Raw genomic sequence first — 285,565 nt, forward strand, 5'->3', positions numbered from 1 at the left:
GGGTTCACCAACCCCGGCAGCGACACAGACAGAGAACACTCCCGCTTTCTTTTGTTTCTGTCGCCGTGAGAGCCAAAAGTTGATCAGTGGGCGTAAGCGGATCTGGTTGCCGTGGTGAATGTTCCATGCAAGTAAGCGTTGGAAATAATCTGCTGGTCTGTTTTCCTGTAACTCGGTTTAGAAGCCCAGCAGAGAAAGGACTCTTAAAATAAATGCTCAGGACGTAGGCCCAGCACACAGTATTAATTGGTTAATTATTATGTACCCAGGGCTGTGCTAAGCATGTTACCTTCCTTACGTCTCGGAATAACGCGCCGTCCGTCCAGGAGGGGACTCTTGGTCTTGCTCCTGGAGCAAGTCCTCACACACTTGAGACCTAGTGGCTTCCTCCTAGTGAACAGAACACAAAAGGGGTGAGGGGTCCCACGTACACAGGTCCCTTCCGTGACGCCGCGGGGGTGACGCCCATCTTGGCAGCGGATACTTCTCCTGCCTTCTTGACCCGAAAACCCTGACCCTGGAAGTTCCTGTGTGGTCGTCGGGGGAGGAGGGCCCACACGGCAAGAAACCGAGGGGAATCTCTAGCCAACACTCTCAAAAGAATCGACTGGCGCAGTCCCACAGATTGTGAGGGGTGGAATCCTGCCAGCAGCCTCGGGGTCTCGGGGGTATGGGTGGATCGTTGGGAGCCACCCAATTTGGGGTTCACTTGTCGTGCAACAAGGGACTCGTCATGCACTCCGTGATGGCGTTTACCAGACGGGAACGATACCGGGTGGCGACAGCAACCACGAAAAGGGCGTCTGTTGTCAGAGAAGCAGGCAAAAAGGATGCGATTCCTCACACGAGGGTGTGTTCCAGCCAGGCACGAAGGAGCAGATGTCAGTAGATGTTAAGATTTTTTCATAACTCGAGGTGGACCAACCTTTGACTCATCCACATTTCGTAGGAGCTGCGTTTGCGACCCTCCTCATCCTGGGGGAAGCAGACTCACTTTCCCGTACGAGGCGTGAAGCTGTGTAGCTTGGTCGGGAAGAGACCCGGCACCGTGTGTGGGGACCTTCCCTGCAGTGCACTTTATCAAGGACGGCAGCCTCCGGTGCTGGGTTTGCACCGGGCAGCTTTATCCTGTGCACTGCCTAGCACCCCTTCCTGAGCTCTCGGGGACCCTGGGGGTAACCTAAGGCCGGTGTGGAGACGCGCTTGGGTCCACACTCTGAGATGGGCCTGCACATGAGACCACACTTGCTCTCATACTTGCAGACCCTTCCTGTGGCCTCCGTAGCGACACCTCCCCGGGGGTAACAGCGGGGGTGACACCCGGGCGTTTGCCGTCGTGCTACAGGTGACCCACCCATTGCCACACCTGTTCACCTCACGCGTGACCTGGACTGTCAGGTGTCTCCTGCCGAGCGCTGATCCCAGGGCCTTGCAGACCCACGGGACGTGTCCCGGGCAGCTGCGGGGACTCCTGCTTCATTCCTCAAGTAGTGAAGTGGGACTTGAACTTTGCTCTGGGTCTAAGACACTGCTGAGCAGCTCACCCTGCTCCGTAGACATATCCTGACGGCCTCCAGGGTGTCTCTTCCTGCTCACGCCACCGCTGGCCGAGGCGTGGGGTAGACACCGTATACGGCGCACAAAACGTCGGTTTGAGAGTATTGGCAAACTCTGAGGAATGCCGCCTTTATTTGTATTTATTTACCAATTTGCATTCTCACCCAAGGACATGCTTATTGACTTCAGAGCGAGGGGCATGGAGGGAGACAGAGGCGGGGGGAGAGAAACATTGACCCGCTGCCCCTCATCCGTGTCCAGACCAGGGATCGAACCTGCAACCCAGGCAGGTGCCTTGACCAGGAATCAAAAACCACAACCCTTTGGTGTGCGGGTTGATGCTCCTACCCACGGAGCCACCTGGCCACGGCCTCTGGGGTTTTTAACCTGAAAAAGACTAGGCCTGCAGAGATGAATGCATTCCTCTTTGCACAATCCTAAATGGAGTTCCTTCTGAGGTAGACGTTATGCCAAATTTCTCAGAGTACCCAACTCCTAAGGAAAAGTTAAACCCACGAGAAGCCGCATCAATGCCTGCGGAATGGTCCAGCAACATGTCCCGTCGAGAGTTTGCGTGGATCTGGTGCAACGGAAATTTCAGTTCTGATACCGCAGCTGGGAAGGAGAAACATTGGTGTGTTTTATCCACTCCCATGACTCGTGGTCCCATCCCTGTAGGTCCCGTGAGGTCACGTGACTGCCTCCTCTGCAGCCCATGTTCCTTGGTGACCTGTCACAAGACGACCTCAGCGTGAAATGAGAAAGCAGCCACAATAGCAGTTTGTCTCGCACGCCAGCGAGTCTGAGGCAGCGTGGGGTTGCCATGGACACCCCGCTATTTTTATAATAAAGATAAAGCCCGCATCATTGTTTCCTAATGATGTTGTGAGCACATGGTGACTATTATCGAACGACCCAGGCTTCTATGAGAGTGCGGTTATTAACTAAAGAGGGTCAATTAAGGCAGAATTAGTCAAATTCGAAAGGAGGCTTTATGTGGATTAATGGGGACGGGGAGAGCTCATTTTCTGGAAATCACACCATGTCTGACGGTCCAGGGCGCGGGTCTGCAATATTTCATTCTCGTACGGACCGAGGCCTTGCCGCGGTCAACTCAAGTAGCGACTGCAACAGAAAGGAAGAGAGGACGTCCACATGTTCACAGTTCCGTTGGGATCCTCCACAAGTGTTTTTTAAAAGACTTTATTTATTTACTTTTAGAGAGGCAAGGGAGGGAGAAAGAGAGAGAGAGAGAAACATCCATGTGCGGTTGCTGGGGGCCGTGGCCTGCAACCCAGGCATGTGCCCTGACTGGGAATCGAACCTGCGATGCTTTGGTTCGCACAGCCTGCGCTCAATCCACTGAGCTACGCCAGCCAGGGCTGGGATCTTCCACAAGTATTTTGATGCGTGCACTCACTGGGCTAAATCTGCCACCACTATGCCGGTAAGAGTCCCGTGTTTTCCCCCCAAATACTCTAAATACCCGTGTCAGTGAACACCTACGTTGGTTTATGGCAACAGTGGGAGTCTGTGTCCTTATGGACATGCACTGTGCGAAGGTGGTCGGGGCCGTGTGCAGAACCCAGGGCACACAGACCAGCTCTGCCCTTCAGCTGGGTCCGGTTGGAGGGGCCCCTTGCCCTGCCTGACCTCCGTGTGCTCGGCTGTCACAAGGCAAAGAAAACATAGAAACACCCCCAATACAAACATTACAAATAATGATGTATCTGGGAAACAAACACTCATGATGGCAGCTGGCCTATGAGCCTTCAAGAATGACAGGGTTACCCTGGCTGGTGTGGCTCCGTGGACTGAGTGCCGGTCTGTGAACCAAAGGGTCGCCAGTTCGATTCCCAGTCAGGGCACGTGCCTGGGTTGTGGGCCAGGTCCCCAGTAGGGGGCGGAAGAGAGGCAAGCACACATGGATGTTTCTGTCCCTCTCTTTCTCCCTCCCCTTCCCCTCTCTAAAAATAAATAAATACAATCTTTAAAAAAATAATGACAGGTGTCATTTTCATGCAAGCCGACCAGAGCTGGCTCATGCATGCTGTCCTCCGTGAACTCCTGGCTGCTTAAAACACGCCCTTACTTCCCGGGGAGGGGCGGGGAGCCAGGAAGAGGTGAGGGGCTCATTGATGGCATTGGGGGGCTACATCTGCATGTGTTCCTGAGAGGGGCGGCGTACAGACGGGAGGGGGTTCACCCAAGGGGCTACTGTTGTTCTTCCTCTCATGAGTGCATGTGTGTGTGTGTGTGTGTGTGTGAGAGAGACATTAGGAAGTTACGGAATCACGGCCACCATCCAGTCCAACTGGAGCGAAAAGGCAATTATTTTATGAAACCCAGGGGAGCAATGGGGTGCTTATCCGAAAGCCCGTTCTTGCAGAGAGGCAGGGAGGCCCCTCCGAGAGCGCGGGCCAGACCAGGCGTGTGCGGACAGCCGGGCGTGGCCGGACAGCAGAAAGGCAGCTCTGGGCTGTGTCCCCGCCTGGCGGGAGGGTGGGGGGCATCCTTCTCATGCACCTCACTGTCTGGCGCCAGCCCCTCAGGGGGCGGGCTTCCACAGGTGGGGTTCTGGGGGGAGACGCAGCGTTCGGTGTAGGGCAGACCCGGGGGCGGGGCCCACGTCTCCTTGGACAGAGCCAGCAGAGTCAGGGCGGGGCCTGGTTCACGAGCACAGCCGGCTGCCACCACGCACGCTCCAAAGCCGCTGACCTCGACAAAGAAGGGTCTGTCACTACAACAAACCATTGTCGGCTTTTTCCCTGTTCCTGGCCCATCACCGGGGTGTAATCACCATGGAAGGGTCCGGAGCCCAGCTCAGAACACACAGTGCACCTGTGCATTGAAAGTCACTGATTTGTTCCTAATTACACTCAGTGAATTTCCTCCCCCCCCCCCCTTTATGAACTGCAGACCTCACTCAAATCCACCCCAGGAGAGGACCCGCAGCATCAGCGGCCTCCGTGAATAACATGAATCACGTTTCCAGGAAATGATAGTTTGATATTTAAAAAAAAAAAAAACAAAACGCCTACTGCAGTTGCTGAGTGGGTGGATGGCCCCGCGATGACCGTCATTCGGAGGAACACCTTGAATACAGAATGCAGAGGAAAATCGTGCATCTCGGAGCGCGTGCAGAGATCAAGGCTGGTCCGTCGAGGGCACCATGGGGAAGCGGCGTCGTTGAACAAGCAACGCACCTCGGCGTATGGGGCTCAGAGGCACGCATAGCATTGACAGTGTTGTAGCAGGTCACCAAGCAACAAACTGCAGGAAAAAACAACGAAAGCCTCAGGAAAAATGTTCGAGGACAGGACTATAGGGTGAATGAATGAGTCCAGAACACACTGGGCTGGGTTATTCAGAGGGGAAAAAATAAAAGCATAAAACTGAACTAAAATGTCGTCTCACCCAGATCAGCAGCCCCCCCGCCGCGGCTTTGCTGGACGGTCCTGTGAGCACCTGCCGGAGCCCACGCCTGCCTGCCCTTGTGGTGTGAATCATGTTCAATTTTACGTCACCCACCGAAGGACCCCTCGGCCTTGGTGGCTCCTGCATTGTGGCTGGGTGAGTTCAGCTCCTGTGGGGGTCCCACCGCCGCCGTGTTCTCTGTGGACGTACGCTTCCAGCCCTTCCAGTAAACACCCAGGATGACGGTGGTGGGGGGTTCTCCACAGCAGAGGTTTGCATAATTTTCACAGGTCACCAGATACCGTTCTTCTGATCTTTTCCGATGAGCAAAACTATGGTTTTTTTTTATATGCTTGCACAATAATTTCACCCTTTAAAAAAAAAAGACTTTATTTATTTATTTTTAGAGAGGGAAGGGAGGGAGATAGAGAGAGAGAGAAACATCCATGTGCGGTTGCTGGGGGCCATGGCCTGAAACCCAGGCATGTGCCCTGACTGGGAATCGAACCCGCGACATTGTGGTTCGCAGCCCGAGCTCAATCCACTGAGGTACGCCAGCCGGGGCCTGAGCAAAACTATGTTTTAAAGTGTGTCACCCCACAGGCCGGACAACGAAGGCATCGCGGCGACCACGGCCCTCGGCATGGGCTGCACCTTCACGCCGGCCATCAGTGGGCTGCGGGGGCCCTTGGTGAACAGAGTTTCCCTACCCTGTCTGATGCGTCTACAGGGTGAGGACCGCCTGCCCCTCACCTTCACCCCCCGAGCAGAGCACAGGGCACAGTGATTCCCAGGTAGAACAAAACTTCGGGAACACCCACCTCCTCACTGGGGATAACCACTATAAAATGACCTTGAACCTCCACACATTTCTACCAAAAAAAAAAAAAGAAAAAGTCGAAAATGGATGTGTGTACCGCCCTTGGGCACAGGCACCTGCAACATAACGCAAAGACCTTGAAGGGGGGTTCAGTGTGGAACGTGAGGCCCCCCAGAGCGGTGAGTGTATTTCCTGAAACACGTTGCAAGGATGCATTAAGGGTACTGGGCCCTGGCACCAGCCAGAGTCTTCCTCGCCACCCTCAGGCGGAGCCTACCCTGCCCACACCCCAGTGTGCTCATGGGTCCCCACAGCCCCGGAAGACCAATTCCACAGGGATAAGGACCAGTCACTGAGGTCTCTCTGGAGAAAAACAAAACAAAAACCAAACCATCCCTTTCCTCCCAGAGAAGGCATTCACCCGGAAAACCTTCCACTCTGGGACGCTGGGCAATAACACGGCTCAGGTCTCAGGCTTCTTGTTTTTTTCTCCTATTCTTGGTTGTGGTCCTTTTTTTTTCTCTCTTTCAAGAAATGGAGAAGCTATCCCCACCTCGGCCCGAGCAGGTGTCACGCAGACTGACGGCTTGAAGGAGCATCTCGCTCTGCTCACACGCAACGGGTGCCCCAGACGCCGCCTCTCAGCCCTGCAGACGCGTCAGTCCAGCTGCCTGCTAGTGGCTGGTGTTTCCAAGCGCTGACCACGGGCGGTGCTTTTCCCCACCTGAGCGGTGCAGCCCCAGCAGGCTCATCATTTTTTGGCCATGTCCACGTTCCAGTTCAAGCAATAGACACTCAGCATGGTTCTTGCCCATTGCCCAGGCTCCCTCGGTCCTAAGTGAAGGGACAGGAAACTCGGGGTCCGATGGAGAGGCAGCCCTCACACCCCCTGTGTTTGCCACGGAAACGGGCACATCAGCGTCCGCCGGCGGTGACGAACCAGCGGAGACATGCAGTGGCTTCAGCCTCTGCACCGTGGACTCCGCCACACGGCACCTCTGCGGCCGACTCTGCCTGGGGAGGAGGCGGGACCTCTCCACGATGCCTGGCTCTTGGCACTTGTCCAGTGGAGACCCTCACTGTGGCCCCTCCGTGGTGCTGCCATGATCAGACACCTGGCCAGGACCGAGGGCGTCGTCAGCATCGTCACGCTTATTGTCGCCACGGAGAAGGCCGTCCTAAAAGTCATCCTCACTCCACTTACCGGGTGAGGACTGCTTTTCGGCGGGGCGTGGACGGCAGTCGCGTATGGCCTGTGGAGACGAAGAGAGCCCGGGATTTAGCCTTGATTCCAGAGCGTCGTCGCAAATGTTGGGTTTGGACCACAGGGCCGGCCACCAGGAGACGGGGCCCTTTGCTCGCACACTGTCCGTGGCAACTCCCCCCCTCGGGCACGACACCGATCAGACAGCCCGCCACGCCTGGAATATTCACAGTCTGGTGCTTGACAGTGGGCACCTGGTGACGTCCTTGGCAGAGTGTCACGCCTTCTAGGCACGGGGTCTGAACCCGGCGTCCACGGATTCCCGAGCATTCTGAACACAGGACGCTCATGCTTTGTACCCACTCTTTTTAGTGCTTCCTGCTTTCCTGCCTCGTACCTGTTTCTAGGTATAGATTTCAGCGGAGCTTCAGGACTAGTGAATGCTTGGTAAGACGCCGAAGCAACAGAGAGGCAGTGGTGCGAGCGTTTGAAGTCCCAAATGCCAGTTGGGAAGCTTTCTTCTCGCCCCCCTCGGCCAACCGACGGCCAGGCTCGTACACACAGAACCGGGCAAGTCCTGGTGCTGGGCACAGTCCACGGCCTCAGAGAACTCGGGGTCGGAGGGATGCCACTGCTGTGCAATCAGTGCAGACGGTCGAAGACCACCAAAATGGGCCTTTCTTTCCAGACCGGGCAGAAGGTCCTTGGACACCGTGTCTGCCCACCTGGGGCGCGCGCTGAGCCCGCCCGTGCAGACGGAGCCATCCCGTAGAGACACCCACATCCAGGATGCACGTTGACCTGGCCACATGCCGCCCGCATGGCTCAGGTCGGCACCCATGGGGGCCCCTCCGGAGCTGCTTCTGCGCAGGTAACGCTACTTTCTGTGCCCGTGCATTGCCTCTGGGCTCCTAGGAAAACACCGTTTGCTCCAAGGGACGGTCCGGCGCTAGAAACCATGCTAAAACCTCTGTTGGGTTTGTGAATTCAGACAACACACATCTCAGCATTTGCTGGTGTCTGTCAACACACGAGGACAAAGCACTTTTGCGGAAGTTCACAGCTCTGGGCGGACCCCTAAAATACGTAAACACCCAAAGGATGCGGTCGTGAACTCTGCACCTATCACTTTTCGGTCTCCATGGGAAACAGGGACGGCGTCTCTCTCACGAGATCATCGTCCCGGTCCCCCCGTGCTTATAACTGCGCTTGGCTTCCACGGGAGATCAGGTCTGAACACAGCCAACCTCAAGCCAGGGTCTTGGGCGTCTGCTGGGCGTCACCCATCGTCCGCGGGGCTGGCCCGCGCGTGACGGCCGGATGCGCGAGGCGGACACGTACATCTCCCGGCAATGACATTTCCTCGTCGGGGGACACGCTCGACGGACTTGCTGGCCTTTCGCGTCTCTGGGCCTGCATTGTTTAACAGATCATCACCCCGTGCATCCATGAATCACCATCGATATCGCCGTAATAAGTCGGCATGGACATCGGAATGCCCGTAATCGGGTCGTGAAAAACGCCGTCATAGCCCCGTCTAGACTAGGGCCGTCCCACAGAACTTTCCGCGCCGTCCGGGCCACGGACCCCGCCTGGATGCGGAGGTCCCCGAAGGCGGCCGGCACGTCTAGGAGGCACGTGGTAACGTGCGTGGGTACCTGCAGTTCATCCCAAGGTTATTTTGCTTTCTTTTCTCAAGAACGGTTTGATCGAATGTACTGGGGTGATACTGGCTAATAAAATGATATAGGTTTGAGGTGTAGCGTTCTATAAGACGGCACCTGTATCTTGTTCCCAGGGAGCAGCATCGTGGTCAGATAACCGTGTAACTCACAGAGGGATCTCCCCCGCCGATATTTCCGGCACCCACCCCGGCACCGTCCATAGTTATTAAAGTGTTGAGTGTGTTCCCTGCGCTGGACTTTACAACCCCGTGACCGCTTTGTAACCACCCACGCCTACTTCTCCATCGCTTCACCGGTGTCCCCCAGCCCTCCAATCCCCCTCCCGTCTGGTGACCTTCCGTCTGTCCTCTGCACGGATGAATCCGTTTCCGTTGTGTGTGTGTTTCTCTTTAGACTCCGCCTGTAAGAGAATTCTGAAGTTAGACACAGGTTTTGCTTCATCCCGCTAAGTGTGCGCTGATGCACTGCAGGACGGACGGGAAATAAAGATGTTCCCAATATAATCCGGGCCCCTCGGGCATGGTGCCGCTCCCTGCTGTGTCCCCTTTGCGGGGCCATCACACTAGTGAGTAGGCAGTCTCTCCGGGAGCAGTAGACGCTTCTGCTTCCGTGCGGAAGTCACTGGTGTTTCTTCCTGAATAAAGCGGGTAAGACAGTGATCAAAACCCAACATCCCCGCCCTGGCTGGCGTGGCTCAGTGGAATGAGTGCCAGGCTGCGAACCAAAGGGCCGCCGGTTCGATTCCCAGTCAGGGCACGTGCCTGGGTTGTGGGTCAGGTCCCCAGTAGGGGGCGTGCAAGAGGCAACCACACATTTATCTTTCTCTCCTTCTTTCTCCCTCCCCTTGCCCTCTGTCTAAAAATAAATAAATAAAATCTTTTAAAAAAGCCAACATCTCAAGCAGACGGAAAGCTACTTCAAGTGGCTCCGAGAAGGACCGAACTCTAAGCAACCTGCCGTGGCCACAGCGAGAGTTGCCACAGCCGAGGGGTCCCCCTGTAGGGTCAATCTCATCAACGCCCAAGGTCTGAGACTCCAGGGACAACAGCCTTGCTCTGGGCCTGGGCCTTGGCCGTCAGTGTACAGGTTACAGCGGCTTAGCCTCGACTCTGCAGACCGAGGGGTGGTGTTTGCGGCCCCCTGCGGCCGACCTGCCGCTCCCTCCCCCCGCCTCGGCGGCCTGCTCAGGCTCACTCGTTAACACGCGGTCAACACCTAAACGTCTTTTCCTGCCATCGCCGCGGACAGCGTGGTCCGCCTCTGAGGAACCACGGAAAAGCCCGGGCTCACTCGGAAACCGCGGAAGCGACCGCTTCATAATGCCGTGCCCTTCACGGCCGGCGTCCAGCAGCGCCATTCATCACCGCCCTGCTTATTTGTAACAATTACAGTCCACTCCGCAGAGATTGATTGAGGGACCACATGCCTCCGGAGGCAGTGAGAGTCTACGGCAACAACCAGAATGGAGGGACAGGGTGGTAGGCGGTGCCACCGTAGCCGAGGGGCCGTCTCTGCTACCTGCAGAAGACAGGGCGGCCTTGGAGGGGCGTGGCCGGCTCTCTGCCTGGAAGGGACCAGCACCAAGGTCCCCGAAAGGGACCCTTAGTCTTTAGCAGCATGCCAGCAGGAAAAAAAAATAGAAAATAGAAAACAGAAAACAGCCCTGGCTGGTGTAGCTCAGTGGATGGAGCGCGAGCTGCAAACCAAAGCGTCGCAGGTTCGATTCCCAGTCAGGGCACATGCCTGGGTTGCAGGCCATGATTCCCAGCGGCCGCACATGGATGTTTCTGTCTCTCTCTCTCTACCTCCCTCCCTTCCCTCTATAACAATAAATAAATGAATCTTAAAAAAAAACAACAAAACAGAAAACAGCTCAGGCTGATAGGACAGCAAATGGAGATGATGGGAACTGTAAGACTGTGTAGCGTGCCCTGGCTGACTGGCTCAGCCGGCTGGGCATCGTCCCGTGCCCCAGAAGGCTGTGCGGTTGATTCCTGGTCGGGGCGCACACCCCCCCGAGTCGTGCGTTCGATCCCCAGTCAGGGCACGTACCGTAGGCAACCGATCGATGTTTCTCTCTGACATTGATCTTTCTCTCTCTGTCTGTCTGTCTCTCTCTCTCTAACTAACTAAAATCAATAAACCTGTCCTGGGGTGAGGATTAAAAAGCATATGTGTCATGGGCAGAGCCTTGACGTGAGCGGCAAACCCACGACACCGTGCCCGGAGGATGCGTCGTCCTCCTGCCGTTCTGATCTGTTTCTCGCGTGAACTTGATGCGTTTGAAGCATCTGAGCTGCTTGTTCCCTGGACGGCTCCTTCGCCTGGCCCTGGGTCCTGGCTTCCCCGTCATCATCAGACTCACATGGACCTTCGTGGCAACCGTCTCGCTTGTATAATTTTGAGCCAACTCTGTGAGAAATCCGACGTGGGTTTGTGCCTCTGTTCTCGGGGATCCTCTCTGATCTAGGGTGTGTATGTCCTGGAACAAGGGGGAGAGAGGCTGGGCCAGGGACGGCCCCATGCCGTTGTCTGTTCTCGCCGTTCTGTCTTCGAGAAAGAAACAGGCGCCGGAGGAGAGAAGGGAGGGAGGGAGGGAGGGAGGAGAGAGGGAAGGAAGAAACAGAGGGAAAGAAGAGACATTAACACATTACTTGAGTTCAATAACCCTCTGGCATGGTCCGGCTTACCTCTGATCACCTCTGGAACAAGCTCCAGCAGTTTCAAACTGCAGCGTAAAAAACTAAGCGTGTCCGCACCCTGGCTGGCATAGCTCAGTGGATTGAGTGCGGGCTACGAACCAAAGTATCTATCACAGGTTCGATTCCCAGTCAGGGCACATGCCTGGGTTGCAGGCCATGACCCCCAGCAACCGCACATTGATCTCTCTCTCTCTCTCTCTCTCTCTCTCTCTCCCTTCCCTCTCTAAAATTAAATAAATAAAATCTTAAAAAAAAAAACTCATCAGCGTAGCCTGACACGGAGATGGAGCTGCAGGTGACCACTCTCAAGGCCTCTGGCTGACGATAATTGCCCCCCAAATTGCCACAGTTTTCTGTAAGACCGAAATGACCCTGGACAGACCTCTAAGAAGATCCCAAGATGCATCATGCAGGCAAAACGGGACTGTTCTCGTAAACCAGCCTGGAATCTGGCAACCGCTTTGAAGGTGGCCGATGCGACTTACCTTCCCGGGTAGCTGTTAACGACTGAACCGCTAATGATGTGGACAGCCGGCGTGGAGGGCCGTGTGTGGGCGAAGACTGGCCATCAGGACGACCCCACTCCTTCCACGGCCTGGGGCATGTATTTCGGAACATTTTAGAATCCGTGGTCTTCATGCAGAGCACATGTATTAGGTGGAGGGCATCGAGCTGGAAAAGAGAGAAGGGGCATTTTTAATTTTTATAGTCTGGCACTGAAGCTACGGACCTATTATCCTTATCCGAACAGTGATATATGAGTACGTTTGAAAATGTGTCCATATGTTCATCAAATCCTTGGATGCCAGGCATGCACGAATCTGAGGCCATAGTCTCGACAATATTCACATAACAAATTGAGATGTCTGAGAACCTAACCATCAAGCAGGGAAGTAGGTCTTTTTTGCCTAAAAATCTGTTTGTTAGCTTTATTATGAAAATAGTACGTTGAATTCAAATAATTGCATGCATAAGTTCTATACTTCTCTGTTTCTCTCTCTCTTTTTAAGATTTTATTTATTTATTTTTAGAGAGGGAAGGGAGGGAGAAAGAGAGAGAGAGAAACATCCATGTGCGGTTGCTGGGGGCCGTGGCCTGCAACCCAGGCATGTGGCCTGACTGGGAATCGAACCTGCGACACTTTGGTTCGCAGCCCATGCTCAATCCACTGAGCTACGCCAGCCAGGGCTTCTGTTTCTCTTTTTTTAAAAAAAATAAATTTTATATTGCCTTCTATCTAGACTTGCCTATAAATATATACTAAAAAATGCAGAAGTTCCTGCAAGCTTAAATTTTTTAAAAAAAATGTGTGTGTGTGTGTGATAACACATTCTTCTGAAAGAATGATCATCACTCATTAATTTCCACCGCCCGTGTTGGGCTCCGATGGGTGAGCGTTCATTTGAGCCACGCATTAAAACATCCTCCGGCCTGCGGAGAGCATTCATTGAATTATTAAACAGATCGGGGGAGAGATAATACATTCTTTCTAAAGCTCTCTCGCTCTTTTTTTTTGTGAGTCACTGCCTTTGGCAGGTCATGATTTCAAGTCTTCTCTTCCGTTGTCACTTCTTCCCGGTGCAAACGCAGCGTGTTGGGCCGCCACGGGGGCCACGGCCCTTGCTCAGTCACGTCTCTTCTGCAGGCTGGAGGTTCCGTGGTCCCTTTTCCCCCATGGTTTCAAGTTCCCGTGGCTCTCAGGCCGTGGGCAATGCGTTCCTCCTTGAAGTCCTCTCTGGTTGAGCGTGTCAGAGCCAGAGCTGGCTTCTGTGTCCGCCAGTTTTCCTGAGGACGCTCTGGTCTCCAGGGACGAGACTCGGACGGGTTGCGGAGATCCAGGCGCTGGGCGCCCACCCGGCACCCACAGCGGCGGGGAAAGAAGGAAGCAGCGATAGAGTCCCAGCACGGCCTCTGGTCCTACCAAAAAAAGCCTTTGTTTGTTTGTTTGTCTGTTTGTTTGTGTTTGCTCTTGGAGATCAGTGCTCTCACTTTTTCACCTTCCCACTCTGAGTTTCCACACTGAAAATGTGTCCATATAGTTAGACATGAATCGTCTTCGCGGTAGGCTCCGAGGGGCCCGGCGGAGACTTTTTTTTGATCAAACGATACAAAGCCCCTGGGATTTTTTTTTATGCGTGGGGTCTCAGACGGTGACATGGCCGAAGGGGTTTTTCTGCGAGCACGACACACGGTGAAGAAGAGTGGCACACAAAAGCAAATGCGTTACAGAGGGGAAGGAGACGCTAAGGGCTGTGATTGGGCCAGCTCCCCCGGCGCTGTCCGGATGCGCGGCCCGGTGTGCACGAGGCATCGGACGCCCGTGCTTCTCCCCGTCCGGACCTACCTGTGGCCACACCACGAGACACCTTCGGGCTGCAGCCGGACTGGGGCACGTCACGCATTTGTCATGTTCTTTGTGTTTCCCCGCCGCACAGACCAGGGCCGCCACCTCTGCGTTTCCCCGCCCTCCCATCGTTCCTAGGCTGTTTCTATCTTCTGCCACGTAATCGTTGTTCTCATTGTTCAGTGACGGCGGACACACATTACTGCATTAGTTGCAGGCATACGCCCCGGGGACTAGGCATGATGGACCTCACCAAGGGATCACCCCGATACGTCTCGCGCCCGTCCGACACCGTGCATGGCTTTATTACGGTTCCATTCACTCTGTCTCCCGTGCGGACTTTCCATCCCACTGGCTGTTTTGTAGCTGCCCACCTGTACTGCTCTGTGCCTTCACCTTTTTCTGCCCTCCTCCCTAGCCCCCTCCCACCTGGCGACCGACAACATGCTCTCTGCGTCTCTAACTCGGCCTCTGAGTTCTGTTCCTCCGTTTGTTTTGGCTTTGAGATTCAGCGGCTCCCCTTCAGAGCGTAGAAGCCTTTTGCCACCCAGGCTGGCTGTTCTCCTGGCCACCACCAAGGGGGACCTGTTTCGGGGCCAGTCCCTCCCATGCGCTGAGGCCCAGCTCAGGGAGGACGATTTGCACACCCCGCCCCACTGACTGTCTCTTGAGCTTGCTGTGCATGCCCGTGTGTGCCTGCGTGTGTGTGCACACCATGCGTATGCTCACACGAACACACGTGTGCAAGCTCCTCTGCACCCGGGAGACCGGTGATGCCATGCAAGGCACACAGTTTCGGAGTCAAGCGAGCGAGAGTGTGAATCACAGCCCCGCCACCTCATGCACCTTCTTCTTCCTCCCCCACGGGCGCGGCTCCCCCACGTGGGGCACAGCACCCCTCCCCTTTCAGGGGCGGCCGTGGGTCCCAGTCGATGAAGACACGCAAAGAAGATCTGTGCCCCAAACCCTGCCTCCGCTCCCGCCGCTCGGGAGAAATGCTTTGCCATGCTCTCCAGGTACAGCGAGCTAGGTGATTACACGTTGTAGCCATTGATTTTCCAAATCGATTAAACGTCCGCCCCGTCGACGACGCCTCATGCATTTTCAAACGGCATAAAGTACGGCCCGTGCGTCCACAGGAAGGCCCGGGTTGTTGCTTCCTGCTCTCTCTCGGCGAGCTCCTTTCAAAGCTTCTCATGGGACTGTCAGCCAGGACGCGTAGCGTTTTTTTTCCACCCACGCCTCGCGTGACTCCGTCATCCTGACCGCGCCCGAGGCAGCGCTGGTTTCCGCATCTTCCCTAAATGAGCCAGCACCGGCCCCTCCGATCTGTCCTCCAGCTGCATTCTTCCTTTTAGTAACAACCAGCACCGCGAGGGCAGAACCTGGTCCCCACGGGGAGCGCGCCCGGGGCTGGGAGCATGGCTGGCCGAGTTCTCCAGAGGGTGTGCCGATAAATGAACTCACTTGGCGACCGCGGAGATGCCTGGGAGGCTGGTTGCTCCCCCTGCTGCTGGGGGGGCAGTTAATTTCAGCTCATTGAATCAATGGTCGGATCCCGCTAAGCGGCAAAAGGCAGCTCAACCTACCCCCTCTCGCAACACCTACTCCTCATGGACAGCGAGGGCAGGGAATTGATTCCAGGCGTCTGCTTCCTTCCCCCCCGCCCCCCGAAGTGGAGTCGGAACACGTCGTGAGTTTCCTGCGTGGGCATCGAGGTATCGGGTGCCCCGAGGTCCATTCGGGACCCTTGGGAAGACAGTGACCTCTGTTCCCATCTCTTCCTTTGTTATTGCTATGAGTTCAGGGAAGGGATCTTAAGCTGGTTTTCTTACCAAGTGTGTACTAAGCTTTACAGGCAAACGTAGCCTTATTGGTGTTTGCATAGTGGTCACAGAAACTTGTTGTGTGTAAATCAGAGTGTAAACGCTGACTTTGAGTCAATGGGTGTGTTAATTAGCTACCTGTCTGTGAGACATTGTCCCCAGGGTATAACCGGTGCCTGGTGATAGCTCTCAGTATGGATGGCTGGTACCTTTGTAACCGGCTGTGTTTAAAATAAGGAATAAACGTCTCAGTGCAGTCAGATCAACTAGAGAATGTACAGTGTCCCACGAGGCACTGGCCGCATAGCTCAGTTGGTTGAGTGTCGTCCCGACACACCAAGGTTGCAGGTTCAAACCCCAGTCAGGGCACTTGGGAGAGTCAGCCAATGAATTCATCAATAAGTGGAGCAATAGATCCTTGTTTCTCTCTGTCTCTCTCTAAAAAACAAAACAAAACAAACAAAAAAAACAAACAGAAAAACCCACAACTGCCCTGGCTGGTGTGGCTCAGTGGATTGAGCGCGGGCCTGCAAACCAAAGGGTCGCCGGTTTGATTCCCAGTCAGGGCACATGCCTGGGTTGAGGGCCAGGTCCCCAGTAGGGGGCGCATGAGAGGCAAATCATCAGTGTTTCTCTCCTTCTTTTTCTCCTTCCCTTCCTCTCTCCCTAAAAAAAATAAATAAATAAAACGTTTTAAAAAATTGAAGGTGTCGATGCTCAAGACGGAACTGGAAACAAAACAACCCACAAACAAACAACACGATTTTATTAAATCGCCAACATGGAACAGGCTTCCCTTCCTTGACAAATGCAGTGTTTTTGTTTTTGTTTTTTTCCAAATGAGGCTAAAACCCCGTCGTGAACATCTGCCAGGAGACACAGCAGCACGCGCACATGCGTTTCCCAGAACAGCGCCTGCGGCCGGCGCCACCCTGCCGTGGGCCTCCGCCCCTTTGCATAAACAACCGGGTGCCCGGCGCCGCACCTGGGGCTGCGTCCGGGTGCTCCTGGCACCGCCGGGGGACTCTGGTGTGTGTGTGCCAAGCGGAAACTACTTCCTCTGCAGCCCTCCCGGGGGAAGCTGGCCAAGCCCTGATCGGCAGCCCCGGCGGCGGGCTTTTATGTATATATGTATTTCTTCAGCTGCTTTGTACCTGGTGCAAATATGTGTGGAACCCTCGGAGGCGCTGGGATTAGGAAGCAGGCCATGAAAACCGACCCACATCGTTACGACCGTTACTGAACACGGACAGCTCTCCCGCTGCAGAAATGACAGCGCTGGAAACCCCTCCACGCACCTTTGGTGGCACCGAAGCCACCGGACGTGTCGGCAGACGAGCCTCGGCTTGCGTGGCAGGGGACCTCCTGAGGGTGCTCGCCCGCCTGGTTCGTCTTTGTGCCGTGACTCGTCTGTGCCGGGCGTGTGCTCGGTGACCACGGCCGGAGGCCCAAAGCCGGCCGGAAGACCCAGCGCTAGGCATCGTCGATGGCCATCGTCCCCTGGGATCGGAAATTGCCCCAAACGCCTGGGGAGCAACACGCTGGCTTTCCTGCTCCGCGGAGCAGGACGCCAGGGAAAGAGACTCAGAGGAGCCACTGGCCGCTTCCTCTCTCTCTCTTTTCGGCGGGGGGGTGGGGGGGGGATCCTCGGAATGGATGCCGCCCAGCTCTCAAAGCTGTCCACGGCCCAGGCAGGGTCCTGCAAGCCTCGTCCCCAGTTTCCCCGGGGCCGGCTGACTTTGTCCGGCACCCGAGTCTGCGGGCTTGCTGCTGGATAGCACACGGGACTGGCTGCTGGAGCACGGGGCACGCCAGAATTCCTCCCGCCCGTCTCGGGGTGTATCTGTCACCTTCGCAGCTGAGAATCCCGCCCCGCCTGCACGGTGGCAGCCTCCGTGAGGACTGCTCACACGAAACCTCTGCCTCCGTCCAACCCTCCTGCCTGGCGGTGGGGGGGGGTGGCGACAGCTTCCCAGTGTGGCCCGCCCCCAGATCCCTGGCAGCACACACCTCCCCGGCAGGCACCGTCTTCTCTGCCACCCCCCGCCGCTCCTGGCTGCGTCCCGACTTCCCCACCTCCCTTCCCGACTCTCACTTGGATGCCTGGGCGGCTGGCATCTCAGCCCCCCCCTTTGCCCCTCCCTGGCGGCGTCTGGCCCGCCGCCTTGGGGTTCTGCCCGGGAGCTCGCACGCCCGCAGCCTGGCGCGGCCCAACCACGCGATGAGAGCGCGTTGACACGGGTTTGGTGGAGAGGCGTGTGTGGCTGGCGGGCGGCGGGCGGCGCGACGCCTCACCCGCTAATTGACGGTGCCGTGTGAGCCCGTGTAGACTGCCGGGCGCCCCCGCCGCCGCCTGGGGAATGCCTGTGTCCCTCGCCCGGTGTGTGCGGGGCGTCCGCGCTTGGCGGGGCTGGAGGAGGCTGAGTCCCCGAGCTCCGACAGTCATGGTGCCGGTTTCCAAGTTCAGGGGGCCCCACCTGGAAAGGAAGCACAGCACCGCCCTCTTCTCGTGGGGTCCACATCGGTGGGGGTGTCACTGTCGTCTGGGACCCCACGTCAGGCCGTGGAACTCTCCGTGGAGCAGCTGCCCCTGAATGGGCGCCTTGGGGGACACGCCGTGGTGTCGGAAGGGTCTTGCCCCGCCCGCGGCCTCGCTGGTCGGGGGCCCTGAGCTTGAGCGGCCCCGGCCACGTCTCGAGGCCACATGGAGGGTGGGTCACCTTCAAACCGGCTTCGCTGAAAGGTGCTCACTGCTGTCTTGGCATCTGGGGAGAGGACACCGTGCAGAAGTGCAGAACCGTGCGGAAGGCTGCCCGGGCCGGGCGGGAGGGTTGGGGTTTGACGGGCACCGTCTGCCGGCTCCGGCGTGTCTGGCCATCCACTCCGCTCCACGGTGCTCGTCCCCGCGGCGGGTGTGCAGGGTGCCGGGGGGTGTGCTGGGGCGAAAGGGAGGCGGCACCCGGGAAACGCCCAGCTGGGGCCCGGCACCTGTGTGTCTCACAGGGCAGCCTGGCGGGCGCTGGGCCCAGCACCGACAACCGGCAGTCCCTAGGGGGCGCCTGCAGCTGCAGACCGACCGCAGGGTCTGAAAGGCACCCCTTCCGTCCGGCCCCCACGTGGGCCTGCCCCTGCCCCTCCAGGTGACCGGGGCCTTCCCCCTGGGGCGGGGGGCTGCCCGTGCACAAATCCTGCTCCTCCACTGCCTTCACATCAGACTTTTAACCTGGGCCGCAGACGCCGTGGGGTCGGACGCCGCGTGGGGTCTCCCTGGGCGGAAGCACGTGGGGTTTTCTCGTTCAAGGACGGGAACTCATTCACTGACTACATCGACAGCACCCGGGGACCCCCCGAATATTGACAACACCTAGCATTACCCTTTTCTCTCATAGATCCAATCGTGAGTCCTTGCCCGCAAAATCTGACTGTCTCAGAAATCCGTGTTTTCGTCAGACGCCACCTTTAAGAAAAAACGAAAGCCCCGGCTGGCGTAGCTCAGGGGATGGAGCTCGGGCTGCAAACCAAAGCGTCGCAGGTTCGATTCCCAGTCAGGGCACATGCCCGGGTTGCAGGCCACGGCCCCCAGCAACCGCACATGGATGTTTCTCTCTCTCTCTCTTTCTCCCTCCCTGTGCTCTCTAAAAAAATAAATAAATAAAATCTTTAAAAAAATGCAGGTTGTGCTGGGGAGTCTCCGACGCCCCGCGGCAGCCAAGAAGGCAGGTGATTCAGGCGTTGTTGAGACGGCTTCGTCCCTCACCGCCGCTGCATCGGCCACAGTCATTTCAGACTTTCCATCCTGATCGTCACGAACGCAGAAAGGAGCTGGCGCCCCTTCAGTGGCTTCCGTAGTCCTTGTGAGTAGCAAGGGGCTCTGTCTGTCGGAAACGCCTGCGTTCTCCGGACGGGGGCTCTGCTCTCTCTCTGCCCACCTTCTTCCGCCTCCCGCCGGCGCCCACGCCAGCCTGGCCTGCCCACGTACAGCCTGGACGTGTATTTACTTCATTTCCACCCGTGACTTCCGAATGGCGGGCTGTTCGTCCGCACAGGAGGCTTTGGAGGAGAAGCAGTGTCGTGGGTTTTCAGGGGGCGATGTTTCTGCCCAGTAATTTCAGGCTTGGCCAGCGCTGGGCGTTTTTCTGCCGGGTGCCTCTGAGCCGCAGGGAGGACGACCTGTGGTGTCACCTGTGGTGTCGTCACGGGGGAAGGGGAAGCCGGAAGGATTCGTCGCCGATGCAATCAGGGCTTTCGCGGCGGCCCAGGATTCAGAGTGCGCCTCTTCTGGGGCTCCCCCTCCCTCCCTCGGACCACCCCCAGGGACCCCGCTCGTCATGCCCATGGGCACTTTAATCACCAGGGCTGCCTGAACGGACCCAGGGTGTCTGGAGACACGAGTGGTCACGAGTGGACAAGCGAGGCTTGGACCGGTCGACTCCGTGGCTGCTAGATGCTCGTTTTAAGGGAAACATAAGATCGAGTTGGGGGGGCGTTTTTTTTGGACGATGCCGTTCTAGGACCGAGCACACACACGCTGGATGAGACACAGCCATCGGGGCCCATTTGGGTTCCTAGCTGCCCTCGCTAGTGTGCACCTAGGGTGCAGGCTTGATACCTGGTTGGTCAGGGGACCTGCGGGAGGCAACTGATTTCTCCCTCTCTCTCTCTCTCTCTCTCTCTCTCTCTCTCTCTCTGTCTGTTTCTGTCTCTCATCGATACACGCATCCTTGAGCGAGGATGAGAAGTCATTAAAGATGCAGCAGGACGTGACCCAGTCTCCCACGGGGGCACACGGGCTCTGGGGCTGCGTGCTCCCAGATCAGACCAGCGTGGGGACCGGGGAGGTCGTCCACGAGGAGGACCAGCGTTTCCCGGCATCCACGGATCTCGTGCAGAGAGCTCCCCCCGTCCTGCCCCCCCTCCCAGGAAGGCCATGGCCGGCCTCCCATCTCCGGGGCTCCTGCTCCCTTTCCGATAGAGCTCCGAGGGCCCTCACCTCCACGGTCATTGCGTCGATCGTTTTCACGCCCGGCTGGCTTTGCAGGCCGGCGGCCCCCGCGGGAGCCCAGCGGCAGGTAGGTCTGAGACTCAGGCTCAGGGGGACACCGAGGTGTTTAGGAACAGACGTGAGTTTGGTCAGCGTCTGAGAAGCGGAGCCAGACAGCCAGGCTGTGGGGCGGGGAGGCTCCCGCGGGCGTGGGGCTCTCTGCGGCTGCAGGACCTCGTGCTCAAACGCCCTTGTGGTTACGATCTCTCTTCTTTCAGCGTGGACTGTTGACCATGACCCGTGTTCCCGGGGGGGCTGGAGCCCGAGGGCGGCCGCTGTCCCGCCTGCCCGTCCAACGGGAAGGCCACACTAGACACAGCCGTCTCCACGGGACCGTAGTTCCCTGCTTTGCAGGTTTGGTCAGAGTGTTTATCCGCTTCTAGCCTCGTCTTTTAACATGCAATTCGCCACCAATGCAGCTCCTTGGAAGTGTGGGTTAGAGACAGTGCGTGTCATTTCTGTTGACAGAGACTCTTGGGACACGTGAGACGGAACCCAACCGGGCATGTTCGCAAGCAGCGCCCACAGTCTCCAAGCAGCAACGGACTCCTGAGCCACCGTAACGAAAGAAGAGAAACCGCAGCCTTCTCCCTGACAGTGACGTGCATATTAGTAAGTGAAAAATTAAACTGTCGTTGGCTTCCCCCGGGGCATGCGGGGAGCTGGGCGACTTTCAATGCATACACAAGAGCGTTTCGAGTAATTACAAATACACGAGAGCGGCAATCAATCTTTCCAAACTGTTCGGTGATGGAGATTCAGGATCTTTCATCAATGGGCTGATAGGACGCAGTGATAATTTCATTTCACTGGCTCTTCGAAGGAGGCAGTGATCGGAAGGAGACAGCCCTGACTCCACAGTTACATTACCTGGTTCCATTTTTCCTCCTTTGCTTTTAAGATGCTTCAACGTTTTTCAGTACGTAAGACGTTTCATTGCTTCTCTTTTGATTCATTCATTTATTTTTTTGGTGGTGGTGGTGGTGGTAGAAAAGTGGATTTTTAACCTTTTCGTCGACCCATTTTCTTATCTGCATTCGGGGGGGAGGATCTTATTACGTCTCAACAACGATTTATTCGTAGAACAATCATATATGTCATTGACCTTTACACTGAGGACACATCAAATTAAGAATAATAGCAAATCTGGTCATCAGAGGCAAATCCTATTACCGCGGCTTGTCGGAGCAGTTGGGGAACTTTTTTGGAAAAGAAAAATGATCATCTTTTCCAAAACAACCTCCTTTCTCCTACGTGCTTCTTAATGTTTCAGGCAATGCAAGTGGTGTATGAACGACTTACAGTGTTTTCCTCTTATAAAATGCCGTGAATCGATGCCACAGAAAATGCATGTGTGGAAGCTCTGGAGAGGCAAGTGCTCTCCGTGGACAAGAGCGTGCCCCGGTTTACACACTTCCGGGCCCCCCCACCACACACCGTCAAAGGGACCTCCCTGGCTGCAGTGCTCACCGGGCGGACGGCAGGTGCAGTTCATCCCAGGACAGACTTGTCCTTGGGGGGAGGGAACCCACTTCCCCAGACCGCCGTGTGTTCCCCATCGCCGTTTCCAACCCCCTTGGTGCCCACCACACTCCGGAGGGATGCTGTCGCACGTGCGTGTTTTACACACCCGTCGTGGGTGTTCTGGATGCGCCACGTGCTGACCGTGTCCCCGGAGCATTTTTTATCGGCGTGACCTGTGTGATAACAAGGACCGGGGTCGCCATTACGGCTGGTCTGGGCACAGCACAGAGAAGAGCACAGTTAATGCGCTGTCGCTTTGACTAAGACAAGCCACGCGCCTCTGACATCAGCTTGCTCTGGAGCGGCAGACTCTGGTGGCATTTCTGGGCAAAAGAATGAAGCTTCCGCCCTGGCTGGCGTAGCTCAGTGCATTGAGCGCGGGCTGCGAACCAAAGCGTCGCAGGTTCGATTCCCAGTCAGGGCACATGCCTGGGTTGCAGGCCACGGCCCTCAGCAACCGCACATGGATGTTTCTCTCTCTCTCTCTCTGTCTCCCTCCCTTCCCTCTCTAAAATAAATAAACAAAATCTTTTTTAAAAAAGATGCAAAAAAAGAAAGAAAGAAAAAGAAAACCCCGTTGGCACAGAAGGCACGGGACCGGTGGACCCCGTGTTCCTTTTGGCCCCTGACCTCAGGCAGTGTGGCCAACGCAAGGCGGTTTCTTCAGAACGCCGGGGCTGACACCCTGCAGAGAGCTTGCGTTGTTCACGTGCCCGGTCGAAGGCCAGAGAAGGAAGGGTTGCTGGGGGGACGGGGGCTGAGCCGTGGCTCAGTTTCCAGCGAACCCCGACCATCGGCATCGCGGTCCTGTTCCGCCCTGCACTGTTGGGGGACGCACGGCAGCTTTGGGGGTACCCCGAGAGTCTGGCGGAAGTCAGGAAGTGTGGAGACAAGAGCAAGATGTGTAGACAGGGGTTCCCCGAAAGGGCCGAGAGCTGGAAGCCCCAACCGCAGACTTCTCGTGGCCGGGACTCCTCATCCCGAGCACTGGTGGGAGGTCACGGCAATGACAGTCTGAAATTCCAGGCAGAAACAGCACATGGACGTGACCGCTGCCGTGAAGGCCCGCGAGGTGGAGGCACATGGCACAGATGACGGCCCCCCACCCAAAGGCCCGAGAGCCAGGACCGTGTGGGACGCGACGCCCAGCGTGGAAGCAGGAGGTGGACAGCCCAGCTCAGCTCAGGCGGGGCGGGGTTCTCCCTCGATCTGCATTTTCGTGCTCTCCGGGCCGTCCCCTGATGAGACGAGGCCCACCCACACTGGGGAGCGCAATCTGCTTTCCCCAGTCTGCCAACCCCAGTGCTGGTCGCCTGCAGACACACGGACACACCCAGAAGCGACACCCCCTGGCTGTCTGCACCTGCGCCATCAACCGTCAGGGCCCCCAGCCGTTGCCTGGCGGGACCCGGGCCGTGCAGCCCAGCTAGGCGGGGACTCCGCTTCCCAGCCCCGCCCTGCGCGTGCGTCTCCAGGCCCCGCCCCCTCCCCGTCCACCCGCCTCCTCTGCTTTGTCACACTCACACCACGGCGCGTGCGGTGCCCACCACGTGCGTCTGCACGGCCGCTGGTGGGCGGCATTTCCCACTGTGCACTGCTCTCCTCCACAGACGGGCCTGCTCCTGCAGGGGCGCGCGGGGCGACGCGCGCAGCCAGAACGTGGCTTCCGCCCCCTGGCTCCCCGTCCTCGCCCGCAGGGCACCGAGCGGAGACACGGTGTCCCCCGAACACACCGTCGCCATAGTAACAATTAGCAGCTCCCGTGCAAGCGCTATGAGCTTCTGGGAAAGGGCCGTTCAATTCCGGTGGATAAAAACCGGAACGGCACGGCGTAGGAGCCTCCTTGGGGTCTACAGGACCCTGTCCGTGAACTCTCCCCAAAGGGGTGCTCTCCCTAAAAGTGCTTTCCTTGCTTACACCCGGGCCTGACTGTGCGTGGGGGTGCCCAGCGTCTGGGGTGCAAGGCCAGGGCGAACGACATTGACAAAGGGACTCGTGCGTGTTGCAGCGCCGGCCGCTCGCACACGCAGGGAGCTTTCTCCGCAACCGCCGCCCGCGTCGCTGCTGCGCTCCAAAGCACCCAGACGCGAACGGGCTCCCGAGTTTACTGAGACACTGGCCCGGCGTTGCCCAGCGCTCTTTCCAGAAAGTTCCTGGGCGGGCGCCTGAATAGGAACGGTGCACGCAGCACCGGGAAAGGGACTGCAGTGGCCCCCCCCAAGAAACCCAGCTCCTGTGTACGTCCGGGGCTCTGCCAGTCCTTGTTTAAGAGGGAAATTATCAGCAGAGCGGAGCAAAGCAAAGCTCCTTCAGGGACAACATGCTTTGGGTAAAAGCACAAAGGACAGAAAAGAAACTCCCATAGTCGTGGGGGGGGGGGTCTTGTACCACGACTCCACTGCCCAGCCCCTACCGCGCAGGTGCCCAACCTCGCGCTCCAGCGGTCTACTGCGTGGCTGCCATACCCACCCCAGCCCTTGGGGATTCTTTAGGAAATCCCGGAGGCCCGTTTCCAGCTAAATGTATTATCGACAAAGCCAAAATCGCCACGCAGGTTCGGCCAACTTCCCGACGGCCCGGTGAGCATTTCAGACTTGGGACTTGGCACACTGGGGGGCCGAGTGAAGGGGATTCGCTCTGTGGGTGCGTCTGACACCGCTGAAGACCCCACCCCGCGCAAGAGTCCCAAGCGCTGTCCACTGGGCAGCCGCTGCAAAGCAAGCAGGCAAAAGCAGCCAGACGGAGGCGTTCGGGCTTCTAAAGGACCAGCACGGGTTCGAGCAGGCGTATCCGTGGCCATTCCGGCAGGAGTCCTAGTAGGAGCAGCGGGGGGAGCTGCTGGCATGCGACCCCACCCGTGCCCTGGCTGGACCCGCCGAGCTCCTGCTCCCCGGGCATCAGGGTGCTCCTGCTGTTTGGAGCTTCTGGGGTGGAAGCAGCCTGATTCCGTTCAGCTGGGATGGAAGCGTCTTCTGTCCAAGATGTCCGTAGAAGGGACGTGATTTGCGGGCTCAGCACGCGCAGGAACCGTGGCCAGGCAGCTCCCTGCACGGTGGCATCGACACGGCTGTCACTCGGATGACACTCAGAGAGAAACGACGGGCCATACCCAGCCCTGCCTCCTCCTGCCAGGGATTTCCCGGGACGCAAGTTGCCTGGCCGCGTGTGCACTACACACTTTGGACTTTTAAAATTATTATTATTATTATTTTTTTTTTTTGCATCGATGGTCTTTGGCTGAGTCGTTGCACCGTGGAACAAGGTTTGAGCCAATGCCATTAGCCTCCTAGACAGATCGAGCCATGTTTTTCCGGAAGCCCAGGCAAAAGCACATGCAAACTCCCACTCCTGGGGGAGGCAAGGGGCATCATCCAATTTAGGAGTGAGAGCCAAGGCAAGAAATGTAGGTCAGGGAACCTGGGTCCCCCGCAAACTCCTCATGGGCGTTCTGGAGAAAAATAGTGAAGGGGGTCATCTGGACAAAGTACCGGAGGACCGGACATGAGTGACTGTCTCGGCAGGAGATGCGTGGCGGCCTCCCAGAGCCGGTTCTGACCCCGCGGTCGGGAGGTCCAGCTGCCCAGCCTCCTCATGGACCCGTGGTCGCCCCGTCCTGATGAACATCTGTCCTGCTTTTTGTCCCCCCCACACAGGAGACCCTCCTGAGCTGGGAGAGATCTGAGGTGCCGGCGAGCGACACACATTTCTGGAACGGTGTGTTGCCCAACCTGAAAAAAAAAATGCGCTTGCAAACTCCTTGAGTTGCATTACCTGGTTGGCGTGCCTTGAAATACCATCAGGAAAATGATGGCCCAGAAAATATCTTGAAGAGAAGCCATGAAAAAAGAGAAAGAAATGTTACCCTTTGCAACAGTGTGGATGGACCTGGAGAACATGATGCTTGGGTGAGAGAAGCCAGGCAGAGAGAGACAGATACCATGTGATTTGCCTCGGATGAGGAGTCTGATGAAGAAAATAGACAGACAGACAAACATAATAGAGACAGACGCACAGATACAGAGAACAGGCTGCAAGCTGTTCAGGGTGGGTGGGTTAGGGGGCTGGGTGCAAAAAGGTGAAGGAATGAAGGAGAAGGAGAAGGGGAAGGGAAGGGGAAGGAAGGAAGGAAGGAAGGACAGAGAAAGAAAGTAAGAAAGAAAGAAAGGAAGGAAGGAAGGAAGGAAAAAAGAAAAAGGAAGGAAGGAAGGAAAAAAAGAAAGTAAGGAAGGAAAAAAGAAAAAGAAAGAAAGAAAGAAAGAAAGGAAGAAAGGAAGGAAGGGAGGAAGGAAGGAAAGGAAAGAAAGGAAGAAAGAAAAAGGAAAGGAAGGGAGGAAGGAAGAAGGAAGGGAAGGGAAGGAGGAAGGAAGGGAAAAAGAAAAAGGAAGAAAGGAAGGGAGGGAGAAGGAAGGGAGGAAGGAAGGAAGAAAAAAGGAAGGAAGGAAAAAAGAAAAAGGAAGGAAGGGAGGGAGGCAAGGGAGGCAGGGAAAGGGAAGGGAGGAAGGCAGGAAGGAGGGGAGGAAGGAAGAAAGGAAGAGAAGGAAGAAAAAGGAAGGAAGGAAGGAAGGAAGGGAGGGAGGGAGGGAGGAAGGAAGGAAGGAAGAAAGGAAGGGAGGGAGGGAGGGAGGAAGGGAGGGAGGGAGGAAGGAGGGGAGGGAGGGAGGAAGGGACGGAGGAACTCAGAGACACAGACAAGAGTGCAACAGGGTGGGGATGGCCAGAGGGAGGGGGTTGGGGAGGTAGAGTGGGGTGAAGGGGGATAAACAGAGCCGGAAGGAGACTCCACTCGGGGTGGTGAGCACACAACACAGTGAACAGACGCTGCGTTCTGGAACTGTACGCCTGAAACCTATATTCTATGACCCAGTGTCACCTCGATGAAACAAATTAAAAAAAAAATGATATGACCGGAGAGAGGAGTCAGCCGTTGCCACAGTGCTGGGCATATCGCCACACATAAATGCCTGCAGCGCACCGTGGACACACTGTTACACGGGAACACACTGGGATACGAAACCCGCGTAGGAGGGTCTTGGCGGCGGCGGCCTCGCTGTGCCTCGGGCCACACCCCCTGTCAGCGGCGTGGACCTCGGGGGCGCCGGGGGGCGGGGCCCACAGAAACCACTGCAGCCAGAATTTCCATTTCTGCTTTCCCACGCTCCCTTTGCACAGGGAGGACGCACCGATTTGTTTTACGTTGAAGGGATTTCAAAACTTTTCACTGTCACAGACACGTGACACCACGTCACCCATTTTTGAACAGACCTTAGTCATTTGTGTTTAGAGAGAGAGGGGAGAAGGCGAGGGAGAGAAACATCCGTGTGTGAGAGAGACACCGATCTGAGTGGTTGCCTCCTGGACACGCACCCCCGACTGAGGACCTGGCCCGCGTGCAACCCAAGCATTTGCCCCGGCCGGGAATCGAACTGGCGACCTTTCTCTGTGCGTGACGATGCCCAGCCCCCTGAGCCACACCTGCCAGGGCCACTCTCTTAACCATCTTTAAATTGACCACGTGGCCTCTCCATCCTCATCTCCACAACTGGTCACGTGCCCAAACCGCAACTCCGTGTGAATTAAACGCTAGCCCCGTCCCCCCCCCCCACCCGGCTCCACAGCCCCTGGCGCGTACCACCCACTTCCCGTCTCTGCGAGTGCGGCCCCTCGGGGGGTCTCCTGGGAGGGGCATCCCGAAACTCTGTCCCTTTGTCAGCGTCTCGTTACACGCGAGCACACGGTCCTCCCCATGAGCAGAGGGAGTGTTGATTAGCCTTGTTGCACGAGATAGAAATGAGACTGCAATAACGCCAACCTAGGGACCTTCGCAACAAGCTCGGGGAGAATGCATTTTCGTCCAACACGCAGCCACGGAGCCCCGTTGCGCAGAGACTAAGAGCGTCGTTAACATGCATGCATTCCCCCCCCCACCCGATGGCGTTCGCTTCCTATAAAACCGGGCGGGGGGGGGGGGCGGTTTCATCGTTCCGTCTGGGGATTTAACGAGGACCCGAGTGCCGCTCGAGAGAATGCCTTCCCATGAAGACAAAACGAGAACAGGAAAACTGGGGCACAGGGCAAGGACGAATGAAAGCGGTTTAGAAGTCCGTGGGACGACCACCCTGGCGTGTCCGTGTGACGTTGGACGGGGGGCGCGGGTGTTCATGGCGCGGTCCTTGTCAGTCGGTGCCCCGGGGGCTCCATCCGGGGCCACAGCGCAGCACGCTTTGAATGTGGGTCACCGGCTCCACTGACTGTCCCTCCAGGTCGGCGTTACATAATGAGAAGGGCCTCGCTCACCACGCAAGCTAAGAAACATATCGCAGAGCTCGAATTCACTGGCCTCGGGAAACATATTTTTTCCCTGTGTCTTCTCACCTCTTCGTGTTCACGGCCTCGTCTGTGGTTACTGATTTCAGGGAGCCATGCTGAGCGTCCCCCTCGGAATACAAGGGGAGGGTGGTCTGCACCCGGGGGTCCCTGCCCTGGGGGGAGGGCGGGTTCGGCGTCCCTGCGACAGGAGGAGGCACCTGCACTGGAGTGCGAACGGGGAGCATGTGTAACCCGCCCCCAGGCCTGGATTTCGGTCTCAGCGGCGTCTCCATTTCCACAGCCTGCAAAACGTGCCGCCGGGCCCTCGGGTGTAGATCAGGAATCTTCACGTGAAACTGCAACCCATTAAAGAGAAAAAACAAAACAAACAAACAGAAATCAAGCATGAACCAGAAGGCACAGCCGTGACTCAGAATCCTCCTTCCTGCTCTTGGGGGGCTCAGCCTCCCCCTGGGGCAGTTGCCTGGGGATAGAAGTTAGGGAGGATTTATTTTTTATTTATTTATTTTAAAAAAGATTTTATTTATTTGTTTTTAGAGAGGGAAGGGAAGGAGACAGAGAGACAGAGAGAGAAACATCCATGTGCGGTTGCTGGGGGCCATGGCCTGCAACCCAGGCACGTGCCCTGACTGGGAATCGAACTTGCGATGCTTTGGTTCGCAGCCCGCACTCCATGCACTGAGCTACGCCAGCCAGGGCTAGTTAGGGAGTGTTTGAAACACCATCCCACTAAGACGTTAGACACAAAAATACTCAATTATTTTAAAGCGCTATACGTTCCTTGGAATGCACAAATTATTTTGTTAATCTTCGCCGGAGGATTTGTTTACTGATTTTGGAGACCAAGGAAGGGAGAGAACCACAGGCTGGTTGCGTCCTGTACGTGTCCCGACCAGGGATCGAACCCTCGACCTGCTTGGTGTGCAGAATGGCAGCCAACCAATTGAGCCAACCAGCCAGGACCAAACGACGAATATTTTTTAAAATAAAAGGAAATCACTTACAAAGAGAAAAGCCACTTTCAATCAGTAAGAAAAATGTAAGAAATGTGTCTCTCAATGTAAGAAAAATCACTTACAAGAATGTGTGAAGACGATTCGGAACACATTTGACCCCAAACTTTTCAAATTAATATCAAGAATAGAAGAACAAATCATGGATTCATACCTGTTTACGTACACACGAAGAATTTGAGAAGGCATAAGAGCACACACACAAATTCAGACAACTCTCAATACAAGGGAAAAAATTCCCATAACCAACAAAGAAACAAACAGAGACATTTAGAAGAAAACACCCGAATGACAATAACAAATGAAAAGCTGTCTCTAATGCACGGACAGGGAAATTGCAGTTAAAACATCGGTGAAGAGCCTTCCTTAAGATGGGCAAGAAGGAAAAGTCGGACCGTATCAAGTAGGAAGGGAGACGTGAGGCCAAAAGGAGTCTCCTTGCCCCGTCGGAGGGGGTGTGGAGTGAGGGACCCGCGTGGGGAAGCTTTCTGGAGAGTCGGACGTGCGTCTGTAGACTTGGACATGAACAAAGCCTTCCTTCCGGTCACTTGTTCTTCCCGAGACACCTTTTACCCTGTGCACACAAATATGTATTCGACTGTAACATATGACGTCTGTCCAGAAGAAGCCCACCTAGTGTTAATACAACGAGAAGGGTTTGCACGACATCCATGTAACCTGGCAGCCAAGGAGAGTGGACTGGAATGCGCGTGTGTGAACAATGGTGACCTGACTGTACTGGTCAGTGGGGGTGGTAGACACTGTTGAGTGAGCACGTGTACTGTGTGGCCGTCACATTCAGAATGACTGAGCGAGCAGAGCAATGCACCTGCATGCAATTTTGTGTTCAGCTTGAACATTCCTCCACGGAAACCATTCTGATGACTCAGAAGGGCTGTAGCTACGGGCAACTGGTGACTGGCAGCTTCCTCAGGACAACACAGCTGCTCATGCATCACGTCTCGTGCAGAGATTTTCGGCAAGACACCCAATCACCCAGGTGACTCAGCCCCCCTACAGCCCACATTTAGCGCCTGCGACTTCTGGCTTTTCCCAGAACTGAAGTCACCTCTGAAAGGGACGAGATTTTAGACCCTCCTGAGGTTCAATAAAACGCAACGGGGCAGCTGATGATGATTGGCTGAACTGCGTGAGGTCCCCGAGAGCCTCCTTGGAAGGGGACTGAGGTGTCATTGTCCGGTGTGCCATGTTTCTTGTATCCAGACACCTTCTGGACAGACCTCGTTGCAATTACATTTTGTAGCGGTACGGATTTGTAGATTGATTATGAGTGAATCCATGAATGATAGGACTGCACGCAAGGATTTAGAGTGTTCTTGGTCAGGTGGCTTTCTAAGAAGGAGACACTTTATTCACTTCACCGCAGCCGTGAGAGCGAGAAGCTGTCATACCCAATTGACACAGAATGGACGATACCCCCTCGCTAGCCAAACAGGTGGGTCACCTGAGGGTGCACAGCACGTGCTGGAGGCAAGCAGTGATTTGGGGCGAGGCAGCGGGGTCCAGAGGTCCTCCTTCCACGACCAAGCACGCGAGGAAACGGCCACTGGTTTCCGAGTTCCCCCGCGTGCAGGACGGCCCCCCCAGGAAGACGTGAGTGTCACACTCAGCACGACAGCGTCGCGCTGAAGCATCGCCGTGTGACACCAACACCCACCCTCGCTGTTACTAACAGTCGCCCTTGCACCTCCCGGCCATCAGGGGGAGGTGGACCACCCTTTGCACTGCGTGGCTGACTCCCCAGGGACTCACACCTTGCAAAGGACACACATTGAGGTGCCCCTAAGCTCATCACCAAAGAGAGACACACAAGAGCCTTGGATCTACTCCAGTGGCTCCTGAAGGGGGCGGGCCCTTAGGTACTGTTTATTTTAAGCCTTGTTATTATGATCATCCGAGTCCACAGCTGCAGCCAACGTGTTCTGTCGGCCGCTGACTGATGGGAAATGTCTCGCTGCCTCTCGGGGAGCTGCGTGCTCAGTTCCGAATGCCCTGTGCTCTTCGTGCCTTTTCCTCTGGGGGGTTCCAGGCTGGCTTTGGGGGGCCGGGGGGCCGGCATCTCTCCACAGCCTCTTCTTTCCCTGGGGAGGTCCCTGCCCTTCTTGGCCACCGACTCCCACAGGCTCCAGGCACCCAGGGGTCACCTGGGTGCCTGAAACCGCACGGAACCCCAGTGTGCTTTCTTTAAAAAGATAACAATGGCGTGTGTACAGTCCGCTGTGATGGTTGTACGACGACACACCAGACGAAACAGGAGAAGATGTCATGGTTGCCGTCGGACCTTGAGATTCTGACGAAGGAGCTTCTATTAAAAAAATAGTAATAGTTGCCCTGGCTGGTGTAGCTCAGTGGATTGGGCACGGGCTGCGAACCACAGTGTCGCAGGTTCGATTCCCAGCCCGGGCACGTGCCTGGGTTGCAGGCCACGGCCCCCAGCAACTGCACATGGATGTTTCTCTCTCTCTCTCTCTCTCTCTGTCTCCCTCCCCTCCCTCTCTCGAAATAAATAAATTAACTCTTCAAAAAATTAGTAATAGTTCCTTGCGACGGTGAGGGAGACCTCACTTATCGTCTGTGAGTCTGGGTGGCCATGCCTGTGCGAAGGACGGTTAGAAAGAGCTCCAGCCTTGCGCCGGGTTCCTCTGCAGGACCAGAGACCAGCACTGAGCACAGACTGAGTCACAGAAGGGGGGGCCAGGCAGCACGGAAGGGGCAGGAGTGAGACATGACCAGCCTCTGGGAACTCCGAGGCTTCCTCTGATCCCATGGTTCTGGGTGGGGAGTTAGCAGGGGGTAGCTCCTCAGACGGGGCGACTCCTTGTCAAGCTAATAGACCTCTCCACTCAGGAGACCAGCTCGGAGCTCTCGGTGACACCCAATTGCACCGCTGAGGGACGTGAGCATTTGTGTGAAAGAGAGGTGTGGGGCAAGGCACCCAAACCAACGTCCTCCACGCCCATTAACACCTGCCGGCAGTCCTCTGTTTAGGCATCCGCTTGCAAGAGCGAGCTTACGCTCCGTCCTGCCAGGAACCACTCAGACATCTCAACGCATGGGGGGTAGCTACGGTCCTGGCTTAGCGTGCCGGCCGCGTTGGCGGAGATTTGAGGTGATGGTCGCTACATCTTTCCCTTCTATCCCAAGGGTAAGTGAGGGATTTGTGAATAAAAGGTTGTTAGGGTTCTTGTTGTTGTTGTTGTTGTTGTTGTTTACAAGATTTATTGGAGTAATTTCCAAATCTGTGGTTCGTCCCGTCCGCCGGTTTTCCTGGTGTATAAATCCTCGTGCTGAGGAGGGGCCGACGCCAGGAATAATAGCTCCTCCACGAGACGCCGAAACGGATTTATTAGCGGGCTTTATACATCAAGCCCAAAATATATGGTGTAAACTTCGAAGAGTCGAGATTTATGTAGCCTTGCCATAAATCAGGAGAATAAGTATCCACAAAGTCCTACATATATATATATATATATTTTTTTTTTGGCTAATCCGATCAATTGCCGGGTAAATACTTTGTGGCTTTTCATCCATTTCATATTCATAATTAGAAGTCATTATTTCAGTAACTATCTGTCGATTTATGGCTATCTGGAATGGATGCATTTGGAGGAGTTGGACGCCTGCCTGCATATTAAGTCACGGGGATAAGGAACGCTATCAGCATGAGAACAAATGAACAAGGCACAATAATAATACGGAATCCCGTAAGCAGGGGATCAGGCCGAATTGAAACAAACTTGGCCTCCCTTCTCCAAAAGGCACCATTTAATACTATTATACCATGTGCAAATAATTCAGCTTTTCCCCTGGGCTTTGCTTCATAATGGACTTACACGCCTGGGCCCGCTGGTGGATTGTATTCTGACGCTGGAAAAATAAGGAGATTGGACGGCATTCCCTTTGCAATCCCGTTGATGACACGGAGACTCACGCCCGTCGTCCATGCAGGGCCCACGGACCCCGAGAGCGTCGGGGGCGGGACCGGACAGGTCGCGGCACGTGGAGAATGCTCTCCGTGACAAACCTGACCTCTCTCTTCCGAGATTTCACACCCAAGCATCGAGCTCGCGGGTCAAACTCTGAACGTCCATTCCTTTCTGCCTTTTGCCATCATTGATGGAGAGAGATGGCGGCATGAAACAGAATCAACAGAAACAACTCTTATGGCTGCCCCACAGCGCTCCTTAGGGTACGGGGTAGCTGGCCAGAGGACACAGGCCAGACATACACCGTATGGTTGACCGGGACCCGGCCTAACGCACCGCCACCGGGGATCAAACCTGCCACCCAGGTGGGTGCCCGGACCGGGGATCGAACCCACAGTCCCTCAGTTGTAAGATGTAGCTCCAACCAGCGGAGCCCCCCGGCCCAGGCAACCGTGTCCTCATTTGTCCTCACTCTTGCTGGAGGCGTTTTCTGCAAACCTTTGGGTCTGCTGAAACGCGGTGATCAACCCTTGTGGATTCACGCGGCCACAGGAACAGCACACTCCAACCACCGTGCCTCGGCACCCAGGAAGGCCACTGCCACCTTCATTCAGCTGACGGGCAACGTGGCCTTGCTCCCCTGGCACCACCGTGGGGGGCTTCGCATCTGTGCTGGGCGGTGCCCCCGGCCAGCTGACTGAGGCACCGAATGGCCAGCACCACGGCGCGCCGTCCCCAGAGAACCAGAGAGGATACCGGCTTCTGCAGAGACGAGCCCGGAAGACTCTGGGATGTCTCAGGAGAGCTCCACCCCGCCTGACCCATTTTCAAGCAACTATGCAGCCCACGAAAGATAAGGATTCTGGGATGAGACCGCCCCCCCCTCCCGGGGAGAAAAAGGCTGGGGGGAGGAGGCACACGCCAAACCCTGCCCGGTGTGAACGGGCAAGACGTGTCCCAGGCAAGCCCGGAGTGGCCACCAAACCAGAACAGGATGAGAAACATCAGTCCGGAATGCCGTGCAACACCCAAGGTCCACGGCTCTTCCCTGTGCGGGCAGCAATGATGACCATGGCTGGAGAATTAGCTGAAGGTGCGTGCGCGTTGCCCCAGGAAGGTGTACCTGCCGTGTACACGGTGCCTGGACTTCCAGAGCTCGGGGTCTCCCTGCGTGCCAGCTGCGGGCAACTCCTCCATGGCAGTGATGGAATTCAGTTGTTGTCCTGTAATTACGGTCATGCGCTGCCCTTTCTGCTAGTTCGTGGGCAGGGGCCAGGGAAGACCGAAAGTTCGGTGCGGACACACGGCTTTGACCCCAAACAGAACGGAACAAACACACGGTGAAAGGCACCGTGCGTTGCCCACAGAACTCGGGAACGGCCCTCCAGGTAGCCGTTCCTACACACACGTGCGCCCTGACGGTCTGAGACAGGACTCGCCCTCCTCCAGCTGAGGTCTGGGCTCAGGGAGTCACGGTGTTGCCTCATTCTCATTTTTCCTGTGTGTGCGCCGTTTGCAGGGGCCCTGAGTGTTCCAGAAACACAGCTGCCAGGTAATCACAAGGGAAATGGTCGTTAATCTGTCTGGAAACGTCCCAGGAGCTGGGACCGAGCTCAGAAAGATTCCAGCGCTAGCTCCTGAGCATTTGAGTCACTGCGACAAACAGTTGACCACCCCCCCCGCCCCCACCCCCAAAGCTTTGGGCCACTTTGCTGGGTCACGGGGTGAATATACATACTATATGACTGCATAGTTCTTCTCCGTGTGCATTCAGGGCATGCACGTTATTATTATTGAATGATGGGGGTTAGTTATAGCACGATGGGCAAGGAGGTTGTGTTCGTCTTTGGTCCTTTATCAGATTTGTGTCTCGGGCAAGTTCTGGATCTCTGTGGGCCTCAGTTGCTGCATCTGTAGAATGGGGATAAACAGCATGTACTTCAGCCCCGGCTGGTGTGGCGCAGTGGATTGAGCACCGACCTGCTGACCAAGAGGTCGCCGGTTCGATTCTGGGTTGGGGCACATGCCTGGGTGGTGGGTTAGATCCCCAGTTACGGGCGTGCGATGAGCAACAGATCCCTGTGTGCTGTCTCCCTCTGTGTCTTTCTCCCTCCCTTCCCGTCTCTCTGGAAAATAAATTTTAAAAAATCTTTAAGAAAGAAACACTTTCTAGATTTTTAGAGGATTAACTGAGTCACTTTTTAAAAGATTTTATGTATTTATTTTTAGAGAGGGAAGGGAGGGAGAAAGAGAAAGAGAGAGAGAAGCATCCATGTGCGGTTGCTGGGGGCCGTGGCCTGCAACCCAGGCATGTGCCCTGACTGGGAATCGAACCTGCGACACTTTGGTTCGCAACCCGAGCTCCATCCACTGAGCTACGCCAGCCAGGGCAACTGAGTCATTTTTTTTATGTAAAATATTTGCACCTGGTACATAATAAACACTGCCTACAGTTAGTTATCATTATCATCCTCATCATTCTTACAAGGGGTACATTTTAAATACTTGATATACCATAGAACAATATATAAAATGTTGTTACGTAAGTACACATCTGTGCTTCCTAAAGTTTAGAATTATTCTATAAACTTGGGTGAGTCCAGGTGAAGAGGTTTAAGAAAACATTGCCTTCTAGTGAAAGACTTCAAGATCCACCATTAAAAAAATAAAAATAGCCCTGGCTGGTATGGCTCAGTGGATTGAGTGTCGGCCTGCGAACCAAGGGGTCGCCGGTTCGATTCCCAGTCAGGGCACGTGCCTGGGTTGTGGGCCAGGCCCCCAGTAGGGGGCGTGCAAGAGGCAACCACACATGGAACATTTCTCTCCCTCTCTTTCTCCCTCCCTCCCCCTCTCTGTAAAAAGATACGAATAAAATCTTTTAAAAAGTAAATACAAAAAAAAAAAAAAACAAGATGGGTATGTTTTACTAGTCTTTCCCGAAATCTGTTCTCCTCTTGACAGCCCCAAACGCTTCCCCAACCTAGAAAAGAAATCCCAAGAGCACTTACACCTTCAGATAAACTACACGCTCTGCCTGTTGCCGGGGACGCGAGTCCGCGTCCTTTCCACCACTCGGTGTGGCCGGAAACGGTCGTCATGGAGAATCGCCCTTCGCCTCCAGCGGTGTGGCTCCGGCAAAAGCAACTGCGTGGAGTCCCGTGGCCAACCGAGACCGTTCCTCCTTCGGGACGCCTTGGGTTCCCACGCCCGCCCGCCTCCCCGGCCACGGAGCCGCAGCCTCGCCCGGTGGCACCTTGCCACCCCAAGCGCGCTGGCCCTCCGTCCGCTCCACCCCCGCCCCGCCCCCGGCCCAGCTCCGACTGCGCGCCACGTGCCGCCTTGGGCGCACCACCTTGGGGGCGCGGGGGCAGCCGGGCGCCCCAGCAGCTGCCCTCTCCGCCCCAGGCGGGCTGTGTCCTGTCTGCTGGTAAGAGGCAAGCGCCCTGAGACCGAAGAGATTCTGAGAAGTAGCATAAATCAAGGCGCTGCTTGTAATACACGTCAAAGCGCATGCATTATTTTCTTGGCTCTGTGGAAGGGCGGGGCCCCGGGGAACCTTGTTCAGGGTAGGTGTGCACCTCCCTGAGAAAATATAGATTTCCTTTCCTTTTCTTCTCCTCCCTGTCTGGTTCCCCTCAGGTCTTGGCCATCCGCCCGGCTTCCACCCCCAAGACTCGTCTTGTCTAGAATCCATAACTCACGATACAGCGTGGGGACCCCATGCTGCTCCTCTTTTAAAAGATTTTATTTATTTATTTTTAGAGAGAGGAGAAGGGAGGGAGAAACAGAGGCAGAGAAACATCAATATGTGGTTGCCTCTCACGCGCCCCCTACTGGGGACCTGGCCCGCAACCCAGGCATGTGCCCTGCCTGGGAATCGAACTCGTGACTCTTTGGTTTGCAGGCGGGTGCTCAATCCACTGAGCCACACCATCCCGGGTCATACTGTTTTTCTTAATCCTGAGAGTGCACAGATCCACCAAGTTTCAGTATTAGAGAAGAGCAACTCTAATTATTTACCACACCAAAAAAAAAATAAATAAAATCCATGCTACCTGTCCCCAAATTCTCGTCAAACCCAGTCAGGACAGTTGAGGATGAACTGGAGGGAGTATTTCACCTCTTTTCTAACTTCTGAGCCATCAGGAACTAGGGTGCTCTGTTTGCACAGCAACTTCTCGGCCAGCACCCAGTGAGAGTCAAGTTCAGCTTTGTGATATTAAGTCATCAGCGTAGGTTCAAGATCCGGCATAGAAACACCCTCTACAGCCACCAGGGAATTCATGTTAATGACAGAACCATACCTAGTGGCCACGTCCCCTTCCAGCGTCACCGTATTCAAACCCACCTAGAGAAAATGCCCACCTCCTGTTGCAGAACAATCTTTGCTTCTCCTAACTAACCAGTGTGCTTTATTTGTTGTCACGGAACGCCACATGTTGACTGTTTTTATTTATGTAAAACGACATTATGTTTGTTCGATAGTTCTCATGTGTATGCATGTGTGTTTCTCCATGGCATCCTACGTAGGTGCCGTAGCAGGTGTAAGAGACGTCGTCATGAATTGCTACCACTATTTGCACAGTGTCCCCCTCACTCTCCTCCGTCATGTGTTTCTGGGGGCGCTGTCCTTACGCCCGGCAGTGCCTGCCCCTCTGCTGAGAGTGCTGCTGTGGGCGGGCGGTGTCTGGGAATTCGTGTCCCTCCTTCCCACCACCGCAGCGACGCCACAGGGCCCCCCACGCAAGCCCACGGGGAGCCTCATGCACCCATGGTGGCCGGAGCTCATGCTGCTGCGGCAACTGGGTGCCGGGATCTGAGCCTGCAGGGCCAGCAACCCTCCTCGCCTGCCTGCACCGTCCAGGGCAGGAGCGGAGGCGACTTGGGACTCTCCATCCGGAGGACAGACAGGCCCCTGTCTTTCTCAGGACAGAAGGGAGCTGGCAGCCACCCCACCAACAGGTCCACGAGAGAAAAGTGCGCATTCCGACATCAGCCGATTCCAGACGACAGGGGAACAGGCTGTGGGGGGGACATGCCCCCGGTGTCCTCCTCCCTCCCCCACCCATCCCCGGAGTCAGGCGCCAGGGCAGAGCCACCCAACACGTCAGCGGCCAGCAGGGGGCAAGGGGTGATGGAAAAATGCAGGCACCCCTTCCTCCACAGACCTCGGCCCGTCTGTGACAAGCGCCAAGGGACACGAGGAACTTTGCATTGAAGTCGAGCGCTTTGGGTGTGCATTTCTGTCTGCGTGTTCGCCTGTCACTGCAGGTTTAGACCGCTGAACGGGGAGTGGGCTGCGTGGCCAAGGCCCGCCGGGGAAGGGGAGAGGGCCCCGCCCCTTGGAGGGGTTCACAGGGCCCGGCGCCGTCCGGCTGCATGCCAGTCCCACGTCCGGGGGCCCTGGGTGGAGGGGTCCGGTCGAGTTCCCACGAGAGCCGCCGACTGACCGTGCCGAGAAAGCCAGAGACACGAGCCACGCTGCCTGGGCCGGGCGAGCTGATGGGCGTGGGGGGAAGAGAGAGACCTTGGAGTGTGCAGAGCCCTTCACCCTGGTGCTGCGTCGGCCATGGCTCGTCTTTGAACGCCGTGGTCACCTGTCACGATGGGCAGCGCCGCAGGTAATCGAAGGGCGATGCCACGTTCTCCGCCGTCACACCCAAGGGTAACCCGATGAATGTCAGATTCTGTTCACCGGGAACAGACCGCTCCCGAGCCGTCTCTCATGTGCTGTCCTACTGAGATCATTGAACATCATAGCACGCACTGTGGAATCAACGGGTCATTTTTCATGTGACAGGCCCTGGCTGGCGTAGCTCAGTGGATGGAGCTCGGGCTGAGAACCAAAGTGTCACAGGTTCAATTCCCAGTCAGGGCACATGCCTGGGCTGCAGGCCACGGCCCCCAGCAACTGCACATGGATGTTTCTCTCTCTCTCTTTCTCCCTCCCTTCCCTTTCTAAAATAAATAAATAAAATCTTAAAAAAAACACAACACACTTCAACAAGATTAAACCCATAGAAGTCATTATATATAAATAAAAATGAGAGAGTCCCCAGTCAGTGAAGATTTTGGGGGGGTCCTGGCATGGTGCCATCAAGAAGACGAGTAAGAAAATCACAGGAAGAGCAAAGAAAGACATGTGAAAAAAATTTTTTTTAGCCCTGGCTGGCGTAGCTCAGTGGATGGAGCGCAGGCTGCGAACCAAAGTGTCGCAGGTTCGATTCCCAGTCAGGGCACATGCCTGGGTTGTACGCCACGACCCCCAGCAACTGCACATGGATGTTTCTCTCTCTCTCTATCTCCCTCCCTTCCCTCTCTAAAAACAAATAAATAAAATCTTAAAAAAAAACTTAAAAAATTGTATCATAATAAAAGATTTTTTTTTGCCAATATGGTAGACTAGCTCTGCTGAAACAACATCCCCACCAGAAAACATGTGGAAATTCCTGAGAAAGCGGCGCCAGTGTTCCCTTAAATGCGTGACAGATGGTAAGGACGTGGACGTCAGTAATCGTTAGGGGCGCTGATGGAACAAGGCAGGGCGCCAGAGTGTCCAGACAGCTCCAGTCCCCTCCGAAGCAACGAGCCACTTCTAGACACAGACAGCAGCCAAGGCCTTGGCCTTGTACGGAGCACAAGGTTGACATTGACACCCCTTCCCACAGCCCAAAAGCTCTTGTATCAGTACCAGTGGATGGTGAGGTTACATCTTACCATCCGCCTGCTCTTACAGGGAAATAATGAAGAAACGTATATGGTAGTCCCTTCCAAAGACGGATTCTGCCTCCCTCCTGCCAGGCACCTGAAGAATACATACATCCCCTCGCCATGCCACTGTCCCCTTCTGACTTCCAAAAACACCTCCTGGGTCTGGCATTCCGGAATCCACGAGCAAAAAAAAAAATTTTTTTCTCTCTACAAATGCCCTGATTTCATCCATGTCCATCACGACTTCTTGCCTCCTGACACTTTCCAGAACAATCAATATTTACCCTGCAGCTCCCTAATGACCGTTACTTTAAAAAAAAAATTTTTTTTTTCTACTGGATCGATAGAAGAAATATCCATCTTCAGGTACCCTATCATCTTCCCCGGGCAGGAATTGATCGAAGGCACTTGGACGTTTTCGGGTCTTTGCTTTCACCTCTTGCATGCTGCAGACGCAAATTTGGGCGAGTCACGCTTGGGTGTATGAGGAGGCTTCGCTGGCTGGCATATATTTCAGACGTCACACCGCTATTAAGATCAGCCTTTAAGTGCTTATGGAGTCTTGAAGTCTTCTCTCTTGAAACACTTGCTGAGGGTGCTAAGAGGCGATGAACTGCCTACTTAAACGTTGCCTTTTAAGGATGACGGAATCTGTTTTGGTAAAAGAAACACAACGTAAGCTGCCCACAGAGCAAAGCGATGGGAGGGAAGTGGGGGTGGTCAAAGATTTTTAGCAGAGTCGGACGGAACGGATAAAACACATTGGGAAACTATCAAAAAGAATTCCCCTAAATAGGTAAGGAGCTCTTAAATAATTTATTAGATTAAAAATATGGTGCGGAATCACGTATCTAGAAATGTAATGTTTCTGCTTGAGAGGTGTTAGGATGGTTATATATTCCTTTCTGCGTTTGTATAAAGGAAATACTGAAAAGACATAGAATCTACTAAGCGCTGATCTAAAAAAAGATCCACCCTGGCTGGCGTAGCTCAGTGGATGGAGCTCGGGCTGCGAACCAAAGCGTCGCAGGTTCGATTCCCAGTCAGGGCACATGCCTGGGTTGCAGGCCACGGCCCCCGGCAACCGCACATGGATGTTTCTCTCTCTCTGTCTATCTCCCTCCCTTCCCTCTCTAGAAATAAATAAAATAAATCTTTAAAAAAGTTTAAAAAAAATCAGACTCTAACATAATCAGAATGCATATTCTGCCCCACTCCCTCCCTCCTGTCCTCGATTGGACGGGCTCTCAGAGAATAATTAAAATTAATTTTATTCTGAGTCTACCACACGCGGGCACAAACCGTTAATGAAACCGCCCCGCGTGAGCATGGCCCTAACATATTTTCATTTCATAAGTGCCGGAGTTTCTTTCAGGAAGCGACATGAACCGCATTGGATCTGGACACCGTTTTAAAACGTATCGGCGAGATGGCAGTTAACAAAGACAAATGGGTTCACGAAAACAAGTTCATCTTCTCGAGCGTACGTCTTGGTACATTAGACAATCGTTTAGATGGGGTAACAAAGCGAGGAGTGTGGCAGAGCCCACTTCCAGCCGTGCGTCTTTTCAGAGGAGACGCGGTGGGAACTCCTAGCTGACGAAAGGTGCCGTCAGGTCTTGGAGATCTCAAGTCCAGGGGCAGCGGTGCTCAGGGATCTGGACCCAGGAACCCGAATCTAGGGGAGTCCTCTGTGTTCCCAGACGCCCTGGGGTGCCCCACGGGGGAAGTTACGCAAACGTGCCGTGCCTTCATGCACTGACATGTAACGTAGACAGAAAAATAGGCCGCTTTGTGAGGTTGTTGGAGGAGTAAGCCGGCTACACCTGCAGGACCCACGCGGCGGAGGCTGGCGTGAAACAAGCACCATACAGGGATGTTAAAACGTGTAGGTCTGGCCCTGGCTCGTGTGGCTCAGAGGATTCTGACGGCCGGCCTGAGAACCCAAGGGTCGCTGGTTCGATTCCCAGTCAGGGCACAGGCCTGGGTTGCGGGCCAGGTCCCCAGTAGGGGGCACATGAGAGGCAACCACCCATTGCTGTTTCTCTCCCTCTCTTTCTCCCTTCCTTCCTCACTTTCTAAAAATAGGTAAAATCTTTTAAAAAATGATAAGTCTTCCCTGGCCAGAGGTGCTTCCATTGGTTGGAACACTGTTTTATAAATCAGAAGGCCATGGGTTCAATTCCCAGTCAGGGCACATACCCAGGTTGTGGGTTCTGTCTCCAGTCAGGGTGCAAACGGAGGCAACTGATTGATGTCTCTCTCTCTCTCTCTCTCTCTCTCTCTCTCTCTCTCTCTCTCTCCCTCTCTCCCTCTCTCTCTCTCTCTCTCTCCCTCTCCCTCTCTCTCTCCCTCTCTCCCTCTCTCTCTCTCTCTCTCTCTCCCTCCCTCTCCCTCTCTCTCTCTCTCTCTCTCCCCCTTTCCCTTCCCCTCTTTCTAAAACCAACAAGCATGTCCTCTGGTAAGGGATTAAAAAACAAAAACCTAGTAGCTCCACAAAGGAATTATAAATGTTTCAGTGGAGTAATGGGAGAGAAAGTACTGTCAGTGATTTCAAGAACCATTACGCGGACAGATAGCTCTCTCGTTCCAGTAGTAATGGTTTTATCAATAAATTATGCTTAAATCTTTTATAACATCATATCACATCAGTATTTTTTATTGGCTCATTGAGACAAGATTGAAACTAAATCACGAGTGTTATTTTTAATTCAGAATTCTAATGCCACTCGCTACGAAATACACACAGAGTCATCACCAGCTCTAACCAGGTACTAACAAACAAAAAATAGGATTTTTAAGAGAAAAAGGGCCCTGGCGGGTGTGGCTCAGTGGATTGAGCACCGGCCTGTGATCCGAAGTGTCGCTGGTTTGATTCCCAGTCAGGGCACATGCCTGGGTTGCGGGCCAGGTCCCCAGTAGGGGGCGCATGAGAGACAACCACCCACTGATGTTCCTCTCCCTCTCTTTCTCCCTCCCTTCCTCGCTTTCTAAAAGTAGACAAATAAAATCTTTAAAAAAGAGAGAGAGAGAAAAAGGATAAACCCGTCTTTAAGTGGGAAATGTTGAAGGATATGAGGGACCCATTCGTTGCGTGCCCAGAAAGCGAAGACGGTCAGTGGTTTGGGAGCAGCACGTTTGCTGAGACCGCCCCCCCCCCACCACCATGTTGGAACCCGGGGTACCTGTCGTGCGGTCCCCACACAGCAGGGCGGTGACCAGCTTTCCCACCTGTCACGGCAGATTCCATCTCGGTGTCGGGACGGACTCAGCTCCCACGTTCAGCACCCGTCCCCTTTCCACCGTGAACGTGTTTGCATGTAAACGTGTCTGGTTGGCTGGCTGGTTGGTTTTCGCCGCTTCCCGCCCTTTCTTTTGTCTAACTGCAGCTCCACCCGCCCGTCCTGCACACCCCTGGGTGCAGACCGCCCACGGGTCTGCCGGTGCGTCCGCCCAGGGCCCCGTCCGAGGCGGCGTTGAGAAACCATGGGCGCCTTCTTCGGGCTTTTCCCGTGGCTGGCCTTTGGGGAGAGATCACCGGGCTGGCGGCCAGGAAGTCCGGGCTTCCTTCGGTCCTGACGCCCGGCCTGCAGTGGGACACATCCTGGTGTCAACGCTGCCTGAACTCCCGAGGTCAGGAAGGCAGGACAGTGGGCGTGCCTCCTGTCCCGTGTGACCCAGGCTTTGCCCCCGCCACCAGCCACACCCTTGGGGCACCAGGACGGGGGCAGGGAAGCAACCGCCGTGTTGCAGGGGACGCCGGGTGTCACCTGGTTAGCAGGAGGCTGGCCTTTCCTGCAGCCATGCCACAGGCTCGGTGGCCGTGGGCCGCACGAGGAAGGGCCCGGACCCCGCAGCGTGGCCAGTCCGCCGGGGGAGAGGACACAGTCACGCATTAGACCCCCAGCCCGTCCTTCCGGGCCTCCCCGGCGCCCACGGTGGACTCCAGGCAGTGTCCCACCCGCCCCACGGAGCGCAGCCTGGCCGCCTGGCCGCCTGCCCTTGCGGCATCAGCGCCGGATGCAAACTCCCCGGCCTTGGGCGCCTGCTCAGCCGGCTCCACGACGACACCGAGTCAGATCCCTGTGACAGATACACACGCACCCTCCAGGCGGGTCAGCTGCTAAGACAGCGCCCCGCCGCCCGGGCAGGGACGGCACAGGTGGCGGGCCCAGGAGACAGGGGACTGAGGACCAGGCCCCGGCGGTGTGCAGAAATAAACGCCCTCCTTGCATCGCGGTGGGTGGGACGTGAGCCTTTGGCGACCTGGCCTCGTCCGTGGGGGAACGAAAGCATGCACCAGGGGCCCTGGCCGGGGGGCGTGGTTGCTGGGAGCATCGTCCCGTGCACCACAAGGTCCTCAGATCCATCCCCGGTCGGGGCACCTATGGGACGCAGCCCGTCGCTGTTTCTCACGTGGATGTTTCTCTCCCCCCACCTTCTCTCTCTGAAATCAATAAACGTATCGTCGGGGGAGGATTCACAAAAAGGAGACCGCACCGGCCACTGTGGCTCCGTCCGGCATGCCTCAGCAAAGCAAAGGGTCACCGGTTCAATTCCCAGTCGGGGCGCATGGCAGGGTTCCGGGTTCATCCCTGGTTGGGGCGCACAGGGGAGGCAGCCGATGGCAGTTTCTCTCCCTGTTTTTCTCCCGCCCTTTCCTGCTCTCTAAAGATAAGTAAAGTCTTACAGAGAGAGAGACAGACAGAGGGAGAAAGAGAGAGACAGAGAGAGAGAGAGAGAGAGAGGGAGACAGAGAGAGAGACAGAGAGACAGAGAGACAGAGAGAGGCTGTGAGCTGCTTTATCATAGCCATGTGTGCACAGGAAAAACATAGTATATGTCGGGTTCAGTTCTATCCACAGGTTCAGGGGTCCACTGGGGTCCTGACATGTACCCCCACACATCAGGGGGGACCTGCTGTACTTCCAACGGGAAGACCTTAAACACGATGAATCATGAAATTCCGCAAACACATTTCTTTTTTAAAAATATTTTATTTATTTATTTTTAGAGAGGGAAGGGAGGGAGAAAGAGAGGGAGAGAGAGAAACATCCATGTGCGGTTGCTGGGGGCCGTGGCCCGCAACCCAGGCATGTGCCCTGGCTGGGAATCGAACCTGCGATGCTTTGGTTCGCAGCCCACGCTCCATCCACTGAGCTACGCCAGCTGGGGCACCAAACATCTTACAAGGACCTCATAGCCTTCCTTTTCAAACTCTCCTGAGGAATCCATGAAACTTATTCCTCCAAATGAATTGTGAAACATTTCATCAAGTTAGACCTTTGATATTTTGCATGCATTTAGGTGAAATTGTTTTCACATTTTGTGTGAATTGAGTGGGATTTATCTTTTTTAATTTTTTTTATGCATTCCTTTTTTAGAGAGAGGGGAAGGGAAGGAGAAAGAGAGAGAAACATCCATGTGTGGTTGCCTCTCTCACACCCACTACTGGGGACCTGGCCTGCAACCCAGGTATGCGCCCTGACTGGGAATCGAACCGGTGCTCCTTAGATTCGCAGACCCATGCTCAATCCACTGAGCTACACCAGCCAGGGCTGAGTGGGATTTATCTTCATAAGGGTACGTCTGCCTGCACCTGCACAGGCCACGTCTCTGTGTATTCTCAGGCTTTTTGATGAAACTGGCTCAATTATCTTTTTTTACATCCTCCCCCTGAGTTTAAGAAGTCCATATTTCTTCATGCAGATCTAAAAACGTTCTTACGCTGTTTCTTTCTGTTTTCACACCTATTGTGCAAACAGCATTTTAAGATTTCCTTGTTGGAACGGGTCATGGTGTAAACATTAAAAATTATATTTCGTTTCCAACACATCATGTCGGATACTTTGACTTTGACTCTTTGGTCAGCCACCGAACCATCTTCAAATATCAGTAACTGTGCCTCTTCTCATCCAGTGGGACTCCTTGTCATTATGTGAAGGAAACTTGTAAACAAAAAAATGCAAGGAAGATTCTTGTCAGATGATTGACGGAGCCGAAGGGAAAATGTCTTGCGTTTCACACTTAGAATGATAATATTTTGACATCCGTGTCTTCTTCGTCATGTTGCGAAGTTTTCTCCTCCTGCTCCTTCACCCAGGGCCCTTATGAAGTGCGGGAGTTGAAGGGTGTATCAAAACTCATGAATGTTATCTACTTTGTGAAGAAGACTGTGGCCTACTTCCGTCACGAGACATTAACACGAGTCACGGACCTGCGTTTCACAACACGGACCTGCCCTGCGTGCCTGAACTGGGCTGTTTTTGGCAGTGGTGTGTTGTGATGTCGATGTCGTCATGTCCCTTCTGTTCTTGGGAGATTATAGATCCACAGGAATCCCTGCACCTCCTCAAACTTTAAAACCACGCACTACAGCCCTGGCTGGTGTAGCTCAGTGGATTGAGCACGGGCTGCAAACCAAAGCATCGCAGGTTCGATTCCCAGCCAGGGCATATGCCTGGGTTGCAGGCCACGGCCACCAGCAACCGCACATGGATGTTTCTCTCTCTCTCTCTCTCTCCCTCCCTTCCCTCTCTAAAAATAAGTAAATAAAATCTTTAAAAAAAAAGACCATGTCTCCTTTAAAAACAAAAACAAAAATACCACGCGCTACGTGTTACGGCATCACATTAGGACAACTCCCCAATGCCTTCCCGAGTCGCTGGTCTAAAATTTTACCTCTGCCTGAATCCGTTTTCATACTCGATGTCTTTGCAAAGGTCATGCTCCCAGTGCTCCTCATTTTGCCCGTGTTATATAAATAGACATGCGTCAAAGACATTTGTCTTGGATAAGTGTTTCAGTTTCTCGGCATATAACTCTCGTCCCCCAGTGTGGATATCTGTGCGTTTTTATAACGCCCTTCACAGCGACACATCCGACGTTATATTTCTTTGTTCCGAAGAAATCATGGGTAGGATGATTTTCCGTGAACACATTCCCTGTTCTCTGTTTCATTAACTCCAGTCATCATTTTTATTCGGGCTTTTCCATTTGTCTGCTCTGTGTCTTCAGATCCTACATGCGTGCCAGATTGCCTGTCTTCATTTATTTTTAGAAACACACCAGTTCAGAGACGTGCTATTTCCCCGTGAGTATGACACACCGGTGTGCTATAAGTTGGGTATGAGTGATTCGCATTGTTGAGTTTTCGTCTACGGATACAATTTTCACAGGCAGCTTCTCTCCGACTTTCTTCCCTTTGTACCCCCCCACATTTCTGCCGGAAATCTCCAGCAGGTCCCGGTGACCCTGGGAAACACGTCTGAACTCCTCATTTCCCGGAAAATGCCACTTGAATCCTTGAGCGTGAAATACTCTGCTCCTTCTGAGCTGAGCGGATCTGCTCCGTGACCTTCAGAACCCTTCCGACCTGTACCTGAATCCCTCTCTCAGATTTCCGGGCCGATGTATAGCTCCTCAACAGGACCACAAAACACCTCTGCCACCTGTCCGCTGAACGCACTGGATTATTATTCGTCCAGATGCAGCTCAGGTATTCCGTCCCATGGGGAGTCCTCTTTGCCCTCCGCCTGGAGAGATGAGGTCTTGCTCCGTTCCTGCAGACTTGATCACCGCCCCCCACTCTTACTTCTCTCACAGTCCTCCCCCACGGGGCTCCCGCGTCTTCCCCGATCTCAGGTCCCCCTTCCTCTCTCTCCCTTTCTCTCCTCTCCTTTCCCTCCCGTCTGCCCCTTCGGCGAGGCCCCCTCAGTGGCCAGCACAGCAACGGCCGCACGAGGACTCCCAGTCCGTCTCGGTCCCATGGACCCACGGGCCGAGGTGAGCCAGCTCACGCCGCCGTGCCTCCTGACTTCCTTCCCGGGGACAGCGTGTGACGGAGTCGCCGCTCTCGGTCACGCCCCAAGGGACAGATAGTGAGTGGGTGGCTCAAACCCACAGCCCGGCCACGTCACAGCCTTCTTTCTTGTGCTGCTGCCGATTCAAGCCCCCCGGGGGCAGGGCCGACTCTGGCATCTATGCGTGTCCGTGGCAGACCTGTAGCCATAAAACACCAGCACGGAAGCGACTTGGAGGGCATCCGGCCCCTGCCCAGTGGGGAGGCCAGGCTAGCCCCCCCCACCCCCCCCCCCCATTCCTGGTCTGCAGCTGCCATCCAGACGCACCTGTCCTGCCCTGAAACCTACCCCCGGTGTTCTGCCCCTGCCCTGAGGGCTGGCCGCTCTGTCACCTGCCCTTCCCCAGCCCTCCTGCCTCCCCTCCATTCCTGCACCCCCCCACGCCAGCGGCCAGGGTGCGGTCACCACCGTGCGGGCCACCTGCCCAACCCCACAGCACCAGGTGCACCCCAAAATCCCTCTCTGCGGCTCCCAGACCTTCCACCCGGAAAAGGAAGGACCCAAGGGGGCTCTAAGATGTGAGAAAGAATTCCGTTTAAGAAAAAAAAAAATCTTGCCTCTCTTGCTGAGGACGGCAGAAAGGAGCACCCTTGCTGGGGAGGGTGTCTCCCCCATGCGCCTTAGAGACCGAAGCTCTTCCCAGCCCACAGTGCAGAGGCAGCGAGAGGACCACGGCCCGTCTCCTTGGAGACTGCCTGCGTCACAGACGCGCTGTGACGTCACCGGGGGCGGGGCTTCCACCTGCTGAGAGGCGGGAGAGCCTGCCAGGCAGCCACCCGTGTCAGCTGAGAGGCAGGGTGGGGGCGGGTGCCCCCTCCCCTGGCCCTGAGGGCTGTTGCAGAGAATGGTCGTCGTAAGACGCAACGAGTGTTCATAAACACCGGTACCGTCAGAGGCCCACGGGGCGCAGAAACCGAGGTGCCGGGGGTGAGGGGGGGGACTCCCTTCCCGGTCCATGATGGGCGAGCTTCAGGGACGGGGCTCACCCCGGAGGCCCGCGCGGGACCGCAGGAAGGAGCCACATAAACTTCAGCTGAGTGTCCTGCGTGGTGTCTTCGGGGTGGGGGACCACGGGGGGGGGCACAAGGGTGGGTGGGGAAGCCCTTCTCCTCCCGCCCAAGGCTCCCCTCCCCGCACCAGCAGACCACACGCCCATCACGGCGGCCGGGCTGGTGCTGACACATGATTCCGAGGAGGACTCTCAGGAGTCTGTGTTTTCCTGGCACCAGGGTCATTTCTGGGAGCTGCACCCGCGGGCTTCTTGGAAGGGCCCTCTGGGGTGGAGTGAGGAGACAACTCCGGTGACCCCGCCCGTGTTCTCGCCCGTGACTCTTCTTCCAGTCTTTATGCAACGGCCGTCGTCCTGATCGTGTCAAATGGGCGAACTTTTCAGAGAAAAAAGAGTGTGTAAATCATGATAATGCCTGTCCTTACAAAGCCCTCTTTGTAAAATATGCTCAGCACTGCGCGGGTAGGAGCCAAAAGCATCAATAGACATTTTGCCCCCGATCTCTTTGTTCCAACGCTCTGCGTATCTCTAGGTAAAAATAAAAATTTCCTTTTCCTCCCATGAAAAGCTTTTGCTCTAGCAGATCGATTTTTTCCTACAGATCTTTGTAGCTGCTTGCCAAAAACACAAGCAAACAAACAAAGAAAAACATAAAACAAACAAAAACAAAACCTCGAGTGTCGGAACCTTCGGTGCACTTGACACTAAACTTGAGAGCCTGGGGGTAACCCAGTGGATGTCACCCAGGAAGTCGGGAGCAGAGGAGTGAGGGGTGAGCGGGCCCCGCCCAAGGTCAAGCCCATAGGAGGAGAGAGGATGAGCCCGGTGGAAGAAGACCAGGCTCCCCAAGCTCAACCCCAAGCCGGCGTGGAAGCGAGCAGCATTTCTGAGGGTCGGTCCGAGACCCCCCTGACGGCTGTCCCACGCGCCCAGGCGGCCCCGTTTCCACACTCACGGGCGGTGCGTGCGCCGTCCCCGCCCCCACACGTCAGCCCGCCGGTGGCCAAAGTCCCTGCAAGTCTTGTTTCCGGAACCCACTGCAAGCAGCGCGTTCAAGCAAAAATCCACTTTAACGTCACACTAGACCTTCTCCACGTTTCTGTACAGCAATGACCAAGAGGGGGGTGTTGGGGCCAAGGTCGGAGGTCCCTCACTCCACGTGACTTGAGCAAACGTGGCGGCAGAGGAGAACAGGTTTTGCTTTGCACCACGTAACTCCTACAGGGGCGGGTGGGGTGAGAAGCAAGGAGCCGGAGGCAGGTGCCGCTCACCAGGACCGGGGAGACCTCCCTCCTGGTTTCAGGTGGGTTTGTTTTTTTTTTTTTAAGATTTTATGTATTTATTTTTGGAGAGGGAAGAGAGGGAGATAGAGAGACATCAGTGTGCGGTTGCTGGGGGGCTGTGGCCTGCAACCCAGGCATGTACCCTGGCTGGGAATCGAACCTGCGATGCTTTGGTTCGCAGCCCGCGCTCCATCCACTGAGCTATGCCAGCCAGGGCAGGTGGGGTTTTTTTTGTTAATTTTCACAAAGGAACTACTCACATCCGGTTCCCAAAGTACTCGTGACGATGGAAATGAACAGTGTTTGCAAGGGCTCTGGTCCGAGCGAACCCCCAGGGAAGGACGGGAGCCCCCACGCCCAGCGGCCGGAGCGAAGCCTGGGTCAGAACTGCCCACGGCCCCCGGCGAGCCGTTCTTGGAAGTCTCGTCATGCGCTTTTGTACGACTAATTGGGTTTTGTAACCAGACCTTCCAGCGACGGGGCTCCCCCTCGGTTCGCTTTCTGCAAACATCAGGCTTTCACCCTGCTTTCCTCGCTCCCGCTCCCGGGGAAAGCGCTTGAATAATTAATGCCCGGGAGAGAAATGTCGAATCGTTATTGTGAAGAATGGGCCGAGATCATGGGCCCGGCCCTGACAACGGACCGCGGAACGGGAGGTGTCTTGCCCCTGCCTCTGTGGGGCTGCAAACGCACAGGACAGTGTTGTGAGGGACACTGGCCAGGGCTCAGGAGCGCGTTGCAGCAGAACCTCTCTGGCGCTGGTGTCTCCGAGGGCACATCCCCTAGGACCGGGGGAGAGGCTCCCGGTGCGAGACGATTCCTCATTAGGAGGACAAAACGCAGAAGGTGAGGATGGACCCCAGGGGCGACGCGGGAGGACACAGGGAAAAGGGAACCAGGAGACAATACACTCCCAAACCTAGGTCGACCAGAAGGAAACCCACTGCGTCTTTCCTCAGCTCCCAACAACCTTCTTGTTGCTTCAGCAACAGATCCTCACCTCCAAGTAATTCTGACGCCGGGTGTCCGAGATGGTATTGGGGTGTATGATTCACCCGGGACACTATACTAGTTTCAGGTGTGCGTCCTAGCGATCTACGTTGCAAAAGCACCACTGGAAGACTAGTGGACATCTGTCACCCAGCATAATAATGCATCTTCTGTCCCGTCCCCAGACCCTTCACGGCCTGCTGTCTCGGCAACTTTTAAGTAGGAAATACAGCACCACTGTCCCTCGTGGTCAAGGGGTCCTCGGTCCTTGGTGGCTACGGGTCGCTCAGCGTGTCTGGCGTGTGCATGGGAGACCAAGGTGGCACGAAGGGAAGTCACAAAGCTCCTCTGGTGGAGGAGTCCGTGGGTGGGTCTCGCAACATGCCACGGAGGGTAGGACCAGTTGCCCAACATCTGGGGTGGGTTGCAATGCACAGAGGGAGGCAGGAGAGCATCCTTCGTGAACGGGTCGCAGTGGCCGAAAGGGGAAGCAATGCACAGTGACAGCTGGGGGGATGAAGAATGGGCAAAGGTAGAGACAGGTGTCGTGGGCTCCAGAAATGCTGTCTGTACCAAAAGGACAGCTGCTTTCACACCCGTACAAACAAACAGGGAAGTTGGGAGAGATCCAGTCCGTAAGATGGAAGACCAGTTACGATGTGGACACCAATGCAAAAAAAAAAAAAAAGAATGATTACCCAATTTTATGTTTTAACTGGTGAGAGAATTTATCAGATTTCTTGAGGCCAAAGGCTCCCCCAGAACCTTACTTTGAACTTCAAATAATAGGAGGGGGGGGACTTTGGGAAAGAAAGACGGATGGAGGAGAGAAAAATGCTAAAAAGATCATCGAAAAAAAATTTGACGAAGCCAAGAGGATCATGGAGTTTGAAGAATTTCATGGAAAAAGGAAACATCACCCAATCTATGTGCATTTGAGCAAGAGAAAGAACTGACCTAAAAAAAAAAGGGGAAGGGAAAAAAATAGATTTTCCTCAGGGGTTTTCCCATGACAAATGGAGGAAGATGGTTTAAAAATAACGCACAGACTTTAAGGAAAGCGCTTGTGGGGCGTCATCCGCAGTTTCAGCCGATCTGTGGACGGAGAACTCAGAAGCGGTGAAAATGGGTCCCTAAGGTATGTGTCTACTGTTGGGGTTTGAGTCAATGATGTATCAATTCAACGGACTATCATATGTCAAAAATAGGAACAGGAAAAGCATATACACATTTAGAAAACGTCATATCGTGCATGAAGCATTCACAAATAAATCACATTGGAGATAAGGGTGGTTCCAAAACATCAAAATAACACTTGAACGACCGGTGGAATGAAGTATAGACGTATGTTCATACTGACTGTCTTTGGGGTGACATTATAATGTGTTTTTTTTCCTAATAATTATCTGAAACGTAAAGCTCTTTATGCTTCGGCTGTGTAATGTAGCACGGGGAAACCAAACTTTGATATTTGGCTTTGCCATGTTTTGTCCGCAGGCCAACTCCCATCACCGTGAGAAGGCAGAGCATTGCCCTGGGTACGTGGTCCCAGACTTGCTTCAGCCACTCGCCTACTGAAGGCCCTGGGGATGTTTCCAGACCTTGCCTGTCGTAGATAACGCTGGTAGACACCCAGGGCCGCACGCCTGCTTTCTGATCGGGGTTTTGGGGTGCTCGGGGTATTTTCCCAGCGGCGGGATTTACATGGGCCAGACCCACAGACCCCAGAGGGGAGGGAGGTGGGGGGGAGTGGAAAGGATTAGCCCAAGGCCAGGTGTGCGCAGGTACACAGCCCGGGGACACAGACCAGCGTGGTGAGGAGGGGGTGGGGCTGGGGTGGGGGCAGGCCAGAGCCAGGCATGGGGACCTCGGTAAGAACGTCAACCATTAGTGTCGCAGGTTCGATTCCCAGTCAGGGCACATGCCTGGGTTGCAGGCCACGGCCCCCAGCAACCGCACATGGATGTTTCTCTCTCTCTCTATCTCCCTCCCTTCCCTCTCTAAAAATAAAAGAAATAAAATCTTTAAAAAAAAAATATATATATATATATATATATATAAATAGTGTCAACCACGAATGAATAGAATGCATTCACTTTCAAGGCACTTGTGGGCTAAGAGACGTGGAGCTCAGGTTGTCCCCGGGCTAACCTCGTGGGTACCTGCCCTTTCTGTTCTCTCTGATTTCTTTTTAACACTCACGTGAGAATATGCTCATTGATTTGTGTGTGTGTGTGAGAGACAGAGAGACAGAGAGACAGAGAGAGACATCAATCAGTTCCCTCCCGTGCACAGCCCGACAAGAGACCGAACCCACAACCCTTTGGTTCCTGGGACGATGCTCCCGGCCACGGGGCGTCCCAGCGAGTACCTGTCTCCTCTTTCCACCAGTGGGTGATCACCCACTCTTCTCCCCCATGTGTGGCCCTTTCTCGGCCGGTTTCCAGCCCCTCACCTTCCCTCCCCCTTCCCTCTGCCTCACCCCTGCGTCCTTGCTGACCTCCCCGCCTAGCCATCACCCCGCTGCGACTCGAGAAAGCAGCACAGGGCATGCTCCCTCCTGCACTCCAGCCCCATCTGCAGGCTCCCTGTCCCCCCCACCCTGAGTCAGGTGACCTCCTCTGGTCCCCCCGGCAGTACCCAGCCCCTTCCCACAAGACACCCTGGACCTGTGGCAGCTCACTCCAAAGGGGGCGGGGCGTGCCGAAGACACCCCGATGGAAGACGGACAGATGAACCCAGTGATCATTCCCACGAGGGCTGGTTGTCAACGGGCGCCGTCCTGCCCCCGTTCGAGGCATCCAGCCGCGTGGGAGAAAAAAAAACGAATCCCGGCTTCCAGTCACAGCTCATGTTTTTTTCTCTCTCCCACCTGGCTGTCCCCTGAAACACCACGGCGTGGTTTTTAAAAGCCCCTGTTTATGAGCCTCACGCATTACTGAAAATAACTTTAATAATGCTCTCTGTCGAGTGATGCGCCGTGCGCGGCTTATTTAATTACTGCAATAATTTTAGGAGGCTGCTGTTATTAGTGCGGCCCAGTCAAGGCTTACCATGCAGGCTCCGATAACTCCTGCAGGAGGGCAGAATTTGCCACCCCCAGAGAGCCCTCTTGGGCGTTAGGATTATTTTTAAATGGCTATTTGTTTAACGGATTCGGGATAGAGAGAAGAAAAAGAGGGAGGAACATGGAGCATCAATGGGTTGTCTCCTGCCTGTGCCCCAACAGGAAACTGAGCCCGCCACCCAGGGATGCGCCCTGACCGGGAATTGAACCCGCAAACTTTTGGTGCAGGGGACAATTTCCCAACCCACCCACCCACCAGGCCGGGGCTTACGCCGGCTATTTCTGAAGACACAGTTGACAGAGTGAAGGCCGTGAAAGACGGAGGAAAAGCTACCCTTTTGTAAGGGAAAAAATGTACATTTAGAATGGAAATCTGCATGTGTGAGGGTGTCTTTTCTTCGGAACCAGAACGGAAGGGACGACTCGCTCTCCAGAAACTCTCATCAATGGGGCAGGCAAGGACTTAAACCGGAGTAAACCGGACTAAACCCTGTGTACGGCGCTGTGCCCCGTGACCTCCCATGGCTGCCCGCCTGCAACATCCTCGGGCTCGAGCTGAACGGGGATTTAAGGCCGTGTCTGGGACTGACTCTGTTCTCCAGAGTCTCTGCCTTGTATACGAGAGGCGTGCATGCGGTTAAGCTTTTGTTTGTTTTTCTCCTGTTAATCTTTTCTCCTTTCTTTCTTTTCTTTCTCGCTTTCTCCCTTCCTTTCTCTCTTCCTTCCTTCCTTTCTTTCTTTCTTTCTTTTTCTTTCTCACTCTTTCTCTCTTTTCCTTCCTCCCTTCCTTCCTTCCTTCTTTCCTTTCCTTTCCCTTCCTTTTCCTTTTCTTTCCTTTTCTTTCTTTATTTCTCTTTCTTTCTTTCTTTCTTTTTCTTTCTTTCTTTCTCTCTCTCTCTTCCTTCCTTCCTTCCTTCCTTTCTTTCTTTCTTTTTCTTTCTCACTCTTTCTCTCTTTTCCTTCCTCCCTTCCTTCCTTCCTTCTTCCTTTCCTTTCCTTTCCCTTCCTTTTCCTTTTCTTTCTTTCTTTCTTTCTTTCTTTCTTTCTTTCTTTCTTTCTTTCTTTCTTTCTTTCTTTCTTTCTCTCTCTTCCTTCCTTCCTTCCTTCCTCCCTTCCTGCCTTCCTTTCTTTCTTTCCTTCTTTTTCTTTCTCACTCTCTCTTTCCCACCCACCCTTCCTTCCTTCTTCCTATTCTTTCCTTTCCCTTCCTTTTCTTCCCTCCTTCCTTTCTTTCTTTCTTTCCTTCTTTTTCTTTGTCACTCTTTCTCTCTTTCCCTCCTTTCCTTTCCTTCCTTCCTTCCTTCCTTCCTTCCTTCCTTCCTTCCTTCCTTCCTTTCTTTCTTTCTTCTTCCCTTCCTTCTTTCTTTTCTTTCTCTTTCTCTCTCTCTCTCTTTCTCTCTCTCTTTCTTTCTTTCCCTTTCTTTTCTTCCCTCCCTTTCTTCCTCCCTTCCTTCCTCCCTTCCTCCCTTCCTTCCTCCCCTTCTCCCCCTCCTCCTCCTCCTCCTTCTTCTACTGTGTATCTCTGTCTCTCTGTCTCTCTCTGTCTTTCCTTCTTTTCCTGTACAGAATGCCTTGGCCGAGAATGTCTTGTCCACTGAGCGTGCAGGACGGCTCTCGCACTCCGTACACAGGTACCGGCGAAAGGGGGTGCCTATCTCCTCTCTCACTGGGCGGCCCGCCCTGCCTTGTTGGCTCAGACAAGCCAACGCTTTTGTAGGCTCTCCGTGTCTGTCTCTTGCTCACAGTAGCCACGACATCGGCGGTACCTTCTGGCACCGCCACCGAGGGGAGGCGAAAAGAAGTTGTGGGATAGTTTGCTTGCTCAGCTGCACACACAGGCTTTGGTGTGATGCTGTGGGAGAAGGAGACAGAGGGTCAAGGTCACACCAAGGCCGAGGAAGACCTGAGCGTGGAGAGTCCTGGAGGAGCCGGGCACAGGCCGGGAGAGGGGAGGCCGGCAGCTAGCCACAGCGGCCCAGGCGTGTTAGAGCACAGCCGTGAGACAAATGGCGAAATGAGCCCTTGTCCAGGTGCCCTAGAAGGTAGCCGTGGCCCGGGGTCTGCCGGGAAGCAGGTCTCAGAAGGCGTCCCCTGCCTAAGACAACACAGGAATGTAGCCTCCCAAGCATGACACGTAGAACTCTGTCCCCTCCTTCCTGCCCTCGGGATAACACGGCCGATTCCCCACCCCCAGGAGGCCGTGCAGAGCTGTCCTTCCGTTCAAGGCCACCCGCCGGTCTTCACGGGGACCCCTCCCACGCGCCACCGGGAGCGGGACGCACCAGAAGGCTGAGGCTTGCACAAGAGCCGGCCCATCCGCGCAGCCCGCGCCCGGGAACCTCCGAGTCCTCAGGGCTCGTGAGTTCGGCTCCCTAACACCCACCGGGTGCAAACCGCCGTCGGGGGCGGGGCTTTCCCAGGGCCCGCCCATTCTCCGCTTTGTGGGGCTGACCTAGGGACGCCCCTTTCCGTCCCTGCCCCCCGGCGTCTGTGCAACTGGCTGCGGGCCCTGGGGGCGCACGACCTCCCCTCGGACACAGCAAGAAGCTCGCACTGGGAGACAGAGACCCCAGCACACCCCGGGCTGTGGCTGGGATCCCTACTGACACACGGCTCTCTCCCTCTCTCTCTGGCAGAACAGGCATTATTCCTAACCACAGACCGAGCTATTCTGCATTTTGTGGCTGTTTGTTTTTTAAAAATACTCGCCCATGGTTTGGGACAGGCCGGTGCCGCTGCACCACAACAGTCTCGTGGCAAAATAATCGGGATCAAAATAATAAAACCAGCGCGACTGGGAGGAATCCAACGAGTTAAAATAAGCAGCTGCTGTGCACACGAGAGCTGCTGTCGAGTGTTTCTGGGACGTGGCCACGCGATTGCTTGCACAATAGCGATCTACCCGAGACGGAAAAGGCAGCCCCCGTGGTAAACACTGCATGGAACCACGTGTACGTAGCCTCTCGTCTCCCGCCGTGAGTGGGCGGTGCTCCGATGTATCGGTGAAAGCGACCTCTCTCAGCTAGTTCTCTTTTCTCTCCACGTTGTCCTGTCTACAAAAGAGTCCTCACTCGGCTGCTGATGCTGAGTCCTCACCATGCCCTGCTGTTACCCTCTTCACATTCAGAGGGAACTTTTCAATGTGGTTTTTTGTGTACGCGGAGTTGCTGTACCATCTTACACTACTTATATCACTTTCAGGAGCACGGTGCAGGGATCCGATATTTTTGTACGTGGCAGTGTGATGCCCTCACTCATGCCGGCGAGCTTCTGGGCACGTACACGTGTCACAGTGTTATTGACTGCATTCTCTTCCCGTCAACTGCTCTATGGCAAAGGAGGTAAAAATAGACACTGGAGGAGCAACAGTCTCTTCCACTGGACAGATATATGAAAAAAACAAATAACAGCCCGGAACCTGGGCCCCGGCTGGGAAGCTCAGTAGGCCGGTGTGTCTTCGCCGGGTGCCAGGGTGGCGGCGGGTCGGGCCCCGGGTCGGGGTGTCAGAGTCAGCCCATGAATGCATCGTTGTTCCTGAAAACCCTTCCCCCTTCCCCCCCCATTATCCCCTCCCCCCTCCCCTCTGGTCACTGTCAGTTTGTTCTTCATTTCCGTGTCTCTGGTTCTGTTTTGCTTTCCGTGTTTGCTTTGTGGATTAGGTTCCACTTACAGGTGAGGTCCTAAGGTGTTTGTCTTTCGCCGCCATGGAGGCACCGTGTGTTATATTTCTGACGGCCCGTTGGGGGGCTATGGAAACATCCAGGGGGACCCTGGCCGGGAGGCTTGTTTGGCTGGAGTGTCATCTCAGACATCAAAGGTTGGGGGTTTGATCCCCGGCCGCGGCGCGTAAGGGAGGCAACCAATCGATGTTTGTCTCTCGCATCGAGACTTCTCTCTCTCCCTCCCTTCCTCTCTCTTTAACACCCACAGGCATGTCCCTGGGTGGGGGTCACTATACACATAGAAACAAATACACACACACACGCTGGTGGTGGGCGCCTGATTCCTGGGTGCAGACAGCATCCTGGATCCCTCCAGCTCCTCAGTACACATGTTTACTGTGACCTGGGAACGAAACAGCCCGCCGTGGCCACACAGAGCACTGTGCCTCCACCCTGGATGAGGTTTATACGGAGCCACCTGTCAGGTGTGGGAGGAGACGTCCCATGGGGAGGGATTCTCTGATGCCTGGTCAGGACCCACACAAGAGCCACCAACGAATGCATCAGGAGGGAGAACGACAAATCGGTGTCTCTCTCTCTCAAATCATTAAATAAAAAATGGCGTGTCCCCAGTACAATGGGCTCTTGCACATATTTGAGTGGCCACCTGGAGTGTCCCTGCTGGGATAAGGTCCCTGTGGGCACTTCTATTTCATGTCAATGGAAGCAAGGGGGCGCTCTTCAAAAGCCAAGGAACAGTGACCAAACAAGGCGCCTGTTGCTCCTGACTTCCCAGCAGCCCCGTGACCCCGGATTCCCGACTCAATGCTGACCGGTACCCAGCGCTGGAAGGAGGCCGGTCCCTGCAAAGATCTCCGGCTCCTTTCATGGGGGGGCTCTTCCGTGACCATCGGCTTTCTTCTGACAGCCGAGCTTGGTGCATCGCTTCCTACAAAAGCGTGACCTCCCTGTTCCCTGTGTCTCTCTCCTTCTCCCTTGGTCCCTTTCTCGGGCGACGCGGGCGGCAGAGACGCAGTCAAAACATGGACATCTCGGTGCTGTCGCACGAGATGCTGAAACACCCCTCGTACCACGGGACCCACCGCTCCAACGGCCCTGCCGGGACGGCCGAGATGAAATCACACCTCCCAGGGGGCGTCGCCGGCCGGGGACTTAATGAAGGAGACAGGTCCACCTTTGACACATCCGTCTTTTGTATCGCCTGCAGCCGAAACCGCTCTGGGTGGATCCGCCTAGAAGTTCTTTAAAAAAAAAAAAAAAAGAAGAGGAGGAAAGGAAGGAACAATATAATGGCAAACCGTTACATAACTCTGCAGGTTATATTTAGAATCATTTCCACAGCGTGAAAAATAAGCGAGGCGAGAACGGCATTAATAATGCGCGTCTAGCTCCCTAGTCGCTCGCAGGGCCCGCCCCCGTGCCCACGGAGACGGGTCTGCCGCCGCCTCCGGGCAGGCCTCGCCTGGGCGTTTGCCGTCGGACCACGCACAGCACACGGCGGGTTTGCGTGACTGATGTTTAGGCTCCGGAGTCCTTGCCGGAAAGGAGGGCCGCTGATCCAGGCTGCCGTCTCTTGCCCGAGGTTCCTCTCTTCCCCAGTGGGGAGCCCTCGGAACCCGCCCTTCCCTGCATCCCGGGGGGCACAGCACCCACTGCGCCGTTGCCCACAGATGTTCTGCCTGCCGCCCATTCGCTCTCCTGAAGGGGAGGTCTAGATTCTGTCAAGACCGGTGCGCCTTCATGCCTCACTCTGTCCTCAGCGTGCTGGTGGTTTGTCTGGTTGGTTGGTTTTTCCCAGGCCCTGCTTTCCTCAGAGAGGAGCTGGATTTCTCTGGAAGGCAGGAGGCATGAACGAATCAACGTAGCCATTCCATTGATCACTTTGTTTTTGTTTTTTTTAATTTTTGTTTGTTTTGGGATGTCCTGGGCAAAGCCACAAGGGGACCACCAGGTTCTGTGCCTGCAAACGACTCCAGGAGCGTGACCTCCGCCCCGGAGATGGACACGCGCACGGCGCAGCAGCACTGGGTGTCCTGGCGGACATGCGGACCTAGAAGGGCAGGAGACACCCGGTACCTGTGGGAAAGGACACGGGAGACTCCCAGACTGGTTTTACGGGGGATGTTGTTCCTCCGGGAACCCAGGGACCCGTGCAATGCCGCTCCGTCAGGTCAGAGACTGCGGATGGCGAACTTCCGCGGCAGGGGCTGAGTGGACGCCGAGGGGCTGTGAGACCGTCCCACTGCCTCCCACGGCTGGGGGTACACCCGGAGGGAATGAAATGGGGGACCTCCAAGAGATACCTGCCCCTCTGCATGCCTTGTGCCATTTCCCCTACAGCCACGACGGGCAAGCCACACAAATGTCCACGAATGGGTGAGTGGATAAGGAAAATGGGGTCCCACCCCTACCGGGGACGAGGAATCTGCCTGAAAAAGATGGAATCTCCTGATGGGAACCTCCTCAGCAGGGAACCCAGATGGACCCAGGCGCCCTTCTGTCCGGCCTTGCCCCTCCAAGGAGGGCGTGTCTGTTTGCTTGTCCAAGGTAGAAGCTCTTTCCTCCTCGGGAGAATTAGGGTTCTGCCAGCGGGGAGAGAGAGAGAGAAATCGGCCGCAGCTTGCACGTGCCTCCCCTTCTCCCGCCCGGGGCCACCGACGGTCTCAGCGATGACGAGAGGCCGTCTGGGTCCACGCAGACGCCTCCCAGGAAACGGATGTAGTCTTCTTCGCAGGGGAAGTCTGCCTGTAGCTCATGCATGTGGGAAACGCTTTCTATATCCTCAGGACCAGGGGGGGAAAGCAAGTCAGAGATCTCGAATATCCATATTTTAGAAAAAAAATACTTACAGGTTGAGAACTGAGCAATGGATAAGGACAGTGGAGCCACAGACACTATAGTGCCTAATTTACGTTTTTTCTTTTCTTTCTTTCTTTCTTTCTTTCTTTCTTTCTTTCTTTCTTTCTTTCTTTCTTTCTTTCTTTCTTTCCTTTTTCTTCTTCTTCTTCTTTTTTTTTTTTTTTGAATTCACTCCCAAAATGGGAGTCTGTTGCTCAATGACCCCACAGCTGGGTGGACCTGAGTAACATTTTCTTTGCGTTCAGGGTACTTCTGTGTTGGTGTCGGGGGTAACGCAGTGGTTAGACCATCGCCCACTCTACACAGCGGACCACCGCTGTTTCCGGCGCCCACCGGGCACCACGTGGAGTCATTGAAATATTCTGGTGCCATTTCCAGTGTGAATAGCCAGGTCCCACTGGTTAACAGTTTGTAGCAAGCCACATGATCCTGGCACCGTCCACAGGACCATGTAAATGTTGTAGAAACTATTTCTGGGGATCCTCACTACTCCAAACATCTCCAAATTTTAAAAATAATAAAATACACAGCACTTAACATGTCCAAGGGACTCTAAGTTATTTCTGTCTAGTATTTCATGGAATGTTCATAACACACTTTAAAAAAATTTTTTTTAAAGATTTTATTTATTTATTTTTAGAGAGGGAAGGGAGGGAGAAAGAGAGAGAGAGAAACATCCATGTGCGGTTGCTGGGGGCCGTGGCCTGCAGCCCAGGCATGTGCCCTGACTGGGAATCAAACCTGCGATGCTTTGGCTCGCAGCCCGAGCTCCATCCACGGAGCTACGCCAATGCCAGGGCCAGAAAGATGTCTGGACTGCGGTTGGGGGTCTCAGTGCCCACCAGCCCAGGATGCCCCGGGGTGTCCATGCCGGGGCCGGATCAGGGATTCCGCTCATGCGTCTGGGTGCCACCTCACTCGCTGCTCCGTGGGAGGACATCTCTGAGTCCCCACCAAAGCCAGCGCTCATGTGTGACAAGCCGCTGGCATCGCAGGAGAAGTGGGCGGGAGAGTGACACGAATGCGCTCCTTTCGCACGTCGATAGATGGCTGGGAGGTGCAGGGGAGTGCGGGAAAGCACGTAATTACTGAGCTCTTCCTCGCAGCGGGCAGGGCTGCGGGTTAGACCCGTCACACGGCCCCGACAGGGTCGGCGGGGCGTCTGGGAGCCTGCCTTCTTCAGAAACTCCTTTCCGTCTGAGCGAGACCCATGTTCGGTCCGAGGAGCGGACATCACTCTAGCCGAGCCCTGTTATTTTCTCAGCACGATGAGCTTCCTGAGCAGCGACCAAAAAAAAGCGAAAACAAAAACAACCATAGTGACACTTTTATTCAATGTGTCCTCGCAGTCGCTCCGCGAAGGGCTGTAAAATATCGATCCTTCATCCACGTAGTAACTCTCTGATAGGACGGCTGCTCTTGGCCCCAATCCATCCACGCCCCGCGTGACTCGGAGAGAAGCAACCGCTGCTCAGATGCAGACGCAAGATCTCGGCCTCCCCGACAGCGGGATGGAATCTTCTGCGCATCTCTTGTCTACGGCCGCGGAACACGTTATCCCCCAACACACGGCGGCGGGAAACATCGATCCAGTGAAACCGTTTACGATCTCCCGGTTCCCGTAGCTCGCGGTGGTGGGTCCGACGCCCGGGGTCTCCAGGGCACAGCTGTGCGCTCTCATCTTCCGGTTCCCAAGATGGAAAACTCACCCCGGGGCCCAGGGCGGTGCCGGGGAGGGGGGGCGCTCTGCTGTGTGAGTGGGCTTCTCTCCGGCTCGGGGAGCAGCCGCCCACCCCCTAGGCCCCCAGGACCGAAGGCCGGAACTGAAACTCCGGTGGCGTTTCCCAGGAGCTGCGGGCAGCAGACTAGGAGGACCGGACCGCAGTGGCGCAAAGCGTGGGAGAAGGACTTTAGATCCGTGGGTCTGGCTGGACAGGGGCCTCGTCCCCGGGGCCGCCTCCCAGCCACGCTGGCCCACGGCCACGGCACTTCCGAACCGAGCTGTGGTGTACGGAGCGCGGGCCACAGCCGTGCCCTGACCCCAGGCAGCTGTCGGCCCTGCACAAAGGTGCCTTCTTCGCATTCTCGTTGCCATCGACTTGGTGCTGAGAACCACTCGTTGGCAGAACAGTCCTCACTCACCGAAAACCTGGGGGACGAAGTGACCCAGAGATATTTTAAAAACACGCCACTAGTGGGAGTTTCCAGGGAGCCCCCGTCGAGTGTTGTGGAAGGAAAGAAGAAACAAGCACAGGCAGAAACGAGCAGGGCAAAGACGAAATCTGGGGGGCGGCCGGGAAGGAGCTCGATCTAACGGGTGTACGTGAAAGACGCCGTGAAGCACATGTCTCACAAGAGGACAGGCTGCGTCGTTTTCCTAAGACGTCTCCGTCCTGTACGAACTTCCACCAGGGCTGCAGAGGACGTCTCAGAACTGCGTGCAAGGCGTCCAACTCATCACGACACGGTTCCCCCTCCAGCCTGCAGCGGTGTTAGACCCCAGCAGAGAGGCACCGTACAACGTATACATGGAATCAAAATCTATCCTACTGCAACCGCCGCGGGCGAAAAAATTTGCACTATGCCTTGAGTGGAAGACTGAATTGAAAAAAATCAGGCAATATTAGAAAACGGGGGAGAATGAGTTTAAATCCTTGGGTCAGGACGGTGGGGGTTCACAGCCTGTCACCCCAAGGTGGGGCTCTGTGGCGTGCGGCTTGTTTTCAGCCAGGGGTGTCCAAACTTTCGGCGTCTCCGGGCCGTGCTGGGAGAAGAAGTGCTGTCTTGGGCCGCACACATTAAATCCAGTGTGACACGTCATCACACACACAAAAATCTCATCCTGGTTGAAGTAAATGTACGATTTTGTGTTGGCTGGCATTCACAGCCGTCCTGGGCTGCATGTGGCCCGCCGGCCACGGGTTGGACACCCCCGATTAAAGCTAAGGGCAACTTTAGCGGGGGGAGGGGGTCCCTCCCTAGAAACACCTGCCCTTCCCTTCACTCCCTGGAAGAACTCAAACTAGGGGCCTTGCTCACCGTGAGACGACGTCGGAGAGAATCTTTTCTGACCTCTCTGTGGGGAAGGACACACGTCTACTTCCTAGCATCTGCTGTTCTTTTTTTTTTTTTTAAGATTTTATTTATTTATTTTTTAGAGAGGGAAAGGAGGGAGAAAGCGAGAGAGAGAGAGAGAAACATCCATGTGCGGTTGCTGGGGGCCGTGGCCTGCAACCCAGGCATGTGCCCTGACTGGGACTCGAACCTGCGACGCTTTGGTTCGCAGCCCACGCTCCATCCACTGAGCTACTAGGCTCACAAACACGGGTTGGGTAAACCAGCCCACGGCGGGGGTCAGCGTAGCGCTGGGGGAAGCTCCCCGGGGAGAAGAACAAGAACCGGTCGTGTGGCCGCACACTCTCTGACGGTGTAACTTCGAACAACCCTGCAGTAATCACATCGCTGTCCTCACCTCTGCGCAGAACGCGGCCTCGTAACAAAAAGGAACCGTGAAAATTCAATTAGATGCAGAAGCGCGTTAACCCGAGCACATTGGATTTTAAGCGTGAAGCAATTAGAGACAACACAGCCCTCGCTTAATTATTTTATCTACAATAAGATTATCTTCCGCATCCACTTGGCACTTTCCAAAAACATGATTGTTTCCCTCGCTCCTTCCTGTCTCCGAATGTATGTGTGGAGAGTGATTCAGGCGTCAATGTTCTCAGCGTTTTTAACAGCTCGGAGAACCGGGCAACTGGAAGTTCGTGACTGCACAGATCTTGGGTGACCCTTGTACCTAAATGTTTTCTTCTTTGTAACGACAGGGTGTGACCCCAGGGCCAGCCATCAGGGTACCCCTAAATCCTTCTGTCTGAGCAGGTCCCCTTGTATTATGACCGGCAGCTACTAGAGGACAAACGGTCCGTCTAGTATGCTGACGTGATGGCCCCTCACCACCCACAGGGGGTTCAGAGGGTGTGCAAGCCCTGGACATTCACTCGTGTTTGGGGGTTCATCTCGGCGCCTTCTGCATCTCCTGCACCACCTGCCACCTCCCGGCTGCAGGCGCCCCAACACATACTCCACAAACCACGGGAAGTCTGGGGCATTCAGGACAGACAGCAGAGAGACCGCCAGACCAATTGTTTTAGACATAAACATTGCACCTTCCCCTCGTGACAATTCTCGGTTGTCCCCTGGGGACGCCAGAAATGTCCCGCTGACCATTCTGAGGACGCAGGCATTCATTGTCCTTCTACCCTGCTAAGTTCTTCCGGCAGGATGGATAACCACGTGGACCCGAGACACAGGCGCAGGAGGAGACGACCACCTTTATCCCGTGTGGGCATACAGGGGGCCCGAAGATCATGGGACCGGGGCCAGGCCAGGCCAGGCCGTGAGGACTTCTCTGGGGCTAAGGAGGAGGGCGCCGTGGTTCGGAGCTCCAAAGGGGCAGGACGGGGAGTCCCATGGAGACGGAATCGCAGAGGTTTGGGAAACGCGTGTGTCGGAGGCACCTGTGACCACCCACGCGACACTGAGGGGACTTGGGTCACATGGACCCACCTGGGTTGCTTCCTATCGGTCCCATGGAATTCGTATTAAACAACAGTTTTCTGCGACGATAGCGCCCTTCACGGGCTGGGTCCTCCCCGTGCTTCCAGGCCGCTCTCACGCACATCCGCGGTTTTTCCGGAACCTTTCCTGCCCTAAAAATAACTACGTTAAACACCATCATAATTACATCACCCAAGATTAAAGATAAGGAGATGATCTGAAAAGCAGCAAGACAAATGAGCGAGTTACCTACCAAGGAGTGCTCATAAGACTGTCAGCTGGTTTGTCAAAAGAGACCTTGCAGGCAAGAAGGGGCTAGAAAGAAGTATTCCAAGTCACGAAAGGCAAGGGCCTACATCCCAGATTGCTCTATCCAGCAAAGCTCTCATTTAGAATGGAAGGGCAGATAAAGTGTTTCTCAGATAAGGTCAAGTTCAAGGAGTTCATCATCACCAAGCCCTTATTTTATGAAATGTTCATATAAATTATATGAAAAGTATATGAAATGTTAAAGAGACTTATCTAACAAAAAGAAGATAAAAAACATGTATAGTAAAATGACAGCAAACTCACAATTACTAACAACCACACCTAAAACAAAAACAGAAACAAAAAAAAACTAAGCAAACAACTAGAACAGGAACAGAACCACAGAAATGGAGATCCCATGGAGGGTTGGCAACAGGGGAGTGGGAGGAAGAGAGTGGGGGAAAAGGTACAGAGAATAAGTAGCATAGATGGTAGGTAGAAAACAGACAAGGGGAGGGCAAGAGTAGTATGGGAAATGTAGAAGCTAAAGAACTTATGACACACGGACATGAACTAAAGGGGGGGATGTGGGTGGGAGGGGGTGTGCAGGGTGGAGGGGAGTGAAGGGGGAAAAGGGGACCACTGTAATAGCACAATCAATAAAATACATTAAAAAATCATGAGTGCCCCCAAGGGGCACATTTGCAGAGGCAGACTGTGGTCCCGTGCACCATGCACTGGGAGGACCCCCCTATGCAACCTCTGTGCGGGGGGGGGGGGGTCCTCTCTGCCTCGAGATGTGTTCCGACGCCCACCCCACACCCTCACCCCGGACACACGCGTGTCTGCCCAGCCCTCGCCGCCTCGTCAGCCAGCACACGGGGCTCGGGGGCGGGGGGGCTGAGCGGTGCTCACGGAACGCGACTCTTGCGCCACGAGGTCACGGAGGACACTCTGCTGCAGGCACAGCTGGCACGGGGGGGGCGCTGAACCAGCGAGTGCAGCCACGGGCCAAGCAGGGATCAGAAAGAACCGGCCCGGTGCTGGGTGTAAGCCCGCAGGGAGCTTCCCTTTGGGGACCCACAGCTCTGGCGGGGGGAGGGTGCCCAGGTAAGGACTGCTACGTCTCATTCTTCTTGAGAACATTTTCAATTCCAGAACACTCTGCCCAGACGGACCTTTCAACACCCGCGCTCCTCAGCGCTGAGCGAGGGTCCGTGTGTCAGCCCTCCAGGGAGAAAACATATGATTTAGAATAAACACACTGAGGACCAGGAGTTTGACCACATCCTCTCTCCGTCATTCTGCCCTTTCAGACATGTTTGATAGCCCAGGCCACGTAGCTCAGTTGGTTAGAGCGTCATCCCAATACAATACTCCAAGGCGGTGAGTTCGATCCCCGGTCAGGGCACGTACAAGAGTCAACCCGTGAATGCATCAGTAAGTGGAACAACAAATCTGTCCATCTGTCTGTCTGTCTGTCTCTCTCATCAGTAAATAGAAATTTAAAACATTACTTAATAGGCGTGGTATCATTTGACTCACATTCCAGAATTTAGTTGCCATTGGGGTTGGCCCACCCAGTGCCAACTGTCCTGCAGTGCTGTGGTGAGCCTGAAATCTTCCCTTTGGAGGCTAAGCCGATAGCTAAAGGACTTCTCGAATGAACCACATTTGCGTGAGACTTTTCCCCTCCTCTCTCCACCCTTGGCCTCCGGAACAATCCGTCCTCCTCCTGCTGGGGGTGAACAGGCAGCGAGTGTGGGGATGGTTCTGGGGAGAAGGTTAACTTGGAACGTCTGTGGTGCCAAGTGTCTCTTTACGGCATTTTTGTGTTGACATCTCTCTCTCTTTTTTAAAGATTTTATTTATTTATTTTTAGAGAGGGAAGGGAGGGAGAAAGAGAGAGAGAGAGAAACATCCATGTGTGGTTGCTGGGGGCCGTGGCCTGCAACCCAGGCATGTGCCCTGACTGGGAATCGAACCTGCGACACTTTGGTTTGCAGCCTGCGCTCAATCCACTGAGCTACGCCAGCCAGGGCTTGCGTTGATATCTCTTCATGCTTTCTTATCCCTTCCTTGGGTCACTACCCTTTAATCCCGTGGTTGAAAAAACATGCCCAATCCCACAATGCACTTCATCAGATGTTTCAGGCACACACCTGTCTCACGGTCCTGCTCCGAGTAGCTGTGGCGATCTGCACCTTCCCGTCGGAACGCACGGCATAAGCGCACCCGTGCTGTCAGCAACAGAATGTTGTGTCCAGCGCGATGCCTGCTGGAGAGTGGAGAGTACCAGGGTGTTCAGCTCAGGCTGGACGTTTGGTCTGCAGAGGGAAGCGCTGGTGGACAGGTAGACCTTTCTGTGTGTGGTGTGGAGTATGATGCTTCATCAACGAGAGGGGGGCCCTACCTTCCCAAAAGTCACCCTAGTTTGAGTAAACGACTGCACTGTTTAAGGCGCAGTGCAACTAGGGAAGAACGTGCTTGTGTTCTTGTTCCTAGGTTTAGTTTAAAGAATGGAATGGAGGGAGGCGATGCACACGTCTGGGGCGGAGAATCCCATGATGTCAGAGTGGCGATACATATTTTTTAATACATGTTTATGGATATGAGAGAGAGGAAAGGAGGTAGGGAGAGATGGAGGGGGGAGGCAGGCAGGGAGGGAGGGAGGGAGAAATACAGACAGACAGACAGACAGAGGTGCTCACGTGACAGCGAAACATCAGTTGGTTGCCTCCTGGGTGCACTTGGCTGGGGATCGAACCCACAACCTACGGATGTGCCATGACCAGGGACTGAACCCGCGACCTTTTGGTGTACAGGATGACGCTGCAAACAACTGTGCCACCCAGCCAGGGTAGAGACAAATATTTTTACATTGGAGTCTTCCTGTAGACGTCCACATTTTCGTTCCTGGGGAGAAAGGTGTCACGTGCTTGTCTTATCCTTCCCAAAGAGTCTGGAAATCAACATTCTCCCTAAGTGATGCCACGTGGTGACTTTAAAAGCTTAAAAAAAAAAACCATCCCTCAAGCCTGTTGGAGCTTGTCTTAACGGCCAGAGCAAATCAAGACGGACTTAATGGCCAGAGCAAATTGGATGTTCAATTTCAAGGTCCACCACGACACACTGAGCGTGCTCTGTCATTCCTAGGGCGGCGGACCTGTTAGCACAGCTGTTCCGCTGCTGAAACAAGAACAACAACAACACATAAAACTTAAACACAAAACCTTCCACTCCAGCTTGGTGTTCCTTCTGACTTACCTACCCACCGACAGCATCGGTTGCCTTCAGTTTCAAGTTCTACTCTCCGCTGTATTTTTTTTTTCAGAAGTGTGACATTTGTCTTGGAAATGCTCATTTTTTAAAAACATTTTATTTATTTATTTCTAGAGAGGGAAGGGAGGGAGATAGAGAGAGAGAGAGAGAGAGAGAGAGAAACATCCATGTGCGGTTGCTGGGGGCCATGGCCTGCAACCCAGGCATGTGCCCTGACTGGGAATCGAACCTACGACAATTTGGTTCGCAGCCCGCGCTCAATCCACTGAGCTACGCCAGCCATGGGGACCTCTCCGCCGTATTATCTGTTGCAACATATCTTTGGCCATACATGCGTTTGCGGATAAACACTCGTGTGTTTCGACACATGGGTTAGCAAGAAGACTCATCGCGCCCAGGAGGGAAATGGAAGACCATGCCCTTTTCTTCCCATTTTCCGCAAGGAAGACGTCCCATGGGAAGACATTCTCCCAAAGAGTTATATATTTGTGTATCTTGACACAGAAACGTCTCACAGAAATTTGAAAGGCCGTGTGGCCGAGTCTCGCGGGATGGGCAAACCCACACAGGAAGCCAGGTTCCTGGGGACTCCTGGGGAGTCACACGCCGCTGTTTTCCTTGGCGAGTTTCTCCCTGGCTCTCGGTAGCCGCACTACCCTCAGAGAGGTGCTCAGAGAAGACCCAGCCCACCGAATCGGCCACCAGCAGAACAGACTGGGAAAACCTCGTTGTTGACAACTCCAGCGTACCCACAGAACGTTTGTGGGCGCTCGCCGCAGCTCCCCTCTCCTACCAAGACAACCTGGGAAGAGGGAGGCACTTTCAGCACCAGAAGGAGCTCCTGATTTCCACTTGGTTCCTGGCCGTAGCGTTGGGGGAGCTGTTGGAATACGCAGCGTTTTTTTTCCTCTCTTGGTGGAAAAATTCTGTTACATTAAAAATGACCCACGCCCCGAGATACCCACCTGGACGGTGTGTGAGCCCCCCAACGCTCCACACACGCCATGCGCCACCGACAGCTCATCGACTCCGGCGCCGTCCCAATGGACCCTTCACCGTGTGTTTCCAGAGTGTTTTGGAACACACAGAGTTCTTGGCCACATTTTTCCTTTTTACACGTAGTATTTTCACTGGAGCTCTCTGAGTGCCGTTCCTAGTGAAATTGTTATCCGTGCCATCTGAATGCCATTGAGATGACGATACAGGCGAAGACATAACGCGTCTGCCACTGAAAACGACAGAAGGTTCTCTTTGATATCCACGATTTGCCGTCCCCGGCACATCCTGCGTCGGGAAACCGAGGGCTTTGTGCGTCTTCGAAAATGAAAACGTAACACAGGGTTCACGTAGCGTCGACAAGGAGAGCAAGTGTTGTTAAAAAAAAATTTTTTTTTTTAAATGGGCCGTTTTCCTTCGTGTGTTTCACACCTCAGACTCGACCAACATTACCTTTCGACGGTGGCTTTGTGTCAGCACATGTGAAGGACCTGGGGGGCGGGAACGTGTTCTGTGTGCGTGACGACCTCGGGGTCCCGGGTGAGCCCTTCCTGCCCCACACCTCCCCACACCTGCCTGCACGAATGGGCGTGAGCACGTCTCCGCAGTGACTACTTCCTCCCGCTCTTTCCCCCCCACGAGACGAAACACGCGTGCACTGCAAATGCTCCAGTGCAGCAACAGTGGCGTGTGTCTCACGGAAACGTCTGCTTCAATGAGAGGAGGCAAGGAGGTAGACCTGGGGAGCACGGAATCTTGGCAACGGTTGGACGGCAACCCCCTGCCATTTCGCGATGCCTCTACCCGTGGAAAGTGCGACAGAAAAGCTTCTATGTCTCTCTGCATGCACGAAACAGACACCCATCACCTCACAGGAAAGAAGGGTCTTTAGTGCCCCACCTTTTAGTGGCAGCGGTGGGATCGGCTTGGGGTGTTCTTTGGAGTCTCGAGCTGAATCAGGAGACGTGGTGCAATGGGCCCACTCATCCGCAGGGCGGGAAAGGAGGGCCGACTTTCCAGATTCTTCCGTTGGCTCCCCGGGGCTCAGGGCTCCCTAGCTGGGCTCCTTCGCACCCAAGGAGTCTCGCTTGCAGAGAACACGCACCGCAGGCTTCTTGTCCCTCGTCCCCGTGGCTCAAAATGTCTCATAAAATCCTCCGACGCAATGAGGAAGAGAGAGCCAATACAAGCGGGAACTTACAGAAAGACGCTGTCTTGTTCACGCTGGAGGTGTCGGTGCAGCCAACTTCCCTGCCTGTCCCCTGCACCTGTTCATACAATGCCACGCCTCAGGTTCTCTCCCCCCAGCCCCTCCTCACTGTCCCCCCAAATCCTGAGAACTCCACTCTTTGTCTCCTTTGGAGAGGACGGAACTAAGGGCCCGACGTCCATGTGTAAACCTACACTGGCATTTTCCCGTGGTGGGTCTGCGGGATTTGCACTGGGAGGCGTGACTGCAAGCGATTTATTAATTTTTTTAATATGAAAACTCTGTTACACCCCCACCTCCAGATCCCGTCTGGCTGCCGCGGTGCCCTGCGGGACCCAGCGGGCACAGAACCGCCGACAGCTCCCTTTCCAGGCATTCCGAGGACCGGTCGTTAAACACGGCCTCTGTGCAGAACCTAATGACACCGTCTTAAAATTAAACACACGCTATAAAAAGGTGGTAAAATGCCTGAAACCGCTCAGTGGCTAATGATCGGACTACATGTTGCCGTGATGGATGTTCTCAGGTTATTTAAGTCATAGGGACCTTCGTGCCCGGAATCCCGGATCGTCCCGGGGTACCGCACATTCCCGGGGTCACGTCTTGGGACATCACACTGTATAGGATGCAGGTCGGGATCCCACTATCTCACCCCAGCAACCAGAGACCCAGCCCTTAAATAATTTTCAGCACAAAGTCATGTTTCCTGTACATTTTTTTCTATGACGTCAGTACACATTTCTTGAGGACCATGGCATGTACCAACTTTTTAAAAATATTTTTTTTTAGAGAGGGAAGGGAGGGAGAAAGAGAGAGAGAGAGAAACATCCATGTGCAGTTGCTGGGGGCCGTGGCCTGCAGCCCAGGCATGTGCCCTGACTGGGAATCGAACCTGCGATGCTTTGGTTCGCAGCCCGCGCTCAATCCACTGAGCTACACCAGCCAGGGCTGGCATGTACCAACTGTTGCATGTATTAAAGAACGTTTCATTGCACTGGGCCTGTGCACGTGGAATAATTCTGATTTCTTGCACTTTTGGTGTGTGGCTACGGATGCTGTTTGACCAAGTCGTAACATTTTACCATTTGTCCCTTAACGCCTGGATTCCGTGACTTGGATGGGTATTGACCAACCCATCGCCGTTCCTCCCGCACTCCCGTGTTGGCCCCCTGACCCGTGGCCTCACCGCCGTGGAGGAGGTGCGTGGGCCGTGCAGCGTGATTGGCATTTGTCACCGCAACTGGTCATTCTGTGCGAGTAAAGCGCTATTACGTGGAATCCTTTTTCGGTGGTTTTGTGGCTGTCTTTTGCTGTCTCTGCTTCCGTGCAGAAAACGAGCATTTCTCTCAGGGCCGCTGCGGGTTTTATTAACTCCTGCGATGCCGTGATTGACAAGAGGCACGGGTTTCGATGGCCGGCCTGCTTCCCGGCCCCCAGCGCCCCAGCCCCTAGGAATTCCCTGGGCGACAGAAGGGACTGGAACATCGGCTGCTCCAGTGTCCAGGTCCCTTCTCCTGTCCTCCTTGCGTTCAAAGATAAATCACTTCCGAGACACAAAGCCGGAGCAGGTGTCTTCCTGTGTGTACACAGTACGAGCTTTCGACCACACCTGTGCGTGTGGCCGAGATGACCCTGGGCAGGTGCCCAACGTGGGGCAGATGGTGGGGGGACCCCAGCAGGAGCAGGGCTCAGCACCTGCAAGTTCACCCAGTGGTCTCGGACGGACGGAGGTGGGGCCGGGGGCCGGAGACGGAATGCGTCCCCAGTGGCCAAGGATTTCACCCGTCGCCATCATGCCTTGAGGCCCGCATGTATTCCCAAAACAAGGTCGGGGGCACAGACCCCAGAATTGGGGAGCAGCATGCACCCATGACTCACCAGCCTGGAACTCCGTGGTGACAGTCGCCATTGTTCCCCTCACTTGCTTGTGGGCTCACGCCCTGTATCACATACCAGGGGTCTGGGGAGAAACTCCTTTCCTGAGCTTCTGGGAGCTGGTGTACCCCGAGTCACTCAAGCCAGAGAGGGGACCGGGGGTGCCCAGCTGGTCGGAAGCACAGGTGACACCCTGTGCCCGCTGTCAGCGCTGACGGGGAGGACGGTTTTCCGGGACGGAGCCCCCATGTCGAGAAATCAGTGGCTGTGTCTGGCAGAGAGGGGCCGTCCCAGGTATATGAAACCGTAGCGTGTCAGGGAAGTGCTCGGTGGTGTGTGTGGGGGGGACCCAGACCCACCCATGGGGACGGGTGACCCGAGTTGTTAGCTACGTAAATGCAAAGCATGCTGCATAGATGTTCTAAGGCTTGCGTTCCTCATCCGTGTTATGGGGAGGATATGCCATTTTCACCCATTGTCAGAAAAATAAAAAAGCTCAGTGAGATGACGTCTGTGGAAAACTGCAGTGCACTTTCAGCACGCTGTGGGCACACAAAATAATGGTTCTCTTTCTTTTTAAAAGATTTTATTTATTTACTTACTTCTTTACTTATTTATTTATTAGGTGGGGAAGACTGGGAGAAAGAGAGGGAGAGAAACATCCATGTGTGGTTGCCTCTTGAGCGCCCCCTACTGGGGACCTGGCCCATAACCCAGGCACGTGCCCTGCCTGGGAATCGAACTAGCGACCCTTTGGTTCACAGGCTGGTGCTCAGCCCACTGAGCCACACCTCCTGGGGCTGCAGTAACTGTTTCCTGTAGCGCTGCCATGAGCTTCCTTTCACAATGGGTGGTGTGTTCCTTTCCAGGACTGACCGAGGCCAACGAGCCTTCGGAAGGAAGAAGATGATTCTCGGAGACACGCAGAGTCCAAGCGTCACTGGGTCACGGCTCCTGGAACCTGATATAAGACAGTTTTCAGGAAACGTCAGTGCTCCTCCAGCACGCACGGGCCCTCTTGGTTACGTCGCCTGCGTGTCATCCCGGACCTGGGGCTGATGAGAGAGAAGAAGAAAACGAAGAGAGAGGAAAACAGACAGAGAGAGGAGAGAAAAGAAAAGAAAGGACATTGTTTCAGTTATTTTTGTTTGTGTGTTTCATGAAACCCCGTTTCCGTGTGAGTTTAAACATATGACCCAGGAGTGAATTTCTTTTCCTTCCAGTGGCCAGTGTGAGATCAATACTGCTCTGTGGTCCTGAAACCCACGTGCTTTCCCCAAGGACGGCGGACCCCGGGGAGCCATCAGAGAAGGCTGGCGATGGCCATCGTCCGGCCCCTGCACACGGAGGGCTTCACCGGCCCGAGCGTGGTGCCCACGATGGGCCCCCCTCCCTGCGCGTGGGGGTCCCGCCCCTTTATGCCCTTGTTCAAAACCACACCCCTTCATGTCAGACCAGACGGCCGAGCACCCCGAGGTTGGGTTCATCGCCCTCGCTGACAGCTTCCCGGCGGTCGGACGCGTGGGGGACACCATCCGTCCACAGTGACACGGCGCCGGTGGGAGGGCAGCCCGACACGGCCCGGCTTTCCGGGCCGCGGGAAACGCCGCCGGGCCTGTGCGCTCTCCGTTTCTGAACGGTCCCCCGGGGAACGTGTGTGTTTGCATCGACACGTTCGCATCCACACTGCCTGCCGTGTGCCACTGACGGGGCAGGCATTCGGGGACACAGTGAACACCACGACGGTGTGAGTGGTTCCTAAATATCTGCCCGGCCGGAGAAGAAAATGCGTCCTTCCATGAAACATGTATTTCTTCTACCTTGAAAGTACACATTCTTTGGTGTGCCTCTTTTGTGCAAAGGCTGTTTTTATACGGACTATCTCCTTTCACTGTGCACCAGGAAGCCCAGGAGAGAGCCGTAGTGCATCCTGTTGAACCCTCTGACCCCTGGGACACACGCAGAACACCACGGACGCCCCACCGAGTCCCAGGTAACCGGGGGGGACCTGTGACCTGACACCAGCCCCGCTGTCCCCTTATTGGCCACGCCCCCCAAGGTTCCTTCTCTTAAAGCTCGTGAAAGCCCTGGCTGGCGTAGCTCAGTGGATTGAGCGCGGGCTGCGAACCAAAGCGTCGCAGGTTCGATTCCCAGTCAGGGCACATGCCTGGGTGGCAGGCCACGGCCCCCAGCAACCGCACATGGATGTTTCTCTCTCTCTCTCTTTCTCCCTTCCCTCTCTAAAAATAAATAAATAAATAAAATCTTTTCAAAAAAAGCTCGTGAAAAACTGCCACTCTGTGTCACGGCAGCGAGAAGTGACACCCCCTCGGGTGCCTGAGCGTGCGTCCTGCACGCAGAAGCAATTGCGGGGGAGCCCCCGCAGGAAGGGGACAGGACCTCCCGCCCCTCCGTCCGCAGCGGAGTGCGGACGCCCCAGAAATAACTGTCAGGAAAGCGGACGTGAGCTGGGCGCATCTTGCCCGTGGAGTCGCGTGTTAGCCTCCCGCCAGAACAACGTGGAGGTGGGGATTGTCTTTGGTTCCTCCCCCTCCCCCAAGCAGCGGTTGGGACAAGGTGTTTCCACGCACGCCCGTGGCCCCGCGCCACCAGAACGCACGCAAACCGTCTCTCGGTCCAGAACCCGCGTTCCCATGGCCACCACGCAGCGTCCGCTCGCGCATGGACTTGGGACGTCACACCTTGTCCACATCGAGTGCCGCTTCTCTGGGCCCCGACGGCAGTTGTGAGGCCGTCTCGGCACACGCGAGGGCCGCTGAGAAAGGTCCACTCCCGGGCCCCTGAAGTCCAGAGGGGCGCTGGCACCCAAGTGGCCGGTCGCAGCTTGCCCTATAGCCTGTATTTCATGGGTCAGAAAGCCCTTAGTGGGCGAGAAAAAACAAACACGGCAGAGGCGTGAGCCGAGAGGGCGAGAGGGCTGCGGTGTGGCTCAGCTGGTGCGGCTCAGCTGGGGCTGCTCTGCCCCGAGGGGACCCCGCTGGGTTGCCAGTTTGGTCCCCGGTCTGGGCGTGGGGGAGAGGCCACCAATGGATGCTTCTTTCTCACATGGAGGTGTCTCTCTTGCTCTCTCTCTCCCTCCTTTCCCCTCTCTCTAAAAGCATTCTCGGGTTCAGTATTAAAGAAAACACACACACACACACACACACACACACACCTTCAGGCATCACCTGGGCATAAGAGAGGTAGGTGTCTGACCTTTGTGAATCTTTATTCTCATTTAGCTGCCCTCCCCAGGGGGATATCACGGCTTCGAACATTTAAAAAAGAAATCCCAGTGACCCCCAGCAGGAGCAGCGCGGGTCGGCCTGACCAGCCCACACGGCTCCCCCCGCCCCCGCCCCCGCCCCCAGGCCGGGCCCCGCTGCGGAGGCGGCCCGAAAGAGTTAAAGGGGTTTGCAACTCTTGCGCGGCGCTTGGTGCAGAGCGCAGGGCGCAGAGCCGCCGCCGGAGCAGGCTGGCCTGCGCGCCCCCCCTGCCTGGGGGGCCCCCCCGCGTGACGCTCACCTGTGCCGCCACCCGGGCGGCGGGAGGACCTCCGGGCTCCGGCCGGTTTGCGCCGGGATTAGCTGCTCTTTCCCGGGGCCGGCGGCGGCGGCTCGGGGAGCGCAGGGCCGGCTGCGGGCGGCTATTGGCTGCTCGCTCCCTGAATTTCATTCAGTTTGGTCCAATAGCGCAGGGGGAGCGCGGAGGCCATCTCGCCTCTGCTCGCCGCCCGGCCTGCGCGTCTCCGGCACAGAGGTCTCATTCAGACCGCGCGCTGCCCTTGCTCTTCCCACCACGGGGCTGCTTGCCATCGCCGACCCCCACGGCCACGGGCGACCCCGACCGCGGATTGCCTGCCCCAGGGCCGTGTCCCGGGCGCGGGTCGGGGGTGGGGGGTGGTCCTCGCATTCCTTCGGAGACGCGAGCCGAGCTGGGGGTGGGAGAAAGCCGAGGAGCTGGAACGGAATCCATCCTCCCCGCTCGCTCGCTCGCACCTGGTAGGGTCTCCGAGGAAGATCCGGGTGCGTAAAAGGAACAGTCCGCCGACGCAGCTTCTCCGCGGCTAAGGTAGGTGCCGTTTTTTTTTTTTTCCCCCACATGTGTGTCTCCGGGTGATGCATACATTTATTTATTTATTTATTTATTTATTTATTTATTTATTTATTTATTTATTTATTTTCGGAAGCCTTTGAAACATTGGGACTCGAATGCGCTCGCTGCCCGGCCAACGGCGACCCATCTCTCTGCAAACGTTTGCGCTTGAATTCATCAGACATTTTTTTCTTCTTTTTTTTTTTTTTCGTGTGCCCCTTTTCTTCTTCTGAAAATTTGGACAGCATGTTCCCCCATCTGTCGCTGCATTTTTTTAGGTGTGGGAGGGAGTGTGGACCTACGTAGACGGACAGACAGCGTGTCTGGGCAGGCTGCTGCCCATGTCCACGGACATGTTCCAGGGTTGTCTTGTTTGTTTGTGTGTGTGGACTTAAAGAAAATAAGATCGGGGACGGCCGCGGCTGGGCGGCCTTTTGCTGCAATCGGCTGTCCGCGAGGCCCCCGGGCCGCCGTGTGTGAGGTGTTTACCGAGGAGCGCTGCCCTCCATACAAATAAACAGAAGAGTGTGCCGGGCGGAGGACGGCGCGCACACACACACAGACACAGCCGCAGTGTGCCGGAGGCTCGGAGCGGGCGCCGGGTCCCCGCAAACCCGGGCCGCAGGTGGGCCAGGCAGGACGACTTCCCGAAACTGGGAGCAGCCGGGGGCTCCCCCTCCTGCTGGAAGGCAGCTGACGGCTCCTGCCTCCCGGGGTGCTTTTTGGGGGGTTAACCACAGAGGAACCAGGAAAACGGGCTTGGCCCGGGTGGGGGGGGGCATCAAGCGATCCCCCCTCCCCCCCACACACACACCAGCCCCCCTTTCTCTGGTGCCTGGGACCAGAGGAGGGCTTGTGCGCGACACGGCGTTACGCACGTGATGGATGAGGGACCTGGCCGGGGTTTGCTGGGGACCCGGGCAAGCTCGAGACCCCGGGGCCCGGAGCGGGGGAGGGGGCGACATCTCGGTGGCTCAGTGCTGGTCCTGCAAAGCTGGGGAGCCGGCTGCCCGCCCCTCTTTCCTCGTGCGTGTGGGTTGGGGGAGAGAGAGGCCGGCGGCAGAAGGCGCGGGGGTGGGGGGGTAGTGGTTTTTCCTTTTTTGGAAGCGGTGGGGTCTGGCCTGGCGCTGTGCAGCGGGCACGCAGCCCCGTCGCGACCTGCCCGCGTTTCTGGGCGACGACAAAGTTGCCGGCTGCGGGCGAGCCCGGCTTCTCGGGGGATGCGGGGGGCCCCCGCTGGCGCCCACAGAGGGCCCCGGGGCCCGCGAGCAGAGCCTGCGGACCGCACCACCGGCCGGTCGCCTGCTCGTGGCGGGGGCTGGGGGCTGGGTGGTCAGTGCCGGTCTGTGGGCCAGCGCCAGGACCTCGGGCAACGGAACAGATACGTCCCACCCCTAAGCTGTGTGCTGTCCCGCGCTTCTAAGGTTCCCCCCCGCCCCCCGCCCTCGCTCACGATCTCCCGGGCCGATGGCATCCTCGACCCCCCGACCCCCGCCTTTCTGCGCGGCTGGTCTCGGCCGCCGCTTATTCCAGCGGGAAGACCCGAGAGCGAGAAGCAGCCAAGCCCGCAGCCGCAGCCTGCGGGCCGGGGGGCGGCCGTGGGGGTGGGCGAGGGGCTGTGAGCCCCCCCCCCGGGCCAAACCAAGTGAACTTGAGTCCCGCCCTCTCCCCAAGGCTGCGGCGGCGCCCCCCCGCCCCCCCCCCACCGACCTGCGCCCGCGCTCGCGCGGCCTGACCTGCGGAAGCGCGAGTGGGGTGCGGGTGGAGTGGGAGGTGCCGCCGGGCAGAGCATGCGGGGGTCCGGGGCCGGCGGCGGGAGGAGGGGCCGAGGTCCCCGCCTGTGCCCGCGCCCGCGCCCCGCGGCGGTTTCCTCCCCCTCCGCTCGCCGGGACGCGGGCCGCCTCGCCGCGCGCACTCGCTCTCCACTCTCCTGGACACCCCCGGCCTCTGCGCTCTCGCCCCCGACCTGCCCCGGCTGCTGCGCCCCGCAGAGAAGTGGTAAGGCGGCTTCCCTCCCGCGGGGGTCGCGAGCCGACCCCCGGGGGGGTCGCGCCTCCGGCTTGGGGCCCCGTGCGGCGCGCGGTCCTGGGCCCCGGAGCTCCATGCCGGCGCCTGCTCGCCGCTAGACACAGCGCCCTTTCTTCCCGGGGCGGCGGGGGGCGGCCGCCGGGGGTCCCTCCGGCCCCCGCCGCCCCGGGGCCTGGCCGGGACCGCCGTGGGAACGGATGTGCCGCCTGGAGGGCGAGGGCCCGGGAGGACGTGCTGTGCATCTAGCCGGCCCCTTTCCTGGTGCCTCCCCCCCACCCCTTTCTTCTTCTTCTTCTTCTTTTTTTTTTTTTGGTTACCGGTTTCCTTTTCTCCGACTCCTTCTTCTAAAACCGACCCGCGGGTGAGGGCTTGCTTTATTTTTGGAGCCACGCGGCGGCTATTTCGGGACCGGCGACGGAGGGGGTACGGGGGGTGGGGTGTCCAGCGGGCGGCGGTGGGGTGGCCCCGCCATGCGCCCTGGCTTGCAGCTGGCCGCCGGCGCGGGGCGCGCGCGTAATGCCCGAATCCCGGTGCCTGCGCGAGTCTGGGGCGCGCGGCGACGGCTGATCCCCCAGGTGTCCTTTGGATGCGGCTTAAATTGGGGGTGCCGGTCGGTGGGTGCGGGGGCCACCGAACTAATAAGCAGGTGCTGTTTTTGCGAGTAGAATCCACAAGGTGGTAGTATGGATTCTTCTTTTGATGTGATGTGATTTTTAAAAAAAAATTTGGTCAGTTGTGGGGGGGTGTGCTGGTTCATGGTCTCATATAGTTTGCGTTTTTGAAGGGGGTTCACCACCCAGAGCGCGTTGCATTCGACTGTTTTCTAACGGGAGGGGGCGCGAGCCAGCTTCCTCCTTCGGATGAGCCCTCACGGTGATTGGAGGGGACCCCAAAGGGTGGAAAAAAGAGGGAGAAAAGAAAAAAAAAGTTTGGGGAGACCTAGGCACCCCGAGGAAGCAGAATCTCCAGGGTGGGCAGGCGTGGTGCAGGCAGCGGACAGGAGCACGCCTGAGACATTTTTGGGCAGGCACCTTCTTCAGCTGCAAAATAGGACCCGCCAGCGCGCAAAAAAAAAAAAAAAAAAACCAAACCCCTGACTTTCAATCACGACAAAGAGACGTCAGCTGCTCAGAGAGCTGCCTGGTTTCCGGGGAGATGCTTCGCGTTAAGGAGAACGCGGTGCGGAGCCGGGAGACAGGGTCTCTGAGCCTGCCCTTTCTCCGCGCCGTTTTCCGAGATTTTTGGCGTGGGCGGGCCTGGGGAGTGGAGAATGATTCCATGCCTTTCGCTGCCTGTGGGCAGAAGTGCAGAGCCACCCTCCTAAGGGTCAGGAGATGGGTCTCTGTGTGGAGAGGGCGGGAGGCTGGGGGTGGGCCGGTGGGCTGATGGCCCGTGCACGCCAGCACGCCTTAACTCCAGAAAAAAAAAAAAAATCCTCGTATTTAAAATCTGTCCCCAAAGGAAGAACAGAAGAATTCCGCCAAGGCCTCTGCCTGTGTATATAAATAGGTGTATAGATATATATTTTTTTTCAGGTTACAAGCTCAGTATTCTATGGCCCAAGTAAACGTCGGGGAATGCATATCCGCCCGGGTGGGTGAAAGTGGCTGTACAGCCGTGAGCCCGAGAAACAACAGAGCTGACTCTCGCATTGTGATTTATTTATTCATTCATTACCATATTGTTTTCCACACCAACACCTGCAGCCCCCGCGCCGGCCCACCCTGTACGCACGCACCTGTCTCTGTGGCCAGTGCCGAGGGCGTCTCCCTGGATATTCCAGGCCATGATCCCGGCCACCCCGAGGGGGTGGAAAATCTCCCCATCGGTTTCCCATCCCGGCACGCCTGCCCCGTGAGAATAATTCTTATTTCCGTGTCTCAGAAACGGGAGGGTTTCGAGCAGCGGGGATTTCACGACGACGTTCTTCTTGGGTGCACGGACGTGTCGTTCTTGGGGGGAGGAGTGGTTCCTTCTCCTTCGCGGTGTCTCGTTTCCCAAACGAAATCAGGGTGAGCATACGTGGGTCCCGGACAGCAACAGCCGTCCAGCGGATTGCGACCCGAATCTAAGCCTGGAAAAGATTCCTGCTAGGGTGGCCACGTGCTGCGTCAGGCAGATGAATGGGGGTGGTCCTTGCCGTGACCCTGACGAGTGAATAAATACCCTTGAGCACGATCGAAGTTTGTTTAGTTGTGTATTACTTCTTTTTTTTTTTTTTTGGCTTGGAATGTAGACTTAAGTACTTTTTTTTTTTTAAATTTCTGAACTTGGCCTTGTAACTTTATTTGCTGGGTTGTCACTGGTGGGAAGTGAACTGTTCTCTGCTGGGTGGCGGTAGTGGTTACTGAGGGCGTGTTAGTTTTACATTGCTCTCAGAGTGGTGGGCGGGGGTGGGGGGTGGGGGAGTCTCTTCTGGAACTCTTCCGAATCTGGTGCTTTTGTGCCTCGAACACGCCAGAACCCCGAGTGAGGTCAGGTGGCCCCACTCCGCCCCTTGGGTGGGGTGCTCTTGGCTTGGCGCACCTCCGCCTGAAACCTTGATTATCGCACGTTTCGTCGTTTCGTCGTGGCACTTGCTGATGGAGTTTATTTTGTTGCAATGAAGCAGCACGTTGGAAACCGATGTGACAATATTATGAGCGCTTGCCTGCCTTCCCACGCCGATCTGGTTCGAACGTGCTGAAGTTCCGGAGCTGGTGACAGCCGATGGCAGGCATGTGGAAGTCTGGGGGAAGCCAGGCCTTATTTTTTTCTATAAGGAGGGGAAAAAAGTATGGTCAGGGTTTCGTTTAAATCAGTTGCCGTCGTTTCGTTCCTCCTTCTCCTTTTTCTTTTTCTTCTTTTTCTTTTTCTTTTCCTTCTCTTCTCTTCTCTCCTTCTTTTCTCTTTCTTTCTGGAAACTATCTTTTCAGAAGAGAGACTTCATCTTCTCTTGAGATGGGCGATGCCTTCTGTGTAGCAGGGACGGGTGTGTTAACCTCCGCAGCGACCGGTCTGAAATGAACTGCTCAGCCCTGCTCCATTCTGGGGGAGAGAGAGAGAGAGAGAGAGCGAGCCTGTGGGGACTGGTGGGGGGGGCCAGGGAGGTCACGTCGCCCAGTGTGATCACCCACGGGCCAGTCGCGCCCTGAATATTTTCCGGTTTTGCCATCTTTCTCTAAACAACCCCCACTGGGCCTTTTCAAAGCCGCCACTGTTCTCTGCCCAGTGAATCCTGCAGGACGGGAAGCCCCGCCTCCTTTTGGGGGGGGCAGGCCCTGAAGGGGGGGGAAGAAAAGGCGGCACCGCCCAGACCTCGGGCATCTGTGACTTTGAATGCAAAACCAGGAGAAGGATTTCTGTCGGTGGTGGTTTCACTAATCAGAATGTGGATTAAAAACTCATCCCATCAGCACGTGAAGGGAAGGCGCCGGGCGGCAGGAAAGAGAAGGCCAACCGCGGCGCCGATGTCAACCTTCAGGTGTTCGGTGTTGAGTTCACCTGTCCCAGGTGTTTGTGAGACGCTGGACAGAGAGCCACCGGCCTGTGGGAACGGGCCGGTCACTTGCAAGACGGGTCCTCTCCTCTGGTCTTGTCCCCACCCACCTGCCTTCCCCCTGATGAAGGACCCCACCCGACCCAACCCCAACAAAAACGAAATCTATGGGGAGTTGAGGTTCCCAGTACAAGGGAGGAAATGAGGTTGGGTTGGACATTCTTCTTAGGTGCACGGATGTGTCGTTGTTGGGTCCTTCATCAGGGACCCAACAGGGGCCCAGCAGGAGGTCCCCTTCAACAGGGACCCTCAGAAATGAGGAAGAAGCAGCCCTTCCGGCCTCCTTGGAGTCCGTCTCCAGGAGAGGAACCGTTCTGTCCGCACGGTGCTCACACCGTGACACCGTGTCCGCAGCAGCTCTTTGGCAACGTGGGAAACAACCCAGCGCTTTGTGCGGGCTGGCTTTGTTTAAAAGTGTGTTGCGGAAACGGTGCCTTGTCATCGTCCCGGAGGGCTGGTTCTCTATCCCAGAATCAGACCCACGCGGTTCAGGGTATGGGTGTTGGTGATCGTACCCGTGGTTTCCAGGGGCTAGTGAGCCCTGATTGGATGAGGGCGCCCAGGGTTGTGAAGCCATCGTCCGGAATGTATGTTTTTATCCGGGTCGTTGTCGTAAGAGCGCTTGACAGATGATCTAGCCTCTTAACGCATTATTTTAAAAGATTTTATTTATTTCTAGAGAGGGGAAAGGAGGGAGAAAGGGAGGAAGGGAAACATCAATATGTTGTAGCCTCTCGGGCGCCCCCGCTGGGGACCTGGCCCACAACCCAGGCATGTGCCCTGACTGGGAATCGAACCGGCCACGCTTTGGTTCACAGGCCAGTGCTCAGTCCACTGAGCCCCACCAGCCAGGGCTGATACCTCCTAACATATTTTTAAGCATCCCGGGACAGAGTTGTTGAGCCTAGGAGTGATGTTGGAAGGACATCTCTGCAACTTCTCGTCCTCCTTAATTGAAACTTGATAGTCCAGGGTTCCTATCTCTCATTACTTCCCATTCTGGCCCCCTGCCCCCGGGTAACCGCCATCACACTCATTTATTCTGTGAATTGGACTATTTTAAATATCTGCAGGTATCACCCTGATCATCTAGGGTCAGGTTCCATTTCTGTTTTTGCTTGCTTATGGATTTGTTGTGGTGGTGGGTTTTTTGTGTGTGTTTTTTTTTTTTTTGGAGTGATGGGAGAAGACACACATTTTGCAAAAGACACCCCTTTGGAGTGTGCACTGTTGCCTCTTGGTTTTCTGCATTCAAGAGAAAAGTGGCGTGCTTCCAGGTGCAGCGGTGGAAGGGGTTTGGGATCTTTCTGGAGGCGAGGAGCCGAGGTCCGTGAAAGGGCGCTGGGCTCTGCTGAGGAGCACCTCGAAGTGCCGGTGTGGGTGCTGCCTTTGGTTCCGTTCTTCTAGCTGGGCTGGGGCGTGCAGACGGGGTTCTTTTCTGCTTTTCGTATCCCAGCGCCGCGCACGGCGTGCGTGGGTCCGGGCCGTGGCGGAGACGTGGACGGGGAGCCAGCGTGGGTCGAAGAGCTCGCATCTCAGGAACGTGGCGCGGGCGGGGCTGGGGACCAGAACCTGCGGCGATCCAATGATTGTTCCCCATGCCTTACCCATAAGCGCCCCTCCCTGAAGGGGGTGGGCGGAGAACCAGAAAGACGGGCGCCCCTGGAGGAGATACAATGTCCCTGTTCCCCGTCCCCTGTGCGTCACTCAGGGGTGCACCCCACGCCTTCCAACGCCGAGGTGCGTCCCGACACCGGCCCTGGCGTCTGTGTGCACACCGACACGCACCCGACCAGGCAAACCGATTTCTCGCGTGAAACGCTCTTCTCAGCCTGGGCTGCGCGCCCCAGCAGCGCAGGGAAAAAAAAAAGTCCAGCTGTGAGCGGGATCCATGCGCGTCTGCCTCTGCTGTTCTTACTCCTCCCCATGGTGTCGCCAAACCCAGCTGCCCTGCAAAAACGGCGGGCGTGGGGGTGCCCCTGCAGCGCCCCCTCCTGGGAAGGCGAACACCTTCGCCCACCGCGGCATGGCATGGAGGGCGCGTGTGTGTGTGTGTGTGCTGGGGTGAGCGGGGGAGCCTCCCCGTCGTGGGAGCGGTGTTTGCCAAGAAGGTCCTGTCCCCTGCGTGGACGACGGTGGAGCAATCCGTAGGGCAGGCGTCATGCCATATGGCCGTCCCTGCCCGTGGGCGTGGGCCGTGGCTGTGTACCGGTCTGCCAGTGTGGGCAGGAACCGGCTGCTCTCTTTGGAAAGGCCTGACCTCGTGACCCTTTTGTGTGCCTGGTGGGAGAGAGGCCGGGCGCCCTCTCCGAGCTCAGGGGCTCCTCCGTGCTGTGGGGGGGACTGCTCCCCGCGAACCTGCCGGCACCCCCGTCAGCCCGGGAGACAACACACCCAGCATGCACGCCGGTAGACACCAGAAGCTTGAGCCACCAAAGCTGAGAGATGCACACTAGTCCCTTCCTGGTCTCCCTCATTGCCGGGGGTGGGGGGGCTTGGCCTTCTAAAGCCACCCGCACTGCTGGGGTGCAGGGCAGGGTACCCCGGGATTTGCCACGCCCAGAGTGATCCCTGGGGGTTGGGGGGAGAGTGGATGGCAGAGGGTCTCCCGTCCTGGGGCGCTGGTGTGTGGGTTCTGCAGAAAGGGGGTCACGCACTCCCAGCGTGCAGCTGCAGTGAGGTTTCGGGGTGCGGAGACGCTGACCTTTGGAGCCCCGGCCACCGGTGGCGGCGGCAGGGGCGCTCATCACCATGACCTGTGGCTGCTCCCACGGAGTGGTCTGGTTGGCCGGTGATTGCTAGAGAGCCTTCAGCGTCTACACGGGCTCCGTTTCATCGAAACAGACGTAATTACGGCGCTGTTCTTGCACGCTACCTACTTTTCATGCTGATGACCTGCCCGTTTCTGGGGCTGCGTTCGTGTCCAACTTACGTAATGCGTGAGGAAGAAGGCCTTTGGTTTTGAAGCTCCGTTTCAGAATTCATTGGGAGGCTTTCTCCGTGCCGCGAACACACTTTGTTCAGCCCTGTGATTATCATCGCATGCAGACAACGGTGAATGATAACACTGCCTACAGTTGTGTACAGAGGCATCATCCAGGTCAGAAACGACTCGAAATACATGTAACATTCGTGCAGCGCGATGAAACAGTGTAACTGTGTAACGGGCACAGGAGGTAGACAGACAAGGTCACGGGCAGGGAGCTGGATGTGCGTGTCACAGAAGCAGGTCCGCTGCTGCGTGGTTCGAATCTCCAGGCCGGCCCCGGGGGTCCGTACTCGCCACCCACACGCCGGGGGAATGTGGTGACTGCACGCGGGGACGCAAGGAGTGCATCCTCCGAGAGCTCTTCTGAGCCTCTGGGGGACGCTCCCACCCGTGGGGACCCCTGTACGGCCACGTGTCCGTCCCGCCCCGATGGGGAGGCCTCTTCTGCCGCTGGAGGACAAGGCGGGGTCTCTCTCGGGGGCGTGCAGCTCCTGGGGGAAGACCCCGCCGCAGCCCACGGTGCTGTGCCCCCTGGAGGCCGACGGGACCTCTGCAGGCACCTCTGTGGACGGGGTCGGCGCCCACCACGGACACGACAGGCTCGGGGGTTGCGGGCCACTCTTTGGCGTTGGCAAGAAGGACACTCGCTGGCTGAGATGGATGTATCCCTTTTTCCTGGAAACCAGTGTCTTCCTCCTGGAGGAAGTGGTTGTGCATGTCCTTTCTTTCCACTCACCGCCTTTTTTAACAAACATTTTTTTCCCAAAGATGGTTTGTTTATCGTCGCGCAGAGAAGGGAAGGGAGGGAGAAAGAGAGGGAGGAGAAACCTGGACGTGAGGCAGAAACACGGATGGGTTGCCTCTCCTCCGCGCCGGGGCCGGGGATCGAACCCACGACCCAGACGGGCGCCCTGACCGGGGATCGAACCAGCAACCTTTCGGCTCACGGGACGGCGCTCTGTGCAGCTGAGCCGCACGGGCAGGATCCGCGCCTTGCTCTGGGTGAGCGTGTGTTCTCCGTGTCCGTGACCGGCGCGCGGGTGGAGGGGGTGCTGCAGGTACAAATGTGGACCGGGCGTTTCCCTGTTCTCGGGAGTCTCCCTGCCCGGGACAGTGTTCGCCGGAACGTTCTGACGGTGGGTAGTTCTCGGACGTGTCCGCCCTTCCTGGGTTCCCGTGGGGGGTCGCGGGCTTTTCCCGTGTTCCTCCTTTTCCCGGGCGCCCCTGCTTCCTTGCCGTCTCCCCGCTCAGCGCTCTGCAGGTTCGAGGCCTGACCGTGTGGAGATCCCCGCGTTCGTATCTTTGTGTCTCCCTGACACACTTACTTCTGTGTCTCTCTGCGGGGATGCCGCTTGGAGGATGACGTTTTCCAGGACGTTACAGCAGAGGTCGCTTAGGGTCACGACGCATCTTCATGAGCATCACTCTTGTGCGAGCAGTGCTCTCCGCGGGTCGTGGCTCAGTCGTCCCTCGTGACTTTCTCGGTCTTGGGAGCATTTCCGCCGCGTGGCTCCGATAACCTCTTTCCAGATCCTTCCGTGGAAATTCCGTGGTCTTCGTGACAGCGCCATTCCTTATTTTTTTGTCTAGTTTTCATGTTTTTAAATTTCTTTAAAATATACTTTATTGATTGTGCTATTACAGTTGTCCCATCTTCCCCCTTCACTCCCCTCCACCCTGTACCCCCTCTCCTACCCACATTCCCCCCCTTTAGTCATGTCCATGTGTCATACTTATAAGTTCTTTAGCTTCTACATTTCCCATACTATTCTTGCCCTCTCCCATCTATTTTCTACCTACATTCTATGCTACTTATTTTCTGTACCTTTTCCCCCTCTCTCCTCCTCCCACTCCCCTGCTGCTAACCCTCCATGTGCCCTCCATTTCTGTGGTTCTGTTCCTGTTCTAGTTGTTTACTTAGTTTCTTTTGGTTTTGCTTTAGGCGTGGTTGTTCATAATTGTGAGTTTGCTGTCCTTCTACTATACATGCTTTTTCTTTATCTTCTTTCCTTAGATAAGTCCCTTTAGCATTTCATAAAATAAGGGCTTGGTGATGATGAACTCCTTGAACTTGACCTTATCTGAGAAGCACTTTATCTGCCCTTCCATCCTAAATGAGAGCTTTGCTGGATAGAGCAATCTTGGATGTAGGTCCTTGGATGTAGATCCAGCCCCTTCTTGCCTGTAAGGTCTCTTTTGAGAAATCAGCTGACAGCCTGATGGGAACTCCTTTGTAGGGTACTGTCCCCTTATCTCTTGCTGCTTCTAGGATTCCCTCCTTCATTTTTACCTTCGCTAATGTCATGCTGATGTGCCTGGGTGGTTTTCATATTGCTCTGGGTTTTAAACCTTTTCTTGCATCCTCTCAAGAAAGGCTTTTGTACACGCTGGAAGCCTAACGGCATCTGGGAGTGTGGAACATGTCAAGCACACGCAGACGACACAGACACGGATGGAGGGAGGGAGGGAGGAGCGTGGGGGACCCGTCGCTCAGGGGCATCGCCTCCGGGATCGATTACTCACCCTCTTCTCGTGACAGCCCCAAAAATCTGTGTCCAGGGACAGCGGTGCGTTGCTCTGAAACACACATACAGACTTTTTTCACGCAGGCACCCCCTCCTCACCACACCTCACATTGTCAGCCACGCCTCAGGCTGGTCACCTTCGACCTCCCGCGCGTCAGAGGTCGCCCACCAGCCGTCCACGAAACCGCGCCCCGTCGGCCGTGTGACTGTGACCCGATGGGCCCGTTCCGTTGCTTTGGGTCACTGTGTCTTCTCCCCACGCGGACTCTGCTGGGAGAAACTGCTGTTTCTTTCACCCCCGGGAGAAAGTAGGTTACAGAGTCAGCAAAACGGGGCGCTCGGCTTATTTTGGAAGGGAGAGGCGGGGCTCCCGCGGCCGTCGGAGTGTGCCAGCTCCCCCGGGGGGGGGAGTGGGGCTTGGGCCTCACGGCGGTGCATGCTTGGTGCATGCAGCCAGGGGTGTCTGTGTGTGTCGGGGGGGGGGTGCCGTCTGGGATTCCTGCTCTCACGAGACCTGGTACCCGACAGATGGTCCAGTCCTGAGCAGATGCAGACAGAAAGCAGGTGGGCACCGGCCTCTGTCCCATCATCACTGGTCACGCACGCACCCACCCCGCAAACGCTGCCCCGTGGCCCCCTCAGAGGGGGTCCCCAAATTACGCCCGTTTGCTGGAACCCACCCTGCCAAGGGTGTTTAGGGAGATGAAGGCGAGAGCTCAGCCCGCGAACCCACCCAGGGCGCGCTGTGTGGGTTTCTTGTGCCAACGTAAGTGTGACCCAGATGAGGACGGTTCAGGGACAGGTGGCTGACCCAGATGGCTGGCGGCCACTGCTGGTTCACGCCACCCCGCCGCTGTCCTGCGATGCGGCCGCCGACACGCAACTTTGTATACGTGGAAGCGTGGAAGCGGCATGGCGTGCTCGTCGGTTACAAAGAGATACATACACCTTCCTCTCGTTACAAAGTGATCGTTTCTTTTCTCAGCAACTTTGGACTCAGCCACACAGACCTGACTGCTACCGTCACCCCCACAATCTCTCCGTCTCGTAACCGGCCCTCTGGTCCCTTGGACCAATGTCACCCCACACCCCCCCACCCCGGCCCCCAGGTGCCACGGACCTGTTCCGTGTCCGAGTTTAGCTCCTCCTTCCACAAGGGAGTCACGCTTCCTCCGGGCAGCTGGCTGCGTCAGTGAAAACCGTATACACGTTGGACATTTAAATTGAAAAGCAAAGTCCAAGATGAGTCAGCCGCCTCTCCAAAGATGATCTTGCTGGAAATAGCAGGGTGTGCCCTTTACATGTGAGTCTGTGTGTGTATATCGACAGATGCACGTTTCTGTCACATAGAGGAACACCATTAAACTGGAGTGAGTGGAAGATCATTGAGACGTCTTAGAGAAAGCCTCACCAGGACACTTGGCAAGCTGGTCTGTGCCGGATCATGCCGAAACTACTATTTGCTCTGCTCCGGTAGTTTGCAGGGAACACGCCTGTCTTGCAACATGTGGTTTCCTAACCTCGGCTCTGCCGATACCCAGCTGACGACTCTTTTCCTCATCGGCGGCGGCCCTGTGCCTGGCGGATGCTCACCAATACGTAGGTCCTGACGCCTCTAGGGGCCAGGAGCGTGTCGGAGCCTGGAGGTGACGGCCAGAAACGCCCCGTGATGTCGCTGGCTGCCCTGGGGGTGCCACCCGCACCCGTTAACAATCTTTGTTATAAACTGAGGCTTTGACAGAGGCAGGTCCCCCGTCTCTGGGGTGTTACCTGTGCTGGGCCTGCCCAGAAAACCAGGCAGCTGGCGCCGTGCAAAGATAGTACACCCGCCATTCTCCAAGGTCCTCTCTGGAACAGGCATCGACCCGATGGATCCTGTCCCTTGCACCCAGGATGCGGTGGCTTTGGGGGGTCGGTCCACAGCATGCCCTTGACGGAGAAGGAAGATGAGATTGATGGGTTCGAGGACAGCTTTAGAGGAGACAGAAAGGAAAGCAGAGAGAGGACACTCCTTGGGACGCCGTGCCGCTGGCTTGTCTAAGATCGGGGAAAATCCACAAAAGAGCCGTAGACGGGAGGACAGCGGCGGCGAGTACAAGGCACGGAATACAGTTTCCGTCGTCCCGGCGTGCCCGGAAGGCCGAGCGCCCAGGGGCCCCTCCAGGGCCCTGCGCAGAAAATTCCGTGGAAGGCGCGTTGGAAATACTGCTGTGTTTTCTGGGCTGTTGGCCTTGACGCATCAAAATTAGGTTCCTCTACAAAATAAGTTTTTTTTAAATAAATTTTTTTAAAGATTTTGTTTATTTATTTTTAGAGAGGGAAGGGAGGGAGAAAGAGAGAGAGAGAGAAACATCCATGTGCGGTTGCGGGGGGTCATGGCCTGCAACCCCAGACACGTGCCCTGACTGGGAATCGAACCTGCGGCGCTTTGGTTCGCAGCCCGCGCTCCATCCACTGAGCTACGCCAGCCAGGGCTTAAAAGAAGAAGTTTTTCATATCCCGTGAGTGACCGCAAGATGGATTTCTGTGACGGGGCGGGTGGGTGGGGGATATGTGGTTTGGAGAGACGCATTATTAACCTCGGACAGCGGGGATTAATGCCACAGGCACCAAAGTATGCGGCGGGACATTCCTCACCAACGCCTTCGTAATAGGTCATTACGCATTATCGTTTTTAATTTCTGTGATGAGTAGGCATCTGGGTTGTGTTTTTAGGATAAAGGGATTATGCGGAACCCGTGATTTTTTTTATTCAGAGGCTCCCAAAGCAGCAGTTTCCCCTGCTTCACATCACCGTGGTCATGAAATCTCCGGGACGCTTGAACACCCTGGGTGACACTGAGCAAAACTCACTCTGAGGAGCTGGACCCTGTGCAGACGGGATGGCGGACTCGCGTTCGTTTTCTGTCCGTGTCCCCGTCTCCCTTCCGTGTTGCTGTTCGCTGAGCGTGCGGATGCACCGCGCGGCACTCGTGGTGCAGTCCCGACCTGCGGATGCCTTCCTCCTGTCTCCGTGGGCACAGCCGGGGTCCTGTGTTTGCACGGTTGAAGGGCGTGGGTGCCACCCTCCAGCAGACGTTTCAAAATCAGCTCTCGCTCTCCGGGGACACGGGTCAAGGAGCCAGAGTCTGACAGAACGCAGGAGAACAGGACAAGCCGGCTGATGACACAGCGTCATGGTAGCTAGTGTGCCGGTGGCCGCAGCTCCCTCGGGGGCCGGCGGGGTGGGGGTGGCGGGTGCGCTGGGGAGTCTGCATTGTACAGAGAGCTCAGCATCCTGGTGTCACTCCTGCATGCCCTGCCCACATGCACGAGCGCTGAGGTGGCTTTGGTAGGTAGGAGGATAAAAGACCTGCTTGAGAGGAAACCCTTCCAGATAAGTCCACCATCCAAATGTCCTGTTTCTGCAATACCCAATTCCCGTTTTTGCATATTGACACATGCCTGAGAGAGAGAGAGAGAGAGAGAGAGAGAGGGACCCACTGCAATTTTCTCACCCTGTTTCCAGCTTCAACGCGGAGAACCTTGAGTCAAAAACACCATCAGTCCGACCAGCTCCTGTGACAAATAAACCAGGCGCCGTGGGTTCAATTGTTCCCCCACAGAGACATAATGAAGTCCGAACCCCGACACCATACTGTGTGCCCCTATTTGGAAATTAGGTCCCTGCCCGTGGAACGGGAAGGGGAGCTATTAAAAGTGGGCTGTCGTCCCGTGGGGCTAGTCCGCCCCCCCCCCCCACCCGTGTGAGGAAGGGGCGGGAATGCCCCGGGAAGACTCAGCTGCCGGGAAGGCGGAGGTGAGACCCAGACTCAGACGCTCAGGTAGCAGGTGGGTGCAGACATCGGCGGGATGGAGCTGCCAGCCCAGCAAAGCCACGGGCCGCCCCCAGCCCCCTGAGTCTGGAAGAGGAGGAGGAAGGAGTCCCCGCCCCTGGGGCCTTCGACGGGAGCGGGGCCCACCCAGCACCTTCGGCCATGCCCCCCGCTCTTACCGCAGGAGACTAACTTCCTCCCTGGCTCTCCAAGACGGTCCAGCAGAGCGGGACCGTTGTCTTTCCCGGGCACCACCTCCGTGCCATCAGGCCCGAGGGAGATCGCAGCACCCCCCGTGAGTTCCAGAGTCGGGGTGGGCACCCCTGCTCTCGGGCAGTGCTCGGAACCCAGCGGCGGGCTGCACGCCCCTCCGCGGGAAGACGCGTGGGCCGGCCCCACCTCCCCGTCCTTCCCAGCCCCAGTTGCGTGGGATTCGAGAGCCGCGACCCTGGTAATTAAGACTCTTGACTCGAATGCTGCTCATCTGCAGCCGTGATTAGCGGCGGCGGCGGCGGCGGCGGCGGGGCCTGTAGTTTGTGAATAAACGTCAGCGTGGCCCGGGGAGATGTCGCACACAGCAGGGGAGGCTCGCAATGCGAAACTGCGTCGTTTTTAACAGAATCCGGGGATCCACCTCCCCCGGCAGCTCCAAGCTGGCAAAAGCTGGGTGCCCGGCGGTCCTGACGTGCGAGAATCTAAAAGGCGCTGAAACTCAGCGGTGGGGCAGGCGCTAGTGTGAAGACTCGTCCCGCTCCGCCTTCTAAGTTGTAGGTTGCAGGAGGCGACTGTCCGGCCCAGAGCCTGCCAGGAAGCACGCCGGGCCCCTTCACCGGCGTCTCCAGCCTCCGGGGATGCTGGGAGCTCCAACCAGAGGGAGCGGCTCTGGACCCACGACGGCACGTGCCCTTGGCTTCTTGCTCCCCGATGCATCCAGGGCTGTGGGTCACCGCTGTCTTCCTCTCTCCCGTGTTGCTTGGGGATATCGCTCGTGTGTTTGTCCTGTGTTTGCACACTCAACGAACCTTTCTGTCACCACCTGTGTGTGTCTGTCCCCCTCCCCCCCCGGCCCCCAGATACCGAGCCACTCTCTGTCACACCAGCCGGATGTCCCCAAATTCACTCCAGTTCTGACGGGAACTGGTGCTAGAAGAGACCTCACGGGTTCAAGACCCGGTTTACCCCCCACCCCCCGACCCTCCCAGCCCCGTTTCACGGGTTAATTGTAAGCTGCAGCTCCCTGGGTTACCCAGGACTTCCCCATGGGGCTCGGGTACCCAGGACAGCCTTCCCGGGTTGCAGAATTTGCTAGAACAGCTGACACAACTCAGGGGAACGGTTACCTACACTTTTAGCAGTTGATTATCTTGTCAAGGCTGTGATGGCAGGTACAGGTGGGCAGCCAGGGGAAGGGGAACAGGAGGCGAGCTCTGGAAGGGACCGGACACAGGAACTCGTTCCCCGTGAACTTGGGGTGCCTCCCTTCTTGGGCCGTGGACGGGCTCAGACACCCAGAAGCTTCCTGAGCTCTGTGCCTGTAAGGTTTTTCGGGGAGCTGTGTCAGGGAGGCATGACCCCTCACGGACCCCACCTCCAGCCCCTCCCGCCTTCCTGGAGAGTGGGGGTGGGTGCCGAAGTTCCGAGTTCCCAATCACAGCTTCCTGGTGGCCAGCCCCCCGCCCCATCCTGAAGCTACCCATCGACCCACCAAGAGCCTTCTCCTTAGAACAAAACATACGCCTAGCACCCAGGAATCGCCAAGGGGTTTCGGGGCTCTGTCCAGAGCCAGGGTCAAGGCCAAAACATCGGCTCCCAGTTCTCTTCTCACTATTTTTTTCTTCCTCCACCCGTGTCCACCCTCGAGCCACAGCTTGATGCACTCGCCGGCCCCTCCGCCTCTGACAGGCACCGCCCACATGCGTCTGCGGTCCTCACCCACTGCCGCCAGACGGGCCAGGCCCCCTCCTGTCTCCTAGCAACGAGAATTCTAGCCGCTGACCTCCACGTTCCACTGTTATCGTCTGTGAGAGAGTGGGGACGAGGGGACCCACCTCGTCACAGTGTTTGCAGAATGAGTACGTTCACGAGGCACCCGAGGGACTCTCAAACAGGGACGCGTCGTGGGCGTCGAAGGCGGGCCCTTTGTAGGAATCTTTGACCCAGCGACCCTTTTCCCGGGTCCGAGTGTTTTAGGAAGGAAGGCTCCCTCTTATGCTCAGGCGCCGTGCGTGCCTCTGCCTCTACCCCCTCTCCGCCCTGCAGGGTCTGCTTGCGGCACTGCGGGTATACCAGTTGTCTCTGGTTCCGTGCAGCTGAGCGCGTACAGATCAGGGCGTTTTCATGAACCACCTCGTGTGTCTGTCTGCCTGGAACATGCTTCTTCCCTCTTTCCGCGTCGAGCTGGTTGGACGTGCGATTGCTTTCGTGGGAGTCCCCCATTTCCTTCCTTCTCGGGGCTCCCCCAAACTTGTCTCCTCACGTGTCATCGACGTTCCCCCCTTCAAGTATGAGTGTCGCGAGTCCGTCCGAGTTCCCCCTGGGTGTTTGTTGAAGGAGTGAGTGGCTGGGAGACGCCGTCTTGATAGTCGTGGGACGGATGAGAAACCGAACGCTGCCTGTTTGGGACAAGGGTCCCCAGGGCACCGACCACAGTTTTCCTGGAGGGCGAGGCCACTCGGGGACACCAGGACAGCACACCTGTGTTCCTTGAACCAATTTGTTGGAGGAGGAATGTTGTCTGTCACCGGAGCAAGGGAAGACTTTCCTTGGTTGCTCAGTTTGGTGTTGATCGACTGGCGGGAGGTACTGAGAATGGATGGGTCATTCAACGTTCTTACACAATTTCGTTCTTAAACATGACTTAGCCTTCAAAATCCTCCTTGCCAGTATGGGTGCCCCCCAAAGGTTTTTCACAGTTTGGGGGGCAATTTTTTTTTTTAAGATGGTGTCAGAGAAACGCTTTGTCAACTTTTTCCCGTTCTGGTCCATCCCAGACAAGTGGGGCTGATAGATTGTGGGGATGGTAAGGATTTGGGAGCTGAATTGTTTCCAGTGGTACCTGAAAGCTGTCAACCTACTGTGTGTGCTGTTATTCCCGCCGTTTGCGGGGGAGGGGTGGACGACCTGTGCTTTGCGCCTGCTTCTCAAGATTTGGGTCGAAATCACCCACGTGGGCAAGAAACCAATGTCTTTTGAATTCATGACACTCGTGGGGTGAATCTGGAGGAGTGGACTTGTAAAATTCATTCTATATATATATATATTTTTACTTCAGTCTTGTTAAATCCCAAATTGAAATTTGCCTTTGTGTTATTTTTGTTTGACCTTCATCACGCTAAGAATGAAACCGTTTCAACGTTGCATTAGAACTTGGAAGCCAATCCAAGGCAGAGACAGATGTTTTATTAAATATGCAGCTTCTTAAAAATGGATACAGTCTGAAAGGTTGTTCTGTTCAGGAGATGGAGATAAAACGTGGGTTGTGTAAATTAGGGTGGAAATTAAGGTCGTTCCCGCCCATTTGCACGTGGACAGACACAATTTGAAGTAATCCCGATAACCCCACTGAAAGGTGGAGATAAGTTCTTTCCTCCCTCAAGTGTGACTTTTTTTTTTAACCGACTCCACAAAATCTCCCCAAATGAAACTTGTTCCTCCTATTTTTTTTTTTTTTTGTCTTAGAAACTTAGCAGGTCACTGTGACTCAGAAGGAAACTCAAATCCACGGTGCATGACCCTAGGGCTGGTTTTCACATTTAAAAACAACCTCTGACAGATCTTTGGGCTGGAAAACTCAGTTCACGCCGTCCCGTCGGTCGGGAGCGTGCGTGTCCGCATGCAGGCATTAGTCACGGCTGACTCAGAGCCCCGGGTCCCCTCGGTTGTGATGAGGGCACAGATGTCCCGACGCCCCGGGGGGGAGTCTGCCGCCGTTGCCTCCTCCGCATGTTTGCATCGGCTGCCTTCTGAAGACCGTGACCCTTCTCTCCTTCCTCCTCCCGGACTCTCCTTCAGGCCGTCTCCTGACGCACTCGGGGAGCTGTCGCTCCTCCGAGCATGACACTCGACCTCTTTGTCCTCGATGACCTATGAGCGTTTGCTTTGGTGACACTCTTGCAGCTCAAGCCCACATGCCCTGGAGGGGAGGGGCGGGGCCACCGTGTCTTTGGGGAGGTCCTTCTCCGTTCTGTCCCCTGCAGGGTCCGTGCTGAGCACACCCTCCTGAGGTGAAACCATGCAGGGTGCGCAGGCAGTGCCTGTTGGGGGCACTCTGGGCGTGAGGGCGTCCAGGTGATGGTGGCGCCAGATTGAAAAGTCAGGAGCTCCCGGACGCCGTGTTTTACGGAAACATTTATACCCTGACGTCTCGTGTTCCAGGTACGTTCTGGACCTGCTCCCCGGGACCAGTTGGAATGGCTCTGGAGGTCTCCGGGCGCCCCCACGCCTTCCGGGGTGCAGATGAGATTACATGGCGAGGCTCCGTTGAGACGTCGTCGTAGTGTGGAGTCTAGCGCCTGTGGTGGCTTCCACCTCGGATTCCTTCAGAGGTTTGTTCCCTTTGACTGTATTCTCTGTGTGCGCCAAGATGCCATGGGATAACACGAGGTTCTTTTTTTTTAAAGATTTTATTTATGTATTTTTAGAGAGGGAAGGGAGGGAGAAAGAGGGAGAAAGAGAGATAGAGAGAGAAACATCCATGTGCGGTTGCTGGGGGCCGTGGCCTGCAACCCAGGCATGTGCCCTGACTGGGAATCGAACCTGCGACGCTTTGGTTCGCAGCCCGCGCTCAGTCCACGGAGCTACGCCAGCCAGGGCCACGTGAGGTTCTTATGGTAACACTTGTGAACATGTTTGCAGCTCAGCAATGCAGATGTGCCTTGACTACTCAACAGCAGATCATCAGAGACAATAAGTAACTATCTGTGGGGTCAGGGGTGTTCTAGCCTTCTCCGGGAATCACTTCCTAACAAGGTATAGAAACGTCTGACCACTAGACTCTCCACCTGGAGCTAATATAATCGTAGGTATTACTGCAAGTGAAAAATTAAAACATTTAAAGGAGTTTCTGTAGATGAATAATACGTATAGTGCAAGTCTTTGCAAATGATGCGTGTATTGTAAAGTATAGTTACGTGGGAAAACAGATTATAAAACATAGTTTTCTGTCCATTTCAACACGATCAGCTCTTTGTAGTGGTCATATTGATCTGTCGTAAGGCATTGTATAAGAGGCCACGCCGTCTGAATGTAATGGTAAAAATCAAGACGTCTTGTTAACCCAGAGAACGTGGTGTTTACCCTTTGAAATATCTTACGAACCCCATGGTGGTGTCTCATCGTTTCACTTTAATTTTTTAAGATTCTTTTTATTTATTTTTAGAGAGGGAAGGGGGGGAGAAAGAGAGAGAAACATCCATGTGCAGTTGCTGGGGGCCGTGGCCTGCAACCCAGGCATGTGCTCTGACTGGGAATCGAACCTGCGATGCTTTGGTTCGCAGCCCGCGCTGCATCCGCCGAGCTACGCCAGCCAGGCCTAAAGGTTTTAAATTCGTCATGTAAAGCAGCTAGATCTGACACGGACGCGCACTGTGTTGTCTTCAGCCACAGCGAACAGTGCCCAGGTGAAGCCCACAAGACCTGCATTGCCATCTGCAGGCTGTCTCTGCTCCCCTTCTCGAACGGCACGTGGGGGCCGAGGTGGTGTGTTGTAGCATCCACGCACTTCGTGTGTGTCTCCTCTCGGTGTGTCGCTTGAGTCACTAGGGAACTGGCCAAGAATTGCACGATGTCACCGCCACCAGCTACTGCCTGGAACCGCCCGAGAGAGACCTTCTGAGGAACGTGGCTGTGGCTTTGAAGTGGTCCCGCGTGTCTCCGACCGAGCACAGCCCTGAGTGTTGCTCTGTTGTGTGTCCTCAGGGAACAGTGTGCTGACATGGGGAAGAGACCCAGCGGACTCCCGCGGAGCCGTTCTTGAAGGCACCTTCTTCAAGGAGCCCCGCGTGATGGTAGGTGCCCAGCGTGACTCTTGACCTCCGCGGACGTGTCTTACGGCGGAATTTACGTCAGTGCGCTCTAGCAGTGTGTTCGCGGGACTCTGGGCGGTGCACGTGGTTTTCTGTAAAAAAAAAAAAATCTATCTGCAGTGAAGGAGAGGACAAAGCAGCGTTTTCGAGCGTGGCTGGAACCCGCGTGACGGCGTGCGTCGGGCATGGAGGATGGTGTGGGAATCGTGTGTTCGTCCGGACACCCGCGATGCGGAGTGGGTCTCGTCGTTAGGGTCGGCTGTCCGTAGAACCCTCTGAAACGTGCACGCTTGTCCCCGCTGGTCCCTGGAGGCCCGCTCTGTGTTAGAGGAGCCGTCTCGAGTGGTCAGGGTATTGCACCAGTGTCAGCCTCTCCTTTGACGCGTTCGGTTCGTGGTCCCTGCAGCATGCAACCCACTGTGGTGGACACACGCCTGTAGTCCAGGCTGGGGGTCCACTGAGGACGCAGGGTCCTTCTCCACATCTGGAGACCGGAAACCGAGCGTGGCCTAGGGGGAGGAGAAGTGGGTGGAAAGAACACTTTTTTTACAACCTGGGGTTGTGAGGGCCTGTCAGCGCAGACAAGGTCGCCATGCCAAATTTGCACCTTTTCATCCTCTGCTTCAAGGGGTCTCAAAGGGTGTGTGTTTTTGGGTATCTCCAGTCAACAGTTGGGTGTCTTTTCACGGTTCCGAGGTCCATCAGGCCCTGCCGACGCTGTCTTCATCGTCACGTGTTGGTTACCTGCTGCTTATGGACCCGTTTTCTTACCCGTGTCAGCGCCCCGGCTTCCTAACCTTGCTCGCAAGTTGTAGCCCAGGTGGCTTTTGAGCATTAGTTTCCGGCGGACCGCATCGTATCCGTGTATTGATTTACGCGATAACAAGCTTCTGTAGCTGTCCCGGACTCCAGAAGATCGTCAAGATCACGCCCTGTGTGGAAGTCCTCTTCCACGAACTTGGCTTCCAAATTCTTCTCTCGGTTTCTCTCTATTAAAAAATACTAGGTTTTTTTCCAAAGATAATTTGTAATTAATAAAATCCCATCTTGTCCTTCTTTTTGTCATGAACACGCAAAACCGAAAGATGGTGGTCGAGAAAATGGTCCGTGTGCTCTTTTTATTGCCTGGCGCTTTATCGGTGTTAGCCAAGGCACTTCACGTGCACGCCTGTTATCCGCCCCGACCGCTGAACAATCAGGAGCAGCACGTGTCTCCTGGGTCGTGAGCCTTTTTTTCTCCTTGTCGCACTCGATTCGTTTTTCCGTTTTGTTTTGTATCGGTTTCAGGGGCACAGCGTCGTGGTTAGATAATCACAAACTTTATGGAGTGTTCCTCTCAGTATTTCCAGTACCCCCCGCCCCCCGGCCCCGTACATACATAATTACCACAATATTATTGACCGTATGTGACTTTTAACATTTTTAATCTTTTCTCCATCTGGAGGAGCATGCGTGTATAGCCGAACCATGATGTCTCTGAAGGTCTCATCTTCCTTCTCACCCACTGGCCTCTGGAGCAGCCACCCCGGGCAGCGTGGTGGGTGGTGACAGTTCCAGTCGCCCCACTGCGAGGAGACGCGGCCTTCCTCCGGCTGGGGCTGGCGTGACGCTCCGTGTGGGGGAGGGCTCACCGCCCCTACTACCAGAGCCCCCGTGGCGAGACCCGCAGGGAACGTGGTACAAAGTGCCCAGTCACTTTGAGAGTGCCACGTGAGACCCTCCTACTTTTTTTTAAAAGATTTAATTTATTTATTTTCAGAGAGGGAAGGGAGGGAGAAAGAGACAGAGAGAGCAAGAGAAACATCCATGTGCGGTTGCTGGGGGCCGTGGCCTGCAACCCAGGCATGTGCCCTGGCTGGGAATCGAACCTGCGACGCTTTGGTTCGCAGCCCGCGCTCAATCCACTGAGCTACGCCAGCCAGGGCTGAGACCCTCCTACTTTTGACAGGTGCCTTGTTGTCTTTGGCACCTGCGTGTACGTGCACTCTGCGTTGGAGACCACGGGCCGGTCTCGGCATGTTTGTGCAAGACTCCGTCTCCCTGCCAGAGGGGGAGCAGGCTTCGGGGTGACATCAGGGTGGCCCTCGGTGAGTGGTGGCCCTGCAAGGCCATGTCCCTGATTGTCTCCCCCGGATGGTGGCTGGTGTAGATGAGAAGCTCGTACCCAAAGAGTCTTGCCCTGCAGTCTCAAGACTTTAAGAATGAAAAGGACTTTGATTCCTTAATTGGAACCATGGTTGTTTCCTTTTCATTGTTTTTTCTTTATTGATTTGAGGCAGAGGGAGACAGACAGACACATCAATTTGTCGTTCCCCTTATCGACACATTCACTGGCTGCTTCTTGTCCGTGCCCTGGCCGGTTATTGCCCCTGCGACCTCGGTGCATCGTGACGACTCTCTCTCACCCCCCGAGCTCCCCGGTAGGGACAGCTCTGGTCCTTTCCGAGAGGTGCGGGGTTTCCGGGAAGACACGGGGGTCTGTGAATCGGGGCGTTGTTTGTTATGATCTGGGTCTGCTGCTGCCGAGTAGCTGGCTTCCTTGTGTAAGAAATACCGGGGTGGGGGGAAATGGAGTCACCTTGTACTTGTACATGATACAAAATATTTTATTGTTGTTCTACCACGGTTGTCCCAATTTTCCCTGCGTGCCCTCCTCCACCCAGCCCACCTCCCCCCTGCCCATGGTAGCTGCTTTCCGATGGTCAGGCTTCTGGCGTGCTCAGAAAATACAGGCGTGCAACCCTCTTCTGAGGGCAGCGCCTGTGACGATAGATGAAGAGAAGCAGGGGCCGAGGAAACACTCATAATTCACTCCGTCTGTTTCGTCTCAAATGCCAGTTTAATCAGATTTTCTGTCCAAGGTGCACTGGACCCCTTCTGGGTCTGCGACCCGTGTTGCAACCAGCCGTTCCCGGTTCAGGGGCGCACTTGTCCGGGATGGTCTTGGCGAGCTGAGGTTGGGAATGAACTCTCAGTGTGTTCCAAGGACGGCTTCGTTTGCTCCAAAACTGATGACCGAGAGGGTGGCGGCGGTGGTGATGACCGGAGGGAAGGGGCTGGGGCAGGCAGGGGAGGGTAAGGGGGGGCCAGTGGTGACGGAAGGAGGCCCGACTGCGGGCGGTGACCACACAGTGCCACCCACGGAGGACGTGTGACGGAAGCGTACGCCCGGAGCCGACGTAGGTTGATGAGCCAGTGCCACCCACATAAGCTCCATAAAAAAGGAAAAACACCATACTGCCTGTTTTTGCCGAATGTGATGCTTCTTTGCCACCAAAAGGCTATATTTCAGAGCGGAAAAAGAGAGGCAAGCGCAGACAGATACATCACCTTACACTGTTGATAAGGTGCAGGCGCCGGCTACTGTTGCTGGCGGTTTGGATGGCGTGAAGGCTCCCCTGTGCGCGAATCGCAGGGTGCAGGTTCCGGTGAGCCAGCTGTGGCCGGCAGCTAAGGAGTCCCTCCCTCTTACGCATGAAGTTGGATTGAAACGGCCTGAGTCTTGCATTTCCGTTTTGTCGTGTGGTTCCTTCCCCCGGTCAGTGACACACCCGAATGTTTGCACCAGACACCGTGGGGCTGGTGCGGCCGAAAATACAGATTATTTGACCCTTTACGACGGGTCTGTCCCTCCCTGACTTAGGGCGGGCCTCGCGGTTCTCTGAGAGCCGGAAAGGCGGTTTGCACAGTCAACACCTCAGATCTGCCGACTCGCCGTGCATATTCGTGTATACCACATGATTATTCATAGCAGAGACGCCTGCCTTCCCATCAGGGGTTCTGCGAGTGCGCCCTGTACAATCTGTGAGGCGCTGAGCAGGTGTCTGTGAGCTGAAATCGCGGGCGCCTGCGGGAACAGGGCCCGGGAGGACCCCAGAGTTTCACCCGTGAAATGTTGGTGCACCAGGGGGACGCCCAGTGACCACCCCCCGTGGAACAAAGGAGGGGCGGCTGACACAGATGGGCGTGGGTCGCCGCCAGCTGTCCCGGTGACAGGTGATAATTGGCCCCTGATTGTTGGGCCTGAGCTTTGTCATTAACCGGACTGACCCAGACGCACCACGGGGCACCCGCTTGACGGGCTGTCTCTCACGCCCAGTCATGCGTTTCACGGCCCACAAGAGAGGAATGCTCGATTCAGCACACGCACTCATTGCCGTGTTTAGCCTGCTCACCGAATTTTTAAAAATTTTTTTCTGCCCTGACTGGCGTAGCTCAGTGGTTGGAGTGCGGGCTGTGAACCAAAGCGTCGCAGGTTCGATTCCCAGTCAGGGCACGTGCCTGGGTTGTGGGCCATGACCCCCAGTAACCGCACATGGATGTTTCTCTCTCTGTGTGTCTGTTTCTCCCTCCCTTCCCTCTCTAAAAATAAATACATACCATCTTTAAAAATTTTTTTTCGTTTTCATTTTTTGCATTTTTATTAATTGTTGTTCAAGTACCGTTGTCTCCCTATTTTCCCGCCGCCACTCCCTCCAGCCCCTGCCACCCTCCATCCTTGCCCCCCTCAGTGATGTGCGTTTTTTCTTTGCACTGAGAGCCCAAGAGCTCACGCATCGCACGTGTGCACGCGTGAGAATTCCACAGCCAGGTAGTTGTGACTCAGCACACTCCCCGGAAGTAGGTAGGTAACGCGTGTCTGTAGGGGAGGGGGTGGTCCTGTCTCTCTCCGCCGGACGGTCGGACGTCGGCTCCGTGTGCCGTGGGCCTGCAGTCGATATGAGCAAACTCTATTTCGGTTTCGACTGAGGGCATTCTGTCCAAAAATGGTCCTTGGATATGCCCTCCTGCCTTCCCTTTGCGCAGACACTGCGGAGACGTGGCCCACCGTGTCCCTAAGTGTTCATTGATTGGAGCGTCCCGTGGGGTGGCGGGGGCGTCTGAGAGCTTCACCGGGGCAGCTTGCGCCCTGAGCCACGTGACAACTGTGCCCCAGACTCGTACTGGGCTCGTCGGAACGTCCACGACGACCCTCGTAGGCAGTCGGTGGTTTCCAGAGAAACGTCAGTTGGTGGTGTCGCCTCCCCCCTTGGGACCTGTGGCTGTGCAGGGCAGGTGGGAGGGACACGGGCAGCGGGGGCCGAACTCAGGTGCACGTGAACAGCTCTGTTGTTTGACAAGAGACGCAACAGGTGCTCGTGGGAAACCTGTAGCCAAAAGGGCTGGTCGTGGCTGAGCTGCCCGCGTGGCCGAGTGACATTGGGTGAGCCCACTTACCTCCTGCCGTCCCTGCAGCTGAGAAGGTACGGCAGCCACCCTCGAATCTTATCAACGTACGTGAAGTCGCTCAATGTTGTGTCTCATGACATTTCTCTATGGATAATAGCAGCTTAGAAGCAATGGAATGTCGATTCTAGAGATATTTTCCCCCAGTATTTGTTCTGGTCTCCTGTGTATGCACCAAAGAATGTGAATTATTCTCCCTCTTTTTCCCCAGTATTTGTTCTGGTCTCCTGTATATGCATTGAAGAACGTGAATTATTTCTTTAAAATATTTTTTAAAGATTTTATTGATGTATTTTTAGAGAGGGAAGGAAGGGAGAGAGAGAGAGAGAGAGAAACATCCATGTGCTGTTGCTGGGGGCCGTGGCCTGCAACCCAGGCATGTGCCCTGACTGGGAATCGAACCTGTGATGCTTTGGTTCGCAGCCCATGCTCAATCCACTGAGCTACGCCAGCCAGGGCTTGTTGTTGTTGTTTTTTTTTAAATGAAGACTTTTTAAGACCAGTTTAGCTTCACAGCAGAAATCGAGAGGAAGGTACAGAGATTTCCCATATTCCCCCTCCGTTCCCCCAAATCCAGCCTCTCCCACTGTCCACACCCCACTGCACGCTACCTGTGTTAACAGTGGACGAAGTTACATTGACATGTGACCACCCAAAGTTCGGAGTCCACACGAGGGTTCATCCCTGGTGTCGTCGACTCTCTGTGTCCCCACAGAGGTACAGGGACATGTTCCCCCACATTCCGGTGCCCCACAGAACCGTGGCTCTGCCCTGCGTTTTACTCTGCTTGCTTCCTGTGTATCCCTCTCCCCTCCCGACCCCTGGCAGCCACCGGTGTTTTGACCGTCTCCGTCGTGCGGCCTTTTCTGAAATATCTTAGAATTGGGACTCGACCCCGTGTGGCGTTTTCGGACCCGCTTCCCCCCCCCGCCCCCCAGTCCTCTGCGTTCCCGGTACCTCCTCATGTTCTCACGCCTCGACGGCTTATTTCTTTTTCATGCTGAATAATATTCCGTGGTCTGGCCGTCATGCGGTTCCTTTATCCATCACCTCACCAAGGATGTCTGGGTTGCTTCCGAGTTTGGCTCTGATGGATGGGGCTGCTATAAACATCCGAGTGCAAGGTTTTTGTGTGGGCACAGAAGCTTTTACCTGTTTTCCGGGAACAGCAGGGTGCTCAGTGGCTGGCGTAGACCCTGCCACGTTCTAGAAAAGGCAAGAAGCTGCTTCATTTCTTGACGTCCTAAAACAGTCATATGCACTGGGAATAAGAATGCACTTTGAAGAATTATCCAGCAAAGGGCCAAGGGGATGCAGGAGACCTATTTTTAGGGGAGCATTTCTGGCGCGAAAACAAGCACATGGGCAGGAGGGTTAAGGAAATGCCCACCTCCTTGCAGAGCAGCCGGCCGGCGCCCTCCCCTTCGGTCTCGAGGGTGGGGGAGTTCTTCACACCTGCGTCCACGCACCCCACGCGCCCAGGCAGCAAATCTTGACCCCCGAGAGCTGCACACGGCAGGCAGATGTGAGAAACCGTGGCCGTTACAGAAAATCCCGCCCGCCCCCCTGCCGCCTCCCTTCTTCTCTCTAAAGGTACGTGCTCTGCACGTCCTCCGAGTTCCTTCCGCCTGAGCTTCCCGTGTGGGAGGAGCGCACGGGATTTCGTGTTCAGCACGCCGAGTCCTGTCGTGGGAAGGTCAGTCCCGCCACGCTGTGTGGACGACCTGTCGCGTTCCCGTTTGCAGAGACGAGGGCACGGACACGATCGCGTGTCGCGGGTGCATTTCCCACGGAAGACTGCGGGGCAGGGGGTGCCTGTGCGGCTCAATGCATACGAACGCGGGGGCTGGCGTCGTGGCGAAACAGCCGCAAGGCACTCTTGCGCGTGGACGGGCGGCGGTGTTTCATCAGTTTCTCTCGGACGTTTCTCCAAGTCGCCTCTGTGCTGTTTATCTGCTGCACCTGGGAGACCAGCAGGGCATAGGGCTCGATGGACGCGTCGCCGTGACTTGCACGATTCCGATTGCGTGAGCCCTCGCGAGTGACGCCGGCACGGCAGAGTGGCCGTGACGTGGGGGACGTTGACAGGAAGGGGCCAGCAGGGCGGTGGCTGCCCACCCGTAATTTTCAGACAGCATCTAGACTTCAGATATCAGTGCAAAGGCATGCAAACCATCGTTGGGATTGTGCTGACCCCTGCGTGGAGAAGAAAGTCTACCTGACCTCCCCCAGTGTCTGCCTGTGGGGGGCCCCCGGGGGTGTAACTTGGGGGCGCGGTTGCGGTTGCCTGTTGCTCGTTCAGTACTGTGCGTGGGCTGGCTTTCAAGCCCGCATGCGAGTCCTGGCTGTCAAAACACAATTTTTCTAAAAGGCAAAAAAAAAAGCCCAGCAACACGGCACGTCGTGTGGATGGGAACACACTCGTGGGAAGCCCCGCCGTGCACCCCGTCGGGCTGCTCTTTGGCTCGCCTGCAGAGTTTCATCAGCGCCGTGCTCCCGCCTCGTTGCCCCAGGGCCCCGGGTGATGGAGCTCAGGGTGCCGCCCGGCCGAGAGGGCGCTACCCCCCCCCCCCCCGCCCCCACCGCCCAGGGCCCCAGCACACAGCTGGGCCTTTGGGAGCAAGGGGCCGGGGGCCGCAGAGATTACTGCTGGGACTTAAAATCCCACCAAGGGTTCTGTGTACCTGGATACAGCGCTTTCCATGAAACAATTAAAAAAAAAGAAAGAAAGAAAGGAGGAGGCAGCTTGGGCACTCCGCCTCGTCCGGCTGCTGTCTGTCCCCTTTGTCATCGCAGGCGCCCTCGGCAGAGAGCCGGTAATTGCTTGCGCATGACCTCATGCCCCTGTCACAAAGGCGCCCCTATTCCCGGCCGCTCGCCCCACCCGAAGTCACGGAATGTCCCCCTTTCTGAATGGTGTGTGCTTCCGGAAGCCCGTTGTTTGAGGTCGGGGCTGCCATTCCCATTCCATTGTTCCCACCATCCCTCTCCTGTTTCCCCGACGGCCCCCGAGGCGGACGTCAAGGTCACGTTCTCCTGTTGGCGGTTTGTGGGCAGTCAGCGCGGGCGGCTCCTTGGAGAGGCCCCCCTCCCCCCGCCCCCGGGCGTTCTGCTGCTGGGGTTCCGGGGGTCCTTTCACTCAAGGGCCACGGCCGTCAGTCCCCGCGCCGACATGTGTTCCATGGTCAAGGACCGCGGTCTCGCAGCCAAACTTCCTCTCATTGTCACCGGCCCTTTCCCACGCCGCCGCCGCCCCAGCGAGGGGGACTCAGGCCACCGGCGAGCACTCGTGGGCGTGGACAGGCTGCTCGTGCGTGTGCGGGGAGGGCACCTTGCTCCCACGTACCGTCCCCTGGCCGCCGTCTCGGTGTCCCTGCGTGATGGGAAGCTGGTGACTCACACACACACACACACACACACACACACGTGTGTTGTTCGTAATCGCAGAGAAGCTGATCGTGGACTCTGTGCAGCGACGAGTTTGACAGCTGCCTGGATGGCACGGCCTTGCCCTTGAGTTTGTCTCTCGGAGTGTACAGATCGCTGTAGCCCTGAATCGTCTGCCCCCCCCCGACCCCCCGCCTTTGCTTGAAAAGCCTGTTCTCTGTCCCGCCTGAGCGTCTGTCCGAGGAACCGGACACCCGTTCCCACGAGAAGGGCTCACCCGACAGGAAGCGAAGTGTCCCCTCCGCCTCTTCCTCGCCTCCCGCGTGAGTTTTGGCTTCCTCCCTTCCTCTCGGACAACGTCCTGGAAGCGGGTGAATTGTCCATGTCCTGAGGGCTTTTCTGCAAACTTCCCGTGTGCGACACGGAACCCAACATCAGCATGGCCTCGTCGGGGGGAGGCCTGTCATTTTAACGTCGCCCGTAACGATGTTGGGTGGGCACCTACACGGACAGAGACCGAGGGAGACCGGCAGGCAGGCAGGGAGGGGCGCTGAGAGAGGGAACCCGAGTTCATCGCCAGCGGCGCACGTTGTGGCCGGCGCTCCGGGCTGCCGTCACTCACCACGGGTTCCTAGTGACCCGATGAGTTCCCAGGGCACACTTCCGAGGGGCGAGGACTCGTCTTGTACCTGCTGTTTCTAAAACCTCGTCGAGGCCAGCAGCCCCGCGGCCCCGATGTGTGGCGACGCAGGAGGAACCTCCTCTCCCAGGGCCACCCTCCTCCCGCTGGCAGACTTCCGTGGTGGACAGCTTGTCTGTCAGGCGACACTTCCAAGTCAAGGTTCTGTCCGTGTCCGTGTGCGTCCGTGTGGTGACAGCGCCGGGGGCGGGCCCGTGGAAAAGCACACGCAGCAACAGACGGGTTAAGAGATTATGAAGCAGCCCTGGCTGGCGTAGCTCCGTGGATGGAGTGCGGGCTGCGAACCCAAGCGTCGCAGGTTCGATTCCCAGCCAGGGCACAGGCCTGGGTTGCAGGCTATAATCCCCAGCAACCGCACATGGATGTTCCTCTCTCTCTATCTCCTTCCCTTCCCTCTCTAAAAATAAATAAATAAAATCATTTTAAAAAAGAGAGATAATTAAGCCCAGGGGAGCTGGAAAGGCTGCCGCAGAGGGTGTCATTGGGTGTCATCGGGTTAGGAGGGGTCAGCCGCAGCCGGAGAATGTCCGTGAACAGGCTTGCTGGAAACAGCAAGGAAGGCACTCACTGCCCACAAATTGGTGACACCTGATTCATTTAGGGAAAAAAAGATCAACCCTTTTGTGCCTTCCTGTGCAACGCATACGCATTGGAGAAAAGCAAGGGGGAGTCTCGGAAGTTCCAAAGGAGTTCCCACACAGAGGACAGGCCGGAGGTAGACCTGCCCCGGGGAGTTGCGGGATCTGGCCATGAATGACGAAAAACACTCAAGAGCTCACGGAACGTGGGGCCTCGGGCCGTGTTTTCCCGTGGTGGTGGAGCGCGGGGAGTAGGCAGCGCAGGCAGGGAGAAACAGAGGCGGTACCGTTGTCACCTCGGATGCTGCTCATGCCGACCTTCTCCGGGGCTTGCTTTTCTCCTGCTCTTGTTTTTTCTTTGTTTTTTTTTTTAATTTAATTTCTTTTCAGTTACAACTAGCATTCAGTATTGTTTTTTTAAAAGATTTTATTTATTTATTAGAGAGGGAAGGGAGATAGAGAGAGAGAGAGAGAGAAACATCCATGTGCGGTTGCTGGGGGCCCTGGCCTGCAGCCCAGGCATGTGCCCTGACTGGGAATCGAACCTGCGACGCTTGGGTTCGCAGCCCGCGCTCAATCCACCGAGCTACACCAGCCAGGGCGAAATGCTAGCACTCTTGATAACAAGTGTCTAGCTTATTCCGTTGTCTCGGTTGTGTAGTGTTCTTTCAGCAGGCAACATTTTCTTTCCTCTTATTCAGGCACAGCTGTGCTAGTCCTTTTTTGTTTTCTGCTGCCTTGACTCTGGCTGCAGGGGACGTTTCTGTGCGTGTCCCCTCACACGCGTGCTGCAGGGGCTCTGTAGCCAAGACCAGGACTGCGCGGTGCGTGTGTGAGGCTGATGGGCCCAGGCGCGGAGCTCAGGGTGGGGGAGGAGGGAACCGGTGCGCTGGGCCGACTCAGGGCTGAGTTCTGTGTTCTTGGGCCAAAGGGGGTGCACAGCAGGTGCAGTTTGCACCACAAAAAAAAAGTAGGAGTATCTATAGGCTATACACCATTTAGCTGTTTTAGACTTTTAAACAGAGAATCAGCATGCCTTTCGATATTTATTCACATGCAGATGACACGGAATTAATGAAAAACTATCCTAAAGGCTATTTTTTAAAAAAAATGAATCGCCATTGACGTTCAGTGTTTTGTACCCATGTGAAGTGGACCTGGAGGGTCGGGTGTGTGCTCAGTGCAAGGGGTCAGGGAAGGAGGAGCAGCGTGTGATGTCACGGGCAGGTGCGGCCGGAAGCACACAGTAAACACGCAAATCAGAAACGGGGTCAGAGGCACAGGCTGGGGGCTGCCGGAGGGGAGGGGTTTGGGGGCCGGGCGAACAGGGGGACAGGGTTGGTGGGTGCAGGATATTCTAGGCTGTCTCAGGAAACGGGGGGGGGGAGGTGTGTTGTCCCAGCTGTTACTGCAGACGCAGACACCTCCCTGGGTGCCAGCTCTTCCGTGCGGGGGTGGGGGGGGGGAACACCAGGGGCTGGCTGCTTCCTCCTCGTTCCCTCCCTCCGTTTCTCTCTCTCCCTCTCTCTCTCTCCCCCTTTCTCCCTCTCTCTCTCCCTCTCTCTCTCCCTCTCCCTCTCCCTCTCTCTCTCTCTCTCTGTCTCTTTCTCTCCCTCTCTCTCTCTCCCTCTCTCTCTCTCTCTGTCTCTCTCTCTCTCTCTCTCTCTCTCTCCCTCCCTCCTTCCCTCTCCCTTCCTCCCTCTCTCTCTCCCTCTCTCTCTCTCCCTCCCTCCTTCCCTCTCCCTCCCTCCCTCTCTCTCTCCCTCTCTCTCTCTCTCTCTCTCTCTCTCTCTCTCTCTCCCTCTCTCCCTTCCTCTCCCTCCCTCCCTCTCTCTCTCTCTCTGATGAACCCACAAAGTTCCCCGTCTTCTAATGTTCTGCACAGTCAGCAAAGGAAAACGCCCACCAAATGTGATTGTACTGCTCCTAAGGCCAAATCCCCAACAAAGATGCCGTCCAGCCACCCCTTCTTTAAATACACATATTTTAAAATGAACTCAACCTCCGCCTGGGCAGTGTGTGCTGTGGGGGAGAAATCATGGCCGTTTGTGCTTGGAGTTATTTACCGTCTGGGAGGCCTGAGGAGGGGGAACCTCGTCTTAATTGCAGCCTCAGACCGAATCACCGCCCTGGGGAGAAGGAGGCTGAAATACCCGATCAGGTTATAAATCACGCCAAAACGCCCCTGGGAGATATGGCTCTTTGCGCCACCTTTGCGGAGAAGACGGACCCCAGCGTCTTTCTTAACTCCCAAATTATGCGTAGTCAACAAATTAGTGGGTCTCGCTTGCTTTCATTAAAAGTCTTATTCACATAATTTCTTTTGTATTATCCCTTTTTTACGTTTGAGAAAATCAGTATACAGGGTGTCTGGCACAAATGATGCCTCTTTTTTATGACAGAATTTTTTAAGAAAAGATTTTATTTATTTATTTTTAGAGAGGGAAGGGAGGGAGAAAGAGAGAGAGAGAAACATCCATGTGCGGTTGCTGGGGGCCGTGGCCTGCAACCCAGGCGTGTGCCCTGACTGGGAATCGAACCTGCGACGCTTTGGTTCGCAGCCCGCGCTCCATCCACTGAGCTACGCCAGCCAGGGCTGACAAAATCTTTTAGCACAAAATCGTAGGCGTGTGATTTGTATATAACTCATTGCAGCGAATTGTTGTATTTCTTCTATTTTATCGTGATGTGATTGTTCATATATTTCTGTGCCGACCTTACCATGTATCTTTACCACAGGTGTGCGTGGGTCGGAAAAAAGGTCGTGTCGGTGGGGTTTGGGACTATCCATCGCCTCAGGCACCCCGTGGGGGTCTGGGAACACATACCTGTGGGCACAGGTGGGCCCTGGGCTGACGCGTGGGCAGACCAGTGACGAGGGCCTCAGAGCATTGAAGTGGCTCGCTCTGCACCGGCTCAGCGCCCGCGCTCCGCTGGTTCAAAGCCTGCGCACGCCCCCAGGACCCTTCCAAGCAGGCGCACGTGTGCAGAACCCCAGCGCGGCGCCTCCGTCGGGCGGGCGTGTTCTCTGCGTAGCCCCGTGGGTCCCGCCGTTCCCCCAAAGCCCGGGGGTGTCAGATCACGTCCCCCCACTCGCAGGGGCTCAGATCTGTCCGGCTCGGAAACTCACGGCGTCTCCTACGACCGCGCGGGCGGCCGGAGGAGGAGGAACCACTGCGGCTGCAAAGCTGGGTGGCTTTCCGGAGAAGGGAAGGCTCCCCGCGGGCCCTCGCCTCGCCTCCCGTCTGTCCCCGGCTGCTGAGACGGTGGCGCACGGCGCGGCGGCTCTCCAGGCGTCCTCGGAAGGGTTCAGAGGCACAGGCGCACGCACATCGGCCGCTGCCTGCGATGCTGTTCTTCACTTTCTTCTTTTTTTTCCAGTCCTTATCCGGGGATGTGTTTACGGATTTGAGAGAGAGAGAGAGAGAGAGAGAGAGAGAGAGAGAGAGAGAGAGAGAGAGAGAGAGAGAGAGAGAGAGAGAGAGGGAGAGAGAGAGAGAGAGAGGGAGAGAGAGGGAGAGAGAGGGAGAGAGGGAGAGGGAGAGAGAGGGAGAGAGAGGGAGAGAGAGAGAGAGATGCCAGACCAGATGCACCCCAATCTAGGACTGAACCCGCCACCTGTCTGTGTACGAGGTGACCCTCCGACCCACGAGGCCCCCCCCGCCCAGTCAGGGCTATTTTCCACGTTCCCTGTTACCCTCAGAGTTCCGGAGCATTTGCCTCCAGCTCTGGCGAACTCAACCCAGGAAATCCTTGCCGATGGCATTTCCCGTAAACGTGCTACACTTCCATGACAGATTCAGCCCCGATTGACAAGTGTCATTTGAACAAACGGTGACCGTGTGTGACGTGGTCCGTTCAACGGTGCAGGGAAATGAAATGCGTAGGTAGGTTCCCGCCCAGAAATACCCCCCAAAGGCCCTCAGCGTCTTGACAGAGGGGTGTGTGAGCGGCAGGACGCCGGACGGTCACCGGGCCATTAGAAAGAAGGAGACCTGGGGATTGCGTCAGCACGGAGGCACCGGCGAGGGTTGCGCTCAGTGAATTATGTCAGAGAAAGATAAACACCGGAGAATGTTACTTACCTGTGGAATGTGGAGGACTACATCAACCAACCAGACAAAACAGAGGCGGAGCGGGCGGTGGTCAGAGGGGAGGGGGCTGGGGGCTGAGTAACAGCGAAGGCCAGGCGGGCCCCCCCTTTCTCGTCTCGTCCCCGTCCTGGAAAACGTGTAGCGCTCCATCCACACCTCTCGGTCGGGAGCTGCGGCGTGGACATTCGAGAACCGGTGTTGGGGGGCGCCCCTGTCCCCTCCGTGGGCCCATCTTGTGAGTGACGGTGGAACTGGGAGACGTGATTGTCACAGCCAGCCATCGATGCGATGGGTGTATGCTGGGGACTTCTTTGCTCATTCAGCACAGCCTTGGGGAGCGTGACGTCTCCCCGGCGCCAGGCTCTGCCGGGGTGCGCTGGGCGTGCGGCCGCAGTGAGGGCTGGCTCGTCACCTGTCACCTCCGCGCAGGCCTTCCCGCGCGGCCGCACCGCGGTCCGGGTGCAGCCGTGAAGGAGAGTTGTGCGGCGTGGGAGGGACGGTGCGGGGGCCCACGCGGCTGTCGTCTGGCCTTCATCATCATCTTTGGTTTCTGCTCTTCCCCACAGGCCGCCGGCGCAGCCCTGGAGTCGTCGTGAGGAACCGGCGCCCTTGGCCGACGTCGTCTGGGGTCACCGCCTCCGGGGAGCCTCGCGCACACGGGCTGGGATTTGCCTGCCGTCCGGCCATGGGCCGCTCCGAAAGCTGCCGGGCCTGCGCTGGACGCTGACCTCCGTGTATGAGCCCTCGGCGGGGCTCGCCGGCCAGCCCGTCGCCTCTGCTGGGTCCCCGGCCCCCCCAGGCCCGGCCGTCCCGCCTGCCCTGCGGCGGCCGTCCCGGCCGGAGTCGCTCGCTCGGACTCGCGTGTCGCCGGCGCCCGCGGATGTCGCAGTGAACAATGCCGGGGCCCACGGGACGGTCGTGGCGTGCCCTGCGCTGCTCCCCCCCGGTCTGCGTCCTCCTGCTGGGGCTCGCGGCCCTGGCCCTGAGGGTCGCGCCCGCGGACGGGCAGGCCCAGCACCCCGTGGTCAACACCAACTACGGCAAAATCCGAGGCCTAAGAACACCCTTGCCCAATGAGATTTTGGGCCCCGTGGAGCAGTACCTGGGGGTCCCGTACGCCTCGCCCCCCACGGGCGAGAGGCGGTTCCAGCCCCCCGAGCCGCCCTCCTCCTGGACCGGGGTGCGCAACGCCACCCAGTTCGCCGCCGTGTGCCCCCAGCACCTGGACGAGAGGTCGCTGTTGCACGACATGCTCCCCGTCTGGTTCACCGCCAACCTGGATACGCTGATGACCTATGTGCAAGACCAGAACGAGGACTGCCTGTACCTCAACATCTACGTGCCCACGGAGGACGGTGAGTGCCGGGAGGGAACGCAAACGCGCCCCGCTGCTGTCTCGTCTCGGGCTGGGGGGGGCCGGGGGGCACCCCCTCCTCTCCCCCCTCTCCGGTGCATTTCTTCCCGTGTTTGGAATACAGCTCGGGGGTCGCTTTCAGTCTGGGCCACGGTGCTTCTCGAGCCTCGACAGGAGGAGGGTCAAGGTCAATACGTCCTCACGTGTGTATCTTGCCTTTGTGGCCCCACGACGGGTTGGCTGGCAGGTGGTCACGGGTGTGAGTGTGTCGTGTGGTGTCCTACACGCCGGACTCCTCTGCACAGGGGCGAGTCTCTGGACAGCAGCCCAGTGGAGACCATGACGGTGCTGACCGGAGCGCACTGCACAGTTTAAGGCGCGGTCCCAGGTGCCCTTCCTCTTGTAGGAGTCTGCTACCCCTTTCTCGGGGTGGTTCAGGCTGGCAGGGAGCCACCGGGTGGTTTCAGCGCCCACGCCAAGGGGTAGTTTTGTCGTGTGGTCACGCACCGTGGTCGGGGAATCCATGGTTTCCAGACCAATCTGCTTTCCCGTTTCTTCCCGCGTCCGGTGCCGTCCCAGGGCCCGTGGGGGTCGTGACGTGCCAGTAGGCACCGTGAGGAAAGAATGGGCTCAGCGGTAGCCAAAGGGCCCCTTTGTTCCCACGGGTGACAAAGATCTCTAAACCCCGCCGTGTGCGCTGCATGCATCTACCATCCGTTGCTGGCGGCCTTGGAGTATGTCCTCTCCGTGTAGACGTCCGATTAAAATTTTCTGCCATGTCTACCTGAGGCATTCACGGTTGGACGATGCCCCGAGTCTCGTTCCCCACGGGCAGACGCTGTCTTAAGACACGGGGAGGGGAAAGCGTAGAGGGTGCACTGCTTACTGAAACGCAGAGAGATCGTTTCCAAGGACGGCAGGCGTCCCCTTCCCCTTCCCTAGACACGCGCGAGCGTGCGTTGTGACTTTCATGCAGGGATGTCTTTGGGGTTTTTTGGGGGGGTTTTTTGGCCCTTTCATCCTTGGAACGTGATTGTCAGTGAGGTGGGCGTGGCCGTTGGAAAGGAGGAGGACATGGTTCTGTGATCTCCAGAACCGGACCTGGGCCGCCACGTGGCCCGTTCCGCACGTGCGGGTTTGAAGGTCGTGGGAGTGCCGTGTCGGGGAGAGCCCGGCCAGGGCCGCCTGCTCTGGGCATCACAGAGATGGACAGTCACAGGAAGGAAGGAAGGAAGGAAGGAAGGAAAGAAGGAAGGAAGGAAGGAGGAAGGAAGGAAGGAAGGAAGGAAGGAGGGAAGGAAGGAGGCATCCCAGCTTCCTTCTATGGGTAGCTTGTGTCACATGCATCCCTTGTCGTCATGGCGATAGGACGCACAATCATGCCGTAGACCTGTGGGTCTCCGTGTGTGATTCACGGCGTGCAGCTGACCTTCGCACTGTGTGCTTCCGGCCTTGGGCCGAGGTGACTTGGTGGGGAGGAGGTGTCCCCACGTGGCTGCTCTGTGGGCGTGGGGGACGTTGCATAGCGGCCCCCACACACCTCGCCAACGGCCCCCGCTGCCGTTTTTGCAAGCCGCCTGGCCGGTGGTCTTCCTCCGAAAGAACTATTCCGAGAAAAGAAAAAGAAATGACCCAGAGGGGCAGACATAAAGAGGGAGGACAGACACCACGCGGGAGGAAGGATGACAATGGGTTCCATAATAAGGCGGCCGGCGGGCCAGTGGCGGCATTTCCCAGCTGACCTCGTGCACGGGGTCTGCCCTGCAGCTAGACCGCCCCCCTGCCGGGGAGGCTGGGCCAAATGAGACCCCCCGCGCGGAGGAGTCGATGCCTGCCCTGATTACAAAGCCGTGGCTGTGCCGTGGGGTGCGGGTGCGCGGTGCAACCAGAAGCTGTGGGGGCCGTGCTCCTGGGGCCGGCTTGCTGCTGTGCGAGAGGCATTGGAGAATATCAAAGTGTGGAAAGAAGGAGGCCAGTGCCAGTTGTTTCATTCTTTGCTGTTTTTAAACTACTTTTGCAGGCAGGGTTCCCACTGGGTCCTGAAAGGGAATCAGGCCCGTGACCGTCACCGAAAAGCTGGCATCTATCCCCCCTGTAATGGCTAAATGTCGGAACTCTCCTGGGGACGGTTTCGTCACGTACTGCTTACGAGCACAAGCCAGTCTTTTGAGTCACGAGTTTTGTTTTGTTTTTTTTTTTTCATTTTTTGTTTGTTTGTTTTTCTGCTATGACATCCGTTTGAGAATCTCTGTAGAACTGTCGATGTTTCATTATTGCGTATTCACTAACTGGCCCGCCCCAGTTCCAACCATGAACATCGATCCCACCGCACTGGACTGATGTCCGCAGAGGCCTTGGTTCAGGGCGTGTTGTCATTCAGGTCGTCGCCTCCGAGTCACGGTGCGGACAGCAGTGATGCACAGTTTAGGTTCAGATTTCCACTCCGGTTCGGCTTTTGTTTCAGATGCGTGTGTGTGCGTGGGTGGGAGGGAGGGAGGGTGCGGGTCCTGGTGGGTGCAGCTTCCCTACCAGCAATAATCCCGAGCACTTGCGACGGGGTAGTCCCGGGCTCCGCGTGGGGGGCCGCAAAGGGCACACGGATTCCTAGTTCTGAAAGACGCCACTTGCAAACACCACGCGGACTTCCCAGAGATATGCACGTCCTAACCCCCGGACCCGTGACTATTTCCTTCCACGGCGGAGCACATAGAATTAAAGCCGGAGGTGAGTTTGTGTTCGCCGATCAGTTGACTTTAACCTAGGAGGAGTAAGTATATCCTGGATGAATCGGGGTGGGCTTAAATGCTTCATAACAATGCTCTGGAGCCGTGGAAGAGGGCAGAGGAGGAGGGCCAAGCTGGAGTGAAGCAGTGGGGGACCGAGGAGGTGGCCGTGGCCGGCTTTGAGGACCGGAGGCAGCTAGGTCCGTCGATGTCGTTACAAGGAGCAGGATTTTTCTCCTTTTCCGTGGCTGAAGAACAGTCCATTATTTCTCCATCGTTATCTGCCTATAGAATATCTTATCTATCGATCTATCTCTGTAGCTATCATCCACCAGATTTTCTTTATCCGTTCATGCATGGATGACCGTCCAGGTTGGTTCCACGTCTTGGTTGTTGTAAATCATGTGCGTGAACATGGACTTCACATATCTTCCCTCTACCCTGTTCAACGTAACTGCGGTTTACTCTGGTCCGGCTAAGCTGAGAGAAACGGTCCACAACTTGCCAGTCTGGGTTACCTTCCCGCTGGTCCCCTTCCCAGCTGAGGGGTTGTGGGCAAGTTCCTGGGTGCTGGGGCGTGCCTCGGTTTCCCTGTGTGTAGCACGAAGCTGCAGTGGGAGGGCTAAGGCACTCATCCACAGCAAGTTCGCAGGCCACTGTGATCGGGTGTCAGTGGAGCACAGTTCATAGTAGCACAACTAACAGGACCGTCGGGCTGTCTTGCTCATGTGTACTGGGTTGAATATATTAATGCAGCCCGTAACAAGTGTGCGTTGTTTATAACACAGTTATTCACCGTAGAAGTGATACAGGGACCACCCGTTCTTACCCTTCCGAGCGTGGCTTTAGCTGAAGGGAGTTTGAGCGAACGGCATTTTTGAAAGGAGCGAAGAGTCGTCCTGCCCCGGTTTCTTGAGGACCTTTGTCGTCTTCCGCACTGAGGTGTCACGTGGAGTTTTATTTAGCCTTATATGTGGGACGCACAGAAATGACCGTGAGGAATGCACTCATGTTTGTTTCTTGGAAGTAGCACATCTGCACACAAGGGTGCTACTCTGTTTTCTCTGAGGGAGGGAAAGGGGAAACTAGGGTTCTTTCTCTTCCTGGGAAGTCACGCATGATCAGACTGTATGCAGTCAGTCACCGATCTACACGAAGACTACACGTTAACTGCGTTCACAAGGCGAGAAGGGTGTGTGAGCCGCACACATCACTATGTATGTGAAAATGGTCGAATGCTTCATATTTTTGTCTGTCAGCTGGGTGTGGGGCGTGTACATGTGCTTTTGAAGTGAAGATAATTACGACACCTTATTAAATAAATCTCTCCCTGACAACGATGAATTGCGGATAACTTAGAATTTTGTGTATGTGGTTAAACCAAGAGTTAATTTCTGATAACATGACTTAAAAGATTTCACTAATTTGAACATGGAATAATGATGTTCTTGGAAGAATAACAATCTTAATAATAATCTAGCAACTATATGTTTAGAAGAATGCTATTTCGTTAGTATGAATTTTACTTGTTTGGAAAATTTAGAAAAAAAACCTTTGTTAAAAAAAGGCATTTTTTTCCTTATATTTCTCATTTTCCGTTACATAAAATTCCACTCCATTCCATTTGTAATTTAGAATCTCTTTCACAATTACGGTAAGTCCAAATTACCTAGAATGCATTAAAAACCCAATTTGTGACACAGCACAGATCCTAAGCCATACAATACAAAACTGTTCAGGATGGAAATCCTAGGTGCAATTAGGCTGCCGGACCGTTTATCCATTGGTCATTATTTGCTCTTGAAAAACAAATCGAGTGCGGTGACATTTGGTTAATATGGTCCCGTCGGTCTCAGGTTTGTTCTTGAAGTCCTACCACCGGGACACGCCAGATTTTTATCCGTTGCCGGGGGACACCGCTAGTTTGGGCACCGCCACTTATTTTTCACAGGGTGTTAGCGAAGTCATTCCACCGTTTTCACGTTTAGTGACCTCAGCTCTGAATCGCTGCTTTGAGATAGAACCCCGTCTCCTTCGGAACGTGACTCATCGAGAGCTGGGCATCGCGTTTTTCTGACCCCGTCCTGCCGACAGCCCCAGCGTAGGCCAGTTACTTCACTGATGTTCGTTCTCATCCCAGCTTTGGTTCTTAGGGCGTCTTCTCCTCTCTTCCACCCCTTAGTCTCTGCAGAGACCTTGTTCACAGATGGTTTCATTTAAAAATTACGGGTCGACAGACCAGCATTTACACACTCCGTGTGCACAGAGCTTTGGGCGTTTTCCAAGTGGTGGTAGCAAGAAATAGAAGCCCTTGGCTGGGAAAGCCGGCAAGCCTCGGGAGTTGAGGGTGCAAGAATTCGAGGTGTTGTAGGAAGACAATTCAGGGGAAAAAAGGCAGGAGGACCTGAAAGGTGATGTTTTCCAGGGAGACCCCCCAGAGAAAAGGTTCCCAGCCATGGCGAGGTGAACCCATGCGACACACACCCACGGAGCAACGAGGAAATGATTTCGCGATTCCCTGCGACTTGAGTTCTGTATTTATCGCTTATCTGGAGAGACCGGGACATACCCAGCGCACAGTGGGGGAGCAGGGAAAGATCGAACTACGGCAGGCCTCGAGGACGGGATTCGGGTAGTGTCGTTTCACACGCAGAGCACCCACTTGGGTATTTCTTGCATTGTTACATTTTTTGACATCACTGTGAGATTCATCAACAGAACTCCGCCCAGAGGGGTTCTTGCGCGTATTTGGTCGTGCGTGTGCGTGGCTTTTCCACAACAAGTTAACTCCAGCGTCACGGACTGCGTTCCCCCTGCTGGCCTGGACCTTCCGTGACTGGTCTGTAAGTGCCGGTCTGCGCCTCTAGGTCCCTTCCCCAGTCTCCCCGGCCTCCCCCACCTCCTCCTGTCCAGCGACCTTCGGTTTGTTTTCCGTGTCCCCGCGCGTCTGCTTCTGGTTTGTTTGTTCTGTTTCCTTAGACTCCACGTGCAGCGGTGAAATCATGCGACGTCTGTCTTTCTCTGTGGGACTCGTTTCCCTGAGCGAAATACGCTTCGGGTCCACCCCAGTCGGCGTTGCACGGGCCACGGCCGTCCTTGTCCACGGCCGAGTGATGCTCCCCTCTGAGTGCGCCCCACAGCTGCTCTGACCCCTCCGTCCCTCCGTGGGCTCGCCCCCGTACCCCGGCACGCCGCACCAAGGCTGCCCCGACCGTGGGTGGATGGGATTCGTCTTTCTGAGTTAGCGTTTTCGTTTTCTGTGGGTAGACACCACAGAGTGGACGTGCTGCACCCTAGGGTCGTTCCACTGGTAATTTTTTTTTAGGAACCCCCCCCCCGCTGCTTTTTCCCACAGTGGCTGCCCCGTTCCGCGGTCCCACGTTCTCACGTGGGCGTGTGGGTTCGTGGCGGACGTGTCCCCGCGGGTGACGGGCGCGCACCGGTTCTCCCGGATCCCAACCGGTACCGGGACGGCCCGCACCCAGAGTTTATGTTACCTTCTTTTCCCGGACGCGTTACGCTCCTGCCTCACCCCGGTTGAACCCGGACACAGCGTGTTTTCATGTGTTTGTGAAAAAGTACTGTTCTACGTTGCCACGGCCCTTAGAACGGGAGAGAACGCGGGACCCCTCTGTTTCTCGCGGAAACCTGCTCGCGCACGCCCGGACGCAGCAGGTCACCGCCGTGGCTCACACGTCCCCACAGGATGCTGACCGCTTACCCACGACGCACCGCAGCCTCTCCGCTGCGTGTTTCCCGCGACGCCAAGCCCCTGACCTGTTATTACGGGGGGACGCAGCTCACCGCTGCCGCAGAGCAGCCAACAAGCGGCACGATGAGTCTGTCGTTTTGCGAAGGCACTGGGTCGCCCGTCTTTAAGGGCAGCGGGTGTAATTTGACTTAATGGAGGTGGAGTCGTTTCCGAGACACTCACTGAAGTTCACAGACGGGGGAAGACTCCAGCTCATTGTCTTGCAGGCTCTCTCCAGACCCAGGGAATGAGGGACTTCCCCCAGCCTTGTCTTCAACGGAGAAGCTTTTGTGGGGTACCGCCTTGATTCCTGTTTTCCTCGGTGCCTACTTGAATGACAATATTTTAAATCACGTAGGAGGAGGGACAAGGACGTCTCAGCCCAGAAGGAGCTGAGGGGGGCTCTCTGAGGTTTGCTGCTGTCATTCTGAGACGGCGGACCACCTGTGGGAGTCTCTTAAAAATTTCCGCAGACTGCGGGATGGTTATTAATAATCCTTCCACCTTTCTCTCTCCTCAAGAGCTTTGCCTCACCTGCGTTAACGGGATGGTTGGGGTCACGGCATTGCCCCAAAGTCGTCTATCAAAGTCCTAACCCTCGGTGTGTTTGAACACCCCTGTACTTGGAAATGGGTTTTCCACAGGCGTACTGAAGGCGAGCGGACGTCCCCACGGCATTAGCGACGGCCCTGAATCCTGGATGCCTGGTGTCCTCCTCAGAACACCCCCAGAGACAGACAGGGGGACACCGTGTGGTGAGGATGGGCCCGAGACGGGAATGATGCGTCTAGAGACCGCGGGGCGCTGGGGCGAGAAGCAGCCCCCAGAAACCCACAGCCGAAGGGGAGACACGAAGCAGGTTCCACCCCGCTCTGACCCTGCAGAGCTGCGACACCGTACATCCCTGTTCTCTCTGGCTGCCAGCCGGCGCTCCTACAGCCTGGGCTTGGGGATGCACCGTCTGCCCTCTCGTCTCGGCCGGAAGCAGCCAAGGCTACCTTGTCCCTGTCCTCAATGCCTGAAGTCAGCACCCGCGGCTCTCTCCTTGGGGGGAGCCTTCCTGACGCCTTGGGGTCTCCCGGCTCGCTTCTCTGTCTGCTCCGAGGACGAGGGGTTCTTGGCTTCTCATCCATCTCCCCGAGCCCTGGGGACTCCGGCGGCAACACTGGATGCCTTCAGCAGCTGCAGATGAATTCCACGTTCTTCTCCGGGACCTTTGTTCCCGAGGAAGACTCAACGTGCCCCGGTCTCCCTTCTTCTTCTTTTTTTAAAGATTTTATTTATTTATTTTTAGAGAGGGAAGGGAGGGAGAAAGAGAGAGAGAGAGAGAAACATCCATGTGCGGTTGCTGGGGGCCGTGGCCTGCAACCCAGGCATGTGCCCTGACTGGGAATCGAACCTGCGACGCTTTGGTTCGCAGCCCGAGCTCCATCCACTGAGCTACGCCAGCCAGGGGCTTGGTCGCCCTTCTGTTCCTTCTTTGAGGATCAACGTTAGGGTAACCTGTTCTCTCTGAGACATCTGAGCCGATGGCTGGTGGGACCTAAGGGTGCTCAGCAGCATGTTTCTCTGGCACGTTCCAGGCCCCCCCACGGTGACTTTTCCTGGAGGGACGCATGGTAGCCCGGCTCCACCTTGAACACCGCTGCCTCCTGCTGTTCACCTGCTCATGGAAGCCCCGCCCCTTCCGTGTGGGCAGGTTGTGGCACTTGCTCCCATCGATGGGCTATGACACAGGTGATGGGACATCACTCCCATGGTCATGTTCCTTGGGGTGGGAACTGGCCTGCTACGAGCGTGGTCTTTGTGTGGCCTTCTTGGTTTCCACGGGTTTTTTTTTAAAAGATTTTATTTATTTATTTTTAGAGAGGGAAGGGAGGGAGACAGAGAGAGAGAGAAACATGCATGTGTAAGACATACATGGATTGGTTGCCTCTCACACGCCCCCTACTGGGGACCTGGCCCGCAACCCAGGCCTGTGCCCTGACTGGGAATCGAACCGGGGACCTTCTAGTTCGCAGGCCACGGCTCGGTCCACTGAGCCACACCAGCCAAGACTCAATCACTTATTTTTAATTCTGGTATGAATCAGTCTATCGGGCAAAGAGGTTGAGTGGTTTCCTCTGCCTCAGTTAGGTGGTGAAAAAAGTTGTGTTGGTGTCTGAACATGAGTGCTAGACCAAGACTCCCAGGACTAAATCAGAAGGTCAGCCTGCTTGAACAGTGTGGCTCAGTGGATGCAGTGCAGGCCTGTGAACCAAAGGGTCGCCGGTTCGATCCCCAGTCAGGGCACAGGCCTGGATTGCAGGTTCGATCCCTGCTCTGGGCACGGACAGGAGGCAACCGATCGATATGTCTCTCTCAAGCAGATGTCTCTTTTTCCCTTTCCCTATGTGCGTTCCACGCCCCGCCCAGCTCCCTCTCTCTCTCTAAAAAAAAAAAAAAGAATCAATCAACATAAATCTAAAGGGCATGATAAAAACATTAAAAATGTAAAGATCCATCTGTTAGCCATTGCAGAAAAAGTAATCCACTTACTGGGGCATCGACCCTCAAGTAATCTGCTGTCGGCACGCCCAAGTGACCGGCAATGCCTTGTGCTCCTTCTCCTCTGTGCCGTGACGTGGCGAGATAAAAAACCTCGAAAATAAATATTCGGGCCCTTCTGTATACAGTTGGTGCAGAAACATCCACACGTGAAAATGAAAATGCTGCAAAGCATGGCCTCTGAAAACAGCATCCCTCACCACCGTTCACGAAATCAGCCCTCGGTCGTCGACAGGGGGTTTGTGATACATTTTCCATGCTCTTGATTAGATTCGGAAAGCACAGAATCAGGCCTAATTGATGCACACAGGCTGTAATTGTGTGCTTTTAATACAATGGCCTCTGGCCAGAGGCGGACAAAAGAAAGAGCATTTGATTTGTTACTTTAAATTTTGTTTCTCCCATCCCGCCCGAAACTGGAGATGATTTACAGTTTTAATATATTTTTTCATGCGCAATTAACATCCTTGTTGCCAGACGCCGAGAGGAGCCAGGCCAACGCAGCTGTGCTGATTTATCGGGAGTGCGCGTGGGACGGAATTAATGCCACCGGCCGCAGACGTGCGCGGGGGGTGGTGGAAGCATGGTCCTCAAATGCAGGCGGAGCCGGTGTCCACGGCCGGGGTGCCTTAGGCCAGGTTTTGCCTTTAATGGATGCCTTAGAAATATATATATATATATATGTATATAGATAGATAGACATAGATTAATCGATTTGAGAGAGACACAGGAAGGGGAGGGAGTGATCCAGACAGACAGACAGACAGGCATTGATGTGAAGCAGAAACATCCACTGACTGCTTGCCTCTCCAAGGTGTCCTGACTGGGGATTGAACCTGCGACCTTCTGGTATACCAGGCAATGCTTCAACCAACGGAGCCACCAGGCCAGGGCTAATGGATGCCCTTTTATTTTTTATTTTTTTTCCCAACCACCAAAACATTATATTCACATTGGGGACTTTTCTCCATTTCGGGTTTCAGCTGGGGGGAAAATATCCTAACATTGTTATAGGACACACTGTGTGGAAATTTAAGATCAACATTTTTTTTAGATATTTTATTTATTTTTAGAGAGGGAAGGGACGGAGATAGAGAGAGAGAGAAACATCAATGTGCGGTTGCTGGGGGCCATGGCCTGCAACCCAGGCATGTGCCCTGACTGGGAATCGAACCTGCGATGCTTTGGTTCGCAGCCCGCGGTCAATCCACTGAGCCATGCCAGCCAGGGCAAGGTCAACATTTTTAACGGGGGGAAAAAACGAGCCATAGGAAATATTTTAAAGAGGAGGAATCTTTTTTCCTTTTTCACAATGGCCATAGACGTGGAGAACCATCCATTCGATAGCAAAATGGTAAAAGAGTTGGAACATTTCCATGTTTAAAAATTGTCAGGCTCGTGTGTTTATATATTGTTTTGGTTTTGTCCGTGCTCTGCGTTTTTGCTGGTCTCGAAAGCCTTTCACCGGGTCCTGGAAGGTGAGCACACTTTTTGTTCACGGAGCTGTTACAAAGCCTCCTCTGCCCTCGTCGGAGACCCAGAGGTCAGTGGGGCCTCCTGTCGCGCAGATGCAACTCCTCCGCGTCTTTTCCTGGAGAGAAAGAAAGAAAGAGTGTTGCAAGGTGTCAGGGCAAGCGCGTCCTGTGCAGCCAGGCGCCTGTGCATTTCATGCTTTGCAGGAAAAGCAACAATTAGGGGCAGGTCTTTGTGTAGCCAGTGAACGCGCCCGCCGGGGGAAAACCAACCGTCCACACGGAGGCTTCAGCTCAGCTTGCTTGCAGATGCCTTCCCGCCTGGAACCATGCAAAGAAACCTCCTGTCTGCACTGCACTGTGGATTTTATGTCCCTTCCTCCTTCCGTCTCCCGTCCCGTGACAAGCGTTCCTTTGAAACCCACCAGAAGCCGTGTTCCACAGACAGACGCGGCTTCTGCCCGCCCCTGTGAGTCTTCCCAATCGCCCACCGCAGGGACATGCGCAGGGTAGCTCTGGTGAGGACTGTGTGTGAAGTGTGCAGGAACCTCAGCAGAAGTCTTGGGCCGGAGGTTCCTTTGGCCCTTGTAAGGAGGGCTTCCGTTGTCTGCGCAGCGGCTGCACTTTGCAGAAGCATCCTCTCTTCCCTCGCACAAAGTCACTGGTGTCTAAAACGCCATCCGCCGTGGCTTGGGGGGAAATGCCGACGCACACGCTCCCGGTGGCTTTGCGGTTGGCTGTCACCTTTACGAGCGGCCGTATGGCCAGGGGAGCCAACACCTCGTCCGCGTGCCCGGCATACCTCAGGCCTCAAGGTGCTCTGTCCTCAGGAGGTAATGGTGCACGTGCAGAAGGGTGCCCGCACACGGATACTTATCTTCGGCCACTCCTGGGAGCAAAGAGAAAAAAAAAGGATGCAACCGTTTTTAACAGCCTGAAACTTGTTACATTGTTAGAGGCACCTTGGAAGCATGGAGTGCCGGCCATTAAAATCGTGTGACACTGAGTGATGGCCATTAAAATCGTGTGACACCGAGTGACGTGGGGAGTATGCGAGTGAGTATGAAAACATCGGAATCATGCTGTCCTGCGTGGGACTGGCCGGCTGCTTCTCCAGAGTTCCTTACCCCAGGACTGTACCAGGAGGTTCTGTGCCCGGAAACTGACGTCTCATTTCTCTTAACCCGCCTAAGGCTCATGGAGGGCCAGGCGCACGGGTGTGTGGGCTTTGGTTTAAACAGTCCGTTGTCTTTCTCTTTATTCATTGCATGTACTTCCTCTCAGCTGCCCCCTGGCCTGCTCTGAAGCCCTTTGTTGTCATTTTGGTGTAGCCAAGATCCCGCAGCATTTTTTCTGCCTTCCATCTTTTTGTGCGTTAGCACAGAGTGAAGGAATCCCCGCCATCTCAAAGGTGACAGAAATGGTCTCCTTTTTTATTTGTCTCTGAGCGTTCGAGTTCACCCACGCAGTTTGTGTTGACACAGAGTTTGTATTTGTACGGGGTGTGAGGTCGGGATCGGGTGTTATTTTTCTGTCAGCAGTGACCACCCATCGTCGAGGAACAATGCAAACAAGGTGTTCTTTTCTGATCATTGGTGGTGAGAGACCCGGGGTCCAGGTACAGCAAGGCAGTGCGCACAAACCAGCACATGAAAAGATGGGACCAGGCCCTGGTTGCTGCGGCTCAGTGGGCTGGGTGTTGTCCTGCAAACTGAGGGGTCCCCGGTTCGATTCCCAGTCAGGGCACACGGCTGACCTTTTTCGTGTGTCCCTCTTCTAGATTCTTTTTTTCTTTTTCTTCTTTCCCTCCTTGCCTCCTTCCTTCCTTCCTTTGTTTTTCCTTTCTTTTTTTTTTTAAATCAATACTACCAGTCCAAGAGTGTTTGAAAGGGGATGTAGCCTGGCAGATTTTGTGTTAAGACTTTTAATACTTGAAAATATCTTTACTTCTTTCTTTTTCCTTTTCATTTGGAAGATAGTTTCACAGGACAGAACATTCTGGGCAGGCTTCCTCTTTCTTTAACCCGGAAGGAACACGCCCCTGGTAGCGTCGTGTTGGTGTGGAAGAGCCCTTCGATCTAAATCTCCTTCCACCCACTGTCTGATTTTTTCTTCCTGGAACATTTAAGCATCTTTTGCGTGTATTTAAAGTTCTTAAAAAAATCATGATAATTGGTCCATAAGTCTTTTTTTAAAAGATTTTATTTATTTATGTTTAGAGAGGGAAGGGAGGGGGAGAGAGAGAGAGAGAAACATCCATGTGCGGTTGCTGGGGGCCGTGGCCTGCAACCCAGGCATGTGCCCTGACTGGGAATCGAACCTGCGACACTTTGGTTCGCAGCCCATGCTCAACCCACTGAGCGCTACACCAGCCAGGGCTCATAAGTTTGTTTTTTTTTTAAATAATTCTGTTCTTTTATTAGCCAGTTCTCTCCGTTACAAGCCTTACCTTTCTCTTGGCTCCTTGGAAATTCTCTTCCGTGAATTGGAATAAAATTCCCCTTATCCCTTGGTGTTTGTTGGTCCTTCTTTGTCAGTATGTTCACAGGTGAACGATGGTGTTCCTCTTTGCGTCTTCTGTAGTTTGGCCTGGAGGGAGTTTTTCCCACCTCCCCGCCAGATGCCTTGTGGGGAAAGGACCGCCTTTTGGCTCATACCCACAGCTTCTGGCCACAGTCTGTGCCCCTCCTGTGAGCCCTTCCTCCCGTGAGGTCTCCTGAGACACAGCTCAATTTCCCATCCCTGCTGCCTCTCTCTCCCGCTTTACGATGGACCTTGCGTCCCTCCCTTCCATCATCCTCTCTCCATCCGGGGCTGGGGGAGGTTTCATATACTTAGATTAGCTGGGCTCATTCGTCTTTCTAATAAATAGATTATGCGATTCCTGCTTTGTGCCCCTGGCGGGCTCCTCAGTGGCTCCTACGCGTGTATCTTTGCATTTCCCGGGCGTCAGCAGATCCCCTGACAGGTGATTGATGCTGAGTGGCGGACGGGGAAGCTGGCCCTCGGTTTCCCCGGGCTACAGAGGCGGGAGGGAGGGGGGCGGTCCCTCCGTTGTCCCTGCCTCGCATTTCTCATCCCTGAACAGAGGAGGACGTTTTACTTGCACCCCCACCTCCGCCAGCATCTCTCTTATCTGCAGGCATGCGCTGCGTGGCCGAGACTACAGTGTTTGCCCACCCCGACATTTTTGTTCAGGTTGCCAAAAAATTCCCCTTCGAGTGGGAAACCCGGATCTCAACCGAGTTCGAGTTTCCAGGGACCTCGGGCCCTGTGCTTTGGCTGGGTGTGCACGGGATGCCTGGCGGAGGCTCCCGGTGATGAGGAGGCACCGGTGTGAGCTCGGGGCGAGGACGGGGGCAACCCCGCCGTCGGGGACCTGCGAGGCCCAGCTCCGGGGCGTGCCTCCCCGCCCAAGCGAACACGACCGCTCTCCCTCTCTCTCCACGCAGCCCCCAATTTCTGCGGCGATTTTGGGGAAGGTAAATACACCTCGATCAAAGGAGCGGAGACAGGAAGGCAGGTGGCTGTTGGGAAAATGGGGTGGAAAATTCTGTCCCTGCCCTGGCGTGGAAGCACCGCTATTTCTATAAATGATAACAGTCTATTTCCAGATGTCATAAAGCAAAAAAAAAAAAAAAAAAGGAATTACTTCTGGCTCCAAAAATATTTGCTGTCAACATCTTGCTGTGTCTCTGTCTGGGATGGTTAATGTGCGGGTCAACAAATCTGCAACCATCTGCAGCGTGTCGACTGCCAGCGGCTTTTACTGCGTGAGAAACAGGCGTGTCTCTCTTCCGTAACTGCAACTGTGCGTTTTTCCCGTGGCCTTCCACGTGACCTTCCTGGAAGGACGCAGTGACACTCCCCAAGACCTGGACCAACCTGGGGAATCTTCTGTGTACGGAGACACCGTAACCCGGTGGATTTTCGTCCTGGGATGATCCCAGCAGAAAGAATTTTTGAATACTCGAGAATATGAGCACACGTTCAGATCCAGGCTGCAGATTCAAATGCAGTCGGATGTCTGCCACCTGAAGTCCTTTAGCATCATAGCTGTTTGTTGCGATTAGATTTTTTTCCGGCAGCCTGAGCCGTAAAGTGGGATTTTTCTCTCTAACGGAAAACGTTTGGGTGAAGCCGTGTGAATCACTTGAAAGGAAGACTTCGGCGTCTTCACACCGACTCAGCAGGGGCTACAGGAGCCAGACTTGTTGACTCAAGGCTTTCTCGGAGACGCTGGTTTCCGTCGAACGAGCTTGCAGAAACCGTGGTGCTCGCTAAAGTTTCTTGGGCTTTTATCCAGCCGAACCAAGTAACGGTGCATTTTTCATCCTTTGTCCTGCTTTGGAATGCGTTTCCTTTCTCCTTGCCTGCTGCCCTACTTTCCAAAAAGTGCTTATCTCTCTCTTCTCTTCACGCTGCGGCGTAGGCTCCACAGTCTGGCTCGTGAGCTCACCTGGGGGTCCTGTGTAAGAGCGAGAGAGAGAGGCTTTGCACGCAGTCGAGTCTTGGGCGACACGGTGGCACTGGACGGGTCTCTCAGCTCTTGCAAACCTCCCAGCTGCCTGATGGGAGAGGTGCACGTCATCCTCGCCTCTGCCTCACGGACCTGGCGGGAACGTTCGGGAGATGATTCATGTCCATTCCCAGCATGGCGCCTGGCTCGTGGGAGGTGTTGCTGATTTTATTAACGGTAACACAGTTTGCAGTGACGCATGAGCGATGCAGGACCTCACCCCCTTGCAGTACTGTCCTTCCCTTCAACCGACTTTGGAAACAAACTGGGGAGCATCAGATACGTGCCAGATGTGGTGCCGGGGGGCGGGCGGCGCGATGACGGCTGAGCTCGTGCTTGTGTTGCCACACGCCTGTCCTTTTGGGGACGGGTCCTTCCTTGTCCTGCTCGGAGATGCCCACTGGTGACTCTGGTCTCCATTCTGGCCTCTGTTCCCAACAGCGACGGTGATGAAACAGCTCTCTGAGTCGGTGACAAGATGGGATACGTATTTTTTCCCCGGGGTGGGGGGTTACTCATCGCACGCTGTCCCCATCCCGTGAGGCTCCTCTAGGTGGCCGCTGTCCCCACGCTGTCGGGGGGGAGGGGAGGGCGGGGAGCCGACCAGTGAGAGGCGTGTGGAACCTGGGACCCGTTCCAGGATGCCCCAGTGGATCCTGGGAGCCTCAGATTGTTGCCGATCCTCCGGACGCTTTTTCTCCCCTGCACGTGCCTGTGGTAACGTTTAATGCGTGAAGCAGACACCACGAGAAAGGAACAATAACCAATCAAATAAAAGCAGGTGGGAGGGAACGGCAGCCCGTGGGATTTCGTCAATCCACGGATGAATTGTGTATCTCCGGAGCTTCCCATTTAATGTTTTCCCCCTGCTCTGGGCAGCAGGTAACGGATTGACCCCGCGGCCCATGAAACTGAGGGTAAGGAGGGCGGGGCTGCAGTGAACACGAGTTTCCTTTGCAGCTTGGTATGCAAAGGACACAGGGGACGCTGTCCCTTTTCAAGGGCCTGGCTGTCTTTTCCCTTGCATGGGGTCACGCAAAATCCACACCCGTTGGGCTCCAGCCCCAGCCTGCTACCCGATGATGAGCGTGACCTGGACACCTCGCTCTGCGTCACGCAACGGTCCTTCCGCCACGTACTTGTGAAATAACAGTCGTCCTTCGATGCCAGGCTCCTCTGGCCGTGGGCGGGAGGCTCTTGCCCACGGGATGGTGGCCGCAGGGACGTGGCGTGCACGGAGGGCCCCGGGCACCTGTCCTGGACCACACCTGCCCACCTCGCTCTCCCCAGAGATTTCTGCCCCCCCCCGCCCCCGTGACCAAAGCCCTGACCATACCACACCTTGGACGCAGCCAGCTGTTTGCAGACAGAGAGGTCACCGTCATCCCCAAAGCTTTTCCCATCGCTTCCCCAGCCGGGATCTCACCTTCCTGCGTGGCGGGCAGAAAGGACAATACACAGTGACTGGGGCACCCACAGCCCCGCGCCCGAGGGGGTGACGCCCTCTGGTTTTCCCCGTTTGCGTCCGCAGAGTGACGTGGTGCCGCTTCGCCGACCAGCCCCAGAGCAGTCTCCTCCACCAGGAGGCACCGGGGAGGGCGCCCACTGTCCCGAGACCCCTCCTCTGGGGCGCCTCCTTTCGGATTTGGGACCCGCTGGCCAGGGCTTGGAAACACGGCAGCAGTCAGGAAACAGAGCAGTCATCTGGAGACAGAGCCGAACACAGGAGAGTCAGCCACGGCGTCGGGCCATTCTGCCGTTGGCTGTTTTGTATTTGTTTGTGTTGTTTCTTTTATTCAAATTACTCAATGCATAAGCCCTTGGTGCGTGAGAGATCAACACATCTCTGGTCTTGGCTGCCCTGGAAAATCTGGGCTGACGGTGGAGGGGGCAGAACAGTTAGGAACCAGAAGGAAGTGAATCCGTGAAATGATGCCCACGTTCCTTCGTTCACTGGGACAAACCGGCCAGCGCAGTAGAACCTGTCACCGTGGCCCGTGGTCGTGAAAATCGGGCCACGGCGTGGTCAGCCGCCGTGCCGCCTGCGACTGTTGTCCTCTTGGCCTCAGCCTCATGCCGTCCCGTGTTGTATGTCATTCCGTGGTTCGCTCCATGCCTGCAGTATGAGCCCGGATTTCGGGAGGTTCATAATGTCAGGAGGGCAGTCAAGGTTTTGTAAAAGGAAAGGCAGATAATAATGAAAGGTGTGTTTAAAATAACGTTAGTGTCACGATGCCTGACACAGCATTATCATCTTTGGGAGCAGCACGTAGGAACAGCTGACCTGATCGTGGGGACAACCCTGAGGGCTTCCTGGAGGAGGAATAATTTTGGCCGGAACCTGATCTGTGAGGTGGCAGGGATTGGCCACCCAGTGAAAGCCCACGTACTAAATTCTGTGGCCCATTTCTTTGATGGCATGGATAATGGATTTCTCTAGCGAAGTGTTATGTGTCTGCTCTGGCTTTTCATACACGTGGAAGTCATCAATTTGTGAGAAAATAACTCCCCATATCCTGCAGTTCAGTACAAACCAAACTCAAGTTCTGCTGGGAACCACGTTTCAGTGAGAAGCCTTCAACAGTTTGCCTGGTTAGCTGAGCTGGGTGGCTCAGCTGGTTAGAGTGTCGTCCTGATGCGCCAGGGTCGTGGGTTCGATCCCCGGTCAGGGCCCATGAAGAAACTACCCCTGAATGAAGGCATCCGTGCATCAGTTTGGAAGAACAAGTCGATGTTTCTTTTTTTCTCTGTTTCCCTTCCTCTGTCTTTCTCTCTCCCTCTCTCTCAAAGATCCATAAAACTATTTAAGATCTAAATAGACAAAAAAAAGAACCTTTGGCTCAAGATATTATGTTGTGGGTAGATTTTTTTTTAGATTTATTTATTTATTTTTAGAGACAGAAGGGAGGGGGAGAGAGAGAGAGAGAAACATCCATGTGCAGTTGCTGGGGGCCGAGGCCTGCAACCCAGGCCTGTGCCCTGACTGGGAATCGAACCTGCGATGCTTGGGTGCACAGCCCGCGCTCAATCCACTGAGCTACGCCAGCCAGGGCTGTGGGTAGATCTTGACGATGTGAGAGTGAGCTGGGGAATTTTTATTCCATTCCCCTTGGAAAGGCCACTGCCCAGCATCACACACACAGGACGCACTTGAGTGAAGGAATAAGTATATTCTGCCGTCCAGTTCGGGGGTGGTTCCAGCCACAGGCCACGGAGGAACAGAAAACGGGGCTGGGGGGGAACCACAGAACTCACGGGAGGGGGGCGGAAGGAAACCAGGAAGGATTTGCTGTTGTTTTTCCTTCTTCAGGGCCATGTCCGTGCTCGGAGGTGGACAGAGACCGGTCAGTGAGACTCGCCCATCTGAACCGGCTCTCCAAAATGCTCTCTCAGCTGTCCCCGGCTGTAAAATCACCCCCAAATTCCTGCCGGTGTGGGTGTGGCCACACAAATGCCACAAGGGCCTCTCGGGTGCTGTCCGTGGGGCTGGGCCCGGGGACGAGAGAGAGCAGGAACCCAACGGGTTGACTCATCTCCGACCGAGTGTGGCCTGTAGTGTAGGGCCGTGGGTCTCCTCCGGGGGGCGTTTGCCCCAAAGGGGCCTTCAGCGAGGTTTGGAGACAGTTCGGGTTGCCCTCACTGGGGTTTTCCACCGACATCTGCCGCGTGGAGGCCAGGGGTGCTTCTGAGCACCCCCCCCCCGCCCAGCACACCACAGAGCCCCGCCACCGGGATCCTCAGACCCAGAATGTCAAGAGTGCAGAGCTGCAAAAGGTCTGGTTTACGGGTAGAGGACAGATAAGCAAGTCATCGCCCGTCAGTGTACGTAGATGCCGGAATACGTGTGCGAGGCTGGCAGGACTCCCTTCAGGCTGCCCGTTGAGAAGGACATCAAGACAGAGTTTAAAGTGTACGGTGGATGCGTCTCGAGGGCAGGCAGGTGTGTGGGCCGAGGGCCTGGGGTCAGCGGGAGCCCGGAGCAGTCCCGGATCTGAGGGCACAGGGGCAGCTTGAAGGCCAAGGTGGGGATAGACAGGAGGCAGCGTGGAGTTGCAGGAGGAGGAGGGGACATCTCTGAAGTGTGTGACCAGCAGCTGGCCGTGTGGGCACACCTAGGATTGTACGGGCTCCTTCCCTCCGTTGTTCTTGAGGCTTTTCCGTCGTCAGACTCCACCACCGCATGGGCGAGTTTCGTGGTCCGCTCTTCTCTCTGCCCCGGTGGTAGCAGACCTCGGCGGGTGCACGTGAAACCGCACCGTGGCCCCCACCCCGGGGAGTTCCCGTTCAGTCCACAAACATTTGCTGGGCTAGATGGGTGATTCAGCCGTGCACGCCAATTTTCTTTTCTTTTTCATGTATTTTTAAAGAGAGGGGAGAAAGAGAGGGAGAGAAACATCCGTGTGTGGTTGCCTCTCACGCGCCCCCTACTGGGGACCTGGCCTGCAACCCAGGCAGGTGCCCTGACTGGAAATCGAACCGGCGACCCTTTGGAGTGCAGCCCGGCACTCAGTCCACTGAGCCACACCAGCCAGGGCTCAACTTTCTTTCCACACCCTGTGCTTCTCTGGTTTTCCACTGGTGCATCTTCTTCCCACGTTATAGGTTCAAGTTTCGCGCGTTTTTTCTTCTCCTTTTCGTTTCCTCTGTAGAGTTAGGTGGGAAACGGCTGAACCTTGTCCCTCACCGATGTTAAAGGCTGGATGTTGATTCTTCAAGGGACATCCGAGAATAGTTCTGGTTTGTTCTGAAGTCTGAGTTTGAACGGGTGTACATGCGTTGCATGCCATGGATTAGCTACTGTGTGGGGGTGAGTTCCTGAATTAGTGAGTGGACATGGATTTTTTTTTAACGGGTGGACACACACGTCATAGAGGCGTTGTTTTAGAAGACATTAAGATCACGGCACGTAATTGCGGCACGAACCGAGAGTTCGCTCTGTGTCTCTCTCTTCCTTTTCAGTTTATCGCTACTGCACCCCGTCTTGTGAAGCCTGTCCGATTCGGGGTTCTGCAGATTTGCTCTGGGGTCGCAGAGAGAGGCCAGCTGGCCGGGGTGTAGGGTGTGAGGGGGTTCTCCGGGTTCCCCTTCTTCTCCAGGCAGAGTGATACCGTTGCTGAGACCGTCTTGTAAGATTTTGCTGGTTGCATTGGTTACGTGTTAGACCGGTACCACAGCCATTTACAAAAGCATAACCCACAAACACATACTCATAGACTGTTTATTGCTTTTCCTGTTACTACCTGGAGCAAGACGAGGAAGCCTGCCCCGCCCCACTCTATCTGACAACAACCTGGAGGCGTTCCCAGTGCGGTGAGGTAGACAGAGGTGTAGGTGTATGGGTTTGGAAAGGACGAAGCATGTGTACGAGCACATGACCGGATTGTTTACACAGAAGCTGACAGAGCCTTGAGAAACGCCTGAGACTCATACATGGTTTTCAGCCAGATCCCAGGATAGAAGAGACACATGAAGCCCTGGCTGGAGTAGCTCAGTGGATGGAGCGCGGGCTGCGAACCAAAGTGTCGCAGGTTCGATTCCCAGTCAGGGCACATGCCTGGGTTGCAGGCCACGGCCCCCAGCAACCACACATGGATGTTTCTCTCTCTCTCTCTCTCTCTCTCTTTCTCCCTCCCTTCCCTCTCTAAAAATAAATTAAAAAAAAAAGAGAGACATACGAGTTCTTATTTTGATACGGAACAAGAAAACGGTTGGAAAATGGAATCTAAACTCTGCCGTTCACAATGGCAACCAAAAGCATGCATTGTGGCAGAATAACCTAGCAGAAACTGGGTGGTACCTTATAGACTTGTAGTGCACTTTTTTTAAAAAAAAGATTTTACTTGCTCGTTTTCAGACAGAAAGGCAGGGAGGGGAGACAGAGAGGGAGAGAAACATCTCTCGGTTGTCTCTTGCCCACCCCCTACTGAGACCTGGCCTGCAGCTCAGGCACACGCCCTGGCTGGGAATCGAACTGGTGACTTTCTGGTTCCCAGACCGGCACTCAATCCACTGAGCCACACCAGCCAGGGACATCAGATTTAGGGATTCCTACAAAAATAATACTGGATCTGTAAGTCATCTGAGAAAAAATGAACAATTTAAGACGACTGAATCTTCCAACCCATTAGTGCAATTTAGCATTCTATTTATTTGAACCTTCTTTAATATTTTTGGCAACAGTTATCATTTTTAGTGTAGAAATCTTGGCCATTTTTGTTAAATTTATTCCTAAATGGAAATGTGTCCACACAATAGGATTGCAGCTCTGAGACATTTATAAACAGTCATTATATTTTTGCTTATGACACAAAATTAAGTAATATGCCTTAAATTTTTTAATTTCTGGAAATTACATAAAATTTGATAAACTCAAGCATTAATATTATTACTGCATTGGTCTGTTTTGAAATATTTAGCCAATTAACATTTAATATTTAGTAATTGTCATGTAATCTTGTCTTACTAATCTTATTTTGGTTTCATAGCAAAATGACCCAATTCAATATTCTCCTATTTGTGTGGATTTTCTTCTTTATAACGTTGAACATTTTTTTTTGATACTTTGCCAATTTAGTGCTATATAGACCACCCTTCCTGTGGATTTATTGACTATTTTTTGAGGTTTTTCCACCTGTGTCCTGGTTACCACTTCTGTCCTGTGATCTTGTCTTTCCTTCTACATTTTGACCAACAGTTTCAAAAGAAACATGTTCATAGGGGACAATGTAGCAGAGACCAGGGGACACAGCAGAATTAGAAGGCACCCTAACATGCCCCCGTGGGGCCAGGAGCAAGACCTTCCATTGTCTTTTTGGGTTTTTTTTTTTAGTATTTTTCTTTTTCTCTCTCTGTAGAGCATGGCTATTGGGTTACTGTCTCTGCCGTCTCACTGCTGTAGGTGTAGCTCGTTACCGGCGGCCTCAGGAGCCAGGGAGGAGTAGACCACACAGTCAGCCTTCTTGGGGAAAACAAAGAAATCTCCAATACCATAGGACCTCCCCTTTAACAGGAACCTAAACAACAAAACAAAGAAACAAGCAAAGTATAGTCAAAGTCACTGAAATAGGGGACAGGCTGACAGTGACCAGAGGGCAGAGGGGAGGGAATTTCAGGGGACATTGGGAAGGGTTTACAGGAACAAATTTAAAGGACACAGGGACAAAAACCAGGGGAGGGTGGTCATGGGAAGGAAGTGGGGAGGGTTGGGTGGGTGGGCCGGAATGGGAGTAAAAGGGAGAAAACTGTTACTTGAATGATTAAAATAAAATACAAATCCATGCCGGCGTTTGCTGCCCAGTGATCTATATAGGAAGGGTCCGCCAAGGTGGTAAAACCAGCAATTTTTTCCTCAAGCAACTGAGACAATTTTGAAAGATTACGTAGTCAGGCAGTGCCGTAGACTAACACAGCAAATGTCTTTGAAGGCGGCAGCATTTGATCAATTTATTTAGCTCCTTCACCTTTGCTCCCTTTAAACACTTTTTTAGAGATTGATTTTTTTTGCGGGGGTGAGAGAGAGACAGAGAGAAAGAGAGAGAGAGACATCAGTTTGTAGTTCCACTAATGTTGATGCATCGTTCGTTGATTCTTGTGTGTGCCCTGACCGGGGATCGAACCTGCAAATTCGGTGCATCAGGACGATGCTCCTACCCACTGAGCTACCCGACCAGGGCTTGCTCACCTGTCACTGTCCCCTGGGCCCCACACACGCCCCGATGGCACGGTCCCCTTCCTAAGAGATGGGCGGCTTTAGCCTGCCATGGGCGGATGAGCTAACACGGCTGTGCCGCAAGAGCTGCTGGAGATGGAATTAATGCACTTTGGGCTGTGACCCCAGCACCCAGGCGGCGTGTTGCACCCCCACCTGGAGACAATGAAGACTCCTTCAGGGGCACTCACGTAACTCCTCGGTGCCATAGTTCCCGGGATGATCTTACTTACACCTTCATTCCGACCCCAGAGCAGCAGACATGGCTGGTTCTGGGCAAACGTGGCCTTGAAATGTCCTCTCTGTGGTTCCCGTGCTGAGGAGACGCCCTCGTGTCCGCATGTGCGTGCCCTTGTCTGCGAGATTTCCACGGCGGCCAGCCAGAGGCGCCCGGTGAGGTGACACGGTTGACCTTCAGTCCCCGGCAGGGCGGCAGGCAGCTGTCCACGCCTGCACCGGTGACAATTGCGGAGCCCGGGGTCGCAGGAGCACCGCTGTCCGAATGCGAATGCCGAGAACACCGTCAGCGTGACGGCTGTGCAGAGAGACGTCGCACCACGGTTTTCCGTTTCCGAGGACGCGTGCTCTAAAGGTTAATTCCGAGGATGACACGTTGAAGGTTAACATTTTGTCAAGAGGCTGCGTACAGAGGGGACGGGGGTCCCACTGACTTCCACTGATGCAATTGCTCCTTTCACCGCCTGTGCGCCTCTCGACGGGAGGACAGGCGGCTTCGCACGGGGAGCCAAGTGTCGAAGCATTTTGTGAAAAGGTCACACGCAGACACCGTCTTCTCAGTATTCTTTTCTTCTCCTAATGTCTCCTAAATTGGGCGTCTCCTCCGTGACATCTGTTCGTGCTTCTCCCCGAGCATAGATCTGTGGATGCGATTTCGTACTATTTTTTTTTTCCACTGCCATTTTTCTGTTGGGGAAAAGGGCTGCTAAATTCTTTATTGCATTTAGATGGCCTATTTCGTGTTTTTCTGAGAAAATGTTTCATAATTGATGCAGAAGTGCTGTGTGCACTGTTCAGCGGCCAGAACGGAATTCCAGACTCTTCTGTCGCCATTAAAACGGGATAATAGAGTCTGTAGCCACCGAGCTGTGCTTTGAAACTAATACGAAATAATGTTGTGTCGTCTGTAATTTGAAAACATTTCAGAATCGACATGTTGTATGGCTCAAACTTCCAAAGTGTCATAGGTCATATATATATTTCAATGAAAAACAGACACTGGTAATAAAGGTGTTTAAAAAAACAAAGCACCCTGGCTGGCGTAACTCAGTGGATGGAGTTCGGGCTGCGAACCAAAGCATCGCAGGTTCGATTCCCAGTCAGGGCACATGCCTGGGTTGCAGGCCACGGCCCCCAGCAAATGCACATGGATGTTTCTCTCTCTCTCTCTCTTTCTCCCTCCCTTCCCTCTCTAAAAAAAATAAATAAAATCTTTAAAAAACGCAAAGCGATAGAAGCAGGGTACAGATCCTCCAAAGGTAACTGATACCGAATGCAAACTCACCTGTGAAATACTCATATGAATCCTTTTTTTTTTAAATTAAAAAAAACCATTATGAAAATAAAGACAGAAGTGTGGCTGCACGAGACGGGAAGAGCCAACGTGAGTGACACCGTAGAGGCAGTGACAACGTGGAGGGACACCGTGGAGGACGTTGCCCTCGGACAGGATTTGCGGGGGGTCACGCTTGGGGTCGGTGTCCCCTCCGGAGAGGCCTAGGACGATTCTGGGAGCCTCGGGACGGGCGCACACCTGCCCCATGGGACCAGCTTCTCCCCGGGGGGCTGACAGAAACACCTCTCGCTGTCATCTGCCCAGTTAGCTCTTCCTGAACGGGCCTGTGTTCCCCGCGTCTCCAGTGATCACTGATTAGCTCCACGGTGCAGAAGGGTTTCCGACGCCCTGCCGACACGCCGAGCCATGGGGCGCTGGAGACGCGGGGTGCAGGGTGAAGCCGGGCCAAGGGCCGTTGTGGCGGTCCTACCTCCCTTCTTTCCCAGATCCAGGCTTTCCCAGCCAACCTTGCTGAAACGAGGACGCAGGTGTACGCATTTGTCAGCGTTACCCCAGTGGCACCCACTCACCTCTCTTTCCTCTGCCTCCCCGTACACAGGGTGCGGCAGAAGTTACGCCCGGTGCGGGTGGCTGGCAGGGTCACAGCGTGGGCGTCATCATGTACAGGTCTCATTCGAACATTTCACCTGAAATGTCACAGGGCATACCTCAGGGTGATAGTGTTACATTACACATTGACGTGCTTGTGATTTTGTGATAAAAAAGGGACATTATTTGTGCCAAACCCTGTGTATCTATCTCTCTACCCATGTATCCATCCGTCATCTGGGAATTAGTCCTTCTGCCTGTCCATCCATCCATACATCTGTCCATCCATCCAACTATTCAAAAACCTCTCTCTTTCTCTCTCTCTCTCTCCCCCCCTCCCCCTCTGTGTGTGTGTGTGTGTGTGGCTAGAGCACCCCGTCTGTCTGACTGGATCACCCTACAGTGCCTGCTGCCGTACCCTGCTACACTAGACATGTTTCTCCAGGGAAATGCTTTTTTTTTTAAAGATTATTTATTTATTTATTTATTTTTAGAGAGGGAAGGGGGGGAGAGAGAGAGAGAAACATCCATGTGCGGTTGCTGGGGGCCGTGGCCTGCAACCCAGGCACATGCCCTGACTGGGAATCGAACCTGCGAGACTTTGGTTCGCAGCCCGCGCTCAATCCACTGAGCTACGCCAGCTAGGGCGGAAATGCTTTTTATTTCCAATCTTCCCTTGCTCGGGACACCCAAGTATTCTTTCGCCCGCACGGCGTGAGGGACATCAACCCTGTTTATTTCCTCTATGTGGGGGGGCACCCCAGAATTTGCTAAGAGTGTCTTACCAGGATCCAACTGTTCTTTTCAGCGGTGTTTGTTCTCTCCAGAGTGTTGTTTTATCTGCTGATGATGTAAAAAAGAGAGGATGAGAGAGAGAGAGACAGAGAACAAATGAAACAAATGGAAAGAAGGAAGGGAAGAAAGCAGGAAGGAGACAAGGGAAGAAGGAGAAGACGAGGGAGGGAGGAAGGGCTGAGAAACACATCACCCAGTTTGAAAGCCGGTTCTCCCATGCGCTTATCCTTCCGTGCTCATTTATTTTTTTTCCGCGCGGGCTGGGCTGTCTCCCACTCTGCACAATACAGGTCCACGAGGAAGTACGTCTCATGAAGAGGGATTTTGCAGTATTGCACAGTTGGCAAGACTACAGCTGCCCATTGTGACGATGCATGCTAATCTGAAGTACGAGGAGGACGAGAAAAACTGTATTAAAATGGTAATGCCGCTCTCGTGTGTGCGTGTGAATGAAAGTCATCCGGCATTGATTTCCCACGGTGACGAAGTTGTAGGAGCAGACCTTCAGCCGCTAACAGACTCTTAATACACTGTGTCAAGAACCGGCCGTTGTGGAGAGTGGATATTGAGTCCACGCATGAAGGTGGATCCCCCTCTTCCGAGGGTCCCGTTTTCCGGAGCCCACGAGGGACCACGGGACACGGAAGGGGGGTGGTTCTCGTCAGAGCTGTCCCGAGCTCGGGCTACCAGCGTGCAAGCCCGTAGTTCCTGACACAAGAACCACAGTCTCGTGGCTTGTCCTCCTTTTACAGAGAGGGAAATCGAGGCAGTCCTCGGCGAAACACGTTGTCATCTGTGCGTAGTTCCTGGTGGCCAACTGAGGTGTTGACCCTTTGCTTGTCCAGGTCGGCGGCCACGGCCTGTCCCCGCACTCCCACCTGGCGTCTGGGCACGCTCACAGGAAGAAGCATCTTTGAGTTTGCCGTTCTGGGCTTTCTCTAGCAGATTCTCTTTCTGGAAGATTCTCTGTGATGGGTCACCTCTACCTTTTAAACCCTTCTGCTTAATGAAGGTTTCCAACCTTCTCCACCTTCTTCCACCACCCCCTCTCCACCCCTGTCGTTTGGGTTGAAGACAGAGGCTTGCCTTATCTTGACTCTAGTTACTTCTCTCTTCTGTGTACTTCTGGGGCGGGCACACGGGCCAGAAAACGCGAAAATTAATACCACGCGACTTGCGTATATTTGAAACCTGTTCCCGTGGATGTTTGACTTTGTTTCACCAAAGAACAGCTCCCCATTCCTGTGTCTTTCCACTGAGCAGTTATTTATCGAGCACCTGTTGCGTTCTTGGAAAAAATCCGAGGTGCGGCAAGATCGGCATTGATGATGATAATTAGGGCTTGTGGAGATGTTTCACCCAGACAGGATGGGCACACAGAAAACTTCTAATGGTGCCCTGGCTGGCGTGGCTCAGTGGGCTGAGCGCGGGCTGCGAACCAAAGCGTCGCAGGTTCGATTCCCAGTCAGGGCACATGCCGGGGTTGCAGGCCACGGCCCCCAGCAACCGCACATTGATGTTTCTCTCTCTCTCTCTCTCTCCCTCCCTTCCCTCTCTAAAAATAAATAAATAAAATCTTAAAAAAAAAGCAGGCATTGGATTGGTGTGGAGAACCTGGAAGTTTCTGTTTTCCTTGGTAGTCCTAATCCCCAGGGGCCATCGATAAAACACGTTCATGCCCCCTCCCCCTTCAGTCACCGCCTCCTGGAAAATGATTCCGTCCTTCCAATAGCGGAGGACGTGCCTGGGTCTCGCTCTGTCATGCCGCAGGAAAAGCTGACTTCGGTTGGAGACCCACGGGGCACTCCCGGGCCCCACTGTGACCAGAGCAGGGAAGGGACCAGCCGCAGCCCCTGCCGGGATATACCTCTCCCGCGGCGACATGCTTGTCTCAGGCACCCGGACGGACGCCCTGCCAGACTCCAGGTCCCCGGGTCCCCAGGCCGTTTGCATCACCTCGTGGCACCTGCTGCTGTTGCCCGAAAGGTCAGATGCGCAAGTTTAAATGTTCTGGGGCAAACGTCACGTAGAAAATGGACTGACTTGCCTGGGCATGCCCCCCCACCCCCCTGCTGGGTTCCAAAGGGTGTCGTGTTTCTCCTTTTCGTTTGCAAATTCTGCCTGTTGGCCCATGCCCGCCCCAGGGTGAATGGGAGGCAGGACTGTGCCTTCCCTCAGATGTGGGAATTGTGGGGCAGCTGAGAATAAATAGCGCACTACGAATAACAGCCAGATAGTGAAAAGCACCCCAAAAAACCAGAGAAATAAGTTGCAAACGTCGGTGTCAAAACTGTTGAGGAGCCTCGCGGTGGGACACATGCAGTGTGGAGAGCTCACCAGCAGAAACACGTACACCCACGTTTAAAAGGAGGCAAGTCTGTTTCGCCTTGTTTCGTGTTACCGTTCATCTCCTCGTCCTCTTGCTCGAGGGCCACGTCCAGCAATCCGTGGGCGTGGTCCGTGGTGGGTGTCTTCTCACGTGGCTCCCGGCTGGACGAACGGCCCGAGTCTTTGGGAAGACGTCACGTCCTCACGAGGTCAAGTGCAAAAGCACGCACTCGCTTTGGCCGCCAGCCAGGGCTTCCCGGAACGGAGGGTGCACACCCTCGTTTGCGCAGAGACTCGGTAGCTCAGTCTGTTGCAGCCGCCCGGACACACAGACCACGCGCGGTGGTGTGGAGGACGGACATCTATTCCTCCCAGTTGTGGAGGATCAGACTCTGAGGTCAAGGAAGGTGCTGGGGGACCCCGCACCTGCTGAGGGTTCCGTGCCTGCGTTGTGGACAGCGGTGTTCTTGCTGCGTCTTCACAGGATGTACGGGCGGGCGGAGGAGGGGGAGCTCTGTGGGGTCCCTTTGATAGGGATACTCACCCCATTCAAGGGGCTGCAGCCCCTTCGTGACGCCATCATTTCCCCGGGTCCCCACCTCCTAGCACCATCGCGTGGGCGGTGGGGGTTGAACGCGGGAACTTGGAGGGGCAGCACCCGGTGGGAGGCACGGGTGCGTGGGCGCTGCTACGGAACTGTCTCACGGGAGGGAGGGGGCGCATGCCCTGCCGTCTGCATGTACAACGCAAAAGTTTCTTTGCAAGGGAAGGCAGCAAGCAAGACGTGAGGACAGGCCATCCCCAAACCTCTTAACTCTCACCGTGCATCAGCAGGTACTGGACTAGAGGCTCTGCACGAATATACATGCGCGTGTGCGTGTTTACGGGTTCCCAAGTGGGCGTGTGCACACGTCTGTGCATTCACAGCGTGCTGCAGCCCTGACGCGGAGGCGCAGGGGGTGGGAGCACTGCCGTGTGCGGTCAGAGCTGGCGGGGTCCGTGCCCGTCCGGCAGTGAGGAGAGGCCAGAGCTCCCTTTTGGCCCTTGCCCGAGCTGGTGATGGGCTGCAGTGGCCCATCTCTTACCACCTTCCAAGCGGAGAAAAAGGCACCGGACCTTACAAAGGAGAAGCGTCTTCCTACGCCGTTGTGTCTTTGCGTGAGCCAAGCCTCGGCATTCATTTCCCTGCTGATGGAGCTTCTGGGTGGTGGGATAAGTTAGCAAGATGTGTCCCGAAACGGGGAGGTGGAGGAGAGAAACGAAAACGCAATTCCCGTTGAATGCCAGGCACGCAGGTCCACGGCAGAGCATCGCAAGGAGGGAGGAGCTCATTTCGGCGCACGCAGCTGTGACACTTTGGGGACGCGATCACGCCGCATGATCGTAAAGCGCGTTATGAGAAAAAGATCACGCGAGAAACATCTGAACCATGTCTTCCGGATGGCTCTCTCCGCGCCCGCGCTGTGAGCGTAAACATGTCCAAATGCACACCTGTGCAAATGTCAAGGCTGGCAGGTGGCACGCCGCTTCTTACATTTAATACGGGTGTGCGCGTGCAAGGAGAAAGGTGGGGAAAAAATGTTAACCGTAGAATTTTAATGGGAGAACATACTGGAAATGTGGGAAGAGTATGTAGGACTTTCTTGGAGGGCCGGATCACGCACGAGGGTGCATGGCGTGGCTTCTCGCCTTGGACTGGCCGCGGCGCGGAGCAGAAGCAGCGGTGCAGAGGAGGCGTCCGGAGTGTCAGCCCGGCCAAGTTCGTGCTTCCTCATTTCCCTGCGCTGAGATGACACAGACCCTGGGTCGGTCTGGCGAATTGGCCTTGGACTCCGGTGGTTCTAGGATGAGTCTGGGGTCTTCATCCGCAGCTCCCTTGGCGTCACGGAGAAGACTGCGGGGCACAGTGCCGCGCGGTGACGTGTTACCCAGAATCCCACGGGGAGTCGGTGGAGAGAGGGTGTCACCCCCAGCCTCGCAGCACCGGTGCCGTCGTGGGTCAGCCGGGCTTGGAGACCAAAAAAGGAGCAGGGAACGGACCCCTCCATGTACGGAAGATATTTGCTTCCGGAAACTTCAAAAAAAAAAAAAGTGCATCCTGACCGTCATAAAATCTGCCAGATTCATAAAAAAAAAAAGCTCTTATTGTCAAATGATAACGGGGGAATTCCTTACCATCTACGGTGTGTGCGCCCAGCAGTCCGTGGGTGGTTACATCCGTCCGGTCACTGGTTTCCGTGGGGCTGATGTGCGCACAGGGTGTGGGGCGACTGACGAAGCGGGTCTCCTCGCTCTGGTCCTTACATTTTACGGGGTCCCTGACGCTCCGCGTGAATCCCAAGTCTTGTGTAGAGAGGGTGGTTTGTGTCAGCGTCGTCCTCCTGTAGATGCGTTGCGGCTGTTTCAATGAGTAGGACGGACCTCAGGCTATAGTGCACTTAGAGGGAAGTAGGTATTTTGCAGGCGGGGCTGGCCTGCGTCGGGGAAGGATGTGAAAGGTGTCAGTCGGGAATCAGTGGAGGATCCAGGCCGGGGAGAGAGTTCTCCTGTGTGGCTTGAGGGCCCCGCTGGCCGGGGGTTGCACATTGCTTCTGAGTGCACCTCGGCCTTGCCTTTCCCCCTCCCTGCCCGAGTTCAAGTTCCCACTGGGTTTGTGCCGTCCGATGGTGGCCTGTCTCTCTCCCCGGGGCCTCGGTCTTTGGGGACTCGCCTGGGGTTGTCTTTAGAAAACGCAGGCGCGGTCACCGTCCTTGCCGGCTCCCAGAGCAGCGGTGGTAGTCCCCGGCGCTTCGTCGAGAGAAGTCAGAGTGTCCGTCTCTGCAGAGGGACTTACGGCCTCGCAACTCCTCCTGCGAGATTCTGCATGCGTGCAACCTCCTTTGGGAAGCTTTGTGTCCGTGCGCGCGCTGGCGGGGGGCGGCCGTGCCAACTCAAGTGCGTTGTTCTCGTGACGTTGCCGAGGTTCCTCCTGCTGCTGGCCTCAGGTGTGTGGCTGCTCCCACCGCCTTGCCCGTGCAAGAGCCGGCTGCGTGCGGTGCGGTGCCGAGTGGCCCCGTGCCCAGCCCCTGGCGAGCGCTCCCGCAGTGACTGTTTAGCTCCGGGAGCTCCTTCTGGACGCCGGTCCTTTATCACACTGATTCCTGGGCATCTGTCCTCGGCTCCGGGACTGCTGCGTCTCGTTGAACCCCTAGGATAATGTGAGCTCTGCACAGACACACCGCCACATTTCACATTCCGCATCCCTGAGCTCACCGCGTTGCTTCTGCACGGCCAGTGCCATTGTCACCGGAAAAGACCCCGGCGTTCGGGCTGCCTGTCACGACCGAACCCAATAAGCCATGACAGCGATTGCATCTTTGATGGGTGCTTTATTCAGGTGGCCGGTGATCCGAGGAGATGGCGGGTTCATACCCTAACAAACCATCTTCCTCTTTCTTTCCCGGCCAGATCTTTTATAAGGGGGTTGGGGGAGGGCACACAAGGTGTCAGCGAAAGCCTTTGACATTCAACAGTTGCCTCCAGGGGGGAAGGGTGGTCGCTTGCCTCTTCCTGGTACAGAAGTCTCCAGGAGGTCGGCTGCTTATTCTCAAGGGGCCAGGAGGGGCCTGATCTGTAGTTACTGAAACAAAAACTCAACATACACATGACTTGCTAGATTGATGACTAGTTACCTTAAGTTAAGTTTTCCCAAGTCTTCAGCCCCTATCACCATCATCTTCCTCTGTCTCCTTCCCGGTTTCTTCATCTGGGTAGTTCTGGCGGCTGCTCCTACCGTCTCCCGTTTCTGTGACGATTTAATGGGCTCAGACGTGCCGTGCATCTGCAGGCCGAACGGCCAACAAGACCTGAGCCTTGGCCCCTGAGACCCTTCCCTCCGTTCGTCCAGCTCGGTTCGTTAGCCTTTCCACCAGGTCAAGGGGCATGGCCATACTGCCCTCGGCCCCTACCTAGGCTTGCTATTATAACCATGGTTGGTGTTTTGGTCCATCGCCTCTCGGTCAGGAGGAAGCTTCTAGAACAGCCACCCTCCCTGTGGAGACTTGGGAGGCACTGCTTCTGGGGTGCTCATGGAAGAGACAGGCTTCTGCCAGGCCGGGGTTTTCAGGCCACGGAGAAGCCGGCCCCCAAGGGCGCTGGCCTGGCAGAGCCCTGGTCGCCGTGCGTGGGAACCGTCACCTGAGGAGCGAGCGTCTGTCTCCCAGGTGGCGGCTGCCGCCATGATGCCAAGCCGGGCCTCCCGTCCCGTGTTCTGCCGCGTGGGGTGGCAGCGAGGTGACTTTCGAGGATTGTCTGATCTTGCTTCTGCGCTCCCACCCAAGCAGACACCCCGGGGAACTTGCAGAGGCATGGCCAGACTCCTTGTCACAGAATCCTGGCTGGACACCTCCTTTCCTCCCTGCCGACTGCTTCCGGCGAGGGGGGCTTGCTGTCTCACGGGTGGTGACGCCCGTCCACAAAGTTACGCGGCGCTCGGGTGCACAGGTGCACGCCACCCTGACCCCGCACGGCATCGTGCGGTCACGACTTCTCATCCCTTCCTCTGTGAACGCGCTGAAACACCAGCGGAGTCGTCACCACGTGCAAGATTTTTTTTTTTGTCTCCCCTCACCACACACTTCTTGTTACCCTTTCTCGTCATTTTCGTCCTTCCTGACTGACGAGTCAGTGCCTCGTGGGTATTATTGAATCGCTCTCCCCGGCCACCCTCGTCCTGAGTGCCCTGTTGCTCCGCCCCCACCGTGTGCCCCGTGACCGTCCCCTACTTGTCTGTCTTCCTCAGAGCGCCACCCACGGTGGCCACGCGTGCTCTTTTGGGGCCATTCGCCTCATTTCCTTTTGACACTGCGACAGCACGTTGGAAGAGATGGCGTAGGTCCTCTGGACAAACTCTCACCCCGGAGACCGGGCACTGAAATCCACAGCCAGTCTCCACCGTCATCTGTCCCCAGTTTACGTACCCGTGAGGTCGCTGCCAGCACTGCTCATGGTCTGTGATCGCAACGACGCATCCCAGTTCATTGGGTTCCAGGTCTGTGCACAGCACAGAGTCTTACGTGGCGTCGAACAAACACGTGAAATGGTCGTTTTCTGCCGTAAGGGACGCGCAGCGTGGGTAACGTGACTTTCTTTCTGGCCAGCGGAGGGGGTGGTCCTGGACGTGTCCTGGGGGGACGCAGAGGGGGCACGTGATGCTGTTTAGGGTGTAACGTAAGGACAGGAGTCATCACGGGGGGCCGTGCTGCCTGGGTCCTGATGGCCGCGAGGGAGTGAACCCCGGGGCCTTGCGCCTGAGGGGCTGTCTGTCGGAAGCCAGCCGTCCCGGTAAGAAAGGGGGGGGCTCCGTTTGGGCAGGGCACAGGGTCCCCGTGATGTCAGGAAGAGCACGATTCTGCGGACAGTGGCGTCGGACGTCGGGGCCCTATTTGGGAGCGGCCCGCACTGCCGTGAGGGTGAGCGTGAGCAGTTGGGGCTTCCCCGGGGCCGTGGCGTGAGGAGCTCTAGTGCCCGCAGGGGTGGGTGTGTCGTCACGGCCTCGCGAGGACCAAAGTGCAGGGGGACGTTGAAGACCCCCCGTTGCGGAGCTTAGGGGCGCGAGTTCGGGGAGGAGAGAGGCAAGACGAGGAAGGGGTGTAGCTCCCGTGAACCGGAGCACAGACCCAGGATTGTCCCAAACGGTGGACCCAACGCGAGCGCTGAACCTGAGGGGTGGGTGGGGCGGGGGGTGAGCGTTGGCCATCGCACAGGCAGGGTCGGCGGGCGGGCCTGGGGTCAGCACGTGCCGCCAGCCGCATAAATGGCACGGCTGACCTGGCGGCTGGAGACACAGGGGGTTCTCCGCGATAAGAGAAATCAGCTGCTGGTCTGTGAGTCCTAACTCAGAACTCACCCCCCCCCCCAGGGGCCAGAAGGTGTGGTTTTCAGTCATTCAGCTCGTTTCGCAGCGGCGGGGGCAGGGGGAGGGGGTTAGCTAAACATCCCTGGCGTCTGGGCACCCGAACACCACAACCTCCTGCTCTCGCCGGGGAAACCCGGCCCCAGCTCTTTCCTCGAAGGCCTCGAAAGTGGGAGCAAACTTGTACCCTCCGCACCCTCACCTGCACCAGGGCTCACCTTAGCTCCAGCCAAAAAGAAGACAGAACAGGAGGAGAATCTGACCGGGGCGCGGACCAACCGTCTGGCTTGCAGGCTGCAGAGTCGCCAACAGCTCCCCGCGGCCCTGAATCGGGGTGGGGGACGCGCCGCCCTGACCAGCCGCCGCCTCGGGCCGCGTGCCCGAAGGCTGCCTGTGGTCTCTGAGCGTGTCGTCACGAATGATGGGGTCGGGGGTCCCTGCGCGGCCCCTTCAGGTTCAAGTCTCACTCGTGAGACAGCGGGGGCGGGGTTTCCCTGCACATGGGGCGGTTTCTCCAGCCGCACGAACCCCGGACGCGTTTCGGGGGTGTCGTGGCACGGTGCGTGGCACAGTTCCCAGGGTAGCAGCCGGGGTAGGGCCCCCCCACCCCCCGCCGGGTACAGAGCTGTGCGCAGACGGGGCCTGGCTGAGTCGCAGCTCACTCCGCCCGCCCCCACGGGGAGAGCAGTCCCCGAGGTGCTCCCCCTGTCCTGCTCCCGTGCGCTGGCTGTCGCTGCAAAAGCTCTGTTTTTCTGTTTCTCTCAAACTCACATTCTTTGTCCCCACCCGCCGCCGCCAATGGTCCGGAGCAGAGGAACAACTCAGACAGACCGCACGTACCGTCTCTTGCCTGCGATGATCGCCTTTTTAATTACGGGGAAAGCACGCAGCCTGTGGTCCCTCCCGGTTTCTTACTCGTTAATGGAAGTCGTCTTCTCCTTCCTCCTCTTCTTCCTCTTCCTCCTCCTGATCAGGACTATGAAATGCTCTGTTTCTGGTGACTGTGTCTTGAAGTTTTCTATCGACGACAGAGCCTCTCTGCCCAAGCTTGTGGGAAATCTCTACGGAGTGGGGGAAAAACAATACTAGGGCATTACATCCTAGTAACGTTTTGGACATAGCCCAAGTTGCGGTACAAGCTCTCTAGCTTTGTGGCGGTTACCGTAGATAACTTTTGCTTGTGAAATCGGTCCCGTGGTTTGTTTAAGGGTTGCGTGCGTTTTTGTTGGCTCGTCGATGGCGGGGGGTTTGTGACCCACCCCCCCCCCTGCTCATTCGGACGCCTCTCAGGACTGGGGCCACTCTCTCCGTCGTGTGAGTGGTCTGGCGACAGACACGCAGGGGAACGAGTGAGTGAAGGTGGCCTGCGTGGATGGTCGTGGTCGCTGTTGGTCACGTCAGGTTCACCCGTGCAACCCAGCCCTTGGCTCGATGATCTCGCTGGTGTGTAAGCGTGAGGTGTGTCTTGGAGCCGCCGTGCACAAGTTCTCCCGCATCCTGCATTTCAGCGCGGGCAAAGTGACTCTGTATTTTCGCGGGGAAGCGTCTCGACTCAGCAAAGGGGGCGCCTCGTTCCAGTCACAAGTAACACTAGTGTAACTGGTGTCACCCCCTCTGATACGATGACAGATGAGTTACGTGCACTGTTTCTGAATGAGCGGCTGCATCACTATACATGTTCAGAGGACTTTTTAAAAAAATGAATGGCGTTGCACATAAATATTCAGTTTTGCTTTTCGTCACGTTACTTGGTGAAATTTGAAGTCCGCAAGAAGGAAACTTACTGATATTCATTAGAGACCTTCCAGTCTTCTTTGTAACAGCATTTGCCTGTGCCATTACTTTTGACACTTAGGAGTATTTTCTGATACTATTTTCTGTTCTCGATGTTTGTTTTCACTTCATTTTTAAAATTTACTTATTTTACAATTTTTTAAAAGATTTTATTTATTTATTTTTGGAGAGGGAAGAGAGAGATAGATAGAGAGAGAGAGAGAGAGAGAGAGAGAGAGAGAGAGAGAGAGACATCCATGTGCGGTTGCTGGGGGCCGTGGCCTGCAACCCAGGCATGTGCCCTGACTGGGAATCGAACCTGCGACACTTTGGTTCACAGCCCGCGCTCAATCCACTGAGCTACGCCAGCCAGGGCTAAGATTTTATTTATTTATTTTTAGAGAGGGAAGGGAGGGAGATAGAGAGAGAGAAACATCCATGTGCGGTTGCTGGGGGCCATGGCCTGCAACCCAGGCATGTGCCGTGACTGGGAATCGAACCTGCGACACTTTGGTTCACAGCCCACGCTCCATCTACTGAGCTACACCAGCCAGGGCAAGGCTTGCATTTTTTAAATTGCATTAGTTCTAAGGGTGCAGTTGCCCTGAATTCTTCTGTGAGCTCACGCCAGGCCATCAAGAATCAGAAGGGTCTTTTTATTAAACTCAGAACTTTGAATGTAAGTGGAGATGCATCAGCCCGATGGTGTCTCTCCCTGATCCTGCATGTTCACAAGATCTGCCATCTCTACATACGTGGATGGCGTGTGCATGGTCATGGTTTTCCACAGGAAAAAGAGCCCTCAAGATACTGTGCCGTGTAACCCGCACGGTGCACGGTTCACAGTCACTAGTTCTTCTTCCGCATTTTGGGGGCCTCCCGCTGGTTTTCGTCCCAGCGCTGCTGCCCCGCCCCCAGTGTACACTGCGTGCCTGTCTCTGCCTCTCAGCCGTGGCGCCGTCTTTGCACTGAAGTGTCAGCCTCGAACCCGGTTCTGCAGACTCGCTCCACCTCTGCACAGCCACCCAGGCCCCTGTCCCTGCGGCCGGGCTCCCGGAGCCGCTTCCCCAGGGCTGCTGTGTGCAGGCAGAGACCACCGACCCACCGCCTGCCTCGGCCCACGCAGGGCCCTCTCCGTGGACGCTGCGTTCTCCGTACGGCCCTGCGGACGACACGCTCTGTGTACGCCAACGCCCCTGACGTTCCACCTGACCCCCATCCGTGACTCGCCTCTGGTGCCTGTGGGGCGTCAGCTGACGTACGTGTTTCTTTTTTCCTTTCGCTTTTTGGCACTCCGTCATGGAGTCTGTGTCATTAAAAATACCCAGAGCCCCCTGGCTCGGTGGCTCGGTAGCTCGGTTGGTCGGAACGTTGTCCTTCCTGCACCGAGGTTGCAGGTTTGATCCCCAGTCCCGGCACATGCAAGAAGCAGCCCATGAGTGCGTCAGTATGTAGAACAGCCGATGCATGTTTCTCTCTCTCTCTCTCTGTGTCTCCCTTCTTTCATCCCCTAAAAATCACTTAAACAATTATAGAAACACCCATAGCACCCCCGGAGTCCCTGTCCCACTGGCTGAGGAATTTGCCGCCCGTCCCCAGAGGTCATTTGCAGTGACGTGTGTTGGCGGTGGGAGGAGCCGTCCTCCCGCTGGAATTCTGCTGGCTTTCCTCGCCGCCCTTTCCCTGCTGGCCCAGGAAAATCTCGCGTCGTTTTGTGTCCAAGGCCGGCCGTCTGCGATCCATACACGGAATTTATCTCCTCGGTGGACCGGTCCCAAGCTGCTTCGATTTCTGGGAGCCCGGCCGTGCCTGACATGTGGCTCAGAGCGGCTCACACGCGGTTGGTTGGCGTCTGTCCCGTCATCTCCCCGCGGTGGGTTCCCTCCAGAGCCGCCCCACGACGCCCGCGGCCGTCCACTTAACTGTTCCCATGCAGTGGGGGGTCGCGAGCCTCCCTCGGGTGCTTGCAGCACAATCCAAACCAAACCAAAGCCAACAAAACAAACAAACAAAAATGTGGCCGCGTGCATGACCTTGCTGGAGCCCCCCTTGGCTTGAAATCTGTTCCGTCACGGAGCACCCCGTGGGTGCAGTCATCTCTCTTCTCCCAGCCCTGAGTGGGTGCAGTAGCAGCTGCAGCTCCTGGGGGGAGGCCTCAGGGTGCCCCCTTGCAGTTTGATGAAACAGGCTTAGGGTTTGGACTGCGGAACGACACCGTCCATCACGCAGGCTTTGTGGCGTGTTGGCACGTTAGGAGCTTCACATGGTCTGCGGGGCCGTCGGCCTGGACAGAATCCATCCCTGGGCAGGAAGGACGGAAACTACAGCACATGGATGCCGGCGGGGAGAGGAGAAATGAGAGACCCCTCAGAGCTGGCAGAGTTTTCCTGACTCTGGAGGAGTCTCGCTGGTGCTGCGTCTTTGCCTTAAACGGCAGCGTCGCCGGTCCTGCCGAGACAGGAAGGACGTGGGCTGCTGGCCACGGGCGAGCTGGACACGGTCGGTGAACCCCGGGCGGCCCCGGCGGACCCCCGGGGAGGAAGGCAGGCGCGGCAGTTTCTCGGGGTGTCGCCTTCCTCCCCGGGTCCGCAGTCAGCACGCAGCTCCGCAAAGCGGCCGGTTTCCAGCGTGTACCTTCATTCTCCTGCCCAGGTGCCTGAAAGTGCGGTTGGCAGACCGGGGGCGGTTGGAGCCCATCCTTTTGGGTCTGCGGCGACACGTGATAGAAGGTGTCCTGCAAACTAACCTCGTTACTCCCGCGGAGAACTCTGGAGGGTCCGATGGGCGGGGGGGGGGGAGGAATAAATACCGCTCTGTGTGTGTGTGTGTGTGTGTTAGCTCTCTCTGTGCACACTGGCCGCCATAAAGATTTTTCGGGGGGCGGGGGAGGAAATAAATAGTCATTACTTTATAACTCCTGGCCACGGCACCTGGCACCCACTGATTTTTGATAGCTCTGTGCTCTGATTATTATAGGTGGCCCCCCTCTCTGCCAATTCTGTCCAGTTCTAAGGTAGCTCTGTGGTAGGTCCACGGTCAAGAAGTGGACAGGTGGGATTTGAAGCATATGCTAAAGGTTGGCCGTTGGAGTCATGACGCCCTGGCGGCCCCTCCTAAAAGCAGCGGGAGCCCCCACCCCACAGCACGGAATAGCCCCGACCTGAACAGCTTCTTCCGAGCCCCGTCTGCAAAAGCTCCCTGAGTGCGGCATGCAGCCAGGGCCCTGGACGGTTCCTCTCTGCTGGAGCCGCAGTTCCTCTGGGTTGCGTCGCTGGAACGCCCTTCTAGAATGTGCTGGCATTTCTCAAATCCTCTGCGTCCCGGTGAACGTGAGCCTCCACCCCTCCAGGCAGGCGTGGGGAGCTGCCTGCCCGGGAAGGGCAGGGATTCGACCTGTTAGAAAGACAAAAAACTAAACCCTTTCCTCCACGTTGAGCTGCGTCCCCGCCCAGGAACCCACTGGCTCAGTTCCCTCGGAGCCTGGCCGCGGCCGCTGGCCCCGGCCGCTGAGCCCCGCGCCAGCCTGCGGGTTGAGTTCCAGTGCCTGCTCAGTGCTCCTCCCGCTGGCAGAGGCAAGGCCGCTCTGTGCACAGGCCGTCGCAGGAGGCACGTAACTGCTGCTGCTGCTGCTGCTGCTGCTGCTGCTGCTGCGTGACAGACTCTCGGCTCAGACACCTGTGCTCACGGACAGAAGGGCGTCGTTGGGCTCAGCAGTGGTGGCCGGAAGGTCTCTCCTCCAGCGACCGCCGTGCTGGGCTTTGCGGCCTGTGCAACCCCTCTCCCGTACACTAGGGTCCATGCCCAGCCTGGTGAACAGGCGGGGTGCCTCCTTGGGGGGCCCCTGGAGCCCACGCTTTGCAAAGCCACTGAATGGAAGGGGGGACGGGGTGCAGGAAGGAGCCCCAGGCTCCTGGACCAGAAAGCTGTGCAAGCAGCGAGGAAGGCTCGGACACAGCCAGCGACCCACTTTATGTCTCGGGACGCGCGATTGGGTCTCCGACGCTAAGATGGTCCTTGGTCAGCGATGGTGTGGTTGATCCTATTCGTGGACACGTCAACAGCGTAGGTGGCTTGCACTCAGGGGGCAACTCAGCAGCATCTGTGTCTCTGTTCTGGCTTTGAAACAATCGCTACATCGTAGAATGCGTAATGTACTTGGATGCCAGGGATGAACACACGCAGGCCCTGGCCGGGTGGCTCAGTTGGTGGGAGCGCCGTCCGGTGCACCACAAGGTTGTGGGTTCAATCCCCAGCCAGGGCACGTGCTTAGCTGGCAGATTCCATCTTCGGGCGGGGGTAGGGAAGGGTTCCCTTCAAGTACCCCAGACCTTCTTGTCGTCCCAGTAAACGTGTGAATGGAATCACATGCCATCTTCCCAATTCTTTTTTCTCCTTTGAATCTTTCCTTGGGTCGTCCGTTGACTCTTCTGCTCCCATTGTCCGCTGGGCAAACAGACACCCTACAGGTCTTCTCGAAGTGTTGAACTCTTGCCAGCGTTTGCAGAGTAAGCCTAATCCTCTATTGGGTCGTGACACACTTTCCCTGTTGTGAAAATGTAATTATTTTTAAAGATTTTACTTATTTTTAGAGAAAGGGGAAGGGAGGCAGAAACAGAGGGAGATAGACATCAATGTGTGGTTGCCTCTTGTGCGCCCCCTACTGGGGACCTGGCCCGCAACCCAGGCACGTGCCCTGACTGGGACTCGAACCGGCGACCCTTTGGTTCACAGCCCAGTGCTCAAACTCACTGAACCACACCAGCCAGGGCAAAAATTTAATATTTTACGTTACCTGCCAAAGTGGTCCCTGAAAGAGACCTGTGAGTGTGTTAGCATTCCTTACGCCAACTTCCACAGTTGACGATGTTGCTGTTTGAACTCTGGTTCTGGGTGGAGGGGGCCAGTGGAATTCTCCGTGTTTGTAGACCGAAGATCAGAACGTGATCGTACAGGGTTTTTTGTGTTTTTTTTTCTGTTGGAGTTCCCGTTTTCTTGGAGCCGTTGTCTTGTAAAGTGTCCTCACGGCACGAGCATCAGACGCATACCTATGGCATACATGTCTTGTCCGTCCCCCAGCAGACGGACTCCCTGTGGCACGTTCCGTCTAAGCGGCCCTTTCCCTGGAATTCCGTGCCAAGAGCCGTATTTGTGGGCAGCCTCTCTCGCCCAGCGAGTGGACACTTTAATTGTAACGGACTCTAGACACGATCCCTGAAAGTATAGTCTTGTGTTCCGCCTCGCTGGCTGTTGCTTGCATCAGGTGCTGCCACCCCATTCTTTGCTCTCCATCTTAGACTCTTCCCGTGGCATGTGGCGGCATCTCATCTTGCTCCGTCAAAGATGGCACACGTGTATCTCGAGGTCGTTGTGGCGTCTGCCCGACCCCGTGGGTCCCTTCTCTCCCCTGTGATGTTCATTTCCTGAACACGGACGCTGTGTTCGTCGTGTTTTCTTCCCTCGTCTTTGAACGAGTCAAGATCGACCCGGATAAAGGCGTCTGCTGGCCCGAGAGATACGGGGGGGGGCGGTTTATTCCTTTCTCAGTGGTCCGGCAAGCCCTCAGCACGCAAGGGCCGCCCCCCGCCACCGGCCCACATAGCTGGGGGCCCCTGAGACATGCACAGCCTTCCTGGTGCTTCGTCGGAGTAACTCCGGCTGAAACTCAGTCTCTAACGAGATGCGGGTCCCTGGGCCATGCTGCCTCTTACTCAGACGACCTTAGTGTCAGTGAGTGTTCGGATACTCTTCTGTGTGAGCCGTGTGTGTAGACATGGCCTTGAACGCCCAGGACGTTTCCCCAGATGGCTCAGCCCTGCAGCGATATGCCCGCGGCCAGCTGTGTCCACCAGCCCTCCCTCCTATCATCACTTTTGGTGGGTTCAAGGTCTGGTGGATTTGAGTGTGTCCATAGAAGCGTAGGACTCGGGGTGGTTTCTGAAACAGGAGCATACTGCCCAGACTTTTTGCTTTGTACAAAGTGACATTTATTCTCTGTGATAGATGGCTGAATGCAGGGAGTGGGCGAACCCTGGTTCTTCTCTACTTTATTGATTAAAAGAATTTATTTATTTATTTTTAGAGCGAGGGGAAAGGGAGGGAGAGAGGGAGCGAAATATCCATGTGTGGTTGCCTCTCCTGCGCCCCCTACTGGGGACCTGGCCCACAACCCAGGCATGTGCCCCAACTGGGAATTGAACCTGCGATGCTTTGGTTCGCAGCCCGCGCTCAGCCCACTGAGCCACACCGGCCAGGGCTTCCCTAGTTTATTTCCCGCATTTGTAAAGCCAGTCCCAGTGTGGGACACCATACGCACGTTCCCGAGTAGCCTGTTCACTCCTTATCCCCGTTGATAGAGTTCATGGAACCCCACGCGATGCCACTGCCTTTGGCGTTCTGACATTCCCGCCTCATTACGGTGCTGGCATCTTTTCCTTCTCTTCTCGACGAGCACTGTAGTTGGGAAGTTTGCGCCAGAGGAGGCTGCCCAGGCGGAAGTTGCTCAGAAGGGTTCAGACGCTGCTCTTCACGGGAGGACCGGCAGCTGTCAGAGGAGCCCGTGGGGCTGGGTGATAAAGGCGCAGGGGCTGAGCAAAGAGAACCGTCAGAGACACGGACGGCAACAGTGTGGTAGGCCCCAGAGGGAGGGGGGTGGGGGCGGCAGGGCAGGGTAAAGGGGGTCCCACTTTGTGCTGTGTGCAGGAGACTTGGCTTGGGGTGGCGAACACACGGTACCAGATACAGGCGATGATGTGCTGGAGACCTGTACGCCTGAAACGTGTGTAATTTTGTGAACCAGTGTCACCCCGATAAATTCAATAAAAAATGTCAGAAATGGTATCAAGCATGATGAAATGGGGGCGGGGCGGGCAGAGAGAGAGAGAGAGAGGAAGGGGGGAGAGAGAGAGTGGGGGAGGGAGAGAGAGGGAGGGAGAGAGAGGGAGAGAGAGAGAGAGATGGGGGAGAGAGAGAGAGAGAGGGAGAGAGGGGAGAGAGAGAGATGGGGGGAGAGAGAGAGGGAGGGAGAGAGAGAGAGAGAGATGGGGGGAGAGAGAGAGAGAGATGGGGAGAGAGAGAGAGAGAGGGGGGAGAGAGAGAGGGAGGGAGGGGGGGCGAGAGAGAGATGGGGGGAGAGATAGAGATGGGGGGAGAGGGAGAGGGAGGGGGAGAGGGAGGGAGAGAGGGGGAGAGGGAGAGAGAGAGGAGGGAGGGAGAGAGGGGGAGAGGGAGAGAGAGGGAGAGAGGGGGGGAGGGAGAGAGAGAGGGAGAGAGAGAGAGAGGGAGAGAGGGAGAGAGAGATGGGGGGGAGAGAGAGAGAGGGAGGGAGGGAGGGAGAAGGAGGGAGAGAGAGAGGGAGAGAGAGAGAGGAGAGAGAGAAACCATGCACACAGAGGTTCCACGCGGATCTCGAGAGGCGGTTCGGTGGCTGGCCGGCAGGCAGGTTTGGCCGCAGGAGGCACCTCGGGTGTCCCAGGGAAAGGGCTGGCTCAGGCGTTTGAACGCACACGAACCGCGTGCACCGCCTTCCTAGCAACTCCCTGCGCTGCAGACTCTCCTCACCTTGACTCAGTCACTCCCCATTCATTCAGCAGAAAGCAATCACAATAAAAACCGAAATCCATAGCCAGGAGAGATTGTTACAAGTACCTGAGATTGCACGTAATTACCGACGAAAGGGGACCGGGCGGCCGGCGAACACCGCGGGCTCTCGCGCACGGCACGCGCTCCTCGCGAGTCTGCACACACCTAGAGACGCGTGAAGCTTCCATCTCGGCCCGAAGCAACGGCTGTCTCGGACTCACAGTGGGAGGGACTGATTGGCCTAGACTCGTTAAGCGTGCCGGATTAACCCTGCCCACGAAAGGGAGTCCTATCACGCAAGAACCGCGTGCTCTTGTTCTCTGAAGCAACGCAGGGCTCACGCAGCTCCGTGAGAATGTGGAAATCGAGGCCCGTTGGAGGTGACCGGGATGGGGTTAGCAAGGCTGGGTCCTGGTTTCTCATCGCCGAGTCAGGCCAGGGTTTGGAGTCTGGGGCGGCGGCGGGGGGTGGCTCGCAGCGTCTTAAAACTCTGTCGATCACGAAGGGTTGTCTTCAGAACGCTGGCGCCCTCCTCAAGGTCAGCGCCACTGCTTTGCTCCAGCAGCGGCTGTCCTTGACAAATGACCCGATGGTTAACAGACCCAGCCCCGGATGGAAGGGCAGATAGAGTGCTTCTCAGATAAGGCCAAGTTCCAGGAGTTCATGGTCACCGAGCCCTTATGGTATGAAATGTGCAAGGGACTTATCTAAGAAATAGAAGATAAAAAAACGTGTGTAGTAAAAGGACAGCAAACTCACAATGATGAACAACCACACGTAAAACAAAAACAAAAACTAAAACGAGGCAAACAACTAGAACAGGAACAGACCCACAGAAATGGAGATCCCATGGAAGGTTAGCAACAGGGGAGTGGGAGGAGGAGAGAGGGGGAAAAGGTACAGAGAATAAGTAGCATAGATGGTAGGTGGAAAATAGACAGGGGGAGGGCAAGAATAGTATGGGAAATGTAGAAGCTAAAGAACTTATGACGCATGGACATGAGCTAAAGGGGGGAATGTGGGTGGGAGGGGGTGTGCAGGGCGGAGGGGAGTGAAGGGGGGAAATGGGACAGCTGTAATAGCATAACCAATAAAATATTAAAAAAGAGAAGAAAAGAAACCCAGTGCCATGGAGACAGGACCTTCTGCCTTATCCTGTCCTCCTGTCGTTCTGTCTCTCCTTGGAGACAGAAACTCCAGCCCCAAGCTCCTGACGTTTCCTGGACTTGCATTTTCTTCCTCCTCGATGTAGTGACCAAGGAATACGTTTTCTTCGGTTTTATTAGACCGGAGGTCCCAGCACACCGTCTGAGGCACAGATATCTCTGTGTTTTATCGTTTATGTTGGGGGAGTGAAACGAAATCATCTTGCCAGAGACTAACCTACCAGCCTGCATACAATAACGTTTACTATTTGCTAAAATGGGTACCATGTGTTACCGTTCTCGGTTTAAATCCAGAAACTGTGGCAGCTTGAAATCCCGGACCGAGTTACCTCGCCTTTCTCTGCTTGCTGTACTGGTCTGATCGGTACTGTGGGGGTGCCCATGGTCTCTGATAATCCTTAGTTTCTACAGTGCGTGCAGAGTATCTGGGGGCCTGCCCTGGGTGTATTCGGCGAGCGATGCAATTCAGGTATTAGGAGATTCTAGTGACGCAACTGTTGGGGGACTAGGGGGTCCGACAGGATGGAGGGAAGAGGGTCCAGGAGTAATTTGCAGTCTGTCTTCTCTTGTCACGGATTATAGACACAATTGTGGAGTCTGGGGGCGATTATTTAAATACCAGGGGGTTCACGGACTTTATTTTTTGCCTCATGTGGTCAAGTCACCCGCATTTTAGCTCCTTCAGCTTCTTAGCGTATGAAATGCGGGTGCCAACGAGAAGGAATGGAACTCTGAGAATTATCCAACTTTAAAAACAGGGCAAGAGGCCCTGGTTGGCATAGCTCAGTGGATTGAGCTCAGGCTGCAAACCAAAGCGTCGCAGGTTCGATTCCCAGTCAGGGCACATGCCTGGGTTGCAGGCCACGGCCCCCAGCAACCGCACATGGATGTTTCTCTCTCTCTCTCTCTCTCTCTCCCTCCCTTCCCTCTCTACAAAATAAATAAATAAAATCTTTTAAAGAAAAGAAAACAAACTCGACTTTCTTGGTCTTCATATTGACTCATCTAGGAAAGGAGAACTTACGCTGAGCCTAATGCCCACCCAGCGGGCATCCCTGTGGGCCCTGGCTTGGAGTCTGTGTACGCCTCCGCCCTTGGCCGCTGCAGGACACGGTGGGCAGCCCGAATAAGTAATCGAGAGGCGAGTCCAATGCCGCTGGAGCCATCGCTACAGAGGTGGCTTCCCCCTGAGGACGGTGCCAGCAGCACGCCTGAGACAGCATCGTCCGGTGGGAGAGGGGGAAATTGGCACCGACCGAAGGCTTGGGGTGCTTTATGTTGGCGTAGCATGGGCTTTGTTGCAAAAGACCGAAGTTAGCAGACCTGGAAGGTGTCACACCCTGAGGATGAGCACGGGGTGTTGGGAATGAGTAAGAGCTCCCCGCGTACAGCCCGTGTTGACTTACAAGGAGTGTTTCCACAGCGAACCCCGAGCGAGAACTAGTTTCCCTTTTTTTTTAAAGATTTTATGTATTTACTTTTAGAGAGGGAAGTGGGGGGGGTGCAGAGAGAGAGAGAGAGAGAGAGAGAGAGGGAGAGAGGGGGAGAGAGAGAGAGAGAGAAACATGAATGTGCGGTTGCTGGGGGCCGTGGCCTGCAACCCAGGCATGTGCCCTGGCTGGGAATCGAACCTGCGACGCTTTGGTTCCCAGCCCGCGCTCCATCCACTGAGCTACGCCAGCCAGGGCCCACCTCTGGCTTTTTATTTTATCGAGAACTAGTTTCCTTCCGCGCCCGTCCCGTCCTGGCTGACACGCCTGCTGCTGACATCACTGCGTCCTCCGGGTGCTGCCTGGACACAGCCCCAAGCAGCGCTGTGACGGCCCGCCAGCCAAGTTCGACGTGGATAACGGGCCCCCGTCCCCATCTGCTCGGAAGAGCGCCCTACATCCCAAAGATGCGAGGGCCATTCTGATTTTCTTAAAAAAATATTTTTAGAGTGTCGCAGGTTCGCGATTCCCAGCCAGGGCACATGCCTGGGTTGCAGGCCACGGCCCCCAGCAACCGCACATGGATGTTTCTCTCTCTCTTTCTCCCTCCTTTCCTCTCTAAAAATAAATAAATAAAATCTTTAAAAAATATTTTTAGGGCCCTTTATTGAGGTCATTTGATCTGCATCTTCGGTGCAGCAGACAGCGGCGTTGAAGAGAATAAATGTAGAGTCATTTCTTTGTTTCTTTCTGAAGAACTGTGCGCCCCGGGTCCCCAGGTGAGACCCACAGACAGAAAAGCCAGGGGCAGCCCGAGTGGTGTTGGGACGGGTCAAGAAGGAAGCCCCACTCTGAGCTGGGGGCAGGTTCCGGGGCGTCCAACCTTCCGGCGTCTCTGGGCCACGCGGGAAGAAGAATTGTCGTCTCGGGCCCCCCACTAAATACATGCCAACATGTAATCACACACAGAAAAAAATCTCATTCTGTTTTAAGTAAATGTCCAATGTCGTGTGGGGCCGCATCCCCAGCCGCCCTGAGGTGCGGGCGGTCCGCGGGGTAGGCACGGCTGCTTGGAGAGTAAGTGGGCTCTCGGGCCGCTCCAGTTGCGGTCCCATGTCCCCAAAGTGACACAGCGTGAAGATGTTACCCTTTATTCAGCATTCCGCACTCGGACGCCTAAAGAAAGCTTTTCCCTTCCCTTCACAGTGAGCAAGAGAATTCAGAGCCTTCCAGAACAGCTGGGCGAGGAGAGTATGTCTAGTTACAGAGGTTCATTTTGTGTGTGTGTGTGTGTGTATGTGTGTGTGTGTGTGAATACAACCTTTCAGAAGCTGTGTCTCGGGACACACGGAAGCCAGTTTCGTTTTCAGCGTGAGTTTTCTGTATGAAGGTGCGTGAAGAATGTCTGCTCTAATTCAAGATGAACTTCGTTCCAGTTTTTAAACACATCGTGATTTAATCTCCGGCGGCAGAGATGGTTCAGGGAGGTAATATGTTGTATCAGCCGAGAAAGCCCTAATAAAAGTGGGAGAAACCCATGTACATCTAATAGGATTTGTCTTTTATTCCCTGGAACAGAAGTATTTCAATAACAGAGTCCACCGCAAAGAGACACGCTTGTGTTAAACAATGCGGTGCCCTGCGATTTTAATAAGAATCCCAGCCACATATCAGAAAGCTATACAATTTCACATTTATTTCATTCCCGGCAAAGTAGGCAATCAATTCTTCCTAATGCCAGCAAAATAAGAAAAGAAAACCATCATTCACATGCTCTCTCGGGTTTTGCCTTCCAAAGCCAGTCAGAGAAAAAGAAGAAAATAGAACCCCTACCAAAAAAAACCAAACAAACAAACCCTGTTATTTTCATTATCGCCGTGAAACATTGTTGAACGAGGGGAAAACTGGAAAGACCCCCCACACCTTGGTTTCACTGCATCGTCACAAACACGTGCCTGCACTTTTCCCGAAACGCCAGCCCCGGGAAAATGAAGGGGTGATACATGACCATGCGCCATCAATTCTGAAAGTCAAACCAGGGAATGCAACCTTGGATTCGATTTGCCTGCTTGAGACCAGTACGTGGAAGAGAGTGTGTTTATCTCGTGAGGATGTTTTGGTTTTCGTGGTTGGCGGGAGAAGTGACTGCTCCTTGTAGCAGGTGGGCTTGGGGGGGTCACGAATCCAGGGTTCATCTGCGGGGAGGGAATCCTGACCTTCTGCACCCAAGACCACCCCTTACACCCTATATTTTTAGCCGTATATAATGTGCACCCACCTTTCTGACTGCCTTATACGTGGGATTGTTCTACGCACGGTATGTAATCCTTATTCCCGTGTATATCGTGCACTCTTAATTTTTTCCCTCAAACATTTGGGCAAAAACAGGGTGCATTCTACACGGCAAAACTACGGGTCGGTCAGCCATTCTGAGTCTTCAGACGCAGGGATAACTTGCTCAGATGTTCTCCAAGCAGAGTTCTGTGGGTGAGTTTAGAGTAAGTTGGCAGTGTCCACCCACTGAGCCTCCTCTGCCCCAAGACCAAAAGCTACATGTGTGCCCCGCCTGTGGGGTGCATCTGCGGGTGAAACATGAACGGCTGTTACTTTTAAAATAAGTCAAAGTGTGAAGTGACAAATAAAACGTGCCCTGCACCACCTCCAGCGACCTGGTTAGCCCCCAGCCTCACCTGAGCTTGGGATAAAACTTTCCAAGCGCTGGTTTCACCGACGCCCCTTGGTGGAATAATAGTAGGAAGGGTTCCCCGTCTTCCCCGTTTCCCCTCGGCGGGAGACCCAGCCTGGCCCCCGTGCTCTGGCTGCAGGGCAGGACGGAGCAATGCAGCCGTCGCTCCGCTCTCCCGGGTCCCTCCAGGGCCGCCCTTGACCTCTCCCCGAGAGACCAGGTTCGCTCGCTCGCGCGGTTCCTGTGCAGGGATGCGCCCCGCGGACGGAGCGCCCCGGGTCAGGGCCCTCCGGGGGCCGGTGCAGTGCAAGTGTGCGTGTGTGTGTGTGTGTGTGCGTGTGCACGGAGTGTTGCTCCCAGTCCCAGGGCGTTGTCCAGGTGCAGAGGGAACACAGGAGGCGTCCTCTGGATCACCCTCTGGAGGAGCAGGGAAGTGGGCTCCCTGCGCTGCCGCGCTCTCCTGGGCTCCCCCCGCCCAGCTCCCCGGACCTGGACCTCCTGTCTCCCGCCCGGCGCCACCTGCCTCGGTTGCTTATAGGAACCGAGCGCTCACCTTACACCTCCCGGGCTGGCTTGCTTGCTTGCTTCCACCCACCTTGCAAGCTGTGTGACGTCCCAGCGCCCACCCCCAGGCCTGGAGAGGGCCGTCCGTGAGTGATATCCATCCGCCGCTGGGATGCGTCCTCCCCGCGCAATCCGGGCCGTTTCTGACCCACGCCCTCCAGGGCGCGGGTATGCGGTCCTCCGCGCGCTCGTGTCGATGGGTGGTTGTCCATGAAATGCATGTTCCCCGGACTAAACCAGTGATGCACGGGCAGTTGGATGGGGTGGGGGGGGGGTCCCATTTGTCTCACTGCTGGAATGCACCCCAGAGCCTGTGGGCGCTCACTGGTCTCCCCCCCCAGTATCGATGACAAGGTGAAGGAACTACTCTTCCAGAGCTCAGAGACACAGGTCATCAGCCACACGCCGTCCGTGATGGTTAAGGAAACAGTTCTTTCCCCCCAGGCCAGTACGAGGCCTCCTCTGCATCCGAAAATAATCTCTAGACCTTAGGCACGCCCTTCTTGTAAGGAAGACGAGGGGGCTCCATTGAACTTGGAACGTTCCCCCACGAAGAGTCAAAATAAACAGGAATTGCTAAGCACGTACTGAAGATGATATCTTGTAGTAAGAGCAACAGTTGTAAAGCGTTTGGTGTTCTGTGGTTTCGTTCTGTTCTCTCGTGGGTCATGCACCTGTGCAGGCGCTATGCCAGGGCGTTATTTCATGATTTCCTCCTACACGGGGTGGGGCACACGCGCCTTTATAGTTGTTGGTGTGGAAAACCGTGCACTAGTTAATGAATGGCAATACAAGAATAAACTGTGTGTTTTGCACACTCACAACTATAGACTTGCTTTTGCCCGCCCTGTGCATATAACAGGCAGCAAATGGTATTTATTAATAGCAGCAGATACAAAATTGCCGTTCCGAATCTCCGACAATGGGCTCCCTGGGACGTTTAGTGGGCAAAGTGTGGGTGTCTCGACGGCGAAGGTTGTCAATGGTGTCGCTGGAGCCCCCACAGGAAACCCCAGAAGACAAGGTATAAAAAAACACAAAAACAAACTAAGCAAACAAGTAGAACAGGGACAGAAGCACAGAAATGGAGATCGCATGGAGGGTTAGCAACAGGGGAGTGGGAGGAGGAGAGAGGGGGAAGAGGTACGGAGAGTAAGTAGCATAGATGGTAGGGAGAAAACAGACAGGGGGAGGGCAAGAACAGTACGGGAAATGTAGAAGCCAAAGAACTTACGACACGTGGACTTGAGCGAAAGCGGGGAATGTGGGTGGGAGGGGGTGTGCAGGGTGGAGGGGAATGAAGGGGGGCAAATGGGACCACTGTAATAGCAGAATCAATACAATATATTTTTAAAAAGGTATAAAAACGAGACAGGCATTTCTCCAGATTCCAAGCATGGAGACATTTTATCTATAAAATCACGTTTAGGTTTCAATCATGGCACGCCTGTACTTTTGCCTGAAGTCCCTCAGAGATCCCCTTTAATACTTAAAGCCGCTGCCCCCGGAGATGCTCACCCTGAGATGTGAAGGAATGTGTTTCTGGCATCTTGGGGGGAAGGGGTCCACCTTGGGGTGGGGGGGCAGACAGGTTGTCTGGGCTGTGAGTGCTTTCAGGGGTTCCCATGTGCGCTGTAATTCCCGTGTTTACCTGGTTCGTGAGCGCTGCTACCTTAGATACCAGACGTCAGCTGGTGTTCCGGCCGCGTAAATGGTCTTATTCGCAAGGACAACTACGGCCGGGACTTACTCAAACAGAACAAAAGGGTGACACATTACATAAACACAGAACATGAAAGGCGCCATCCAACCACGTTCCTGGGTCAGGCCCTGCTGTGTAAAATTAATTTAAAATTGGGGGTTTGGCAAATCGTTTCTCTAGAAATCCCGGCGGGTGGCCCTGCTGGAGGTCTGTCCCCAGGCTGGTGGGAGAACGTGCCTGCAGAGGCAGGGACGCCAGAAGTCGCGGAGTCTCTCGAGGAAGCAGGGGAAGGTGGGGACCCTTCACCTGTGCTGTTTCAAACGGTGCCATGAAGGTTCCGCCCCCACGACGGTGGGGTGCTTGTGTGGGCGGAAGTACACACACAGTGAAGGAATGTGACTCAAGTCCACAAAGAAGCCCACACACGTACAGTCAGTGGGCTTCCTTTCTGAATCTATACTTTTAATGGTTCAACTACAGTGAACATACAATATTGTGTTAGTGTCGGAGGGACAGCTGAGCGTTTACACACGTGTGTGTACCTTATGAAAGCATCCCCCTCTGGTCCCCGCCGGGCCCCATACACGGTTAGTCGAATATTATTGTGGGTGTCTGCTGTGCTGGATTTCACAGGCCTGTGACTGTTTCCTAACCGCCAGGCTGTACTTGGGAACCCCATCACCCTCTGCAGTCACCTCCCAAGCGCCCCCCCTCCCCGGCAGCCATCCCCATGACCGCAAACAGTTGCATCGACAAGTAGTCTGAGCCCGCGATGAAGACGCAGGAAAGCGTCCTGGGTGCAGCAGAGAGGGTGGACCCCGAGGGTGTCTGCGTGGGGCGGTGCGTCGGGCAGAGAAAGACCAGCGCCGCGCGATTTCCCGCGTGTGCGGAACCTAGAGAACACGCTACACGCACCCACGACAACCGGCTCGCGGACACACAAGAACATTGGTTTCCGCCGAGTATGGAAATAGTTCAGGGAGGAAGGGAGGGTTTTCCCTTACTGAGGCTGGGTCAGCGGGACCTACATACTCTTCTTGCGCGTTCTATTTCTGCCAAAAGACTCTTGTCTCTGAAAAATATAGGGAACTTTGATCGCTCAGTAATAAGACTCAAAGAACACGATTTTTTAAAAAGATTTTATTGATTTATTTTTAGAGAGGGAAGGGAGGGAGAAAGAGAGAGAGAGAGAGAGAAACATCCATGTGTGGTTGCTGGGGGCCGTGGCCCACAACCCAGGCATGTGCCCTGACTGGGAATCGAACCTGCGACGCTTTGCTTCGCAGCCCGCGCTCCATCCACTGAGCTACACCAGCCAGGAAGAACACGATTTTTAAAGTGGGCAAAATGGGCCTGGCTAGGTGGCTCCGTGGATTGGAGCGTTGTCCCAGGCAACAAAGGTTTGTGGGTGCGATCCCCAATCAGGGCGCATACAGGATGCAACAGATGGATGTTTCTCACACCTACCTCTCTCTCCCCCCACCCCCCATTCTTTCTCTCTAAAACCAATAAGCTTCTCCTCAGGGGAAGATTTACAACACGGGCCAAACGTTCGACTAGACAAAGGAGATGATCACACGAGAAAATGCTCCATATCATTATTCATTAGCCAAGTGCAAATTAAAACCACGGGGAGAGGCCGTTTCCCTCGCGTTAGGATGAGTACCATCGAGAAGATAATAACAGGCCTTGGCCGGGAGGTGGGGAGATTGGAACTCTGGCGCAAGGCTGGTGGGAAAAGCCGGGCGACGGGGAGTGTTTGGAGAACAGTCTGGCAGTTTCTTAACATGTGAAACAGAAATTAGCCGTGCACAGTAGCCGTGGCACGCCCCGATTTCTGTCCGAGGGAAATGGAAATAGATATCCGTGGAAAAGAATGGTATACAAATGTTTATCATGGGATTGTTTATACTAGCCACCCCTTGGAAACGACAAAAAAAGAAAGTGGCCGCCCTGGCTGGCGTAGCTCAGTGGATGGAGCACAGGCTGCGAACCAAAGCGTCGCAGGTTCGATTCCCAGTCAGGGCACATGCCTGGGTTGCAGGCCACAGCCCCCAGCAACCACACATGGATGTTTCTCTCTCTCTCTCTCTCTCTCTCTCTCCCCCTCCCTTCCCTCTCTAAAAATAAATAAATAAAAATCTAAAAAGAAAGAAAGAAAGAAAGAAAGAAAGAAAGGCCTGTCATGGCAGAGGCCATGGCTTTAAAAAAAAAAGAAAAGAAAAAAAAAAAGAAAGTGGCTATCGGCAGACGAACGGATAAGCACAATGCGGTGAAGCCACTCAGTAGCGTGAGGCTCGCTCACACACACGGAGATGAAGTCCCGGTACACGCTCCAGCACGGGCGGGCTTTGGAGACATCCCGCCCCTGAAAGAAGGCAGGCACTGGCCACCACACATTGTGTGGGTGTATTTATAGGGAAGGGCTCAGCCGCGGCAAATCTAGGAAGGGACAGAAAGTATGTCAGCCAGACCCTCGGTCGTGGGCCTGGGTGAGTTGATTTTATGATCCTGTAAATTAGACCTCTGTAGAGGTATTTGAAAAAAAAATTTTAAGGTATTGATTTGAGAGAGAGGGAAACACCCGTCTGTTGTTCTGTTTACTGATGCATCCTTGGGTGGGTACTTGTCTGTGCCCTGGCCGGGGTTCGAACCTGCACCCTTGGCGCATTGGGCCGATGCTCTCACCCACACCGGGCTACCCAGCCAGGGCTGTGCACTTCTTATCAATGACCGACCTTGGGATTTGGTAGAGATTAGCCTGGACGGATCAGCAGTGATGTCACGAGCATTGCACAGACATCGCCCATCTGGAGAACATCTCGGCCCCCTTGCCGGGGAGCGCGCCCTGAGCACCGCCTCCCATCCCGCCCCCACACATATTTCCCGTTACTCACGTGTTGGGCGCGGGTGGCGAGCAGGGTCATGGGAACGACCGTGACATTTGATTGACCTTGGGCCAGGCAGAACGGCCTTTGTGTGGTGGGAGCCAGGCCTCTGGGCTTCCGGCCTCGGCGTGGAAGGGCACGGAACTGTTTACGAACGGATGACACAGGGCGGCCGGGATGTCAGGACTGCGTCCTGGGGGGACTCCAAGGCCCGGGTCCGAGGGCTCTTCCGGTATACCAGTTGTCCCGACGGCTCCTTCTGCAGGAGACGGACGGGGTCCCTGTTCAAGTCCGCACGTTTTTCTGGGTGAGCCCTGGCTTATTCGGGAAACACCTTCTTCTTCTTGTCTCCTCGCCCATGTCTTCCGACTCCATCGTTGGTTTCTCTGCTGTGTCTTGTGTTTGAGTGAAGGAGGTGACCTTATTTCTAGAGAAACTTGGAAAGCGTCTTCTCTGAATGCATTGCACTTTTTTTTTTGTTTTTGAGAAATGAGGACTTCTTTCCAACAGAGACGGTTTAGTTGTGTTATCCGTGCAGCCTGTTTCTCTGAGAAAGTCATCTTCTTAGGGTTTTTTGTTCTGTTTTTTTTTGTTTTTGTTTTTTTTTGTTTTTTACACAATGCGGTCATGAATTTGGTCTACAAGATGCCTTTGAAATAGATCTCATCCTAATAAGCCCTGAGCCAAAGAACCCCAAAGACAGTCGAGCTAATTGGAGGGAGACCCGTGTTTGAGTTGGTTTTTCGGTGTTCGAGGCAGTAGAATTCCCGGGCGTGACTCGGTGTCCGCAGCAAGGGAAGGAGGTCACCAGACGAACACAGCAGTGCCCAGCGCCAGCCTTCAGTAATCTCATGGCGGTGGCCTGAGGTTGTCTGCAGGCAGCATGTGGAACCCTCCAGACACCACGAAAAGTGCAAAGAAGCAGGATTCCTACCTCCCCACGACCCACCTGCCCAGCCCTTACTGCACCCTCGCAAGCAGCGACTTGAAATCTTGGTTGCAAACCCTGTGTGTCAGGTCCTTTGACGTCGGGAGAGCTGAGCCATGCTTTCCAACTCCAGGGTTGCGAGGGACCTTCCCTACTTCCTGCCCGCCCACCAACCCACATGTCCCAGCAGCCGGTTGGAAGGCCACGGTCGCTGTGATGGGTGCAGACAGTTCACGGGAGGGGAACTTGGGTATCGCGATAGGCATGCCCGGCTACGTCTGCCTATAAAGAGAGAGCAGAAGCCATGAACGCACCGATTCGAGGGGTAGTCAACGCCTGGCCTCTGGTGTCTGGAAAACATAAAACCCAAAATGACGCGTCACCGTGTGCAGAGTGAGTTGGGGGGGTCCCGGTTGTGGTTCAGGCCCCCCCCCGCTTTTGTCTCCATGGACACCCCTCTGTGGCTGCTGATGGAGGGGACCCAGGTAGGTGGCTTCGCTTACTTATTTGCTTCCCACCAGTCAAAGGACGGTGAGCTTTCAGTGATCCTGAATAAGTGTTTCAGACACACAAAAAACATGACTCATAGCATTTTATCTTCAGAAACACTTATGGAAAGTCTTCATTTTTTTTTTATGTCAGAGAACAGTGTGTATTAGTTCCGTAGCCAGGATCTAAATGCACTGGGAACGTTTATGACTCTTATTGGAAAGGATGGATTTTTACGTTCTGATGCATGAAACTAATGTCCATGGTCAGATATTTGTATTAACATGATTTTATGTATATTGTTTAAATGTGGGGTTTTGTTTTTTATTTTTTTGGTACATCATGCAATTTCCTAACCAGAGTGGGTGAGACATTTCAGAAATGTATCTAGAGGATAAGATGCTACAACTAGAGATGTATTAGCTACCTCATATGCATTTCTTTTAAGAATGTGGGAAATCTCTTTTTTGACAATTTAATTTCCTTTTTATTTTTTCCTTAAACTCACATTAGCTTTTTTTTTTTTTGGCAGTAGTCTCATTTTACCCCCCAAACTGCATTGTCACAGGGTAGCTACTATTTTTTTGAAAATGACATTTTCAATTTGTTCTTCTTGACATCTTTTTTTTTTTTGTGCATCTCGCATCCCCCAATTTGATTTTTTTTTTTTTTTTTGGAAATCCAGCCGTAACAGATTTTAACTTTTTGTGTGACCTTTTTTTTTTTTTTCCCTTTGGGTGGTATGTTTCTTTCTCTCTCTCTCTCCTGAATTTTTTGCAAACCTGTTGTTTTTGAATTCTTTTTCCCTTTATTTTCCTGCTTGATATGACCCCAGGAGCCAACACAAAGAAACACACAGATGAGATTACCAGTAATGACGGAGGTGGCGACGAAGGTATTTTTTTTGGCTTTTGTTTTCCTCCCACTTCGACCCTGATGCATGGTTTGGTATCTCTCTCTTTCTTTTTTTTTTTTTTCCTTTTTCCTTTCCACCTGTTTTTCCTCCCGTGCCCCGAAGTGAGGACACTTCGGTGTGCCTCCTTCTCTTCTTCTTGTTTGCAAACCAGTCGTTTTTCATGGCGATGCGGTCTCTTGCTCACGGTGCCTGTAAGAAGACCTGTCGACATTGTTTGTAAATACGAACTGAGTAAACCAGAGGGGAATTTACAAACAAGTTCATTTTTTCTTTTCCTTTCTTTGTTCTTTTTTCTTTTTTTTTTTTTGTGTGTGTGTTGGTCACAAGAAGAGAAGATGAACTTTGGAAACATGCATGTATCCTTTCTTTTCTTCCTGGCCAATGTGATTTTGTGCATTGATGTCGTATTTTGGACCTTTGGTCGTCATTCCGCCTGTGGTCTGCAGAGCTCCACGGGGCGCCTCCGCCGCACTTTTTGCGTGGCTGGCGTGGCCGGTTTTTTTGTTTGTTTTTGCAAACGTACTGATCCCAAACCAGGTTTCCAAGAAGCTTCTCTGGTTCACAGTGAAATACATGAAAAAGTGGATCATGAACAAGGCGCTGTCGATTCTTCCAGGACAGCCTTTAGCGTCATGGAAAGAAAAAAAAGTAGACATACTCGAGAAGTAAAAAAAATATATATATAGTTTTATGTATTTTACTTTTATCCCATGGCTGTTTCCTAAACATCTTTGTCGCAAAAAAAAAAAAGTTTCTCCTATGTTCCCAGTGGCAAGTTCCTTGAAGGATCCCTAAACGCTTGACAGATTTCTCACCAGACCTAAATTGATTTTGTTAAAACACAATGAAAGAGAACCTCTCCGTGGCCCACCAGCACCCTGAATCAATGGTAGAAAAGAAACGAAACGTGAGGTCTCACACGAGTCTCCGTGAAGGCTTTGTAGCCCGGGAGCTGAGGACCAGCACGCGTTATCAGCCCGCCCTCATTTCGCTCCAACGCAGGAAGGTCCGGCGGAGACCCGTGCCCCTCTGGCTGAAAGGCGATTTAAATTATTACTGTTTCACCTGAGCTGTGCTTGTCTGCAGTATGTGAAGAGAAGGGATGAGGAATCTCTTGTGTGGGCCGTGCAATGTCACACTCTGCAGCTGATTCCACATCCAGCCTGCCCTCCGGTGCCGGTCCCAGAATGCCTGCACTTTTGTTTATAGGCACTCAAAAAAAAAAACAAAAAACCACAGACTCTGGCACAAAGGATGCTCCTTTTTATTACAAAACCTGTTATCACAAAACGATAAGCATGTCATCCTGTCACAGAACAATGTCACACTCCAGCGCACCCTGTGACATTTTCGGTGAACGGTTGAAATGAAAACTGTAAATGATTACCTCTATATTACTACCCTACCAACCACACGCGGGCAGGCGTTGCTTCTGCCAGACCCTGTACATTAAAAAATAAAAACAAAAACAAACCAAACAAAACAAAAAAAAGTCCTCCGTCTGGCTGTCTTGCCGAGTCTAGGGGTTTCATTTGCGCCTGCCTCCGTTCTCTGTTCTTAGTGTATTTCCGTGCATCGCTGGAGTCTGTTGTCATGGCTCTCGTAAGACAAGTTCGTTAGGCTTGGAATTAATACGGCACCTGGCCCTCGACGCCCTCAAGGTCAAGAGAACCTTGTTCTCTGCGTCTTGGGAGGGAAGAGATGTTAACCTGACATTCTCTCTGAGGGGAGCCCTGAAAGCAGGTTGTGACAACCTCCCCTACTCCCTTTTCTGCAGGAAAGTAGCCAGCAGCCCGTGAAGAGTTACTAAAGAAAGGCAAACCGGCCTGGCTGGCGTAGCTCAGTGGATGGAGCGCGGGCTGCAAACCAAAGCGTCGCAGGTTCGATTCCCAGTCAGGGCACATGCCCGGGTTGCAGGCCATAACTCCCAGCAACCGCACATTGGTGTTTCTCTCTCTCTATCTCCCTCCCTTCCCTCTCTAGAAATAAATAAATAAAATCTTAAAAAAAAAAAAAAAGGCAAACCAGGGGCCAGAGAGAGCCAGGACCGTCCCCAACTCCACACACGATAGTGACCGAGCTTTATGTAAAAAGTCCGTGTCGTGTAGGTCGCAGAAATCCTTAACAAAAGCTTTTTCCTTTCTACTTGAATTTTATATGAGAAAAGAAGACATGGTCCTTGGCGCTGTGCATTCAGTAACCGAGGGCAGCCTGACACTGGTTTGTGTACTTGACTGTGACCCGTGGGTTTCTGGAACCTTCTCGACTCTTTATGATATCCAGTGGCCCCTGATGAGCTCATGTGGAGATGACCCTTAAAATTCACGGGATCCAAAGGAGGGTGGCTCACTTCCTTGAAATTCTTTTCTGATCTTGGGAAAGGGTGTCAATGAATTAAGACAAAAAAAAAAGAAGGGACAATAAATGTACTCGGGTACATTTGATTTTCTTTTGATACCAGATATTTCAGGGATTTATACAGACACACATAAACCTAGTTATGTGCATACGTATCCAGAAATCACGATGATTGTGGTCAGACTTGTCAAACGTGAAAATACGGCCACAGGATGACGTCCTACTAAACGTTCAAGTTTCCATCCTCAGTTCTCCCCGAAGCAGGCTCCGTCCCCACAGACCATTGCAAGAGTCCAGTCCGCTAACAAAGTCATGGCCACAGTGGCGGCCAGTCCCAGCGGGAGTCCACATTCCCTGGGAACATTCACAGGATAGCTTCCCAATAACTTTACCTCGAGGTTGCAGTCTTGGGCTATTTTTATTCCCTCTCTTTTCCTTTTATCACGTAAATGCGTGGGCATCTTACAGCCAGTCACCAAGAGCAAAAACATTTGCGGGGACCTCTTTTCTTGATTGTATGGGTTTTTTTTGTTTGTTTGTTTTTACACAGTGCTGTGCTGTGGATCATTTTTTTTTAGCCATTTGGTTACTTTTTGTCGTTTGGCTGTGGTGACAGTTTGTAGAGTCACAACTGTCCTACGGAGCTCACGGTTGACCAAAGAAGGCAGGTAACGCTAAAAGTACGTGACAACTTCCACGCCGATTTCACCCTCAGGCGATGGAACTATTGTTTCCTGATGAATGCCTTGAGCTTCTGCAACTTCAGCCACCTTTTAGGATGTGAGCACTATTTAGAGAATAGGCCATATTTCAGCTAAATCCTTCCTTTTTTGAGTGTCTCAGACATCCGCAGAAGCACACGCATACCGGATGTCAGTATGCTCCTCCGACTGTCATTTCCGCGAGTCGGAAATGCAGTAGCGTGGACCGTTTTGCCCGGGCAGCCGCATCACGGCATCTGCGGCTCACCTACAGACAGGGGTTCGAGCCCAGCCCAAGGCAGGGCGAGTCAGCAGTGCCCCGAGCCGCTGCGGGCGGAGCCTCCGTCCATCGCTGCGGTTCTTGACTGTGTTTCCCCCCTTCCCGTCCCCCCCCCCGCCCCCCTGCAGACATCCACGACCAGAGCAGCAAGAAGCCCGTGATGGTGTACATCCATGGCGGCTCCTACATGGAGGGCACCGGCAACATCATCGACGGCAGCATCCTGGCCAGCTACGGCAACGTGATCGTCATCACCGTGAACTACCGGCTGGGCATCCTGGGTGAGTCCCCCGGCGGGAGTTCCGCGCTCTCTCTCTCTCTCTCTCTGTCTCTCTCTGTCTCTCTCTCTCTCTCTCTCTCTGTCTCTCTCTGTCTCTCTGTTCTCGCTGGGACGGTCGGTCGGTCGGCCGCTGCGGTGCCACCGCTGTCGCCGGGAGGTTCATGCTTTCCGGGGAAGCCGTGAGATTGCATGTTTCTGCTCCTTTTAGCGCGTTCCCAGGGCACAGGGTGTGGCGGGCCACGCTGCGTGGCCCTACACTGGGTCACGGGGGATGACGCCGTGACAGCGGTTAACGGTGGCCGCGTGCCGTAGCTTTTTCCGCGGGTCGTGTAGGTGTGTTGCTGCTTGTGCGCTGGGGAGAAAAACCTTCGCCCTAGTCTTTTTTTATTGTTTTATCGGATTGTCTGGGTTTGGGCCTCCTAGCCTGGCCAGGGGATTCCAGGAGCTCTCTTTCTGCCCATCCCGTGCGTTAACGCTTGTTTGTATGTTATGCCATTTTTGTGCTCAGCAGTGAGAGCACGTGGGCTAACTGTGTGGCTGTTCAAGAAACACGGTGGTTGTGTTGCTGTTTCGTCCGTTTTCCTCCAGCTGGGTCTTGCAGAGTGTGTTTTGGGAGGCGTGAGCTAAGGTCTACCTGGGTTGCGCATCTCGTGCCCGAAAGACCCCTCCACCTGAGGAGCTACATGCGTTTTCCAGGCGGCCCCGCGGCGTGGTTTACGAGTGTGAGGCGCCTGTGTCGCGGCGTGGTCACGGGAGCACGTCAGAAAACGGACGCACAGGGTTTGCGAGGGCCGCTGTGTCCCGCGGAAATGTGGCTGAACCCCTTCCCTCCACACAGACAGACGTGACCAAGAACATTTTGTTCCCCACTCGATGTTTTCATCTTTATGTTGAGGTTTGTTTGTTTTTTTTTCTTCCATTCACCTCTGAAAACAGTCACTTATGAAAGGCCGCAGAAGAGGGTGAGTTGTAGAAACGCATTTGTAACGTAGAAATACATGCAAACCACCCCCACCTCCCCGGATGCTTGCAAAAGCGGCGCCGTTTGGAGCAGCCGTAAAACACTCGAAATTCCCTCCTGGTTTTTTAAGAGAAACAAAGTCTCCGGTTCAAGAGCCCTCTCCTTGCCTGGTGCTGTTTTATTTTCTTCTTTTCTCATGGGCTGCATGAGCCAGCTCTTTGTGGAGTAATTTTACTTCATTTCACGGAGTGATGACAGTCAGCCATTCTGAGCTTCTCTCTCTCTCTCTCCCAGAGACTTCTGGCTGCTGCCTCTGGCCACTCCTGTTGAAAACAGGAAATCGTGTTTTCTGATCTTTTACAAAAGGTCCATTCTCAGAGAGAGGGGGGAGGGGGCGGCAGGGAACAGCCTGCCAGGCCCCCTCCTGTGCCTGTCAAAGGGGGGAGTCTGTCCCCCCCCCGCAGAGTCAGCACGGGCCTCAGAGCTGTTCTCTGAGGGAAAGAAATGGGCACTGCGCAACGTCTTGCTTCGGAGAAACCGCACCCTAGTTCTCTTGCGTGCATGACCGGGGGGTGGGGGGGATGTGTCTTTGAAAGGCTAGGTTTCAGAAAGAAATTGATTTTCCCCCTCTAATGCCAGACGGCACTACACAGCTCTACAAGGGAATCCCGTCTGCATGTGGCTCATCGGAGAATTCTAGTGCTTATCTTGGAAAGGGATGTAGGAGTTCTGGAGTTCTTAGTTGTTTGTTGAGAGAGAGAGAGACAGAGAGAGAAGTAGAGGGAGAGAGAGAGAGAGAGAGAGGGAGAGATAGAGGGAGAGAGAGAGAGAGAGAGGGAGAGAGGGGAGAGAGAGAGGGAGAGAGAGAGAGAGAGAGAGAGAGAGGGAGGGAGAGGGACAGAGAGAGAGGGAGGGAGGGAGAGAGAGGGAGGGAGAGAGAGGGAGAGAGGGAGAGAGAGAGGGAGAGAGAGAGAGAGAGGGAGAGAGAGAGAGAGAGAGGGAGAGAGAGAGGGAGAGAGGGAGAGGAGGAGAGCGAGGGAGGGGGGGGAGAGAGAGGGAGAGAGAGGGAGAGAGAGAGAGAGAGGGAGAGAGAGAGAGAGAGAGAGAGAGAGAGGGAGAGAGAGAGAGAGAGAGAGAGAGGAAAGGGGGGGGAGAGAGAGGAAGAGAGGGAGGGAGATGTGGAAAGAACCTTGCCTGCAGAACTTTGCTCAGGGGAGAACACTAGGTTCACCGTTTGCTCCCGGAGCTGAAGGAAGAGCCGGGGGAGGGGAGGGCAGGCGCGGAGGGGGAGGGGAAGCCGGGGGATGAAAGGGGCCATTCAGCCTCCTCTGTTCCCCCAGCGGACACCACAGACCCCCTTTCATTTGCCGCAGTGCAGTGGGCCAGCTCTGCCGGTCCGATGCCTGTCCGATGCCGCCGTGACACTGGCTTCCCAAGCTGACTCGGTTTCCCTTTTTCTCTCCGACCTTGCCTTTGCCACGGTCCCCTTTTGCGAGCTGGTAGCCCCCACTCCCCTCTGGCTTTCGGGAAATCGCTGTGATGGGTCTCTAAATGATCCCTAGGACCGCCTGCCTCCAGAAATGTGAGTCATAATCAAGGGACATGACGCGCTGCCCACCCGTGATCATCCCCGTGATCGCTGGGGGGACAGGTCGGTGGCCCTTCAGCCGAACGTTGAAATGTGGTTGAAGGGCCTTTCTTCAGAAAACTCACGCATACAGCCCTGGCTGGTGCGGCCCAGTGGATTGAATGCTGGCCTGCGAACCAAGGAGTCGCCGGTTCGATTCCCAGTCACGGCACATGCCTGCCTTGTGGGCCAGGTCCCCAGTAGGGGGCGTGAGAGAGGCGACCACACACTGAGGTTTCTCTCCCTCTCTCTCCCCCTGCCTTCCCCTCTCTCTAAAAATAAATAAATGGATACAAATCTTTAAAAAAAAAGTCCTCATGCATCCATAGTGATGCTGCTCTCCTGTTTAAGGAAGGGGGAAACCTATGGTTAGACATGATTTTTTTTAACAGAGTAACAAGGTGTGTCGCCCTTCCCAAAAGACAGGGTGGACAGATGAATCATGGTGAAAACGGACGGTGGCTTGGAAAAAAAACATGGATTTTAACCCATGACAGAAAGGAACGCATGGCCCTGGCTGGTGTAGCTCAGTGGGTTGAGCGCGAGCTTTGAACCAAAGCGTCGCAGGTTCGATTCCCAGTCAGGGCACATGCCTGGGTTGCAGGCCACGGCCCCCAGCAACTGCACATGGATGTTTCTCTCTCTCTCTTTCTCCCTCCCTTCCCTCTCTAAAAATAAATGAATAAAATCTTTTAAAAAATTACAGAATTTAAATTAAAAAAAAAAAGAAAGGAAGTCACACCTTCTGTCGACTTTGTGTCCATCGTGTGGCCCCGAGACAGTCAGCTAATTTTTTCAAAGAGTCTGTGTCTCGAAGGGTGTGACTGTCCACCTCTTGCAAGGCCACTGAACGTGTCCTGTAAAGATGCCGTGGCTTAGTGTCACAGGTTCGATTCCCAGTCAGGGCACATGCCTGGGTTGCAGGCCACGCCTCCCAGCAACCGCACATTGATGTTTCTCTCTCTCCCCCCCCCAAAAATAAATAAAGAAAATCTTTTAAATAAATAAATAAAAAGATGCCGTGGGCTTGTGGAGGGGAAGTTCCACAGCCCTCGACTGGGAACCAGGACCCCCAGTCACCCTCTAATTTCCGCTTCCATACACCTCACTGGACGCCATATTCCTGTCACTATGGATTCAGACCAGTGACCGCCGCTGGCCACCTGCGGAACAGCTCCTGTCCATCAAACGCCACCCTCTCCAGGAAGCCCCCGTCGCCGTACAAATGAACAATGGTCTTGTGGGGTCAGTGAGATCGCGTCATTGGCTTTTGGAAACGGGAGTGTCTTCGTTCACGGGAACGGGGCTGCAGTCGTGTTAGCCGTCGGCCGTGTCCTCGGCTGGCCAGCCCAGCACGCTCTGGGAGCTGTTGTTCGTCTCGCGCTCCCGCTCTGGGCTGGTCCCAGGCAGGCTGGGCTGTGAGGGGACCGTTTGCACCCGCACGAGGTGTCCTGGTGTCACTGGTGTTCCCTTTCCTCGCAGAGCAGATGCTCTTTGGCGAGCATTGGCTCTTACTGGGTCTGCGGTGCACGTGGCCGTCGGGAAGGCATGGAAACCCGAAACTCGAGTCGTGTGGAGTCTGCCTCTGTTTTTAGTGGTTGTTTGACCACCTTGGATAGAAAAGAAATGCCCTCTCTGGTGCTTGTTGATGGAAACATCTCAACGTTATTTATTTATGCGTCTGACCAGCCCCTTCCCTCGTGACGTGTATCCCGTGTGCCTGTGGCCGGCCGGCGTGGTCAGCGGGCCGAGTCTCCCTCCATGCAAACGTACATCTTCGTGCGGCTCCTCTGGTCAATTTTTGGCTAACTCACGCTGGGCTGTGTCAGGTACATTGAACGATGTTTTTTATTTATTTATTTTTTGCTCCCAAATGGTGCCGTCTACTGGGTTGACCCAAAAAGTCTATTTACTTTCTTTTTTCCCCATAAAACAAAAGACACATTGTTCATGCTCACCAGCGACGTTATTGATTCGGCTATTTCGGGTGCGTCGGCGCTCTCCTGCGTGGTGCAGCATCGATTGTTCTCCGTGCGTGTCTCCCTGTCATCGCCGGGAGCTTCAGCCGGGCTCCTTGACCTTGGACCCATCGTCCCGTGGGAAACCTCCAGAGACAAAACTTCGCAAGCCACTCGGACGTGGTCGGCCACGGCACCTTCTCCTCACACGGCAAGCATCTCGCCGCATCTCTCTTTTGCCTCCATCACCTGCACAGCAAACAGGTTGGGGCAGGGGGCTGAGGGACAGAGTCATGTGTACCACAAGTCACGTGGAAATACCACGGGGACACGGGGGAGGGTCGGAGACCCCCCGGAAAAGAAGGGACGTGGTTTCTCGGATGCCAAAGTCATGCAGAACAGAAACACCAAGGAGCTCCTGCAAAAGACAAGTTTCATTGTCTTCTTCCTCCCTGGGTGTCTACGCTTCGAACACCCATTTGGGAGACACCGTAATTGGTGGATTTGTGGCGGGTGGTGTGGACAGGAACTGGAAGTCTGGCTCGGACAAAACACCGTGGCCCTATTTTTTCCTTTTTAGTGTATTTATTTTTAACGGCAGCTTCCGTTCTCCACGAGTCTGGTCGTTACAGAGGAAACAGCCAACTGGTTTAACCACCTCCTGCTTTCCTCTTCCGCCTCCTCGTGGCTACAAAAGCCCCTACTGTGTTCATTTGACTTATTCAGCACAATCGGAGGGTGTACTGAGAGGGGGGGCTCTTTTGGGGGGCTAGTGAGGGGCCAAGAAGTTTCCTTTGGGTCAAGCAAGCACAACCCCTTGTCCTTAGCAAGCGGAGGGGCGTGGAAGAAAGCAGCCTTCAAGAAACGGGGGAACCAGGGGTGGGAACGGATATGTTGGGTGAGCAGAAGCAGGGTAAGGTAGAAAGCAGAACACTTTCCAGTTCGAACGGACACCGCTACGGGCCAGAAAGTCTGACTTCTTTTAAGGAACCCTGACCCGTGCACACAGAGATCAAGGAGAATTATCCGTCTGAAGCCGATGTAATTTTATCCACCAGTGTCACTCCAATAAATTCAATAAAAAGTCAGAGAAGGAAAAAAGAAAAAAGAGTCAGGGTTTGTTTAAAGAAGGCGGGATTTTATGCGTGCACGCACCGCCAGTGCTGGAAGCCGCCGTGTTCAGACGCCCTCCATCGAAGAATCGATTCCGTCAGTGGAAGATTTTATTTATTTATTTATTTTTAGAGAGGGAAAGGGGAGAGAGAGAGATAGATAGATAGATAGAGAGAGAGAGAGAGAGAGAGAGACATCCATGTGCGGTTGCTGGGGGCTGTGGCCTGCAACCCAGGCATGTGCCCTGACTGGGAATCGAACCTGCGACGCTTTGGTTCGCAGCCCACGCTCCATCCACTGAGCTACGCCAGCCAGGGCAGGTAAAATATGTGTATCTGCACTCCTTACATTCCGCAGCGGCTCCCTTTTCGCAAATCCCGAAGGTTCCATTTCCCTCAAAGCACCCGCTGACGCCGGCGTCAGCGGTTCGAGGCTGGTCGTGGAGACGGGCCCCGGTCAGCCCCGGTGCAGAAGGCTCAGTGTCTCCGCCGAGACCGGGGTCTCCAAAACACTGACCGGTGCCTGTGTCTCCACACTCCGTTGGATGTTCGGAGTGAGGGAAACAAACCAGACACACGACTGCTCTCTTACCAGGCACTTTTTCCTTCCATGTTTTCCACGGGTGTGCTGAACAATTATGATAATGACAGCAATTGTGGGGTTTTGTTTTTGCTTTTGCTTTTGTTTTCTAAGAGCTGTCCTGCGTTTTTGCAAGTGACTGACGGGCAGGTTTCCTAGATGACGCTAGCATCTCGACGTGGGCGTGTCCCAGGGGGGCCAGGACAAATGTGCACAAACGTGGGGGCTTGAAACCACGGACGTTCACCTGGTCCCCCGTCCTGGAGACCAGGCGTCTGAGGTCCAGGGGTCCCGGGGCTGTGCCCCCGCCACGGGCTGCAGGGAAATCCCTTCTGCCTCTTCCAGCTCTGGGGGCCCCAGGCGTCCCTGGGCTGGTGGCCGCGTCCCTCCCGTCTCTGCCTCCCTCTCCACGTGGCTTCTCCTCCTGTGTGTCTCTGTGTCCTGTTCTCCTCAAGAAACCATCCCTTGACCTTGGGATCACGCCCGTGGAGCACCACCTCACCGGGAGGCCCTGAACTCAGGCCGTCTGCAGAGCGTCCTTCCCGGACAAGGTGGCGTTCTGAGGTCCCCTGTGGGCGTGAGCTGTTGGAGGACACCCCCCAACCCCCGCTTCCTGAAATGGGTCGATACCGCCCTCGGCACCGTGTATTGCCGTGCATTTTGCGCACTATTTTGCCCAGACGTTTGAGGAAAAAAATAAGGATGCACATTGTACGTGGGTGTAATGCTTGTGTACCGTGGGTCTCGCAATCGCACAGAAACACGGCTGCCCGTCATACACGGCGAATTTGGTGTGTGTGCGCACAGGGGTGTCCCATCCTTGCGTGCTTGGTGTTGGGGTGTCCTTCGGCCCAGGATGGCACCTGGTCCCCCCACGGGCCGTGTCACATTTCATATCACCTCCTAGCACATTCCAGCTTCCCCCGTTTCCTTCCGACAACGCATTCCCCAAAAACGCAGCATCCGCAAGTTTCTTTTCCCAGCACTGAAAGCTTCCCCACTCGTGTTAAAAGCATCCTGAGGCTTTTTCCCTGTTGGCTGCAAGGCGTGTTACGCCTTTGTTCCAGCAACGCAGGCAGAACGCCGGAGCTCTCTCTCTCATTCTCTTCCTAAATTGCTAAGCCATCAATATAAAGCGGAAAGTGTCACTTGCCTCTCTCCTCCCCACCTTTTCCCTCTATTAGAAGACCCAATTACGACTGCTCCGTAATGCCCTCTCGCCGAGCACGGCAGGTTGGCCACCCGCCACCTCCACATGGAGACTCCTGGAAATTCACGGCCGAGATGAATGTGGGTTGTTTTTTTTTTTTTAAAAAGGGCCTTTTTCAAATATGGCTCGAGTTTTCACGCCACTCCCGGACTGGGAATGCAAATGAGCCCGCCACACACACACACAGACACACACACACACTAAAACACTCACTCGCACACTGACACAGGGGTGATGTTTGTCCCCCCTGTGAGATGACATCATCTCGCTGCCCTTCCCAGATGAGCGCCCGGCTGCTGCCCACGGGAACGGGCCTCTGACAGAAGTTCTTTAAAAGACGGAATCTTTTTAGTTCCTCGGAGAGCTTCAGAGGGTCCTGCTTCCGCAGCACAGACGGGTCGGGAGCGTGATTGTTGGTGGTGTTATTGGAATGGACACAAACTTGCTTTCCTTTTGGACAGTAGGTTTTGCTTTTGTTTTTTAGAGATTTTATTTATTTATTTTTAGAGAGGGAAGGGAGGGAGATAGAGAGAGAGAGAGAGAAACATCCATGTGCGGTTGCTGGGGGCCGTGGCCTGCAACCCAGGCATGTGCCCTGACTGGGAATCGAACCTGCGACACTCTGGTTCGCAGCCCACACTCCATCCACTGAGCTACGCCAGCCAGGGCAGTAGTTTATGTTTTTCATTGACTTTAGAGAGGGGGAGGCAAAGAAAGAGGCAGAATGAGTTGGGGGGAGGGAGGGAGGGAACATCAGATGTGTGGTTCCGCTTCTCGATGCATCATTGCTCGATGCTTGCGTGTGCCCTGACCGGGGATCAGGCCTGCGGCCTTGGCGCATCTGCTCGATGCCCCAGCCACCGGAGCTCCCCTTCGGGCAACACTCACGCACCCTCTTCCCAGAGTGGCACACTTACTGCTTTTCATGGCAGGGGTCGCGTGGGCAAGATTGCTCGTAGTTCCTGATTCTACTTGTCCAGTTAATCTTGTCTCTTCCATTCATGTCCACCAAGAGCTTCTCGACTCAGAGGTTTTTTTTTTTTTTTCCCCAGTGACACGGAAACGCAGTCTGCATGGAGCACCGTGTTTGTTTCCGGTGCACGGCACAGCCGTGTGACCGCGTGTGTGTGTGTGTGTGTGTGCTGGGGAATGTTCGCCGCGTTTCCCAGACGCCACCTCGTGTCCTCACAGTGTGAGTGTGGTTCCCAGACGCCACCTCACGGCCGCGGTGGGACAGAGGTTCACGTGCACACTCACGGTTCTGAGGTGTCTGTCCTAGCCCTAGATGGCGGATGCCTGTGTTTCCGTTCAGGGCTCCAATTTTTTTTTTAAATCCTCACCTGAGGACACGTGTCACTGATCTTAGAGAGAAAAGGAGGTGGGGGTGGGGAGGGGAGAAAGCGAGAGAGAGAGAGAGAGACAGAGAGAGAGACAGAGAGACGGGAGAGGGATCCATCCGTCCATTGGTTGCCTCCCGTGTGTGCCCTGACTGGGGCTCGAACCTGCAATCTTTCGGTGCATGAAATAGGACCCTCCAACCAATGTAGCCACCCCACCAGCACCTTTTTTTTCTTAATGTTTAATTTATTCATCGCTTTCAGAGAGAGAGAGAGAGAGAGAGAGAGACACTGCTTTGTTGTTCCACGTACTCATGCGTCCATCGGTTCATTCTTGCGTGTGCCCTGACCAGGGATCGAACTCGCAACCTGGGCGTGTGGGGTCGATGCTCTGAGCCGCTGAGCCACCCGGCCAGGGCGGCACTCCGTTGGACAGACGGGGGGAGCTCCGGAGCCGCTCTGAATCGCAGACTTTAAGTGGCTCGTTGTATGTGCGTGTGACACGGTGCACCCTCATCCAGGGACGCGTGGGAAGCCAGTGCTTATTGAACGAGGGACTTCTGAAGCAGCCACACAGTAGGTGGACCCAGTCAACACCCCCCGTCCCACCCCGTGCCGAAATCAGAGAGCAAACCAGACCCGGCCCCGGGCACCTGTTCCCTCCCCTCTGATCCACCCCGCGGTGTTCTATCTCAAGGTCGGACTTGACCTTGACCTGCGGCGACGTCTCCGGCAGATGTCAGAGCCGGCTCAGGCTGCTGACCGGACTTCTGTGCGCCCAGCAGGTGGACAGCCCGCGTTTCGGCAGATGTCCTGAGAACGGCGACCCTGAGGAAACGCGAGATGGTCGTACGTGTCCCGATTCCAGCCCCTGTGCATCCGTGCGCCGGCGTTCGCTCGGCCGTTACGTGTGGCCGAGACGCCATTTCCCGGGGCCTCTGCGTGTTCGACTTGGCCCCTGCATCCTCCAACGCGTCAGCAAGGGTGGGTGGCTTGTTTAATTAGCTTCATGCAATCCTGAGATTCACAGGCAAAAATGTAAAGCAGGGTTTTATGAATCTTACTGGAAAACGTAAAAACTTCAACTACAGCTGGCACACCGTGTTACCGTGTTACATTCACTTCAGGCAAACAGCGTCGGTGGTGAGATACTGATGTGCGTGAGGAGGTGTTGCCCGTGTGTGTCCAGCACTCCCCCGTGGCTGTTCGGTTGTTCTGGTCCGTAGTCCGTGAGCCGGGCCTGGCCTCCCCGGGACTGTTCTGCGACTGCCCATTGGTGCTTCTGCGTCCCTCCCTCCGGCCGCCATCACTTTGTTCTCTGTGTCTGTGACTTTCTTGTCCGTCTGCTTTATTATGTTTACGTTGCACGTGTAAGGGCAGTCACACGGGGTTTGCCTTTCTCCGTCCGACGGACCTCCCTGAGTGTGATGCCCCCCAGGTCCATCCGTGTTGTGGGGGGGCGGTGAGATGTCCTTCTTTTCCCCGCTGAGAGCACGTGAGTCACAGTTGGTCCGTGCGCTCTTCACTGGGCGGACCCTGAGGCTGCGTCCATGTGTCAGCCACAGCACGCAGGTGCCTGCGTCGTTGCGGAGAAGTGTTCCCGTGGTCTCTGCGTGCACGCCCAGAAGTGGCACGGCTGGGTCACGGGGCAGTTCCGATTTTTCATGTTCTCAGGAAGCTCCGTCGTCTTTTCCTTAGTTCGCTGCCCCCCACTCGCCGCTCAGTCTGAGGCATAAAGAACGAATTGGCCACTTCAGGGGCAGCGGAAGAAAAGCACTTCATTTTCCCATTTTCCTCTCATTTCCTGCGCCGCTCTCTGTATCGAATAGGTCATTGTTGGGTGAGTGTTCTCGGTGCAGTTTGTCCTGTTTCTGGGAGGAGGATGGGCCTCAACCGCGGGCCTGGACTTGTGGCGAAGGATGCATTTGTTCTCATCTGAATGGACAGTATCCGTTTGGAGAACCACTCAGCGTATTGTAGCCAGCAGCTCCTCTCTCCAGCCACCCATTCGGTTTCATAATTGAAACGTTGTTGTTTGTGGTGGGAGCTAACCAACATCTATGATCAGTCGATACGGGTTCGTGTTTATTTTGGGTGTGCAAGACAAAAGTTTGTGTGGGGTTTTCACCTTGTTTAATTCCTTGAAGTGGTTTTGTTTTTTTTTTTCATGCATCGAATACACGGTCCTGTCGCGCTCACACCCTGTGCCGAGACTGCTTTGTAAAAAGAAATTGACCGGACCTGCCCCCAGATTTCAGAGGGAGCCTCCAGCCCAATGCAGCACATTTTAAAAAAAAATATGCATAATGAGTTTCGTACAAGTTCCTTACCAATTAATTGTACGTATCCCGCATGCTTTTGAAGTGAGTTAAATGGATCTTTGTTTCTAAAATGAGATTAAAAATTCAAGTCCATCACTTCCTGGAGAACCAAACAGAATTGAATGCATTCCAGCTTGGGTTGGTCCTTGATTTCTTCTTTTTTTTTAAGATTTTATTTATTTATTTTTAGAGAGGGAAGGGAGGGAGATAGAGAGAGAGAGAAACATCCATGTGCAGTTGCTGGGGGCCGTGGCCTGCAAGCCAGGCATGTGCCCTGACTGGGAATCGAACCTGCGACGCTTTGGTTCGCAGCCCGAGCTCCATCCACTGAGCTAGGCCAGCCAGGGTGCAGAAGTCTTTTCTCTTTGCTTAACCCCTTTCACCCTTTTCACCCCAGTCCCCGATGCCCCTCCCCCCCGACAGCGGTCCCTCTGTTCTTTGTCATCTGTGAGTCCGTCTCTGTTCTGCGTGTTCTTTCATTTCCTGCCTTCGGTTCCACCTGCGAGGGGGACCATCTGGCATCTGTCTTTCTCCGACCGGCTGATCGCATTCGGCGTGAGGCCCTGCAGGTCCGTCCGTGCTGTCGCAAAAGACGAGATGTCCGCCAGAGCTTTTGTGGCCACTCCTCTCCCGGGGGACCCTGGGGCCGCTTCCCAACCTTGGCTACCGTGAGTCATGCCGCCGTGGGCCTAGGGGTGGCGACGGCACAGCTGACCCCGCGTAACCTCTGCGGAAGCGTCGTTCGGCTACTAGCCCTCTGCTTCTGCCATTGCGATCTCAGGCCACACTAAGGTAGCGGGAAGGAGGCCCCTCCTGTGATTCTTTCCCACACGAATCTTCTTCTCTCTGGAGGCAGTGCATCGGGCGGGAAGGAATCCCACCAGCTCTAATGTGTTCCCTGTGTCTGACCCACGGGTCCAAATTGTGGCCTTTGCCTCTGGCCCCGCCCCCGACGTGGAGTCTGGCTGCGACACTGTAAGGAGAGGAGAAGGAAGGGGAAACGTCACCAAACCATCGGGACTTCCCTTGGCATGCGCCGTGGGGACCCCCTCCGCCGCCATTGTCCACGAGAACCCGTGGCCGTCACCAGCCGCAGTGGGGCTCCGGGTCTTCTGGGGGTGGGGGGGTTCCGGTCCGCGGCTGCTATTACCCGCCCTTGGTTGCTGGGGTGAGCCCTGCCGGGTGCCATCTCCGTGCCTTCCTCTGGGGACCGCACGCACGCGGACGGGGAGGAGACCTGAGGTCCCGGTGGGTCCCCAGAGCAGACGGCAGCCCCGTCCCCCGCCGATGCCTGTCCCTCCCGCTCACTGGAGAGCACACGGCCCGCGGGAACCCCGAGGCCGGCAGTAGCTGTGTGCCCCACGGGGGACCCCGTGTCCCTCTCCTTCCAGGGACAACGTCGGAACGTCCCCGAGAGTCCCCCACACTCCCTGGCTTTTCCCACCTTGGACGCAGGTGCAAGGTCCTGGCCTGTGTGTGTATTACAATGAAGCTGCGAGGGCGGCAGGCAGGAGGCAGTCCCGGTACAAACAAAGTCTCATCGGATGCTAAACTGATAAGCAAGTCACCGCGTGCTTGCTCGCTCTTCTTGCCTTTCCCTGCCCCGGGGTATGGACGGCAACCCCAAGGCGGTGCCGGCCTGTGGCCGGGAGAAGGTGGTCGTCTGTCTCACCACCCAGCGCTGGGGGCCCTGCCTTCTGAGTCTCTCACCACCTAGTTGGGTGCCTGACTGTCCGGGGGTGCAACCCGTCTCCGACTGGAAGCTTTATCCGTAGGGAAACCGCGGCCCCCAAAGTCCAGTCGCCTTTCTTCTCTCAAGGTCATCACCACCAGGCGTGCATCCAGACCCCTGCGGGCCCCCGAGGCTGTGTGATCTGCTCCAGCTAGGATGTGTGTTTATGTTTTGATTACAGGTGACATGCAAATATCCTGTTAGTGTCAGGGCACGGCATAGCGGTTACACAGGCAGGGGGTGCACGGGCAGGAGGCCCGGAGCACCTGCGCCCAGGTGTGCCTGCTTCCCCCTCACCCGACAGTGGCCACCGTCCTCACAGGAGGCTCCCGGCCCCCCTCCTCCCCCTTACCCTGTGCCCAGGACACTCCACACTCCGACCTGTTTGCTCCTTAATGGGTCACGTGTCTGCTCGCTGGTGACGGGCTGTAGCGGCCGGGTTGTAATTTCTCGGTGTCCAAATCAGTCCTTGGGACCGTGAAGGCCTTCCACGCCTATTTCCTGAACGGAAGAAGAAGTGGTTGAAACACCAAGGGCGTGGGTGTCGGAATGCGTGTGGGCATTGTCTTGTCTTGCTCTTAGGTGTCACTGTGGTTCTGTCTCTCTCGTCCGCAAGGGATGACTGTCCTTCGTGTTTAGTTTTTCTTTTTCAAGACATTTATGGTCTTCGGATTCTTCTCCGGGTATCCAGAAACTTCCGTGGGGTGTGCCAAGGCGTAAGGTTTTAACGTTTTCCTCAGAGACAGGTCTTGGTCATTGAGACACATCCCTGTGACTTTGTCACATGTTTGGGTTTATTTTTCAATTTGGCCGTGACTTCCCATCTGCTTTTTTTGTTTATCTTCTGGTCCTTGAAAAATCTTCCGAAATCCAGAATTCAGATATTTAAAAACTTTAATTATTTGCCCTGGCTGGTGCAGCTCAGTGGATTGAGCGTGGACCTGCGAGCCAAAAGGTTGCTGGTTCGATTCCCAGTCAGGGCACGTGCCTGGGTTGTGGGCCAGATCCCCAGTAGGGGGCGCGTAAGACACAGCCACACACTGATGTTTCTCTCCCTCTCTCCTTCCCTTCCCATCTCTATAAAACTAAAACCAAGGAAAAAATTTTAAAAAATTTAATTATTTTACCAGCTTTCCCACATAGTTTTATCGCCTTTGTTTTTTGTATTACTTCTGAGACATCTCCTGTGTGATTTCAACTCCAGCTAGGTTACATGTTTATTTTTTAGTTACAGGTGATATTCAACATCCTATTAGTTTCCGGGCACAGCAGAGCGGTTAGACATTTACACAACTTCAAAAGTGATCCCCCCCAGTAAGGTGAAAACAGTAAAATACTAGGAAGTACAGATTGGTCACTAAGTAGACATGGGATATATAAAATCCAGGACCGAGAATATAGTCAATAATCCTTAAAAAAACTACATATGGTGCCAGCTAGTCTATTTTAATTTTTAAACATTTTTGACAGTGCAACACAACGTAAAATTTTATTTCTTATATATTAAAAACACTGGAGAACGTTTTAGGGGTCTTTTTACAGCATCATTGTTTGTGTGACCACAGCTGCCCCACTGCATCTTGTTACTGTAGTATTCAGTAGGTTTTGGGGGATTCTTCGCAATTTATTTTGTTTCTTCCTCGTCTCTATTCCTGCCCACGTCTGGGGTTCGGCTGATTGTTATCTGACTTCATCTTTTGGGAGCAGTTCCGGGCGTACGACAACATGCAGAGGGAGGTGCAGGGATCCCCATCGACCCCCGGCCCCCACAGGCAAAGCTCCCCCATAACCAGCGCCCCCCCCCCCAAGATGGGACATTGGTGACAACGGTGAACCTACTCCGACACGACACCATCGCCCAGAGCCCACAGGTGACATTCGGGGTCCCTGTTGCGGTTGTCCGTTCTGTGGGTCTGCGGAACTGGATGATGACATGCACCCCCCAGGACAGCATCACACTGAGCGGTTTCACCGCCCCAATCGCCTTCTGGACCCCACCTCTTCCTCCCGTGCGCCCCCCCTCCCCGACACCTGCCTGTGGGGGAGCGACCCTTTTCCTGCCTCCACAACTTCCCCCTCTGCAGAGCTTCACGGAGAACGCAGAATCATTCCGCACGCAGCGTGTTAAGACTGACTTTTTGTCCGCACACCACCCCGCCCCCGGTTAGGAACAGTGCATGTTCATTTTCCTCCTTCTCCTCTTTTCCCCACGCGAGAGCCCCTGTCTCTTTACTTCCGAGTCACTGTTCCGTGGTCTGGATGGAGCCCGGCTGGCGGACCCGTCCATCCACGCACGGATGACGTCGGTCGAGAAATCCGCGAATGGGCGCCGTAACATACTGAACGTACAGCAGCGCCGGCCGTTACAGCACGAGGCCGATGCACCTTCGCAAGCCCGTCAGAGGTCACGCGCCCCAGAAGAGCGCGGTCGTGGGCCAGTTAGTCACTTTGGGGGCTGAGGCGCGAATGGCAGTGGAGGAAGATTGCTTTGACGCCTTTGAGTGTCTGCCCACGTTGAACGGCTTCGGACGGAGCCCACCGCCGTTCGTTTTCCGAGTCTTGCTGTAGGGGTTTCTGCGGGAAACAGGCAGGGTCCTGGTGAACCAGGTCACCCGTGACATTGTCTCGTGCACTTTTAACTCCCACGCGAGGCCCAGCGACCCCTAAACACCAGCTCCCACCGAAACAAGGGAAACCAAAAGCCTGGAGCCTTGTCCCAGCCCGAGAGCCGCCGGAAACCCCAGGGAGAGTGTGTCTGAAAACGTCTTCGTGACCCCCTCTCCCCCCAACCATGAAGCAGGTCCGTGCTGAATTTCCATGTGCCACCATCCCCTTGGAGCCGTCCAGCCAGCCCCTCTCGCGGCCTCTGGGTTCTGTCGTTGCCGGGGACAATGCGGCCATCAGCGGACGGACGTTCTCCTCGGAAAACAGCACGTTTTCCGGATCTCACTCCCGTGCGTGGCTTTCCCCCCGTTTCCCTTGGGGGTGTCTGCAGGCTTGCTGTGGTGCAGAGAGAGGCCGTGTTCTTTCCGTGTGTCCTTTCGGAATTCTTCGTAATCACTCTGAAGCTTCGCAGTGGGGTTTCACTTGACTCCTGAGAACGCTTAGTCATGGCGTCCTCAGATACCGCACTTGTGTGTTCTGCCTTTTCTCCAAGAAGTAGCCTACTGACACGTAGCTCAGAATTTATCCCGGCTTTTCTTTTAGAGATTTTATTTATTTATTTTTAGTGAGAAGGGAAGGGAGGGAGAGAAGGAGGAGAGGAACATCAGTGTGTGGTTGCCTCTCACGCGCCCCCTGCTGGGGACCTGGCCCACAATGCGGGCATGTGCCGCCACTGGGAATCGAACCGGCGACCGTTTGGTTTGCAGGCCGAGACACTCAATCCACTGAGCCACACCAGCTGGGGCTGCCCCTGTTTTGTATTTTTATTTGTATTTTTTTGTATTTTCAGGCGTCATTCAGAATTTTTTATTTCTGCAGACCTACATTCTATTTAATTGATTATCTGTCTTTTTTTTCTGTACCTATTGTGGGGTAAAACCCATGCTCAAAACGCATCATTTTGTTCCATATTTTTCTCTAGAATTGTGTTTTGTTTCCCCTCATGATTTCCTGTTTTTGCAGTTCATCTTTTTACATTTTCTTCGCTATTACTTTCCAGTTGTGTTCATGCCTGCATCTTGCGTGGCTATTTTTGTGATCACCCCCCCCCCCCTCGTCGTTTTTCCTTTCTCGAGTCTTGATCTTCTTGCCCTGAGTGTTCTGTCTTGGCGTGTCTTGGACATTCTCATTTTATCCTCCCCATTTCTTTTTTTAAAGATTTTATTTATTTATTTTTTTAGAGAGGGAAGGGAGGGAGAAAGAGAGAGAGAGACATCAATGTGCGGTTGCTGGGGGTCATGGCCTGCACCCCAGGCACGTGCCCTGACTGGGAATCGAACCTGCGATGCTTTGGTTCTCAGCCCGCGCTCCATCCACTGAGCTACGCCAGCCAGGGCTTATTCTCCTCATTTCTAATTGTGTTTTCTGTATGCTCCATCTCTGTCTTTTTACCTTTCCGAAGCCCTTCCTCTTCCCTCGTTCACTCATTTTCTCTTATCTGCCCTGAAGCTGACCCATTCGCTCCTCATTTTTATGTTTTTATTCGTCTAATACACTGATCACTATACTCCCTGAATATTTTTGGAGGCGTCTCTTCCTAGTGACCATTATTTCTGCTGCCTCTTACCAGTGGCTTCTTGTTTCCTCCTTGTGATCTGGTCTTGGAGTCTGGAAAGGGAATATTTACAGTAATAACTTGGCACTTGGGCTAATGGGCACAGCAGTTCCGTGCGGGCTCATCCATCATGAATGCAAGTCTCCAGTCCCTTTTCTTTCTTGCTTGTCCTCGAGGGAGAACGCACGGAAGGATTCGTGGTTTAGGGGGAAATTGCTCAGGTCGCATGGATGCCTTCAGTAGAGACTTCGGTTTGACACGTACCCCCTTACGTAGAAATTTCTTCCAGATTGGAGGATGCCCAAGGGCAGAAGCTACTCTGTCTGCACCGGGGGTCCTACTGGTCTACCTACGCGAGTCGGCACTTTGTCGTCAGCTTTGGTTCTGCCGTCTCTCTGATTTTAGCATTGAGTTGTGTTGTAAGAGTGTTTTTTGAATCATGCAAATTTTTATTTGTTCTTAATAAGCCACTTGGCTTGAATTACCTGGTCTTGTACTGCAAGGTGTAGATTGTGGGTGTATTCCGATGGTAACGCAAAGGGAAGATAAGACATACCCATTTGTACAGAAAATACAAAATATCTTACGAGAGTCTCTTCAGAGCAGTTTGGAATTCCGAGAGTCACTATGTTGTTTCTGAGGCATCAGATAGGCACCCTTACTCCTAACAGCCCACACGTCAAAGACATCTCAGACACTTCATCATTCAGCAAGACGGCACCAGCCCCCCGAATTTTCACTAGGATTTATGTTCCTGCTGGAGTTGTGGACGAATATTTTTATTAACATTTCTCTGTGGGCATGGAGCCGTACTTTTGGGTTTTCCTAACTTTCCGTAAACTTTTCAGTCAGCCTAGGAGTGTTTCCTGGGAAATAGGACTTTGGCTATTTTTTGTTTATTTGAGAGAGTCTGACCTTTAAGGTGCATGATTACAAGGCGTTTTAGCATAAACTCCTGAGTTGTTATAAATAGGAATGACTGCAGCCAGCGTTTCATTTACAATTCAGATATTTAAATTTTTTCTCATCAAGAGGCTCTCTCATTTACATCGGCATAGCGTTATGCAAGATCGTTGACCTTCGAGACGAACGGCGGTTATTGGCAGCCCTCCGTGGGGATGTCTGAGTTAGGTCCATGTCGTGGCGATAATGATGGCCGCTTTGCGGACTTCCTGTGCGGAATATGGGAGGTGGCCCCTGCAAGGACCTGGGGAGCTTCTCCGTGCACCTGCATCACCCCCGCAAGCTCATGGTCCTGGCCACCGTGGACATGCTCCTCAGTCCCGCGGAGTGGATTTATGCGTGAAGTCTTGGCACAGTAAAAAAGAATGATGGCATATTCCTCCCCCCCCCCCGGAATTAACATTTCTTGCGATATTAAAATACATAGAGTTTTCGAGGAATGCAAGTTAGACTCTTAGAGTGGTCATTGGGAGCATCGGACTCTGGCTGGGACACTTCCGGAGTTTTGTTGGCTCACCCTGTTTTTTTTATTGAATTTGTCCGGGTGACGTTGGTTCATAAAACCGTACGGGTTTCCAGTGTCCAAGTCAATGAAACATCTCCTTCTGTCCCCATGAGTCCTCCCTGCCCCCCCACCGCCACCTTTTCCCGCCCCCACCCTTCCCCCCGGCCATCACCACGCCGTTGTCTGTGTCCGTGGGTTGTGCTTGTATGGGTTTTGTTTTGTTTTCGCTTAATCCCTTCCGTTTCTTTCATTCAGTCTCCCGCCCACCCAGCCCCCGAGAACTGCCCGTCTGTTCTCTGTGTATCTGTGGGTTTGTGTCTCTTTTGTGCGTCCGTTGATTTGGTTTATCTGATTCGACCTCTGATGGAGGTCATACGGTACTCGCCTTTCTCTGGCTGGCGGGCATCACCTTACTCTCAGCGCACGCCAACCTCTTGACACTTCCGTGCGGAGTGTGCTTTCGGGGAAGAGAATTTCGGGTCGGCAGAGGGCAAGCCCGGGAAAACACGGACACGCGAACGTAGCGAACTCGCCGAGGGGCGCAGCGCGGCAGGAGCTGAACTTCCGCCGTCTCCCGAGGGAAAGCAGGAGGAACTGCGCACAGAGGTGTTGCCCGAAAGTGAAAGAAATGCTTTGGGAATGGGGACCTTTCGACGTGTGCTCTTTGCTCGGGAAAATCTCGGAGCGCAACCCTTTCCAACCACCTGTCACGGATAATTAGGTTTCTTTGTGGGGTTGTTTTTCTTGCATCTTGAATCCATCATGGAACTTGGTACTTGGATAGACGGATGTATAATCCACGAACTGGTAGATAAGACGACATGCATGGCTTGTCTGTGCTTCGAAATCTGTGCTATTACTGAGGGACGTGAATGAGATACAGTGCAGATAGGGAAGATGTCTGTCTGTCTGTCCATCGGTGTATGTGTCATCTGTCTGCCATCTGTCCGTCCACCTATCTCAGCCTATCCTGTCTCTCTGTCTTACCTACCTACCTACCCACCTATCCATAGCCTGTTCACGGAAACTCTCATCGGTGACTCAGTGTGGCTAACATATTCAGTTTTCCTGAGCAGTAAAAAGGGACTAACATTCTATCAACTAAAAATAATTGATAAGAATTAGGTGAAATGGCTGTTTTGCTGTTTACTAATCTAGCTTATGAGATGTCTCACCTATGAAGTAGACAGGGACACTCATTAGCCTGACTCAGTGCCTCTTGTTTATTTGGTAGTCATTTTGTTTTTGTTTTTAATTTGAAAAAAAATTTTTTTTAAAGTTCAAAAGAGATAGAACGCTCCATCTTGGAGAAAAGCAAGGTGAGTTGCATCGTGAAATGTCCACCAAAAAAAGAATTTTTGAGAAAATCAACTACACGACATTTTTTAACTAGCGTTATGTGTCTTTGAAAATGATTCTTTTTCCATCCGGCGTGTTTTTCTTGGAATTTTATTTATGATCTGTGGGTTTCGGAGATATCCGGGGACCACCCACCAGGGAGTGCAGATGGGGTGTGGGTACGCCCCCCACACACAAACTCACGTGCTGAAATTCTAACCCCAGGGAGGTGCGAGGAAGAGGTGAGGGGCCGGTGGGAGGTGACAGGGTCATGAAGGGGGAGCCCCCGTGAATCAGATCAGGGCCCTGACAAAGGGCACCCCAGCAAGCTCCTGGCCCCGTCCACCAGGTGAGGACGCAGCAAGCAGACGGCCACCCGTGAAACAGTAACAGAGGAGTCCTCCCCGGGCGCCAGCCTTTGCCCCTGCCTTGATCTCGGATGTGCAGCCTTCAGAACTGCGAGAAAGAAAGGCTTCTCGTGTCCACGCCACGCGCAGTCTGTGACTTTTCATTACAGTAGCCCGCGTGGACCGAGACACACCAGGTGTCCACCTGAGACGGCCTTCAAGGACACGCTGCTCGGGACACGCGATCACGCAGCAAGAGTGACTCCCTCTGAGCCACCACTAGCGACGTGCGTGCCACGGGGTAGCATGGGGCGCTCCTCCCGGGCATTCCCACGAGTCCAGCGCTGTTCTAATCCAACCAGGGATTGACTATTTGCTATATAAACTCTTTGTTCTGCGATGAAAAAATCGTATCGGGTGTTCCCGCGTTTTGAACCACATCACGTATTATCTGTGCCGGGGCTTGCTAACTTTGGCACCGGTGGGTTTTTTGAGCTGGGCAATTCGCCGTAAGATAACAGCCAGCGTTCCGGGCCTCCAGCCATGAGAGGGCCCTGGCCCCCCAAACTGGTCCTTCCGTGAGTTGGGACAATCACACGCCTGTGCAGTCTTGCAGATGTTGCCTGGTGACCCACGGAAGATGGAAAACCGCACCGCATCAGTGAAACAACTTGTGCTATTATTTTTTATGTGATGAGAATCCCATTGAACGAGCGGCCCTTTTTAGCCGCAAAGTACGTAATGTGAACTGTCAACACACACACCCAGCCTCCTCAGGGGTCAATATTCTCCAATGCCGCATCTGGCTGGCACTTGCAGAATGCGAGGAATTTCCCCCACCACATGCTCTGTTTCATTAGCATTTTAAAAAATGGTGCAAAAATAGAATATGGCATCATCCTGGGAATAGCAGGTTTAAGGACACGAGTTGTTTGTTAGATTTTGTTTTGAGATCCAGTTACATGTGTTCACCGAAGACCCTTTATGTGCCATGGGTTCGGAAGTTTATTTGCTGGTGTTCTTCATATTTATGAGAAAGACGCCCGGCCATGCTGTCGGGCACATTTTAAAAACATTTCAGTACGGCCCTGGCTGGCGTAGCTCAGTGGATGGAGCGCGGGCTGCGAACCAAAGTGTTGCAGGTTCGATTCCCAGTCAGGGCACATGCCTGGGTTGCAGGCCATGGCCCCCAGCAACTGCACACGGATGTTTCTCTCTCTCTCTTTCTCCCTCCCTTCCCTCTCTAAAAATAAATAAATAAAATCTTTTAAAAAATTTACACACAAAAAAACGCTGGGTTCTTCAGGGCTCTGTCATGAAAAAAAAAGACTAGGTAATGTTTGTTGAAACAGTAATAGGGAAGCTCAGGGGGGAATAGCCGTGAGAACAAGCTCTCGCTTTGAAATCCCATAGTCATCCCTGCATATTCCTGTGTGTTTGCTGGAGTTTTCAATGGCCGGTTCTTCCTTCTTCTGCCAACAGACCTTCCCAAAGTGGACATTTGCGTTGTGGGTTTAATAAAGAGTGTCTAGTGTTGGCTCTGTGGGGTGTCCGATGGGTACGAGATTGATCGGGAGTATCCCCTAGTAAGTTATATAATGTCTAATCATGGGCGTGCACGCATGAAACTCATATAACATTGTATGTCAGCTGTTGTTGACCAATAACAATGATTGAAGGGAAAAAAAAGACGATGCCCAGCTGGTAAACTCTTTAAGTGAGCAGGCGGGGCGGTTCCGGCGTGCTGAGACTGAAATCACGTCCTTGCATCTCTGTCTGAGTGAGCTTGAAGAAAGCCAGCGCTTCCTGGAGCAGAATCCTCTCTGCGGGGCATTGTTACGATCTGATTGATGCCGCAGAAAGAGCTGTGAGACGTTCTGTTCTGTACAGCGTGGGGCACACAGGCTCCTTCTGCTCGGGGGAGTCTGGACGTGTCCGGAATAGTTTCGTCGGCAGGTTCTTCTGGGTCGCGATCTTGCGGTGACTGCGGAACGAGGGGCCGGTGACACCCCGTCTGACCAATTGTTACGAGGGACTGAGGTCTCGGTGCGTGGGGGTCACGCTTTTGAAGAACAGAGAAATCCTGACGCTGTAACTTCCGTGTGATAGAATCGTTCTTGTTCCACCGCAGTCTTTCCAAGCACCTCCGTGCGCTGAAGGGTCTTCCATATCACCTCCCTCTGTCTCTTCCTCGGGGAGGTGAACTGTGTCGTGGAATCAGGAGGGTGCTGTGGGCAGTTTGTGAACAGAGGGTTATTTTTAAGACGATTTGGAGGTGTCTTGACAGGTTAGAACAGGGGTTGACAGACCACGTACGAACAACAGACTCCTGTGTCCACCCATAAAGAAGTCTGTACACTTAACAGTCGAGTTAAAAAAAAAAAAAAGCACAAGATACGATGAGTCCCTGGTGAGGACGGGCAGATGGTGTCCCATGAAAAGATGCTTAAAATTATCAGCCTTTAGGAAAACGCAGATTGAAATCATAGCGAGGTTTCACGGCCCCTGTCAACGTGGTGAAAATAACAATGATGAAAACATAAAACAATGCCCAGAGCTGGCTAAAGGCTACATGTGAAGGCTTAGTTATATAACAGACGCACCTGTTAGCATGAGAACACGTCCTTCAAATGAAACTTGGAAAGTAACAATAGTTATTTCTTCGAGTAAAGCTAAAAGAGCCTTCCTATAAGATGCAGAGAAAAGCCTTAAAAAAGAAACAAGGCTTTATAAGTTGCTGAAGGGAGAGAAAAAAGATGGGTACTGATAACCCGGAAAGATACTCAACACTGAACTTGAAGTCAAAGGCACCCTAAAAGCTAGGAATCTACCTGCTGGAGCGTCTAGTAGAAAATGCTTTGATTCCCGGAGACCAGAAGAACTGTTCCATTGAGACCAGGAGGAGGTAAAGAGTCTCCCAGAGTTCAGGTGTTGTTACGCAGAAAAGACTTTAAGATAGGTGTGTGTTTTCTTTCTCGGTCGTGGGAATCATGCCACCATCAGCCTGACCCCAAAGGCCAACCTAGTTCTGGAGGGAACAGGTGAATCTGAGCCACCCGAAAAAGCTTGGGCATCTCGAGGAATTCAGTGGGTGGGGATTTTCCCGCACAGCTGATACATAAACAAGTAGCTCCTCCTCTGTGGCCACTAAACGCCTCCACGTTTTACGGTGCGGACTGTAAAATGTCCAGAACAACTGAGTTATTCAAAATGCACCTTTTTAAAAAAACCCTCAAAATGCTCTGGGTTGGATATTTATTTATTTCATAAGCTCTTCAGAGACTTCTGCCAGTACTCGACTGCATGAATTCATTCATGGGAGTGAATTTTCTTTTGAAATGTGTTAAAATGTTATTCATTCACTCATTTTAATCTTCGCTTGAGCACATGTTTATTGACTTGAGAAACGAAAGAGAGAGAGAGAGAGAGAGAGAGAGGGAGGGAGAGAGGGAGAGAGAGACAGAGAGAGAGATTGATCAGATGTCTCCTGTGTGTGCCCCAATAGGGAATCGAACCTGCAACCTTCTGGTGTATGGGGCGATCCTTCAACCAACAGAGCCATCTGGCCAAGGCTTGAACTGTGTTGACATTCTAGATAAACCATGCATATGCCGAAACTCCCACAGTTGTGGGGGAGGAAGAAGTTTTCCTTGACCCTGCGCGGGACCTTGGCTGGGTGTGAAATTTGAACTGACAGAGATGTATTAGCAGCACATTTGTTTAGTGTAAGTCTGGCGTGGCAGGGGACCCTTTGTAAGGAAATGAAGACCCGAAGTAGTGGTTGAACCTGAGTGTTTTTAGGGTGGGTTTGATGGAGAGGGGGGAGTCCTGCTGGAAAATGCAGCTCAAGGGGTGTGAAGAAAGTGTGGGGAAGGGGGGGCACTTAGCAAGTCCTGTTAGGATTCCTCTCAGGTCTCCTTGTCTCCAAGATAAAGATGTTCTTTTCCTTCAGGTTCAAGGTGGGTGCCTCTCACCTGAGGGTCCTAGGACATGTGCCAGGGCCAAGGAGGTGGGGGGGGAGATCCTCAGGGTGAATTTCCAGCTTCTCCTGTTTTTTTCCAAACTTCTTCAGCATAAAATATTCAGCATGCCAAATCGCTAGATCTTGGAGTGTGCCCTGAACCCGGCTACCATCAAAGATAACACAGCCAGATCCAGCGGGTACAAACACAGAGGAAAAAAAGGATGAGGGCAGGCAGGCAAAGCGGAAAGGCACAAAGCCACGTTACCAGCATGCACGTGGGTGGAGGAAGTGGGGAGAAAGTCGACTTCCCCCTGAGCTTGCATCTTACCCTCATATCCATTTCCAGCATTTGTTCCCATTCATACATTTTTGGGGGAAGAAGGAAAGGTCTGGAGAGAAGAACAGCCGAGAGTCGTCATAAAAATCGGGCATGTCATCCTGGCTGGCGTAGCTCAGTGGATGGAGCGCGGGCTGCGAACCAAAGCGTCGCAGGTTCGATTCCCAGTCAGGGCACGTGCCTGGGTTGCAGGCCACAGCCCCCAGCAACCGCACATGGATGTTTCTCTCTCTCTCTCTCTTTCTCCCTCCCTTCCCTCTCTAAAAATAAATACATAAAATCTTTTTTTAAAAAAAGTAGCGTTCCGTCCTGGGTCAGGGCACAGAGAAGGGAATGAACGCGCAAGAACTGCCTGCGTCACGGCCTTGGTCGCAGCTGTCCGACCTCCCCACCGTCCCCCGTGAAGCGACCTCACTCTGTCTGCAGAAGATGTCTGTGCCGGCTTCTCCCTGGACCACAGAGGGAGTGCACCTGTCTGCTCCAACAAGGACCCATCGCCATCCGCAGCCGCCACCGCCAGCCTGCTCTCTTTGGCGGGCGGAGAGAAACGGTTCGTGAGACCGTCTTTTCTGGAAGTCGTAAAAGTGGAAATATCACTGCAGATTATTCCTCCACTTTTGGGGTGTGAGTGTCATTACCACGCTGTCTGACCCCCCCACCAAGTGTCCAGCAATGGTGCTTTACAAGAACCTTGTCTAATAGCCGCTCGGTGCCGTGGCCAGTCCTGCCAGCAGCTTGCTTTCGCTGGCGTTCTGGAAAAACCGGCTGCACCCTGACATTTGGCTAAATGATGTGTGTTCTACGTGCCCCGTGGAAAACGATTCTAAAGGGGTGTTTGAGAATTTTATATGGAGTTGCCATGCGTTTATTACCTCTTTGGACCTCACACAAAAGCGTCTTGGAAGGGTATATTTAAATGCGACATTAAGGAGTGTGGGCATTTGCACGTATTTGGCTGAGAGTGTATTTATCTATTAATAATAACAGAGCAGTGTGGGATATGGTGCGTCACTCCCTTTCAGTGTTTTAAAGTATCACATATTTATTGGCTCTTCTGCTTCCGCGCCAAGGGTAATATTTACATGTTAGAGTACAAATCACAGCCTCTGCACGGATTTCCATGGGCTGGGGAGGCATGGGGATGGAACAGCTTCCTTCCTAAGGGAGCGGAAATGTACGCCCCGAAAAGCTAAAGGTGTGGGGGAGTGGGAAACCCAAATGAGCCTTTTACGAGAGGGTGTTTCCCTGTGCCGTGTCATCTGCCGGGTGACTCAGCATTTCCTTGCACGCGGCGTCTGTGTCTCTGCTTCCCCGGCTGTCGGTGTGATTCGGGAACAGCCGATGGAAAAGAGCAAGGCAACTCCAGAGCGCCTTTTACTCGTAGGAGAACTCCAGTGGGGAAAAAAAGGGGGGTTGCTGGATGTTATTTTTTTTTAAGCTCAGGGAAGAATTCCTGCAACCACACTTTTCTCCGGGTTTTGGGGAGAGCTTGGTCGGTGCTCAGTCTCACTGGCAGGCATGCTGGCGTGTGGGGGTCGTCACACACTGCCCGCCAGGGCTCCTTGCCGCCCACAAGGCATCCCGCTTCCTTAACTGAAAAGAAGATCTTAATAACTGCACTGGTGATGCAGACACTGAGGAGCCACTTCTTGAGGCTTTTTACGGGGTTTGGGCAGCACGTGGGGAATTTTCCCTGTCATTCTCATGGAGTGACTCCATGTAGAGTGCCACGCCACTGAATACATGTCTGTCTACTGGAGGTCAGGGCTCCGTGGCGTCGAACAAGGCTCACCTGGAAGTGGTGTTGTCTCACGTGCTAATGTTGGCGTGTGGGTCCGTGACTCCCCTTCTTCCGGCGTCCACGTTACCTACTGCTGGTACGCCTCTCAGAGGAGGCGATCGGCGGGTGGGCATGGCGTCTACTTACAGACCTGATTCAGCACCTCCCCACTGGACAGCTCCAAACACCGCATTTCCTTGCATCTGCCTCCTTAAAAAAAATGCATGCATGAGCCCCGGCTGGCGTAGCTCAGTGGGTGGAGCGCGGGCTGCGAACCAAAGTGTCGCAGGTTCGATTCCCAGTCAGGGCACATGCCTGGGTTGCAGGCCACGGCCCCCAGCAACCTCACACTGATGTTTCTCTCTCTCTCTCCTTCTCCCTCCCTTCCCTCTCTAAAAATAAATAAATCTAAAAAAAAATCCCAGATAATGGGTATCAATCAAATATTTGTGTCTCCTCTAAAGTTCCTATTGTATACCAAAACCTATTCACCCAACATGATGGTATTGAACCTGAGGCCAGTGGAAGCTGATGAGCTCATAAGGGTGGAGCCCTTATCGTTGGGATTCGTGTCCTTATTAGAGACACCCCAGAGAGCTCAGGTGCCCCTTCCACGTTGCCGGGACAGAGAGAGAGAGACGGTGACCAGCCATGAACCAAGAAGACAGGGTCCTCAGCAGACAGGGAATCTGCTGCCACCCCGATCCTGGCCTGCCAGCCCCCAGCCTACGGGAGATCGTTTCTGGTGATCGTAGGGCAGTCGGACGATGGGGTTCTGCTGCGGCCGCCCCCGGGGACTAGGGTCCGCATTGAATGATGTGTCGGAGAGAAAGCGCAGCGGTAGTGTCTGTTCTAGGCAAACGGTGCGCCCACAGCAACGCGCGGTGCGTGTGAGCATGAGTGTGCCCCAGTCGTCAAGCGTACATCAAGGGTGCTCCCCTAAATGCGGGGCCGGGGGGGAGAAACCCAAGGCAGGTGGCACTGAGTCCTGACGGTGTCCCCAGCGTGACCGCCGGGAGCTCAGTTCCAATGCGGAACTTCAGGGGACTCTGCACGCGGCCACCCTCCGAGGTGTCCCGCCGCCGTCCTCCAGGAAGAAAGCTGAGTGAGTGGTGCTTCCACTCACGCTTTTGGTCGGGAGCCACAGGTGCACCCACTAGAGTTCTTCCCACTGCTCTTGGGGGCCGGGCCTGTCCCTGGCACGGGTCTCCACAGCTTCAGGGTGAGAACAGCACAAGGAGTGCTCTGGCATGCATGCATTTATTTTTTTTAAGATTTTATTTATTTATTTTTAGAGAGGGAAGGGAGGGAGAAGGAGAGAGAGAGAGAAACATCAATGTGCGGTTGCTGGGGGCCGTGGCCTGCAACCCAGGCATGTGCCCTCGCTGGGAATCGAACCTGCGACACTTTGGTTCACAGCCCGCGCCCAATCCACTGAGCGACGCCAGCCAGGGCCGATTCTTATTTTTGCTGTAGTGTTTCTGGAACACCTCGGAGTAGAATAAATGGTGCCCTGCCCTGCATGCAGTAGAACGGCTCCTGTTTGAGCAAGCGGACGTTCCAGTTGCCTGATTTATGTTGGCGGAGCACAGGCCAAGGGACTGGAAAGGAAGTGGCCTTCTGCTAAGCTTTAGCCCTAGACAGAACGGAATTATAGCTTCAGCTCTGCAAGAAGGGGAAGCTGAATCCGTCAGAATCGCCTGAGGACCACCAGCTACTTCGTCCCAGAGAGACAGACCACCACCAGTCCCTAAAGGAAACTCACTGGGCGATACGCAGCCTGCTTTTCTTTGCCATTATAACTTCCTTATGCCCTCTTGCCTCTGCTGATATGTCTTTGATTTTCCCTCTCTCTCTCTCCCTCTGTCTCTCTCTGTCTCTCTCTCTCTCCCCCCCTCTCTCTCCCCCTCTGTCTGTCTCTCTCTCTCCCCCCCTCTCTCTCCCCCCTCTCCCCCCCCCCTCTCTCCCTCTCTCTCTCCCTCTCTCTCCCCCTTCTCTCTCTCCCTCTCTCTCCCTCTCTCTCTCCCTCTCTCTCTCTCCCCTCTCTCTCTCTCTGTCTCTACCTCTCTCCCTCTCTCCCTCTCTCTCTCTCCCCCCCCCTCTCTCTCTCTGTCTCTCCCTCTCTCTCTCCCTCTCTCTCTCCCTCTCTCTCTCCCTCTCTCTCTCTCCCCCTCTCTCTCTCTCTGTCTCTCCCTCTCTCCCTCTCTCTCTCTGTCTCTCTCTCTCTCCCTCTCTCTCTCTCCCTCTCTCTCCCTCTCCCTCTCTCTCTCTCCCCCCCCCTCCCCCTCTCCCTCTCTCTCTCTCCTCCTCTCTCTCCCTCCCTCTCTCTCTCTCATAGTTCTTTTCTATCTGCTCAGTTGGGTGCCACCGGATTCACATCAGTGTTTGCTCAAGTGAACCCTTACTGTCGTTCGCTCGCCTCTCTGTATCTGTAAGCACGTGGGGCATTTGCGTCAGCCGAGACAGCCCTCCAGACTTGAGATTCAGGATGCTGCCCGGTGAGGTAGTTCCTCTCCGGCAGTTCTGCGTGCCCAGCTCCGCCCCTGTGGACGTGGTTTCCTGTACGCTCCTCACGCAGCCCTGGACGACTCCAGCCTCCGCCCTCCTCGAGGTCGGAGTGAGGCGGCGGCACATTCCCAGCCCCCTGAGGGTGTCTTGGCATCTGGGACCTCCCTGCAGGCGCCCGGGCACTGGGCGGGGGCTTTGCCCACTCCCCGTCATCCCATTGTCCTGGAAAATGCACGGGACAGGAACAGCGGCAGCGATACCCTGAAGCAGGAGAAGGGGTCACCTTGATGGCATGTGGATGCAGCGAAAGGTTTTGCAGAAACGGCGGCCTACGTGTGCGATTTTACAAACCCCGTTTCCACACCGACACGGAGTGATTCGGGACGTCCGGCCACCTGCGTGTCTCTTTCCCGCTGGTGTGCTGACCTCGCGCGGCTCTTGGCCTCCTTCTGAGAACCTCGGGGTTTGAATATTAAAGCGAGTTACTTGCGTTCGTCGTTAGATAAAATCCCCCCTTGTTTTTACGTGCAAGGATTTTGCTAGAGAGGTGAGAAGATATTAGACGGAAGCTATGAAAATCTGTGAACTCATCCACCGTTTTGATGGAAATACACTCAAGGGCGTGCTCGCTTCTGCAACTTTTGCTTCCCCGGTGTCATTCTCGACCCAGAAAATGAATGCACGCGGGGATATTTAAACTCCCCCCAGTGTATCGGCTCACGTCCAGCTCTTCGGCATGGCCGTACGCGTCTCATCGCTTTGAAACGTTCTCGGCAGAGTTGCCCGCCATCTCAGAGGCCCGTCTCTTGACTCTGAAGATGTGTGTGTCCATGTGTGAGGAGGGAATGATTCCTCCTTTATCCTTCTGAGCTGTTCTCAGGGGCCCTTGAACAAAAAGGACAGATTAGCGCGGGGAAAACCAGCAGAAGTTTATTAATACGTGCCCTCTGCGGGAGACACCCAGGGACAACTGGTGCCTCTGCGAGACACCTCTGACATTGGAGGCTCACGCACCACCTTCGGCCACAGGCACAGGAGACCAGGGTATCGGCAAGGGCACCCGTGGAGACGGGACCAGGAAAATCAACACAAACGGGAATAAGCTTGTTTGGCAGGTGTGAGTTCCTGGTGATGCACAACCATCCTTTTCTTGGTACGGAGAGGGACACCCCCTTCCCCGATGAGGATCGCCTTTATAAGCGTGAACGCCCGTCCCAAAACAGTGATTTCCTCTCTGTGTCCAGAGCTTCTGTGTCTCCTGTTTTTGCGAAGGGTCGCGGAGCCCGGGAGCATAGTTTGGGGGTGGCGTGCTCTGCCACTGACCTCAGACAAGGACCCTGGTCCCAGGTACCTCACGAGGGGCTGCCTCAGGGGACCCGTTCGGTCCACAGGAACTTGCAATAGAGAGTTCCGGCGCCCCAGCGTTATACACACAGTATGAGAATGCGTCTACTCTCTGCTTCCCGTCTCTGTGGAATCATGTTTAACTACTTCCTCTAAAATAGTTTGGGTTATTTATTGGCTCAGGTGGAGAAGCACTGTTTTTGTCCACCTTATTAGCTGAAAACTCAGTCCAAACTCATCCTGGCTGGGCGGCTCAGTGGGTTGGAGCATCGTCCTGTACACCAACAGGTCGTGGGTTCGATTCCCAGCCACGGCACTTGCCTAGGTCGTGGGTTCAATAGCTGGTGAGGGCGCATGCAAGGGGCAACGGATCCTTGTTTCTCTCTCCTTCCTCTTCCTCCTTCTCCTCCCACACTTCCTCCCTCCCTCCCTGCCTCCCTCTCTCTTTAAAACCAAGACACATGTCCTCTGATGAGGAGGGGTTTTTTTTGCTTTGTTTTGTTTTGTTTTTTGAAAAAAGGAACTCACCGACACTCAAGACAAAACGAGGTTTTGATTTATATTTACAAAGAGATGACAGAGGCCCCTTCGAGTTTGTCTGTGCTCGGCGGGTCCCGTGCCTGGGAAGGTGGGGACCCCCACGCGGGCATCGTTGGCGGAAATGAGCCCAGTGTGATCACCGCTTCTGAGGCGTGCGACACGCTGCGTTTTTCCTTCATGTCGTCACGCTCGCCGCTGATAAATCCTGCTCAGGATGTCCCAGAGGCTCACAAAAGCGTCCAAGCACACTCCAAGTTTGAAACGACGCAGGGTTTTCCGGTATCCCTGGCGGACGACTTCTTTTCCCAGCTGTAGTAGGATTCCAAAGTGACACTGACATTTTGGTAAATCAGAATTAGCGCTTTTTTTTTTCCTTTTTAAACTCCTGTGTCTTATGTAAATGGCTCTGCTGACTTTCATGGACTCTCGAATGTTCCACAAAATGTCATGGAACCTAATATAAAACCAGGGAACATTCTTGTTTTTTAGATCTTAAAGGGATATGATGTTAAAGTATAGATTTGGCCTGGCTGGCGTAGCTCAGTGGATGGAGCGCGGGCTGTGAACCAAAGCGTCGCAGGTTCGATTCCCAGTCAGGGCACATGCCTGGGTTGCAGGCCACGGCCCCCAGCAACTGCACATGGATGTTTATCTCTCTCTCTTTCTCCCCCCCTTCCCTCTCTAAAATAAATAAATAAAATCTTTTAAAAATATATAGATTTGGATATTCTTCTAGCATGTACTACGTTTTCTTTGCATGTGAATTTGAAATTCAGGTATTAAGCGTGTCTGCAAAGGCCTACCTATACCTATTGAAAACCAATTCACGTATTGAAAGAGTTATAATTTACTTAAGTATGAACTGCTTTCAAAGTCAAACCCTGCCGATGGAACAGTTTTTGAGAACTTCAAAAGCTTTTGATATTCACTCTCCAACTCGATCCAAACACCTGTTCGGTTCCCAAAGCCAGCCTCCCGTGACCAAAACCGTTGTTCAGAATTTCGGCGTCCGTCACAGAGGGGATGCTACAGTGTTCTCGTCCGTTTGCACACTGTGCTGTTTCCCTCCAAACGTCTGGCTTTTACTCCTAATGTGAGCACTGGGCGCACTTTTCAGAAGAAACGCGTTTTTGCGATGATAATGTCAGCTCTGGAAGACAGCACCGTAAAGTGTCTCATTCACAAACCTGACGCAACATTGACACCAAATTATGAATTAGCTGTTGGGCCATATAACCAGCCTTGGTTGGCAACTTGGTTAAGAAGGATAGGAAACGACAGCGTAGTTTTTTCAATGACTATACTCTTGCTTTCTTAAAAATCTTTCTTCCTGGGATGCTGATTTTATGTGAAATTCCCCCCCCACCCCTCCCACGCCACCGGTTTTGTTGTTATTTCGATTTAAGGGGTCATGTCTTTGGAAGGTTACTGATCGATGTGATTATAGAAAGGTGGTAAGTTACACCTCTCATGTGTAGTTGACATGATTTTTCTGGGAATGCACGAGACCCAGTGCATAATGAAGATAATTCTCCTTCCTTCTCCGTCAAAACGGGGCGTCCTTTGGCCTCCTCGGAGTTCCTTTCTTCTGACTTCCCCTTGGGCATTATTTGATTATGTGCTTCCCTATATCCTGGTAGATACACAGCAAGTCCTAAAACGTTCCAACAATACAGAAATGCTTGCCAGTGATGTTGAAGGCATGCAAGGTACACGGATTGGCTGGAATATTTAAAAAAAAATTTTTTAATAATTTTTTAAAGATTTTATTTATTTATTTTTAGAGGGGGAAGGGAGGAAGAAAGAGAAAGAGAGAGAGAAACATTCATGTGCAATTGCTGGGGGCCGTGGCCTGCAACCCAGGCACGTGCCCTGACTGGGAATCGAACCTGCGACGCTTTGGTTCACAGCCCGCACTCACTCCACTGAGCTACGCCAGCCAGGGCTAAAGTATCATTTATATACATACACCACACTGTCCTGGGAAGGCAGAGAGACTTCATAAGACATGGCCAGCATACATCCATAAATCATCCCTTTCACTGAGATGCAGAACTCATCCACCACCCAGCGGGCACTAAGACTCTCACACTCCGTGGAAATGAATTTCTCGGCATTCGCAACAGTTTCCGTCCCCCAGCCCCACGCTCTGCAACGTCGCGTCCACCCCTGGGAGCCGCAGGAGGCGCAAAGCCCCGTGTGACCCGGCCCCGCTGCTCCCTCGAGACTCCGGGGGCCGTGTCCACCTACAGGAGCCCGCGTTGTTGGGGTGTCCGCCTTGCTGAGTTTGATGTAGCCCGGCTGAGGCTCCGGTTTCCCTGCTCCCTCCTCCGTCCTCGGCCTCTGGAGGACGCCAGGGCACCCCCCCTGTTTCCCGCCCCCACCCCCACGCCCCACCACACCAGCTCTGATGCTCTGAACCAGCCGCCCCGACCTCCCTCTGCCCGTCTGCTCCTGGTGCATCTTCCCTGCGTGTCTGTGCCCCGTCGTCCCACCCCCAGCTTTCCTGCTCCTCGTCCTGGGACCCCACAGGGGCCACGCGGACACCCTGGGGCAATCCGCTTAGTGTCACACCCCCTGTGCAGTCCCTCAGATGCCCTTGCCACCAGGACCCACGGTGAGGTCCGACGGGCTGACCAGGGCTGCTCTTCAGAGTTCTGGTTGCTGGGTCCCGTGGTGTCAGCAAAAGTTCCCGATGGCGGACACCCCCCCTGGCAGCTGGGTGTGGGCCCCCCTCCCCCCAGTTCTCCGGCCGAGACCGTGTCCCCCAGCAAGAGCCCAGCGGGGCACGCAGCTGCCCCCATGACGGTCACGGCCTGATGCAGTCGAAGGGAGAAGCCTCGTTGTCCACCCAGCTCCCTCGTGGAGACACCCAAAACGCCAACACCCGTGCCACCCTCAGCTGGGTTTGGCGTAGCACCGCTCGTTTCTGAGAACTCTGAGTGTGCCCTGTGTCCGCCCCTGGGGAGGTTACCGTGTCACTGTTTCTGCGCGAGCCGCGAGTCTCCTCTCCCGTGCAGGGAGGGGTCGGTGACCCAGTGCTCCTGAGCTCTGGTCCGGTTCCACCCCCCCCACCCCCCTTTATTTTTGTATCATCACAGCTCGCATTCCCTCCCCTTCGTCAGTTTGCAGAAGGGGCTCCCAGGGGGAGGGTGCGCTTTCGGAGATCAGGGTCCGGCAGCCTTTGCGGTTGTACTCGGCTCTGTGTCCGCGGCAGAGCTTGGGAGGTCGCCTGGTTCTCTGGAAGTGCTGTGTGCTCAGGAGGAGTCCCGATGGTTTTTCCCGGTCCCCGAAGCCTGGATTGTTAGCGCGTACGCTGTTTCCTGCTGGGAATTCGGAGCCCGGGGGGGTCTCAGTATCTTAGGCAGCTGCCCCTGCCCCTTGTATTCAAAGGGGTCGCGCCACCCGGCACCCTCCTGCCGGGACAGCTGTTGGGGTGACGCCCACGGTGGCTGCAGGAGGTTTTTTTCTCCCCGTGGCTTTTGCTTGGGGTCCTCACTGTGGCTGTTCTGGTAACTTAGTAGCCGTTTCTCGGGAAACACAGCTCGGGGCGTGAAACAGTGTGTCTTTAACCACGACCCCTCAGCGCGATGACTGAACAAAACTCGCCCAGAACAAAGTTTCGTCTTTGTTCCCGGCTAAGCGTTGCATTGCATTTTGCCCCGGGAGGCAGATTTCTCTGGCAAAAGTCTGGGTCTAGTGGGTGGTGTGTCCTCGTACGTTGCTACTTTTTTTTTTTTTTTCCTAAATTACAGCGGAGATTCAGTATTGTTTTGTATTAGTTTCGGGAGCCCAGCATAGAGGTTAGACATTTGCACACCCCAGAAAGGGATGCCCCTGGTATTGCCGGTGCCCGCCTGGCCCCGCACACAGCTGTTGCAGTGACACTGAGCGTGTGGCCTGGGCTACCGTTTCTGCATCCTGTGGTGCTTCTGTAACTGTCATCGGTGCTTGCTAACCCCTTCCCCTTCTCCCCCCAGCCCTCCCCCCACACCCCCTTCCCTCTGACAGCTGTCTGTCCATTCTCTGTGTGTGCGAGTCTGTGTGTGTTTCGTGTCTTACTTTATTCTGGTCTTTAGATCTCACCGATCACCGAAACCACGAGGTATTTGTCTTTCGATGTCTGGCTCATTTCACGCAGCGTAATACCTCCTGGGTCTAACCACGTTCTCACAAGTGGGGACCTTCCTTCCGTTCTTTTTTGCAATCAAGTAACCCTGCGTTGTATACACGTGCCGAATCTCCTTTATGGACTCGTCCGTCGGTGCCCAGTGGGTTGCTTGCCCACGGTGATTACCGTAATAGTCCCGTATGTTTGAACAGCGTCTCTGGGGCCCTGATAATCGAGTAGCGGAAGGAAGCTGTTTTGAGACAATTTTTGATTGTGTGTTTCATCGTGGTCAGCTAAAAAAAAACACACACACTGTTTGTAGAAAGTGGAAGCAAGCATTGCCCCTGGGTGATGTATTCTTAGTGTATTTAGCGTGAATGGAATATCGCACAGCGTCAGATCTTTGCAAGGATGCGACGAGAACTGTTTCGCCGAGCTGACGGACAGCACGAGAGCTATTGAGCCGCCGTCCTAAAGGCAGTGGAATTCGCCTCTGCCGAGATGTTCTACAAAGACGACGCCAGGGCAGGGTCCGACTCCTCTGTTTTTACCCCAAAAACGTTCCCTCGTCAGCGGTGGCTCAGTCGTCAAGCAGACTCCAGTGCACACCTCCACGGACACGTGGCCGCGAGGCGCCACAGCGACTTCTACATCCGCCAGGGCCCCAGGACAGAATGAATATGTAACGTCCTGGGCACCCCTGAATCCCTGAGACGGGGGGCTTTCTTTTCATAGGTGAGTGTGAGAAAGGAAGAGGTTTTTCCCCCCTTAAATGAAATGCACTCATTAAGCAAAGAAGATCCATGAGAAAGAATGCACTTATTCTGGCACAGTAGTTAATAGAGCTGAGATGACAAAGTGACATTTTGGCTTTTTCTCAATGTCCTCCTCCGTGGTGGAGTGAGTTCGCTCTTCCCTCCGCACCTCAGTGACAGTCTCACCTGGGCAGCAGGTCGAGGGGCCCACGGGAGATGGTAAAAGAACTAAAGTCTAAGCAAAAAGCGCCTGCAGGTGCTGGGAAATAAGGGACCTGGCCAGCTCATTCCACGCCAGATGGTTCGTGTTGCCGCGTCAACCAGATTATTTTAGGTGATTCTCCCTGACGTTTTTTTTTTTTTTTTGCTGGTGTTATTTTAATTTTGCAACCAAAGTGGGAACTGGCGACACCCCACGGCGTCCTTGTCACGGGTGTCACGGGGACTGAAAACCGTCACGCAGATCCCCAGAAGTGGGGAACGATTCATCCCCTGTGCCTACTGTGAAGACACGGAACAGGTCAAAGACGATGGGTGACCGTCGGATAATTCGGCGTGGGAGCAGAGAGGGTTTTTAAGAAGTGTTTTCTTCTCTTTGGGGAGCCTCGCACACATCAGGGGGCGGGTGTCCCGTGAGTGTAATCGAGCAGGCTGAACCCCGCATCTGTCCCTAGCCCCTGGCATGGGCGATGGGGAGTCTCAGGGGTGGAAGACACTGTGGGTGACACCGTCCTGGGCAAGGTCTCCCGTGTCCTCCCGGGAAAACACTTTCAGCGCCTGGGGAAGCAGGGGTTGGAAGTTCACGGCTCACCGCCGTGTGGACAGAGTTGAAAGTCATGTCCGTGGCGTGGGACTCCCGCTGGGTTCCCGATGACATCACCGCGGTCTCCAGACACCGCCGCGCACTTGCGCGCCCTGAAAATCCAGTCACCTGACGCATATTTATCGGGGACCCGTGGGGGCACGGGCGGGAAGCCCTGAGCCCAGGAGACCCGCGCAGCGGGCGCTCCCACGGCAGTTCTCGCCCTCGAGATGCAAGCTTCCCTCCGTCCGGGGGGAGGGGGGGCGCCGGCCCCTGCATGAAGCGTTCCTGCAAACTGCTGGCAGAGCTGGGAGGGGGCCTCCCGCTGCCAAGCTCACAGCTGGGGCCACTTTTCCCTCCTTCCTTACGGAGCTGCTGCGTTTTCCCCCGGGGGTGACGACAGCACCCGCAGAAACGGAGCGACTTCTGCAGCCCCACACGGGCCCATTCCACTGGGCACGCGTGTGTGTGTGTGTGTGTGTCTTTGTCATCTCGTGGAGGGTTTCGTTGTGCGTTTTCACGGATGCTTTCAGGAGACACCGGAATCCTCGTGGGCTCCCGGGAACGTAGGCATCTCAGGTCGAACATCTTTCAGTCCTTCTGGGGCCCGACCTCATGTCCCAGCCCCCGACTCATCACAGCTGCTGACCGGCGGAGGCAGACAGGTCGCCGCCGGTTCTTCTTCTGCATTCAGCCGGTTCGGGGTTCGGAAACTCGGCGTCTCCGCGCGTCTTGTAGGGGAGATTTCCAATCCCAGAGGGATCGCCGTAGGAGCGGCGTGGTTGGAATGATCACTGCCCACCCAAGCCAGCACCCTGTCCACACAGTAGGACTGCATCTCGGGGAGGCGGAGCCTTGAACCTGGAGCCTTCCGGCAAAACACACCGCAGGTGTGCAGTGGAGTCAGCAAACCTCCGGTAGCATTTAGAGCAAGGGACGCCTTCTCCACAGGTGCCCGCCGAGAATGCTGGGACATTTCTTTTTAAAACCGTTTTTAATAAATGCCTTCATAAACACTAATTGAGACTTAATCATTTAGAGTCCCCTGTGCCGACTGAGAAATGGCGTTTGGCACAAGACAGGGAAAATCAGCAAATGCGTTATTTTCGTTCGTTCCAGATAAGCCATTACTTGAATGTTTATGGGGAGTGGGGACGGAAACTCAGATTTAACCAGGGCTCTTTGGGGACTAGAGCATCTGAGTTTTGTGATGCTGCTGGCTTTTGTGCTGTCGAATTTGATCTGAAATGCAGAATGGATTTCTGGTTTTTCTCTCTGTGGCTGCTGCGTAGCTATGTAGCTATCCTGGTTCTAGCTTTTTAAGACAATTTAAACGATTTTTTATTATTAGAGAATATTTTCCTTTTTTAAAAAAGATGTACTTATTTATTTTTAGAGAGGGAAGGGAGGGAGAAAGAGAGAGAGAGAGAGAAACATGAATGTGCGGTTGCTGGGGGCCATGGCCTGCAACCCAGGCATGTGCCCTGCTGGGAATCGAACCTGCGACACTTTGGTTCACAGCCCGCGCTCCATCCACTGAGCTACACCAGCCAGGTATTATTAGAGAATATTTTCTACGTGCACATCAGTCAATCAGGGATGCCCTGGCCAGGTGACTCAGTTGGTTGGAGCATCACCCCATAGAAGAAATGGTTGAGGATTCGATTCCTGGTCCGAGCCCAAACCTGGGTTGCAGGTTCGAGTCCTGGTCGAGGTGCACTCGGGAGATCACCGATCGATGTTTTCCTCTCCCGTCGATTTCCCCTGTCTCTCTCTCCCTCCTTCTGTCTCCATAGATCAGTAAAAACATATCCTTGTTCGAGGATAAAAAAATTAAATCGACATTGTTCTGTGCAGAACCTGAAATAAAATTGGATCCCTGCCTCTCCCTTAAATTGGGTCCCTTTGTCCCCACGCCAAGGTTACCATAAACTGTCTGAATCCTGATTATCGTTTCCTTCTTTTACTAAAGCCTGTTTCTATAAATACGGTGACCGCCCCAGCGACCTTATTCGTGTCTTAGGTGCAGACCATTTTTGATCTTTTGTAAAGTGGATCTGTGTGTGTTCTTACTCACGGAGCATTTTCACTGAATACCGTGCTTCCAGCCACAGGGACATTGAACGGTGCGGGTGCCCAGGGGCCACGGGTGTGGGGATCACCTGTTTGGTCTTAGGCCGCAGATAGTTAACTCTCTTTCTGACACTGGACGTGTGTATTCCAAGCCAGCCCTTTGCAGATCAGGCTGCCGCGCGCCTTGGGTGTGCGTCTCCTGTGGAAATACTAGTGCCCGAGTTTCTTGAGCGAGACAGAGGTTTCTGGGACCACGTTTCACAGGCTGTTTCCGTGTACACGGGAATGTCAGGAACTGTTCCAGTGCCCGGGCCCAGTTATCCCCCGAGAACCACGTAGGAGTCCCTCTTGCTCTTTGTACTGGGTGTTAACCACGTTCTACTTTCGTCTTGAATCTGGTGGCTGTAAACTTCTGTGCCTTTTTAAATATATCATTTATAGACAAAGCTCACTTCCCTTGAATGCACCATTCCATGATCTTTTGAAAGCTTTTGAAAAGTAATTTTTGACAAAAATTTGAAAAAACTTTTTTACAAGTGTTATTTATTGATTTGAGAGACAGAAGCATCCATGTGTTGTTCTGCCCACTGATGCGTTCATGGGTTGATTCTTGTATGTGTCCTGACTGGGGATCGAACCCTCGACCTGGACGTGTCAAGACCACACCGTCACCCAGTGACCGATCTGACCACGGCCTCATGCTTGTTTTCAGGTTCAGGGTAGAAGGGAGTAGTATCTCCCCCAAAGCGGCATATTTGGGATTTAGTGCCATCGAGGAGGAATTATGAAAATTACGTTTAATTCATTGGTTGCATAGTCTTCTATAAGTCCTTTTTGCTCACGTGTGGGGTACCATGTAACTACCATGCAGGGAATACCGTGTAGGTACAGACTGTGTAACTGATGTCTGTTTGTTTTTTCCTTTTTTAAATTTTAATTGTTGTCCAAGTACAGCTTTCTGCCTTTTTCTCCCATCCCAGCCCTCCCCACCTCCCTCCCGCGGAATATAAGTGTACTTTGATGTAAAAAATTATGACATTGATGGGGGGAGGGGGTCCAGGGCAGAGGGGAATAAAGGAGAGAAAAAAATGGAACAACTGTAACAGCAGAATCAATACAAGATATTAAAATTAAAAAAAATAAAAGGGGATAATAATAGCGAATCATAAAACAATGACGACTTGCGATTTCAATCATTTACCCAATCGACGCTTATCCCGCACAGGAAATCTTTTCCCCACGTTGTGAAGACACACGTGTAAATCTTACTGAAATCACGTCTCGCTTGTTTTCCCCGGCGTTGACCGTGTTGCGTGCATCACTGTGAGTCTCAAATAAACGCTGGTTGAATACGCGTCTCCCTGACGCCCCGAGCACAAACAGAAGCGGAGATGTGTGTCTCTTCACCTTGCATTCCCCTTTGGATTTCAGGCACGTGTGTACACTCTGTTCAGGCACCTTCCTGCGACTGCGACATCATTCGCAAACAGCGTGGGCGGTCAGAGAGCACAGGGGTTTCCTTCCTCCTCTGCGTGCTCTGAACGGCAGAAGGAAGTCGACCAGGAACCCGCTCACGCAAAGGACCTCGCGGTGACCCTCCCGATGGGGGCGCAACAGAAATAAGGAGCTCATTCCCGATGTCCAGGAAACCCGTCCGGCTGGTGACGCTGTGAACGTGGAGGGCGCGCCAGCCGCGGTGATTGGCGTGCCCACGGTCCAGGGGGCTCCCAAACGGAGCTGCGGCACAGCTCCTACTCTCCTGTGGATTCCACGGTGGATTCCATGGCAAAACCCCACAAATGTGAGGCTTTGACGTGTTCGGTGACGTGTGTAGGTGGGGACCGGTCCTGAATGCAGGGCAGGCGCTCACACGGTGACGGCTCTAGGGGCAGATCTAACCCCAACCCCAACCCCAACCCCAACCGTAACCCACACCCTAACCTAACCTAACCCAATCTTAGCCCTAAACTAGTCCACACCGTAACCCTCATCCCTGATCCTAACCGTTAGTATAAAGTGGTATGTTCTATCACGCAAATTTATGTAAAACAGCACCCTGTGTGGAGAACGTTGACAGGATGGGGGAGCTTTTGCACGGATAGGTCGAGAGAAAGACATGAACCGGGGTTGGTACCCATGGCGTGGGACCAGCTGGTGATGGGGGTGGCCTAAAGGTGGCGCTGTGCTGCACGAGCAAGGGGCGCTCCCTGGCGTCTGCAGGAGGTTGGCGGGCTCCTGGAAACAGTGTCCTAGCATAGAATATTGCATGTAACGAGATGAAGGATATCTGAAAGATAGAGATAGAGATGGAGACCACATGTTGACGCATGCATCTGTCGATGGATGCCTGGGCTATTTCTGGATCTCGGCGGTTGGAAATGATGCTGCACGGAACGTAGGGGTGCATCTATCTTTTGGTTATCCGTGTAAATGCCCAGAAGTGCCGCTCACTGGGTGGGGAGACAGTTCTGTGCTTAATTTCTGGAGGAATCTCCGTACTGGTATGTATGCACGTCCACATAAAGTCTACGGGAGGGAGGGATTTTGATGCTAAAAGGCTGGTGATTTTCCACATGTTGCCAGTTCTCACGGCGCAGATACCAAAGGAAAGATGTCTTTCAGCCCTGGCTGGTGTAGCTCAGTGGACTGAGCTCGGGCTGCGAACTCAAGCGTCGCAGGTTCGATTCCCAGTCAGGGTACATGCCTGGGTTCTGAGCCAGGTCCCCCAGCAACCACACATTGATGTTTCTCTCTCTTTCTCTCTCTCCCCCTCCCTTCCCTCTCTAAAAGTAAATAAATAAAATCTTAAAAAAAAAAAAAGAAAGACGTCTATCAACCAGTGCGTGCACGCACCCACAGGGAGAGAACGTGGGCATGCACTTGGGACTCTAGATGGATTCTCCCAATTACAGGCGAACACACAGTGAAAATGGGAAGCTCCGTGAACTTGGACTTCACGTACACATTGCGTCCTGGTCGACTGTGGTCCAAGACACACCTCCTGTGTGTGATGAGTGATGAGTTATCTCCCACGAGCACATGGATTGTGGGTTTGATGCCCTATGACCCGGGCACAAAGGGTGAGCTCGTCGGACCCCGCTGGGTCTCCTCCGCTGACCGGCAGCCCAGGGGAAGCCCCGTGACCTGAAGCCAGTGGTGCAATCGGGGAAAAGAAAAGAAGGAGACTTCCGATGATAATGACCTTCCACAAACCCCTGAAATGTTGCTCTGTTCCGACAGCAGCCTTGAGATCCCATTCCGTGCTCATTTTCACACCACGGTCGTTGCTTTCATGTGGCAGGGAAATAGGATGCGTGTTTTTCGGGGCATTTTTCCGTGAATCGCCTTTTAGGATGGACCACACCACCCCTGAGCCTTTCTCTAGTGTGTACGTGTTGTCTTTGTTGTCATTGTTCCTTCTTATATGAAACTCGGTGCCCAACGGGTCCCTCACACGTGTGAACCCCCACAGTCTGGGCTATGTCTCTCTGTCCCGGTTCAGTGGTCGGGACGGAAGGGGGTGACTGACTCGACCAGCTTGGTTTCAGAGACAGAAACGTCTCAAACACACACACACGTTTTGTTGGCTGAAACGCCGAGACTGCCCGTCAAAGAGAGAGAAGCCGTCAGCTTATTCATTCGCCCAAGCATCGAGGGAGACCCCCGGGCTCAGCTGGGGGGGGCCTGGCTGGCAGAAACGGGTCTACCCTGCCCACCGTCTCAGCCAGCATGGGCCGCCCTTTCCAGACGGGTTGGCTGTTATCTCGGGGTTGTTCGTAGCCTCTCGCACCAGCAAACCCACATGCACCCTATTTCTGGACCACATCAGACATCCTGTTAGGACAATCAGGACAAGACGGGAAGGCGGTGGCGTGGATGGAGAATTGAGATCCTGGAACTCCGCCTGGCGGGCTGGTGGAACTCTGAAAGAGAAGGGGAAAAAAAAAAAAACAATCCCTGGGCATGGAAGTAAATGAAAATTCCGAAGCAGAAACTATGGAAACACCAGCTTGGTTTTTTTTTTTTTTTCTTTAAAAAAAAAATCCCATTTGTTTGCTGAGGTTCAGAGGCGGTGGGAGGGCTGTTTGCCTCAGGACGTCGGGAAAGCGTTCAGCGTCGTGCAGCCGGCTCCCAGCGTTCAATAGGACGCTCTGGAGAGAAGGGGGGCGCCCCGGGGTGCGGGCCGTTAATTAACCGGTGGTTTCACGGGCCACCACAGTCACGTTTCCGCTGGGGCCGGGAGGGCCCCCCCGAGTTAATGAAGAGCCGCCGTCGCCGCCTGTGGCAACTCCTCATGGTGCTTCGCAGACACCCAGTGGGCAAAGTAGGTCGTTTCTGCAAAGAAACTCGGGGAGGGAGCGAGGCGGCTGGGGGCAGGGGGCCTGCTGGAGACACAAGGGTTCTGCCAGAAAATTCCTGGGGCCTCTCTGCATTCATCACCTCCCTCCTTCATGCGCAGAGAGAGAGAGAGCCAGGCCTGTCTCGGTGATTACGCGGCGCCCACGCTGCCGCCGCGAGCTGTTTTGTTCGTCAGACGGCCTGAAAGAGGCCCTGTGCCTCCCCAGCAGGGCACGGCTCATTGCATGGGAAACGGTGCTCAAAAGCGGGGAGAAAAAGGGCTCCGGGGCGAGTGCTGGAGCTGCAGCACGTTCGTTGGCAAGGGAAGGCAATTAGTGATTGCTGATTGCGTAAGGGGGGTGGGTACACCCCCCTGCTCTCAGCTCACGCAGGGCCCTACGAGCGTCTGAGATGACGGAACTCGGGGGCTGGGGGATAAACGCATGGCCTTCAAGGGGTTGCCCTGCATCTCCTGATCCCTGCCCTGGCTGGTGGGGCTCGGTGGACTGAGTGCCGGCCTGCGAACCAAAGGGTCGTGGGTTCGATTCCCAGTCAGGGCACATGCCCGGGTTGCGGGCCAGGTCCCCAGTAGGGGGCGCGTGAGAGGCAACCCCACACGGATGTTTCTCTCCCCTTTTTTCTCCCTCCCTTCCTCTTTCTAAAAATACATAAATAAAATCTTTAAAAAATAGTTATTTGTGTGTGTGTATGTGTGTGTAACTGTGAGAGGTTTTTTTTTTTTTCTGCATGGAAGACTAGAGGTGCTCACTAAGTTGTTGAAGTGTGGCATCTCATTATGTCGATAATTGACTTGGAAAGCCAAACATGAAAGTGGTATTCCATTAAAACGTTAATAAACACGTAATGAGAAAAAGCTGTAGTTCAGTGCTGTTACACACACACACGCACACACACATAGCCTTACAGAGAGACACAGGCACGCCAGTCCCCACCACACACACACACACACACACACACACACACACACACACACACACATTTTCCCCTGGGAAAGCTTCTTGTAGGAGTCCTTTTCATTTTGTGCAGGGAACGGACGTCCGCACCGGAATGATCGCTTGAATCCAGTCCGATGTGCACTCCCCGCTGTTGTGACTTGTTGCACGTGTTTTTAGACTCATCTTGCCTTACGCATTAGCTCCACACCCGCCCACCCAGGAGGCGTTTTACCACGGTGTCCACCGTTAACGACCGCCAAGCCCCCCTGCCGTGGAGAAAGGTGCCGCCCTGTTGCCTGTCACGGGCAGGGGAGCGCGGGCCAGGTGCACCGGGACCTGTGCCGTCAGCGCCGATGCACCGTGCTTGCCGCCGCTGAGCAGTCTCACCGTGCGCTGTCTTCTCTTGCAGGGTTCCTGAGCACCGGCGACCAGGCGGCCAAGGGCAACTACGGGCTCCTGGACCAGATCCAGGCCCTGCGGTGGATCGAGGAGAACGTCGGGGCCTTCGGCGGGGACCCCAAGCGCGTGACCATCTTCGGCTCGGGCGCGGGGGCCTCCTGTGTCAGCCTGCTCACCCTGTCCCACTACTCAGAAGGTAGGTAACCGACCGATCTCGCGTTTCCCCCATGGCGGGCGGCTGCTGGTCCCCAGGACCGGCTGAACCCACGGCCACAAAGTGACAGCATCTACGTTCTTTTTCTTTGGGCTCCGCTTTCTTTCCGTTTTTAAAAATGGAGACAGCATGCACATGAACCCAGAGATGGGTTTCAGGCGTGCAACCTCACGGCCCCTTATTTGCACGTGTTGCGAAGGGACGGACGGTGGTGAGTCTGACTCACATCCGTCGCCTCGCGGTGCTGCTACAAAACGCCTTCGAGATGTGGCCTCTCGGCAACTTCCAAACAGGCCATGCACTAGTCTTGACTGCCATGTTTCCCGGTGTATGGGGCGCACCTGCATTTCTGTGCGCGTCACACGCGGGATCGTTATTACGCCCGCGTGTCATGGGCCTCCTTATTTTCCCCTAAACAATTTGGGCACAGTGTATGGCTTATATTCAGCAAAATGCGGTATTTTCATAACACACCTTTTTTTTTCTTAACCTAAATGTGCGGGCGTTATCCGGGGCATCCAGTACGTGCAGCGAAAGGACTTCTCCCGCAAGGCTCACGAACCCTTTCCTTTGGCCTGTTCACCCTTTGTTCGCCCCACTTTAAGTGTTAACGCCTGATGTCCGCTTTGGGCGGAAGCCGTACGACACAGAAAAAGCACGGACACGAGAGACGTGGGCTCCTCGCCCTGGCGATGACGTCTTTCCCCGCAACGAGGCCGGCGGCCTCTCCTCTGTGCGAGGCTCGGTTCCCGACGCTGCACCGTACAGAGGAGCATTCGGAGTCCACTGTGACTGAGCACGGGTCGCTGTTCCGATCCGGGCTCCCCCAGGGTCCTTCCCCCTCGTCCGTTGGTGACAGAGGGCGTAAGCAGTTGGGAGATTTGGGAGATTTGGGAGATTTAGGAGAAGCTCAACAACACAGAGAACACAGCCAGTAGTAACACAGGAGTAACTATGGATGGGGCCGCGTGGGTCCTTACACCTATTTGGGGGGCCACTTCGTAAGTTATAGAAATGTCTAGCTACGATGGGGCGCACTGGAAACTAATGCACTATCGAATGTCAACTGGAGTGGAAACAAAATAAACATTTCACTTTAAATTAAAGAGAGAGGTCAGCAGGGATTGGACACAGCGTGCACCCTCCCTCGATGAACCGTCCACACCGAAAGCACACCTACAACGCGAAAGGCATTATCTTTACTTTGAATAGTCCCCCCAGTATCTACCCGTAAAGCACCTTCACCGTCCACACACACGCTGACCAGGGAGGGCCCCGCTGTGCCGCGTCAGGGGGTCCCCATTCCGCCCGCGAGTCCTGGACCCTCGCAGACGAGTCGCCCGGCCTTGCTGTGTCTTGGTGCCGCCATTAGCAGGACAGAATGGGTGGTCGCTTTTCGGTCCTCAACTTGGGACGTGTTGATGTTGCGTTTCCTCGTGGTGGACAAGGAGACGTGTCGTGAAAGGCTTAGGTGTGTGTTACCCCTTGACCACGAGGAAAGGGGAGTCATCAGTCGAATACCCACGCTCTTCCCTGTTTCTCTGCGACTCAGAAGCTTTGTCGGAACCCACTTTCGTAGGGACCAAACCGATGGGAGGGAGGGTGCTGATTGCTTGAATGGGTGGACAGAAACTACGATGCTGTGCGGTAGTGCCTTGCATGGCTCATCGGGGCCGAGGGCCCTTCCAGAAACAGCCCAGAGACAGAATCAAGAAGGACACACGCACCCGAAGGCTCGTCCTTAGAAACTCCACGTCCAGCACTGTATTCTATCGAACGCAGCGCACACGTCGGAGACGCATTGACACACATGTTTCCCGTAGAATTATCAGGGCAGAGCATGATGAAAACAGGTGAAAGATTTAAAAAAGGACCGTTATAAGGAACATAAGTATTTACGCAAAGGAGCGCTAATTAGTTTTAATCGTTGAGCTTCAGTGATACAATAGCATAAGGAACGCCATGTAAAAAATATGCGTGTGATGGACACCCCTCCGCAAAGCCAACTACGGAGGAAAAATAGCCAAAAAGAAGGATACTGACATACTCACGTAACTTGCATGTTACGGTATGAATTATAGGCGATCTTTTTTCTTTATTCAATTTTTCTCATTCTTCGGGGATTTTATTAGTTCCCGAACAGACAGGTATATCCATACTTCTTCCTCAGACACGGCCAATAGGGCTGAGACAGAAAAGTATATATATATATATATAACTTCCAGCAGTATTTTCCTCATTCTGATTGTTTGAACCCATCAGTGTCTTCCTAGGTCAAATGTTGGTGTCATTTATTTGAAGTCTTTTTGAGCATCCGTCTTTAGAATCCAACACGCGAGTCAGTACCTGCTTATTTCTGGCGATGATAAACACGGGGACGATGGCCCCAAAGGACTTGGGTACTGTGTCAGGCAAAGCCGCCTCAACGCCAAGTCTCAAGGTTGTCCACACTGTACTCGCTCCTCAAACTGCCCGAGATGTTTCAAGTTTCTCCCCAGACGGACGCGTTTAAAACAGGACACCGTCAATGGGACGAAGGTCTGGCCTGAACATGGATGCCATTTAGAAAGGAATCATCTTTTTTTTTTTTTAAATCTACCTTTCGGTGGGGTGTTCCAGCGAGGCTTTTGTTAGCCATCATTAATTCGGGGAATGGGATTGTGACACGTTAGTACCCCCGGTAGGTTGAGGAGGCGGCCGGAACTGTGTCTCTGAATGTATCCTCTTCTGAGTCTGCTTTCCCTTGATTTTCTTTCCCTGGACCGAAGCCGTACCTGCTTTTTCCCATGACACGGAGTAACCTGGGGGACCCTCCTTCTGGCCCAAAGCGTATTTTCAGGGACCGGGGGACGCCCGTCCCTGACACAGACTTTGTCGAGATCCCACTGGGGACCCCAAGCAGATAGGACAGCAGGTTGTGCGGGGACAGAGACCGTGCCTCTTTTTGTCCGTGTAGGTCAGGTGTCCACGTAGTTTCATTTTCTCCAGCCCCGTTTGTGGTGTGGTGCTGTGTGTGCATGCCTGCGTGTGTGTGTGTGAGAGAGAGAGAACACCCCGTAAACGCAACGCCCAGCAGCGGGGCGGGGGGACAGCGGGTGCACTTGCATGAAAGACATTACGTCCCGGGCCCAATGCCGCCGGCCCGGACATTTCCCAGGCCCGGGCCTCAATGGGAACCTTCTTCTTCTCCTTGGCGCGCGGCACAAGCCGCCGCTGTGTGTGCCGGCGTTTCATTTGCATGCCCCCCCTCCCCCCGATTCTGCACCTGCAGGCCTGTTCCAGAAAGCCATCATCCAGAGCGGGACGGCGCTATCCAGCTGGGCCGTGAACTACCAGCCGGCCAAGTACACCCGGATCTTGGCCGACAAGGTGGGCTGCAACATGCTGGACACCACGGACCTGGTGGAGTGCCTGCGCGGCAAGAGCCACAAGGAGCTCATCCAGCAGACCATCACGCCGGCCACCTACCACATCTCCTTCGGGCCCGTCATCGACGGGGACGTCATCCCCGACGACCCCCAGATCCTCATGGAGCAGGGCGAGTTCCTCAACTACGACATCATGCTGGGCGTCAACCAGGGCGAGGGCCTCAAGTTCGTGGACGGCATCGTGGACAACGAGGACGGCGTGACGCCCAACGACTTCGACTTCTCCGTGTCCAACTTCGTGGACAACCTGTACGGCTACCCTGAGGGCAAGGACACGCTGCGGGAGACCATCAAGTTCATGTACACGGACTGGGCGGACAAGGAGAACCCCGAGACGCGCCGCAAGACCCTGGTGGCCCTCTTCACCGACCACCAGTGGGTGGCCCCCGCCGTGGCCACCGCCGACCTGCACGCCCAGTACGGCTCGCCCACCTACTTCTACGCCTTCTACCACCACTGCCAGAGCGAGATGAAGCCCAGCTGGGCGGACTCGGCCCACGGCGACGAGGTGCCCTACGTCTTCGGCATCCCCATGATCGGCCCCACGGAGCTGTTCAGCTGCAACTTCTCCAAGAATGACGTGATGCTCAGCGCCGTGGTCATGACCTACTGGACGAACTTCGCCAAAACTGGGTAGGTGCTCCCCGTCTGGTTGTCCCCCCGCCCCCGGCCCGCCCTCCCCCCGGCTGTCCGGTTCCCCCGTACGGGTGTTCGCACGGCCGTAGCCTGGAGGCATGCAGGTAGGTGCTCACACAATAGTCGCCGTCCCCCAGCTTCCACGGGGACCACGTTTGTTCTGCACCCCTACGTTATTTCTGTCGAGGCTCGTTTGTTTAATCCTCGCCTCGGCGTATGTTTATCGATTTTAGAGAGAGGGCGAGGGGGAGAGAGAGAGAGAGAGAGAGAGAGAGAGAGAGAGAGAGAGAGAGAGAGAGAGAGAGAGAGAGAGAGAGAGAAACATGGATGGATAGGTTGCCTCCCGTACCCGCCCCCCTGGGGGTTGAACCTGCCACCTTTGCATGTGTCATAGGATGATGCTCCAACCTAGGGCGCCGCCCGACCAGGGCAAGCCAGCTTTTTTTGATCCCAGTGCCAGCCGGGCCTGGGAAATTCTGTCCCCTCCCTGCCCCTGCAGGATGTAGACACGTTTGGCCGTTGAGAATTTGGCATAGTGAATGCTGACTGGAGAGTTTGAAATGGAAATAAGACCTCGTCTCATTTGCAGGGGGGAAAAAAAAACAAAAAAAACACACACAAAAAAAACGAAAAATGGGAGCCACGCGATAAACATCCTAGCTGTGCAACCATGGGAAGGAAATAGATCTTCTAATAACTATTGAGAGATACTCTGTGTGTGTGTGTGTGTGTGTGTGTGTGTGCATGGCATAGCTCATTTTATGACCGTTGGCTTGATTGCTCAATGTTGCTTTTATTCATTTATTGTACAAACGTAAGGTTAAGACCCTCCACCAGCACAAGATGATGATGATTGACTGAAGTATCAGATGACGGGGCACCATTGTAGAAGGGACAAGATAGTTCTCACGAATGTATGGGCGTTGTTTTTCAGCGTGACGCTATTACTGCACATCCCAGACACGGCAGCAGGGGTGCCCAGCCAGGGCACCCCAGAATTTTTAACACACGCAACACCCGACGATTTAGTCCGGGGCATGGACCTCTTTTCCCTTAGATGCTCAAATAATAAAAAAAAACACACAATACAATAGCCATCTGGTGTGGACAAATCAAAATTAGACCTATTTTTTGGTCAGATCAGCAAAAGATATGTTCTTGGGTGTGCTGCAGCATTTTAGTGATGAGTGTACGTGTGCCGTGAAAAAGGTTCACCCGGCTGGTGCGGCTCAGTGCACTGAGTGCCAGCCTGCGAACCAAAGGGTTGCCAGTTCGAGTCCCAGTCAGGGCAGGTGCCTGGGTTGTGGGCCAGGTCCCCAGCAGGGGGCGCATGAGAGGTAATAACCACACAGTGGTGTTTCTCTCCTTCTCTTTCTCCTTCCCTTCTCTGTCTAAAAAAAATATGTAAAATCTTTTTTATTTTTTTTTAATTTAATCTTTATTGTATTTTTTAAAGATTTTATTTATTTTTAAAGAGGGAAGGGAGGGAGAAAGAGAGAGAGAGAGAGAGAGAGAAACATCCATGTGCGGTTGCTGGGGGCCGTGGCCTGCAACCCAGGCATGTGCCCTGACTGGGAATCGAACCTGCGACACTTTGGTTTGCAGCCCGAGCTCAATCCACTGAGCTACCCCAGCCAGGGCTTAAGTAAAATCCTTTTTAAAAAAAAGTCCAAAAAAAAATCCAAATTAAGAAAAAGGCTCAAAATCACTGGAGTCTGCAATACAGTGTCAGCGTAAGTTGTGTGCGCCCTGGGGAAGCCAAGAGTTGGATTCCCTCACTTTACCGAGATACTTGCTTTATGGCAGAGGCACAGAACCCCGAGGGCCGGATGCCTAACGCTGTGTGGTTATGAAATGTGCTTCATATATATATAGGAATATAGGTATAAATACTTATGCATATTGATTTCATAAGGAAATACACATTTCACATGCATGTGCATGGATGGAGATACGTCTTCATGTGCATGTGTACCTACATCTTGTTACAAAGCTCTGTGGCTGAACGGGTGGAAAATACCCAAGGGCTACACCCAACCACAGCCTCCGCCAATCCTCCGCGGAGCACCCTCTCGGCAGACCATGAGAGAAGAGACTGCCCAGCACCCCACCCCCCCCGAGTAGCCACACCTACCCGGACATCTTCCTTTCCTCTTGTCCCGTCACCTAATTGTGGAAATTAATGACGAGCCGTTCCCGCCCCGCCTGCCGGGGCTTCTGTCATTAACCTTGAGCCTCTCGTGCTGAATGGAAAATGGAGACGCACGGCTCCGAGGGCCGGGGGGGGGGGGGGACGACTCTCCCCGCAGCGAGCCAGATGGCTGGGTTGGCTTCCCACAGGGCTGCCCTGGGGGCCCCCCACCTCACACGGCTCCAGAGAGGGGGGATTGTGGGGCGTTTGGAGGGTCTCGATGCTTAGGGCTTTTACAGGCGGTCCTTCTCTCCAGGGACGCCCAGGACTCCTGGCAGGAGGGGGCTTCTGGAGGCTTTGCCGTGTTAGCCCGAGGACGGTGCGTCTCTCACCCAGTGGGAGGTGTGGTTGCCCAGGTGCCCACGCGGAACGGTCACGTTCTAAATATTTGCACTAAGAGAAGCTGCCCCGGGGGGCAGCGGGGGAGGCAGGAGATGCCAAGATGCGGGAACGTGGTCACCTGGCCTGAAACAGCTTTTTCTCCCACCCGGAGAGGCCTGGAGGCAGGTCCATTGTGTTGTGTACGAACCAGTGGTGTGTTGGGTGCCTTCGGGCTGTTGAGAGAAAGGAATCACCCAAAGCGATGTCCTCGTTGGACAGGACAGACGATGCCCTGAGGCGCTGGGGCGCACGCTTTCTGTTTGTTTAAAAAGGAAAGAAAGAGCCCTGGCTGGCGTGGCTCAGTGGATTGAGCACAGGCCTGCAAACCAAAGGGTCGCGGGTTCGATTCCCAGTCAGGGCACATGCCTGGGTTGCAGGCCAGGTCCCCAGTAGGGGGCGCTCGAGAGACTACCACACATCAGTGTTTCTCTCTCTCTTTCTCCCACCTTTCCTCTCTCTAAAAGTGAATAAATAAAATGTCTTAAAAATGAATAAAAGAGAAAGGGGAGTAATCAGTGACTGGTGTGTTCACACCCAGCAGCTGCCTCCAGCGACCATTGAACCAGGATGGAAAACACCACAGCGTTCTGCCTTCAGATGCTTTTTAATGTCTTTTTTTTTTTGAGAGTTTATGTATTTATTTTTAGAGAGGGAAGGGAGGGAGAAAGAGAGAGAGAGAGAGAAACATCCATGTGCGGTCCTGGGGGTCATGGCCTGCAACCCAGGCCTGTGCCCTGACTGGGAATCGAACCTGCAACACTTTGGTTCGCAGGCCTGTGCTCAATCCACTGAGCTACGCCAGCCAGGGCGTTTAACGTCTTAACTGTAGTTCCTACAGCCCCTTGGCTTGGCAGTGGGGGTGCGCACCCCTCACTGGGGGCACAGGCAGGGCATGGACATACAACGTCACCTGGGATTAATCACAGCCCAAACATACCCAAGGGGCGATGCTTGTTACCTGGTTGTGACATTTCTGGCTTCTTTAAGGGTGACAAAGTATCAGGAACAGACGGGAAAGCGTGAAGCGTGCATGTTGTAGAGTAGCTGCCCCCTGACCCCGAGGTGGGGGGTCTCCCCGAGGTGACAGGATAGAGAGGGCCGGTGGCCTCAGAAGTCCGCCGGAAGCATCCGCAGGCCATGCAAGCCTGAGCTCCTGTTGCCCCTGGGGTCCGTGAGGAGTGGCGCTGAAATGACACTTCACACGTATGCGTGCCGTGAGGTTTGTGCTTGTAATTAATTTGTAAGCCTGGTTGATGGGACTCGGAGCATCCTTAAAGGGAGGCACTCAGAGCTCCGTTTAACGTGCAAAGCCACTTCGGAGGTAAGTAAGTGCAGAGCCGTCTTCCCCAGGCTGCTGGTTTCCCGAGGAAACTGGGTGGGGCTGAGGGGCACAGTCCAGGGACTGAGGGACTTGTGAGCGGATGACACGGGCGTCGGAGGTCGCTGCTAGTTAGTCACGGAGTTGCAACAGGGCCGTGGCCTCAGCAGCCCTCTGCAGAGAATTCATGCCCTCGTCCCCTGGGGAGCTGCTTCAGCGGTCCAGGTGCGGAGAAGGAGCCCCCACGGGTGCCAGGTAAGGAAGGGCTCAGGGTATACACCACGTCCGGGCTCATGGTCCGACGTGAGAGGCTTAGCTGTCCCCTCCAGGGGCTACCCCTGGTTCGCAGCCTGCACTCAATCCGCTGAGCTACGCCAGCCAGGGTGACGACACGCTTATGATTTGATAATAAAAAAAGAGGCATTATTTGCGCTGGACCCTGTATATCTAGGTCCAGTATACATGAGCCATATTTTAGGTATTCCAGTGTATGGGTTGGCAGAAAGGCATGACATTTATCCAGCGCTTACTCTGCGCCACCAATGTTGGACTGAACACTTCACCTCCATCCCTTAGCCTCCAGACGCAGGGTTCTCTGCAGACGAGGAATCCTGGAACGTGGTCACGATTTCCCACGTGTAAAAAGCTCAAGAGTCTGGAAATGATTTTGGCAGCCTCGGATGGGGGTGGGGCGTCTAAAGTCCCTTCCTTGGGCAGGCGTGGTGTTTGCTGGCCAAGTCTCCTCGGTGCGTGCCTCCCGATGTCCCGGAACATCTGCTGACCTCACGTCTCCCAGCAGCGCCTTCCGGTCCCCCTGGTGTCTGGCCCGGGAGCCCGCGGGGGGCAGGGAACTTCCCCAAAAGGCACCCAGACGTGGGTTCCCTTTATCGCTGTTGCAGATACTTTGATGCTCTGTAAACATAGTCAGAGTATTATGGAAATGCTGCAAGGCTGCCATCAGGAATTGTTTTAAAAATACAGTGGGATAAAGAAGATGCAGTGCATTTTTACAGGGGAGGATAGGTCGGCCATAAAAAGAGGGAAATCTCACCATTTGCGACAACATGGATGGGTCTAGAGGGTCTTGTGCAGAGTGAAATAATTCAGACAGAGAAGACAAACACCATATGATCTCACTTATGTGTAGAATGTGATATATATATATATATACACACACACTCTCTTGCACACAAGGGAATATTACTCAGCCATGAAAAATGAAATCTTCCATTTTCAACAGCATGGATTGATGTACACACCATTGTGCCGAGTGAAATAATTCAGACAGAGACAAATACGATATGGTCTCACTTATGTGTAGAATGTGATGTGCACACACTCTGTCACACACAAAGGAATATTACTCAGCCATGAAAAATGAAATCTTAACCATTTTCAACAGCATGGATGGGTCTAGAGGGTGTTACGCAGAGTGAAATAATTCAGACACACAAATACCATATGATGTAACTTATGTATAGAATGTGATATACACACACCCTGTCACACACACACAAGAGAATATTACTCAGCCATGAAAAATGAAATCTTCCATTTTCAACAGCATGGATGGATCTAGAGGCTATTGTGCAGAGTGAAATAATTCAGAGACAAGAACCATATGATCTCACTTATGTGTAGACTGTGATATATATATATATACTCTATCACACACAAGGGAATATTACTCAGCCGTAAAAAAGGAAATCTTTCCATTTTTGACAGCGTGGCTGGACCTAGCGGGTATTGTGCTGAGTGAGTAAGTCTGGCCGAGGTAGACAACTACCGTATAATTTCAGAGATGTGAGGAATCGAAAGAACAAAATAAATGGAGAAATAAAACAGAAAAAAAATATGACCAGTGTGGGAACTGTAAGGCAAAGACAAAGCGGTAGCCATTCTCAGAGTCACGCAGAAAGTGTCCGTGGCTCCGTCAGTGTTTGCCGGGCACCGACAAACACCTCCAAGGAACGGGCGGTGATTTCCCGTGTGACGTGGTCAGACGTCCTTATGTCCAGTGGGAGAATGTGACCCCCTTTCTGCTTTGTCCCCCCTTCTCCCCCCAGGGACCCCAACCAGCCCGTGCCCCAGGACACCAAGTTCATCCACACCAAACCCAACCGCTTCGAGGAGGTGGCCTGGTCGAAGTACAACCCCAAGGACCAGCTCTACCTGCACATCGGCCTCAAGCCGCGCGTGCGCGACCACTACCGCGCCACCAAGGTGGCCTTCTGGCTGGAGCTGGTGCCCCACCTGCACAACCTCAACGAGATCTTCCAGTACGTCTCCACCACCACCAAGGTGCCCCCGCCCGACCTGACGTCCTTCCCCTACGGCACGCGGCGCTCCCCCGCCAAGATCTGGCCCACCACCAAGCGCCCGGCCATCACGCCCGCCAACCACCCGAAGCACTCCAAGGACCCGCACAAGACGGGGCCCGAGGACACCACGGTCCTCATCGAGACCAAGCGGGATTACTCCACCGAGCTGAGCGTCACCATCGCCGTGGGCGCGTCGCTGCTGTTCCTCAACATCCTGGCCTTCGCCGCCCTCTACTACAAGAAGGACAAGCGGCGCCACGAAACGCACCGGCGCCCCAGCCCGCAGCGCAACACCACCAACGACATCGCGCACATCCAGAACGAGGAGATCATGTCGCTGCAGATGAAGCAGCTGGAGCACGACCACGAGTGCGAGTCGCTGCAGGCGCACGACACGCTGCGCCTCACCTGCCCGCCCGACTACACGCTCACGCTGCGCCGCTCGCCGGACGACATCCCGCTCATGACGCCCAACACCATCACCATGATCCCCAACACACTGACGGGCGTGCAGCCGCTGCACACTTTCAACACCTTCGGCGGCGGGCAGAACAGTACCAATTTGCCGCACGGGCACTCCACCACCCGAGTATAGCTTCGCCCGCCCCGCCCCTTCCCGTGCGCCTCCGCCAGCTGCGCGCGCGCGCACGCGGGGGAGCAGAGAAGCCGAGAGGCCACGCCTCCACCCCTGGAATGTTCTCCACCCCGCCCGCCCGCCCGCGCAGGACCACGCCCACCAAACCCACGGCCAGAGGGCAGCCCATCCTGCTGTCCGTGCGGGCGCATCCCCTTGGCCCTTGGCACGGGATCCACTTCTGACCCTACGAAATGTGAAGCGGAGACGCCGCGAGCGCCAACCCTGCGCTCCGATGGCCACCGCTGCCGCCCCGAGAACCTTTGGGGACCAGGCCCCGCGCCTGTCCAGACCCTGGGTCCTCTCCAACCTCACCACCCGAGCTGACTGCTCTGGAACTCAGCCAGGGACGCTCCACGGTGGTGGTTGGTTTGTTTTTTTTTTTTAAATTGCAATTTCAAAATAATAATAATAATAATAAAGTTCTTTATGTGCCATAGGACAGGTGGTTCTAGTGAAGGGAAGAAAGACTCTACGGGCGTTGACCCAGCAAACAGCTCCAGTCCAAGAAGGGAGAGAGAGACCTGCGATTTTATTCTTCAAAGAGAACCGCTGACTATGCAGAAGCGGACGCGGGCCTGTGTGGGCAGAGGGGTGTTTGGCCAGCCTGGACTCTATTTAAGAACCTTGGTCACAATAAAAGGAACATGTATATAGCTGTTGAGTGGAAACACACAGACACTCCCCCCCCCCACTCCTCCCCGCCCCCCCCCCGCCCCCCGAGAAAACACCACGACAAAACAAAACAGGCTTTTATCGGTGTTTTTAGTTTGAAAGAGCTTTTAGCAAGATTGTACTATTCTCACTGTGGTTTGTATGTATATAAATATCTATATATATACACACATTAGTCACATCACCTCTGTTTCCTGCACACGGTAGGAGGCACTTCTTCTGAATTCCTTGCGAGGAGGAGGAGGAGGAGGAGGAGGAAAAAAAAAACAAAAACGGTTTTGTCTTGCGTTTTCCGTGTAGCAGGGGGCGGCGTCTGTGTCCCCGGGGACACCTCCCCCTTCCCGGGATGTACCAGTGCATGTGACAGCAACCTTAGGGGACTGTTGTTTTAGGGAACGTTTTATTTTATTGCGTGTGCGTGCGTGTGTGTGTGTGCGTGTGTGCGAGAGAGGCCTTCATGAAGTCGTCACACAAAGACGCTCTGCGTGGAGTCTGTGGAAGGCCCGTGGCCCGAGAGACACGCACAGGCGGACCCCCATCAGCGCCCCCCGCCCCCCAAAAAAAAAGAAAGAGAGAAAGAGAGATTTCAGTGCTGTCACTCTGGCTCTTGGAGTGTGTTAGGGAAGCGGTGCTTCCCAGCGCAGGGCCCTGCCAGGAAGGAGAGGAAGCAGGCCTTTGGCGAGGCGCGCGCGCGCTGCAGAATCAGTGCGCCTCTGTTCTCCATCCGCAGCAGCTGCACCAAGGGCCGTGCAAGGCTCGCAGGGGGTGGGGGGGGGTCCCTAGCTCAGCGCCCCCTTCCCCGTGGCAGGAGAGTGCCCGCCTTCCCTTCTCTGTGGAAGCGTGGCGTCCCTCATGTTATCAGCGAGTAGGGTTTTGGTTGCTTTGCTTTTTTCGTCGTCTTTCTGGGTTCGTCTCCCAACATGGCTTTGGGCAGATTTGCGTATCCGTCTGTGGTCACGAACACAGCAGAGAGAAAAACGCGCCCCGAGAGGGAGGCGGAACCCCAACCGCGCTTGGCGTGGGTTGTCCAGGAAGTTGGGGGGGGCTTCCCTGCGGAGGTGACCCCTGGAAGTCATTCGCCCGTTTAGAGTGGACAAACGGACATGTGGTCATTTTCTCGTTGTCCTTTTCATCTTCCGTGAAGACTATGTTGACTGTCATAAAGGGAGGGGGGTGGAGGGGGGTGGCCACACAGGGGCCAGTTTCCATGGTTACGTTTCGTCTCGCAGAAATCATTGCAACCCCGGGAAAGAGTAGCCAAAGATAATTGCAGAGGGCGTCCCTGGGCCGCATGGGGTGTCCGGTGGAAACCCAGACTTCGGTGGCGTGGTGAAGGCGGGTGGGTCCCCCCAAACAGCCCCACTTTCTCCGGATACCAGGCAACGGGGGTAGCTGTTGAAACCAGAGCGCCCCAGAAAAAAAGCCCTCCAGGGAAAAGACACTTCTTAGAAAGGGTGGACGGTCGTGTCTCTCTCGGTTGAAATTGGAGGAGGAGTCCCACCCCCGCCCCCCACCCCCACCCCCACCCCCACCCCTATCGGGACGCGGGGAAGTGGGACGCCTCTCTGGCCGCGGGAGGAGAGGCTGCGCGTCCCCGGTGCGCAAACTTCATTCACCAGCGAGCGCCACGCCATCCCTCGGGCTCCGGATGCGGCCCGCAGACGCACGCTCCGTCACAGCGCAGGGGAGGGGCGCGCGCGTGGGTGTGGGTCCGTCTGTGACGCGAATCCCGGTGTGTGTTTATAGTCTTTCCCGTCGTCTTCAGCTAGCAATATGCCCAGTACTGTATCAGGCTTGTCCCATGTGGGTAAGGGGCGGGGGAAACAAACAAAAAAAAAGAGTTCTTGTTTAAGGGAATAAACTACTTTAGCTTTTACAGAGGATTATGATCCAGAGCAATTTAATACGCCTTCAACGAGACCGTATTTCTACGTGGGAAGGAGTTCTAGAATCTTCATAGAGTTCTATGAGAATAAAATATCCTTGCTGTCTATTAAAAAAAAACTGAAAAAAGAGGAAAATGAGAAAAAAAATGCGTAAAAAAATTTTTTTTTCCTTTCCTAGGCTTTTTTTCTTCTCGCCCTTCACAGGCACGCAGGGTTTAATGGTTTCTTGGGGTTATTCTTTTGCGATTCTGTTTTTGATTTTTGCCTTAAGTAATGATAGAACATATATATATATGGCTGGACACATATGTATAAACTTTTCAGCAAGCATTTTTAATAATAAAATATCACAGTATTTTCTAACGCTCTGTGGAAGTCATTACGCGGCCCGCCGTGCTGCAGGCGGGGGATGGGTTGGTGTTGCTTCTTTCCGGCGCGCCCTTTCACGTGCCCAGTGAAGTGTTGGGGCGGAATTAAAATTATACGGGGAGCACTCCACCGCCGCTGAGGGGTCGGTTTCCTGCCGCTCAGAGCCCACTGTCTATCCAGGCTGTGGTTGGGTCCCTTCCTCGGGCCTGACCTTGGTGACAGAAGCTCTTGGGTGGAGGGACTCCTTGGGTGACATGTCGGGACAGCCCAACACGGCGCACCGGGCACGTGGCCATCCAGAATGTCTCTGGGTTTCCAGTTGTGGGTGATGCCACGGGGCCCTTTCAAGCACAGGGCGTTCTTTTGAGGAAATCTCCAAGGGACGGCCAAAAAGTCCTACTGCGTGAAATCCCAGAGTCAGAAAAGCAAGCGCTGTGGTACCGGTGAGGGCTCATCTGCCCTGTTCTCACCGCCCATCTGGCCACACCTTCTGTCTCATTTCACGTTCACTGTTGCCCTCAGGGGCAGCACCTGTGTTCACATGTCAACAAAAGAAATTGGGGATCAGAAACTTTCTGAGTAGTTGGGATTCTCAACATCGGGGCATGTTGAGTCCACTTCAGTGGTTGCCGGCGGTCCTTGATGTGTCTCAACTCAGGATGGCTGGGCATGACCTTCCTCCGAGGTCACCTACAGTTACAGTTGACCCTTGAACACGGGCAGTGGTTAGGGGCACGGGCAAACGCCCCCTCCTCCCGGTCGAACACACACACAAATTCAGACTTTCCCCAAACCTCGCCTCCTGTGCCCAGGCATACTCACCAATCGCGCAAACAGCCAATTAACAGACACTGCAATGGCGTGTGTGGTGTGTGTATTATATAGAATGTCCTGAAAGTAAGCTAGGCGAAAAGAAAACGTTACTTAAAAATCATAAGGAAGAGAAAATATATTTGCAGTGCTGCCCTGTGTTGATTAATCCTCTACGTTCATATCAGCTGTTTATAAGAACAATTGCCTGTCTGTGCCTACATCAGTGTTGTCTTACACGATGTGAAAGTCTGTATGTTTTATACGTATTGCTAACCATAGACGTGAGAAATGACCAGGTGAAGGGAGATTGCTATTTGTTTACATAGAAGTGCAATACGACCGCTTGGTGGCTGTCTAGCGGAATCAATAGGCTTGCTTCGTGGCAGTCGGGGGACCTCGAGAAGTTTTCCGGTATCATTCGAACACTTCATCGCGGGCCTTGGCTGGGCGGCTCACTCGGTTGGCCTGCCGTCCCGTGCGCCAAAAAGTTGTGGGTTCAATCCCCGTCAGGGCCCACGCCTAGATTACGGGTTCCGTCCCCGTTGGGGTGCACACAGGAGGCAGCGGACGATGCTTCTCACATTGATGTTCCTCCCTCTCTCTCTCTCTCTCCTCTCTCTCTCTCTCTCTCTGTCTCTCTCTCTCTCTCTCTCCACTCCATAAGCATATCCTTGGGTGAGGATTTTAAAAAATCCATCCATATAAGTGGACCTGTGAAGTTCAAATCCTTGTTGTTCAAGGGTTGAGTGTATTGTATTTTATCTTTTTAAAGATTTCATTTATTTATTTTTAGAGAAGGGGGAAGGAAGGGAGGGAGACAGAGAGGGAGAGAGACATCCATGTGTGGTTGCCTCCCGTGCGCCCCCTACTGGGGACCTGGCCTGCAACCCAGGCCTGTGCCCTGACTGGGAATCGAACCTGTGACCCTTTGGTTCGCAGGCTGCACTCCATCCACTGAGCCACACCAGCCAGGGCTCCACTGTGTTTTATACATGGTGGACCCACTGCGTGTTAGACCTGAATTTTCAAACTGGTTAGTGGCAGTCAGAGGGCCAGGCTGTTTTTCCTTTTTTCAGAACGTCTTTCAAATAAATGAACTCGCCGCGTCGTGTTTTATGAGACACGTGATTAGGGGAAAAAATGTGGTTCTGCCAAGGAAGTAAAAGCAGACCTCTCTCTCTCTCTCTCTCTCTCTCTCTATATATATATATATATATATATATAGATAGATAGATAGATAGATAGATAGATAGCTATGAAAAACTGTTTTACAACCCATTCCTCCCCCTAAAGTGACTATCAGCACAAATACTTAGAAACCCTACAAACGGTTGTGTTTTCTTGAAGCAAAGACTTCAGGGAAAATAGCGGAGACACCTGCTGTCTCCCATTTGGTCAAAGAGGAAAGCAAAGCTCATTGAAAGGAACAGGTGGCATGTCCCCCAGGGAGGTGAGTGTGACCTTCAGAAATGCCTTCCTGAGGTCACCAGCTCCTGACAGGAGTGGGCGGGCCAGTCCGGGCATGGAGAGAAATGACCGAGGACGGCGCTGGGGGAAGCGTTTACCTGAAAGTTCTGATCTCCGAATGCAAGGCCTTGGGCTCCAGCATCTCCCTGGATGTGGGAAGGAGGTCGTCAGACGTATTTCTGGCACCTTAACCCACGACCCCAGCAATGCCCCATGCAAAGCGGACGAGCAGGTGGGACCCAGGTTACAATGTGGGGAGCCCGATTGTGCCCCGGTGGTGAGATCCGTCCACCTTTCCTTTGTGAGCCTTACTCCACGAGACATTTCTCTCCACAGGGATCCGTTATTTATACACATAGCTTTCACACCAGTATCCGTAGGCTGTTGATATTATTGGGCTTTAGCTACCCATAAGGCGTTATTAGCTCTTATTTTTAGGTGTTATTCATGTGCTTTTTTTGGTATGGTATAGGTAATGTTAAAAATGATTTTTTTTTCAAATTATCATGAGCCAAAATCCATAACACTTTATGGGGACATGCATGACATAGAAAGAAACTTAAAACAAGTGCTTATCATTTTTTTTCAGTATTGATGGAGTCAGCCATTGTAGCTGCCATTCCTTGTCCTGAATTTTAGAATTTTCTAACGGTAATCCAGAAGTATCGCTCTAAATAGTGACGCACCAAGACGTTTGATCTCGAGGCCACCCTCCCTGCCTAGATTCTTCCCCTGTACCGACGAGGAAACTGAGGTACGGGAGGGTCAATGCATCGCCCCTCCTGGCAGGGTCAGGCATTAAAATAGGCTTTGCAACCAGAGAGCTCAGGCTCTGGAAGGCTTATCAGCAAATCCCTAACAGACCCGGTTAGGACACATGCGGGTGACACCTGTGGAGATTCTGCAAGGTACAAAAGAAGATAAAAAATCTTCCTCTTTCCCTACCTGAGAAAAATGACAGCTTCCACACACACACACACGCAGAAGTGCACAGAAACCAATTAGATCCAGGGTGCATGTAGAATTATGTTTCTAAAGAAAATCTGGGGTAGCTATCGTTGTATGGACACTATCAGGCTCCTTTTTGCCTCAATAAACGTTGACGTCTCCCTTTTGCCGAAACAAGATCGTGAAACGCTGCAGAGCCCGAGCCGGGCCTGAATCTTTGTATTTGAGGGTTGGTTGGTGAGAAACAAGGAGCGACTACCTGAGGAGTGTTGTCCATAGTTTGCAAGGTAGGGGGCGAAAATGTTCTGCAGCTCAAGAGTCGCCCAACGGGTCCTGAAGCCAGCCTGCGGGAGTTGGCTCCTGTGAATGCAAGGAAAGAGGCATCTGCTCACAGCTGGACATCTGCATGCTGGCCCCCCGACCCGGGTGGCCTCGGCATGCGCGTGGAATCCCGTGTGGCCACCTCAAGGGTTCGTCCGCACGGGCGCGCAGCTAGAAACCCGTTTCCCAAGACGTGTGGCAATATCCAGAAGCTTCATTTTCCGATCTGGCTGCACATGGCTGCTTAAGAAGCTCCTTCCACTGTCCTCACATCTCGGGGACGACGTCTAGACCGTGGCGAGACAGAGTCTCACGTTTTTTTTGTGGGGAAACACGTTGGCTTAATGTTGTTACGTAGGAAGATTAATTCTGCCTTTGATACCTATCATGCACTTCTAAGTGGTGTGTTTTGTTCTTTCCTGTCCCATCTGGCCCTGACATTTCTACGAGCTGGCCCGGCCCTAGGAAACATCCATTGGGCATCTGCGTGCCTTGGACATCCGGGAGCCACAGTTTTTTATTGTAGAGCTAATGCTACTCATCGCGCAAGCGTTCACTCGGTTCCAAATTCTTTCTCAGTCACGCTTACGTGCTGGCTGTGCACGAGCAGAAACGAGGCCCAGTCAGGCGTTTTGAGATGCGTGCCTCATGTCCTGCGCAGCTTTGTATTTTGAATTTATCATTGGGGTGACGAGAGAAAATGACACCGTCCGTCACAGCTGCCAAAAGGTTGCGGGCATCGCATGATGGTTGCGTGTGCTAGGAAAACCCACCAACTTTTGCTTCTCTCTCTGTCTCTCACTGTGCGAACGGTCCCTGGAGTTTAATGTGGCTGTCGCCACACTGCTGCCCGTGTCCATGGGCCGGGCACACATGCTGCTTGGCTAATCCCTTCCCCTTCTTCCATCCAACCCTCCCCACTGCACCCCGCCCCCCGCGACAGCTGTCAGCCTGCGCTGTGTATCCATGCCTCTGTTTCTACTTTGTCCTTTTCTGCTGTTCATTAGATGCCACATGGTATTTGTCTCTGTCTGGCTGGCTTATTTCACCCGACATGATGTTCTCCAGGTCCGCCCGTGCTGTCACGAAGGGCGAGGCTTCTTTCCTTTTTACCACCGTGTCCCCGGCAGTATTGGAAGATAGCCATTACCATCACTCTTGCTGACTTCTAGGGACTCAGCGTAACAACCCCGGCGACAATTTTCTTTCCGTGTCCTCTTCATTTATCTGGTCCCCGTGCAGCTAGCACAGCGGGTCCTGTGGGGACACCGAGAAGCAGGCAGGGGATTTGTTCACGCCCCCCGAGGAAGAAAGAGGCCCCTCGGGGGCTGTGCGGACACACGCAGAGGGAACGAAAAAATCCGAGGAAGTTTAGGAAGCAACACCGAGCTATGTTAGAGGACAACGTGAAACAAGGAGGAAGATGCGTTTGGTGCTCGGGGGCGGGGGGTGTCTCGGATACGACGGGTCTGATCTTACAGGAAGCAGGAGAGACGAGGGACAAAGGGAACCACTCAGACTCCATCCCCTTGATGATACGCTGCAGTAGGACACGGCCACTCTAGGGAGGTCCTCGGGGGTATCAACACAAGGCATGACATTGACAAATACGTGGCTTTGGCAATCGTGCAAGACTTTTGTGGAATGAACAGTCATCGCAAATATTGTATTTGAAGTATACCAGCTATAACACATAATAAACACAAATACAATATATAGCGTAGTCGACTGGCTATAGTATATAATATGTGCATATAACTATACATTATTATATGTTGTGTGTGTGATGTATTCTATATATTATATAACACACCATACTGGCTCCAGTGTGTTTTATGTTACTTACACTACATTTGACAACCACATGTACGCAATTTAGTATCTAAGATGGCTGTATGTTTATGTATGATACAGTCACGGACAATATAGTACATAGCATGCTGTGTATTGCATATAGACGGTATATATACACACACACATACATACACACACACATACTCATAACTAATGTTGCTGGAAACGACCCACACAGCGTATCAGCTCTTCTTGCAAACGGAAGCATTGCACCCTGTTAACATATGCTGTTTTCTTTGTGTGAACACGGATCTTTGATTCCCTTGGACTCTTTGATCTTCAGATCAAGCATGAACTGTCCGTCCCTCTCCTCGTCATTGCGAGCTACGCTGATAAGAGCAAACACACACCCCGGGACGTGTGGTCGGTCTGCTCAGAGGAGCACCGCGCTCACACACGAGGGCTGCAGGGTGCCATCACCCCTCCGTCCAGGACGGAGCAGGGGCCCTGCTCACACATCAGCGGGCGCCCGAGGTGGCACACCCCCCCTTCACACGTCACTGTCCCAGCAAGATCAGAGCCGTTTACCACACATGGAGAGAGGGGAGACCCCCCAATGGCACCCAGGTTTTTATCGTGCCGTGGGGGACGACCAAAGGCTACTTTCTGCTTCCTCTTTCGGAACAGAGTTTTACAGGCAAAGGATGGAAACGCACACACTGTACACGTCTAACAATATACGTGTTTGTGGCGTGTGCACAACCCACGCTGTGTTGGCAATTACAGAGTACATTGTGTTTGCCTTATAAGTATGCACATATAAGTAAATGTGTGTTGCAATTGTATGAACGCCAGTGGTGCAAATGTCACCACCTCTGTATGTTTTCTACACCATGAATAATTCTTTCCGTGCAGTCGACCAGGGTCCTTGCGGAAGGGTCATTAAAGCCCAATTAGGCAACGGTGCTCGCCCACACACTTCTCCCCTCATTAGGAGACGATCTTTTGTGAGACGTCAGGGAACTTGGTTTAGAAGCAGGCCGATTTCAATTTCCAGCTCCCACGCTTAATTAGCGGGGTAACCTTGTGTACACGACTTACATTCCTCATTTCTCCCCTCATTCGGTTTTAGGATCATAGTATAAATACTGTCATAAAGTCACAGGGATCATGTTATGAAATATCTGACGGTTTTGTTTTACTGTGCGTATATATAATCAGAAAAAAATTTTTTTAACAGAGAGAAAAATGCAAAGGGAGGTAGCCCAGTAGGTGGCGCTATCCTCCGTCAGCACAGACAGTAGACACTTGGGGTTGAAGGGGAAGGATTGTTGGAGCCTAGTACTATGGTTCAGTATCAGGTCGTGTGATTCCTCCAGCTTTATTATTCTTTCTCAAGACTGCCGTGGGTATTGGGGACTTGGTGGTTCCACATAAGGCTTTGGAATATTTTTTTCTAGTTCTCTTAAATATGCCACTGGTATCTTCATAGGAATTGCATATGGATTCTATAGACTGCTGTGGGTAGTATGGACGTGTTCATGATGTTCATTTTTCCAATCCATGAACAGGGGACATGCTTCTGCTTACTTGTATCTCCTTCATTGTCCTTTTTCAGTGTTGCGTAGTTTTCCAAATACAGGTCTTTTACTGTCTTGGTTAAATTTATTCCTAGGAAATTTTTTTTTGGGGGGGTGCAATGGCAGAAGGGATTGTTTTCTTCCTTTCCCTTCCTGATAGTTCATTACTGCTGTCTAAAAAATGAAACTGATTTCTGGATATTTATGGTGTATCCTGCTGCTTAACTGAATTCATTTATTAATTCTGATAGTTTTTTTTTGGTGGACTCTTTAGGGTTCTGTATATACAGCATCGTGTCATCTGCAATTAATGACAGTTTTGCTTCCTCCTTTCCGATTTGGGTGATTTGTATTTCTTCTTCTTATCTGATTGCGATGGCCACGACCTCCAGCACTGTGTTGAACAAGGGGAGGAGAGGACAGAGGGTGCTGGGACATGGAGATGCGTTGACATAAAAAATGAAAGGCTCTCCATCATTGTTTCCAAAATCTCTCTTGAAGCATTCACGGCCATCTCATATTCCCCCGTGAAGGCTGACTTTACATTAAAGAGGCAGATTCAATGGTTTTGTATATTTTTTTCTAGCTCGATGGTCCCTTTTTTCCTTACCTCTGCCAAAGGAAACTAAAGCAACAACCCAACCTGGATTTGGCTCCCAAGCAGCCACGAGGTAGAACTTTTTTTTAAATGGTAGACAGTTTATTAATAGTTCTTTTTTTTAGTTGATTTTTTTCTTTTCTTTTTTAAGATTTTATTTATTTTTTTTTCAGAGAGGGAAGGGAGGGAGAAAGAGAGAGAGAGAGAGAGAGAAACATCAATGTGCGGTTGCTGGGGGCCGTGGCCTGCAACCCAGGCATGTGCCCTGACTGGGAATTGAACCTGCAATACTTTGGTTTGCAGCCCGCGCTCAATCCACTGAGCTACGCCAGCCAGGGCTTGAGGTAGAGCTTTTGAGGGGAGTATATGAACGCCTATTTTGTTAATACCTTTGGATTAACACTTTAAAAAACTTCCCAAAGTATTACACTGGGAATGGCCAGCATCTCCAGCTGGAGAAATGTGGGCTGCTTGAATACAAATCGAGAAATTATTTTACTTAGTCCTTGTGAAACCAGTTCTAGGGAAAGTTGATTGTTTCCGGTTCTGGGAAAAGATTATTGGTTCAAAATGATGGGAAGGGAAATCGACACAGACATTTCATCCTCAACTGCAGCTCTTTAAAAGAAGTGCATTCTGTGATGTTAGACCCTCAACCGAGACATACGGCTTTTGCGTCGTATGGAAGATGGTCTCCTGTTAAAGCTCTGCTGCCTGGTTTTTTAAACGTTTTTCACTGCAGTTTTCATTTGACAATCCTATTTCGCCGTGGAATCGATGGCACCACGCCATAAAATGATTCTGTGTGGTATTAGACTCGATTGACTGTTGTGAGCCATTACGAGGCGTTGTTATTTTTGGAGCTGAGGAGACCAATGTCTTCGAGCACTCAATCACGTGTACTGAACGCTGTTTCTTAAAACTGGCCCGTTCCAGGGATATTTACTTCGTGAATTTTGTGGGCCCAATTCCCTGTTAGCTTCAGGGACACACCCCTTCTCCAATACAAGAAGAATGTAGTTTAACCAAGAGGGTAAACAACAGAAATGGCGGGGGTGGGGAGGGGAAAGCCATAGTTTGGAACTCAGGTATTTTTAATGATACAGGACTGGGCAATGAAAACCAATCAGTGTGTGGAGTGTAAAACTGGACGAGAACTTTCCAGGAAAAAAAAAAGTGGTGGTTTGGTCAGAGCTGAATTCTGGACAATGAGAAGGAGCTGCATCTCTCGAGCACCTAGGGGCAGGGGCGAGGAAGCTTGTAGACAGAGCAGGACTCCTGAGCGATTTGGGACTGGCATTAACCACGGAAGGAAGCTTAGGGGTGGCTGGCATGTGTCGGGAGTGCATAGGTTCAAGGGTGAGCTTGTAACCTGCTTCCGTGGGAGCAGAAGCAAGACCTCTGGCTTTGGAGTCCTGGTGATAGGTGGACAGATGCCAGTCGACTCCAAGGGACACACGACGGGATAGGCATATGTCCACGGAACTCAACAAAGCTACGTGGAGCCCAGGACCTGAGTGGGAGGGCCAGGTGGGCGGTCAGGAGGTCAGAAGCCAACGAGGTGGCTTGCAGGAAGTGGTTCGGAAGGGAACCAGATGGGGCCCCTCTGCGTTGTGGGCCTGGGACCTCCTGGGCCAGCTCCTGGACAGAGGAGGGTAGGTACAGAAGAGCGGAGTAGGAACCTCTAGCCAACCAGCCGACCTGAGACGGTCATTGGAAAGGGAGGGCTGGACGGCAAGGAGGACATCAAAATACCCGTTCTGCACACGCCCAGAAGGGGGTCCCGTCGGGCAGTCGAGTGAGATAGCAGTGGTCACACCCTGCATGCAGGCACCTGGTATGTTTCTGAAGAAACAGGATGTTGGAGCAGTGTGCAGTGGTGAGGGATTCGGCGGAGAGCCCCCAAGACTGAGCTGCTGGAATTGCGGTAGGTGAAGGAGGTGAGCATGACCTCCCCAAGGTCGATCCAAAGATGAGAGCCTTTGGGGAGGGAGGGAGGGGCCGCCAGGGCTGGGACCGGCGGGCAGGCCAGGTGAGGTGGGGGTGGAAACCATTCCACTGGGCTGGGCAGCAAGGTGGGTGGCGTAATCCTAGAAAGGACAGTCTTTCAAACACGGTCCGTGTGCATGGGATAAGATTGGACTCAGGTGCAGGGTGGCCAAAAATCAATACAGAGGAGGGATACTGCTATTATAAATTTTATATTTTATCTGTATCATCCATCTCTCATCTAGGTATTATCTATGTACCTACCTATTTATCCATGCATCCAGCCATCTATATGTGTCTATCCATTATCTATCTGTCTATCTATCTGTCTATCTATCTATCTATCTATCTTCTATCATCTGCCTACCTGTCTGTCCACTATCCAGCCATATCTATCTATCTCTACATGTATCTATCTACCTACCTGTCCGTCTTTCCTTCCATCCATCCATCCACCCATCCATCCATCCATATCTATCTATCGTTCTATTACTCTTTTCTTTCATCATTGCTCTAGCATCTGTGCACCTATCCATCGACCTATGATGAGCACCGTATCAGGGCTCCTACTTCTCTACATCCTCATCAACACTATCATCTCTCTCTCTTTTCTTCTTCTAAAAATAACCGCCTTGCTTTGAAGCGCTACCTCATTGCGGTTTTGATTTGCATTTCCCTGATGACTAACGATGTTGGGTATCATTTTATGATCTCGGTGACCATTTGTATATCTTCTCTGGAGGGAAGTCTATGCAAAGCGTGTGTTGATTATTTTTTTCATTAAGGTGTTTGTCTTCTTTGTTGCTGGGCAAGTCTACCTTTCATGTTCCTGTTGGGGGAGGCTCGTCGACTTGAGTAGAGAAAGATAACTCGGTGCTCACGGTGAAATGTAACTACGGGTGCCAGGGAGGTGTTTGTGGTGCAGAGCTGCACACGCCTCACCCATCAATGACCGTACTCACTCCCCCGCTGGAAGTGTTTTTCTTCCAAAGACACTTGGTGACTTTCAGAGCAGCGAGACACTGAGAAAGCGGAGTTATTAATACACGTCATGTTCTCATGCAGCTTTGGCCTGGAGCAATACCCGCAGTATAAACTGTCATTTGACCATAGACTAAAGCTTGCTCGCCAGAAACTAATGCATCAAAGAGCCGGGGGCGCAGTCCTTTATCTTAGTGACTCCCTTGGGACTGTGTTGCTTTATGACATGGTTTGCTGCTAAGGCATAGCCGCCAAAACGCCACTGCCCCAGTCCCCTGCTCTGATCAACGAGACACAGATGTCTGGCGAGATGCTATTATCAAGTTATCCTTTCATTAGCAACTTCCTTCTTTTACGAACTTTCCTTCATTGCAACAATTACCAGAAAAAAAACTTCTCCTATGAATTAGTGTCTCTCCTTATTTTCAAATGTCTCACCCTCTTTCTATCATGTGTACTGAACGGAAATAAGGAAGTCATAGCAAGATGTGACTTTGCCTACTGACCAGTTTTAGTAAACTCACTCTTCGTAACGTTGGTGAACTGTTCTTTCTTTTTCCTGTTCCTTCAGATCCATTCCGTGATCTGAAACCACAGACGGGACAAGTTCAATGTTTTTCTCAACCTCCCCATTTCATGAACCAGTCACGGCATTCATGCGTGGGTCATTTCTTATTTTTACGGGTGTGCAGCTGGAGAGGACAGGGTCACCATAGTAGTTTCTGCCCTGCGGAGATTCCCAGCGCGTGGCCGCGCTTCTGCCTACCAAATCTCAGCAGAATCTAACCTAACGAGTCTGTGCAGACGTGTAAGACGAACTTGCCTCTGTCCACCTTCTGCAATAAATAACCGGAAGAACCTGCCGTCCTGCACCTCTGGAACAGTTTCTCTCATCCTCAGGCGAAATGCCGAGGCTAACCACTGGGGTGCCCCCAGACAGAGCCCACTAAAACAGGAATGAGAACAGAGTCCCGCTGTGCTGTTTAACGGGCCCAAGGGAGTTCAGCGTCGTTCCCAGAATTCCCTGCTGTGTGATGCTCCGGTGGTTAGTCGCTGGGAGCTTCTGACCGCAATAACGAACTAGACGGCGAACTTCAAAGGGGGCCCTGGGGACCCTGAATGTTTCATTGACAGTCACCATCAGGCAGCGTGCGTGTGATTAAAAGAGCCAAATTGCACATTTTTTGTAAGTCAATTCCAGAGCGGACGCCTCACCTCGCGAGGACATGACTTGCCTTGATCACGGCCAAGCCCTGATTAACGATGCTAATCTCATCAAACGCAGACCGTGAGTGATTGATGTGTATGTTAGATCAGCTCTTTTCCAGCAACCGCCGTGGTTACGCCAAGCAGGCTTTCTCTCGCTGCTTCCGATAGAGGGTGCGTCTGTCACGGCACGTGGTAGACACCCAGCACCAAAACTCCTTCTTGACCTGCTGGCTTTTTTGGCAAGAGCACTTTAGAAGCAGTGATTCGTGGCCACTGTGGGACGACCCAGTGAGTGGCAGTCAAACCGGGCTGCACTGGCAAACAGGATACCTGATGTGAGTGAGGAGCTGGCCTTGGGCACTCGTGTGGAATTTGAGCCAAATAACACAGAAATGAAAGCATGAATGGAAGGGACTCCCATGTTCGAGCAAACAATAAGACGCATTTTTGATCCTTGGAACCCAGTTCCTAGTACTGATTCGCTGTTTGGTAGACTTTATGTTTCCTGGAAAACCTGCCGTTTGTCATCCTTCTGACGACCATCCGTGATTCTCCCTGTTCCCCGCATCATGGTGGCTTGTTATCTATTGCTACGGCACAAATCACAACGCACGTGTGGCTTAAGACTGTGCACCTACTCCTCTGCGTTTGCAGTCCAGGCGTGGCTTCGTGGGGGCATCCGTCTCAGGGTGCCCCCCAGGACTGCCTTCGAGGTGGTGGCTGCCACCGAGGTCTGCTGCACAGGCTTGACCAGGAGAGGATCTCTGTTCAAGCTCAGGAGAGCTGTCTGCAGAATAGAGTTTGGCTGGGTCGTTAGATCGTGAGTCTCAATGGCTGTTGCAGACTCTCTGGTCTGCTGTAACACAACTCCGAAGATGGGAAGGCTTCAGCAATGGACCTTTCTTTTTCGTGGTCCCAGAGACCGGGAAGTCCAAGGTCAAAGTTCTGTCATGAAGGTAGGGTTTCATTCTTAGTCCTGTTCGCTTGACGGGCTGGGGGTCACCATCTACTGGTTTGTTCACATCTTGTTTCTGTGTGTGGAGAGAGATGACTGATTGATAGATACATAGATAGATAGACAGACAGTTGATTCACAGGTTGACTGCTGGAACAATCAATAGATACATAGATATTGGGGAAGAGAAAAAGAGAGAAGGAGAAAGAGATGATAGATAAAAGGGTAGATGGGATATAGAATAGAGAGATGATTGATAGTTTGATTGGTGGAATGACAGATACAAAGATATTGAGAGAGAGAGAGAGAGAGAGAGAGAGAGAGAGAGAGAGGGAGAGAGAGAGGGAAAGAGAGAGAGAGAGAGAGAGAGAGAGAGAGAGGGAGAGAGAGAGAGAGAGAGAGAGAGAGAGAGAGAGAGAGAGAGAGAGAGAGAGAGGATGTGAGCAGGGAGAGAGAATGTCTCTGCCTTTCTTATTAGCACAGTAACCCCCCATGGTGGCACCAACCTTATTTCACCCTAATTATTTCCCAGAGAGTCTCCCTCAAACTCCACCCCATGAGGAGCCAGGGCTCCCACATATGAATTCTGGGGGACAGAGTCACTCAGTCCTTAACTCTGTCCAAAGGCCACACTGGTTTCCTTGCCATGTGGACCTCTGGTCCCCGGCTTCTTCTTTGATCCAAGCCTGCACATCAAGAAGGTGACAACTAGCCCCGGCTGGCGTGGCTCAGTGGATGGAGCACGGGCTGTGAAACAAAGCATCACAGGTTCGATTCCCAGTCAGGGCACATGCCTGGGTTGCAGGCCACAGCCCCCAGCAACTGCACATGGATGTTTCTCTCTCTCTCTCTCTTTCTCCCTCCCTTCCCTCTCTAAAAATAAATAAATAAAATCCTTTAAAAAATGCTCAGGACTAGCTAAATCAGCCCTGCTGGTTCTCCCTAGTCACCCCAACATTTTTCCTCTGGGGCTTGTGTGTCCAGAAATGAAGAGGTACACATTGGTTTTCAGAGCATTGTTTTTCTTGCCAGAAAAATAAAAAATGCAATTTGAATATTAACATGATAGCTGCTTCTTTCACACTGGGTGAAATTAAAGCAGACTCCCTGTATTTCCACATTGAAAAAAAAGCATATCTGTATGTGTGTTTCCTCTGATTTATGAGAGCTGATAAACCTATCAGGATCAATAAGAGAAAATGGCTTCTGCGTGTTACTAGGAAATTATTTATGCTCGTTTGATTTGTGTAAAATAAATCATTAACATTTCCATATTTGATTTCAGCTTCCAGCGACGCCGTTCTTGAAATAAGATTTGTAGCCCCAAATGCTCCCACTCGTTATTTTTTGCGACGAACAGATTGAAACGGAACCATCTTGATCCTAAATCAGCGGACCGACAGAGCAAACCCGCTCTTGGAAATAAAATTAAATGGAAAAGTATTTCCAAACCCTCTTCTAAGTATAAAATGATAAATATTAATGAAGCTTATACTCTCCAGAAGAGACATTTAGGAATATGAATTTTGGGCTCTGTCACAATATAAAATCGCATTTATACAGGTTCCTGGTTAGAAATTCTGAATCCTCGGCGGTGCAAGGGCATGTATGTAATCCTTTGGCACGAGTTTTGTTTTCTTTGAAGTTTTTCAGCAGCCTGGATCCTGAAAGGATTTCTCAGCAGGTGAAATCTTCGCTCTTCCAGAACTGTCGGCCGCCGTGTGAACACAGACATCACCGGTCTTTATTTTAGGAACGGACAGATGGGTTCCCCAAATGGGAAGGCATCATTTTTTCCCTGCTCTTTCTCGAGATCTCAGCAAGGTTACACAACCTGTCACCGCTGAAGCTGCAATTATTAATGTCCTTGAGTCTCCAGGAGCGTCTGATCCAAAGTATTGACCCTGGCCAGGAACAGGCACATCAGCCCCTTTGTACATACCATGTTTTCTGGAATTTTCAGCGCATATGTAGATTACCGGCCAAGAAAACCTCCTTCTGGAAGGAAAATGTCCTCGGAAGAATAAGACGCCTCTGCTAATTTGCGCGAAAAAGAAATTGAAAAAGATTACCACTGGAGAAGATTCACAATAAAAATCTGTTCCCAGTATGTCCTGAAATGCTTGTCCATAAAAAAAAAAAATCCAGGAGTAAGAATTTTTCATGGGCCCTGGCTGGCGTAGCTCAGTGGATGGAGCGCGGGCTGCAAACCAAAGCGTCGCAGGTTCGATTCCCAGTCAGGGCACATGCCTGGGTTGCAGGCCACGGCCCCCAGCAACCGCACATGGATGTTTCTCTCTCTCTCTCTCTCTTTCTCCCTCCCTTCCCTCTCTAAAAAAAAATAAATAAAATCTAAAGAAACTGAATTTTTCATGGCTTTGGTATTCATGTGGATGTTTCAAGAACAATATCCAACTCTGAATACTTGTACACACTTTTCCAAAGTGCCCACTCTTAGGTCGAAAACTTAGGTGGGCCCTAACGCCAGTGAATGCTTCAGCCACTTCCCGGGGAACACCGGAGGGGCACGTGGTCTGTTGTTGTTGCTGATGTTGAACTTTAGATTCTTCACCAAGGTCTCTTTGAAAGTATTCCACCGATAAATAAAATATATACTTTAAGGAATATCAAGGAGATTCCACTATCCTTTTCACCGTGTTGGTTTCCCATCTGCTTGCTTGCATTTTCCTTTATTATCATTCATGACAAAATTAAATTCAAGGACAGTAGACACTTTTGTCTCAATCAGATCGGCTAGCATGGCGGCTCGAAATCAATCACTGATTTTATTACTCGTCGAGTTGACTGGCGCACCAGAAATGCCCATCAGTGGAAGAAAACATGAGACAAAAATCTGTGTCATGGTCACGCACTGGAATACTGCTCAGAATTCCGTCAAACAAACAAACATCACAGTCACTTGACAACAGCATGCATAAACCTCGAAAACATTTTGTTTCGTGAGAGAAGCCCAGTATGCACACCCAAAAAGCACCTACTGTGTGATTCTACGGAGAGGAAGTCCAAGAGCAGTCCGGACAGGTCCATGGTGTCTTGAGACACAGAGTTTTGGGGAAGTGGGCACGGAACCCCTTCCCGGGATGATGGAGATGTTTCACGTCTTGTTCTGGGACCTGACCGCGTGGATGTGTCTGGGAGTCCCCAGTCACAAAGACGCAGGCTGAAGCCATGTGCATTTTACCCCACGCGCACACACACACACATACACATGCTGTACCAAGACGCCATCATTCTGTAAGGTGGTCAGCTACCTTAGATTCTGCCCAGACGAGGCTGTGGATGCATCAGTTCCATTACAGGTGTGAACAGGTGCTATGCAATACGTTTCACCAAGCAGGTAATGCCGCGTGGGACCAGTCTACAGCGATGACCTCAGACAAGTCTCGTGGGAAGGGCACTCAGCATTCCAAGATCCCATTAAGTTACAACCAAACATTTTAAAGGGGCGTTTCCCTTCACAATGGTTAGATTTGGGACAACCAGCCAGTGTGACAGAGCTCCCTAACGATTCCAGATACATGACACATCATGGCAGACAGACGAGGGAGTGAAGATTTTCCATTTCACGGTGCGAACCATAAAACACGTTCTAAAAACCTATGTCTGAGTGAATAGGACGAATGCAAAGATGGTAAAATATTCCTTCTGCTAAAGACATATGTGATAGACTGACCATATGAGACATGTGACTGTTTATGTTGCTAATGATGCTATGAATTTTTTTTTTTACTTTTCTCAATCTTGAAAGCCATGGACAGCCTCACACCCTTGGGCACACGAGTCGAAGATTGAGTGCTGGTGTAAATGAGTATGTGTAGAAATGAATGGTGGATGTAAGGCAATGTCATATAATGCCATCAAACTGACAGCTGTGACATAGTGACTCTATTATTGATCTAATTGGATTGTGTTACCTAAGAAAAAAAATACCATGATAGCCTAGCAATCATTCTCTCCCACGTGACAGACATCTTACATAATTATTTGGGGAGAGAAAAAAATGGGAAGCTTTCCACTCTTTAGGAACGGTGTCCCATTCTGGCGTGTCTGCCGAGTCCATATTAATTTTGAGACCTCGGTGACGGTAGAGTTCATATTGACAGTCACTCACTCGAAGCCAGCTCACCGCGTGAAAGTTCACGGAGGTGGACTCCCGCCCTTACAGTCTCCGCACACACTCCGTGCCAGAAGTTCTCTGCTCTCCGAAGGGCCGAAAGTGCCCGCTGCGTGCGTTGAGTGGTCCAGGTTGATGAGGATGGTGAGAGGCCCTTTCGACATCGTGGTGTGGCACCATCACCCCTGCCTACCCCCATCCCGCAGACTTGTCCCTGCCGTGGGTCACCAGGCCGGCCGCTGCCTTCCTCTCGGCCCTCGTTTCTGTCCGTGGCCGCCCACGCGTGGAAGGCAGTCCGGGCGACCTTGTCCCTGGACGCCACCCATGCGGGCGGCTCAGAAATGATGAGTCATTATCCTCTTCCTCATCGCCCCCTCAAACGAGAAACCATCGAAACTCTGCGGCTTGGCGTAGCCACATGTTAGAACACAATAACACGTACGAAGCTGAGGCGGTTTGGGTAAAAAGAGAGCGTAATTTCGCAGAATTTGAATCCGGAACTCGGTGGGCTGTCATCAATTTCCACTGACTTCGATCCGCCTTTGGTGGCTCGAACCACAGCGCGTCACCATTTTCTTTCTCTCTCTTTTTCTTTTTTTTTTTGGTTTTGGCTTTAATTTTTTCCTTCAGGATTTAGTTATCGTTAGCACAGAATTAATCAAAGCAACAGATGAATATTGCAAATTTGGTGCATAATTATTCAACATAAAGAGTAAATTTGTACTGGGATTGCATTATTTTGTTTTGTTCATTACCCCTAAAACACAGCAAAGCCTGCCAACGGCTAAAAATTATGTGTTTTGTAATTTCTTAATTCCAAATATATGGATTTTTTCTCTCTGATATTTTACATAAGGATATTTATATGTATGCAGCAAAATATTCAACCATGTATATAAACATATACTCTATATAAGTATATACAGAGTTATACATTTACATTTTACATATAAAGTATAAATAATTTATATAAATTTATATTTGCCGTTTTTGGTATTTTTTGGGATCAGTATATAATTAAGGTATTTTATAGTATATTCCGTATACAAGTATATAGATATATAAGTGTATATAAGGATGTACATCTATATATACTCATCAAAGTTATATCTACTTATGTATAGTATATACTTACTATGTACATAGTGCATTGTATATATGGACTCACACATATGCTTATACACTTCTATATACATGTATGCCTGTGAATGTGTCTGCACAGGTGTTTGTAGTCGTGACCTTAAGTGAGGCCCGACCATGAAGAACAAGAAGGAGCTTCTTTTAACTTGTGCTCAGCATTTTGCAGCCGAGTCATGCGGACAACATCAGCTCCGGAAGGTTCCCCACCTCAGACACTTCACATACACAGAGCACGTGGTAATCCGGCTTCCTCACGTCTCCATAAAGTCACTGTAATAGGTTTTATTCCAAATCCCTGTCCTAGGAACCCATTCAACTGCTCCGTGACCTCCAGCCTGAAAAAGTTCCCGTCGCTCCATTCTTACGGAGGTGGCCCGTGGTGTGTTACACCTCGTACGTCCGAGGCTGCAGGTGTAGAATGAGGATGAAAGGTATCAGGGATGTCGTCGTGAAGAGGAACATCTTGTGAATCATGATGCCCCTGTTCGTCTCCGTTTAAGAGTGGGCGGGAACCACACCGTCCGGACTCCGATGCTATAAGACTGAACAAAGACATCTTCTTGCCCAGGACTAGAGGTCCGACCGACTTCCGTTTGATGTCGCGGTTGCCTCCTTTCTGACTTTCCTAACTGAATTCTGCGTGGTTTGTGTTTCCGTTTTAACACAACCGTGGCCTGGTGTCACTCGGGTTTGACTAAACACCAGCCTGTGCTGCATACGCCTTCCCTATCTCAGGCTGTGAAAACAGTAACCTCCTCTTTCGGGTGGATCATGCTGATGAAGGAGTCTTGACCACCCCTGAGCAGTCGAGTAGAATCACCACGTCCACGTGGCTCGGCTCAGATCTGTTACAGGACAGAGGGCTGGTCTTCAACATGACCCTCGCCTCTCACGCATGGGCCGGCCTGGAGTGCACCCTCCTTGCTCACTCAGCTGTTAGCTCCTTGACTGTGAATTCCAGTTTTCAGTGGACGCTGGGTAGCGCTCCGGTGGAAGGAAAATCGAGCTCACATGAGGTCCACTTTGGCTCTTTTTTTTTTCAGGCTGGCAGCTGGACCATCGTACACCCAGGCTGCTGGTTGACTTGTGAGGACACGCCGCTCCTTCCCCGCCTGCCCCGAGACAGGTGCCTCCACCTTCTGTGAGGATATTTCTTCAAGTCACAGAGGAGTGACCCAGACCTTCCTGGGACGCACCAGGTCAATGAGTGTCTTGTGGATTTTCCCACGCCCTTTCTCATGGCCTCCTAAAAAACACAGTTACGTGCCATTGAACATGCATGACTTGGTTGAATTAAACAGACAATGGCTTGAATTAGAAATTCTTTGCGTGTGTTTGCAGAAATTCTATTCTGGTGCCTCACATGGACAGACCTTCCCTTCTGATAGTAGGTTAAAGGGTTCGGCCCCTGACAAGGACCACCTGCCCAGCTGGACATGGACTGGCAGGGTGTGCAGGGCGCAGGGAGACGCTGGCCTTTGTCTTATCAGCAGTTGCTTGGAAAAAGGGGGATAGGGTCCAGGGAAAGCTGAGGCAGGGACGCTTTCTTAGGGGATGATTGAGGCTGAATTGTATACTGGCGATCCAGTTGAAAACCTAAAACCAGCCCTGGCTGGCGTAGCTCAGTGGATGGAGCGTGGGCTGCGAACCAAAGGGTCACCAGTTCGATTCCCAGTCAGGGCACGTGCCTGGGTTTGCAGGCCAGGTCCCCAGTGGGGGCCATGTGAGAGGCAACCACACCTTGATGTCTCTCTCCCTCTCTTTCTCCCTGCCTTCCTCTCTCTGTAAAAAAATAAATAAAATACTTTAAAAAAGTTTTAGAGATGTCAGGGGTACAAGATAATGATTTGAAACATGTGTCTATTCTGAAATGATCACTGGAAAGAAGCTAATTAAACTATGTGACACCCCACCTACTGACCGTCCTGTGTGTGTGTGAGTTAAGAACTCTTGAGACTGAGTCTTTCAGCAAATGTTGAGGAGACAATACAGTAGTGTAAACAGTCGTCAGCGTTCTGTGCATTAGCTTCTCAGAACACACACTTCTTGCCCAACTAAAACATTTTGTTTCCTGTTTAACCTCTTCCTCTTTCCCCCGGCCCCAGTCCCTGGACCCACCATTCTACTCCGTGCTTCTGTGACTTCATTTTTTTTAGATTCTACAAATAAGTGGCATCTTGTAATATTCATCTTTCTTTTTTTTAAAATTTTTTCAAAGATTTTATTTATTTATTTTTAGAGAGGGAAGGGAGGGAGAAAGAGAGAGAGAGAGAAACATCCATGTGTGGTTGCTGGGGGTCATGGCCTGCAACCCAGGCACGTGCCCTGACTGGGAATCGAACCTGCGACATTTTGGTTCGCAGCCCCCAGTGCTCAATCCACTGAGCTACGCCAGCCAGGGCTGTATTCGTCTTTCTTATTTCCCTTAGCATAATGTCCTCCAGGTTCATCCACGTTGTCACAAATGCCATCCTTGCTTTCTTTGGAAAGACTCAATACCATCACGATATTCTCATCTCCCTCCACCCTCTCTCTCTCTCCCCCCTTCCGACCTCCACCACCCACTCACGCGTCCGTGGACAGGAGGGCTGGTTTCCCCGCGCAGCGCTGGTCAGCAAAGCGGCAGGGAACCCGGGAGCACACACTTCATGACCGCTTCCTTCTCATCCCCTTGGCATTGCATTATCAGCCCGGCAAGGTCAGGTAACACGGCGCCTGCCTAGAGATCCGTGATATCAACACTTTCCTGCCTTGGACTGTCGCCTGTCATGTACTTCCTTAAACGTTTGCCCGGACCTATTGGGACCAAGGAAGTTGTTAGGTTGTTTGGGGTCAGGGTGAATAGGACTCCATTCTCGTTGCTACCAAGCAAAGTCAACGCTGCATGCACTGGGACACAGAGAACTCGGTCAAGTCCATTGTTTTATGCACTTTTTGGTAAACAGCATTCCCAACTTCGCCCCCTCCTTCACGTAGAAGTGACTTGGAAATTGAGCACCACTGCATACTTTGGGGACAGCGGACTTACATTTTTGAGCTGAGCTGTGGAGAAGTGGGTGACCTTGCCTGCAGACGGCGAGATGTGATACACAAAGACAGAAAAGCGCCACCCTTTACATTTTTTAAAAAACATTTCCCACGCGTCTCCGACAGCCCTGAGAGTGAATTACTGTTTCACTGCTCAGCATTTCTCTTTCTCGTGCACAGAAGCAACGGCAGAACCAGAGACAGTGATTTTTGGCAACTCCAGGAAGGACGAGAGATTTTCAGACCTTGCATTTTCTCCTTCCTCACCAGGTGCTAAAAGCGCTTATACCCAAAATGCAGCCTTGAATGTTAAAAGCATCTGAGGGCAATGGGGTCGGGGGCAGCCGTGAAGGGCGGAGGGGTGGGGAATAGAGGGTGATGGGAAGAGACTAGAGTCTGGGTGGGGGTATACAATACAATACACAGATGACGTGTCATACGGCTGTATGCGGGAAACCCATCTAATTTTTTTAAAAGATTTTGTTTATTTATTTTTAGAGAGGGAAGGGAGGGAGAAAGCAAAAGAGAGAGAAACATCCATGTGCGGTTGCTGGGGGCCGTGGCCTGCAACCCAGGCATGTGCTTTGAGTGGGAATCGAACCTGTGACGCTTTGGTTCTCAGCCCGCGCTCAGTCCACTGAGCTACGCCAGCCAGGGCTAGAAACCCATATAATTTTATTAACCAATGTCTCTCCAATAAATTTAGTACAAACTCTAAGAAACACATTGATTCAGAAGAGGAAACAATGGTGACCTATCCTGTCATTATCAGGAAACGTTGAATATGGGTTCTTTTCCTGAAATCCGCTGCTTTGGCAAAATCCTTAGTTTTTAGGCCTTTTGTCAAAAACTCCAAATGCCTGGGGAATTGATAGACATGTTATCATGAATCAGATTTTGTAGACATTAACTACATTGCATCTATTTAATTAAAATTATGATTCGCATCTTTGAAAAGGCACTTAAAAATTATTCAGTGACCCCAGGCACCAAATTCTATCCAATGGGCCCAAAATAACATCTCACAAGTTGATTTTCCATTTCAATTCAGTATGATTATGGGACTTTAGTTTCATGAAGTAAACACCCGGAAATTATTGTAATTGGATGTTTATTTACTTTCTCACAACCCATTATCAGATTTATTCAAAGTGGGCAAAATCCCTTCAAGTGATGTTGTCTCTTTTTTTAAAAAATTCTGTTCTTCAAATGGATTCTATTTTTTGCTGCTATGTAAATATTCATATTTATAAACACCCCCTCGTGGGATTTCCATTGCACATTGGTTTTCTCGTTATCTGAATTTAATTGACATTTTACATATCCTAATCTCCTTCCTGGATTTGCCTAATTATGTCTCATTAGCATATCGAAGGCTGAGAACTCTGAGCAGAGGCCTTGAATTTTACAGGACAGCCAAGCTCACACATAGTAAGCGGTCTTGAATCTTCTCAGTGTCTGTAGGAAAAGTGCGCGGGAATGCCTTAAATGCACGTTCGCATATGAATGTTCTCCAGACTTCCACGAACTAATCAGAGAAGACAAAAAACTACCTATTTGTCTCTCATTCAAAATGATCCACCTCCGTTATATTTATTAATGCATCACAACTTTTGAAGCCTGAATGTCTACTTTCTTAAGATGCAGAGACCTGACCTAGCTACATCAACTCAGGTTTGGTGCGACTTGCGCACGGCAAGTTTCCTGTATGGATTTATTTATTTTGGTTTGCCGTTTCTGGAAGAGACACCAACGTCATTTTCTTTCATTTGAAAAGAAAGTACGATGATGTATGCCATTTTGAGATTTTACAGTAGCAAATAATGGGGGTAGGACTTTCAGTTTTCAATGAGGGTATTTACTAACACATAGTTGATAAAAATGACACTTTAATTTCCTAAATATTTAGCCTGAGACAGCTAAATGTGTTATTTTATAATACAGGGCCCAGTAGAAGTAATGCCTGCTTGAGTGTGGTTGGTAGGGTAATAATGTGGTGTAATAATAATAATTTCTAGTTTTAATTTGAACATTTCACCTAAAACATCCTAGGGTGTGCTTGAGTGTGATAGTGTTATATTACAGAATCACATGCTTTTATGATTTTGGCATAAAAGATTTTGTAATAAAAAGGGGTGTTATTTGTGCCCGACCCTGTATATGCAAATATTTCATCCATTACTGTGAAAAAAATGGAAAATATTTAATAGCAAAGATGATTGTTTATATTACTTATCAGTTGAAAAATGCATACTTCAAAAATGTGTTGAACATGTAAATGTTGTGGCAAAAATCACAAAATAGGTATTCTTAACCGTAGAGAGTGGCTGTAGAGTCCCATAACAAGACATGAAGTACAGTTATCTCTGGGTGGTCAAGGAGGGTTCATTTTTTGGGGGGGAGGCCATCTTGGTGCTCTCGAGATTTTGAGACACTGTGTTTGTATAATGAGCTAAAATACCGAAATGGCGTTGAGGATAAGTATTTAAAAATGTGCCCCGCCACTGTTGCGGAGCTAAATTCTAGGGCATAGCTCCAGGCACAGGGGTGCAGAAATATGGATGGTCACCACAGTATCCACTTTCTCTTTAGTACTTTCAGAATCAGCACTGCCTTCCCAGACATCGCTGTCTGACGGGTGATGGTAGGGAACACACAACGTACAGTTACAAACGTTAAGAAAGAGAAAGCAGTCCTGGCTGGTGTGGCTCAGTGGATTGAGTATGAGCTGTGAACCAAAGGACTGCCAGTTTGATTCCCAGTCAGGGCACATGCCTGGGTTGTGGGCCAGATCTCCAGTAGGGGGTGTACAAGACGCAACCACACATTGATATTTATCTCCTTCTCTTTCTCTTTCCCTTCCCCTCTCTCTAAAAATAAATAAATAAAATCTTAAAAAAAAAACCAGAAAGAGAAAGCAGGGTTACTGTCCAACTTGAGATAAACCATTGGAAATAACAACTAATAGACTAGACTATTAAGCTTACAAGTATGAAATATCATTTCCCCAGCTCCCTTCTTCTCGTGTTATTAATATTCCGTTGGACTTATTTTAAAGAACCCCGTGTTTGTGGCTTTGTGAATACCCTGTAAGTGGCATTGAGTGGTGGCTGGTGATGGGTGGCCAATGAGGTTAAGGAAAAGCTGGGACAGGAGAGAGGCGGGTGTGGCGGAGTTACGGGTGGCTGGGAGAGGCCGTGATGGTTCTAACCCACCCCATCTTCAGAAGAGCATACCCACCTTCATCTGCTGACAATTTTGGCTCCTTACTGCTACCTGCTCCATCTTTTTCCTGATTGGCCCTAGACCGCTGAGCATTATCCACCTTCAAAGTTACACCCGCCCCTCCCACCGAGAGGTGGACCTTGACCAACGATTGGTCCAGGTGAAGATAACGCCGTTGGTCACCTACCTCCATTGGCTGAACCCTCACGGGCCATTCCAGCTCCCAACAGGGTGGGCTGAGCCCCACTTACCACCCTACCCCAGGATCTGGAACTCTGACCAGATTCCAGTCACAATTTCTAGCAAGACTGCTCGGTATGTGGTGGTGTGTTCTTCCACCAAAATCTACGTGGGACCCACGGTTGTCTCTCTTTGGAGGGAGTGAGGAGACTTGGATGCATTGCCTAAACCCATTCCTTCCTAAGGGGCTGAAGAATAGTGAGTATTCGCTCCTATCTGGCTTTCTGAGCTTTCCACTTGGAGTTCTTGGGTGAGGAGGGGTTGCCTTCTTCGATGGTGCGATTACAGGGAAGCAAGACGGACACACTCTGACCTTGAATAAGAATAGTAATTTGGCAGTTTTAAAATATAACCAGTTTGATTAAACCTCGGAGTTCGTCATGATGCTGAAATAGGCCCTTTGACCATGTCTACAAAATACGTGTGAATCAACTCATTCCTTTGCAACGTAATAAAGAAAGGCAAAGAAACAAACATAGATCCTCTTTTTTTTTTTCTATAAAAATTCCAGGTCAGATCAATCAATGGAGTTAAAATTTTTCATTGGATTTAAAATTGAATTTTTTGAATTCCATGAGATGCACGCATAAACACATATGTTCAGTTTCCTATATAAAGCTGTAAGCTGCCCTGGCTGGCGTAACTCAGTGGATTGAGCGTGGGCTGCGAACCAAAGCACCACAGGTTCGATTCCCAGTCAGGGCACATGCCTGGGTTGCAGGCCATGACCCCCAGCAACCGCACATTGATGTTTCTCTCTCTCTCTCTTTCTCCCTCCCTTCCCTCTCTAAAAATAAATAAATAAAATCTTTAAAAAATATTTTAAAAATATTGAAAAAATAAAGCTGTAAGCCACATACATAACTAATGCTTGTTTCCTGTGCTCACAACACAATAAGAAATTAGGAAAACCCCCACAAAAACAAAAACAAATAACCCCAAGGAAACCACGCTGGATTCTACCAACAGCACAGCATCCATGAAGCTGTTTCCCATCACAAAATCTAGTAGCTCATCAAGCCTGTGTTTTGCATGCTTTCAGGAAAGTCTTCTTCGTACCTGGCCCATAGTATATAACTTTGAAGAGAACTTCAAAAGAAATAAAGATAACTTATTGCAGCCTCTTAACTCCCCACCCTTACCTGCGGTATGAATCATTTCCTGGCCATTGCAATGTCTTTAGTTCACGAGATAAACTAAATTCCAACAAAATACGGCCGAGACGAAAGGATCACATGAATTATGACCAGATTAAATAAATACGAAATAAATGATAATAACCCTCCTAAGGTACAAATGCAATCATTTTCAGAGATCATGATTCTAACTTCCAACGTCATTTAGTGTGCAGTAAGCTAGTTCCTACATTTACTTGGAAGCAATGTCAGCCATGATGATATTTGGGCCATACATTAGAGAAATCCTCCTTGAACACAAAAGCACATTTTGCATCCAAGGGCCACGGATAAAATAACATGCAGGCATTGAGAAGCAGGCATTTTGGGAATATCCCCAGAACGCAAATCTGCAGCCCGCAGGTTGTAAATCACAGCACAGGACAAGGATAATTTAATAAAGCCCCAGGCACGGTTCCCAGAATTCGTCTTTTTCTGCTCTCCGCTGGAAACCCAGGGAAAAGGGAGAAAAAAAAAAAACCCCAAGTATTTTACAAACACTGGCTAATTAATCTACTTGTCTCTGTTGTCGTGTAAGGCCACGACTGTTTGCTGGGGAGGAAAGAGATTTGGACCTTTACACACCTATATGTTTGAAGAGCCATCCTGTTTTATCACACAAAACATGACCCGTATTAATAAGGGCACGCAAGCGCTGGCCAGGGCAGGCACTGGCGTTGAAAGAGAAGTCCCACTGGACCCTAACGGCTGGCTTACTAGCTCATCACAGGTGGAGATGGTCATCTGCCTATAGAAGATATATATATATATATATATATATATATATATATATATATAATACTTAAAGATTTTATGTATTTATTTTTAGAGAGGGAAGGGAAGGAGAAAGACAGAGAGAGAGAGAGACATCAATGTGCAGTTGCTGGGGGCCGTGGCCTGCAACCCAGACATGTACTCCTACTGGGAATTGAACCTGCGACACTTTGGTTCGCAGCCCATGCTCAATCCACTGAGCTACGCCAGCCAGGGCCGAAGAATGTATTTTTAAATAGATTCTATCTCTTCCAGAACCCCGCGTGAATTACTGCCTCTCAGGTCTCCAGCCAGACCTCCTTGCTGAATGTTGGCAGCTCCTAGCAGCGTGCGCTTGGCCCACGGACAAAATCCAGCTTGTTTCGGCCATGGTGAGAATTAGAGCTAATGAAGCTAAAACTCTTGGCCCAGGCTAGCTACTTCGTAAGGCGCAGCTATTATTCTGCGGCCAGGACATGAGTTTGGCGAGGGTTTCAACAACGCATCCCCCGGCATAGCTTTCTAAAGCGCCCTCCATGACCATGTGCTGTCTTCACCATGCATGGATTTATTCACAACGTTACAGAGCAACCTTGCAGCACCGCCCTCCGGCCGAGCACAGACATATAGGCCAAATCCGTGCCTTTGACGACAGCACCCCCAAGGAGGGCGACAGAGATGAAGCATGTCAGCGCAACACGTGAGCCAGAAGACACACTTGGATGGACGTGGAAATTCAAGATGGCGCACCTCAGGGGGTGAAAGTGCAGTCGACACCCAGCCACGGATGGGCGTCATAGCTCGTTCTCAGGAAAGAATGCAGAGTCTCGGGCACCCTCCTCTCAGAACCAGTAAACCCCACATTTTCCGTATTCTCTTTCTGAGAAATACATCACTTAGCGCTGCCCCAGGCAGGCAAGACCTGGTATACTTTCTCATGTGTATCTCCGCCAAGTTGCCAGGTCCCCAACGCAAAGGGCAGAAAAATAAATATTTGTGGGTTGACGGCAGGGGTGTAAACATAAAACTGACCCCTTGGCTGGTGTAGCTCAGTGGATGGAGCGCAGGCTGCGAACCAAAGCGTCGCAGGTTCGATTCCCAGTCAGGGCACATGCCTGGGCTGCAGGCCATGGCTCCCAGCAACCGCACATTGATGTTTCTCTCTCTTTCTTTCTCCCTCCCCTTTCTAAAAATAAATAAATGAAATGTTTAAAAAAATACTCAGGCCGGAGCCTTCTGTCAATAGCTACAGGATTATAATCTTAACAGTAACAATAATAATAACAATAACATATGTATAGCTCTTAAGAAGAACCAGGACCTCTTCTAGGCAATTTATGTGTATTTTCTCATCTACCCCTTCCGGAAATATTGCAACGTGGTTGGCAATGTATTTCCGTTTTGCAGATCAGAACAATAAGAAACCCAGACAGCCAGTACACCCTGAGCCCACCCTTGGGACCCAGGGAGTTGGTCTTGAATATGAGCTCCTCTACCAAGACATGGAAGGCTTTCACCAAGCAAGAGATATTTCAAAAAGACGAACAGTAAGATACAACCTTCCCTAAAATAAACGCAGTCTATGAATATTGTTTGGCTCTAATGAATTTCATCTTTTTTTTTTTAATGAACCCATCAATGCCACCCACATTAGCATATCCCAAATGTGCAAATGGGATGAGTCCATTGAGATTCTGTTGGGTGAGGAGGGTGTGATACCTTTCGCTTGCATCGGTAATCCGTCTCCGTCTTGTAACCCTGCCCCGAGGTGTCAGCACCCACTGAGTCAGTTACCCCGTAAATAATCCAGGGGCACTGACACCCAGACCAAGCACTGGGGTGCAACGGAAAATGTGCCTCAATCCGCCCATGGACAGCACTCAATCTGCCTGTGGACAGCAGAAGACCACAGGCCAACTGATGTCTTCAGATTAGCATGTGAACCCAGTTGCAGGCCTTTGAAACAGATGTCCCCATGAAAACTGAAAGACAAAGGATGACGTCTTCTTGGGTCTATCCATATGGACCCACACACATCGCATCTATTTCAGGGAAGCTGTTATCCTATCCGTAATGCTGAGTGTTGATTTCGTTTCTGGTTGTGTGAGAAGTTACCGTCTGTTTTGCTGTGTACAATGTGTACCCACGTTATTGTGTGCCTTACACATGATATTATGATATCTGCAGTATATAATCATTATACTCATGGTAGATAATCATTATACCCATGGATAACGAGCCTCAAACGAGCCTTATTTTTCCCTCAAAAATTTGGGCCAGAGGGTGCACATTATGTACAGTGAGCGTTAGAATCTCTTGGTCTCTCAGGCCCGCTGCTTAGTTACATGACACGCGGTAAATGCCACGTGAATGTTGAATGAATGACTGGAAGTCCCTTATTGTCCATCTTTTTCATCCTTCCCTGCAAAATGATGTGACTTTCAAGGAACATGTGGAAAGGGACAATTCCCAGGACAATGCTTTCCTCCTGGACCGACACATAGGTGATCTGAATCATTGCCCGTCCAAAAGCGTCTTCCTCGTGAATCACAACGGTGCGGAACCCGTCATTCAGTGGGTAAAATGGGGTCCAAGCCAGAAACGCACGGAAAATAACCCCGGGCTCCCTGCGGGAAGTGGTACTAGTCTCGCAGGCATTCGGAGGATAGCACAAGGCTGTTCTGAAACACCGAAACCATCTAGACACAAGGCACACACAAATGGACTAGTGCTCAACTGTTATCTCAGTAAACCTTATGCACTTTGTGTAGGGTTGCCAATGGTGGGACAGACCTTCAGGCTCATGAAAAACAGAGCCTTCTTCTTCACCGGAAGCCCCCTCACAGGTCAACGTTTTGCTGGGCAGGAAACTCACCGTCATCCCGTCGGCCGGGACCCGGCGTGGAGAAAGCACCCGTGGTTGCAGAGTGTAGCGCATTCGGACAGAGTTTTCCATAGCCCTGATTTTCCACGGCCAGTCCCGTGGGACTCCGTGTGGTCAGATTTTATGCTCTCCAATCACAGGGACACTTACTACTCTAACTCCCCAGGGAGTTCAGAGATGAAGGAAGTTCGTGGGAAGAACCTTCTGTTGGATAGGGGTGGTCTTCTGGGTTTGCTTCCTGCTGGCGTGCCCCGAATCCCCTCCCTCTCACCTGGCGGCATGAGGGAGCACAGGTGAATGGATGAAGGTGGCTTTCTAAGCCTGGCACACGGTGTCAGCTAGGATGACCACTGACCTATCATGCCAACCTCATGAACGCTGCTTCATGACGCCCATCAAGGAACTTGATTCCACCAAGATTTGACTCAGGAAAGCATGCGTATGCTCAGCTACTGAGTCGTTAAAAGCCACCTGTGAAAATCAAAGTCTTCATCCTTCCGGAAAACCTTTGGTAGTATAGCAGTTAATTCCGGGGGCTTATTCTTGTTCTGGTTGACTTCTTTCTGTAGAGTTCCACCTGCACCCAGTATACATCTTTCAGCTTCACTTATGCCTGATGGTTCTTGTCTCCGTTTCTCTGAATTATTATTTTTTTCTCTGCAAAAACATCACACTCTGTGCCTTCTTGACTCTTTGAAATTTTCTCTGGAACAGGCCAGTCTAGCAAACGACACACTGTAATTGAACATTTTATAACTAGATTTCTGAGAAAAGCCAGGTCACGTGGGGAGAGACCCAAGTCACCCGAATGTGGTACATTTTAAAAATGGTATTTTTTTTAGTAACTTTCCAAAAATGGAAGTCATTTTTTTTTCTCCGTTTATGCCAATGTTTTGATAAGGAGAATTCATCTCCTGCTTGTCATACTCACTGACTTGTTTTTTATTCTCGAGTGAGAGTCAAGAGTAATAGTTCCAATTTTGGTTGTTGAATGGAATTGATATATTTCTGCAAAAATGCTTCCGTGTAAGAAGGAGGGAACACGCTTAGAAATAAATGACATCACATTTATCAGGGGCAAGTGGGCTGAGCACCATTTCACAATCAAAAGCAAGGTATTATTCTTCATTTTCTTGCGTATTTTTTTAAGTCACATAAAAAGAAAACAAACCAGCACGTCATCCTGAAAAATGGCTGTCAAAATATCTTCCACCGAAGTAGCCTTCTGTTAATTTTTTATGTTAATTGAGTGCATCATAAATGAACAGAATACATATAAATACAACATTTATATTATATTATCAGGCATGACGGAAAACAGGAAACACCCTTACTCCTTAAATGCATGGAAATATGCTCCGGATTCATTAGTCATTCAACTGCGTCAGCCTCAAGATACCCAGAGCATTGTACTGCGTATGCTATTTCAGGACGCCCTCTCGCTACCCTGAAGAATTCCGAAACTCAATTAATGGTCGGACAAGGGCAGCCCATAATTAGTGTCTTTGATTCCTTTTAACCGGCACAAAATAAACCCTCCCTCCAACTACGTTCATGAAGGCGCTAGGGCACCCCACATCAGGACGTTGCAAAAATACCTCATCGCCGTGGGTTGAAACTGCTTTCTCAAAGCACGCCGGCTCCTTCGCAAAATACTCAGTTCATTTCCCATTCATTTCATCGCAGCGTTATTCACGGTGGACACGACGCGGGGACGACCCAAGAGTCCCTCGATGGGTGACCGCATGAAGACGACGGGGCGCACACGTACCACGGAACACTCCCCGGCCACAACACGACGCTGAAACACTGCCCTTGGCGACCACACGGATGGACCTTGAGGAGACCATGCCCGGCAGATAGATCGCGCAGGAAGGACAGCGATCCCAGGATTCCGGACGATGTGGGCGGGATGTAAAACGGAAAGCAACAAGTGCACAAACGAGAAAGGGAAACAAGCGAAAACTCACGGACACGGACAAGGGTGAGGCGGTGAGCCGAGGGGAGGGGGCGGGAGCTAGGGGAGACTTGAAGGGGGACAAACGGTGATGGAAGGGGGGGTGGGTTTTGCGTGGTGGGCACACAATGCAATGTACTGGCGATATGTTCTCGAATGGGACACTTGCAGCTCGTATAAGGTTATCATCCAACTCCAACGCCACCCCTATACATTTAATTTTAAACGTGGGGGTTGGTCCCAAGCCCTTGCAGAACAAGCTTCCCAGCTAGCCCTTGTGAGGGTCAGCTCGCCATCTGTCACTACAAGCAGTCACTGAGTAAAAATAAGAAGAAGAAGAAAAATAAGCTCATTACTTTGGAAGGATTGCCGTGGAGATTTCTTTGAAAGCCACATCGACTTCTGGGGCAGCGGCCCCAGGCAGGCAGACCGTGGTGGGTGCTTTCCTGTCACCGCTGCGGACTCGGGTCAGCGGCCGGTGCAGCCGTGCGTGGGGCCGGCCGCAGGTGGGTGTCGGTTGGAAATCACACGCAGCTTCCTTCTTTTCCAGACAAAAACGCCCTACAGGAGCCCCGGCTGGCGTAGCTCAGTGGATGGAGCTCAGGCTGCGAACCAAAGCGTCGCAGGTTCGATTCCCAGCCAGGGCACAGGCCTGGGTTGCAGGCCACGGCCCCCAGCAACCGCACATGGATGTTTCTCTCTCCCTCTCTTTCTCCCTCCCTTCCCTCTCTAAAAATAAGTAAATAAAAAATCTTTAAAAAAAAGATTAAGTTGTTTGTTTTTAAATGCATTTTGGCCAGGATTCCATCCATTTCTAAATTAAATAATCTCTTAATCTCTCCTCCACCCAGCCCAACCCCCATTTCCACAGTCAATCCCCACGTCCCCTTGTCCACGTCCACGGTCCTTCATCTACATCCTCTGACATGTCCCTTCCTCTTTCTTCAGTCAGCACCTGGCCCCCCTTCTGACAGCTGTCTGTCCGTCTGTCCACGATTCCACGTCTAAGGTGAAGTGTTTTTATGCCTCTTCCCCCACGAAGTTGGGAAGATACCTTCACGTTCTAAGGAAGGATGGTAAAACAAACATATCCTGATTAGCATCCTTAAGTAAGGGGCGCGGATAATTAGAAATATGCTCGTATGAGGGAGAGTGTGATGTTACATTACACACATAGCATGGGTTGAATCATTCTGACAGCCCACGGGAACCTGGGTCTAGAAGGATGGCCGATGGGTCTCCACCTGAATAGTGTGCGGTGCCCTTCGCTGTCAAGCCAAAAGGTGCCCGAGTGATTGTCTCTGCACGGGATTTTCTGAGCAGCCCAACGCTTCCCACAGGTGCACCCAGGTGGATGCTTCGCCTCTTCCTCACTCCGCCCCACTCCCGGGGCTCCCTGCTCCACGGGAACCCTCAGCGCCCGCCAGTGGGGGTTCAGAACCATGGGCACAGACGGGACCGTGAACCGTGGTGGCTGACAGAGACCGATTTCCTTACTAGCATCAAGATTGGTGAGGACACAACCAATCTCGAGTCCTGACATGGTGCATCTCTGTGCTGTTGCTTCCTTCCCGGCAACACTGAGATAATATGGTCTCCAAGAGTTAAAAAAAAAAAAACTACCCAGTGAGATGATCCCTATCAAGCCCTTCACTCATAGCAAACTCTTTTTTTTTAAGATTTTATTTATTTATTTTCAGAGAGGGAGGGGAGGGGGACAGAGAGAGAGAGAGAGAAACATCCATGTGTGGTTGCTGGGGGCCATGGCCTGCAACCCAGGCATGTGCCCTGACTGGGAATCGAACCTGCGATGCTTTGGTTCTCAGCCCACGCTCCATCCACTGAGCTACGCCAGCCAGGGCTTTCATAGCAAACTCTTAATCAATCAATTTATTGTAACGTGGCTCTTCATGTCTGGCTCCTGTCCCTCACTTCATTCATACCTGCGTCCTTACCGTTGTCCTGTGTTTAGTTAGCTACATTTGAAGTCCTTCCAAGTTCATATCCGTGTGATACGCAAAAGGTCCTTCCTGCCCATTGGACGATGGGTAACTTGGGATCAGCCTACGTAGTCTCTCTCTGTTTCTGTGTGATATCCATGGTATGCACAACGTACATTCGAGTGCGTGGTGTATATATATTTACGTGTGCAAGTGACACGCAATATTTATATTTTACGATGCATGAAACATGTGCGGTGTATGAAATGCACTTGTATGTGAATGTACACAACATACATGGACACCCATGAGCTGCATGATCTGGACGGAACGCGTGTGCCTCCCAGCCCGGCTAGAGGCTTTGTCAATTTTACTGACCTTTTCAAATTGCCGCCGTTGGCTGGCATTGATTTTGGGGGGATTGATTTCCTGTTTAATTTATGAATGCCTGTTTTCATTTTTATTATTTTTTTTTCTCCCGCTAGATTGAGACTTCAATTGTTCTTCTTCTCCTCGGCGTTTAAACTGGGAGCTTAGATCACAGGTGATTCATATTTATTCTATTTTAGTAAATGCACTCTGCGGTCAAAAGAGCCCCTCTAAGCATGAGTTTCACTGATTCACCAATGTCAACGTTTTCTTTTCATTTTCATTGATTTTGGAAGTACGTTAAAAAAATTTTTTTTGACATTTCTCCTGGAACCAAGGTGCTCTTCAGAACTGTGCTCTTTAATCTCCCAATATTTGGGGATTTTCCGGCTCTCCCGCGTGGCATTACGTGGTCGGCGTCGGGTATTGATTGGGGGACAATTCTGGTTATTATTCCTTCAGGTATGTCTTTGCTTCTCACTTGGGTCTCCTCCGGCGTTCCAATTACGAGCCAGTCACGAAGTTTTGAATTTATCCCCCAATTCTTGCTCCTGCCGTTGCTTTTTTTCCCCCCTTTTCTCTTCCCCGTTTGAATTTCAGTTCAGGCCACTTTGAGACTTAACTCCCCGCCCCAGCTGAACCGGGAAATGTGTGTCCCTTCGTTTGCCCCACCTTACTCCGCGGTGCAAATCCAAATCTACCCCTTGAGGAGTACGGGGCGGGGGTGGGGGGTGCTCTGCCCTGGTGTCCATTTGCCCCGGGAGCTGGGTGGGCAACTGTGCGAACAGGATTCCCACAGGAAGTGGCTGGTGCCCTGGAAGGACACCGAAATCCCCGCTGGGGTCCGGTTACCTGGTTTATGGGCTTTGTGCCATCAACAGAGAGAGGAAGAAACAAAGAATGAATTTTTGCGAGATGCCCATTTTGTCTTAGGCGGTAGGTGGACATGCAGGACCCTACTTTTGCCTATTCTGAGGACAGAGTCTGGCATGAATTAGCTATCCAGGGAGGCAGGACAGATGTACCGATTTGCCGGTGTGTTCGGGCTGTGCATCCCAGAGCTCTGACCACGCTGAATTTCCTGCCGCCTGTCTGCCTCCCCGACTTCCATTAGAGCAAAAACTGCTTGCATTTCCACATGTCTGCATTCCTGGGACTCAGCCAAGGGCTGGCCTGCGTCCTTCTAGTTTTCTTTCCTTCCCTCCAAGACCTCAGGGTGAGTGACATCCGCTCAGTCATCCGGTCGTCCCTTCTCCAGTGACCGGCTCTGCGTCAACCGCACGGGCGGACCAGCCTGAGCGGGAAAGAGAATTCTGGGCATTTCCGCCTCTGGCAGGTGACAAGACACAGTGGGCACTCGGGTTGTAGATCATCAGCTGGGGGTGGGCAGCGGAAACAGCTGAGGTGAGACTCTTGCTGGGGAGGCGTGCGGAGAGGTCTGGAACGCTCCGTGCTGGGGGGGTCCACCCTGACTGCTGGGTGTGTCTGCACCCGAATTCACCCCATATTCGGGTATCGGTGTGCACCTACATCGGTGTCGTTTCACAGGTCGCTACCAAATCCACACTAGTGACCGAAGCGAGGACTCACGCTCACTAAGGAAACTTGCTGAGCCTCCCTGGGGGGTGATTTCCATACCATCATTCTCCCCCCAAAATCCTCTGGGTCCATCAGCAAAGGACCATGACCCAGCATGCCCCGCAGGGAGGAAGGTTTACACTCCATGGAGTCACCAGTGCAATGCCAGCGTGTTACCGGTGCACCAAAAACCACTGAAAAGGCATGCCCATGCATTCCCCCCCACCCCCCAAAGCTATGCCTCCTGCAAATGAGGAAAACGAGTCCAAGATGGAGACACTCCTGCAATGACTGATGCTCTGTGTGGCGAACCCTGGCAGGCTTGAGAAATGGGAGCGAAAAATCTTGGCGTTTTTTTTTCGTTTTTGTTTTTTTCCAGTGCACAGGAGGAAGGGGAGCTCCGGAGAGCGGCCGACAAGCCCGCCGCGTGGCATCTGCAAGGCCGGCCGCGCCGAGGAAGGAAGGTCAGGCAGGATAATTACTTCCCTCCGAGAAAGTGAAGTTGTTTGATTCCCAAGGGCCCGCGCGGCGATTTGTATCGGGGAGCTCTCGGAAGGCGAGCTTAGTATCAGAAGGCCGCTCAGATCGCTATCACGAGTTTCCATTTCTCTCCGGCCACAGCCCTTATCTCTCATCCTCCGACAGCCTCCGGCCACGTCCCCGAGAACGGCCGACAATGGACACCGTTTATATTCTTCAGCCCTCGCGCGCCTAGCGTTGATTCTATCTGGACCCTGAGACAGAGGCTTAAAAAGGCGGTTTGTGTAAGAGCGTGAATCTCTCTTCACGGCACGGCGTGGATTGGCTCTCGGGGTGTTTTTTAGAAAGTGATCTCCCAGCCCTGGCCAGGGGGGCTCCGTTGGTTGGAGCCCAAGGGGCTGTGGGTTCAGTCCCCGGTCAGGGCACGTGCCCAGGTGGTGGGTTCGATCCTTGGGTGGGGAGCGTAGGGGAGGCAACCAATCTCTCTCTCTCTTTCTCTCCCTAAAGCCAATGAAAACCAAAAATGTCCTTGGGTGAGGATAATGAACCATTTTTTTAAAAGCAATCTTCTAGCCCTGGCTGGCATAGCTCAGTGGATGGAGCGGGGGCTGCGAACCAAAGCGTGGCAGGTTCGATTCCCAGTCAGGGCCCATGCCTGGGTTGCAGGCCACTGCCCCCAGCAACCGCACATTGATGTTTCTCTCTCTCTCTCTCTCTCTCTCCCTCCCTTCCCTCTCTAAAAATAATAAATAAAATCTTTTAAAAAAGCAATCTTCTAAATAATTATGTAAGGCAGGCTGCTGATGACCTCAGTCTGGGTGCCTAGTGCATGTTGGTGTCTGCCCCACAGCCACACACCCGAGAGGAACCCCGAAATTCTGCAACCGCACATTTGCATGACCTTTGCCCTAAATGTCACACATCAACAAAAACAGTGGACAGAGCCTTTTTTTTTTCCTGCCAGACTCACTCAACGGCCATTGGATGCCCTTGAAATTCAAGGTCTTTTCATCAGGAATACAAGGAAAGCACGTGGAAGGGTTAGTAAAGAACAATACCTCCGTAGCACATTTCCGCACGAGAAGGGCTTCCTTGGTTGTGCCGTGGGTACTCGTGTCGTGAGGTATGAAAATGATCCGGTGGGAATTAGGCGGCTGGTATGTGGCTGGATGGTAACATGGGGGTGAAATCAGGGAGGCCACAAAGGAAAGAATAGCGTTACTATTATTAACGCTCATTCACACTCGTCCTGGAAAAGCTACACGTCGGCCAACAACGCATTTGATGGCGTTTATGAAAAAGTCGCTCTGACTGGGAAGGAAAAAAGACGGTAATTTCTGTTTCTTTATTTTTCAGTTCATGTCAACGGCAATTACAATTTATAATGTGTGTACATTATACATATATTATAGTAATATATTATGTAATATGTAATATACACAGCACTTATATATACATAGACAGGTGTGTATATATAAGTAAGACAAAAATATATAGGTATATAAATATAGATATATAAAGCCATATACATATATAAAACTATAATTAGACTAAATTTATACAACTATATCCAAAACTACCTACATATATAAAAGTTATATACACATATTTAAGTGCCATATGTATGTGGCACTTCTATATGTACATATACATATATATGACTGTAAATTAGACTGAATATAGACACAAACCTATATGCATATAAACAAAACTATAATTAGACTAAAGAAACAGAAGAAATGCTTAGTAGAAGTATTGTTCTGGTTTTTCCTAAAAAATCACCTGTTATTTCTTGAAGAAACACTTTAAAAATTAGTTGTGTGTTCTGAAAGAGAACATTTTCCACTGGTTAAAAAAGAACTCATTATCACAAAGACGGTGGGCACACTAGTTCTGTGTTACTGATTAGGGACTGAGATTTTGTGTATCAGCGATTACAATGGAATTTGTAAGGAGGGAAGAAGGGAGGGGATGAGCGAGGAGGCAAGGAAAGAAGGAGGGAAGGAAAGAAGGAAGGAAGGAAGGAAGGAAAGAAGGAGGGAAGGAAAGAAGGAGGGAAGGAGGGAGGGAGGGAGGGAAGGAAAGAAGGAAGGAAGGAAGGAAGGAAAGAAAGAGGGAGGGAAGGAAGGAAGGAAAGGAGGGAGGGAAGGAAGGAAGGAGGGAAGGAAGGTGATCAAGAAAAACATGGATGGAAACCCATTGTTTTATATCTTGTCATTCCTGGGTCGAATTCCACAGCACTGAGATGCTCTATGCAAAGATATGTGATAAACAAGCACTCAGTATCACCTTGGGTAGTATGATCTATGGAAACGTTACGTTTTTTTTCTTACAGATGGTCAGACCTTTACTAGCTGCAAGATTTGAACAATTCTAGATAGCTCGTATCGGTTGTTCATCAGTGAGTGCCAGAAAATGATCTGCTACTCGATGGGTAGACCAAAGGCTGCATTCCCAGGGTGCCTACAAGAACATCTGTGTTTTAATTCTCACCCACAAAGTTTTAGCTTTTTGTTGTCCTTCCTCTCCTTTGCTCTCTCTCAAACCAACGCAAATTTAAAAAATAATACTTCTAAATGTTCAGATCATCCCAAAACACAGACAAACCAGGGATAATGTTCTACAAAATTTCTGGACACCGATGATGTAAAATTACCCACCACAGTCAGTGTTCAGTTCTATCATAAATATTTCACGTTAAGGCAAAGGGAAGATTATGTGAAATGTTGATTGCTTGGCCCCAGGTCTTCCACAAGTAGTAAAAAAAAATGTTTTCCAAGGAAACCAGGCCAAGACAGACAAAAGCATTTTTACGTATACTCATTCACCGACTGCAGTATATTATTTCGTCCATGGCTGTTGGAAACAAAGGAGCAGACCGTGGTCACCCCTTAAATACCAACGAACTCGTCTGGTAAGTGTCCATCTAAGTGTCTGACCCTCCCCATGGGGATTTGAAGACGACTCCCTTCCTGGGTGGACGGACGGTGGCCGTGGGTTCCCAAATCCATCTGGCTGGAACGCGCAGGCCCTGCCAACCTGCTGGAGGCTGTTGAAAGCAGGAGCTCCCCTCCTGGAAGTGTTTTCCCCAATGTTTCCCCCGGAGCCGTCTACTGCGCTCAGCAGAGTCACTCAGCACGCGCACCAGGACAATCACCAAGACCAAGAACGCTCTAGCGGTCTTTGTTCAGAGTGACCCATTACTTGGCTGAGTTCCTACTGCTCTTACCAAAATTAGCTTCCAAATACCGGGACTCCCAAGATTTCTGGACACGTCGTGCCCAGGAGAGCAAGGCAGGTCTAAGTGGCAGGAGATCTGTGGTTAACTTTTTGAGACCAGGCGTCTCAGCTGACGAGGCATCCCTCCATCGCAAGTGACAGGAAGGGTCCGATGGAAGCCCGGGGAGGCCACCCGCCCCTGCAGTCGATAAAAACTTTGCCACCTGTGCGGGCGCAGCGTTACCTGCTTGACGCGTCCGTGCACTTCTGTGGAACTAGCTCCTTCTCCTTATCATTCGTGCGTTTTTTACCGCCGTGTACACGAGTCTCATGCATGTATTATTTACACACCGTGTATCATGGAGGACGGGGCCATCCATTTTTGATGAGCAGTTTCCATTTCTTTCCCTTTTTTATTCACACTCTCCATCTGATCTGCGGTTTTTTTTTTTCTTTCATTATATGAGTCCTTTTCTGATATTTCCCCCAAGGCGAAAACTTCATTTTCTAATTATTTTTTTTTCCTTTTTCTGCCTAGGATTTCATTTTCTGCTGGGTTAGCTCCTCTTAAACCATGGAATGAAGTTTAATTTTTTTTTTTAAATCAGACCTTGTTTCTAAGATTTCTTTCATCGTACTCGCTTGCTTACATGCGGCCTTAGAATAACACACCTCGGACTGGATTCCAAGGTCAAGTCTGGCACCTGGACCCATGCCCCACTCCCCACCAACAGACCTTTGTGCAGAGAAAGCTCTGGGCCCCCCAGGGTCTGGGGGTGTCTGACGTCATCCACCAGATTCCATCACAGACGGTTGATCCCCGTGGGAAAGTGGCCTCCCTCCGTCTGCCTCAGCTGGCCGCTCCCTTTCAGACCTGGGTCATTTCTGTGCCTGCTTGCTCCCCCCACCCAGTTCCATCGGCGTTCCCCCCAAAAGTGGCAAGAGATCTCCTTGGCAGTACACCTGCCCTGTCTGTACGGAAAACAGGACCGTGGACGGAGCTGGAGTTACTGAATGAAGTAATGACACGTTGCATTTTCTTCTCTACACCGAAAGAATTGTTGGGTTTATCGAGGTGACACTGGTTAATAAAATTATAGTGGTTTCAGGTGCACACGTCTGTAATACGGCATCTGTATGTTGTATTGTGTGTTCGCCACCCAAGTTCATCCCTCCTTCCATCACCATTTATCCCCCTTTACCCTCCCCCCACCCCCCGCTCTCCCCTCTGGCAGCCCCCACACTGCTGTCTGTGCCTTTAAGGTTTTTTTCCTTAATCCCTTCCCCTTCTTCACCCAGCCCCCAGCCCCTCCCCTCTGACAGCCGTCTGTCTGTTCTCTGTGTCTGTGGGTCTGTCTCTATTTTCTTCATTAGTTTAGTTTGTTCATTAGATTCCACCCAGGAGGGAACTCACATGGTGTTTGTCTCTGTCTGACGGGCTTATCTCACTGAGCATCATGTCCTCCAGGTCCACCCATGTTGTGGCAAAAACGGTAAGAGTTCCTTCTCTTTTATGGCCGAGGAGTATTCCGTTGTCTGGATGGACCGCAGCTTTTTTACCCACTCACCAACTGACGGGCACTTTGGGCTGCTTCCAGATCTCGGGGATCGTGAATAACACCACAGCGAACACAGGGGCGCCTGGATGCTTTGGAATCACTGCCTCAGGTCTCGTCAGGTTCTCCCTGATACATAGAAAGGGACACACAGAGGCAGCCCACAGGGGGAGACACGGACACAAGCCCCAAAGGAAAGAACAGGAGAAACCTCCGGAAAAAGAAGTAAATGAAATGGACGTAAGCAATTTATCAGATACAGAGTTCAAGAAATGGTGGTAAGGATGCTCAGTAAACGTAGTGAGAACTGAGCATAAAAAGGGACATAGCAGGCCCTGGCTGGCGTAGCTCAGTGGATGGAGCACGGGCTGGGAACCAAAGCATCGCAGGTTCGATTCCCAGCCAGGGTACATGCCTGGGTTGCAGGCCATGGCCCCCAGCAACTGCACATGGATGTTTCTCTCTCTCTCTCTCTCTCTCTCTCTCCCTCCCTTCCCTCTCTAAAAATAAATAAATAAAATCTTTGAAAAAAAAAAGGACATAGGACCCTGAGCAGGTAGCTCAGCTGCTTGGATGGCGGTCCCGTCCGCCAACAGGCTGCACGTGTGAGTCCCGCTTGCAGGGCGCCAGAAAGGCAACCGACCCACGTCTCTCTGGGACAGGGACGCTTTATTCTCTCTCTCTATCCCCCCCAATCTTCTCTCTCTAAAAATCAATGAAAGCATATCCTGCAATGAAGATTTTTTTAAAAAGGAACATACATTTGTTATTTAATTTAGATGGATAGAATCCTGGCCAAAATGCATTTAAAGACAAACAAACAAACAAACAAACAACTTAATCTTTTTTTTTAAAGATTTTTTTCCTTATTTTTAGAGAGGGAAGGGAGCGGGAGAGAGAGAGAGAGAGAGAGAGATATCAATATGCGGTTGCTGGGGGCCGTGGCCTGCAGCCCAGGCACGTGCCCTGACTGGGAATCGAACCTGCGACACTTTGGTTCGCAGCCTGCGCTCCATCCACTGAGCTACGCCAGCCAGGGCCAACTTAACCTTTATTGTCTGTTTTCCATTACCATGTAGTCCCCTTTCACTCCCCTCCCCCCCAGCCATCACCACCCTGTTGTCCATGTCCGTGTGACCTTTATCCTTTTCGCTCCATCCCTCCCCAGCCCTGCACTGCTGTCCAGCTGTCCTTTGCTTCAGATGCGTGTTTCCTGTCTGAACACCTTGCATGTGGTCCCTGCATTTTGGTTCTGTATTTCTTTGCGTGAGCTTTCCCCTCCCTTGCCATGAACAAGGGGACAGCTGTCCCCAGATCGGGGGAGGCAGGCCCCGGAGCTCCTGGCTGCACGACTGCTCCCAGCTGGAGCTGTGGGGTGGGGACAATCTCAGACCCTCTCCGCACCAGGCGGCATCGGCGTAGGGTGCCCCGCCTGCCTCCCCCTACCTCCCACATCCCCAGTCTGTTGCCCTGCTTTTCTGAGCTGAAGTTCCACAGATTTGGAAAATGTTAACATTCCTCCCAGATGGAGAGCATACCTAAACACCAGGGGTCTTTTTTTGCTGCCCGCACATTATTCTATTTAGAGTCAAGTTTTATCTCGGGATAGACTGGGGGGCTGATGCCATTGTGCACCCCGGGGCCCGGGACCTCCTGGGATGTGCACCTTCACCCTTAGATGCAGGGAAACAGAAGCTAAAATGGGGAAACGGTGGGAGATGGCCGTCACCCACCGTGCTGCCTGGAGGGTGAATCAGAATTTCTGCACAGCGTGTTTTAGAGTTTTTTTGGGGGGGGATTGCTCTTGTTTATTATGTTTAATTTAAGCCTTGGCGCATTGCCTACATGGGGACAGATGTATTCTTGTAACAGGGTGGAGCCAGCCCTGCCCCCCACAAAGAGGGATTTGCAATGGGGTCCAGAACTCAGGGTGTCCGGAAAATAGTAAATATATACAGCTGTCCTCACCCCCACAAGTCTGAACTGGGGGTTGGGACACATGGAATAGGGCCTTTGAGAGTTATTTTACATATGAACAGTTTTGCAAATAACCTCTAAAATGGTATTTACCATATCTATAACTTTTGACTGGTTTCATGGCTTTGTTAAATAGCTGTGCCCATGCTTTGAGCCAGGGGGATGGCAGTGACTTCCACCCAGGATGCAACTGGGAGGCAACTCCCCCTGGTTACAGCCCCAACTGAGAGCTCACAGACGGTTCACTCCACGTCACGGGGCCACACCTGCCCGGACTTACTACGGCAGCCCAGAGAAGCCGGAAATCTACGAGAATGCTGGCAGGTGTGGCCGATTGTGGGAGGAGTCGGAAATGGGGAAGATTCCTGCCAGGATGTAAAACCCAGGTGCGGCAGTCGTGGAGATCGGAAGTGGTCTTGAGGTTGGAGGAAACTTGGCGAGCTGGGGAACCATGCGGTTTTAGGGGAACCATGCGATCTGGGGGCTCCCTTTTTGCCACGCAGCGTAGGAAGCCAGAGAGCAACAAGCAGCAGCGATGCAGAGCTCTGTCTTAGCAGTTCGGAAGAATGCAGGAGAGACGTTGCAGGAAGGAAATGGGGGAAAGGACTCTTGCTGCTGGGCCAGGAGAAGGTGCCCCGCGGGTTTGGGTCAGGAACTGGAAATCCAGGCGACACAGCTGATGGTGCCGGGCACCGAGGGAGGCCTGATCGCTGAGCACGGGTTACTGGGAAGAACCAGGGGGCTACCAGAGCCACGGACTTCTATTTCTTTTCCTGAGATACGGCACCCCAGACTGGGCAAAGCGGGGGAAGGAAGGACTGTGTGTGTTTGTGGGTGTTTTGAGGGACTTTGGGATTTTAACAAAGACATTCAGTCATTACTCTAAGTCTGTATAACTTGTGAATAAAGAGCTCCTTTCCTTTCCACCAATCTCTGGCCTGGAGAGCCACAGTTTCCTGGCGGCGGGCAAGGCGAACCTAGTATAGGGGGACCCTGGGACAGTGGGGGTTCCATTTGGTGACAGTGTCTTATTGCCCCTGCCCATGGGTCTGTTCTGTAACATTTGCACCTTTCTCAGCAAAATGCCACGCCAGAGGTTGACAGACTAGACAGGTAGACACACTGCGTACATTTTTGGAACCTGGCCACCCTGGTCCTTTGCATAGCGCCAAAGCCTGCTTGTCTGCCTGCAAATCAGAGCTCACCACCTGCTGCTAATGCCAAAACTACCTGTCCTCTGTCCCCTTACAGAAAAATCGACCCCTGTCGTATGTCGTGAAAGGAAGCTGGAGTTGGCTACAAGCGGGGAAAAAAAAAAGAAATCTGTGTCGATTTTCTCATTACTTTGTTTCCCCACCAAACAAATGCATTTTGCTCATGTTCCGAATTCCCTCTCCGACGTGCTGGCGTCCGAATTTTTGTCATGTCCGTAAACGTTCCCGACATTTCTCTCTCCTTCTCGCCTTCCCGGTATGAGTTGGGAAAAGACCACGTCTTCGTGATGTGTGGTGTCCGGAGCACAGAAACGGGGAGATCTGTGTTAGAAACACTTGTATTTTCATTAAAACTGTAATTTCATGGCATGGAGGCGGGTTCTCCATGTTGATATTCCCACACACACTCTCAAAGCAGCAGAAGACGTGGCCTTTTGCTAAATGTACTGGAACTCATGACAAAGGAGAGTTTATATATATATATTAAAAAACGTCATTTGTTCTAACGCACGTGGAACAAGGGTGTTCCATGTTCCCTGGGAGTCCAGGCTAACATCGCAGGGGATTCAAGAGGAAATCCTATCCATGGGCGATGATCGTAATATGACAAAGATTGTCGTAGGGACCAAGTGAAGACAAAGCGCTTGTAGGAGGCAAAAATGGACCTTTTGTTTTATGCGTTGGAGGGGGAACCCTTTCAAAATGCAGACCGTGTCCAAAGGAAGAATACCTCAGAATTAGTTTACCACCCTGAAAATAAGCAATGCTAAGTACACACTTTAACCCTGTGATGCCTGGTCTCTTTCCCCCTGGCTGCATGGTTACCACCCTAATTGGCGTGATTGTTCACGGTGGAGAGAAGGAAGAGAGGGTCGCAGACACTTCCACTGCCACCGTGAAAGGGTATTTAAAATACGAAACACGGAAACCCAGTTGATGGTATTCTAGTTCCTTTGCTCTTCAGTGACTACATAAGTTACTTAACTCCATAAAATAGGGCTGGGTAGACCTTCATATCCTTGGATCGATGATTACGCAAGATAGGGATTCCGGAAGTCAGAATTACGCGGTAACTTTTTCCACGCCCCAAACCTGGCTCTCCTGGGTGAAACAGGTCTTTGGAACCCCCAAATCGTCCACCTTCCTTCTGCGTCCGTGAGTGAGCATTGGATGAGGGTTCCCTTCCAGCTCTCTGGGAAATGCTTCCAAACAGGCTTTAGGGCATCAGGCTCTCTGCTCTCTTCTCCCAGTTCCCTTTAAAACCCAGGACCTGCGCCCTGGCTGGGGTGACTCAGTGGACTGAGCACTGGCCTGCAAACCAAAGAGTCACCAGTTCGATTCCCAGTCAGGGAGCATGCCTGGGTTGTGGGGCCAGGTCCCCGGTCAGGGGGTGTGCAAGAGGCAACCACTCATGGATGTTTCTCTCCCTGTCTTTCTCCTGGTCCCTTCTGCTCTGTCTGGAAAATAAATACATACAATCTTTAAAAAAATAAAAAGGAGGCAGGACCTGTGTCTGTAAGTCAGTGGACCAGACTTAAGTGCCCGGAGCAAGGGGAACACTGAGACCCTCGACGGGCTGTCGTCTTTGCCTCTGTGCCCACGTGAAGGTCACACGGACCTCACCGTCGTTCACATCCGGTCTGATCAAGCTGTGTGATGCCCGGTCGTAGGGACCGTCACCCTTCCCACCTTCTCGGGAACCTACCCACCTTCCCCGAACACCCCTTGCTCCCCTCGTCGGAAAAACAAACCGTGATCCCAAAGCACTACCTTTGGGGACGACATCAACGTCAGCCCCTTGGAAACCAGCCTCATTTCCTGTGTGTAGAGGTAACTTCTCTCCTGGACAAGGAAGGAGGATCTCGCCAGCCAAATTCAGGAGTTGGTCATGCATGTGAACCCCAGCTGAAGGGAAGAAGCTGCATTTGGCACTGGGGAGGAACAGGCCAGAAAGCGTGGCGAGCCCTGGTCGACAGTTGGATCTTCCCGTGACATGCCAAGGCCCCCCTCGGAGGATCAGTTTTGGAGGTGGCCGGCGTGCTTCTACCTTATTGAACAGCAAATTAGTTGCTCATCATAAAACCAATTCCACCAAAGGACTGCATGCACACGACATTAAATATTCCACGAAAAGGAAAGTGGACCTCGACTCTGGCCTCCAGGAGGTATGGGGGTTGGCGGGATTAGGAATCTGCAACGGAACCTGTTGCACCATCAACCTGCGGGGAGGAGCCTCGGCCACGGGCCCGTTCCTGTGGCTCAGAGGGATGGTGCGGTCCCCTTGCACCAGGGAAGGGGAAAACGCCCCCCGAGTGAAAGGCTCCAGCCACGATGCTGTGACAGATTCCTGTGCCCTTTCGTCTACCAATACCGCGTAGAGAACAGGGTCAGTGGGCGGGAACGTGAGAACGCCAGGTTCACCCAAAGCTCAGGGAGCGCCCAGTGAAAGGTCGCAGGTCGTGTCGTACAGGGCACACGGCCCAGCGTGCCCTCCGCGCCGGGAGTCTGGGGCCGCAGCCCCCCACGCCGTCCCTACTCCCGACTTAGCCCACCTCAGAGCTTTACCTGCCCCCTACGGGGGTGCGTGTGCTCCTCTGCATTGAGTCAGCTTTCCTGAGGCATCGTCCGTAAACAGAAACACCACACGTAGGGAACGTACATGATCAGGTCGGTTCAGAACATACACTCGGACCGCAAACCACTGTCATTATTCAGCGTAACGGGCCTGTCCGTGACCTCCAAACTGTTCTCCTTCCGCCCTCCATTTTTCTTTTCTTGCGTGTGTTAAAGACACAACTCGTGGACAGGGTGCTTCCTCGGTCGTTTCTAGAAACGCCCAGTCACTGCGTTGGACACCTGAAGCGCATGGAGTATTGGACGCCAACTGGAACTGACACATTTGTTAAAAAATATTTTATTTAATTATTTTTAGAGGGGGAAGGGAGGGAGAAAGAGAAAGAGGGAGAAACATCCATGTGCGGTTGCTGGAGGCCGTGGCCTGCAACCCAGGCATGTGCCCTGACTGGGAATCGAACCTGCGACGCTTTGGTTCGCAGCCCGCGCTCCATCCACTGAGCTACACCAGCTGGGGCCTGAAACATTTTTTAAGTTAGAAAATGTATCAGTGAGAAAGCACACAGCTCGAGATGTCGCGTTACATTTTTCAGTGTAGAACTACGTTACACAAAGCTAGGCTGTGTCGTCCGTCTCGAGAACCAGGGACACATGTGTTTGAGGGTGGTTACAGCTGTGAAAAAAAGTCTACCATCGTGCATTTCGTCCGACGTGTGTGACATTATGGGATTCTGCTGCTATTTTTCCTCTGGGAGGTCAAGGACCTGGGCGGAGCAGTGTGACCCTCAGACCGAGAGCCTACCGACGACTCCAGTTTGGAGACAGGGCCTGTGCGATGTCACGAAGCTAAAAGGAGGTCACCCAGCGTCAGGATGGGTCCTCACCCGAGGACTGGTGTCGTGAAAAGACAGGAATGGGGGTGCTCACACAGCGATGGGGGACAGGCATGTGCACCCGGCGGCAGAATTGGGGGGACGCGGCTGAGAACGTGAGAGCCTGGCAGAGACAGGATGGTTCCCCCCAAGAGCGTGGTCTGGCGAACCCCTGGATTTCGGACTGCTGAGCTCCAGAAGTGGGATATTATTTCTTTTCCTTTTTTCTCCTTTCTTTTCTTTCTTTCTTTTCTTTTTTTTTTTTTTTTCCATTCTCTTTTCGCCACATACAGGAACCTTAGCAGCCTAACACAGTCATTGACAGTATACTGGACCTACATAATAACGAGTAATTTGGCATCTGATTAAGCAATATAAGTTGCACCTGGCTGGGGTGGCTCAGTGGACTGAGTGCAGGCCTGTGAAGCAAAGGGTCGCCAGTTTAATTCCCAGTCAGGGCACAAGCCTGGGTTGTCGACCAGGTCCCCAGTAGGGGGCACGTGAGAGGCAACCACACAGTGATGTCTCTCTCCCTTTCTCCCTCCCTTCCCTTCTCTCTAAAAATAAATAATTAAAATCTAAAAGAAAAAAAAGAAATACAAGGTGCTGGGTACAGAGAAACAGAGAGAGAATTTCTATTGTGTCTTTTTGCTTTTGTGCTCCTTCCTGCAATACATCAAGGCCAATGTGCAATGCTTTTCGTATCGTTTATCTTCCCCGTGGTCGTTTCAAGAGGATAAATATCCACAGTGGATCCATCTCTCTGTGAAAAATGCAGGGTATGCTTAGCCGGAAAAAAAAGTCTGCAAAGATGGCAACGCTGCCCATGAACACCCTGATGTCCCTCAAATGTACAACAGAGAACGGCTCCAAAAGCAATTTAATGAGGAAATCGGGGATTCGCAGAGGTCTGGGTGCTGGTGAATCCCTTCTGAAATGTAGGACAGCTGTAGCTCCCGCCCCCTGCCTGGTAATTCTGACCCTGAGGGTCTGGGGTGCGGGCAGGGCGCCTGTGGGTGGGCAGGATTCCCGGCGGCAGGTGATGGAAGGGGCCTTGCTCTGGCCCCCTCTGCTATTTATTTCTCAGTGCTGGGCTTTCAGTTGCATCTGCCTGGAGAGTTAATCTGACTTTCTGGGCCTCGGTTTTCTCATCCGTAAAATGGGGAAAACCAATGCCGACCCCTTGCGTTCATATAAAAACCAAATGAGCCCTGGCTGGCGTAGCTCAGTGGATGGAGCGTGGGCTGCAAATCAAATCATCGCAGGTTCGATTCCCAGTCAGGACACATGCTGGGGTTGCAGGCCACGACCCCCAGCAACCGCACATGGATGTTTCTCTCTCTCTCTCTTTCTCCCTCCCTTCCCTCTCTAAAAATAAATAAATAAAATCTTTAAAAAAAGATTTAAAAAATCAATGATACGATTCTTTTTATGCAGCTTAGTGGAGAAAGCACGTACACACGGACACATCCTAGCCTTTAAAAGATTCTTGCATTCTACCTTCAGAAGCAATAGAAATGGAATAAAGGTTGACCAGTTTGGGGTAGGCTAGGACGGAAAATGAAACATGCTAGGACGTGTTTCCTGTTGAAATATCTGCATTTGGTTAGCTCAAATGCAAGTACTACAACCTTGAACTGTTAACTATTTTAGAATGGGCAATGTATGGGCCTATGGTTTTTAAATTAACAGGATGCCGTCTCTGGTGCAAACAGGGTCCTCCAAAGGAGCCTCGACGTGAGGCCTTAGTTGGGATAAAAGTCTTTGCAGAGGTGAGTAACGATCTTGAGATCAGATGTTCCTGGATTAAAAAAGCTGGACCCCGAGCTCTGACCGGTGTGGCTCAGTGGGTTGGGTGCCTCCCTGCAAAGCAGAGGGTGGCCAGTTCGATTTCCCGGTCAGGGCACATGCCTGGGGTATGGGTTCCATCCCTGCTTGGACTGTGTGTGAGAAGCAACCAACTGATGTTTCTCTCTCACAGGGATGTCTCTCTCCCTCTCTTTCTCCCTCCTTCCTCTGCCTCTAAATATAAATACATAAATAAAATCTTTATCTAAAAACTGTTATTTTAAGCCACCAGTTGTGGCCATCTGTGCAGTATTCCCAAGAGAACTCAAACAACGTAAATATATATAAAGAAAGGCAACCGTAGCATGGTGTCATTGCATGCTTCCTGACATCTGAATTCCCCCAGTTTTCTCCAAAAATGGCTTTTTATCCTCGGTTCCTTTACTTAAGAATCCAATTTAGGTTTCTAGAAACATCGTCCTCGTCAGAAGTACCAGTTTGAAAGAACCGTCTATGGAAAGGTGTTTAAGTTCACCGATGCACGTAATAATGTCATTCTCTGTAATGGCGTAGGGTAACGTGCATGGCAAAGAGTTGCTCAGATTTATCTGCAATAGAAAGGAAAAGACCCCACAAGTCACACACAACTAAGTACGTCACGGTGGGTACGCGAAAGCAAAAACGGCAAGAAAACTAAAGTTTCCAAGACACGGAACCTAAACTGTGAATCGGAAATAGCTCACGCAGGACGAACCCGTCGATAGATTCCTGTGTCTCTTTTCCAAGGAGGTATCTGACGTAGGTTGCGTTGGGAAGAATACGGCATTTGGAACAAACTTATGTGGTGTATATGCCCCGCCCTCCAAGATCAAGAGAGCCCAGAAACTCCCGTGCACACAGACAGAGCTTGGTATCCATTCTTTAAACAGGGGTGCCAAACTCATGGTCACCGGGGCCCCATCAGCCTCAAGGTGGCCTTCAAAGGGCGGAGTGTCATTTGAGGGCTGCATACAGGTAACTACGCCTTAGCAGTTAAGCACAGGCTCGGTGCTGCCGCCGCGTAGAAACAAGGTGCAGGGCCGGATAAAAGAAGGTGGAGGGCCGGACTCGGCCCGCCCGCGGGCCTTCTGTTTGCCCCCTGTGCGTTCGTGGGCAGGTTTACACACCCCATCAGGGCTTCCCTAACGCGTGTCAGGTGTGATGACCAGGCAGCCCAGTCTGGCCTGTCTTCCCTCCTGCGTGTAGGGTGTAGCTGGTCGGGCTGAAGCGGTTCGGCCCCAGGCTCATTTCCTGATTTACCCTTGACCCTGGGTCTCCCCTTCTCAGGGAGACACCTCGATTTGGGATCCTCGAGGGGGCAGGGGTCGAGAGAGATTTTCCACTCTCTCTACCTGCGTCACCTCTGGGCACCACCTCGATGCTAGCGGGCGCCTTGCAGGAGAGCTCACTGGTGAACAATGCACGGGAGCTGAGACATGGTGCTGGCTCATCCCTTCCGTGGGGGCGGCTGAGCTTCCAACGAGACCCTGATTGAGAACTGGGAGGATTAAGAAGCCTGATGCCTTGGAGGGAGGCACCAGGGGGCTCAGTGTCCCATGTTTCACCCATCAGCGTCTAATTCTGCCTCCGTCCAGCCCTCGGGGGGCGGGGGGCACCCAAGGAGCTTGTCCCGGAGGCCGCCATCGGCTTTCTGATGTGTGGAAAGTGGAAGCGAGGTTACCCAAGGTGTTCCGACACCCTCTGCGGGGGGAAAACATAAAAATCCATAGAAAGGTCTCAAATGGCAGCTGCCATGTGTCTTTACGGGCGAAACATACAGATTTCTGTGTGTTTCCGTGTTTGTTTGGTGTCGACATGTGGCCCACGTCCTTCTGAAAATCCTGTCTTGGGTCAAGCTTTGGCGTCATGCCGCGTTAAGGAAGATTCTGTTAAGGTCCCGCCACCAAGTTTTAATTTTCTTCTGATGCCGTTGGGTCTTCGATGCGAAGAAACCCATGGAATGGGTCGACAAACATTAAGGAGGACCCTGGGACTGACTTCCGATGCCGCGGGTGCGTCCCGACTTCTGTCAAGGGGCACGCACCTGCAGGGGGTGTTGCAGCTGCTCCTCGTGGGGGGGGGGGGTCTTCCGTCAGAGCCGAGGAAGCACAGACACAACCCTTGTCCTTCCACGCTGCCGCTCGGAGACCCTTGAGTTCTCCCGTCGCGTGTAGTACTCTCAGGGCGGACCCCAGCCCAGCACCGCATCGGAACTGCAGAAAATTGTATCTGCGGTTTAGGTGGTTTTGGAGCAGGGCGCAGCTCAGCTTCTTTGCCGTGTCCACGGGGGAGACATCTGAGGCTCGGGGGGTTAAACAGCGGTGACTCCGACTCCCCAGCGTGGCCCCAACTCAGGGCTCGCGAGCGCGTGCTCACACGTTGCTTTCCCAGAGGAACGGGGGGTTCAGGGGTGACTGAAGCGTCTGCGTCCACGCCCTTGCCCTTGGCTGTGGCGTAGGGGGCTCTTTCTTTCAACTACCCGAGTCTCCCTCGGAAAGGCTGCCAGAAGGCCGCTGGAAGCCGCGGCCTGGCCGTGGCAGGTCTTCCCGAACGGGCAGCGTCTTAGTGCGTCAGACCTTGTGAGTGTGGGCAATGGGGTCACGACCTGTCTCTTTCGGCCCACCTTGGTGACCAGGGACACCGAGGTCGTGACTACAGTGTTCTTGGGGAGACTAGTTCCCGTGCCAACGCAGATGCCAAGGAACCGCCCGAGATTCCGTGTGTGATGAAGGAGACGATGACACGTGGAAGGAAGGGGCTGGGCTGACCCTTCAGGGAGACTCAGCCAGGGGTGTCCTTCTTGAGCTGTGGCCCTGGGGGACTTTAGCCCTCACAGCCTCCGGGACGTGCACACAAACGGGACGCTGTCCTCAGACACGCCCAGAGCAAGCGCGTTTGGCGTCTGGGAAACGCCGTGCTCACGGGGCCACAGAGCTTTTCCCAACGTCAGAGGTCGGCGATGCGCCATCTTACACCTTCACTGCACCGCTGTGTCTTCGTCAGTTCTGTTCTGACATCTTCAGGGCGTCTCCTGGGCCAGCCTCAACACTCTCCTCCTTTCTTTTTTTTGACTTTCATTATTCTATAGTTCATTTATTTTTTCCATCACCATTTATGCACTGCGTACCCTCTTCCACCCACCACGGCCACCACCCTGTTGCCTGTGGTGTCCATGAGTCTTTTTCCTTTTTCCCTTTCTTCATGCCATCCCTCCACCCCCTAACTCCCCCTCCCCAGGAGCTGTCAGCCTGCTTCCTACGAGTCTGTCTCTACTTTGTTTATTAGTTCGTTTCGTTCGTTAGATCCCGCTTATAGGCGAGTCCGCCTGGTACTTGTCTCTCCCTGACTGGCTGGTTTCACTGAGCACGATGCTCTCCAGCCCCGTCCGTGCTGTCTCGAAGGGTGAGATCTCCTTCTTTTTCACATCTGAGCTGTATTCTATTGCGTGAAAACTGGAACGGCCTTCTGACCCAGCCATTCCGCTTCTGGGAATTTACCTGCACAAACCCAAGACGCTGATTTGAAATGATAGATGCACCGGTACGTTCATAGCAGCGCTGTTTGTGACAGCAAAGATCTGGGGACAGCCCAAGGGCTCATCAGTGAACGTGTGGATGAAACAGCGGTGGTGCCTTTGCCACAGCACGCTTTAATTCTTCGGACTGTGACCGTTAGGTTGTCAAGTTTCACCCAAGACATTGTCAAAGCAAAAGTCACACCAAGACACAGAGGGTGGGGCCGAGTGGCTGGACAGTTGTGAGCACGTCCAACTCGGACTTTATCCTTGTATTGTTCTGTGTGAATTCTTGCATTATTTTCCCCAGGAAGGACGGTAAACCGGCTTCCACCGCACCCTGTAGTACGTCGGGAAAGCATGTGGCATCCTTGGATCTGCATGATACGTGACACTACAATCCCTATAAAAGTAGGAGGTGCGGGAGGCCAGGCAGGATTCTGGAATGCCTTTCCATGCATTTGGGTCAGTGGGCCTTCCCTATGAACGGTTCAGCTCCCGTTTACAAAACAAGCTACTCGGGTTAAGAACAGATGACAGGGCCTGAACATCTGTTTGCAGAAAACAGAAAGAGTGGGTTTCAAATGGGAGTTCACACGCCACGCTCTCTCATTTATCGTTCTCAGGTACAATCACGGCAAGAGAAACATATCTTTTTTTTTTCTGTCCCCGCTACACAAATGGGTAATTATACAGATCGGAAATTAGTGTGGAATTCAATTTGGTCACGCTTTTTCCGGCAGAAATGTACAAGTCACGAAAGCTGAATTTCCGGAGCTGATACCACGGGGCGTGAGGGGGAAGGCAGAATCCCTGCATCACAGGTTCCTTTGAAGGATTAAGTGGGGCAACTGAGCCCCCAAAGTTCCATCAATGCTTTGTCTCCTGGTTTATTTTATACTGTTTCATTGTATGTTTTCATCGGCTCGTTGAAGAAAAAAAACCCTCAACGATGATACTGATAATTATTGTACCGAGACTACCATATCAACAACAGTCGGACGGTGTTTTAGGAAGCTCCACGCTATGGACTCTCTCGGGCAAAATGAATAGACACAAATGTCCTCGTTTGGGATACAAATACCTGTATAGTGTATTCGTAGTTCACGTGTCCATATCCATCCGCCACACCGCCGCCCCAATGCTTGGACATCACCCCGCCTGGATAAGGTGCCGTCCTTCCTACACCGGACATCTCAGTGTCCTTTCTCTGGGGTCCGTGTTCGGTTTTGACCACGGCCCAAGTGCACGGGCTGGCCCCCGCAAGAGGAGCTGCGTCCCGATCTCAGAAGCACACTGTCCAACAGTCCAGAGCTCCAGCACTTGTGTGACAGGGTGCAGCCAAGAGGGGAGCCCCAAACAGGGATTTGTAACGGGGTCCAGAAGAGCTTGGGGATCACTGGCTCCATGCCACAGGGCCACACCGGCCCAGAATGCGGGCAGCTGGGGCCGATTGTGGGAGGAGCCAGAAATGGGGCTGCAGAGGAAGATGGGCACTGGGATTTAAACGGAGGCACGGCAGCCATTGGGGGGGTCTCTCTTTTTGGGGCCATGCGTCTGTTTAGGACCACGTGACTTTGGTGTCTTGGCTGGGTCCGTGAGGCTTGGGTGACAGTCAGGACCACGAGGCTTTGGAAGTGCTCCCTTTTGCCACGTGGAGGGTGCCGGGAGGACTGTGTGCGTTGGTGGGGAACTTCAGTGTGTGTTAGTTCAAATGAATAATAAATTCCTTTCCTTTTCACTGATCTCGGGCATTGAGAGATGTCTTTCCTCTGGCGGTGGACACAACGAACCTGGGGGCTTCCTTTCGGGGAATAGTATATTGCCTCGGCTGTACTATTGGCCCGCCCCCCCCCCCTTTTTTACTGTAACACTTGGAGGAAGAAGACATTGCTTTGTAGGATGTTACTGTCGGGGAAGAGGAGAACAGTGAGGAAGAGGAAGGGAGGAAAATGGAAGTTATTATGCCTCTTTGTGAGAGGACAGCTGTCCACCCATGAAAACCCCCCGAAAAATCTTGAACCCCTTTTTCTCTGCTCCCTGAGGATAAACATCCGTGACAGATGAGCGAATGCAGGAGCTGAAACTCAAG

The 285,565-nt window shown here is 53.5% G+C and overlaps 1 protein-coding gene across 5 annotated transcripts; it reads left to right on the top strand.

The window, feature by feature from the left end:
* Window positions 1-76,750: 76,750 nt before the first annotated feature.
* NLGN4X (neuroligin 4 X-linked) lies at window positions 76,751-228,193 on the top strand. 5 transcript variants are annotated; one of them, XM_045855957.1, is made up of 9 exons: window positions 76,751-77,114; window positions 96,408-96,577; window positions 97,950-98,038; window positions 112,608-113,396; window positions 169,293-169,352; window positions 172,841-172,993; window positions 217,120-217,305; window positions 220,595-221,384; window positions 227,344-228,193. In XM_045855957.1, the coding sequence occupies exons 4-9, from the start codon at window positions 112,937-112,939 to the stop codon at window positions 228,191-228,193; spliced, it is 2,499 nt and encodes an 832-aa protein (XP_045711913.1). In that variant the 5' UTR covers window positions 76,751-77,114; window positions 96,408-96,577; window positions 97,950-98,038; window positions 112,608-112,936. The 5 variants fall into 5 exon arrangements, with proteins under 5 accessions (XP_045711913.1, XP_045711917.1, XP_045711916.1 ...); XM_045855959.1 differs by lacking the exon at window positions 76,751-77,114 and adding an exon at window positions 77,669-77,763; XM_045855958.1 differs by lacking the exon at window positions 76,751-77,114 and adding an exon at window positions 79,077-79,136.
* The last annotated feature ends 57,372 nt before the right edge of the window (window positions 228,194-285,565 follow it).

The sequence above is a fragment of the Phyllostomus hastatus genome, unplaced genomic scaffold (assembly GCF_019186645.2).
Source record: "Phyllostomus hastatus isolate PE091 unplaced genomic scaffold, TTU_PhHast_1.1 phas_scaffold_12, whole genome shotgun sequence".
In the NCBI taxonomy this organism is placed as follows: Eukaryota; Metazoa; Chordata; class Mammalia; order Chiroptera; family Phyllostomidae; genus Phyllostomus; species Phyllostomus hastatus.

Coding starts and splice junctions, on each gene's coding strand:
- NLGN4X (XM_045855957.1), top strand. CDS start 112,937: ATGCCGGGGCCCACGGGACGGTCGTGGCGTGCCCTGCGCTGCTCCCCC. Junction 169,353..172,840: donor TGACGGAGGTGGCGACGAAG/GTATTTTTTTTG, acceptor GCCCCCCTGCAG/ACATCCACGACCAGAGCAGC. Junction 221,385..227,343: donor ACGAACTTCGCCAAAACTGG/GTAGGTGCTCCC, acceptor TTCTCCCCCCAG/GGACCCCAACCAGCCCGTGC.